General features: G+C 36.8%; 2 protein-coding genes and 5 long non-coding RNA genes across 35 annotated transcripts; 3 read left to right on the forward strand and 4 right to left on the reverse strand.

The window, feature by feature from the left end:
* The first annotated feature begins 14,891 nt into the window (after positions 1 to 14,891).
* sls (sallimus) lies at positions 14,892 to 174,902 on the forward strand. 4 transcript variants are annotated; one of them, XM_073982026.1, is made up of 38 exons: positions 14,892 to 15,179; positions 16,331 to 16,846; positions 25,990 to 27,556; positions 27,635 to 27,864; positions 27,936 to 29,300; positions 29,368 to 32,172; positions 32,248 to 38,091; positions 38,166 to 38,397; positions 43,776 to 43,947; positions 44,293 to 44,479; positions 49,438 to 49,786; positions 49,864 to 51,181; positions 59,065 to 59,194; positions 83,684 to 89,722; positions 89,962 to 91,200; positions 91,758 to 91,816; positions 99,296 to 99,596; positions 99,965 to 100,039; positions 106,660 to 106,764; positions 106,888 to 107,921; positions 114,444 to 114,504; positions 114,755 to 114,796; positions 119,237 to 125,383; positions 125,578 to 140,517; positions 140,835 to 141,068; positions 146,214 to 155,543; positions 156,515 to 162,343; positions 162,646 to 162,687; positions 164,321 to 164,572; positions 164,709 to 165,668; positions 165,793 to 167,460; positions 167,520 to 167,661; positions 167,728 to 168,746; positions 168,816 to 169,121; positions 170,960 to 171,064; positions 171,151 to 171,345; positions 171,417 to 171,719; positions 174,510 to 174,902. In XM_073982026.1, exons 2-38 carry the CDS (start codon positions 16,666 to 16,668, stop codon positions 174,749 to 174,751), a joined length of 65,049 nt encoding a protein of 21,682 aa, XP_073838127.1. In that variant the 5' UTR covers positions 14,892 to 15,179; positions 16,331 to 16,665; the 3' UTR covers positions 174,752 to 174,902. The 4 variants fall into 4 exon arrangements, with proteins under 4 accessions (XP_073838127.1, XP_073838124.1, XP_073838125.1 ...); XM_073982023.1 differs by lacking the exons at positions 106,660 to 106,764; positions 106,888 to 107,921; positions 114,444 to 114,504; positions 114,755 to 114,796; XM_073982024.1 differs by lacking the exons at positions 106,660 to 106,764; positions 106,888 to 107,921; positions 114,444 to 114,504; positions 114,755 to 114,796; positions 164,709 to 165,668.
* On the reverse strand, positions 59,769 to 66,685 carry LOC141401687 (uncharacterized). 11 transcript variants are annotated; one of them, XR_012412415.1, is made up of 4 exons: positions 66,515 to 66,685; positions 66,129 to 66,439; positions 65,570 to 65,717; positions 59,769 to 65,380 (listed from the first exon to the last, which is right to left on the reverse strand). It is a non-coding gene; the product is annotated as an uncharacterized lncRNA (long non-coding RNA). The 11 variants fall into 11 exon arrangements; XR_012412417.1 differs by having other exon boundaries at positions 59,769 to 65,365; positions 65,692 to 65,760; XR_012412414.1 differs by having other exon boundaries at positions 65,570 to 65,760.
* On the reverse strand, positions 114,978 to 119,096 carry LOC141401688 (uncharacterized). Its single transcript, XR_012412419.1, has 3 exons — positions 119,004 to 119,096; positions 118,816 to 118,928; positions 114,978 to 115,611 (listed from the first exon to the last, which is right to left on the reverse strand). It is a non-coding gene; the product is annotated as an uncharacterized lncRNA (long non-coding RNA).
* A 15,566-nt stretch (positions 174,903 to 190,468) lies between the features above and the next one.
* LOC141403365 (uncharacterized) lies at positions 190,469 to 191,047 on the forward strand. Its single transcript, XR_012412781.1, has 2 exons — positions 190,469 to 190,561; positions 190,619 to 191,047. It is a non-coding gene; the product is annotated as an uncharacterized lncRNA (long non-coding RNA).
* Positions 191,048 to 198,270: 7,223 nt separating this feature from the next.
* LOC141403323 (uncharacterized) lies at positions 198,271 to 198,849 on the reverse strand. Its single transcript, XR_012412772.1, has 2 exons — positions 198,757 to 198,849; positions 198,271 to 198,699 (listed from the first exon to the last, which is right to left on the reverse strand). It is a non-coding gene; the product is annotated as an uncharacterized lncRNA (long non-coding RNA).
* Positions 198,850 to 203,763: 4,914 nt separating this feature from the next.
* BtbVII (BTB-protein-VII) lies at positions 203,764 to 280,586 on the forward strand. 16 transcript variants are annotated; one of them, XM_073982058.1, is made up of 8 exons: positions 203,764 to 203,902; positions 204,585 to 204,893; positions 205,314 to 205,883; positions 217,805 to 218,495; positions 218,610 to 218,863; positions 218,940 to 219,048; positions 252,069 to 253,255; positions 279,525 to 280,586. In XM_073982058.1, exons 3-8 carry the CDS (start codon positions 205,713 to 205,715, stop codon positions 279,933 to 279,935), a joined length of 2,823 nt encoding a protein of 940 aa, XP_073838159.1. In that variant the 5' UTR covers positions 203,764 to 203,902; positions 204,585 to 204,893; positions 205,314 to 205,712; the 3' UTR covers positions 279,936 to 280,586. The 16 variants fall into 16 exon arrangements, 12 of the variants coding, with proteins under 12 accessions (XP_073838159.1, XP_073838169.1, XP_073838168.1 ...); XR_012412423.1 differs by lacking the exon at positions 204,585 to 204,893 and having other exon boundaries at positions 203,774 to 204,006; positions 279,525 to 280,357; positions 280,507 to 280,586; XR_012412421.1 differs by lacking the exon at positions 204,585 to 204,893 and having other exon boundaries at positions 203,787 to 204,074; positions 279,525 to 280,357; positions 280,507 to 280,586.
* Positions 203,786 to 208,683, reverse strand: LOC141401695 (uncharacterized). The gene is made up of 3 exons (XR_012412425.1): positions 207,267 to 208,683; positions 206,795 to 207,214; positions 203,786 to 206,671 (listed from the first exon to the last, which is right to left on the reverse strand). It is a non-coding gene; the product is annotated as an uncharacterized lncRNA (long non-coding RNA).
* Positions 280,587 to 288,358: the final 7,772 nt, after the last annotated feature.

Genomic DNA, 288,358 nt, shown 5'->3' on the forward strand with positions numbered 1-288,358 from the left:
CGCGAAGCACGCAATCCAGCTCAATATGCTCTTCGAACATTTGCTGCAATTGAACTACAATGTATGTCTTTTTTCGGTATTTCCGCTAGTTGTTTAAGCAACAGTCATCACCATTGATGCCCATTCCCCGAAGGCCGGTTCTAAGTATCGGATAAATTGGGAGCGGTATGTCCCGGAATGCCTGCTCCGGATTCGTTTGGTCCGTACCGGGATAGTCATCGTCTCATCCACCATAGGTCGGGTGCCGTGGATGGGTACTGTTCAGGCTTGACCTTTATGATGGAGTATTACGAAAGGGATTATATTGATTTGGGCCAACGTGATTCCTAGTGAGTCTTTGACATCATCGTCGGATTATGAAACTCCTTAGCAAACTCCCCAATAGCAGTACAAACAGCAGCCTTTAACACCACGTATTCAGTGATAGTAGCATTAGATATGACAAAAGCTTTTAATGCGTCAGCCATGCCAGGCTTTTCGAGGATATCGAGAATACTACCCTCCGACCTTGTCTGAAACTCTGGGCCACCAATTATTCGTGTGGTCGCCAGTCATACGTATAATTCAGAAACAAGAAATCCAAACCCCGTAGAGTGAAGCAGGGAGTTCCACAAGGAGGGGTGATATCTCCGGAATAGTTTAACATCTACCTCTTGGCGTCTGGTCCCAACATTGGTAACATTTCTGACAGGCTAAACGCCTATCTCTTTGTTCTTGTTGAGTTCTTCCACGCGAGGAATATGAAAATATTCACCACTAAATAAACAGTCACACTGTTCACCACATGGACGGCGCAGATGAAGCACTGAATGTGCATGTAGACGGTTTAATTTTTCTGACCACAAACTACCTCAAAGTCCTGGGGGTTACATTCGATAGCATGTATGAGTCGACCGAGCATGCTATAGTTATCTGCGATTAGTTGAAAAACAGGAAAAAGGTCTTCAAGCACTTTGGGTGCGGTAAGCTATTCGGCGCTAGCGTGGTTTGCCAACGTAAGTGATACGTAATGTAACTTCAAAATCTGCCAGAGTGCACCTAATGTCTTTTTGTGAACCATTTGCATGAGAAAGTCCAATATCCTGCCGGTGCATCGACACAACAGTATGTTGTCGATGCAATATTTGTTTGGATGTTATAGGCAATACCATCCAAATCACAACCAAAGGGATAGGCCTCGGCTGCCCAGGCGAGCCAGGAAGGATTTTGGTGATCTGGAGAGAGAGGTCCAGAGATACAAAAGAGAACCCCTAGATCAACAATCTTTACAGGCAGACGCTGAGGCTTTAGTGCCTACAGTGTGAAAGTCGTCCTCGAAGATCATTCACCATCGGTGGCAGCTGAAGAACAACAGCTGCGAAAGCAAACGAGAGTCCTGTTGGTTCAACTATGATCTGTTTGGTGTAGCCGTCTTAATTCTTATTGGGCTAAAATTGATGGCATGCAGGACATCTGCCCAGCATGCGGTACCGGCCCTCATATAACGCTGCACCCTTTTAACTGACCACCCAACCCAACCATTTCTGAACTTGGATTTGGAGGCACTGCCGAATCAATTGAAATGAACACATACACTTACACGTAGAAGCTGCTGCAACAACAACAATTGATCCACACAAGTTGAACTCATGTAACACATTCTGGAGTCCTTCCCCTCTTTCAATTTGAGTGCTGCCAATTAATTTTCTTTAGATTTATTCTTGAGGCCACTGTTGAATATTCAAAGCTCGCAAGTAGTTTACCGTCAAAGTGGATGCTCCACTTCCCCAGATAAAGCGCGCTTACTAAGTACTCCATCACCCGAGCAGCTTCCTTGTACATAGCAATGAGGATTCCTGACTTTCATCGGGTTAAGGTCTCAATGTCCCCAGTTGCTGCTTTGTGGTACGTGGTAATAAGAGAGGGTCTTGCAATACATGTTGCAGCTGTAAAAATTCGCTATAACATTTTCTTTAGTCCCATTTCGATAGGATCTGCGGTTTCTAAGCAAAATTGATGTTTTTAAAAATACACAACTTTTTTTTCTTTTGATTTTTCTCATCTATGAACATTGTAGTTTCCCAGGTGTAAGTACCTTTTAATTAAAAGATATTTAAGGCGCACCGTGTTATAAGAAGGTGATGCAGTCGGTGCATTCTTCAACTTCTGTATCTCAAAAATGGTAAAACCTAGAATAAAGTCGCAAAGGTCAATCTTGCAGAGAATTTTTACAGCTACAACATTTGTTCTAATGCCATTTCGATAGTACTTGCGGTTTCCAAACAGAATCATGAAAACCTAAAAAAAAATTAAAATGTGAACTTTGACCCCAATTCAGGCGTTTCTTTTTTTTTTGTTTTTTGGATTTTTCTCATCCTCAAAAACTTTTCAGGTGTAAGCTCCATTCATTTAAAGTTGGTTCAGGCACACCGTGATTTCCATTGAATAAACAGAAATTTTTAATTTTTCCCACAGTCCCTTACGTTGTTCTTGTATTCTAGAGTTAATCTACTAGTAATTAAGCAATGTCTTGTGGCATAAACAATTCAAAATATTTGTATAACAAAAAAAAACTATATCTATAAAGGAATCACCAAACCGAAATTAAATGAACCTTTGACCAAAAAGAGAAATAGATTTGTTGACAGTTGGGGGCAGAGTCGGATCAAAATTGTTTAACAACATTAAATTCATAGAATGCTCGAGGCAATGATTCATTTTTTTGTTAAAACAAAGGTAAATGCGCCATCTAAATCAGGAGCAAAATAAAATCTGATGCTGATTGAAAAGCTTGCCAATTATTTTTGTCTATTTATGCAAAAAAACAAATAACATATGTATATTTGTATTCTTGTACATATCAATGAATCAGACAACCGAATGCAAATTAATGACTGGCTAGCTATTGGTGACACGTTTACTGTGATCATCATAATGACTTATTAGTAAGAATCTTAAAATAGCAACAGGGACTTAAAACGTTAAGAAATGTTTAAATCTACCAAAAGCCAAGCGTAGGGCATTTCTTATTATAATAGTTGTTAATTCTTTGTCGATACAAAACAGATTCTTAATTATAAATTTTATGTTTCACTGCTCATCATTGCTTTTCCTCTATGGTGTTTTTTTTTTTTTTGTTTTTTCTTCTTCTTTGAACAACATCCCCCACACTTTATTAACATATCGCTGAAAATGGCCGAAAAACAAGAGCATATCTTCAGATTGTTCGTGTGTTATGTTGACCGCTCCCGCTTCGTTTTTCTCTTTGCATTCTTCATTTCGGAATTTAATTTTATAATGTTCTTTAATATCGAAAAAAAAATTAATTTCGAATACACAAAATGTACCAAATCACAAATGTGTGTACGGATGAAGAAAACAAGAAAAGGAAACAGTGGAAACTTCATATATAAGAATAGAGATGGAGAAGACCACATTTATTGTTAATTTCGGGCAATCTTATTCACGGGAGGGATCGATGTAGTCCCTTTTCTCAAAAGCAACAAACAGCAAATAAATGAAAATCTAAATATTATAATTTTTATATAAATATTACCAGCTATAAATAGAATGAAAGAAAGAAGTTCGAATAATGAACTAGATGAGCAAAAAAATTCGATATGGTTCATTGAACTAGTTAGTTCAGGAACGACACAACCAGCATGTTCATGAAATAGAATAGAATATAAATAGATTTCCATCCCAGCCGCAAAATGGTTCAGAAATCGATTTTCATGTTCGAAACCCCAATTACAGAATTTTGTCTACAAGCAGGTCAAATTCGAAAATGGACTATATCAGGTATTTTAAGGTTTTTAACTAAATTTTAGGAGCGAATTAGATGTCATGAACATATGGTAAAAACCAAAAATGTTTTACAATCGATGTTAACATATTCTATATAGTATAACTGAAATTCTTTAAAAATGAAGCGTTTTACGAGGGATCCCATAATGTCGACCAATAAAATTAATTTTCGTGGAAGCTGTGTTGGCATCAATGTAGAAAAATGGGTAAAAATGGGTTGAAGCCAATAAGTTATTTATGATCTCTTCCGATTTTTGGCTTAATCTTACATTTTATAGACCTATGCCTAAAAAAAGAATCACAGAATACTCAACTCAGCAACATGATACAAGTGTATGATTTTCCGATATATCCACTGCATCCAACTAAAATTAATGCTGACATTTTGAAGCCGGAATTTCGGGGTTTTTTGATTTTTTTAATATTCCGGATGCACAAAAAGATAATATTCCAAACTCATAATAGGATTATAGAACTCGTGATTTTACGTTGTTTAATGTATATCTCATGAGTGTGCTCCTTACAGTATCCTAGTAATTGGAGTCTAAAGGACAAAGTTTGATGCGTGAATTTTCTTAAAAACCTATTTTTTGCGTTTAAAATTTACAAGTGTCATTCAATTTCTCTTGAATCTGCGTTTTCCGCCATGTGGCCCGAATTTATACGCCTTTTTAGCGGGTTCATCATCGCTCATTCTTTTGATATGGCCTAGCCAACGAAATCGTTGCATCTCGATGCGTTTATCTAAACAGGTGTCGTTGTAAAGCAGATACAGCTCGTGGTTCATACGACGTCGATATTCACCGTCAACGCAGATTGGCCCGTAGATCTATCGAAGAATTTTTCTCTCAAACACGCCAAGCGCCGCCTTATCTGCTTGCGCAAGTAACCACGGGTAGTATCAGTGTTCTGTAAAGCGTTATTTTTGTTTGACGAGTTGTGGCTTTGTTTTTGAAGTGCTTACTTAAGCCAAATACAATTCTTCTTTTTATTTCACAACTGATGTCGTTTGTTGTGTTTACGGCGGTGCCGAGGTATACAAAGTCTTTTACTACCTCAAAATTATAGGAACCCACTTCAATAATTGGTGCGATCTCTATGGACGCATTGCGCGTCGACACCATCAATTTAGTCTTCTCGCCCACTTTAGCAGATTCTGCTTCGTCCTTCATAAAGGTGTCGGTTACTTTTTTACTGATCGTCCCATGATGTCTATATCATCAGCATAAGCAAGTAACATGTGGCTATTGGTGTAGATTGTGCCACTTCTTTTGACGTTTGCCTCTCGTATAACCTTTTCTAGCAGGATGTTGAAAAGATCACACGAAAGGCTGTCTCCTTGATTGAAACCTCTTTTGGTCCAAAACTCTTCGGAGAGGTTCTTTCCTATTTTAACTGAAGATCTTGTTTCAGTTAGAGTCATTTTACAAAGCCGAATTCAGACATGGGTTGGAATACATTTTAACGTAGCGGGCTGTCGAAGGCTGCTTTATAATCGACAAAAAGGTGGTAGGTGTCGATCTGCATCTCTTGGGTCTTCTCCAGGATTTGCCGCAGGGTAAATATCTGGTCAATGGTGGACTTGCCAATTATTTCGTTGACCATGGGCTTTAGTCGTTCGCACAATATCCCTGATAATATATTGTGGGACGGGACACAGGATGCTCAGATTCCAATCGTCGGGTACGCGTTCTTCCTGCTAGATGGAGCTAACTAGCTGATGCATACACCTTATCAGCGTGTCGCCTCCAGTTTTAAACAGCTCGGCTGCCTTATTATTCTTCAGCCGGGTTATTGCTGTCTTTACTTCATCTTGGTCGGGTGGTATACATTCAATACCATAGTCTTGGATTGGATCTGTGGTATCTTCGTCGACTTCGCTTCTATTGGATGCCAACAGTTTGGAAAAATGCTCTTTCCATATCCTTAGCACATTATCTGTATCAGTTACCAGATTATCTTTCTGGTCTCTACAGGAGGATGTGCCAATTCCAAATCCATCAGTTTGATGTTTCACTCTTTTGTAGAATTTTCGCACTTCATTCTGTCTCCTGTACATCTCGATTTGTTCACACTCCCGCTTTTCTATCTCTCTCTTTTTCCTGCGGAAAAGACGTTTCTCCTCTCTCTTTCTCTACCGATACCTCGTGCATACGCGTTGCTACTGACTGTAAAGTAGCCCTATATGTCGCATTTTTCTCTTCGGTAGCAGCACGACACTCCTGGTCATACCATGGATTCCTTGGTGGAGGTTTCTGTTAGCCAAGTACTGATTTTGCGGCTGTTTGAATGAGTGGGCAATGTTTTGCCATTGTCCTGATATGTTATCGGGACGAGGAGTGGTTTGATTAAGCAGTTGGGCCAGTTGAGTGGAATATGCTGTGGCTATCTGTTGTGATTGCAGCTTACCGATGTCCAACTTCCATGTTGTGTCTGTTCGCACTTTGTTTGCTACGTTTAATCTAGTACGTACCTTTGCTGCAACAAGGTAGTGGTCCGTGTCTATGTTTGCACCTCGGAAAGATCGTACATTCAACACGCTTGATGCATGTCTTCCATCTATCACAACGTGATCAATTTGATTTCCTGTTCATTGATCTGGAGACAGACAGGTGCCCTTATGAACATCGAGATGCTTAAATCTGGTACTGCTAACTACCATGCTTCTTGCAGCTGCAAAGTCTATCAGCCTTATACCATTGTCAGATGTTTCATTGTGGACAATGAATTAAAAACGCCTAGTATAATTTTAATGTCATGGGCAGGGCAACGGTCATAAGTTTCTTCTAAGCGCTCGTAAAATATATCTTTGGTCTGTTCGTCCTTGTCTTCAGTGGGAGCATGAGCGCAAATAAAGCTGATGTTGAAAAATGTTGCTTTTAATCGAATTGTAGCGAGTCTTTCATTCACTGGGGTGAAGCTGGAGAGCAACCAAACTCATGCTTTGTGTCATGGCAGCTATAATACAGTGCGTCGCCTTTTTTTTTTTTTTTTTTTATTTACGTTATAAAAAATATATACATTCAACTTATGCATAATGCCTCAGCGCCAATTGGCATGTAGAGGCTAGTTGGCAAAAAAAAAAAACATGTTTATTTGTATACATTAATATGTTTTATATTGTATTTAATGACATTTTCATCAGAAGCATTTATTCACACGAAATATTATGAAATAAAATTTTCAATATGTAATAATAAAAATTGCTTTAAGTTGTTTTTAAAAGAAGAAAGATTATGACACATTTTTAAATGCTGTGGTAAAAGATTAAACTCATGACTACCGGAATATTCTACTCGTTGCTTGGTAGTCTCGGTACGACATAAGGCGACACGAAGTTGTAAATTGTTCCGAGTATTAAATGTATTTTGATTCCGCGTAAATTCAATTGTATGATGCCCAATTTTATATAAGCATTTAAATACATACATCAAAAGCTGATATTTATAGAGACCATAAACAGGTAAGGCAGATTTAAAAGTTTCTTCAAAAAGACGTTGTGTTGAGTGAAGTATAGGCAAATCTGCTACAAGCTTCAGAGCTCTGTTTTGTAGACGCTGCAGAGACATAAGATTTGAGGTTTTTTTGTATGCATATACCACTGCTAAATAATTGAGATGACTCTGTACTAAAGTCTGGTAAATTAGATATTTGGTGTTGTAATCAAATTTATATTTAAATTTGTATAGTATGCCAAGAGCTGGTGAAATTTTTGTTTTCAACTGGTTTATATGTTTATCCCATGAAAGATTCGATTGCAAAACTAAGCCCAGATATTTTATATCATGTACCTCTTCTATAATGTTACCACAGATGTTAACGCTAAAGGTTGAGTCAAAATTACCTTGCGGTCGAAACCGCATTAATTTAGGTGTTGTTGTGACGCCTTTCCCGTTCCGTATTTCCTGTATGGCAGTAATGTCGGCCTTTTACTTTTCTAGTACATCTGCCAATGCGTAAACTGCGCCTTATCTATAAAGAGTGCGAACATTCCAGGTGCAGATTCGCAGATCATGGTCCTTAAAACGTTTGCGGGGGTCGTCAACTTTTGAGGGATTTGTTTTTCTTTTCTTTCGTTTTTTTTTTCATAGTAGGCTGTTTTTTCTAGGGGAGGGTTACTAACCCGATGCCCAAACCCAAGTTTTTAACGTTCTTATGGGTGAACGCGCGGCACATGTTAGCTCACTACCTTTAACGGGTGTTAAAGGCAGTTCCCCAGGTGACACCACGTCCACTTGAGATGAAAGAGGGACCAAGATAAATCCTGGGCTTTGCCATGTTAAAGCCTGTCAGGACCGTTCCTTGGTATCTTCCATCCCCTACGTCAACCATCCGACAATACATATTGAGTCAAATACTCGTAGTTCCTTCTAGGCATATAAATAGAATCACTTTCTGAGTCGATTTATCCATGTCCGTCCGTCCGTCCGTCCGTTCGCAACGTACAGGTCGCTATTATTGTACGATTCAGCTCAAAATCATTTTTTAGCCATTTTTGTGAAAATCGGATCAGATTTGGATGTAGCTCCCATATATATGTATTTTCGGTCACTTTCGCGTATTTGCTGCAACAAAACACGATTTTGATGAAATTTGGAATCCGTGACTGAATTCGGTCTAGAAATAAATGTGCCAAATCGGTTCAGATTTGGATATAGCTCCTAAATATATGTTCGGCCTTTTTCACGTATTTGCTGCACCAATCACGCTATTTACGTCAGATTTTGATCAAATTTGAATGTGTGACTGAGTTGGCCTTGAAATAAAGGTGCCAGATTAAATCAAAATCGGTTCAGATTTGGATATATTTGCTGCACCAATCACGCTATTTTTGTCCGATTTTGATGAAATTTGGAATGTGTGACTGAAATAATGGTCGTAGACCTATTTTGATCGCATTGCCATTGTTCCCTGCAGGGGAAGAAGCCTATTGATTTTGCTGTTGGTCGTATGATGTTCAGGGGCCGGGCAAACAACTTATGTGGGAAAAAGTCAAGGTTTTATTCTTATGCGAATATCTCCGCTTCTATTAAGAGTAGGTGGTCAAACAACGGAGATATCGCAGTAGTCGCTAATCCAAAACAAGTTTTCATTTTTGGTATTTCAATCGTAATGACGAATATCACAGCTTTGACTGGTGACCTTCCAAGAGCACAGGCTGACAATAATAGTTGAAAACCTCACCTTTACAATGATGCAAATTCGGTGTGCGTAGGTGGTCAAACAAAGGAGATATCGCAATAGCCGCTACTACATCCCATTTTTCATTTTATTGTAACCACAGATCGTCCCAGAGAGGAAGAAGGCTATTGATTTTGGTGATGGTAAAAATCATTGAATTCTATTGTTTTTAAAACTGTTTGGCACATTTTTCAATCAGTACACAGACATACACAGATTGTGTATATTGTTTTGAAGTTTTAGGAAAAATTTATACTGATAGAAAACTTTAGCTAACCTTTCTAATTAAACCATGTTAAAATTTTTTGCTAAGGAGCTGTATTCACACAGCCAAAAATAAAGGAAATCAAAAACCACTTTTTGCAAGAGTGTCGGATTTGACTCAGAATTCCCCATATACAGTTTCCGCCTTTTCTACACTTTAGAAATATTTGTGTTAAGATTTCTTGGATAGGAATTCCGGAATTCCTAAAACTACGATGGTATCCGATAAATTCATGCTGGAGCTAAAATTTATAATTTCGAAATGTATATGCCTTTCGAATCGTTTCTTCTTTCCTCTCTAAAAGAGTTAGTTGTCTTTCTATAGGCTCCACTGTTGCATTTTAATAATATTTCGATTTTTTTGTTTTCACGAAAAATATTTTCGTTTACTAAAATCTTTGCAATGCTGAAAAATACGTGTCAAAAATAAATCAACATTTATTTTTAGTTTTCCAACTCAGAGCTGTGCCGATATTCGAGCGAAGAAGAACTGAGGCACCCAACATACACACACAATTATACATAAAATTCATGAATCGTGAATCGTGTGGGTTTCTCAAAAGGAGAGCATTTTCACCATGTGAGAGCCGCAAAATGAGAGAATATAATAAGGAATATAGTTAAGGAGGCGACAATGTGCACAGTGTATACAATTTCCTCGATTTTAGGTGAATAACTTGAATAAGTGATATGAATATAATCATATAATTTACATCCATAATTCAGGGATTTATTACGAATGTAGTGTGGGTATTTTCTCAATCAAAACCCGAGGGATTAGAAAGTTCTCGAAGTCCGAAAAGTGAAGCTAAGTGATATGAAGCTAACCGTGTCTCTCAAAGCTACGCCCGTTCCGACTAGTTTAACGCTTTGTCTTGTGAACTGTATGATTTGGCGCCAGTATTACCTGAGAGTTCAAGAAAAACATAGAAACAACTTTCGCTTTATCATAAAAGAGTCTACTGTGCAGGATTTGATGAGCAGCCTTCAGCAATGGTAAATCTGTGATTAGGGCTTGTGCTTAAAAACCCCCTGGAAAAAATATGAATCAGTGATGTCAGCGTGCGATCAAAGTTATGCAAGAAATCTACAACTCCTGTCGCAAGAAGGACAACTTCTCACTGAGATTCATCCTCTCCAATGATTCAAAAATAAAATACTTTGATTACAAAAATACATAACATAACATAAATAGACGTGGCAAGTTTTTGCCTATTTCTACAGGTTTTAAAATATTCGACATGAGATTCCTTGGAATTCTTGCATTTTAGATATTAAGTGTCTTTGGCAATATTACTGACAACAATGCGGGGTATCCTTTTATGAAAAATTAACCCTCATGCGAGTCACTAAAGGGGCATTTTTGGTCCCTTTTTTCAAAAATGTTTAAAAACTCATTTAAAATGTTATCGTATTAGATCAAAATATTCTACAAAATTATTTGTCATAAAATTTTACTATAGGTCTCCGAATACACCAAAACTCTTAATCGTACCTAAACGCCAGGAATCTGCCAAAACTAAAATCACGATTTAGGGTTAATGTTGTACTTTATCTGAGTTTATTAAGTTTTGTCCCACAAAACTTCATTCCAGATAGAAGACGTCAAAGACAAAAATATTCTCCATCGAATTTCAATATAAGTCGCCAAATAAATGAAATATGTATGTACAATATATATTAAGAAAATATATGCATCAAGTTTGCCAATAAAACACCCAAATATTTTTGAATACATTTGTTTTGTTCTTTTTTCGAGTTGATGCATGAAAGTAACATGAAATTTTGTTTTAGACGAAATGTGTTAAGAGAAGAAATATTCTACACAAAATTTCGCTATAAGTTCCAGAACACACTAGATATCTAAGTAAAATACTTCGTTAAGAAAATTATGCTACAAAATTAGATATTATAGGTAGAAATTATTTGTTAAAGTTTTAGACTCCTAATTAAAATTAATAATAATTTAGATTTTAGTGTAATTATAAATAAAACACTGTAAATTAATTTTTTTAATTATTTTTTATTTTTAAATTTTTAGTAAATATTTTTTTTTACCACTGAGGACCCCAAATGCCAAATTACAGTCCATTTGAGCAGAAAATGTAGATTAAAATGCTTGAAATGGGTGGTACCGTTATATGGAGGCTATACTAAACCTTGACCTACGTCCACAATTTTTAACGGGGAAGTTCCTGGACCATTGAGAACTTCAAATGCTAAGCTACAGCAAATTCGGGCTAAAAATGAAGACAAAATCCTCAAAATACCAGAATTCGGATATTACCGTTATATGGGGGCTATTGGAAAAAATGGACCCATATTGGTTTTGGTTTCATATTCATGTATTGTCATCTAAATCTGAAAAATGTGCATAGTTTTAGTTCGATTGGTCAACTGCAACCGTGTTAAAAATCAGTTACCAGATTTGAAAAGGGGTTTAGGTTAGACAGCGCAAAAACACTGTAAAGCATAGTACACACGGACCAACAAAACTGACAGTCAACGTACTTTTACGGCAATTTTCTGGCAAATAAAAACTTTTTGTTAGCTGAAAATGATTGAAATACAACATTTAAGGTATAATTTAGTGATTAGGAAAGTAATTATTCAGCTAGACTTTGATATTAACGAAATAGACCTCGATGACTGTCAGTTTTGTTGGACCGTGTGTACTATGCTTAAGAATGGACCAATATTGATTTCGATTTCATATTCATGTATTGTCATCCAAATCTGAAAAGTTTGCAAAGTTTTAGTTCGATTGGTCAACTGCAACTGTGTGTAAAATGAGTTAGCAGATTTGAAAAGCAACATACCGGAAATCGGATGGTACCGTTATATGGAGGCTATAGGAAAAAATGGACCCATATTGATTTTGGTTTCATATTCACGTATTGTCATCTAAATCTGAAAAGTGTGCAAAGTTTTACTTCGATTGGTCAACTGCAACCGTTTTAAAAATCAGTTACCAAATTTGAAAAGGGGGTTAAGTTAGACACCGTAAAAACACTGTATGAATGAACCAATATTGGTTTTGACTTCATATTCATGTATTGTCATCCAAATCTGAAATGTGTGCAAATTTTTAGTTCGATTGGTCAACTGCAACTGTGTGAAAATTTAGTTACCAGATTTGAAAAGCAAATTAGATAAAACACTGTAAAACAGTGTAAAAATGGACCAATATTGGTTTTGATTTCATATTCGTGTATTGTCATCCTAATCTGAAAAGTGTGCAAAGTTTTAGTTCGAGTGGTCAACTGCAACCGTGTTCAAAATGAGTTACCAGATTTGAACTAAACACACACCAAAGCAAGTTAAATAAAACACTGTAAAAAAAAACAATTTTGTTGTACTGTGTAATATAGGTGACTGATTCACTTAGAGACCGTTGGTTCATTGTGTACATCCTGGGTAGGTTAAATGTGGTGTGGTAAGATGATGATGATGAGGTTGATGAAGTAAAGATGATGACAGAGTGTTATGAGTTATTGCTCAATAAGCTGACGATGAAAAAGGATATGAAGTGGAGATGATGATGAGGTTTGCGGTCATTGTTCGTTGAGTTGGAGATGAAGAAGAGTAGATTGCACGACTGTAGCAGTATCGTAGATCGATTAATTTGCTGGAAGTAGATAGAAGAGAAAAAAACGTTAGTGATAGTAGTGTTGTAGCCAAAGAGTAACTCCGTATTTGTCGATTTTAAGTGGCAAATAAGTAAGAACGGTGTTAAGTCGGACCGACATTTTTATTTCCTCCACCCAGTTCGTGGTGAAATAAATATGAAAATTTTTTCTTCCCACCGTGGTTGCAGTTCTATGGGGGCTATAGGAAGATCTATACCCACAAATTACTGGTGAAAGTTGTATACCCCCAACGAGAACTAAATACCTAATTTCAGCCACTTCGATGGGATATTGAGACTAAAAACTTGAAAATACTTAAAGTCGTGAGGTTTGTGGAACAATTACAAATTACAGGGATGGCCCCCGGTGAAAGTAGGATGCATATTTTCTTGAATTTCGAAGGGGCGGGGTACTTCCCTTTACCATATTTAAAAAACGCCATATCTTTATGAATAAAAATTAAATGCCGTCATAACCCAACTTAAGTTTTTATGGAAAGAAAATTTTTCCACGCCCAATTTATTTTCAATTTTCAAATTTGAAATTGTTAGCGAATGTACAGGGATGGTCCCCGAAAATCGGCTACATATTTAATTGAATTCCAGAAGGGGCGGTGTACCTCCTTTATGCGATATATTTAAAAAACGCTACATTTGCAAAAATTATGCATGTATCGGTTTAAAAATTTAGGAATTAATCTAAAATCTAGGTACTTCTTTGGGGCCTAACGACCCGACCACGCCTGTCTTTTTTTTAAATGTGTAATATCTCCAATGCTACTGAACCGATTTACATCGAATTTGCAGCAATGTTTGCCGTTGTTATCTATATTCTATGAATTTCGGAGAAGGCTGGGGTTGTGTGTACCCTAGGAACATATTTTGAGCCATAATTCCCGACCATGCCCACTTTTTTTAAATATGGTGACCACGCGCACTCTTTTCAATACATTATTTTTTCCAAGACTACTGAACATAATTCCATGCAATTTTCAGAAAATGTTCAGGAATGTCCCGTATTCCAAAATGCTATATGTTTATAGGCGAATTTCGGAGGCCTATTGTTTTTACAGTGTTTTATAATAGTGAGGTGAGGTTCAACGGTCTATCAACCATGAAAAACTAAAACATATGAATCTCAATAAGTGGGAGAATTCGACTTAACCATTTTTATAATTAGATTACTTTAGGATAAAGACAGGGTACATTGAGGATAATAAATCCTAAACAGCATCAATGGGCGAAAATATCCGAATCTTTATAAAACTACAACGCAAATAGGCTTAAAAAGTTTAAAGCACATTTTAATAGTCAATTCAATAAATTTAAATAATATGATCCCAAAAAATCGCTGAATTTCCTTACCATTTTTGAGTACTTCTAAATAGCTTACCTCAAGTAAAAATTTTGGTAATTTTCGAAAACAGTATTTTTTGTACAGAATCTCGGTGCGTTTGGTTTAACACTTCTCCGAAATGTTGGCTTACATTTGCTGGGTATTTCAGCCATGTTTAACTACGCTACAGGTGGAGCCGTACTATCTTCAAGAAAACTGAAGTAATTTCAGACTAATTCGAATATTTTGAATATTACCATTAAAAACAAATAACAATAGTGATCAATTGATCAATACATGTTGAATGAAAAAGTGGTGATGTATGTTCATATGAAATGTTTTTTAATAAAGTATTTCAAGCATCCTTTAGCTTTTAACAAAATCGACAGAAGTTAAAATCCATATGTATAATAATATATTTACCTATTTAAAAAAATTATAAAATTATAATTTTCTTTGAAAATTTTCCACCATTTCCCACTATGCCACTTTCTTTCTCCCCTCCCGCCAACAACTACAAAATATTTTTCGCCTAATAGCGATGAGCAACATTTTCCCTACACACACCAAACTACCATTTTCCCTCCTCAGCGATGAGATGAAATTTTCAAAAATATCCTAACGAGCGACTATACGAAGACATACGAACCTGCTGCTCTCAGTGGCATAGCGGACACGAAGTATCAAACGAATCTCTATGCTGAGCTATATGAAGATTGGTTAGACATTTTTGTGGCATTCTTCGCTCGCACCTCAAAAACGATCGACGTCTTGGTTTCAGTCTCGGGGATTATGACTTGAACCAATTCAAAGTAGAAAAAAGAACAAAATACATATATATAGAATTAAAAAGAATATATATAGCGATATATATTTAAAGCAAGAAAAAAGAAGTTTACATAGAGTTTTTTTTTTTAAATTACAAAACGAAGTTAAAATTTTTTTAGTGAAAACGATTTCAAGTATAAAAAGGATAACCAAAAAGTAAGGAAATTTCAACGGAAAAAATTCATAGAAAAATTGTTTCGTAACAACCGATGAGAACTGAACAGAACGTTTTTCATGTCGCTGAAAATCTAAAAAAAGATTTGTGATATATGTACGAATGGAAGAGAAAATTTGAAAAAATGAAATCTTAAAGAAATCCTGAAATAAAAATATCAAAAAGAAACGGTAACGGTTTTGCGGTTAACGGTAGATTTCGGAGTTGTACGTTAAACAAAAAAAAAAACTTAAGGATTTCTTTGAGAAATAAAAAACAAAACTTTAAAACACCCATGAAACACTTAAAACCGAGGCAATATTATCTGCGTTAAGTTAAAGCTAAACCAGGATTAGGCTAGACTTAACGACGATAATACAGACCCTGAATTGAAAGTGATAAATTTGTACAAATAAAACCCACAAATGTGTACATATTATGTTGTATATATGTAGCTGAAATGACAAAATCTGATGAAAATAAAATCATGATTCACAAGTGTTAATCATAAAACAAAATTTCAAAATTTTAATATAATATGACAAAAAGAAAATCTAAAATAATGCTACCGATGATGATGATCACAATCATCCAAATATAACGTGCACAATATCCAATGAAGAAAAAAATAAAAATTTTTTAAATAAATTAAAAATAGATTTTGAAAATCAAGAAGACACCATCCTAGCGAGTGTGTATGACTCTACCTCTACCTCCTCATGTGCCATAAAAATTTGTTCCTCCCCATTGAAAAGAGACAGCGAATGGCAAAAACTAAGACCCAAGCAAAGGAAGGGGACAACATTTTAAAGTATTTTGTTTAAAAATAGACAACGAATAGAGAAAGAAAATGTTTGAAGAAAGGAAATAAAGAAATGGAAATTATGTGAAAAATATAAAGTTATAAAAACTTAAAAAAAGAAAACACTTAAAAATTCTGGGGTGATGATCATCCACACTTTGTGACAATTAAAAAAGTAAAATTTAAACAGTGACATTTGTGGATAATTTTGTTAAATCTAGAAGTTTCTGTAAAAAGAGCATTCAATAAGAAATAAACAATAATATTTTGTTATTATTTTAATTGTTAATTCTAATAATAATAAAAATTGTTTGCCCTTTTTACATTAATTTTTTATTGTTAATTTTTTAGCACTTTTAAACGAAGCAAATTAAAGAAAAATTAAAAAAGGAAATAGTGTAGCAAACATACGGTCATTTATTTTGTGCAAATAAAATAATAAAAAAATTAAACAAACAACAACAAAGAAATTAAGAAAGACCGTAACAGAATTCAAAAATAAAGAAAAGCTACACTGCCGCAGCAGCCATCAAAAAATAACAACAAACATCAATACGAAAAACAAATACTACAAGTGCAGTACTACAACAACACGCCCAACACCACTAATAGCTGCGTGTTGCGAGAAAGTGATTTTTGTTTTGTTCACATTTTAAATGCGCTATAGTGTTATATAACGATCTAAAATGCAACGGCAAAATCCCTCGAATCAGCAACAGCTGCAACAAACGCAGCAGCAGCAGCAACAATTCATGCAGCAAACTCAACAAACCAGCATGCAAACTCATCAAGAAATGCATCAGCAACAAAGGATCAGCCGCACTGAACATCACGTTCAGAGGAGTCAAGTTACCACTCACCAAAGAGGTCAGTCTCACAACCAAAGAAATCCAATGAAAATACAAAATACAAGAAAAAAATAACAACAACAGCAATATACACCATTTTTCATCCATGCATACATACAGGCATATGTATATGTACATTTATATATGAACTAGCCACCCACTCGCCTACATACATTTGTAGATGTGCAATGGTTGGTATATTGAGAAGATGAATCCATTTCGCTATTTCCGCCTCCACCCAACTTTATATCTTTTTGGCTCTTTTTTCGATTTTTCAGAGCAAAGAAGAAAGTAAATAAAACACACAAATTGTGTTGGTATGATCGTATTAGTCACTATGCTCTCTTTTGCATTTATACTCTTGAAAGCACCAAGTATATAATAATATACATATAATTCTTTATGTATGTGTATGTTTCCTTTCCAAAATTTAAGTGCGCCGTCGCAATAAGTTCGGGCTTTGATGCTAGTGATGATGGTGATGATGAATACATAAAAATATGCTTTGCATCATTTTGAGTGCATCATCATAAAAGTGGCAATCACCAAGAACTCAGTCATATGTATGTTTATACTATATTCCCATATGTATATTTGTATGTATTAATACTCATAATGTGGGATTTCGCTTAAATCTTATTTTCTCATTTTGATCGTTCTAATTCTGAACGTGAAGGCATTTCTCTAAACATAATTTGATTCCAGAGAGAATAAAGAAATCGATAGGATTCTCTGTAAGATGCAATGTTGCCAGATGTTTCATCATTTAGACATTGTATTCTATAAAAATCTTGCAAATCATTATTTTGTTCCTTACATAGCAAATGTATGAGACATAAAATATGTTTATGTTTCCAACAGATTTTATAGATATTTACATACATATGTATGTTTATGCACACTAATAATATTGCTAATGATATACTTTAGGTAATTAAGGGAAAATATTGGTCATAGAAAACATAATTTAAGAGCAAATAGTCAATGAACTATGTAAAATATGAATTGTTGCTGCAACCACATCATTTTGTGTTAGACACCTTAATGTAGGTTCAGGCAACAATATATATTTCTATGTATAGTAACAAACTATGATTCTAGTGATCATATTATTGCTCTATTTGTCGGTATTAAATCTCGACACAAGCCATTTGAATTAAAAAAAAAACAAAACATTGGTGTTTGATTAGCTAACAAGTCCAATTAATAATATCTTTAAAGCACCAAATCCGAGCCCATGCAATCGCAAGTATGGTATGTTCAGCTTTCACAATGTACATGACTGTCTTAGCGTCAAATGTATGAACAATAATAACTTTCCGACTTGCTTGGTAATTGTAATAACCCCCAGTTTTTGTATCGTAATAATTTAGGCATTCATAGCTCAGCCCCCAGATGACATACACATCTAATTTTTCGTATACCCGTTCCATATATCATTAAGGATTCCTCATTTAAAAATCAGCGCTCTACACTTGCGCTAAAGCGAGTAAATCGATCTACAAAATTTGACAATTCGTGTGAGAAGAATAAAATTTTTATTTAAATTTCAAAGACATTTTTTTTTTCAAAAATGACGCCTTCTTTTAATAAATTGCACTTATTGCTAAAATTTAATTCAAAATGCGTATTAAGTGTTCCCCAAACCATTTTTAACTCTTTAAGATGTACACGCCGAAAAATAATATTATCAGCGGAAATATATTTTGTTACTGCAACCATGTATTTTGTGCGAGACACCATAATTTGAATTCATGCAATAATATGTATTTCTATATCGCTGTTGATTCATTCAAATGTTGGAATCCAAAATCCAATACTTGACGCCAACAAAAAGTCAAGTAAATCCAATCAAGAAACTGTTCTTGGAATACCTGTTCAGGATTTTGCTTGCAAACGCCATGTCCTATCGAAATGGAACTAAAAAAATGTTTTAGAGGATCCACTGCTACAACATTCTCCTTAGTCCCATTTCGATACGGCTTGCCGTTTCCAGGCAAAATCCTAAAAACCTAAACAAAACCTAACAAGTAAAAAGCCACTAAAAAAACTTTTGCCATCGTAATTGAGGCAGCGAATGCAAGTTGCTTGAACAAAAATCAAAGTGATTCGATATCAGGTCTTAAAGTGAACTTATCCGAAATTGCGTGTGGGAGGTACCGGATGGAGTCGACAAGTATAGTCCATATTTGAACCTGATCTATATCTGGTAGATATATTAGGATGTGTAAAGTATAGACCAATTCGGCCACTCTCTTCAAGAGTTACCGTACGAACAATTTTTCCGAAAATTTTTGAACCACCACCCCACACCGTGTCATAGGGTTTTTTTGCAACTTTCATGCTATTTGCTCAGGAAGTATGGACTTGCCCCTGATGAAATTTGTACCGTCGTATGGAGGGCAGTGAATACAAGTCGCTAAAACAAAAATCAAGGCGATTCGAGAGATGGCCCTAAACTGAACTTTTCCGAAATTTTGTGTGGGAGGTACCCGAAGGAGTATACCTATTGAGACCATATTGGAACCTCATATTCCTCTGGTAGAAAGTTTACGCTATACAAAGTATGGACCAAATCGGTCACTACCTTCAAGAGTTATCGTGCGCACAAACTTTCCGAACATTTTCGAACTTTTGTGGGGGAGGTACCGGAAGGAGTGGACCGATGTAGCTCATCTTCGAACTTAAACTAGTTTGGGCAAATTATTACGAAAGCCAAAATTTGAACCGAATCGGTTCATCCGTTCGAGAGTTATCGTGCGCTCCAGCCAGCAGGACAGACAGACAGACAGACGGACGGACATGTCTAGATCGACTCCAAATTGTCTGAAACACATTTCGTTCAAACATACTTGGGGTCTAAAACCATTATTTCGGTGAGGCACATTTTCATCGTATCAAAGTGTATATACCCTCCTTAGCCTTAAGGCTGAGGGTATAAAAATGTGAACTTTGACCGCCACTTTTTTAAAAAATTCCTCTAATGATTTTGTCTGGTTTTTGGATTTTTCTAATTTATGAACATTGCTGTTTCAGAATCCGCAAAAACTTTCCGAATGTAAGCACCTTTTATTTAAACTTAGTTAAGGCGCACCGTGTTTGTTTATGTTAAAATAACCGCTTAAAATATCGCGATTTGGCACAATTTGTTTTATACTTACGTAGGGTGGTCCGATATTGAAGATTATATACAAATTCAATAAAATAAACGGGTTTTAGGGGTAACGAATTCTGACTTCTATTTGTTGTTCTTTTTTTAATTTAAGGGGTTTTCGCCAGTCTTGCAGTCCAACAACCAATTTTTCAGTCTTTTTTTTGTATTAAACTAGCAATATTTTTATAAACTCCACCATAATATGGAGGATATAATTAAATTTATCAATCCGTTTGTAGCACATTGAAATATTTATCGGAGATCCTATAAAGTATATGTATTCTTGATCAGGGTCCGTCCGTCTCTTGAAATCAAGATACGGCTCGCAATTTTTAAGATAGATGGATTTTGTATAGAAGTTTCCATTACTCCTAGAATGTTTGGTCCACGCCTTCATATAGCCCCCATAGAACGGTACCTCGAATGTTCGGTATTTCGAATGTTTTTAGCTTCATTATCTCACCGAAATGCCTGAAATTTTGTACTTATTTTCGTTGGGGGTCTTCTTATAGCACCCATAGAACGGTGTCACCCGTTTTTCGGTGTTTTGATGGCTCAAATTTGGAACTTAGTCTTCTTTAGGGGTATAAAACTTCCCCCAGAATTTTGTCTGGATAGGTCGACGACTTAATATACCAACCATAGAACGGTACCTTCCGATTTTCGGTATTTTGATGCTGGTGGCCTCAATATTCCACCGAAATGGCTGAATTTTGGTACTTAGTCTTCTTTAGGGGTATAAAACTTTTTCCCAGAATTTTGTCTGTATGTATAGGTCGACGCCTTCATATAGCCCCCATAGAACGGTACCTCCGATTTTCGGTATTTTGAAGGTTTTTGCTTCATTATCTCACCGAAATGGCTGAAGTTTGGTACTTAGTCTTCATCGGGGGTATACAACTTTCCTCCAGAATTTTGTCTTTATAGGTCCACGCCTTCATATAGCCCCAATAAAACGGTACCTCCCGATTTTCGGAATTTTGAAGGTTTTAGCTTCATTATCTCACCGAAATGGCTGAAATTTGGTACGTAGTCTTCGTTGGGGGTATGCAACTTTCCCTTAGAATTTTATCTGTATAGGTCCACGCCTTCATATAGCCCCCATAGAACGGTACATCTCGGATTTGGGCAATTTGAAGGTTAGCCTCCCTATTTTCTGAATTTTGAAGGTTTTAGCTTCATTATCTCACCGTAATTGCTGTAAGTTAGTATTTAATCTTCTTCATAAACGAAAGGAAACAAATTGTTCAATTTTACTTCAATACAACTCGTGGAGGATGGTATAACAAGTTCGGCCCGGCCGGTAATAATCCGAATGTTTTGTGACAAAAACTCGAGAACTAATGAGAAATTTTAAAACTATACATTAAAAACGTGGGCTGTCAAAGTTATATACAATAGATGTTATCAAACTCAGCCTTTGTCTTCTAGCCATTCACATCCGATATGCCTGATGAGGTGTATTAAACCACCAGCGAAACGATCGTAACATATTGCTTGGGTATGTGGGACTTCGGTAGAATTCACTTTTTCAATACAAACTCCTTAGATCATGTTGGCTCGATTAATTCAATTAATTAAAAACTATCAAAACGAAGGAATATTTTAATTTTGTTTGTCGATTTGGACCGATTTGAACGGACCATTTTTGTTAAAAATCGAAATTTTTGAATCGTATTTTTCTAATTTCTCTTAAATGGTATACAGTTTTCTATGAGCAGCCCTGCTTTAAAGTAATCGACGTATATTTATGAAAATAACTTGATTTCGATGGTGCAATTGTAATGATTTTAGTTCAGTAGTCTTAAGTTAACCGGATCAATGAAGTGCTTATTCGCAAGGGTCGTGGTGTTGAGTATCAGCCTTTGCTTACTTGTTTTTTATCTTCCATCATAGCATGGAGTGTTTATTGTGTTTCGTTTTCTGTTTGTAAATCATCGAAACAATCATTCTTGATCGATTTTATTGTTCTATGAGCAGGTAAAGTGCAGCTATAGATGAATATGGATTATATTGGATTTTGAAGATTTAATCCACATCTGTGAGTGGATATTTTGATTTTCGACTTGCATACCCCTACGAATCTTATTTAGTAGATCTGTATATTTCAAGAACGAACTAGTTCAGTTGAACTATTTAGTGAAAATATATATGTACATAGTTTATTATTTTCCGCTGTTCGCCGACCGAATGAGCAACAAAGGAAGGAAGGAATGTCAATTTATTTTTCATTAGAGTCAAGCTTAATGACAGAAGATTTTTTGCAAGTGGAAAAGGAATGGCGAAAATTCGGACCCACACAACCTAATGGTGGTACCGCTGTTGGTAGCAGTACATCATACATATCGGCTGTGGAGTGGCTTCTCTGTCATCGATCTTTTCATTTATCAAATGCAATGTTGTTTTTTACAGTGAACAGCTTTTTATACCACCTTACACCACACTGTGATAAGGGGTATTATGTCTTTGTGCATTTGTATGTAACATGCATAAGGAAACGAAATAAACCCATAGCTCCTTTTGGGGACATACATATAATCACTTCCTGAGTCGATTTATGCACGTCCATCCGTCCGTCCGTCTGTCCATGTATTTTGTTCGCACCTTACAGATCGCATTTATTGTCCGATTCAGCTGAAAATTGCGGAATATATTTTTTTTAACCATAGGAAAAACGCTGTGACTTTTGGTGAAAATCGGTTAAGATTTGCTGCATCAAACACGCTATATAAGTCCGATTTCGACAAAATTTGAATGTGTGACTGAATTCGGTCTAAAAATAAATGTGCCAAATTATATCGAAATCGGTTAAGATTTGGATATAGCTCCCATATATATTTTCGGCCGATTTCAAGTATTTGCTGCACCAAACAGGCTATATTTACAATTTCGATAAAATTTGGAATATGTGAATTCGGTCTAGAAATAAATGTGCCAAATTCCTGAAAACGTCACCAATATCTACAACTTTGTAAAATACCTCAACATACATCATAAAATATAATTAAGTTTATCTATTAATTACATTTTATATTTTTTTCAACCTAAATTAGTTATATTGAAGCCGATAGCCTGTGTTGCTAGTGCTTTATTACTATAATTTTATTATAATTTGTTATTATAATAAATATTTTAAATAAATAAATAAATAAAATGTGCCAAATTATATCGAAATCGGTTAAGAATTTGATATAGCTCCCATTTATATTTTCGGCCGATTTCAAGTATTTGCTGCACCAAACACGCTATATATTTCCAATTTCGATAAAATTTCGAATGTGTGACTGAATTTGGTATAGAAATATATGTGTCAAATTATATTGAAATCGGTTCAGATTTGGATATAGCTCCCATTTATATTTTCGCCCGATTTTACGTATTTGCTGCACCAAACAAGCTATATATGTATGTCTCATATCTATGAAATTTGGAATGTGTCAGTGAATTCGGTCAAGAAATAAATGTGACAAATTATATCGAAATCGATTCAGATTTGGATATAGCTTTCATTTATATTTTCGGCCGATTTCAAGTATTTGCTGCACCAAACACGCTATATATATCCAATTTCGATGAAATTTGGAATGTGTCACTGAATTCGGTCAAGACATAAATGTGCCAAATTATATCGAAATCGATTCAGATTTGGATATATGTATCTCCCATATATATTTTCGGCCGATTTGAGGTATTTGATGAACCAAACACCCTATATCTGTCCAAATTTGATCAACTTTGGAATGTGTGACGGAATTTGATCTAGAAATAAATGTGTCATATTAAATCGAAATCGATTCAGATTTCGATATAGCTCCCATATATATTGTACATATTCACAGTGGTGTAGGGTATCATATAGTCGGCCCCGACTGACTTTAATCCTTTCCTTACTGGTTCTCATTCAAACTGTATGACTTGTGAGTGGGGCTGTGAACGTGAACGCTAACAGGTGGGTTCAGCACGACATTCACGAATACATGATGTGACCTATCGTCTGATTTGACTTGTAGTTGATACCTTTGTGAATGAAATGAGTTTTTTATTACGTTTTGGATAGGAATTTCTTTTTATCGATAGTATCTGCAGTTATTTCCTGAGTATTTCAGCCATGTAAAACTTCTCTACAAAAGTGGTATCTTAGACACGCCGTTCGGACTCGGCGATAAACTGTCCCATATCATTGATCTAATATGAAGCGGGGTGCACTCATTGATATGAGAGAAGACTCCCTTATGGGATGTTTGTGGAACAATTATATATTTTAACTGCAGTTATTTATTTATTGGTGGTCAGTCAACTTTATGAATTTCTTGTTCTGTAGTGCGAATCTCTAATTCATTGTTTGAGTTACCGACGAAAATCGGTAAAATTAAAATGCAAAATTATGAAACACATTTTCTTCTGTTGTTAGTTCTTTTCGGCGACTTTAAAGAACTGAACTAAAAGGATCGATCTACTAAATGCGCTGGAAAGTACAGCTGTAACATTGAAAATAAAGTTTGAAAAGTACTGGTACTCATCAATAATTCGAAAACGAAGGTAGCTTTAAACGGATATTCGTTGGCATGAAGTCATTTCAATTTGCGAATTTCTATTTCATTGAAATTAAAACAATTTGTTTAACAATCGATAAGTGTTATCATGTATCGAAAATTATATATTTGTAAGGTATTTTTTATTAATTCAAAGAATGAAAAACTAGCATCAAGTTTGAACTTGTAGTTGTATTAGAATATGCCATATTTTCTAGAAATTTCAACAAAAACTTAATAATTTAGAAAATTTATACATACATATATGCGTTTATAACAAACGTATACTTATATACAATTTTGAACATCTGTTGATGTTATCATAGATATTTATATCTTGAGACTTGGAAACATTAACATATTTTCTTTGAAAATTTATGTTGAAATAATAATGACCATTGCAAAGTTTTCCCCAAAAATATCAGATATAAACAAAATATTGTAGTGCCGTGTGCAACATACATTTATACTGAATGTCTGGTATGTATTGATTACGCTTTCGATAGAACTCATTTCCCCAAAATTATATTTGAAAATGTATTAGGTATCTTAATATTAAAAAAGAAATCAGCAAGTAAGTTGAAACGTTACGCGTAATTTCACACTACTTTCGATAGTCCCATCATAACAATTTTTGTTAAGACCCTAAATCGAAACAAAAAAAAATTACATCTGCATCAAATTTGCAATCTCGTATTGGCTTAAATAAACTTTTCCCATTTTATTTTTGTATACGCTTAAAAATCAAATTCCACGATGTTCACATCATCATCACAAACGTTGCTGAAGAATAAATAACAAGCAAATCTCATGAAACAAATATACGATTTGTAGGTACAAATAATATCCGAGATACAAAGCAGATAAGATAGTATATGTATTAATGACCATGGAATTTTATCTAAGGTGTTTATTCATCACTGCTTTGCAGTTATAGCGCTGCCGGCAAAGGAAAAAGAACATTTATCGCTCACAAGAAATTTGAATAAATAGTAATTACAAAAAAAAAGAAGAACAAACAATTGATCGTTTTCCCCATTTCCCACCAACACCACAACCTCAAAAGAGAGCAAGGGAGGCTTTTTGTTATAAAATTCAAACAGAATTGAGGAAATTGAATATCAATTGCATCCAATACATAGACACCCAGGCAAATTGATTTAGAAAAAACCAAGAATATCCGCAAATATATGCATGCTGTTTAAAATTTAAAATTTAAAAGCTCTCTCTCTCTCTCCCTCTACTCTTTGGAAGTAATTTACAAAGAGTAAATTATAATAAAAAAATCCCTGGATGGTTGGCGAGTAACTCTCACTAAACGAATAAAAAAATCCCAAACTCTCAAACATTTGCTGCTGTAATCATCTCAATCATCTTATCTCCTCTCCATTTTTATTTTCCCAAAATTCTTTATAAACTTTTGACCCAATTTAATATTAATATTTTACGTTCTTCTGTTTCTTTTTCTCCTTACAGTGGAACAACATGGCGGCGGCACCTATGTACCACCAGGTATTACACACGTCTATTCGCAAGGCGACATCTCACCACCGGTATTCGAAGAAATCTTCAAGAATGCTCGCTTCGCCCAGGGCGGCAATGCTCTGTTCGAAGGCAAGCTTCGTGGCAATCCCAAGCCATTCGTAACATGGACTCGAAAAGGCGCACCACTTCTCGAGTCACAAAAGTTCCGTATGAATTACAACGAGGCCACCGGTGAGGTATCACTGCTCATCAATCAAATTGGACCTGGTGACGAAGGTGAATACACCTGTACTGCTCGCAATCAATACGGTGAGGCTATCTGCAGTGTCTACATTCAACCCGAAGGCGCTCCACCAATACAACCCATTCAGAAATTCGAAAAGAATTTGTACACCAATGGTTATGCTTTTACCTCGGTCGAGGAAGAGTTCCGTGTTGATACCTTCGAGTATAGGCTATTGCGTGAGGTATCCTATAGGGAGGCCATTACACGTCGTGCTACCTATGAACAGGACTATCATCTAAGTCAAGAAATTGATCGCAGCATGGGTCCAGCTCATGCTCCCCAAATTGCCCAGAAACCACGCAACTCGAAATTGGTTGAGGGTTCGGATGCTGTATTCACTGCCAAGGTGGGTTCCAATCCTAAGCCCCGCCTTACCTGGTTCCACAATGGCCAACGTTTGGTACAATCGGCCAAATACGACATCTCCTATTCCAGCGGCACAGCCACCATACGCATTAAGAAGGCCACTCACAAGGATGCTGGTCATTACACTTTGTTGGCTGAAAATACTCAAGGCTGTGTTGTGTCTTCAGCTGTCTTGGCCGTTGAACCAGCCGCAGAGTCTGCCCATGAACCCAAGCCCGTGGATGCTACTGCAGAACAATTGGAATCTGGCAAGGCTTTGCCTCCCACCTTTGTCAAGGCCTTTATGGATCGTGAGATCACCGAGGGTCGCATGACCCGTTTCGATTGCCGTGTCACTGGCAATCCCTATCCTGAGGTCTACTGGTTCATCAATGGCCGCCAGGTCAACGATGATGCCACCCACAAAATTCTGGTCAACGAATCCGGTAGCCACTCGCTGATGATTACCAATGTCAGTCGCACCGATGCCGGTACTGTCCAATGCTTGGCTCGCAACAAGGCTGGTGAAATCGCCATCGAAGCCCAGTTAAATGTGCTCGAGATGGAGCAAGTTGTCGCACCACAATTTGTCCAACGCTTCAGCACTATGACTGTGCGCGAGGGTGAACCCATCACCATGAGCGCCAATGCCATTGGTACCCCAGTGCCACGCATCACCTGGCAAAAGGATGGAGCCCAAATTACCTCAAACGCTGATCGTTTCATTGGCATTGATGGCGGTGCCACATGTTTGGAGATACCACGCGTCAAAGCATCCGACGCTGGCTGGTATCAGTGTACTGCACAAAATGCTGCCGGCTCGACAGCAAATCGTGCCCGACTCTATGTAGAAGTTCCCAGAGAACAACCACCAACAGAACAAAGACGTCTGAATTTACCAAGACCAACGAAGATCATCGAACCAGAGTAAGTATTCGGAAACAAAAGGCAACCTAAATCTGCTAAGAAAATCAGGTACTAATTGATCTTTGTGTAATGTTCTAGGCCCCAACCTGGTCCAGAAGTTATTTATTTGCGTCATGTTGAACGCGCCAAGCCCCAGAGGCGTCCCGGTGAGGAAGAACGTGTCTATCCACCACCACAATTCATTGTGCCCCTGCAAAATGTGCAACAAGTCGAGGGTTCCAAAGTGCATATGGAAGCTCGCATTGAACCTGTGGGAGATCCCACCATGGTAGTTGAATGGTTCCTTAATGGCCGTCCCATGGCTGCAAGTAAGTTTTCACTTCACATCTATGTATGTGGAATGTTTATTAAGCATCTCGCCGCCTCTAATTTGTTTCAGGTTCCCGTGCCACATCTGTGTTCAAGTTTGGCTTCATTGCCCTGGACTTGTTGAGCGTCATGGGCCATGATTCCGGAGAGTATTTGTGCCGCGTCACCAATGCTTCAGGCATGGCCGAATCCCGAGCCATTCTCTCCGTAACTCAACGTCCTTCCATTGAACAAACTTCCCAACATCCCAGCAGTTTGGAATATATCAGCAATTTGGAAGACTACTCTCGCTATCAACGCCAAGAAAGCACCGAGGAGTTCATGAAGCAGGCTCCAGTCTTCATTAGGCCCTTGCATGATTTGGGTGACCTCGAAGAGGGCAAGAATGCTCACTTTGAGGCCCAAGTTAATCCAGTTAATGACCCCACCATGCGTGTAGAGTGGTACAAGGATGGTCGTCCCATTACCGCCAGTTCCCGTATTACCGCTATCTTCAACTTCGGCTATGTATCGTTGAATATTTTGCATTTGCGCGCCGAAGATACCGGCACTTATACCGTTCGTGCTGTCAACAGCATGGGAGAGGCCGTTAGCAATTCCAATATTCGCGTAAATGTTCGATCTCAAGTAACCGCTGATTTGGGTATACCCGAGCAACAGCGTTACATTGAAAAGGTGGAAGAGTTGGAGGACTACAGAATGGCCCAAAAACGTCGTCATGTCCAGGAAGTTGTTGAGCCCATTGCTCCTCCCCAATTCAAGACTCAAATCCAACATCAAGTCGATTTGCGTGAAGGTGGCCATGCCCACTTTGAAGCCCGTCTCGAACCCACTGGTGATTCTACCATGCGTATTGAGTGGTACAAGGATGGCCAACCATTGGAAGCCAGCTCTCGCAGCACCACCTTCTTCAACTTTGGCTATGTAGCCCTTACCATCAAACAATTGACCATTTATGATGCCGGTACCTACACTTGCCGTGCTTACAACGCCATGGGCGAGGATACCACCACTGCCCAATTGACTGTTATCTCCAAGCATGAAATTGTCTCCGATTCCCAACACCCCGGAGGCTTGCAAAAGATCCAACATTTGGAAGACTCTTCCCGCTATGGTCGTAGCGAAGAGGAGGAGGTAACCGTTAAGGAAGCCCCACGTTTCTTGGGTCCCATGAAGGGCACCAACAAGATCATCGAGGGTCAAAAGGCCCACTTTGAGGCCAGAGTTGAACCTCAAAGCGATTTGACCATGAGCATTGAATGGTATCACAATGGTCAACCCATCTCCGCCGCCACTCGCATTCAACCCTACTACGACTTTGGTTATGTCGCCTTGGACATTACCCAAGTTCGTGCTGAGGATGCTGGTGTTTATACTGTGGTGGCCCGCAATAAGCTAGGTGAAGCCCAACTGCAAGGAACAATGGTCGTAGAAAGTAAGTAGACTTATTTTGGAAATTCTGAATAAATTTTTATCATGCTGTCCTTCTTTTTTCCTTGTAGCTCGTTCCAGCATTGATACATCTAGCATGCACCGTGGCCTGTATGAGAAGACCCAACACCTGGAGCATAAACAATTCGTTGAGCCTCAATATGACATTGAGGAAATCTCCAAATCCAAGCCCATTTTCGTGCAGCCCTTGTCCGACCCTAAGCCATTGCATGAAGGCAAAAACATCCATTTGGAATGCCGTTTGGAACCCATGGGTGATCCCACCATGCGTGTTGAATGGTTCCACAATGGCCGCCCCATTACTGTTGGCTCTCGTTTCCGCACCTACTATGACTTCGGTTTTGTAGCCTTGGACATTATTCAAGCCACCTCCTCCGACTCTGGCGAATATACCTGTCGTGCCACCAACCACTTGGGTTCTGCCCATACCTCGGCCTGTGTACGTGTCATTGATCGTTCCGACATTGTCACCGAAACCCAAAACGAAATGTCTTTGGAGCATATCCAACAATTGGAAGACGCATCCCGTCGCCACTATACCGGCGAGGAAGATATCACCATTATGCAAGCTCCTCAGTTCACCAGACCTCTGCACAACATTGAAACCATGGAGGGCACCAATGTCCATTTGGAATGCCGCCTGCAACCAGTTGGCGATCCCAGCATGCGCATTGAATGGTTTGTTAATGGCCAACCCCTCAAGACCGGCCATCGCTTCCGTCCAGCCTATGAATTCGATTATGTAGCCCTCGATTTGTTGGGTTGCTATGCCGCCGATTCAGGTGTCTATACTTGCCAGGCCAGAAATCAATTGGGCGAAGCCGTTACCTCCTGCTCGGTACGCATTGTGGCCAAGAGCGATTTAATTATGGAAACTCAAAATGAGTCTGGTCTCCAAAAGATTGCCTATTTGGAAGACTCCTCCCGTTATCGCCGCAGTGAATATATCGACGAGGAAATCGTAACCATTCCTCCACGCTTCCTGACCCACCCCAAGAGTCTTACAAATACCCGCGAAGGTGGCCGTGCTCACTTTGAGTGTAAAATTGAACCCGTTACCGATCCCAATTTGAAGGTGGAATGGTTCAAGAACGGCCGTCCCATTACTGTGGGTCACCGTTTCCGCCCCATTCACGATTTCGGCTATGTTGCCTTGGATATTGTCGACCTTATTGCCGAAGATTCCGGTGTCTATACCTGCCGTGCCGTCAACGCCATTGGCTCCGATGAAACTCAAGTTGAGCTATTGTGTCGCAGCTCGGAACAAATTGTTACCGTAACCCAAAACGAAACCGGTCTTCAACAAATCCATCACTTGGAGGATCGTTCTCGTTACTCACGTCGCGAAGAAATCGACGAGACCACCAAACAGGCTCCAGTCTTCACCACCTCTCTGAAGAATGTGGAGATCAAGGAGAATCAACGTGCCCACTTTGAGTGTCGCTTGATCCCTGTTTCGGATCCCTCAATGCGTGTTGAATGGTATCACAACAACATGCCCTTGAAGTCGGGTTCCCGTTTCACCGAAACCAACAACTTCGGTTTTGTAGCCCTCGACATTATGTCCTGCTTGCCCGAAGATGCTGGCACATATACCTGCCGTGCGTTCAATGCCATTGGTGAGGCCATTACCTCAGCTGTGGCCATTGTCCACACCAAGAAGGCCATCTACTCGGAATCGCAGCATGAAAGTGCCCTGCCACGTTTGCAACACTTGGAGGAGTCGACAAAACGCCAACGCATGAGTGCCCAAGAGGAATTCATTACTCAAGCTCCTGTCTTCACCTTGCCCGTGCGTGATTCTCGTGTAGCTGAAGGACAGGCTGTGCACTTTGAGGCCCGCCTGATTCCAGTTGGTGATCCCAATTTGAAGGTGGAATGGTTGCGCAATGGTCAACCCATTGAAGCTTCGAACCGCATCACCACCATGCATGACTTCGGCTATGTTGCTCTCAACATGAAGTACGTCAATCCTGAAGATTCCGGTACCTACACCTGCAGGGCCATCAACGAACTTGGCCAAGCTGTAACTTCGGCTTCTTTGATTGTTCAGTCGAAGACATCCATTCAAATGGAAACTCAACATGAAGCAGCCATGCACAAGATCCACCAGTTGGAAGACCACACCCGCTATCAACGTCGCGAGGAGGAGGAATATGTTGTAACCCAAGCTCCCAGATTTGTAACCAAACTCATTGGTCCCACCAACTTGGTTGAAGGCCAAAGTGCCCACTACGAATGCCGCATTGAACCATATCCCGATCCAAACCTCAAGGTAGAATGGTTCCACAATGGCAAGCCCTTGAACACGGGTCATCGTTTCCGCACCACCTATGATTTCGGTTTTGCCGCTCTTGATATTTTGACCGTCTACGCCGAAGACAGCGGTGAATATACCTGCCGCGTCACCAACAACTTAGGCGAAGCCGTCAATTCTATTGTCCTTAACGTTCAATCTCGTTCTGGCATTAGCCACGAAACTCAACACGAAGAAGCCTTGGAAAAGATCCATCATTTGGAAGATGCTTCCCGCTATCAACGCCGCGTTGAAGAAGAAACTTACATGGCCGAAAGACCACAATTCGGTCGCCCATTGCGTAATGTCAACACCAATGAGGGTAAGGCAATCCATTTGGAAGCCACCCTAACTCCCGTCAACGATCCCACCATGAAGGTGGAATGGTACTGCAATGGTGTACCCATTCAGACGGGACATCGCTTCAAGACCACTTATGACTTTGGTTTCGTAGCCTTGGATATTTTGTATGCCCATGCCGAAGACACCGGTACCTATATGTGCAAGGCAAAGAATGCTGTAGGGGAAGCTGTAACGACTTGTGCTGTAAACGTAACAGGTAAGTTGGCGGAACTACAAGCTGAAAAGTGATAAAGGTCTCACAACTGATACATTGTTTTTTTTTTCTTTACAGCAAACAAGACATTGGACCTCGACACTCTCGATGCTGAGCGCTTGGAAAAAATTCGTCAACTCGAGACACATGCCGCTCCCAAGAAGGTTGAAGTTGAAGAAAAGGGCCAAAAACCCATTTTCTTGACTCCTCTCAGCAATTTGGAACACTTGAAGGAGGGTGAACACGCTCACTTGGAGTGTCGCGTCGAGCCAATCAATGACCCTAACTTGAAGATTGAATGGTTCTGCAATGGCAAGCAATTGCCTCTGGGCCATCGTTATAGAACAACTCACGACTTCGGTTATGTTGCCTTGGACATTCTCTATGTCTATGGTGAAGATACCGGCACCTACATGTGCAAGGCCACCAACTTCCTAGGCGAAGCAGTGAACACCTGCAATGTGCGCGTATTGAATCGTCGCAGCATGATCTTGGACACCCAACATCCTGATGCCTTGGAGAAGATTCAAAAATTGGAATCCAAGGTTCCCGTGCGCCGTACCGAAATTAGCGACGCACCCATTAGTCCACCTCATTTCAGTGTTGAGTTGCGTGGCAGCACCGAAATTTATGAAGGCGAAACTGCCCACTTTGAAGCTCAAGTACAACCAGTGCACGATCCCAACTTGCGCATTGAATTCTATCACAATGGCAAGCCCTTGCCATCGGCTTCTCGCTTCCACATCACCTTTGATTTTGGCTATGTGGCTTTGGACATTACCCACGCTGTGGCCGCCGATGCTGGAGAATACTCTGTACGTGCTGTCAATGCTCTTGGCCAGTGCGTATCCTCCACCAATTTGCGCGTTATTGCCCGCGGCACCATCATTTCCGACACCCAACATCCCGAAGGTTTGGAGAAGATCCGTAAATTGGAGTCTACCGCTCCCTTCCAACGTCCTGAATTGGAGACACCTGGCACCAAACAACGACCAGTCTTCACCCAGCCCCTGCAAAATATCGATCGCATCAATGAACATCAAACCGCCCACTTCGAATGCCGTCTCATCCCTGTCGGTGACCCCAACCTCAAGGTTGAGTGGTACCGCAATGAGAAGATCATTGAGGACAGCTCTCGCATTACCAAACAACACGATTTCGGCTATGTTTCCTTGGACATTTCTCACATTCGCAAAGAAGACGAAGGTGTTTACATGTGCCGCGCCGTCAATCCTCTGGGCGAGGCTGTCACCACCGCTTCTATGCGTGTTGTTACTGAGGCTAGTATCCAAATGGATACTCAACATCCAGACAGTATCAGCCGCATTCATCAATTGGAGCGTCCACAAGCACCTCGTCCTGTCGAACCTGAGCGTGCATTCGAAAAACCAATCTTCACCCAATTGCTCACCGGTCCTTCTGAAGTATGGGAGGGACAACATGCCCACTTTGAGGCTCGTGTGGTGCCAGTTGGTGATCCATCTTTGAAATTCCAATGGTTCATCAATGGCGTTGAACTGCAAATGGGTTCACGTTTGAGGACAACCAACGACTTTGGTTTTGTCACCCTTGACATTAATGGCATTGTTCCAGAGGATGCTGGTGTCTACATGTGCCGTGCCTACAATGCTGCCGGAGAGGCTGTATCTTCTACAGCCATGAAGGTTAAGACCAAGGCCAACATTGCCGGCGAACCCTTGATTCCCGAATCATGGGAGGCTATTCGCTTGAAGGAAGCTTCCATGAACCGTGTTCCTGAAATGTTTGTTGACACCACCCCACAACAAGCTCCAGTCTTCACAACCCACTTGCAAAGCTACGACAAATTGACTGAGGGTCAACATGTCCTGCTCGAGGCTCAGGTTGAACCTCGTGCCGATCCTAATTTGCGCATTGAATGGTTCAAGAATGGCATTTCCCTTACCACTGGTTCCCGCATACGCAGCACCTTCGACTTTGGCTTGGTCACCTTGTCCATTAATGGCTTGCGCGCCGACGATTCTGCCATCTACACCTGCAAGGCCACCAACCAAATCGGCGAAGCTGTTTCCACCTGCACCCTCAAGATTGAGGATCGTCATTGGTTGCAAGCCGATTCTTTGCATCCCGATTCTTTGCCACGTATTGGTGAATTAGAGGCTCCCAAACCTGGTCGCCCAGAAGCCCCTGAACCTGTTTACGAGACTCCCGTCTTCATTACCCACTTGAACAACATTGAATGTAAGGAGAGCGACAATGGTCGCTTTGAGTGCAACGTTGAACCCGCACGTGATCCTACCATGAAAATTGAATGGTTCTACAATGGCCAACCTTTGCAGGCCGCCGCCAAATTTAAGTCCATCTACGATTTCGGCTATTGTGCTTTGGACATGTCCAACTTGTATGCTGAGAACAGCGGCATCTACACTTGCAAGGCCACCAACAGCAAGGGATCAGCCACTACGTCGGGCACCTTGAAGTGCACCAGTGGCAAGATCATGTTCCTCGATACCCAACATCCTCAAGGTGAAGCTGGTATGGAGGCCATCAAGGAGACCGAAGAAGAATTGGCCAATCGCTACAACCGTGAGGTCGTTAAGCCAGAAACCCAATATCCTGCTCCAGTCTGGACCAGACCTTTGCAGGCTGAGTTCCATTTGTCTGAGGCCCAACCCTTGCACTTGGAGGGCAATGTTGAGCCCAAGGAAGATCCAAATCTCTTCATCGAATGGTACTTCAATGGCAAGCAATTGCAACATGGTTCTCGTTTCAAGATGACCAGTGAATTCGGCTTCGTCACCATGGACCTGATTGAGGTATATGCCCGTGACCAGGGTATTTACACTTGCAAGGCCTATAACAAGGCCGGTGAAGCCTTCACGTCCACAACCATCTTCTGCGACAGCAAGGATAGCATCATCGAAAAGACCCAACATCCTAAGGGTGCTGAAGGTTTGGAACAAATCCAAGACTTGGAAGAATCTCTGCGCAGGGATGGCAGCAAACCCGAAAAGGAAGAAGAAGGCATGGCTCCACGCTTCACTACCGAATTCACCAACATTGCCGATATCGGTGAGGGTGAGATTGCTCACTACGAAGCCAATCTTATACCCACCGGTGACCAAAGCATGGTCATTGAATGGTTCTTCAATGGCAAGGTTTTGGAGGCTAGTCATCGTGTACGCACCATTTATGCCTTTGGTATGGTTGCTTTGGAGATCTTGGGCACCAAGATTGAAGATAGTGGTACCTACACCTGCCGTGCCACCAACAAATATGGCTCTGCTGAAATCAGCTGCACCCTGGAGTGTGTTGAGAAACCACGTGGCCAGAAACCCGTTTTCACCACCCACATTAAGTCTGTGGAGGGTCTTAAGGACGGCCAATCAGCCCACTTCGAATGCACCCTCATTCCAGTCAACGATCCAGACCTCAAGGTGGAATGGTATCACAATGGTAAACTTATGCGTCACTCGAATCGCATCAAGACCGTTAGCGATTTCGGTTATGTTGTCTTAGATATCTCCTACTTGCAAGATCACGACAGCGGCGAATACGTCTGCCGTGCCTACAACAAATACGGTGAGGACTTTACTCGTGCCACTCTCAATTGCCGTGGTCGCGGTGGTGTCTTCTATGACAGCTTGCAGCCTGACTCCTTGCAAAGAATTAGAGAATTGGAGTGCCCACAAGGCCATGAAGTGCCCTCAACACCCATTGTCGCCGAGCCACCCAAGTTCATTACCCAAATTACCGATGTCACCAAATTGGTTGAGGGCCAAAGTGCTCACTTTGAGGCTCGCCTTACACCCATCACCGATCCTGATCTTAAGGTGGAATGGTACTTCAATGGCAAGAAATTGCCACATGGTCATCGTTTCCGCACCTTCCACGATTTCGGTATTGTTATTTTGGATATTTTGTACTGTTATGAAGAGAACTCCGGTGTTTACGAATGCCGCGCTGTTAACAAGTACGGTGAGGATGTAACCCGCGCCACACTCAAGTGTACCTCAAAGGCCAATTTGATTTTGGACTCCCAATTGCCACGTGGCATGGAAGGAGGTTTGGAAAAGATTGCCAATCTGGAGTACAGCATGGTACGCACTCGCGATGAAACTGTTGAAGAAAGCAAGGGCAAGGCTCCCATGTTCACTGTGCCTCTGGAGAACATCGACAACATGCGTGAGGGTGAAAATGCCCACTTTGAGGCCCGTGTCACACCAACAGATGATCCTAAACTCCGTGTTGAATGGTTCTGGAATGGTCGTCCACTTAAGGCTGGCTCTCGCTTCCGCACTTTCTGTGACTTTGGTTTCGTTATTTTGGAAATTTCCCCCGTCTACCCAGAGGATTCGGGCGAATACTCTTGCCGTGCCATCAATGAATACGGTGAGGCCGTTACCACAGCCATTATGAAGATTCAAGGCAAACGCAGCATCATCATGGAATCGCAATTGCCTAAGGGTATGGAGGGCACCATTGATCGCATTGCCGAACTTGAAGGTTTGGGTGCTCGCAGCACTGAATTTGTGCCCGATGATGATACTGGCAAACCACCAGAATTCATTACCACACCCTTCGACATGGTCATCAATGAAAATCAATTGGCCCACTTTGAATGCCGTCTGCAGCCCATCAACGATCCCAGCATGCGTGTTGATTGGTTCCACAATGGCAAGGCCTTGTGGTCTGGATCACGCATCAAGACCATCAACGACTTTGGTTTTGTTATTTTGGAAATTGCCGGTTGCTACCAACGCGACAGTGGTCTGTACACATGCAAGGCCACCAACAAGCACGGTGAGGCCACCGTATCCTGCAAATTGCAAGTTAAGGGACGCCAAGGTATTGTCATGGAACCCCAATTGCCATCCAACTTCCGTACCGGCACTGAAAGCTTGCAAAAACTCGAAGAAAACATGCACAAACGCGAAGAGATGGTCATCGATGAAGAACAACCCAATCCACCCAAATTCACCGAGGAAATCAAGGATAATTTGGATGTCCAAGAAGGCGGTCCCATTCACTTTGATTGCCGCGTCGAACCCGTTGGAGATCCCACAATGCGCATTGATTGGTTCTACAATGGACGTCCATTGGCCACTGGTTCCAGAGTCCATCAACTCAATGACTTTGGTTTCATTGCTTTGGACATTGATTATATTTATGCTCGTGATTCTGGTGAATACACCTGTCGTGCCACCAACAAATGGGGCACTGCTACAACCACTGCCAAGGTTACTTGCAAGGGCAAGAGCAACATTGTTTACGATACCCAGTTGCCGGATGGTATGACTGCTCAAAAACTAAAGGAATTGGAACAAGGTCGTATTCCAGATGCTCCCAAAGAGGAAGAAGTCGACTTCGGACCACCAATCTTTGTAACGGAAATTGCCTCCACGACCGTGGAAGAAGCTGAAGCTGTACGCTTTGAATGCCAAGTTGAGCCTAAGAATGATCCCAATTTGCGCGTTGAATGGTATCGCAATGGTAAATTACTGCCATCGGGCCATAGATATAGAAATATTTTCGATATGGGCTTTGTATCGTTGGACATTTTGTATGTGTATGCTGAGGATTCTGGTGAATATATATGCCGTGCCTATAACAAGCACGGTGAGGCCCGCACCAAGGCTACAGTCTCGTGCAAGAAATTGCCTTCAATTATGTTGCAAAATCAAGTGCCACGCGGTATGAAACGTTCAGAGACTTTGACACAGATGGAAGCTACCATTAAGAAATACACATCTGAGGTTCATTTGACTGAAGATGATCTCTTCGATCCTGATCGTAAGCAACCACCTCGTTTTGTAACACAAATTAAGGATCAAACAACGTTAACGGAAATGAGCAAGACTAAGTTTGAATGTCAATTGGCACCGGTTGGTGATCCGAATATGAAGGTGGAATGGTTCTTCAATGGCAAACCATTGTTGTACAGTAAGTATTGCATTGAAATGGGTTCGGTGAGATTGGAAATTTCTAACTTTTGTTTTATTTTTGTCCTTTTGCAGAGAATCGTTTCCAACCAATTTATGATTTCGGCTATGTTGCCATGAACTTCGGCTGGGTATATCCTGAAGATAGCGGTGAATATGTATGCAGGGCCACTAACTTGTATGGCAAAGATGAGACCAGAGCCGTTATTAAGGTATCTGGCAAACCTGGCATTGTATATGACTCCCAATTGCCAGCCCATATGCACAGTATTGATCGTATTCGTGAAATGGAAGCCTCTTGGCAAGTGTAAGTACAAAAAAAAAATTCTATAATTTCTATATGAATGGCAAAATATAAATGCTGAGTCAATGTTGAGAAATTTTGCTTAAGGAATCAGAAATGTTGTTTCAACATTATTAAATGTTGATTCAACATTATGAAATGTTGATTCAACACTTCTCAATCCAGAAACGTTGATTTAACATTGAGAAATGATTTTTCAACATTGTGAATGGTTGACTCAATAATTAGAAATGTTAATGCAACATTTGCAACAAATTATCATGTACGCCGACAGGCATAATATGCCTGTCCGTGTACTCGATAATGTGTAATAATTATTACAAATATTTCGAAATTTGACAGTTGTATAAAGGAAAAGTTGCTGAAAAAAGGGTTTCAGCAACATTTAGTAATACGAGGACAAACCTAATAAGTCACATAGATTTTACATTTCCCAATTATGAAACATTGTTTAAACATTGAAAAATGTTGATTCAATATTAATAACTGTGTATTAAGATATGCTGATTCAACATTGGAAATGTGATTCAACATTGACAAATGGTTTTTCAACATTGTCAAGTTTTTATTCAATAACCAACACTCAGGACACTTTATTCAATATTTGGAATTGATACATATTGATTCAACATTGATAAATGTAGATTCACATTGAAAAGATGATTTACTTTGCCAAATCTTAATTCAACTTTGTTAAAAGTATATTCAATATTAAGAAAAATTGATTGAGAATTGAGAAACATTGATTCAACATTGTGAAGTGTTGCTTGCGCCAACAATCAGAAATGTTGATTCAACATTAAGGACAAAATATCGAACAGCTCTATATTGAAAACATAGATTCAATTTTGATATGATGATTGGAAATGTGATTCAACTTTGGCAAATGGTTATTCAAAATTATAAATTTTTTTATTCAATAATCAGAAATGTTTATTCAACATTCTGGACACTTGATTCAATTATATGCCTTTCCGTGTACTCCATGATTTGTAATAATTATTACAAATGTTTCTAAAATTGACAGTTGTAAAATGGAAAAGTTGCTGAAAAAATGTTTCCTTTTTTCAATTGAGAAGAGTGTATAAAGAAATGTTGCTTCATGCTTGGAAATGTTGAATCAATTTTGATAAATGGTTTTTCAACATTCGAAATAGTCAGAAATGTTGATTCAACATTAAATAATTCATGGAAAAGTATCTCTCAACAATCAGACATATTTATTCAATAATACGGAATATTGAAAAACATTTTTCATTTTTTTTCAAAACGTGTATTCAATATTCATAACAGTTGATTCAACATTACGATATATTTTCTCAACATTGAGAAAAAATATGATTTTTCATTATGTAATGTTGAATCCATTACAAAACAAGTAAAAAAGTATCAGTCGGCTTTGCCGACAGAGATATACCCTCAGCCTGTGTATATTGAAACAATTTTTCCCAAAATACGTATGTATTTAGGGGGTTTTAAAAATTGAACAGACAAACATGTTGATTAGGATTAAAGATCAAAAGTTTTGCGGAAGAGATACTAAAAGGAATGGATCGACATTGACCGTTATGGAAGTGGATATCCAGCCGCAACATATGGTGCCATAGGGGGTTTTTACACTCTTCGGTCTGTTTGCTCAAGAAGTATGGACTTGCCCCTAAAAAAACTTTAACCATCGTAAATGAGGCAGCGAATGCAAGTTGCTTCAACAAAAATCAAAGTGATTCGATATTTTGTGTGGGAGGTACCGGATGGAGTGGACAAATATAGTCCATATTTGAACCTGATCTATATCGGGTAGATATATTAGGATGTGTAAAGTATAGACCAATTCGGCCACTACCTTCAAGAGATGCCGTACGAAAAATTTTTCCGAACATTTCTTAACTTTTTTGGGGGAGGTACCTTAAGGAGTGGACCGATATGGCTTATCTTCGAACTTAAACGATGTTTGGACAAAATATTACTAAGACCATATTTTGGACCGAATCAGCAGATCCGTTCGAGAGTTGTCTTGCGCTCCAACCACCTTACACGGTGTCATAGGGGTTTGTTGCAACTTTCATGCTATTTTCTCAGGAAGTATGGACTTGCCCCTGATGAAACCTGTACCGTCGTATGGAGGGCAGTGAATACAACTTTCTAAAACAAAATTCAAAGCGATTCGAGAGATGGCCCTAAACTGAGTTTTTCCGAAATTTTGTGTGGGAGGTGCCCGAATTAGTGGACCTATTGAGACCATATTGGAACCTCATATTACTCTGGTAGAAAGTTTACACTATACAAAGTATGGATCAAATCGGTCACTCCCTTCAAGAGTTATCGTGCGCAAAAACTTTCCGAACATTTTCGAACTTTTGTGGGGGAGGTACCGGAAGGAGTGGACCGATGTAGCTCATCTTCGAACTTAAACTAAGTTTGGGCAAAATATTACGAAAGCCACAATTTGAACCGAATCGGTTCATCCGTTCGACAGTTATCGTGCGCTCCAGCCAGCAGGACAGACGGACGGACATGGCTAGATCGACTCCAAATTGTCTGAAACACATTTCGTCCAAACATACTTGGGGTCTAAAACCATTATTTCGATGAGGCACATTTTCATCGTATCAAAGTGTATATACCCTCCTTAGCCTAAAGGCTGAGGGTATAATGAAATTGGGGTAGGTTCCGGAATTCATAACGTTATTCAATGTTGAAAGGATGTAACTTGTGTTGATTCAACATTCAAATATGTTGAATAAACATAATGAAATGTTGAATAAACATCGACAAATATTAGCTGTGTCTTTTTACGTGATAATTTGTAATAATTATTACTAATGTTGCAAATTTTGACAGTTTTATAAAGGAAAAGTTGCTGAAAAAATGTTTCAGCAACATTTAGTAAGTAAAAAGACACACCTATTGATTCAACTCTGAAAAGTGCTGATTCAACATTCAGAATTATTTATTCAACATTGAGAAATGTTGATTCAACATGTAGACATGTTGAATAAACATTAAGGAATACTGATTTACCATTATGTAATTTTGAATCCATTACAAAATGAAATTGGGATAGGTTCCGGAATTCATAACATTATTCAATGTTGAAAAGATATAACTTGTGTTGATTTAACATTCAAATATGTTGAATAAACATAATGAAATCTTTAATAAACATAGATAAATATTGATTCAACTCTGAAAAGTGCTGATTCAATATTCAGAATTATTTATTCAACATTGAGAAATGTTAATTCAAAATTAAGAAATGTTGTTGATTTAACATTCAAAAATGTTGAATAAACATTGTGAAATGTTGATTAAACATCTAAAAAGAATGATTCAACTCTGAGGAACGTTGATTATACATTTATTCAACATTGGAACATTTTGATTAAAAAACAAGTAAGAAAAGTCTATAGTCGGACGGAGCCGACCATGGGATACCCTATACCACTATCCCTGGACAATCGCTCTCCACGGAACTTCTTTTCAATGATTGTGAAAATTTAATTATCAAATATCAGATATGTAATGTATAATACTTATGACCAAAACCAAAAAGTTATCTAGCATGACAAAGACATTTTTATAGCAGGAAAAGAAAATTTAGTTCACACAAACTAAAATGTAATGAAACCCACTTATGTAGTACTACTACTTCCGTTGTTTAACCGCTACGTTATTGAAATTTTTACCAATTTCTCACAAAAGTTTCAATCCATTTAACCATTTATCTGATCTTCACGTTGGTTTGTACGCTTCTTCTTCATCATAAACTCAAACTTCGTTTAAAATTTTGCGGGTTATTATTTTGACCTTCAGAGCCGCTACAAAATTGGTTAAAATTTTGTTTTTGGTCCATTTCATCCCCTGAACATTTCACGATCATCACCAAAAACTAATCATTTCTATTTTGGCCCGAACCCAACATCCTTAAAAAATTCGTTACAATCGGTCCATAATTGCGGCCTTAAGCTTGTTTACAATTTTTAATGGACGGGCACACATCGCTAAATCGCTTTATCTCGTCGAGATATGAATTTTGGCATACCAAATAAGGGGTCTAGGACGAATATTTCGTGGTGTTACATAAACTTTTGGAGAGACAATAAGTAGCATGGGATAAAAATGTGGTTCTCTACACGGAACCCATTATATATTAGGCAGTAGGCCCGTTATCTAGCAAACACTTTATTGCAATTTACATCAGAGGAAAGGTCAGTAGTTTTTTTCCATATGTAGGCTACTTTGCGAAATATATGTATATGTCCTTAAGGAATTAAAATATCGACCAAAAATAGATGTTTCATATTTTTCATACAAAAGTAATGGTCCATTTCACCCGCTAAAGAATATCAGATCATCATTCAAAATTGTAGGCATCTTTTTCGACCTATACTCTTACCCGGTGCAAAATTTCGTGACTATTGATGTATAGTTGCGACTTCTAGCGAGTTTATTATTACACTACAAACAAATAACGGAATATATTAGGATGTAACTCTGTTATCTGATGATGCACACCAACATAATTGGCATCAATTTAAAGGTTAAGCGTTCCACTTTCAAGTATAACTCACTTGTCCGGAATGTCACTTCCAGGAATTAAGATATAAGCTGTATATTAAAAATTTTCACAATTTTCACACAAAAGTTTTGGTCCATTTAACCCTCTAAATATTATCCGATCGCCTTCTCAAATTGCAAGTTTCTCCTTTGTGATATACTCTTACCTCATTTAAAATTACGCGTTGATCGGACTATTATTGAGACCTACAGAGCCGCTAGAAAATTGGAAAAATATTATGTTTTTGGTCCATTTCACCCGCTAAATATTTCACGATCATCACCAATAAGAATAGGGATCTATTCTGATCTGAACCCGACCTCCATACAAAATTTCGTGACGATCGGTCCATAATTGCGGCCTGGAGCGTGTTTACAATTTATAATGGACAGACGGAAGGACGGACGGACGGACAGACACACATCTCAAAATCGCTTTATCTCGTCGAGATATGAAGATTGGTATACCACATTGGGGGTCTCCGACGAATATTTCGCGGTGTTACATGAATTTTTACCAAAACAAACTTATAATACCCTTTTCCACATTGTGGTATAGGGTATAATTAAGAATTTGATTCACAATGACATTGATTCAACTCTAAGGAATATTGATTCTACATTCGGAATTTGTTATTCACACTTGGAAAATGTTGATTCATCATTAGAAATGTTGCTTCAATAATTAAATTCAACATTAAGGCAATTGGTTTAAAAGTTTTCACATACATACATACACATACATATATTGTTTTCAATATATTGTTACATCAAATCAGAGCTTAATTAAATATTCAATTTTTTCTCTCGTTTTTCATTTGCAGTGTTCCCGAAGAAGTTGATCCTGATGCCAAGCCTAGATCGAAACCCATGTTTGTTAGCAAACTGGAACCACAAACTGTGGAAGAGGGCGAACCTGCTAGATTCTGTGTGCGTGTAACTGGCCATCCCAGACCCAGGGTTATATGGTTGATCAATGGTCATACAGTAGTATCTGTAAGTTTTTCAGCAACCAGGTGCAGGATTCTTGTTCAATGAAAATTTTTAATGAGAAATATTTTTTTTTATAAAAATTTTATGGCCTGTTTCACTAAGACGATTCGAATACAAATTCGATCGAACAACTACCAAACTTCTTTCTTTTGAAAAATATTTCATTGGTTTTTGTTTTCAATCAAACAAACATTTCCTACAACAACAGGAGTTTAGTAGTAAATTCGAACGAATTTGAATTCGAATCGTCTTAGAGAAACAAGCCATTAATTTCCAATTTTCATTGAACTCCACAAACCATAAATAACAGAAGATTGTACTAATTTATTTTGAAAATTTTTTTTCCAGGGTTCACGTTACAAGCTCACAAACGATGGAATGTTCCATTTGGATATTCCAAAAACACGTCAGTACGATACCGGTAAAGTGGAAGTTATTGCTCGTAATTCTGTTGGCGAATCTATTGCCACCACTGAATTGAATGTTGTGGCACGTTCTGATGATTTCCGTGGCGTACTTAAGAATTCACCACGTCGTAAGTATTACACCATGGCAAACATTAATTGTTTGATTTTATTATTTTCAACACAAAGTTCAGTTTGATTTTCAACACAAACAAAATTTAAACTGAAAAGAAAATAACACCACTAGAACAAGCTTTACTTTATATTTTTTGAAAACAATTACCCATTTTTACTGATTGATGATGAACAATAACACAAACCAACTGCCAAATAGAATTAAATTTAAATTTAGTAAACGAAACTTAACAATAAACACATGAGGACATTGTAAAATATACATACCAAAGCTACATACATTAAATATTCCAATGAATCACCACAGACTTAACTGTCCACAAACTCTAAACACAAAATGAAGAAAACAAAAAAGAAAGAACCACAAACATCACATACCTTAGCCCTTTCCTCACTTTCCTTCCCTACTTCCCGTCTTCCCTTGCCCAACCATTCTTTCTCTCTTTCTCCACTTGTAAATATTCCCTTCATCATATGCAAGCTGCAACATTGTATCAACAACGGTTTTCTAGTAGTGCCCAAATGCCATGCCATGGTTTGGGGAATCTCCAAGCGACGCTTTCTAACCTAACCTAACAAAAGTCTGGATGAGATGAAGTATAAAAAGGATACAAAGTAGATGGGTAGTATAATAAATAATAACCATAAGCGTGTGTGTTTCTTTGTAAATTTTTTTCCCATCCCCAAGAAAAAAAAAGGAAACAGTTAAAAAATAACTGTTATTTACTAAACAATTTTTGTGTATAATCATTCTATGGCATTGTGGTTATCCATTGCATTTTCACATTGTTTTATATGGCAATAATTCTCATTATGTTCAGTGTGTTTTTTAGTTTTGTAGTAATTGTTAAATTTTTGGTTTTTGTTTAACATTTTTTTTTTTGGATAAGCATGTTTTAATATTGTTAAAATAATTCTAAGCTTTATATTTATTTATATTCAGAACATATATTTTTCTTTATATGCATACATATGGGTATTACTTTCATTCCATATATTTAAAAATAACTAGGTAAAAGTCCACTTCAGATGAAATAAAGAGAACACACTTCTTCTTAAATAAAATTTCATGTAATTTTGATCGAAGGACATATATTATTTCTAAGTTAAAAGTAAATCATAAAAGATTTTATTAGAAACATAAGCCCACATAAAAATTAAAATCACATCGTTGCTAGCTTACGGTATCAGATCTATAACATTTCGACGTCAATATGACAACGTATCGGTATTGAACTGGCACTGTAACTGTGTCGAATTGACACTGTTCTTTCTCAGATACTAACTCTTGTGCTAGACACTGAAAATAACACATGAAAATATTTTAGCTTTTAGAAGGAGCTCCCTTTCTCCCTTCTTACCCATAAGCTCAAAAAATGTTCATGAAAAATTTCATAGTCTGGCACAAGACTAAAAATACTGTGGCCAAACACTACAAATTGTGCATGTTGACAGTAGTACGAAGTATTGACAACGGTTTCGATTACAAATGTTTATAAATTGACACCACTTCGGTGTTAAAATGATAACATACAAGTTTCAAGTGACACCATATCGCTGATTAACACTATAAATTAAGTTAGATCACCTCCATTGTACAAACTGATCCTGATATCGACAACGACTTTTGTCAAACCGATTACAGGACTTCGATGGCAGATTGACAATCTATGGTGTCAATTTGACACTGGAATGGTGTTGAAGTGAGGCCACAGTGGTATTCTTTGTTTGTTGTTACCGGTTATTGTCGATAGTGTAGTAACACCGTTTGTTGTCAAATTATACATGCCGTTATCCACTCGACAACGTATGTGTATTGACAACGTTCGATGGCAGATTGACAATCTATGGTGTCAATTTGACATGGGAATAGTGTTGAAGTGACGCCACAGTGGTATTCTTTGTTTGTTGTTACCGATAATTGTCGATAGTGTAGTAGTAACACCGCTTGTTGTCAAATTATACATGACGTTATCCAGATTGACAATCTATGGTGTCAATTTGTCATTGGAATGGTGTTGAAGTGACGCCACAGTGGTATTCTTTGTTTGTTGTTACCGATAATTGTCGATAATGTAGTAAAACCGTTTGTTGTCAAATTATACATGCCGTTATATACTCGACAACGTATGTGTATTGACAACGGTCGATGGCAGATTGACAATCTATGGTGTCGAATTGACATTGGAATGGTGTTGAAGTGACGCCACAGTGGTGTACTTTGTTTGTTGTTACCGATAATTGTCGATAGTGTAGTAACACCGTTTGTTGTCAAATTATGCATGTCGTTATCCACTCGACAAAGTATGTGTATTGACAACGGTCAATGGCAGATTGGCAATCTATGGTGTCAATTTGTTATTGGAATGGTGTTGAAGTGACGCCACAGTGGTGTTCTTTGTTTGTTGTTACCGATAATTGTCGATAGTGTAGTAACACCGTTTGTTGTCAAATTATACATGACGTTATCCACTCGACAAAGTATGTGTATTGACAACGATCGATGGCAGATTGACAACCTTTGGTGTCAATTTGTCATTGGAATGGTGTTGAAGTGACGCCACAGTGGTGTTCTTTTTGTTTGTTGTTACCGATAATTGTCGATAGTGTAGTAAAGCCGTTTGTTGTCAAATTATACATGCCGTTATCCACTCGACAACGTACGTGTATTGACAACGGTCGATGGTGTCAAATTGACATTGGAATGGTGTTAAAGTGACGCCACAGTGATGTTCTTTGTTTGTTGTTACCGACAATTGTCGATAATGTAGTAAAACCGTTTGTTGTCAAATTATACATGACGTTATCCACTCGACAAAGTATGTGTATTGACAACGATCGATGGCAGATTGACAACCTATGGTGTCAATTTGTCATTGGAATGGTGTTGAAGTGACGCCACAGTGGTGTTCTTTGTTTGTTGTTACCGATAATTGTCGATAGTCTTGTAACACCGTTTGTTTGTCAAATTATACATGACGTTATCCACTCGACAACGTATGTGTTATGACAACGGTCATTATCAATTGAGAATATACGGTTTCAGTTTAACCCGAAGTGATGCTGAACTGTTTGTTGTTGTACATAATTTATAACATATTCTTTGTCGATATTGATCAAATTGTTCACACAGTTGTCAAGTCGACGAGAGTGTTGACAACGAATTTGTTATCAAATCGACAACTAAAAATTGACAACGTACACAAAAATGTCACTTGCACTTGAGGACAGCCACGAGATATTGATTGTCAATTTGACAACATACGGCTTGTAAGTGAAGCCCTTTCGCTGCTTAACTTACACTATAGCCGTGCAGAATTGACAAAGTTCATTCTCGAATACTAAAAATTTATGATTTATCTATGTCAGGTTGATCACCTTCGTTGTACACACTAACCATTGTCGTTTGTGTAGCAACACTGTTTGTTGTCAAATTATACATGCCGTCGTCAATTCGACAATGAAATATTGACAACGGGCTTTGTCAAACGCAACATCTATATAAAGTTGATAATACACTGTGTCAGTTCAACACTGGCGTAAAGTTGAACTGACATCATGGCGGTGTTTTTTGTTATCCATAATCTAAAGATTATTCTTATCCGATAATGCTCAAATTATGCAGGCAGTTGTCAAATCGGCACAGAGACGTTGACAATTTGTTGTCAAATCTATCACAAACTTTATAGATTGATATAGCTTCAATTGATTGATATAACTTTGGTGTCGAATTAACAGTATGATTCAGAAGATGTGTCAAATTGAAATGACATTAGTCAGATACTAAACATTGAATAGATAACTTGGTCAAATACATATACATATGTGTACAAATTGACAACGTTTGTTGTTAGGTACTAATAATTGACAAAGTATCATTGGCAATTTGAAAACATTCGTTGTAGATTTTAGTAGAATTGTTACAAGAATTTGTAAATTCTACAAAGAAATGTTGACAATAATTTCGTTGTCAAATCGATCAGAGATGTTGACAACAAATTTGATGTCATATAGATAACAAAAATTGCAACTTGATGCAACTTCGGTGTTAAATTAACAATATACGTCCTCAGTATGATTCCGAAGTTGTCTCAAACTGAAATGTCCTTTGTCAGATACTAAAAGTTGAAAACATATCGTTGTCAAATTTTCAAATTGACAACGTTCGTTGTTAAATACTAATAATTGACAAAGTATTTTTGCTAATTTGAACGCGTTTGTTATAGATTTTAGTCGAATAGTTCGATACATTTGTCAACTCGACAATGAAATATTGACAACCAGTTCATTATGAAATTGATTAAAAACATTTTTAAAGTGACAACACTTCGACATCAAATAGACAACATTCATTGTTAGTATGATACCAGAACAGTGTAGAAATGAAACACTCTTTGTCAAATATAAAAAAATTATATCCGTTCGTTGGACAAAAGCCTAACATTTTGTAAATCTTCGCAACGCTCTTTGTCAGATACTAAATAAAGAAAACGGCTCGTGTAAAAATCAACAATGATTTTTTCAGATACTAAAAAATGACAATGTCTCGTTATCAAATATTGAAAAGACGGATATCGAGCTTTGGAATATTTTGTGTCTCAATATGGAATTAAGTCACAACCAATAAATAAAATTATCACGATTCTCTAGGGAAGCAATCTACATAAGAGCTCTCTATAAAATGTAAAAATATACTTAAAACTAATGTAACTAATCCATTGTTAATTCAAATCATTTTTAAATACTAACTCGCAATATTATTTTTATTAGATTTATATAAATGTTTAAAAATAAAACAAAATAACTAAAGTGTTCTTAAAAAAAGAAGGCACTCGGCTTCCAACAAATGCAAACCAAAAAAAATGGATTTCTGTTTATCCGTTCGATTGTGTTTAATCAAGAAAACTGGAACAAAAATTCTCATCTGCTTTCTGTCAATTTCTCACCTCCACAGCTTGGTACGATTATGAACTGACTAGCTATCAAAAGGAGCGTCAAGAAAACGAACTTGAAAAGGTATTCGATGAACGTAAACAATACTTGGCTGAACAAAGTGCCACAACTTTGAAGGGTGTTGAACATCTCAAGCCTAAGCAATACAAACCCGAAGCTCCTGAATGGCAACAGACTGTACGCAAGAAGAAGACCGATGATTATTACAATAAATTGCAAGAATTGGACACTGAATTACTCTTGAAGGAAGTTAATTTGCGCAAGGATAATCATCAATATGCCATACCTGGTGAAAAGATTGTTAGCAGTTCACAAGCCAAGGGCATGGCCCAGTCCTATGAAGAAAATTTGTAAGTAGTCACAAGCCATCTTTCCACCTTTCTTTCAATTACTAATTTCTCCTTCCCTCCTTTTTTCCACACTCCAGGCAAGAAGAGAAGACCACCACCACCACCGCCACCAAGCGTGTAGTTAAGGAACAACCCATTGAACCCTCTGAATCATCGGTCCATGGCCGTGAAGTTCACATGAACAAACAGCAACAAACCCAAAAGGAAGTTGTCGGCGATATGGAGATTACCCGCAAGATTACCGCTACCGAAACAACTGAGGTGGAACACAAGGGCACCATTCAAGAACGTGTGGTCAAGGGCCCCGTTAAGCCAGCCAAACCACCAGTATTCACCAAGAAGATCCAACCATGCCGTGTCTTCGAAAATGAACAGGCCAAATTCGAAGTTGAATTCGATGGTGAACCCATGCCAAAGATTAAATGGTTCCGCGAAAGCTTCCCCATTCAAAGCTCACCCGATTTGCAAATCCACACTTTTAGTGGCAAGTCAATTTTGATCATCCGCCAAGTGTTCGTTGAGGATTCCGCTGTGTTCTCTTGCATTGCTGAAAATCATGGAGGTACCGCCAAGTGCAGTGCCAATTTGGTTGTTGAAGAACGTCGCCGCGCCGGCAAGGGTGGCATGGCTCCACCCAGCTTTGTCAATACAATTCAAAGCACCACTGTAACAACCGGCCAATTGGCCCGTTTCGATGCCAAGGTTACCGGTACCCGTCCCATGGATGTCTACTGGATCAAGAATGGCATGAAACTTCAGCCCAGCATTAAGTTCAAGATGTTGGAAGAGGACAATATCCACACCTTGTTGATCATCGAACCAACTGTCGAAGATACTGGTCGTTATGAATGTGTTGCTGTGAATGCTGCTGGTGAGGCTCGCTGTGATGCTGATTGTGTTGTTCAATCCTCAGCCAAACCGGAAAAACCCACAACTCCCGGTGTTGAAAAGGCTCCACACATTGTTGAACAATTGAAGAGTCAATCGGTGGAAGAGGGTAGTAAGGTAATCTTCCGTTGCCGCATCGAGGGTAAACCAACACCAACTGCACGCTGGATGCGCGGTGATAACTATGTTAAGCCATCCCGCTACTTCCAAATGTCACGCCAGGGTGAATACTATCAACTGGTCATCTCTGAAGCCTTCCCCGAAGATGAGGGCACCTACAAGTGTATTGCCGAGAATAAATTGGGCAGCATTCAGACCAGTGCTCAATTGAAGGTGCGACCAATTGAGAATTTGGATGCTCCACCCACCATTACCGCTCTGAAGGATGTCAATGTAACGGAGGGTATGCCAGCCCAGTTTAAGACAACGGTAACGGGTAAAGTGAAACCAACAAGTGTTCAGTGGTTCCGTGAAGGTGCTTTGATTCCGGAAACACCCGATTTTCAAGTAAGTGCACATAAATATACAAATATTTTAGTTTCTACATTTGTTATATTGTTGATTTGATTCCCGATGATATAAAACAATGTATATACAAGTAGATATGTGTTTAGAAGAGTTTGTCAATGAGTGACTGAGGAAAGTCTAATTCTAGGACTGTGAAAATGTTTCATGAGGGTCACAATGGCTACGAAAACACGTTTCGTCCTAACATAGGTTTAAGCGTAGTAGCATACTTTTAGGAGCTTATTGTGTAAGTGTATAGTTTTGGCATAAACCAGGTATCAGCATATAGGCATACTCTAGGGCAGCGATAGGCACCATATATTTCTATTGCATACTGACGCTGCTCTAGGGCAGGCATGACCAAAGAGAGAACGGAGAAAATATGAATGTATTCAAAATATTGGCAACTTATAACAGTGTGTTAGTAAGATTGTATTCACGCAAGCTGTAAAACAATAACATATCAAAACATTTGTTGTCTTTTGTACGCTCTTTCTGTGCATTCGGGTCGTGTGCGTGTAAATTGCCGAAAATCATCGGCACCGCCGTGCCAAATGTGACCATGCTTGCTCTAGGGCAAATGTGTTCTTCTTTGACACAGCGGTGCCGAAGTTTTTCGGCAATTTACACACATACGACCCGAATGCATAGAAAGAGCGTACGAAAAAGAGATACTGTTTTGATTTGTTTTTGTTTTGTAGCGTGCATGCATAAAAACACACTAACACACTCATAAGTTGCCAATAGTTTGAATACATTCACATTTTGGGCTGTTCTCTTTTTGGTCACGTCTGCTCTAGGGAGCTGTTATCGTGTGAGTGCATGGTCAGTTAGTTGAAGTGTGCGTGTGAAGAGAGAAACTCACTCTGAGTTCATGTGTGCTCAGTTTGCCGATACAAGATATAAACGACCTAACCAATGGTGGGCAAATTGCGAGAGACTCGTGTATTTTTTACACTTTTGTGTATGAGGCCGAGCATTTCTGCCCAACAGTGGACCTAACTGATAGTTGTCTCAAAAAGTTATATTCAATATCAGATTTTTGTGCGCCAAAATATAAATATATTCTTAGGAGTTCGCAGTAATAGTTTTTTAAGTTAGATAAACTATGTGAAGTATGAAGTACTTGCTTGTAGTTGGTTTCGAGATCTAATGCTGAATTAAAATGCATGCTTTTAAGCACCAAAGAACTTCAGAATGTTCAAGCTATAGTTGGATAGTGAAGTATTAGGGTAGGTTGTTGACTTGGAGAAATTAGTCTCAAGCAGAAAATTATACCCATGGGATGTCGCGCTGATTAATGACCTGATGCTGAGCTAAAACGCATGCTTTAAAGCGTCGAAAAAACTTCAGAAGTGTCGGAAATTAATGTATACTTTTGGGAGTAGGTTGTTGAGATGGTTAAGGACTTAATACATGACCTTTAAGTTGATTAAATTGTATTCGGGGAGAAAGAAATTTTCACTAAGGGCAACCTCACCGGATTTTGCCAGATGTTGCAAAGGACGGACGGTATTCAAAAAAAATAAGAACTCTCACGTCCTGCTCCCTTTGTGCATAGATGTTTTAGATAACAATTTTCGGGTTGTGTCACATGATCGACAAGCCTTTAAAAAGAGGTTCCATATTAATGAACTAAAATAGAATCGGGCAGTGCTCCGAAATTAATTGTGAGGAATGTTTTTACCTAATCTCAAAGTGCATAAGGTTTAATAAGCCTGAATTGGTTGCCTGACGATCAAAACTGATAGACTTTTACATCAAGATAATGTAGATGCAGTAGGTCTTTAATATCAGGCCATTCATTCTGACCAAAAATATATTTGTGAGGCTCGAGTTTTCTACTATGTTTGTTTGTCGATTAAAGCTTAATGGTCTATGCTTCTTCGACAAGATTCAACGGTATAACATTAGTATCCAATCGCTCAATTAGTTCAAATATCTTTAATGAACTAGGTCGTTCATTCATGGTTGAAAGTTTAAGCGTTATCCTTAGTTAATTATCTGATATATTAGTTCCGTAGTTAGTTTAGTCGGCCTACTTATTCAATTGTTCGAAGTTTAATTAAATCTAATTTTCTCATATCTTATTCTAGTACAATAGTTCGCTTGTTTCTTAGTTCAAAACTTGTTACGATTACTTGGTTCTATAGTTCGTATTTTACCAGGTTTAATTACTCTCCATTATATTTGTTATAAGTACTGTTTTATTTAAAGTAAAATAATAAAAATAAATATAAAAAGTAAATATTCCTAATAACTAGATAGTAAAATATGACTTAACCTAACTCATACTAGTGTGTAAAAGAGCAAGAGAGAGATAGAGAGCGATTATATGTACGAACGCATCTGTCATATAATCTTATGGAGAGGTCGTAAACACACTTTGTTTTCTTGTGTGTGGCGAGCAAACTACAAATACTTATCAGTCTGCAGCATAGATTACATCAGCGTCAGGCGAGACAGCGCCCACGGGCGCTCATTGAACGTTGCTCTCTCCACACACACAATTCAACCAATTGAAAAAGCATGCACTCACACAATGACACCCCGTAAACTATGCAATAGAAAAGTATCGTGCCTGACCCTGAATTACATCCAGTAATCTATCTCAGACATACCATATGTAGCAATGAAAGGTCTTATTTCGCTTTATTATATTCTTGATGAGAAGACCCACCATACCCTTATCTCTTAAAATAGATCTCCCCTACACACGCAACCCTCACCAAGACACTCACTATCTTTTTTGGAAATTAACCTGTTTTTACGTGAATAATATGTTGCTTGTCGTTTAAGTTTAATAGTTCTTTGTTCTCAGCAAGATGCCACGGTATGACTTTAGTATTCCGCCGTTCATTTAGCTTAGATATCTTTTTAATGAACTAGTTTGTTCGCTCATAGTTGAATTAAGTTTTATTCTTAGAAATTATGAGACATATTAGTTATGTACTTCGTTTTTTTTTTTGCTATTTTTGTTCTACTGTTCATCGTATGCTTAAAACTTCTTTGTTCTCAGCAAGATGCCGCAGTATGACATTAGTATTCACCCGTTCATTTAGCTTGGATATCTTCTTAATGAACTAGTTTGTTCGCTCATAGTTGAATTAAGTTTTATCCTTAGAAATTATAAGACAAATTAATTGTGTACTTCGTTTTTTTTTTTTTTGCTATTTTTGTTGCAATGTTCATCGTATCCTTAAAACTACTTGATTATTTATCATTTTAGAAGAGTAGTTCATTTCTTCAATCTTATTTTCATTGTTTGTCATTTGACACGTACATATGTATGTGTTGTTAGCTCCGAATCTGTTAAGATTTCTGTTCTATGGCTCATCAGGTACTTTTTGTTTAATAGATATCCGTTTTCGACAATATGCCAAGGCATTACGTTTGTATCTAATATCTCACATAATTCAGATTGATTTAATGAAAAAGTTCGTTTTCTCAATTGTTCTCCGTTTTAGTGAAGCTAAGGTGTATCCTTAGCTCAGAATTTGTCACGATTTCTTAGAACTAATAAATCGCAGCGTGTTTAATAAATTTATCAAATTCAATTTCACTCCATTTTAGTATGTGTGGTCTTTAAATTCTATAGTTCTCCCGTCCCAGTGATGTCATCACATCTACTTCATATCTTTTCATTGAGCCAGTTTGTTCTCTCACTGTCATTCGTTTGTCTCTTCAGTAAAGTTCGGTCTCTCATTTACTTAAGTTATGTTAAAAGAACTAGTTAGTTCAATCTTTAGTCTTCTCAACTACATACCTATCACTAGTGTTCTTTAGTTCGTTTGGCCTTTTAGTTAAATTTTCGTCAATTCTATAAATTTAGTTTGCTCATTTAGTTTGTTAATTTTTAGTTCGTATTTATTCAAAGCTCTTTTTATTTCTATAATTCGTACAGTTCATTTTTAGTCATTTCAAAAAGCTCATTACAGCATCTAGTTAAGATCTTACTAAAATCATTATTAGCCTTACCATTGAACTAGTTTGTTCTCTTAGTCCCAATTTACATTAGGCGAGTTTACTTGCGGCAATTGTCAGTTTGCTGGAGAGAGAGGTGAGGCATATGGCAACCCTTTGCCTCTCAACACCCTCTCTCACCCACAAACTGACAATTGCCGCAAGTAAACTCGCCTAATGTAAATTGGGACTTAGTTCAGTAGTTATTCATTGCAATAGTCTCCTGTGATTTTATTTTAATAGTTCGTTCCTTTTTTCGATCCATATCAAGCCACCAACAGTAAAAAATTTGGTCATTCTGCTCCATATTTGTGTTCGGTCCTTGTAAACTAGTTCAATTGTTTTGACTGCGTTAGTTCAATTGCTCCATTCAGAGAATCAGGGAATCATGTTCATCCCATTTTCATTGCCAGCTTCCGTAGTGCATCTCAATCATTCATATATTTATATTTAAATCTTCTTTGTGAAATATGTCATTACTTTGACTGCACTAGTTCATTCAGTGAGCCCTTTATTTGAACGTGTATGTTAAGCTTTTTGCCTTTTTCTTTAGTGAATCTAAATCTAAGTCTTTGATGATGATTTTAGTCCAACTCCTTTAGTTCATTACTTAGTTTAGCAAGTCATGAACCCTTCGTCGTATGTTAAAAATAGTGCAGCTCTCATAGTTTAGTTCACTTGTTCAATAACCTTGACTGCACTAGTTCGTCTATTGCATTCAGTGAATATTTCAATTGAACTACTTCTTAACCCAGCAAAAAGTTTGCCTCCAAAGAGGCAGTTAAATCATATGTACAAGTGATCTGCAAGTCCATCAAATTATGCATTTTCAGTCATGATTTTTACAAGAGCGTGACTACTGAAAGAGGCACTCCATTGCACTGCATTTTAACTGACCCTTTGGCACTGCATTTTAACTGACCCTCTGGCACTGCATTTTAACTGACCCTTTGGGGTGGAATAGGATGGAGTCCAAAACACGTGTTTTTGTGCCAGCCATTACAAAATATCCCAGAACAAGTAAAATGCATTTATTATTTGTGTAAAATAAAAATATTAAGAACTTTATTACATTAACACAAATTATGAAAATTACCGGAAAAATTTTCACAAATTAAATATTTTTTAGTTTGTATTAACAAATTTTTGGAAATGTTAACACGCTTATCTCTTTTTGGAAAATGTATCCTGTAGAGATGTACAATCTGATTTATGTACTTGTAGGGACCACTAACAACTGCTAATAAAATGTAGCGAACGGAGTGCTTTCTTCACGACTCCGTTTGGACTGCATCCGGATGCCGTTAAATTGTGAGGAATTGGAGTGCCTTTTTCACGACTCCGTTGAACTGCATCCGGATGTTGTTAAAATGTGACAAGTGGATGTGGTTCTTTGGAATGCATCCAAATGCGGTTAAAATGTGAGGACTGTAGTGCCTTTTTCACGACTCCGTTTGAACTGCATCAAAACATGCCGTGAAAGAACTAGTCCACATTGCACTACTTCCATTTTATTTTGCTGGGAAACTACACATCAAGTCAGTCAGTTAAGATGTTAGTTCAACAGTTTATTTGATTGTTCAGTTCCAGAGAAAGCCATGAACCATTCGTCGTAGGTCACACTAGCGCTGTTTCAATATGGCGACTTCGAATTTATAAGCATGGGGAGTGAGGTAGTGAAACCGCTGTTCATGGTTTTCTGTGTTTGCTATGTTGCCTCTTCCTATTATTCGTTTCAAAAAACTCGCTAGTGTGACCAAGGACTATGTTAAACGTAGTAGATTATCCTGTTCTTGTATTCGAAAATTTAGTGCGGTCTTTTTGAACTAGTTATCTGTTTCAATTATTTTGAATACACAATTTCGATTGCCCCATTCAGTGAATCATTCAATTGAATTTGATCTTGAAATAACTAATTCTAGCATCTACTTCTAGAATGAATGATTTTATATTCTTTTTTGTATTTTCTATATTCAATAGTCACACACGCAAAATTTTCGGTAAAGAAAATTGAGTTTTTGGGTGAGAGCGGGGAGGAAAAAGTAGAGAGGGAAAGTTTTATACGCCTAAAGAAGACTAAATACCAAATTTCGGCCATCTCGGTGTGATAATGAGGCTAAAACGTTCAAAATATCGAAAATCGGGAGATATTGTATTATGGGGGCTATATCAACACGTGGACCTATATAAACATTTTATGGTAGAAATGTTTCTTAGCATCTGAAACACAAAATACAAAGTTACAACCGATTCTTTGGTCAAATGGGTCTAATACATTCAAAATATATTAAAATTACGCGTACTTTATAAGGGGCCTTATGTGGGGGCTATACCAAAACGTGGACCTATATAACCCAACTTTGGTAGGAATGTTTTCTGGCCTCTGAAGACACAAAATACCAAATTACAACCAATTCTGTGGTCAAATGGGCCTAAGAATTCCTTAAAACGACGACGCGTCACGCGTCATTTTGTATGGGGGCTATACGAAAGCATGGACCTACATAGCCCGCTTTCAATACCAAAAGTCCTACGTAAATATAACATATTTTCCCAAAATTTCGTCAACCTACGTCACTCCGTTCGGACGCTAGAGTGATTTCCACAGACGGACATACGGACGGACATGGCTATATCGATGTAGAATTGCACGCTGATCAAGAATATATATACTTTGTGGGGTCTACAATGATTATTTCGAGTAGTTACAAACGTAGTGACAAACTTAATATACCCCCATCCTATGGTGGAGGGTATAAAAATTGTAGATTATGTAGATCTTGTACTCGATATTTTATATCGCCCTTTGTCAACTATTCCAATAACTTTGACTGCAAAAATTCTATTGTTCCATTCAGCGAATCCTTCAATTAAACTAGTTCTTGAATTATGAAGAACAAATTCTAGCTTCCAACTATTGGAATGTATGGTTTTGTATCATTTTTTGTATTTTCCTTCACTGAATGTAAACTAATTCTCAAAGATTTTAGTTCAGCAGTTAATTTGATTCTTTAGTACCATAGCAAGCCAAGAATTGAACCATTAAACATAGTAAATCGTCTGGTTATTTAATTTGTGAACTAGTTCAACTAATTTCATTTCACTAGTTCAATTGCTTCATTCAGTGAATCCTTTAATAGATCTAGTTTCGGAATTGATCTAGTTTATGTAGTTCAATTTATAGATTTAAAGATTGGGGAAATCGTGCTAGTGGAGTCGAAGCTAATATTTAAATTGAATCAAAAAGAAGCTTCTTTACAAGATGGGGCTCGAAGTTCATTTCTTCTAATTTTACAGTTAAGAACTCAGTAATTCGGACCGATAACTTGTTATCATAATTATTAACTTATCACCGCTAATAGCTTCTACGAATAAATACCTGGGTACATAAGCTGCTTCGCCTGGTTGCCTTGCTTTCCTGCTTCTTTTCTGACATAATAAAAATAAAAAAATAAAGAAGGCCGAGCAAATTTCGAACTGAGTTGGCCTTTTCTTTTTTATTCTTTTATCAGAAGTAAGCAAGATAAGCAAGCAAGGCAGCTTATGTACCCAGGTCTTAACTCTTCTCTCCAAGCTCTCTGTTCTAAAAATGTATAGTTGCGCAGTGCGTATGATTAGTGTCGTTATTTATACGCTCCGGTGAAGTCTTGTAATACATTTAAACTTCTCTTTTCAGTTTAATGTGAAGTATTCGCTATAAAGATTTTCAGTATAGAGAAATTCAACTAATCTTCTTTTAATTTCCCACACAAGTAGTTACATTAGTCACTGGGGAATTAGGTTCTCTTAGAGTGTAATAAAAAGAATTTGTAGACTTTTCCTGGGTACGATTATTGTCATAATTTATATGTCACAAAGCAATATTAGTAACATTTTACTAATTTACATTCCTTCTCTCTTCCCTTTATCTTCTCTTTCAGATGATTTTCGATGGCAATACAGCCGTACTCTTGATTGGCACAACCTATGAAGAAGATTCCGGTGTATTTACTGTACGTGCAACCTCATCAACTGGACAAGCTGAATCATCGGCCAAATTAACTGTAAAAAGTAAGGATTAATTAAAATGATACAAAACAAACAAAAAACTGAAACCCTATTTTTAAAAACAAAATCCCAAACAAAACCCTTACACAAAAAAAAAATCCCCAACAAAAACCAAAAACAAGCAAAACCTAGAACAATTGATATCATTTTCCACGCCAACAAATTGTAATTGAAATGAAATCAAAAACGAAATGAAAAACAAAACAACGAGAAAAAGAGAAACGCAATGCAACAGTTTAAAGAAAGAAAAAAATATTTAAAAAAATAACTACTTTAACATTTCATGGCTAAACTAAACCATATTCGTTTTCCCCGACTTTAAACTGTTGTTCTACCACTAACTAGTCTTTAATTTTAAGTTTGGATTTTTGTATCCAAAGAAAATGTTTGCTTTTTATTAATACATATATTTTTTAATTTAATTAAATAAGTAACATGAAGAAAGCTATTTAAAAAAAATTATAAATTCTAATCCCTCGAAAACAAAAAAAAAAAAAACAACTAGAAAATAAAAAATCTCACAAAATGAGTCTATAAAAACTAAGAGTAACTGAAATTTCTGTAGCTACAGGCACTTTTAGGAATTTCTATTGGGGGACTTCAGATTTTCTTAAAAATCGCGACCTAGTAGATTTTATTTAACAGAACTTTTTACTGTTTCAAGTAATCAAAATCGATTTACTCTCTTCCGAAATTTGCTGGCAAAATTGACAAATATTCTCTGGATTAGGTGTGTTTGGATTCATCAGTCTTTCTTTTAATAGGAATCTCACATATTATCACTTTTTTATTTCCACAGTTGTGGCTTTGTAAGAAAAGTTGCTGACCACTACTAGTGGCCCAAAATATCATCAGCACTTCTGCCGTGGTTTACATTTCTTTTTAATCTTAAAAAATCTTCAAATTTCTTTAAATCACACTTTTTGAGGCTGTTTTAAGATTTGTGTGCTCCATTAGTGCGTATAACTATTATCGCGAACCATACGCCACCATAACCCATTAAGTAAATATATTGATATTGTGAATTATCTATGTTAGGAATGTCTGAATAGACTTAATACAAGGAATTCAGTGGTATTTTCCTATATAAAATGTATTTGCTTCATTATTTCCCTTTTAAAGATTGTTTAGTAGATCATTACTACGTACGACTATTGTCATAATGCATTCGCCACCCTGGCCAATGAATTAAGGAGAGAGAACTTACTTACAAAATTGTCAAATAATCTCTAGATATGTCATTCTATCCCCATGTATAATGTATTAGTTTCAAATTTCTCTTTAAAAATAGGTTTGTGGACCTTTAGGCCGTATAACTAACGCCAAAAATGCATACGCCACCCACGATAGAATGAAGTACAAATCTTTATATTGTTGATTAGAGAGTTTTAAGCAATTATATTTGAAATTGACTTAATTTCGACATTCAAAATGGACAATTCGAGGCATATTTGTAATTTAATCCTTTTCAAATTTGCCTATAAAGCAGTAGTTGCTTTATAATCCATGAGAGCTTATAACCCACTGAAGAGGACAACACCCTGACCAATGAATCGGTGAAGTAGAGTGCTAATATTTCAGACTGTTCAGTTGCAGTTGAGGAAACTATATTTCCATGCATTCTAATCTAATAGTTTTTAACTTTCCCTTTGCGGTCCATTAGAGCGTATAACTAATGCCGTTCAACATGCGCTACCATGTCCAGTGATCTTTCAATCAGCCGGGGTTATTTTGGCTTTTCTTATTTATCTATTGCATATTCTTTGGACTTAAATTTTTTTCTCACCTTTAAAAACCAATTTGGAAATTCTAGAATATTTCATTGGCACAATTTGGGCTTAGGGCCCTAACCTTGATATCTAAAAATGCCTATTAATTGTAGGTTTCTGTCCTAAGGCCTTTTATTTTCAATGGGCCCTTGGAAAGGCCAAATAATTATTCATGCAAATCAATGAATCACATTATAAACGTATGTCATTTTTAAATTAGTGTGCCAGCGTTTTTTTTATATCTTGCTTTTTTGAAAATTATTCGAAACAGATTTTTCATTTTGAGTCAACTCAATTTTTGGTGAGGGCCCGTGTGCAAAACGCACATTCACTCACTCCTACATAAATACTTAGTAATTAGCATAAAATATGGCGGTGTGCGTCTGTATATGTATTGGTTCGGGTAGTATGTCTAACTGCCAGTCGTCCATTCAGTGGGTCTCTATATGACACAAAGAACAGCAAAAAAATTTCCAAATCCATTTCAGGCAAAAAGCAAAGAAAAGATGCAAAAAATAATGAAAATTTCAAATTTAGACGCACAACGGTTGCCTGCCGCAGCCGGGGCCGGTTGGGCTGGCTGGTTGCCTATATACATACGTTCATACATACCTATTGTGTGTATTTATTACATACAACAACAATAAATGGAAATATACAAATTAAAAAAGAATACGTGCGCAAAAATTGTTTCAATTTTTTTTTGTTTGATGGTTGAGAATTCTACGAAAGATAAATAAGATTTAGCAAAAAAAAAAACACACGGAGAGATAATCATCAATCCATGCCAGCAAATTTCCATTGTTTTATTTGAATTAAAAACAAACCTAGAAAATTCTAGCAAAACAGGTTCATAAATAAAACACAATTTTAAGGTTTTTTGGGGGAAAAATAATTATTTTCTTTTATTAATTGTTTTTGTTTTCATTTTAATAATAAACATAAATTATAATGCATATTCTACACTTACATACAAACACACATAGATACACATGTACTTACATGCTCCCCAGCCACCCTAGCAAGAGATAAGAAAAATTAAAAAAAATTTACGAAATTTCTTTTTTGGCACATATTTTTATAGTCTTCTAATGATTCAAATTATGATTGTCATGTGGCAATCTTTGTTGCACATGTCTTCGCCTGCGATCTTCTGACCCCCCAGCCGCCACCAGCCAGCCATCACCATATCTATCATGACTTCTTAGACATCATGGTCTGGGCTTGTCTGGCTCTTTTTGTATTTCTAATGAGATTTCGGCGGGCGTGATTAATTAAATTAATTTCAAAGAAAACAAAATTAACATCGTCAACAGCAAAGCAACACCAACAACACTTTGTTTTGTAATTCGTCAGCTGTGTTGATTCATTTGTTTATTATGTTTAGAGATGGGTTGTACTACCGATTCACATCTGAAAAAGAAATAGAAAATTTGTATTAAAAATTAAAACCAAAAAAAAAATATTTTATAAATTTAAGCAAACATTTTTCTTTGGTTGCTGAAACTCAGCTTAAAATCAATCAACAACATTAGCAACAACAATAATAAGTTAAAACAATATATATATTTACTTTTACTTTCCTTATAACATTTGTTTAATAATTATTTAATATTAAAAAAAAAGTTTATTTAATTGTAATTTAACTCTTTAACCAAAGTAATTTAAAATGCAATAAATTTTAACACATGTCAAGTTGAAGAATGTTACCTTACAGGGGGAAGGAAGTTCATTTGCTAATGTTAGAGAAGGGAAATCGTAACAGTTGATGGTCAATTTTACACCACCCCTAGTGTAACAACGGCCGTTGCAAACAATAACGTATGTAGATAACAGTTACTATGTTGTGTTTACCGTATCCGTAAAGAGATTAACAGTGTGGGGGGATTATGTGAGAGTAATGTTAACGGTCATTTAAAAAGACTGTAGATAACATTGTTATGTTTACAATACTACCAAGGGTTATGTGAGAGGATGTTTAAAGTACAGTGTTGTTTATATTAAAACAATGGGAATAATAGCACATTTACATTAAAGCTTTTTTGTCTCTTCTCTGTGAGGATTTATTTAACTTAAATGCAATAAAATTGACTAAATCCAGTACAATGTTAGCAAGACTAGTAAGGCTAGGTTTACATTAGTGTGCACCCATATTTAAATTGATTTGACGTCAAATAAACCCCAATAATGAGGTTTATCATAACAACGTTTGCATTGACTTTCCCTATAGTGATAATAGCTCTACATCGTTTATATGAAATAAACCATCATAAGCTTGGTTTTCATTAAAAACTGTATCTGTTTACACTATTATTGGTAACTATTATTACCCAATGATACTGGATTTCTCTGTTTCCAAAACTATTTGACAATTCTTCCCTAAGAATATGCAAATTTTTTGGTGGATAAATGCAACAGATACAATCTGCTTATAGCCACACGAGTTTAACCCCCTTTTTATCAAAATTGTTTATGTTCTAAATAATAAAACCAATATTTAAATCTATAATTGTGCAGATTTTTGATTATGTGGGAATAATTTCAAGTGAAAAAAATTTTCTAAGAAGTTCTGTGTAGGAGAAAGCAATTATAATAAGTCGTAGACCTCCCTAGAATGGTTTCAGGAAACAAATGTCATGAAATAAGGGTTCTTAGATGGGGTTTACCACTGCAGTATTTTTATGATATTGCTCTAGTGTGGAACTCAATTTAAGAATGCACAATTTCATGACATTTGTTCCATAAAACCACTTAAGTAAGGACTTCAACTAACAAATTGCCAAGAATGTTTACATGGCCCCCTACTAGCATCATATTTGTTCTATCATGATCATGAATAAACGTACACTAGAGCTTATAATACCATTTAAGCAGAATATAAGACTTGAAAATGTACAAGTAGGGATCTACTCTCATATAAATTGTGCTGCTTCTTGGAGCACGAAATGCTTTTCGTTTAAAAATAACAAAACTTGAGAATTTTTACAAGTAAAAACCCTCTGAATACAAGTTTTTTATCTTCAGACACTGAACTTCAGGATATCTTATACAATAAATTGAGATTTTAAACTTGATGAACATGGACCTTCTGATTTTTTCTACAGGTTATAAAGCAACCTCTAGTGAAATAGAGTTGTAAATCAAATTTACACAATAGTCTGCCAAGAAACAATCGAACTAAATAAAAAATTCTTTCAAATTTAATGTCCAAAAGATATTCAATATTTGTTGACTGTATTAACACTTTTTAAATCCACGTTTTGATTTGATAAGATCACTAAGGCAATGCTTAGCACCTGCTAAGTAACATAGTAGGAGTTTTAAGTGTCTCTCAGAACATGGTATTAGATTAGGAATATGTAATACTGCAAGGATTTCACTATTAGTTCAAAAGAGTTAAAATCTAAAGATTAATGACCGGAATATTAGCTGAGTTTTACATAAAAAAGTAATGACAATTAATAGCCGGTATATTAGTTATAGTTTACATATAAAGAAGAAATAAAGCAGTTCTCAAAATTGAAAATATTTGGTGCATCGACCTATCCAGTTAAAAAACAAATGAAAATAACCCCCCTTTTAAAGAAGTAACAGGTTTTAGTTAATGAATTCATTGAATAATGAAAAAGTTACAACTATTTGGTAAGGTCTTCTAAACTTGATTTTGATTGCAATTAAAACTATTTGGAAATTCTTAAAAAAATTACTTTGGTTAACTTTGAGATTAATTCTCTATCTTAAATAATACCAACTTGAATTTATAGTCAATTAAAACGTCATTTACCCTCTATAAAGATTTAGTTAATGTAAAATGTATGAAAACAACTGTCAAACAAATCAGAATAACAAGTGCTAGTGTAAATGTATTATAAGTTAACCTTCAAGCGCCCAATAAACGTTTGTGCCGTTGTTACACTGTTGGGCATTGATCGACTGTTAATCTTAAGCTACGTTTACAATAAGACACAATGTAAAAAAATGTTCTATCTTAATTAATTTGGCGTTTGTTTTCATACATTCTACAACTATAAAATCAGAAATCATGACAATAGGCGTCAGTGTAAATGACGTTTTAACTTTAATATTTCTTTACTTAACATTTTAAAACAAAAATACTTATCATTTGTTAAAATTGTTGTTACTGCTAATGATGCTGATGGGATGTATGATAGTTTCTCCAGTAATATGTTGAATCCAGGGAACACTTAGTGAATCCTTTATTGCGCCTTTCTCTTTTTCTCACCACTCGGCCGCGCAGCTATGCAATTATGAAGTGAAAGTGTTGACCCCAGTTTTTATGTAGTTTAAAAATTTATTTATTATTTAAATTTTCTATTTTTAATTTATTTCTTTCAACACTTGTTTTCTTTATATGTTTAATCATATATTTTTTATATATAAATTTCTATATATATGTTTTCTTTGTATTTTTATTATGTTTTAGTTATGTTGCATGAGATTTTATAATTATGTTTTTTTCTTGTGCTTATTTTTCCATTTACTTTACTAATATACATATTTTTACACATTTATGTTGAATATTTTTCTTTTCGGCAAAAAATTAATAATTTTTTTCGTATTTATGTTGTGGATTTTTTTTCTTAAATACTTTTATAAGAAAACACCAAAAAAGCAAACAACTGTTAACTTTAAATGTTATTTGTTAAATTTATTTAAAAAATATGCTTAATTTCTTATTTATTTTGTTTTTTTACATATTTTCTCACGCACATTATGCCATTTTAAAATGCGCTTCACTAAAAAAAGCTTAATCATAAAATACTCATGCGACTCAGGCTTCTGTTTTAAGTTAAAAAAAAACTATTGTAACTCAATTTTAGCTCATTATTTGTAATTTCCTCACAAGCGCTTAAACACAAGATTTATTGAAACAAAAACAAAAAAAACAATTTTGTCGAAATTGCTCAATTTACTTTAATTTTAAAATTTAATTTATTTCTTCAGTGAAAAAAAACAATAAATCTTGTGTTTGCAAATCCTTTGTCGTCATATCACCAATTTTTATTTTAATTTATGATTAATAATTTTTTATGTTTTTTTATTGAAATTATTTTTATTGTATATTTGTTGTTTAATTAATAAAAAAAATACAAAAACAAATATTATAACACATTAAATTTGTAAACGTTTCATTTTTTGCTTTATACTTTCGTTTGCCGCCAATTTTCCTTTTGTTTATATTTTTGTTAATTTAGCAAAAAAAAACCGACAGGTAAGTTAATTTTTTCGAAAATTTCCGTAAATTTCAAACACAAGCACAACTGGCCACCGCACAACCTTACGCGTCTACCTCTGTTAAAAGACTGAGTTTTTCCTATGTTGTTTTCATTTCATCAAACTAACAGAGGCAGCGAAAGTTGCAGCAGCATCGGGCAGCAGCAGCAGCAACAAACAAGTCTCATCATTTTTTTATACATTTCAATTGTTCACCCCACACACCAGGTGACGTATTGCCCAACTACTAATCCAATACAACACAATGAGTGTGCACCTCACAAACAACAACAAATCACCAATTTATTTATAAACTTACCTCCCTAGTGTGGTGAAGCTGACTGATGCTGCTTGCTGTTGTTCATAGCAGTGCTGCTGCTGTTACTGACAGTGTTTCCAATAATTTCTCCGTTCTTTTTTTGGGACTTTTTTTTTCGACCAAACACAATATATAGAATACATTCAATTCGTGGGTAGGGTAATTTTTAGGTTTTGGTATACTGAAAAATAACTTCGTATATTATATAAGCAATTTTGAAATAATTTTTTTTTTTGTTTCTCACAATCGCTGACTGGCTGACTAATTCCTGATGATTAATTTGTATATATGAGCTATTAGCAAAAGGATGATTAGTTTCTATATATTCTTAGCCCCTCCCAGGTGTGCTAAGAATCTATAGAATGACCTATTTTCATTATACAAAGATTTATGGGGGGTCACCTTGAAGTCCCTTGAATAATGTACTTATATTATCCGTAATGACGTTCATAAAATATTATGCCATGACCCAAATCCATTTTACGCTGCCCATTGAACGATCGTCAAGGATAATCAGAAGGAGAATGTCATCATCTTGTTTTGCTCTGTGTAAAAATTTACATGTAATATGTTTTGATTTTAAGTCAAATGACTTCATGATTAATATTGGCTATTTTTTCAATAGCCACACCCTTAAGACCTCGGTATAAAAGCAACATGACATGACTTACTTAATTTCTGATAAAAGAATGAACGAAAAGGAAACCTAAATGGAATAGGGATGGGCAGTTCTTGTTCTCGGCTTGAATCGTTGTTATCATGTTCACACATGACAACAGACAGAAGCCTGCAACATTTCTAGATGCCCATAAGTTCTGGGTTCAGCAGCGTGTAAGCAGTTTGCATATGTCCTTCCACTCCCACCATATTGTTAACATAGTCTTTTATTTTCGAATTGACTTGCCGTAAGAAAATCTTAAAGTAAACCAAGGCCGAAGTTCTAAGTAGTATGTATTTCCACTCCCACCTTATTTTTGACATAGACTTTAATTTTCGAATCTGACTTACCGTAAAAAATCTTAAAGTAAACCAAGGCCATTTAACATTGCAACAGCTTGCTTTTCTGATCTCAACCATTACAGCATTGGTTATATCAAGTTCCCATATGTTCTCATTCTCTGCCGCACAATGGGGAGACTTCTTCTTCACTTCTTTAATTTAATTAAATGCACTGAATGGTCAATCTTCTACGATATTTTTGAGAGTATTTTCAGGTATAGACACAACTTTTATGCATTATTTTTTACAACACGGACAATTATCACAAGCCGATTGCTTTATTCTTGGCTAATATGTAATTGGTCTGTTCCTTTACTTTTAAAAATGGCAAAGGTAGTAAAAGTTATAAACTGTTCGCATATCAATTCTATGATTAAAGTGGTAAAACTGGAAGATTCTTGTTCGTAAAGGAACAGAGCTATAATGTTTAATGAATTTCAAATTTCTGGTTTGGTAATAAGCAGAAGAATTGCTAGGATTATTTGCCAGCTTCTACAATCGACGATCAAAATATAACTTGCTTTGGGTGTATAATTTGCAGCTATCCTGTAAAGTGAAGACGCAACATTTCAGATAACCTCTTCGGTATAGGTGCCCATAAGTTCTGGGCTCAGCAACGTATAAACATATTGTACTTCAAATCATCTAGGATAAGCACATAGAAAAAATCATCCAACTGCGTCTCCCTTGCGGAAAACAAAGCATACATCAACTTCCAAGTCTTGACGAAAGGATTTCCAAGACGAAAGGCTTTCAAAGCTTTTACGTTCACAGACTCCTTTCCTGGACATCTGAGAACATGCTGGTGAATAAAGGGGGCTTCTTTCCAGTCTCCGCAGGCATTTTCCTCTTCTGAAGTTGATACTCCGCTTAGAAAAACCATTTTTTCCAATATAAAAAGATGACTGAAAAACTTATTCCCTAGTCAGCTTTCTCCACTATTTTTTTATTTTGAATTGAACACTGGTTACAGTACGGATTTAACCGGATTTAACAAACTCACTGGGTTTTAAATGTCAATTCCATTACATATACGTCAAACAAATCCTCATAAAGAAGGTTAACCCTGCAAAAGGCTATAATATAAACATGGCCTAAGTTATCATTCCTGCTTTAGATATTCTCTTCCACAAAAAAAAAAACATTTGGAAAATTGTTATGTTTCTAAAATGTTTACCAAATATTTTCCACAACATCCAATTAATTTCTAAGGCGCATTTGAATTTAGCAGGTTTTTTAAAATTGTCATTTAAAGCTTGTTCCTTAACGTGCAAGATTCTTCAAGTTTCACCACTTTTTACTAGAAAAGTGTTCCTTTATTTGATGTAATCATACAATTGATATGAGAGCAGTTCACAACTTTTGCTACTTTTGCCACTTTTACCATTTCTAAAAGTAAGGGAACAGAGCAAATGTTGTTACCATTTCTAAAAGTAAAGGAAAAGGCCATAAGTTGTCAATTCTATTGAATATCTGTCAAATAAATAATGTATTTGCTGTTTTTAGGTGCAAGCATGGCACAATTCCCAGGTAGTGGCATCGTAAAATTTTGAATATGTTATGTCAAAACTTTCTTTATGTTGTTGGAGAAATTACAACAAAAATAATTTTTTTATAAAAGGATTTGACTTTTCATATTCGATCAGCTGGTGTGATACCACTACCTGGTAGTTCTACCATGGGTGCAAGTGTAAATAAGGATTTTGGTTTAAAGCTTTAAAAAACGCAACATGTAGCGAATAACGCACAGAATTGACATCACTGGTTATTGTTAGTGGGATGTTGTTTACTCACCACAGAAGAGGTGTGCCACTAATGATGTTGCCATTAGCCGTTAAATTAAAAAAAAAAAAATTGTTGGTTTTTCTCTCTTTCTATTAAAATAATTTTCCAAATTATTTCGTTTACCTGTTTAATATGTAGACAGATACAGATAAAAATAACACATTTATAGATATGTATGTAGCATATATACATATATGTACGTATATATACGCACAATTCATTTCTATAACTATAAAAGAAATGACAGAGGATTATCTACTTATGGCTGTATGGATGTTTGTTTGCCTGTGGCCATGTGCCACACTTATTACTTGTGCCAAAAAAATTAAAAGACAACCAAAAAAAAAACAAAAATAACAAAACTTGCTTCCATTTCTTTCGAATCACTCTTTCCTTTCAACCAGAAAGAAAACAAATCTATTTATTTGTATTAACATGACACATATTATATGTTCGATTTCACTTTCATTTCGTAAATCGCAAAACAACATTTCCTTAAATGTTTTGTTTGACTAATTCTTTTCCCGAAAAATTGAATTGATGACTGGCACAAAGAAATACAATGGGAATTGGCGAAGGAATGTTGGCTTTGTTTTCGAATGTTTTTTTTGTTTAAATTTGATTTGAATGACTAAATTAAATTTATTTTTCACACCTTGATTCATCATCATGATGATGATCATCATCCTGTTCGCTAGGTAGCCTGAAATGACAAATGTTGTTGTTATTGACAAGTGTTTTGTGATGTGACCAATAATAATAATCGCTGAGACATGACTGGCTGACTCATCATTGCCATCTACCTTTGTTTATATATATGGAATCTCTGCCTATATATTACGTTATATTTTAAATTTAAAAGAAATATTCATGATCACGACGATCATGATTATGATGAATATGATTAGCATCACCCTCACACGACAAGAGGCTTTCAGGCAAAAAAAAAAAAACACACACCGAGTTTTATGGCCACTTGTCCCACACAAAAATTTGTTATTTTTATGATTTCTATTAAATTGTGAAAGACAGCGCAATTTTTCATAATGCATAATGATAAATGTATTTTTATTAGATTGCAATAAAACTTGTTGTTATTGTTGCTATGGCATATAATAAATAATACAATTTATACATTCCAAGCATTTTTTCTATTTCAAGAAAATTTCAGTGTGCAAAAATCGTTGCTGTAGACTATACAATAATCATACATGTGTCCACGTTTTATAGTCCCATATAAGGGTGCAAGGTTTTAAGTATACTTAATGTATACATTCTTCTACAAATAAGGTCATTTTTTATATTATGGCCTTTTGCAGTATAATAGTACGGTTACACTAGAGTGTTTTTTGCCGGGTTAACGCACTTCGAGAGGATTTATTTGTTATTTGTTATTAATTGACATTTGAAATCCAAACCCAATTGGTTAATCCGCTTAAGTGTAACCGGGGTATAAGGCCATGTTTATAGTATAGTCTTTTGCAGGGTTAACCTTCTTTATGAGGATTTACTTGAAATATAAGCAATCGAATTGACATTTGAAACCAGTGGGTTTGGTAAATCCGGTTATATATAAACGTACTATAAGCTAAGGAATTGACATTTGGAACCCAGTGGGTTTGTTTAATCCGGTTATATATAAACGTACTATAATTTTAATTTTCTATAAATATTTATTTCCTCTTTTGTAAGGCCTGCCGATTGAAATGTGTACTCAATTATATCACTTTCCTTTACGACTTGCACGTAATTCGCCGGATTGTATTCCTGGGCCCACCAGCGTGTAAGCAGGTTAGACTCCGTTTGCATTAGAACTTTTTGCCGGGTTAACCTTCTTCATTTGAAACACAGTGGGTTTATTAAATCCTTTCATATGCAAACGCACTATTATAGCTCATATATACTAGGCATAAAACCTAAACTGGATTTAATAAATCCAGTACAAATGTCATTGCATTTAGATATACCTTTGGAGAATTTAAATGGCAGTCAGCTGATTTTTGTTCATAGCACAATTACCAAGGTAGATGCATCAGCCCAACTAATCGAATTTGAGACGTCAAAAGAAGTTGTTGTAAATTTAATTCGTCTCAAAAAAATACCGCAAATTACAAATTTATTGTTTAATATTGAAAATGTTAGCACATTATGCTACTAATGCTAATGGATGTTTTTTTACACGATATGTTATTTTACATATGTGTTGTCACTTTCCGTATACATATTAGGTGCGTTCGTTTACTCAATAATTTATACAAATTTGTACAAGTCCAGTAACTTCTTGCAAACGACTAATGTCTTTTGTATTGTACTGAAGTGTAAACAAACAGCATTCAGTAACAATTTGTACAAATTTTGAGTAAACGAACACACATATTGTATGTAAAAAGTGACAACTCATATGTAAAAAACATATAATGTAAAGTACCCAAAACTAATGAGCAAATAAAGAATTGTTTTATCGTTTAGATATCGTAAATATTAGTCTTGGCATTTTAAATTATTTTTGTTGTAGCAATTCACCGATCATTTACCTTGTTTCTTGTGCCAGCTTGCAACTTTTTGTATTTTCTAACAACATGTTGCAAAAAACAGAGTTGTATACGAGGATTTATGCCGGATTTAAAACAAATCCACTCAATACGAGGATTTATTTTTGTATGGTAAATCTGGTGGATTATGACCGGATTTAGCAATGAGCTAATGAGCTCATATCTAAATGGCCTTTAAGGGGTATTATACCCCGGTTACACTTAACCGGATTTACCCAGTGGGTTTGAGTTTCAAATGTCAATTTCATAGCGCAAACGTCAAATAAATCCTAATGATGTGGGTTAACGGGGCAAAAAACTCGAATGTAACCGTACTACAGTTGTGTGTGGTAAATCTGGTAGATTATGGCAGGATGCGCTTAATCCGGCTAATGAGATCATATCTAAATGCCCTTTAAGGTAAACAAGCGCTTGAATATCAATGTTTTAAATTGTTATCACTTTACCTGAACTAAAACAAAAATAAATTGTAAAATACAATGTATTCCAATAATTGCTAGAACATATGGCGTGCACAAGTGGCTACTGACAATCAATTCCAAATAAGAGAAGAAACATTTTGTTGCACTCAATCACGGACGCAGATGCCAAAAATAAAATGAACAAAAAACATTGTTTACTTAGTTTTAAATTTTCTTTGTGGCTGTAGTAGGGGGGATTTACACTACGTTTGCTTGTTTGTCTGAAATATTTTAAGTAATTACTATATATGTATGTAAATACCTCCCCGAGCAATGAATTTTCAATTGAAACATAATGCAACTGGATGTATGTTTTTTTTTTGTGCTGATACTACATCCCCAATCCATTTTAAAATTACAAAAACTAGACAGACAGAAAGTAGAAAAAAATAATGAATACTCATACCGGCAAACAATTATAGGGGGATATGCTTGACTACTGCACTTATTCAGAATACATAAACAGCTGGGGGTTTCATGCGGCGGCTAAAAACAATTCGAAAATATTGTTGTCGGATAATTTATCAACAATTTTATTTGTTTACAAGGGAAGCTGATTGTTGATGTATTGAAATGGTTTGTTATAAAAATGGGGCGAAAAAACAGAGATAAAAAACATTCATGTGTACACAAATAATCGGAATTATAAAAATAAACTGCTGGATTTTGTAGGACAGTTTAAAAGAATGCATTCTAAAGATCCAGAAAGTGAATAATTATAATATCTTTGCAATAATTATGGCCTGTTTCACTAAGACGATTCAGATTCAAATTTGTTCGAACAAAATTTGGTTAGTTCTTTTTTCATAGTAGAGTTTTATTTAAAATCGAAGTGTTGGTGTTTTTATTGTATTTGGACAAGAGATGCGCTTCAGTTTTCTTTTTATTTAATTTCCAAGCACATTTTCAATATGAAAAGTCTAATTGCTAGGTATCTATGTAGAATTGAAATCAACAATTAGAACAATTGTTTTTTTATTTCCTTTCCATTTCAGAAAATTTCTTCTAAAAATAAAATTTATTTGCCCCAGTGAACGAAAAGAGTTTTCTTTATTCCTCTAAAGCAAACAATGAAAAGAGAAAATAAAAACATTTCATGACGCCGATATACAGCCAGCTAGACGCCCAATTCACCTGAAATAGTCAAACTACAAAGACTGCGTGTTGAAATGTGTGAACATAGTATGCAATTGTATCAAAGAAAGCATTAAAAATTTATGGCGTTGTAAATTTTAAAGTGTTATTTAAGACTTCCATTAAAGTTTTTTCACAATGTTGGGAATTGAAACAATTAAGGGGTAAACATTGTTTCCTTTTGTCTGGAAATAAGTGAAAATTTGAGATTACATGGATCGAAAACACAGGTTCTTTATGTGAATGGTTTTTAATGGAATTGGAGCTGTAAATTACGAGTTTTATAACTAAAGCCCAATTTACATCTTAACATGTTTTATAAAACATGCGTCATGTCAAATAAATCGCCTACATGTCCAAAACACATTTTTTAAGTGCAAGTGTAAAGTGAGTTTAATATCGGCTTATGTAAATGCGATATAATTCTCGCAAGTTATTAGGTCTGTACGATAACTTCGCAAGTAAAAAGTACTTGCATGTTTTTGCAACTACTTGCAAGTACTCTTCATTTCTCTTTAAAGTGGGGTACACACGATCAGTTTTGACTGTCAGTTTTGCTCAAATAATCGGTTGCTTGCCATTGTGGCCGATTATTTTTGTCAGTCATAAGGCAACCACAAAATATTTTGTGGTTGCTGGACAGTTTGACATTTATCGATATTTCCGAAAAATCAACAGTCAAAACTGATCGTGTGTACCCCGCTTTACTGAACAACATTGTTATCGAACAACGTTTTGTAAAAGTTTGTACAAATTTGCACAAATTTTTTGTTCGTCTTAATATCGAATGCGCAAGGCCTAGGTACATAAACTGCATCGACTCCTTGCCTTGCTTGCTTCTGATAAAAGAATAAAAAAGAAAAGGACAACCCAGTTCGAAATTTGCTCGGCCTTCTTTATTCTTGTTTGTTCCTTATGTCAGAAATGAAGCGAGAAAGCAAGGCAACCAGGCGTGGCAGCCTATGTGCCCAGGCCTTTAGTTTTCAATATACATGGTGTGTTCCTTTACTTTTAAAAATGGTAACAGTGGCAAAAAATGGTAAAAGTGGTGAATTGTTCACATATAAACTGTATGCTTTTAAAAGTAAGGGAACACTTTGCGGGTAAAAAGTGGTAAAAACTGGTAACCTCAGGCACCTAAAGGAACACGACTACATATGATGTATTAAAAATTGTTTAATAAATTAATTTATTTTTTGGAATTTTGTAAGAACAAAATTCTATTAGAAATACTCCTCTATCTACTTATGTATCTCGTGCCAAAAGATACATATGTATCTATAAAATTCCCCCAAAAAATATTTATTTTATTTAATAATTTGGCAATGAAATCACTTTCAAGGTCAGTGGAAAAGTTTTCTACCCGCCCACCCACATACAACTGTTAAAAGGTTTAATAAATAAAATACATTTGATTAAAATATTTTGCTTTGTTTTTTTTTTTTCAACCACAGTACAAATATAAATAAATTTGATAATTGCAAAAAAAACGAGAATTTATTGTTTATTTAAAAATAAAATTAAACCAATATTATATCACACCATTAACTATTTTCTAAAAATAGTTTTATATTTTGATATGTATAATAAACATTAATAATTAAAATGGAAATATTAATAATAATAAAAACATCAATAAAAATAAACAAATAAACATTAATGTGTATATCTGTATATTTGTATACACATTCATGTTTTTGTATATAAATTAATAAAATATTGATTATTGTTATTTTTGGAAATTTCTTAATTATATAGACTCGTCATTCTATATTTCATATTGTGTCTTAGAAATATAAATTGAAAATGAAAGTGTGCGAGATATGCAAGAACAATAACTTTAGCGAAGCCCAAATGACATGAAAGCAAGAGCAAAATAGAGCAGAAATGGCCAGTTCAAAATTAAAGCCACAAATTTCGTGTTCTCTGATTATTTCAACATGGATCAAGCCTATTGCCCAGAACCAGTAATTCGGCATCCATCAAAGATATAATCAGATATTATAGGTCATTTAGATAAGAGCTCATTAGCCAGATTTAGCTCATTATTTGCTAAATGCGGCCATAATCTACCAGATTTACCATACAAAAATAATAGGCCATTTAGATATGACCTCATTAGCCGGATTTATTGCACTATCAGGATTTATTTGCTAAGAAATTCAAAAAGTTGCAAGCTGACACAAGAAACAAGGTAGATGCATCGGTTAATTGCTACAATAAACAGAATTTAAAATGTCATAATTTGTAAACAAGGCGGAAAAATTAAATCTGTTTTGATGTACAAAGTTGATTTTAATCAACCAAGACTAATATTTACGATGTCTAAGCGATAAGAAAATACAAAAGTTGCAAGCTGGCACAAGCGACAAGGTAGATGCATCGATGAATTGCTATTGAATTGCTACAACAAAAATAATAATTTACATGTCAAAATTGGTAAACAAGGAGAAAAAATTAAATTTGCTTTGATATACAAAGTTGATTTTAATCAACCAAGACTAACAGTACGTTTATATATAACCGGATTTAACAAACCTACTGGGTTTCAAATTTCAATCCCATTGCTTATATTTCAAATAAATCCTCATAAAGAAGGTTAACCCTGCAAAAAGCTATAATATAAACATGGCCTAATATTTACGATGTCTAAACGATAATTTTATTCCTTCTTTGCTCATTAGTTATCATTAGTAGCATAATGTGCTAACATATGGCCTGTTCCCGTACTTTATAAAGTGGTAAAAGTCGTAAAAGTTGTAAAAGTCGTAAACGATTTTCATATAAATTTTGTGTATGGGAACGCAAAATGTGTAAAAGTGGTAAAAATTGTAAAAACTTTTTAGTTCTGGAACAGAGCTATATTCAATATTGAAAAATAAAATTGTATTTTCCGTATGTTTTTTGAGACGTATTCAATTTACACCAACTTCTTTTGACGTTTCAAAGTCGATCAGATGGGCTGATGCATCTACCTTGGTAATTGTGCTGTGAACAAAAATCAGCTGACTGCCAATTATATGCTCCAAAGGTATACCTAAATGTAATGCTAGGTTTACATTTACGAAATCCACTCGATTTCAACTGTCAATTCCATTGGTTAAACGTCAAATGAAATCCAATGGATTTCAGATGAGTTTTCATTTGACGTATACGCAAAGGAATTGACAGTTGAAATCGAGTGGATTTCGTAAATGTAAACGTAGTATAATGAGATTTGTATTGGATTTACTAAATCCAGTTGAGGATTTATGGCTAGTCTAAATGAGCTATAAAATGCTGTTTGCATTAGAACTTTCTTTATGAGGATTTATTTGTTTATATTCAGTGGATTTCAATTGTTAATTTCAATGTGTATATATCAAATAAAATCACTAAATTTCCATTACAGGGCACCATTACCAAAACTTGAGTTTCGCTCAAATTTTATGTCATATATTTTACCGTTAATTTAATAAAATTAACAACTTAAATCTGTTTGATGGCCGAATAACAAATTTTGTGTGTAACTTAGGGCACCTTTGGACTACCTTGACACACACACACAATGTTTTTATCTATATGCCCTACATCTAATTTGTACAATCCATTAGTTTCGTCGAAAATAGCCATATAATTTCCCAGTGATCCAATTATGTATTTTGATCTTTATAATTTAAATTAAAATATGTATGTGTTATGGCTTTTTCTTTTAGCTGTCGCTAACATTTTCTATCATGTCATTAATACATTCTTTGACAAATCCCAATGTCATCATTATAAAAAAGCGCACAAACATGAAAAATACATATCATCTGTTCCACCTTTTGGTCAGCCAGTCGAGCCGCATTCAAACAGTCAGCTATCATAAACGACAAAAATGTCACTTTTGTATTTTTTATTATCATTTTATTTGTCATATTTCATTTTAATAAGAAATTAACAAAAAAACCAACAACAAATACACGCAATTTTCTTGCAACCGATTGTCATGCGTCGTCTGCTAAATTTAAATTATTATTTTTTGTTTTAATTCTTCAAAACGCAATGTTTTGATTGTTGAAAATTTTTTGTGGGAAAAGTGTGATTAGCGTGATTAAAAATAGTTGGGACAATGAATATTTTTAGGTCAAATCTAGATAGATTGTCTGTATTGTCTGTCTGTTAGGATGTGGAAATATGTACATATGTATGTATGATCTTATATAATAGGTGACCAAACCAAAAACAACAAAATATTAGGAATTTTTTGAAATTCAAGAAATATTAAATGAAACTGTTTTTGCACAACAGCAAAACACAAAAAAACTTGTGCATGTGAATACCCAGCAAACCAAATGTCGGATGTCCGACATATCGAAACAATTTCGGAAGCAAAATCGTTCAGATTTCGTATCGATTTCTATACGATTTTTCGTAGGGGAATTTGTTCAGATTTCGTTCCGATTTCGGAGAAAATGTCGGAAGTAAATTTCCCTTCGAATTTGCTAATGTTTTTCTTCCGATTTCGTTACGAATTCGGATCAATATGTCGGAAACAATTTTCCCTTCGCACAACAACCACCTTTTGTATATATCTAAAAAGTAACATTTTAGTTTGTTGTCGAAAAACAAAATGGCTGGTTATAAAATTCGCATATAAATTTTTTAAATATTTTAAATATAAATGCAACATATAATAATTCAAGCTAGTGCTAATAGACTCAACATATTCGTACACAAAGTTTACATTGTTCTACTATAACTACAAAATGATAACAACAGTGAAAATCACTAGATATCACTGAAATTATAATCTTCCAATAAAAAAAAAAATTATCAATAAAAAAGAGGCATCAAAGAAAAATTTTTTTCCTTCGATAATCATACGAAATTATTCCAAAATTGTTCAGAAACCTTTACGAAAGTTCGGAAGGTACCTCCGATTTTCATACGACATTATTCCGAAATCGTTCAGAAATCTGTACGAAAATTCGGAGGAAGAAATTCGAATTCTGAATTTCCCAAGGATTTTGTTCCGATTTCGTTGCGAATTCTGACCGAAATCGATCCGATTTCGCTCCGACAATTCGTTCCGAAATTATGTCAACCACTTCATACAACTTTCGTTAAGATATCGTTACGATTTCGGATCAGATATCGGACGTAACGTCCGAAATTTGTTCCGATTTCGTTACGATATCGGTACGATTGGTTTGCTGGGTATCTAAAAATACGTTTGTATTGGCAAAGGTAAGAAAAATGGGTGGGGGAAAGTAGACCAAAACACATATGTATCTATGTATATGATCACACACACACACTTTTTATGTATTCGAATTGTCCCATTTTGCGTGCGTCTGACTTTAGGTTTTTTTGGCATTATCTTCATTTTTTGAAAAATGTTTTTTATTTTTAAAACTAATTTCATCTGACAATTCACCATGTTTACGAGTGTTTTCAGTCAATTATGGGACAAAATATTTGTGCCAACAACTAAGGTGTATGTACGAGTTGTTGGACATTGAAGTGGGCCGTGGAATTAATATCATCACATATCAGAGATTTGAAAATATTTGTTTCATATATTTTTTGCATAGAATATAATCATGTGAAGGTTTCTATTATTCATTTATTGTTGAGAGGCAAAACATCTGAAATACCTTAGTTATGATCCACAATAATTTAATATATTCAATGTAATATTTATAATTTGTCTTGCATAAAATTGAGGTGTTATTCTGTCAAATATTGTAAAAATTATGAAGATGATGTTTAGGATGATAATGACGATTGTAAATATAGAAACACAAATTCTTTACAAGGTTACATCTGACACATGGCTGACAATCAAAGCCATCACTTAAACAAATGATGAACAAATCATGGCCAAGTTTTCTTTTTTTATTGTTAATTTGTATGGTTTTTAAAGGCTAATGCCGCCTAATCATTAGCCCTTGTGATGATTGGTCAATGTTAACAAAGAAACGTTTCTAGTATAATCAAATCGTGTGATATGTTTTTTGAATGTCAAAGTGTGACGAGTGACTAATCAAATACATACATACATACAAAAACATTTGCATTTACATCTATTTTTATTTGTCAAGTAAAGGTGATACATTTGATCACTTTGAAGTATATTCCATGGTCCAATAACGAATAGCTGATTATCCTTCAATATTACAATAACCTTAGAGTTCATTTACACTAGAGTATTTTGTGAAAACACGTCAGCAATTTGACAGATATTCATTGAAAATGACAACATAAACAAAAACAAAAATAGGTCTTCGCTAGATATCAATTTTTCAATGTAATCTCCTTAGGTCATAGAGCTCGATTAATTAAAATCTCACAAATAATGGCTTTTATTTCCAATCTGATTTTAAATATTTTTATTTTGATATTTGTCAACCTTGTCATAACTGTTTTGACACAATGGGAGGACCTCAGAAAAAAAATTGTAATCAGATGTTTGCTGTGTCCTACCATGTAATATGATTGTACGATGGGACGAATCATCATTTTATGTAAATAGACTATAGCTGTGTTCCTATACTTACCTGAGGTTACCATTTTTGCCATTTGTTACCATTTTTAACCTGCAAAGCGTTCCTTAACCCCGAAAAGTGGCAAAACTGGAAGTAATTTTTAAGAGAGTGAGAGTGGAGAGAGAGCGAAAATGGCTTTCTCTTCTACCACAGGCTACTAGCAACATTTCTGCAGGTAAAAAATGGCAGAACTGATTTTTCGACTTTTGTTTGACGATTATTTCACAATGAAAAAGAAAATGGACGAAAAACAGAAGAAAAAGTCGAACGCTGACAAAACTAAATTAAAAACTGTGAAATAAAAGACGAAAATCGATTTTTTTTCATGTTTCTTTTTGACATTGCTGCCAGATCTACCATTTTTCCGTTCCTTTACTTTTCTGGTAAAAATGTTCATGAGAGAGCAATTTTGAGCAATTTTAACACTTTTCTCTTTTACCACCCTTACCATTAAAAAAGTAAAGGAACAAAGCTTATTATACTTTTCTGTTTTTTTTACTCCTAAAAGTATGCTAATAAATTTAATTTTTACCGTTCAGAATATCCCAGCAGAAAGATTACAAGAGATAGCGGAAAGGATACAGTCCTTTTTGCTTCAACAGCTCGCCCTTTGTTTGAGTATTGGATTGAATATATACACATGAAGATGCAATAAAAATCCAAGCCACTCAAAAATATCTCAATAGAGTAAGAAATTAATTATATTCTCTCTGATCCTCTGATGTTTCTTTTGGGAGAGTATAAGATCTTCTGCCAGATGAGCAGAGGATCTTCCCTCAGAAGATCAGAGCATTTTCTCTCTTAGAATATATGACGATCCTCTCACAGAAGACTTTCAAACAAAAAATAGGAGGATCATCCCTCAGAAGTTCAGAAAAACTGCTCATAGAAGATCAGATATTCTCTCTATCAAAGAACATCAGAAGATCTTCCATTAGATCTTCTCTCAGAAGATGGGACATTCTCTCTTCGAAGATAAGAAAATCTTCTCACAGAAGGGATAATCCTTCTACCTTACACGATCTTCGCACATCAGATCAGAAGTTCTTCCCTTGGGAGATCGAATGATCTTCTCTTATAGAATGATCTTCTCTTCGTAGATCAGACGATGATCACACAGTAGAATATTTAAAACATAGGAGGATTTTCCCTCAGAAGTTCAGATAATCTTCTCATAGAAGATCAAAAGATCAGAGGATCTTCTCTAAGGAGATCAGGAGAGGACTGTCTCTTTCAAAGAAGATCAGAAGTTCTTCCCTTAGGTCTTCTCTCAGAAGGACAGAAAATCTACTTACAGAAGGTCAGAAAATGTTTTTTCAAAAAGGGAAGATCCTCCTCTCTCAGACGATCTTCTAACAGCAGATCAGAAGTTCTTTCCTTGGGAGATCGAATGATCTGCTCTTAGAAGATCAGACGATTATCTCACAGAGGACTATTTAAAAATATCGGGAGATCGTATCTCAGAAGTTCAAATAATCTTCTCTATCAAAGAACATCAGAAGATCTTCCCTTCGATCTTCTCTAAGAGGACGTGACATTTTCTCTCAGAAGATAAGAAAATCTTCGCACAGAAGGGATCATCCCCCTATCTCACACGATCTTCTCATATCAGATCCGAAGTTCTTCCCTTAGGAGATCGAATCATCTTCTCTCAGAAGATCAGACGATCATCACACAAAAACACATAAGAGAATCTTCCCTTAGAAGTTCAGATAATTTTCTCGTAGAAGATCAACAGATCAGAGGATCTTCTCTATGGAGATCAGGAGATCTTTTTTTAGAAGATCAGAGGATAGTCTCTTTCAAAGAAGATCAGAAGTTCTTCCCTTAGAACTTATCTAAGAAGGTCAGAAAATCTTCTTACAGAAGGTCAGAAAACATTTTTTCAAAAAGGGAAAATCCTCCTCTCTCAGACGATCTTCTCACAGCAGATCAGAAGTTCTTCCCTTAGGAGATCGAATGATCTCCTCTTAGAAGATCAGACGATTATCTCACAGAAGACTATTTAAAAATATCGGGAGATCGTGTCTCAGAAATTCAAATAATCTTCTCATAGAAGACCAGAGAATCTACTCTCAGGAGACAAGGGGATCTTCTTTAAGAATATCAAAACATCTTCTCACAGAAGATCTTCTCACACAGAATAAAGATATTTTTCTCAGAAGATCAGAGGATCGTCTCTCTCAAAGAAGATCGGTATTTCTTCCGTTAGATTTCCTCTTGGAAGATCGGAGATCTTCTCTCAGAAGGTCAGAAAATCTTCTTTCAAAATGAGAAGATCAGAAGTTCGTAGAAGATCAAATGATCTTCTCTTATTAGATCATATAATATTCTCTTAGGAGAATACTATTTAAAATAAATCGGAGGATTTCCCTCTGAAGATCTTTTTTTTCAAAAGATCCTATGACATTCTCTCTCTACGATATTCTCATAGTATTTTCTCGTAGAAGAACAGAAAATTTTCTCACAGAAAATGAAAGAAGTTTTTCTCACGCGATCAAAAGACCCACTAGAAGAAGAACAGGAGTTATGTCCTTAGATCTTTCTTCGGAAGGTCAGAGATCTCGCTCAGAAAATCAGTAAATCTTCTCACAGAAGATCAGAACATCTGCTTTCAAAAAGGGAAGATCCTCCTCTCTGAGACGGTCTTCTCACAGCAGATCAGAAGATCTTCCCTTTGAATATCAAACGATCTTCACTTAGAAGATTGATTGATCTTCTCTTAGAATATCAGGTGATCTTCTCTTGGAATATCAGTTGAACTTCTCTTAGAAGATCAGGTGAACTTCTCTCAGAAGATCAGGTGATCATCTCTCAGAAGATCAAATGACCTTCTCTCAGAAAATCATTCGATCTCCACAAAAATCTTCTCGCAGAAGATCATGCGATCTTCTAAAAGAATTTCAATGTGCACATTCCGAAATCTTTCTGGGATTGTTTGAGCTTTCCCACTTTTCAATTTCTTGATTTCTACAAATTCACTCATCCAATTAATGTCTATGATGATCACGGAATACTATTCAAATATTCGAGGTGTTTGTCGTCAGAGTACATGCTCAACTTATCCATATAAAGTGTGATTTCCAAGTGTTCCTTCAACTGAGCAGCTTCTTTGTATTGAATTTGAATTCGAATTGTTTTAGAGAAACAGTTTTTTTCAGCCGATTTTTTATTTTCGTTGTTGGGCGCCATCACTGTGGTTTTGGAAAACATGTCTAAATTTCGCGTAGACAGTGAGTGTTTTCACAGAGCAGGTGGGAAATTTGAACGTAGTAGGCTTCTACAGTCAAAATGTTATTACCACCACACTACCGAATCTATAGTCGCTGTTCAAATCATTCGGACGTCAAACACACTGGGAAGATGCATTCTGTCTACCCCATATGGTTTCTAACTGAAGTATTTTGTGGATTTCATATTAATTTCGTTTTACATATTATTTGATATAAAATTTCTCCATGAATATGTTTTCCGATTTGTATGGACCAACATTTCCGTAAGTACAGACATTTTTTCCATGCATGCCTAATTACTAGCAACGAATGGGGTCAACATTTTTATTAAGAACGATTTCTCCACGAATGAAAAAATTAAAGTTCGTTCGAATGATAAACTCTAATCTACCATACCATAAAATATACCCCCTTTGAAAACCTACACCACATAGATTGTATTCCCATATCAAATACTATATAACACACTTTTTTGTACTTCCTCTCCTTTCAGAACGTCGCATCTCGGCCTTTCAGTTAGCAAGAATTGATTCCGCCGACGATGATGCCTCCTCTTCAGGCAGGGAGGACAGTTCACCCGAATCACCCTATCAAACATCACAACAGCCACCACAATTTGGTCCATATCTCGGCGTAAACGGACACGGTCCAGTACAACATCAGGGACGTTCACGCACCAAGTCCAAGAAACCACGCAGTAAATCGCTGCAACCCCAATCGAATATTGTGCCCTGGCGTAAAGCTTCTCGGCCCAGTCGTGGTCGTTCTCTTGACAAATCACCCTTCTTACCGGGTTGCAAACCAGCCCCCGTAAAATCATGGACTGAGGAAACCATCAATCTCAAACCGGCACCAATTGAGAAAAAGGTCATACCCAAGATGGAGGCGGCCAAGGTTGCGTTGAAATCAATTAAGACCCAACGTGACCAAGGTCTTATGAGCCTTGGTGCCACCCTGGAGAAAATTATCGAAGGTAAGACTGAAAAAGAAGCCATTCCATGGATTACGATGCGCGATAAGTTGCGTCAAGTCGAAACGGTACAAAAAGAATTGGAGAAATTCGATTTGGATGAAGTGTATCTTCGTGATTTGGAGATGCCCTTGACAACGGATGTGGAACAGCCACAACAGGCTACACAGGAACAGGTTCAACGTGATCGTGAAATTCAACGTCTCAAGAGCATGGAAAGCTTTGAGATCAACGAAGTTACCGAACAAATAGAGAAACTCTTAGACAAACAAAAGCCCAAGAAGGGCGAAGACATTCCATGGCAGGAAATGCGCAAGTACCTCAAGAAGGTACAACGGGAACACAAACAAATTGAAAAATTCAAAATCGAAGAGGTTGAGTTACATCACCTTACCGCTGAGGAACTGCTGACACACACAGCTCAAAATGCCACACAAGAACAAAGTGCCACCTGGTTGGAAGAAACCTCCAAGGTAGCCATGCAAAAATATCTTCACCAGGAAGAAGTTCAGAAATTCGTTGAAGTCGAGGATATACAGAAGCAACAGTACATTACCACGGAGGACATTAACATTTTGAGCGTTGAGGAGCGTGAGAAATTGGAGAGACAGCGTTTGTTGCGCGAAGAACAAGCTTTGAATTGGCGCAACACCCAGACCCGGCCAAAGGTTGAATCAATGACTTCCGTTGAAGAAACCATCAAGAACCAGGTTGATGAACGGACCCGCATGAAGATACAACACCAGGTGTCCGAAGATTTGACTCAACACCAACAATTTGTCAGTGTTGAAGATACGAAATTGATGAGGATCGAAGAACACGAACATTTGCGCCAATCCCGCCTTACCAAGGAAGAGCAAGCCATGCATTGGCGTCAACCCAGACAACCACAACAATTCGTTGAAGTCGAGGATACTCAAATTCTCAATTTGCAAGAGCGTCAAGATACCGAGGAGCACTCGCTCATACAGCCGGAACCTGTAATGTGGGAACGTGGCAAGAAGAAGCCACAACCTCAAGCAGCACAACAGCCTCAGCCAATGACTGAAGATGTTCCCAGAGCCTATGAAGAGGTCCACGATGAGTTGGTAGAAGAAACACCACAACCAAAACCGGAAGAACTCACACCAGTAATGTGGGAACGTGGAAAGAAGAAATCTCTTGTACAACAACAACAAGTCATTGAAATTCAACAAACCCAACAACAGACCACTGAAGAGACAACCCAACTGGTGGAGGAAACGAAACAGGTCACCAAAAAACGGGTAATACCAGCACCACAAAAGGTAGAAAAAATGGAACAGGTTGTACTGAAGCCAACACCCAGACCAAAGCCAAAGCCTGCACAAAAAGAAGAATTGCAGCTTACACCGTTGAAACGCATACAAGAGCGTCCCCAACAAGTTGAAACCGAACAACCTTCTCAAGCCTATGAAGAAGCTTTCGATGAATTAACTGAAGAAGAAAAGCCTCAGCCTGTAGTGGAACAACCCCAACCTGTAATGTGGGAAAGAGGCAAGAAGAAACAAGCCCAAAAGGTAGAGGAACAGTTGGTTGAGGAACAACCTCAAAAGAGCTACGAAGAAGCTGTTGATGAACTGCCTGAGGAACCTCAAACAAAACAACCCGAAACACCACAGCCGGTAATGTGGGAACGTGGAAAGAAGAAACTCTCCAAGCCTGTCCCACAAGAACCAGTGAAAGAAATTCCCACACAGGCCTATGAAGAAGCTGTTGATGGTCTGATTGAGGAAGAGCAACCACAAGTTGTTGAGGAAGTTCAACAGCCAGTACTGTGGGAACGAGGTCTAAAGAAGAAGCAAGAAATTACCCAAGTTACAGAAATTGCCGAAGAAAAGGTACTGCAAGAGTCCACTGTTCAGGAAGTCAAGAAGAAGGTTGTCTCCAAGGTCGTAGCACAGGAACAAACCGTGGAAAAACTGGAACAAATACAACTTAAGCCAACTCCCAGACCTAAGCCCAAGGAACAACCCAAGAAAGAAGAAATTCAATTGAAGCCTGTTAAGCGTACCCAACCTATTAAATCGGAAGAGGTTGAAGAAGTACAGCCCACAAAGGCCTATGAGGAAGCTGTCGACGAATTGCCAGAAGAACCTCAACCACAGCCTGAAGAAGCACCACAGCCTGTTTTGTGGGAGCGTGGCAAGAAGGCGAAGAAGCAAGAAGTCAAAAAAGTAACGGAAGAAAAGGTTGTCGAGGTAGTTTCTCAACAAAAGGTTGAAGAAAAGGTAGAACAAGTGGATCAAGTGTACGAAGAAACCGTTGATGAACTACCCGAAGAGCCAAAGCAACCTGTGGAGGAAGCTCCACAACCAGTCATGTGGGATCGTGGCAAAAAGAAGAAACAAGAGACCGTCGCACCTGCCCAAATAACTGAAGTTACTGAAGAAGAAAAGGTTGTCGAAGAAACTAAGACAGAAGAAGTCAAGCGAAAGAAATCCATTCCCAGGGTAATTCAGAAGGAGGAAAAACTAGAACAAGTACATTTGAAACCAACTCCAAGACCTAAACCAAAGGAACTACCCAAAAAGGAGGAGATTGAACTTAAGCCAGTTAAGCGCACTAAACCCGTAAAGACTGAAGAAATTCAGGAGGAACCAACCAAGGCATACGAAGAAGCTATCGATGAATTGCCCGAAGAACCCAAGCAGCCAGAGGAACTGAAACCGGTAGCCTGGGAAAGAGGCAAAAAGAAGAAACCACAAAAACCCAAGACTACAGATGCAAAGGAAGAAGTCGAACAAACTGTCGAAGAAGTTAGCGATGTGCTTCCCGAGGAACCCAAGGTAGAAGAAGTACAACCACAGCCTGTTATGTGGGAAAGAGGCAAGAAGAAACCCAAGAAACCTGTGGAGGAACAACCTCAGCCACAGGAACCAGAAGTTCAAGAAGAAGAAGAAACAAAGGTTGTCGAAGAAGAGATTCAGGTAGAAGAAACAACCAAGACCAAAACTAAAAAGAAGAAGGTCAAGAAGCCAATCGAAGAACAACCACAGCCAGAAGAACCAGAGGAAGTTCAAGAAGAAGAAGAAACAAAGGTTGCCGAAGAAGAAGAAGAGGTCCAGGTTGAAGAAACAACCAAGACCAAAACTAAAAAGAAGAAGGTTAAGAAGCCAGTGGAAGAACAACCCGAAGAACAACCGGAGGAAGTTCAAGAAGAAGAAACAAAGGTTGCCGAAGAAGAAGAAGAGGTCCAGGTTGAAGAAACTACCAAGACCAAAACTAAAAAGAAGAAGGTCAAGAAGCCAATCGAAGAACAACCACAACCAGAAGAACATGAGGAAGTTCAAGAAGAAGAAGAAGAAACAAAGGTTGCCGAAGAAGAAGAGGTTCAGGTTGAAGAAACAACCAAGACTGTTAAAAAGAAGAAGATCAAGAAGCCTAAGGCCAAGAAGGAAGTCACCGAAGAAACAGAAGTTCCTGAAGACATTCCACAACCGGAGGAGGAGGAAGAAGAACAAATTGAAGAAGTAGTCGAAAAACCTCAAGAACCTAAAAGTGTCAAGAAAATACAACCTGAGGAACCTGAAAAACCAGAACAAGTCCAACTTAAACCAGTTGCCAGGAAACAATTGCCCAAGCCGCAAGAGGAAAAACTGGAAGAAGTTAAACTTAAACCAGCTAAAAAGAAGATTTCTCAAACTGAGGTTCCACAGCCAGAAGAGGTGGAAGTTTACGAACAACCCAAGGAGGAAGAAACAACAGTTGTTGAGGAACACGAAGAAGTGGCCAAGAAACGTGTCAAGAAGAAGAAGCCAAAGAAGAAGGTTACCAAGCCAGAACAAGAAGAAGAAACTGTTGAGGAAGAAGAACAGCCTCAGGAGGAGGAAGAAGAAGAGGAGGAAGAAGAAATTCCCCAAGAACAACCTACTGAGGAAGTTGTACAAGAAGAAGAAGAAGAAGTTAAACCTCAACCTCAAGTTGTGGCCAAACCCGTACCCCAACAAGTTGAAGAGAAATTGGAAGAGGTTAAACTCAAACCCGTCAGAAGACCCATCAAACAATTGCCACAAGAAGAAGCTATTGAGGAGGTACGCTTGAAACCTGCTAAACGCTTAACACCTAAGGTAGAAGAACCAAAACTGGAAGAAGTTGAATTGCAACATGTCGAAAGATTCGAAGAACAAGTTATGGTTGAAGAACAGAAAAAGGTTAAGAGGGTTAAGAAGCCCAAACATGAGGAACTTCCTGAAATTCCAGATGCTGAGCCTGTGGAATTAGAAAAGCCTGAGCACTTCGAATTGGAAAAAGAACCCAAGGTAGAGGAAGCTCAACCTCAGGTACCATGGAAACGTGGTGAAAAGAAGAAACCCGTTGAACAGCCCATTGAAGAAAAACAATGGCCAAAGGGTAAGCGTCGCCCACTTCCCGAGGAGAAGCCCGAGGAGGTTACATTGAAACCAATTCCCTCGAAACCAAAAGAAGAACCCAAGAAACCCGAAAAGGTTGTACCAGCTCCCGAATTTATTCCCGAAAAGAAGCAACCTTCGGAAGAGGAAGAATTAGAAGTTGAACCTGTTCCTGTTGAAGACGAGAAAGAAGTAGAGAAGCCAGTCAAGGAAAAGACCAAAAAGAAGAAGAAGCCTAAGCTACAAAAGGCAACTCCTTCTGTTGATGAAGTTTCGGAAGAAATTGCTGAACCCTTCGCTGAACCCATTGCTGAAGAAGATCAAGTAGAGGGGGTGCCCATCGATGAAATTAAGGAAGTTGCCATATCTGAGGAAACTCTACCCGAAGAGGAAGTTGTGCCCACCGAAGAGGTACCGGGAGAAAAGCCCTCAGTACATAAGGCCCATAAGAAACGCACAAAACGCCTAAAGGAGGTTTCCTTCGAGGAAAAACCCACCCTCTTGCAGGCCACTGTTATCGATACTGCCGAAGAGGAAGTTGTCCAAGAGGAAGAAACCTCCCACGAAGTCTCACAAAAGACTATTTTGCTTAACAAAAAGACTGAAGAACCCTTACCCAAATTCATTACCACCGAACAGTTGATCGAAGTCGATGTTGACGATGTCAAGCGCAATGTCGAAATGAAAATGACTTCGAATATCGTCAAGAAAGAAAAACGTCGTGTCGTCCTCGACGACAGCCAGCCTTTGCCTGAACTTGAACTCATTACCCAGAAACGAGTACAGGAAGGTCTAGACAAGGTTGCTGACGAAGAAGTTATCGAAGATCAGCAGCTGACACAAAATGACGAGGAAATAATAACCTCCGAGGTGATGGGAGAACGACGCATAGTCAAGAAGAAAAAGAAGACTGTCAAGCCGCCACGTATTACCGAGAAGCTTAGGCCACGCATGGTGGTGCCCGAAGAACCCACGATTTTGGAATGCAAAGTCGAGGGAATACCCTTCCCTGAAATCAAATGGTACTTTAACGATATCCTTTTGTTTGCCTGTGAGAAATACGAACTTAATGTGGTGGAGGATGTGGCCCAACTCAAAATTGCCAAGGTTACTCCCAGTGATGTGGGAATATACACTTGCGAAGCTAAGAATGAGGCTGGAGTGGCCATAACACGTACCAACGTTGCACTAGGTAAGTACCTGCTGGCTGATTGGTTGGTCATTGATATCTCGTGGTTAAGTAGAAACCCCATTAGTTTCTTTAGTTTTGAAAACACCCTGTAGGTTTTTTTTTTTGTTTTGGATTTCGCATTTCATTTCACTTTTTCATTTTGTACTCTTCTTATTCCATTTCATTTCTCTAATCAATTTCCATACACTTTGGTATTACCCACTACAACAACAACAACCACAACACCATCAACAATTTAGAAAAAGAACAAGGCATAGCTCCGCAATTCACAAAACCATTGAAAATTGAGTTCACCGAAGAATCTCCTGATCGCCTTAAGGTCAAGGTAACCTGCCAAGTCACTGGCAAGCCTCAGCCCGAAGTCAAATGGTATCATGGAGTTGAGGAAATCGTACCCAGTGAAACTGTCCAAATGTTCTACAATGAAAAGACTGGTGATGTAGCCTTGGAAGTTATCAATCCACCGGCCAATGAAGCAGTTGTCTACTCCGTACAAGCCCTTAATCCCTTCGGCCGTGCCGTTGGCAATGCCAATATCTTAAGTAAGGTGGATGAATTGGAGAAACCTAAGGAGTTGTTGAAGGCACCCAAGATTACACCAATCAATGCCCAGGTTGTACCCGTTGGCGGTACTTTGTTGTACGAGGCAAAATATGAAGGTATGCCCAGGCCACAAATCAAATGGTTCCGCAATGGCCGCCTAATAGAAGAGAATGAAGATGTTACCATTGAAACCACAGAGACGACAACCATTATTAAGATTGTCAACATGACCCGCAAACGGGCTGGCAAATATGAGGTATCCGCCACAAACGAGGTGGGTGAAGCCAAGACATCAGGATCTGTTGTAGTATCAGATCAAGCTCCAGACAAAACCATTAGACCACCTCGATTCATTCAACCTCTGGAACCCAAGTTCTTTGCTGAAAATGAGGTTGCCATAATGGAGGTGGTGGTAGATTCCGAACCCTTGTCCTCGTTCCAATGGTTTATCAATAATGAAGCCGTTGTCAGTTCGAATGAGGTGCGCATTGTCTCCAAGGAGAACAAATCGACACTCTTGATAGAGGAATTCAAGCCCAAATTCAAGGGACCCTATATATGTCGAGCCGAAAATGTTGGTGGCTCTGTCACATCTACGGCAAGTGTTAAAATGTTGGAGGAGGCACCTCAAGAGGTGGTCGAAGAATTCGAATCACCACGCTTTATTGAGGAACTTGTTGAACCAGTGGAGGTAATGGATGGCGAGCGCTTACTTCTCACCTGTAAAGTGGTGGGTAAACCCACTCCACGTGTTGCCTGGTATCACAACGGCGAAAAGGTGGTGGAGAACAAAGAGACACACATTGCACAGGATGCCGAGGGCAAATGCCAATTGGAAATTATCGAAGTATTCCCCGAAAATCAAGGTGTATACAAATGTGTAGCCACAAATAAAATTGGCGAGTCCGTAACCAAGACAACAGTTAGCATTCAAGGTACATTTTATACTCTGGCCACAAGCAAACAAACACAACTACACTGCAACATTTTTTTGTTTATTTTACAAAATTCTAAACACTTTCACCTACACTCAAAACAAAAGCATCGACTTATAGATCTAAACAAAAAAAAAAAAAAAAGAAACTGTTTTGAAAACTTAACACGCACTCACCAAAATCAAGTTCTAGGAATGTCAAAATAAAATGTCCAATGTCTTTGGTTATGTTTTTTTCTCATACTAATCTACCTTAAGAAATAAAGTTCCGTTAAAATTTTTACAGCTACATATTTTCTCAATTTGTAGTGTAGTTTTCAGTGCTGACTTGTCTTTTGTCTCCTCCTCCAATTGTCCACGTCCAAGGATTTTCCTCTAATCTATCTCTCTATCTACAGCATGTTTAATGTCTTTTCTTTATCATTCATCATATGTTTTATTTTATTTTTCTAAGTGTATTTTATGCATGTCGTCTTATGATTTGGCTTTGTATTAATGTTGATGTGTTTTCTTTTTCGTTTCTTTCTTTATCTTTTTGTTTCTTTTTTTTTCTAACAGCTTTCGAATATATCCCCGATTCTGAAATGACTGGTTCTGAAGATGATCTTCTCGATAGGGTGAGTATATATACATTATTAAGATATTTTTCGATTCAATGAAAAAGTAGTGGAAATTAAGTCTTAAGCCGAAAAAACATTCAACGTTTTGAGTACAAATTTGCGTGATTTCTGGTAAAAGAATAAAGAAATATTCAAACTTGCCTGCACTTTGTATTTTATTCTTGTACCAGAAATGACGGTAAACATTACTCAAAGGTTGGACGTGTTTTCGTCTTCAGACTTGTCGATATTTAAATCTAATTTACACTTGCAACTTTAGTGACGCCTTTCTTTAAATCCAGTTAGATGTAAATTCGGATTTTCGTTTAACCTAAAAACCGGTTTCGGTTTATAGTTCATTTACATCAAACAGGATATAGTAAAACGCGTCATTTAGGTTGTCAATTCTATTGAATGTCTATCAAATAAGTGGCGTATTTAGCTAAAAGATTTAAACTTAGTTTACACTTGCAGAATAAATACTGTTTTGGTCAAATATATAATTTATTTAGCAGGTATTCAATGGAATTGGCAACTTAAATGACGCGTTTTATTAAATCACGTTTGATGTAATTAATATTTAAAATTTTAATTCTACTCAACCTAAAATACAAGTTTGGGTACATAAAAATGTCCCCTTACACTCTGTCGTGAACTATCTATAGAATCGTTAAATATTATAAGTTGGGCGCCACAGTGTGCTTTGGTTGGTATGTCCGTGTAACAACATAAGCTCTGTGACCATTTTTACAATCCGAAATGTATCGGAATACCCCGATGAATAGATGTATTCTTCTATACTTCAATATATCATCATTTAGTTGGCTATAACATGTTGGGCGCCAACGATGTGGAATAGTTCGCAATCGACTGCTGAAGCCTAACAATTATTTTTTTCGGCTTACTGTTACCAGACTTGCTTGTTCGCAATTACAAAAGAACGGACTTGCATCAAAAATTCTGTTTTTTTTTTATTTCGAGATGTCTCTCAACAATTCATTTTTCTAGGCAATGCAATTGCTGAAATCTTCTCGTTTTGTTTGGTCTAAAGCAATCTTGTCGATCTTGCTGTGTAGAATTAATTGCTATCGGAATGCCATTCCAAGCATATCAGACCTATATTTTCGTTGTTTCGTGCTTCGCTTTTTGGAATACCGTACCTTGTCATCTCTTCATCCACTTGTTTGTGCCATCTATTCTTTGGCCTGCCGATTCTGCGTGCACCGCCATGTGGCTCGAATTTATACGCCTTTTTAGCGGGTTCATCATCGCTCATTCTTATTATATGGCCTAGCCAACGCAATCGCTGCATCTCGATACGTTTAACTATATTGATGTCGTTGTATAGCAGATACAGCTCGTGGTTCATACGACGAATTTAAACTTCTCACGGACCTTTAATTAGTTGATGCCCGAAGAAGGTTTAAAGTCAGAGGGTTATTTTTCCTTGTTTTATATACACCCAGTGCTTTATTTTATTTCTTTGGTTAAATATTACAGGTTGGGCGCCACCATGGTGCTATTCTTCTATTTCTGACTAGCAACATAGGGCGATTAGCGTCGAGCCGATGCCATTCCATGCATTGCTGAGCTATCTATTCTTTGTTTCTGGAACCCCTTCCAATACTCTCCCATTTAATCAGCATGAGACCACATTATACCTCGCTAGATTAGATTGTATTGTATTTTCTTTGATGGTTTTGTTTCCAGCCAGGAACTAAAAGCTAAAATATCATCCTTAGGCGAGTTGCCAGACTGCGGCTAAAGATGTTTGCCATGGTGTTTGTTTGACCTAACGTGGAGGGGTAGTAGCCTGAGCACAAACTTCCCCCAAAAGATTGATAGTCATTCAGATCCCCAGCACATTATCTTCAATATATATCACTTGTCCAAAATATGGTCTGTGGAGGATTCACAGTTACCTCACTAGCGCGCCATAATATCCATTCAATACCATCTTCTGCGATTGGTTGAACCAATCTATATAATGGTAGAGGTCAAGCGTCTACTATTATATATAAGACCAGTTCAGACATCATAGAAAACCTCTTTGAGCGTCTACTATTGCCAAGAAGAGCTGTGCTGTCGTCTAGTTTTGCATAAAAACTTCTTCAGGCTTTTACTTTTCCAAATAAAACCGTATTAAGCATCTACTATTCCATAGAAGACCTTTTCAGTCGCCCACTATTTCATTCAATAACATCACTTTTCTATAGAAGACCACTTCAGACGTCTACAATTCCATTAAAAATACATTTATAGGCATCAACTATTCTATAGGGAATAACTTGTCTGGTATTCCATAGAAAACCTCTTAAGAATTTCACTATTCCATAGAGGACATCTTTAGGTGTTTACTATCCCATAGAAAACATCTTTATACGCCTGCTACTTCACATGAGACATCTAAAGTTGTATGATATTCCATAGAGAACCTACTAAGACGTTTACTATCTCAGAGGAAATGACTTCACATGTTTGCTATTTCATAGAAGACCTCTTATGTTGTTTACTATTCCATAGAAAACCTCTTCAGGAGTCGACTGTTCTATAGACGACCTTCCCAAGCGTTTACTACCCAAAAGAGGACCTGCTCAGGCGTTTACCCATATAAAACCTGTTCAGATGCCTGCTATTTCATAGAAGTCCTCCTTAGGTGTCTGATATTCTATAGAAACTCTCGTCAAAGTTTGCTATTCAACAAAAAACCTCTTCAATAGTCAACCATTCCATAGAAGTCTTTCCTAGGTGCTTAATACCGTAGAAAATCTCCTCAAATGTTTACTATCTCATAAAATACCACTTCAGACATTTGCTATTTCACAGAAGACCTCTTTAGTTGTTTACTATTCCATAGAAAACCTCTTTAGGTGTCAACTGTTCTATAGACGACTTTTTCAAGCGATTACTATCCACAGGAAGACCTCTTCAAACGCATGCTATTTCACAGAGGACCTCCTGAGTTGTCTACTATCCCATAGAAAACTCTTTAGGAGTCAAATATTCTATATAGGACCTGCTCAGGCTTTTATCCATAGAAACCCTCTTCAGATGCCAGCTATTTCATAGAAAATCTCTTCAGAAGTTTGCTATTCCATCAAAAACCTCTTCAATAGTCAACTATTCCATAGAAGGCTTCTTTAGGTGTCTGATATTCCATAGAAAACCTCCTCAGGCATTTACTATCTCATAAAAGACCAGTTCTGGCGCTTGCTATTTCATAGAAGACCTCTTTAGGAATCAACTGTTCTAAAGACAAACTTGTCAAGCGTTTGCTACCTCAAAGAAGACCTCAATAGACGTTTGCTATTTCACAGAGAACCTCTTCAGTTGTTTGTTATTCCTTGAAAAGCCTCTTTAAGAGTCAAATGTTCTATAAAGGACCTGCTCAGGCGTTTATGCATAGAAAACCTCTTGAGATGCCTGCCATTTTAATAGAAGACCTCTTCAGCTGTCTGATATTCCATAGAAAATCTCTTCAGAAGTTTCCTATTCCATAAAAAAACCTCCTCAATAGTCAACTATTGCATAAAAGACTTCTTTAGGTGTCTGGTATTCCACAGAAAATCTCCTCAGGCGTTTACTATCTCATAAAAGACCACTTCAGACGTTTGCTATTTCATAGAAGACCTCTTTAGTTGTTTGCTATTCCATAGAAAACCTCTTTAGGTCTCAACTGTTCTATAGACCTCCCCAAGGGTTTATAAGCCAAAAGAAGAAAAGAAAATCTCTTCAGACGCCTCCTATTTCATAGTAGATCTCTTCAGCTGTCTGATATTCCATAGAAAATCTTTTCAGAAATTTCATAGAAGACCTTTCTATATGTTTGCTATTCCATCGAAAATCTCTTTAAGAGTCACCTGTTCTATATACGACCTTCTCAAGCGTTTACTACCCAAAAGAAGACCTCTTCAGACGCCTGCTACATCTTCAGTTGTCTACTATTCCATAGAAAACCTCTTTAGGAGTCAAATATTCTATAGAGGACCTGCTCAGGCGTTTACCCATAGAAAACCTCTTCAGATGCCTGTTATTTCATAGAAGACCTCTTTAGCTGTCTGATATTCCATAGAAAATCTCTTCAGAAGTTTGCTATTCAACAAAAAACCACTTCAATAGTCAACCATTCCATAGAAGTCTTTCTTAGGTGCTTAATACCGTAGAAAATCTCCTCAGGCCTTTACTATCTCTTAAAAGACCACTTCAGACGTTTGCTATTTCATAGAAGACCTCTTTAGTTGTTTGCTATTCCATAGAAACCCTCCTTAGGAGTCAACTTTTCTATAGACGACCTTTACTACCCAAAAGAAGACCTCTTCAGACGCATGCTATCTCACAGAGGACATCTTAAGTTGTCTACTATTCCATTGAAAACCTCTTTAGGAGTCAAATATTCTATAGAGAACCTGCTCAGGCGTTTATCCATAGAAAACCTCTTCAGATGCCTGCTATTTCATAGTAGATCTCTTCATCTGTCTGATATTCCATAGAAAATCTCTTCAGAAGTCTGCTATTCCACAGAAAACCTCTTCAATAGTCAACTATTCCATAGAAGACTTCTTTAGGTGTCTGATATTCCATAGAAAACCTCCTGAGGCGTTTACTATCTCATAAAAGAGCACTTCAGACGTTTGCTTTTTCAAAGAAGACCTCTTTAGTTGTTTGCTATTCCATCGAAAACCTCTTTTAGAGTCAACTGTTCTCTATACGACCTTCTCAAGGGTTTACTACCAAAAAGAATACCTCTTCAGACGCATGCTATTTCACAGAAGACCTCTTCAATTGTCTACTATTCCGTAGAAAACCTCTTTAGGAATCAAATATTCTATAGAGGACCTGCTCAGACGTTTACCCATAGAAAACCTATTCAGATGCCTGTTATTTCATAGAAGACCTTTTTAGCTGTCTGATATTCCATAGAAAATCTCTTCAGAAGTTTGCTATTCAACAAAAAACCCCTTCAATAGTCAACCATTCCATAGAAGACTTCTTTAGGTGTTTGATATTCCATAGAAAACCTCCTGAGGCGTTTACTATCTCATAAAAGACCACTTCAGACTTTTGCTATTTCATAGAAGACCTCTTTACTTGTTTGCTATTCCATCGAAAATCTCTTTAAGAGTCAACTGTTCTATATACGACCTTCTCAAGCGTTTACTACCCAAAAGAAGACCTCTTCAGACGCATGCTATTTCACAGAAGACCTCTTCAATTGTCTACTATTCCGTAGAAAACCTCTTTAGGAGTCAAATATTCTATAGAGGACCTGCTCAGACGTTTGCCCCTAGAAAACCTATTCAGATGCCTGTTATTTCATAGAAGACCTCTTTAGCTGTCTGATATTCCATAGAAAATATCTTCAGAAGTTTGCTATTCAACAAAAAAAACCTCTTCAATAGTCAATCATTCTATAGAAGTCTTTCTTAGGTGCTTAATACCATAGAAAATCTCCTCTGGTGTTTACTATCTCATAAAATACCACTTCAGACGTTTGCTATTTCATAGAAAACCTCTTTAGTTGTTTGCTATTCCTTAGAAAACCTCTTTAGGAGTTAACTGTTCTATAGACGACCTTCTCAAGCGCTTACTACCCAAAAGAAGAAAAGAAGATCTCTTCAGACGCATGCTATTTCACAGAGGACATCTTCAGTTGTCTACTAATCCATAGAAAACCTCTTTAGGAGTCAAATATTCTATATAGGATCTGCTCAGGCTTTTATCCATTGAATCCCTCTTCAGATGCCAGCTATCTGATATTCCATTGAAAACCTCTTCAGAAGTTTGCTATGCCATAGAAAACCTCTTCAATAGTCAACTATTCCATAGAAGAATTCTTTAGGTGTCTGATATCACATAGAAAACCTCCTCAGGCGTTTACTATCTCATAAAAGACCACTTCAGGCGTTTGCTATTTCATAGAAGAAGTCTTTAGTAGTATGCTATTCCATAGAAAATCTCTTTAGGATTAAACTGTTCTATAGACGACCTTCTCAAGCGTTTACTATGGAAAACCTCTTTAGGAGTCAAATATTCTATAGAGGTCCTGATCAGGCGTTTACTATCCCATAGAAAACCTCTTCAGATGCGCGCTATTTCATAGAAGACCTCTTCAGTTGTCTTCTATTCCATAGAAAATGTCTTCAGAAGTTTGATATTCCATATTAACATATTCAATAGTCAACTATTCCATAGAAGACTTCTTTAGGTGTGTGATATTCCATAGAAAACCTCCTCAGACGTTTGCTATTTCATAGAAGACCCCTTTAGTTGTTTGCCATTCCATAGAAAACCTGTTTAGGAGTCAACTGTTCTTTAGGCGACCTTCCCAAGCGTTTACTACCCAAAAGAAGACCTCTTCAGACACATGCTATTTCACAGAAGACCCCTTCAGTTTTAAACTATTCCATATATGATCCCTTCATTCGTCAACTATCCCATAGAATACCTCTTCAGCCGTCTGCCTTTTCATAGAAAACTTCTTTAGTTATTTGTTATTCTATAAAAACCCAATTCAATTGTTAGCTATTTCATAATAGGCCTCCTCAGGAGTCTTCTTTTCATAGAAAACATCTTCAGTTGTGTACTTTTCCATAGAAAACCTCTTCAGGATCCCATTATTCCATAGAAGACAAGCCCTGCCGTTTGCCATTACGCAGAAGACCTCTTTAGCCGTCTGCTATGTCACAGAAGACCTTTCAGGCGTCTACTATCCCATATAAGAACATCAGTTGTCTGCTGTTTCATACAACTATTTCACATAATACCTCTACAGTTATCTACTATTATATAAAAGAGCATTTTAGGCGTCTTGTTTTCCATAGAAAACATCTTCAGGTACCAACAATCCAAATAGAAGACTCTCTAGGCGCCTTATATTTCATAGAAGACCTATTCAGGCTCTTTTGCCAGGAACATTGTTCCTTCCATGTCCTTACCGGGCTCTATGTATGACTTACCAGGCTTCCTTCTTCATCTTTCCATGCAGATTGTCTGAAACAAATACATAGATTAGATCTTTACTCTTTCTCCCTGATTATCTTTTTCTTTCCGATATTAGTTCACGCTTTTATAAGACAGTCATATACCGCTCTCACGGTATTTGGTATTTTCTAGCAGTACAAATTATCCTTGCAGTGTTTGTATAGAACCTATATAACGGTATTTTTATAGGCTGTTGTCATTTTTTAAGAATGATTGGTTGTAAAAAAAGACATGAGAGCCACTCATGCTCATGACTGATGATGTCTCAGCATAAGTTCTTGCCGTTCAACATACATCGTTCACTATATTAAGCGAATGCATACAACATCCTGAAGATAAATATTTGAATTTTGTCTATTTTTTTTAATTTTAATTTTTAATTGAATAGTGATAATAATAAAATCATTCCCACAATCATCCCAGATGGGACAAGTGAGAATAGTGATATTGGGGTTAATAAAAGACATTTTTTTTTTTGTTATTTAAAATTTTTTCTCTTTCCTTTATTTGTTTCAGTCTATCGATGAAGATAAACCACCGAAAATTATTAAGAAACTACCCGAAAAAATCGAACCCAAAGAGGGTGAATTAGCCAAACTGGAAGTCAAAGTTGTTGGCAAGCCAAAGCCAAAAGTTAAATGGCTGCGGGACGACGAGGAGATATTCGCATCGGAAGAATATCAAATCGAAAATTTCGAAGATGGCACCTCAGTGCTGGTTATCAATAATATTTATCCCGATGATGTGGGCACAATTAGTTTTGAGGCTTACAATCCATTGGGTGTGGCTGTGACAACTGCATTAATTGCGGTCGAAGGTATAAATGTTATATATAATTATATATTTACGATATCTTTTTACATTTATATTTTTTTTATAATATTAATTATATATGTTTTTCGTAATTTAATTTTTAAAACAATATTTTTGGAAATAATGCAATTTTTTACAGCATTCCATCAGCAGGGAATATTTTACCTTTCAGTGTATCTTTTCCTCTCCCATGTATATAAAATCCCTCAATCCCCCACAAATAGAACAACAACAAAACCTAACACACATTTTACTGACACATATTATAGTCTTTTTGGAAATTTTATACTTTATTTTAATACTTCAATAATTTTTTGTAAATTCTAATCCATTGTTTCTGCTTTTTAAATTTTACCTCAATAACTTCAATAGGCATCGTTGGATCCAAGGACTATCGCAAACCAGAATGGGTGACTCATATGGAAGAAATGCAACGGGCTCTCAAAGGTATGTTGACAAATATCCATAAACAGCATTTAGTCTCAACGACTAAATGTCTAAAATATGTTAAATGTGTTTAAAACAAAACAAAACTATGTCCCACATCCTGTGTGATAAATGATTTGTTTAATCCCTTATTTGTGTATATGTGTTTTAATATGATTATTTCGTATCAACTTCTTCTTCAGTTTGTCTTATTCTCTTTGTGTATCTCTTATCTCTCTTTCTCTTCTCTTACACTCCCAATCTATATATAAATATTTTAAATATATTTCAATTGTTGTCTATGTAATTTTCAAACTCTTCTGTTTCAATGTCCTTTAAAAAACCCCTGGCAATGTGCAATTTAATTTTATGTAACCGAGAAAAAAAGCAATTGTCCCAATTGTACAGCTGTGTACTATATGGCCCGTCTTTTCTGTTCTTCTGTGCCCTGTATGCGTCTTCCTCTCGCAAAATAAAACAAAGGTCTAAAGCTCTGGGGCTTTTTCGATTGACTTTTTTTTTCAAAATTATGCGCACATAAATCCTTCCCCCTCTCTCAGTTTTTTTGGAAAACTAAAATTACCCTAGAAATTACTTGACAACACCTCAAATCCCCCGAATCCAGCAAAAAAAAGTATACGCCATTTATTTTTAGTATCCTATATTGTAATATTTCTATTTCTAAATATTTTATACATTTCTTTGAAAAAATCCGAAAATGTGAAAATTATCCCAATACAAAATTTAATTAGAAAATTCATTTTTCATTTCAATCCATTTTATTATTTTTCAAAATTTACTAACACTGCCCAAAAATTGTCATAATTTTTATCGAATTTTTGACAATGCTTTTCCTCCGCTGCTAAAAAAACAAACCTTTAAAGGAGTTTTAGAACCTTTATCCTTTGGCTTCATAATTGTTTAAGACTGTGTATATTTCATAATTATAACTATATATCTAATACAAACCTCCTTCATTTAACACTGTAAACAGACAAACATATGCTCTGTTCCAGTACTGCAAGAATCTACTAATTTTTACTATTTTTTTCGATAACATAAAGGAAAAAATGTTATCGGAGTAAAAAATAGTAGCTTCTTGCAGGTTCTGGAACAGAGCAATACTTTTTTCTTTACAACCAAAAAATGGAATTATTTAAAAACAAATATTATTTACTTTCTAATTAATTTCTCGTTGGAATCGACTTAATGACCAGGGATGCAAGTTCGATCCCAACGAAAAATTAATTAAAAATTAATATTAAAAATGATTTTCGCCCTAAAAGGCAAAATTTTCAAACATATTTGCTCTGTTCCAGAACCTGCAAGAAGCTACTATTTTTTACTACGATAACATTTTTTTTCTTTATGTTATCGAAAAAAAGTAAAAATTAGTAGATTCTTACAGAACTGGAACAGACCAATTATTTACATTTTTATTATTATTAATTACTATATTTTAAATTTTATAACAATTATTGCCACTAGTCGTTATGTAAAGTGGAGTACACACGATCAGTTTTGACTGTCAGTTTTGCTCAAATAATCGGTTGCTTGCCAGTGTGGCCGTTCACTTTTGTCAGTCATCAGGCAACCACAAAATATTTTGTGGTTGCTGGACGGTTGGACAGTTATCGATAATTCCGAAAAATCGACAGTCAAAACTGATCGTGTGTACCCCGCTTTAGGTAAACACATTGATACTGTCGATAATGATAATCGACTTTTGCTATCGATTTATCGGAAGAAATGTCTTGGCAATCCTAAAGAAATAAATTGATTAATTGATGGTTAAGAATAATAGTAATATACGTCTTAAGTTGTCTGCTATTCGGACGAGGTTCAGAATACAATGATTTCATAGATAACCTCCACAACCATCTGATATTCCATAGAAGACCTCTTCAGGCGTCTGCTATCGCATAGAAAACCTCTTCAGTAGACCTATTCTGTATCTTTTATCGATTGAAAAGTTGTTAAAATTTCTTTTGTTTTTGTAACAACTACAAAACAAACAAATGCTGTAAAATAAACAATGAGTAAAGTTGTTAAAAAGTTACAGAATAGGCCTACAGGAGTCAACTTTTAATTGTAAGCATTCCTCAGGTATTTACTGTTCCTTAGAAAATCCCTTCAGGCGTCTAATATTCCATGGAAACCTCCATAGAGGACCTCTCAGGCGTTTACTATCCCACAGAAGACATCTTCAGGCATCTGACAGGGAACAACTACTCCTTACTACCAACTACCCCTTAAGGCGGCTATTAGTCTATTGAAGAACTGTTCAGTTGTATGCTATTCCATAGAAAACTTGCTCAGGCGTTTACTATCCCATAGAAGACATCTTTAGAAGTATGCTGTTTCATAGAAGACATCTTCAGACGTCTGCTATTTCATAAAAGACATCTTCAGTTGCCTGCTATTCATTAGATGAACTTCTCAGGCGTTTACTATTCCATAGAAAACTTCTTGAGACGTTTGCTATTTCATAGAAGACATCTTCAGACGTCTGCTATTTCGTAAAAAACATTTCAGTTCATTAAAGGAACTCCTCAGGCGTAGACTGATATTCATTAGAAGACCTCCTGAGACGTTTACTATCCGATAGAAAACCTCTCAGGCGTTTACTATTCCTTAGAAAACTTCTTGAGACGTTTGCTATTTCATAGAAGACATCTTCAGACGTCTGCTATTTCGTAAAAAACATTTCAGTTCATTAAAGGAACTCCTCAGGCGTAGACTGATATTCATTAGAAGACCTCCTGAGACGTTTCCTATCCGATAAAAAACCTCTGGAGACGTTTGCTATTCCCTAGAATATCTCTTCAGACGTCTGCTATTTCATACTAGGCATCTTCAGTTGTCTGCTATTCATTACATGACCTCCTCAGGCGTTTACCATCACATAGAAAGCATCTGACAGTGCTCAACTACTCCATAGACCCATATAGACCCCTTAAGGCGGCCCCTTAGTCTGCACAATACCTGTTCAGTTGTCTGCTATTCCATAGAAAACCTCCTCAGACGTATACTATCCCGTAGAAGACCTCTTCAGGCGTCTATTATTCCTTACAAGACCCCTTCAGTTATCTACCATTTCATAGAAAACCTTCTCAGTTGTCTGACATTCCATGCAAAATCTCTTCAGGAGTCTGCTATTTCATAAGAAATAAATCTTCAGTTGCCTGCTAGTGCCTAAAAACCCTCCTTAGGAGTTTACTATCCCATGGAGGACATCTTCAGAACTATGCTATTTCATAGAAGACATCTTCAGAAGTCTGCTATTTCATAAAGGATATTTTCAGTTGTCTGCTATTCATTAGAAGAACTCCACAGGCGTTTACTATCCCATAGAAGACCTCTTCAGGTGTCTGATATTTCATAGACGATTTCTTCAATTGCCTGATATTCCATAGAAAACTTATTCAGGAGTCAATTATTCCATAGAAGACCTCTTCAGAGGTCTATTATTTCTTACATGACCCCTTCAGTTGTCTACTATTTCATAGAAAACCTTCTCAGTTGTCTGAAATTCCATGCAAAATCTCTTCAGGAGTCTGCTATTTCATAAGAAATAAATCTTCAGTTGCCTGCTAGTGCCTAAAAACCCTCCTTAGGAGTTTACTATCCCATAGTGGACATCTTCAAACGTCTGCTATTTCATAAAATACATTTCCAGTTGTCTGCTATTCATTAGAGAAACTGCTCAGGCTTTTACTATCCCATAGAAAACATCTTCAGAGGTATGCTATTTCATAAAGGACATCTTCAGACGTCTGCTATTTCACAAAAGACATATTTAGTTGTTTGCTATTCATTAGAGAAACTCCTCATGATTTTACGGTCCCATAGAAGACCTCTTGAGACGTTTGCTATTTCGTAAAAGACATCTTCAATTGTCTTCTATTCATTAGAAGAACTTCTCAGGCGTTTATTATCCCACAGAAGACCTCTTCAGAGGTCTGATATTTCATAGAAGACATCTTCATTTGCCATATATTCGATAGAAAACTTATTCAGAATTCAATTATTCCATATAAGACCTCTCCAGGCGTATTTTAGTCCTTACAGGGCCCCTTTGGTTGTTTACTATTCCATAGAGAACGTCTTCAGTTCTCTGATATCCCTAGGAAGATCTATCCAAGATTCTGCTATTTGATAGAAAAGAAATCTCTAGTTGCCTGATATTCCATAGAAATTCTTCTCACCTTAGAAGACACCTACTTTTCCATAGAAGAGGCCTTCAACTGTCTGCCATTTTATAGCAATTCTGTTCAGTTCCATAGAAGTCCTCCGTATCTGTCCCCTTTTCCCTTCAGCTGTTTCCTATACCGTAGAAAACCTCTTCAATAGTCAACTATTCCATAGAAGACCTCCTAAGGCGTCTACTAATCCATTGAAGACCTTTTCAGGCGCCTGCTATTCTATAGAACATTTCTTCATGAGTCAACAATTCCATAGAATCTTTTCTATTCCATATAAGACCTCTTGAGAGTTTGCTATTCCATAGAACTATTCCATAGAAGATCCCTTTAGTTGTCTGCTATTCCGTAGAAAACCTCTTCAATAGTTAACTATTCCAAAGAAGATCTCCTCAGGCGTCTATTATTCCTTTGAAAACCCCTTCAGGTGTCTACTTTTTCATAGAAGACCTCTGTAGTTATCAACTTATTCCATGAAAATCTATTCATGAGTCTGCTACTCCATAAAAGACTCTTCAGGAGTATGTTACTCCATTGAAAACCTCTTCAGTAGTCAACTGTTCCAAAAAAGACATCCTCAGGCGTCTACTAATCGATAGAAGGCCTTTTCAGGCGTCTGCTATTCATTAGAAAATCTCTTCAGGAATCTGCTATTCCATATAAAACCTCTTCAACAGTCGACTATTCCATAGAAGAGATGGCGTCAGGCGTCTACTATACCTGTGAATACTTTTCCAGGCGTTTACTGTTCCATAGAATACCTCTTCCTTTGCCTGCTGTTCCATGACAAATCTCTTCACGCGTATGCTATTCCATAGAAGACCTCTTTAGTTGCCTGCTATTCCATAGCAGACAACTGCTAATCCCTAGAAAGTCACTTCAAGGATCTGCTACTATTCCAGAGAAGACCTATTCAGTCATCTGTTATTCCACATATGTAAGACCTCTTTAGTAGCCATAGTTGCCTATTCCATTGAAGACCTTTTCAGGCGCCTGCTATTCTATAGATCATTTCTTCATGAGTCAATAATTCCATAGAATCTATTCTATTCCATAGAAGACCTCTTGAGAGTTTGCTATTCCATAGAAGATCCCTTTAGTTGTCTGCTATTCCGTAGAAAACCTCTTAACTATTTCAAAGAAGATCTCCTCAAGCGTCTACTATTCCTTTGAAAACCCCTTCAGGTGTCTACTTTTCCATAGAAGACCTCTGTAGATGTCAAGTCATTCCATGAAAATCTATTCATGAGTCTGCTATTCCATAAAAGACTCTTCAGAAGTATGTTACTCCATAGAAATCCTCTTTAGTAGTCAACTATTCCAAAAAAAGACCTCCCCAGGCGTCTACTAATCCATAAAAGACCTTTTCAGGCGTCTACTATTCATTAGAAAATCTCTTCAGGAATCTGCTATTCCATATAAAACCTCTTTAACAGTCGACTATTCCATAGAAGAGCTGTCGTCTGGCGTCTACTATACCTTTGAAGACTTTTTCAGGCGTTTACTGTTCCATAGAAGACCTCTTCATTTGTCCGCTATTCCATGGCAAAATCTCTTCACGCGACTGCTATTCCATAGAAGACCTCTTAAGCTGCCTGCTATTCCATAGCAGACAACTGCTAATCCCTAGAAAGTCACTTCAAGAGTCTGCTACTATTCAAGACAAGACCTATTCAGTCATCTGCTATTCCACATATGTAAGACCTCTTTAGTAGCCATAGTTGCCTATTCCATTGAAGACCTTTTCAGGCGCCTGCTATTCTATAGATCATTTCTTCATGAGTCAATAATTCCATAGAATCTATTCTATTCCATAGAAGACCTCTTGAGAGTTTGCTTTCCATAGAAGATCCCTTTAGTTGTCTGCTATTCCGTAGAAAACCTCTTAACTATTCCAAAGAAGATCTCCTCAAGCGTCTATTATTCCTTTGAAACCCCCTTCAGGTGTCTACTTTTCCATAGAAGACCTCTGTAGTTGTCAAGTCATTCCATGAAAATCTATTCATGAGTCTGCTATACCATAAAAGACTCTTTCGGACGGCTGCTATATAATACAAGGCATATTTAAGCGTTTTATATTAAGAGAATACCTCTTCAGCTCCTTAGAAACCCTGTTCTATTCCCAAGATATAAATATTGATTATTTAAATAATTCCACTTTTACAAAAGCAGTATTCCAAAACTTTTTTATACAAACATAAAAAATATTACTCACCTTCTCAGACACAACTCAGAATCCACTGATACAGACAGTCATGTAAGTACATCTTTATGTTAAAAAAAAAACTTAAAAAAATATATTCAGCACAGTCCTGTGAACACAATGCCCAAACTTTTGTAAAATACATGTGCTAGAATAAGTTTTGCACAAAAATAAAATTTTTTTAAATTTTATTTTTTTTTCTTTTATGCTTTTCTTTTGATAATTTGCTTTTGTAGCTGCTAAATGCACGCCATCGCTTGTCAATGAAATGCACGATTGCCGTGCGGCAACAGGTGAAAAGGCTAAGTTCAAAGTACAGTTTGCAGGAAATCCAAAACCAGGTATTTAAAATCGACAACAACGACCACGATTATACGGACCAGATTTAGACAAAAATTCGCACAATCGTTCGGTCATCACTCAAAAATAATATTATGTTCTTTTTTCAAAAAAAAAACTTTTAGATATCCAATGGTACTTTAATAATGTACAACTTAGGGAATCGGACAAATATCACATGATTGTAGAGGAAAGCGAAGCCTATTTGGAAATTTTAAATATTACCTATGAAGATATTGGCTTCTATACATGTAAGCTTATTAATGAAATCGGTATGACCATGACCAGGGCCAAATTTGATATATCCTCAACAACGACAACAACGGAGGAGACAAAAGTCACCAAGGGCAAGGGTAAAGGCAAAAAGAAGGTGGTCAAAAAGCTGGCACCAGTGGTAGTGGTGGCCCAACCATATTGTTCCACAAGTGAGGAGGAGGAAACGACCACCACCACAACAACAACGCATGTGGTAACCACAGTTGAGCAGGAACCTCAAACCGAAGTAGAAACGACTATGGAGGTGATTCGAGTACGACAACCTGTTTCCATTTTGGTTGAACAAAGTGGCAAATCCGAGGTAATGGAAGTCAAGGAACGATCGGTCGTTGAACAGGAATCTGTTACATCCACCACCATCACATCTACCTCCTCCACAACAACAACATCTGTAGAAATAAGTGAAACCATAAAATCCATACGTTCGAAAATCTCTTCGAAAACCATTACCATTGAAGATGTATTGGAAATTAAACAACATCATGAAGTGAATACTTTGCTCGAAACAATTAATGCCTCCTCATTTGGTAGCATTGGTGAATCAACGCTGCGGGATTTGGCCACAATTGGTCTACTTGTACGCCATGGCTGTACAATTATAGAAATTATCTATTTGTATGAACAGAATATCTTTATTGCCTTGCAAAAGCCCGAAGCCCAATCGGCGTTGGTACAGTTGGTCGAACGAGAAGGACACGAGGAATTAATATCGGAGATATTGAGCGAATCGTCGAGCGAAGAAGAAACAATATTGGCTGCCACAGTAGGTTTTAAGGCCTTCATACGAATGATCCAGAAATATGAAATTACCATTGAGACGGTGATAAGGAAATTTGTGCGGGAAGATTTCATAAGTCAAGACTGGAAGATAGCCACAAAAGAGGTTTGGTGTTTTGATGGTTATGGTTATGTTTGTTTTGTTTTTGATTATTTATAATGGTAATGGAAGTTGTTTGTTTAATTGTTTGTTTGTATCCTGTTTGTTTAGGGGATAGGTAATTTAATGGTTATGTAGGGGAAGAAAATAACTTTTAAAATTGTCAGATTTCTAATTCAATTTATCGAAGGTCACACTAGACTGTTTCATGAAACAATTTCATGAAAACAAGGGTTTCTAGGTCGAGTTTCATGAAGTTGCTGTAGTGGGGAACTCGATCTATAAATACTTAAAAGTTTCAATGAAACCACTCTAGTGTGACCTTCGACTTACGAAACAATGTACAAATACGTATTTACGAAAAGGGAAATAGCCACAGTCTTCTTGACTTTAGTAGCAGTTATAAACATTCCATTTGTATTGTATACTTTTAGGCGCTACACTTTTCTTTTCATGTCAGTTTCACAGAAATATATTTATTAACTCTTATGCTACACGTTGAATCTTTCACATGTAACTTTCACAGCGTCTGGGAGAGAACGGAGTTGAAGGATCTGCCTTTCTCCCTTCTTACCAATAAATTAAAGAAAGTTTTGTATGAAAGTTATAACGTGTAACATAAGAGTAAATATATCATTCCATAACATTTCGAAAAGGGAATTAACTTAGGTCTTTTCAGAAATTAAAACTTTTCGTTTTGCTTTACTATGAAGTCAAACATGATTTGCTAAAAATAAAAAAACAGGATACACTAGTTGTACTTTCGAGGTTTTATATAACATTATATGTAGTTTATTGTTAATGTACACAAAAAGAATGCCATAATAATGAAGAAAAGTCAAAATTAGACAAAACTATTTACATACATTATCGTTATATGGGAAGTGAGGCCATCTTAATTACTTAAATATTTCAAAGAAGATATCTTCGGGAGTCTGCTATTCCATAGAAAACTTCTTCAGGTGTCTACTACTTTTTGAAAGACTTATTATTTAATCGTCTACTATTTTAAGAAGACATCTTCATGTGCCTGCTATCTTCAGGCGCCACTTATTCCATAAAAAACCTCAGTAGGCGTCTGATATTCCATAAAAACCCTTCAGGCATTTACTCTTCCATAGAAGACCACTTCAGTTGACTACTATTCCATAGAAAACCTCCGCAGACGTCTACTATTCCTTTGAAGACCTTTTCGGGTGTCTGCTATTCCGTAAAAATTTCTTCATAACTCAATCATTCCATAGAACATCTCTTTAGTTGTCTGCTATTCTATTGAAGACCTCTTTCTTCATGACTCAATCATTCCGAAGAAGACCTCTTTAGTTGTCTGCTATTCCATAGAAGACCTCTTAAGGGGTTTGATATTCCATAGAAGTCCTATTTATTAGTCTACTATTCCATAGAATACCTCTACATCTATCTTATATTCCGTAGAAAATAACTTCAGAAGTCTGCTATTCCATAGAAAACCTCTTCAATAGTCAACTTTTCCACAGAAGACCTATTTATGTGTCTGTTGTTCCACAGAAACCTCTTTGAAATCTGCTATTCCATAGAAAACCTCTTTAGGCATTTACTACTCTTTTGAAGATTTTCAAGATGTCTACAATTCCGTAGAAAACCTCTTTAGGCGTCTACTATTCCTTAAAAGACATATTCAGACGTATACTATTCTATGAAGACATCATCAGTTGTCTGCTTTTCCTTAAAAAAACTTCTTTGTGTTTATTTCAGCTCGAGTCCATATTTTGTTGCAATTCAATTGTTTGAATAACAACAAAATATTTTAAACTTCTTCAGTCATCTAATATTCCATAGAAAACCTGCGCAAGCCACTACCATCCATTGAAGACCTTTTCAGTTGTCTACTATTCCATAGAAAACTTCTTCATGAATCAACAATTCCATGGAAGACCTTTTCAGTTGTTTGCTGTTCCCTCGAAGTCTGCTATTCAATGGAAGACCTCTTCAGCGGTTTGCTAATCCTCTTTAATAGCCTATTATCCCATAGAAGACCTATTTAGGTGTCTGATATTCCATAGAAAACCTCTTCAGGCGTCTACTACTCTTTAGAAGACTTCTGCAGGCTTTTACAATTCCATAGAAAACCTGTTTAGGCGTCTACTATTCTGTATAAGACCTCGTTAGACGTCTAATATTCTAAGAAGACATCTTTAGTTGTCTGCTATTTCATAGAAAACCTCTTCAGGCGCCACTTATTCCGTACAAATCCTCATTAGGCGTTTGCTACTTCATAAAAAAAAACTTCTTCAGGTGTTTACAACTCCATTGTCTACTATTCCATAGAAAACTGTTTCAGTCATCTAATAATCCATTCAGGTGTCTGCTATTCCATTGAAATTCCTTCATGAATCAACAATTCCATAAAATACCATTCCAGTTGTCTGCTATTCCATAGAAGACCTCTTTATCTGTCTGATATTCCATAGAAAATCTCTTAAGAAGTTTGCTATTCCATAGATAACCTCTTTAATAGTCAAAAATTCCCATAGATAACTTCGTTAGGTATCTGCTATTCCATAGAAAACCTCTTTGAAGTCCGCTATTCCATACAAAACCTCTTCAGGCGTCTACTAATTTTTAGAAGACTTCTGCAGGCTTTTACAATTCCATAGAAAACCTCTTTAGGTGTCTACTATTCTGTAAAAGACCTCGTTAGGCATCTACTATTGTAAGAAGACTTCTTCAGTTGTCTGCTATTCCATCGAAAACCTTTTCAGGAGCCACTTTTTCCATACAAAACCTCATTAGGCATCTGCTATTCCATAAAAAATCCTCTTCCTATTCCACAGAAGACCACTTCCGTTGACTACTATTCCATGGAAAACTTCCGTAGACGTCTACTATTCCATTGAAGACCTTTTCGGGTGTCTGCTATTCCATTGAAATCATTCCAAAGAAGACCTCTTTAGTTGTGTGCTATTCCGTAGAAAACCTCTTCAGGGGTTTGATATTCCATAGAAGTCATATTTATTATCTGCAGGCTTTAACAATTCCATAGAAAACCTCTTAAGGCGACTAATATTCTGTACAAGACCTCGTTAGACGTCTAATATTCTAAGAAGACATCTTTAGTTGTCTGCTATTTCATAGAAAAACTATTCAGGCGCTACTTATTTCGTACAAATCCTCATTAGCCGTTTGCTATTTCAAAAAAAAAAAACTTTTTCTGGTGTTTACTACTCCATAGAAGACCACTGCAGTTGTCTACTATTCCATAGACAACTTTTTCAGTCATCTAATATTCCATTCAGGTGTCTGCTATTCCATTGAAATTTCTTCATGAATCAACAATTCCATAAAAGACCTTTTCAGATGTCTGCTATTCCATAGAAGACATCTTCAGCTGTCTATAGAAAATCTCTTAAGAAGTTTGCTATTCCATAGAAAACCTCTTTAATAGTCAAAAATTCCCATAGATAACTTCGTTAGGTGTCTGCTATTCCATAGAAAACCTCTTTGAAGTCCGCTATTCCATACAAAACCTCTAATTTTTAGAAGACTTCTGCAGGCTTTTACAATTCCATAGAAAACCTCTTTAGGTGTCTACTATTTTGTAAAAGACCTCGTTAGGAATCTACTATTCTAAGAAGGCATCTTCAGTTGTCTGCTATTCCATCGAAAACCTTTTCAGGAGCCACTTTTTCCATACAAAACCTCATTAGGCATCTGCTATTCCATAAAAAATCCTCTTCCTATTCCATAGAAGACCACTTCCGTTGACTAGTATTCCATGGAAAACTTCCGTAGGCGTCTACCATTCCACTGAAGACGTTTTCAGTTATCTATTATTGCATAGAAAACTTCTTCATGAATCAACAATTCCATAGAAGACCTTTTCAGTTGTTTGCTATTCCCTCGAAGTCTGCTATTCCATGGAAGACCTCTTCAGCGGTTTGCTATTCCACAGATGATCCCTTTATAGGTCTACTAATCCATATAAGACCTCTCCAGCTGTCTGGTATTCTTCAGAAGTTTGCTATTCCATAGAAATCCTCTTTAATAGGCTATTATCCCATAGAAGACCTATTTAGGTGTCTGCTATTCCATAGAAAACCTCTTTAGGCGTCTACTACTCTTTAGAAGACTTCTGCAGGCTTTTACAATTCCATAGAAAACCTCTTTAGGCGTCTACTATTCTGTATAAGACCTCGTAAAGCGTCTAATATTCTAAGAAAACATCTTTAGTTGTCTGCTATTTCATAGAAAACCTCTTCAGGCGCCACTTATTCCGTACAAATCATCATTAGGCGTTTGCTTTTTCATAAAAAAAACACTTCATCAGATGTTTACAACTCCATAGAAGACTACTTCAGTTGTTTACAATTCCATAGAAAACCTTTTCAGTTATCTAATATTCCATTCAGGTGTCTGCTATTCCATTGAAATTTTTTCATGAATCAACAATTCCATAAAAGACCACTTCAGTTGTCTGCTATTCCCTGGAAAGCTGATATACCATAGAAAACCTATTCAGGGGTTTGATATTCCATAGAAGACATTTTCAGCTGTCTGATATTCACAAGTTTGCTATTCCATAGAAAACCTCTTTAATACTCAACTATTCCATAGAAGATTTCGTTAGGTGTCTGCTATTCCATAGAAATCCTGTTTGAAGTCTGCTATTCCATAGAAAACTTCTTCAGGCGTCTACTACTCTTTAGAAGACTTCTGCAAGCTTTTGCAACTCCATAGAAAACCTCTTTAGGTATCTACTATTCTGTAAAAGACCTCGTTAGGCATCTACAATTCTAAGAAGACATATTCAGTTGTCTGATATTCCATCGAAAACCTTTTCAGGCGGCACTTCTTCCATACAAAACCTCATTAGGCATCTGCTATTCCCTAAAAATCACCTTCAGGTGTTTACTATTCCATAGAAGATCACGTCACTCATCTAATATTGCATAGAAACCCCCTTAAGTCATCTAATATTTCATAGAAAAACTCCTCTGGTGTCTACGCGTCTATTATTACATAGAAAACTTCTTCAGGAGACAACTATTCCATAGAAGAACTCTTTAGGCATCTGTTATTCTATATAAAACCTTTTCAGACGTCCGCTACTCCATGGAGAACCTCTTCAAGTGTCAACTATTCCACAGAATACCTCTTCAGACGTTTACTATTCCATAGAGAAACTCTTTAAGCGTTTACATTGCCATAGAAACCCCGCCCCGCGTTCTATATGACAGGAGACATTTTCAAGCGTCTACTATTTCAAAGAAGATACCTGCGGATGTCGGTGTATTTCATATAAAACATCATTAGGTGCCTGCTATTCCAATGAAAACCTCCTCAGGCATCTATATATACTATTCCATATAAATCATCTTTAGGCGTCTGCTATTCCATAGAAGAGCCCTTCAGTTGTCTAATATTCTATAGAAGACATCTTCAGACTCAAAAACAAAAGTTTATTCTGTCTTCGACATGATGGTGATGGACGCCAAGTATGTTTGAACGAAATCCGTTTCAAATAATTTTCAGTCATTCATACATTGAGGTATTTCCCACACAAAATTTCAAAATTGATCACAAAATGCAATTTTGAATATTTTTGTGTCAGGCAGCCTTTATTATAACGGTACGACGGTTTTTCTGCGGCATGTCCATACTTCCCGAGATAATGGCCCAAAAGCCCTTAAAAACCGACGGCACCAACTGATTGAGAGAAACGCTAACTTACGAATTAAGTATCCTATTTGGCCGAAACTTTCTACATCGTAAAATTTATTCCAAGAGGGTCTTCAAGTACATCTCTTACAAAAGTTCAGCATCACTTAAGTCCAGTTTAGGGCATATTTGATGAATTTTTGGAAACTTTTACGGAAGCTACTCCTTATGACTTTGTTTACAGCTATATTATGTTTTTCGTGGGCAAGTCCATACTTCCTGAAATAATGGTACAAAAACCTCTGCGGGCACCAACTGAAATTACTAATTGACATGATAACATCCGAATAGCACTAGTAGGTACTAGCCTTCTAGTACCTCTTTTACAAATTTTCGTTCAAGATTACATGGATATAGTTCTTCAGATTACAAGGATATATTTTTGTGGGCATGTCCATGATTGCTAACATAATGACCGAAAAGCTCTAAAGAAAGTTTCGGCGATCAACTAAAACGGTTTGTTGTTGGCAAAGAAATTACTCCCAAAATTAACTCCAATTCCAAGATGAACTATGACGGTATTTTCCAACAGGTATCTCCTGCGCAAAAGTTCAACACTTTTGCGCTTTATATAACTTTAAAGCCGTGTAACGGATCGTGATGAAATTTTAATAGCGGGTAGTGTCACGATTCTCTGATAAAATAAAATGAGTTTTCTTCATTATAATGGCATTTTGTTTCTGTTTGATGATGTCAGGATACAACTCGTTGTGTTAATTGTTCTATTGTTCGTTTTTTTGTTGTTCTCCTTCAACGAATATATGCATTTATAATGACATTTCAATTATTTTCTTGCAAAACAAACAAAATTGTACCCAACAATTTGTATAGCGGACTGTTGAGACCACACATGTCTTTGAAAGTCGAGAAGCTGTGACTCATATTAAAATTGGTAAGCAGCATTGCTTCTTGTAGGCATAAACAATTACTAATTTGTGTTAAAGTAGTAATAATTAGTTAATTAATTTTTATTAAATTATTTATTATTTTATTTTATTTATTTTTATGCAAATGCCCAACAATTGCTTTAAACGCTTCAAACGCTTGGCTGGCTTTGAACATTTTTGTTTTGTTACCATAATATTGCAATCCCAACAACAACAATAAAAAACATCCAACATCGGCTTTAAAAAAATAAACAGAGGAAACAATCGTCGAGGAACGTACCATAATCGTCGATGAAGGTTTGGAAATAGAAGATTCAGAACCACTGTAGAAAAAATAAAATAATTAAAAACCCGCCAACCTTAAACTTAATTAAAATAATAATAATAATTAAAATAATTAAAAACCAAAAACCTCATCAACAACAACTACAACATGAAACAACAGCAACTATAAATCACATATTTTTAAATTTTTACAACAACAACAACAACCATCCAGCCATGACAACATGATATTTTTCCAAATTACAACAACAACTAAATGGCATTATACAAATGTATAACTTTCAAATAAAAAAACACTAATTTTGGTAAACAAAAAATTAATAATAATAATAATCCAAAAGAAAAAAATTCTTTAACAACTTTCTGTTTCACTTCTGGATTGTAGTGTCTTTTTTCCACTTTTACTCTAAACAAAAACTTTGTTTTAATAATTTCTTAAAACTATTTCCAGGCTCACTATTGTATCCTCCATCCAGCCAATTTTAAATACTAATTACTAATTTATTTTTCTTTAACTTTGTTAACAAATTTTAACTTTTAAAAAGCTAGCACAGTTTAACTGCTTTAAATTGACGCCATAAGAGCCAACATATTCTGTTATCATATAAGCTTAAGAAAAACCGCCAACAACTCAAGCCTGTCCTCAACAAGTGGTCTACAGCAATGCTTTAGTTTTAATTTCTTATGATCTGCCTTATTGCTACATATACAACTGTAATTATATGCTATGCCCAAGCCATGTTTATTTGCTCGCCGAACTACATACATATGTACATAGCTTGTTGCAAAATCTCGTCCTTAATAAAAGCTCAAAACACGATATGAACCTAAGGTAAGTTCCACTTTAGTTTTTTTTCATTTTTTTTTTTTTTTTTTTTTTTTTTTTTTTTTTTGATGAATGCAAGAATTTTGAATTAGTATTTTATTTAAATTATGTCGATCTCCAAACCGTTTATTTTGTTCGACGTAAACTATAAGAAAATACCTTTGAACTAAATCAATATAGAGCCATAATTGTGATGGAAATAGGTAGTAGTTATAATAGGCCATTTAGATATGATCTCATTAGCCGGATTTAGAGCAGGATTTATTTGCTAAGTCTGGCGATAATCTACTAAATTTCCCATACAAAAATAAATCCTCGTATTGAGTGAATTTGTTTTATATCCGGCATAAATCCTCGTATACAACTCTGTTTTTTGCTACATGTTGCTATAAAATACAAAAAGTTACAAGCTGGCACAAGAAACAAGGTCGATGCATCGGCGAATTGCTATAACAAAATTAATTTAAAATTACAAAATTTGTAAACAAGGCGAAAAGTGCAAGTATTAATCAATAAAATTCACTTGACACTTGCAGGCAGAGCTCCGATTCACTCGCGAGTAAAAATTTGGGGAGAGAGAGGTGGTAATTTTTTTTTTTTGGGTGCAATATTTTTTGTGGTTTTTGGGCAAGTTTATTTTGTGGTGAGATAAGTTTTTGTTTCGTGTTGGGGAGGGGGCAAGTTTCTCCCCTCAACTTGCTCGAAGTCGAGAAGAGTTTCACATGCGAGTGGAATTCGAGCGAGTATTCGGGCCTCTGCTTGCAGCTAATAGTGCGTTTGCATTTAGCCGTAGTTAATGAACCCACTGGATTTCAAATGTCAATTCCATAGTGCAAACGTCACATAAATTCTCAAAAGGAACGTTAACCCGATAAAATTATCTAATAGGGCATTTAGATATGAGTTCATTAGCCGGATTTAGCGGCATTATCAGGTTTTATTTGCTAAATCCGGCCATAGTCTACCAGATTTCCCATACAAAAATAAATCCTTGTATTGACTGGACTTGTTTTAAATCCGGCATAAATCCTCGTACACAACTCTGTTTTTTGCAACATGTTGCTAGCAAATACAAAAAGTTGCAAGCTGACACAAGAAACAAGGTAGATGCATCGGTGAAATGTCAACATTTGTAAACAAGGCGAAAAAATTAAATTTGCTTTGATATACAAAGTTGATTTTAATCAACCAAGACTAATATTTACGATGTCTAAACGATAAAAATAATTCATTACTTGTTCATTAGTTAGCATTCGTAGCATAATGTGCTAACATTTTCAATATTAAACAATAAATTTGTAATTTGCCGCATGTGTTTTGAGACGAATTCAATTTGCAACAATTTCTTTTGACGTTTCAAATTCGATCAGATGGGCTGATGCATCTACCTTGGTAATTGAGCTATGAACAAAAATCAGCTGACTGCCAATTAAATTCAAAGGTATATGTAAATGCAATGAGATTTGTACTGGATTTATTAAATCCAGTTGAGGATTTATGGCTAGTCTAAATGAGCTGTAATCAAAACAAACACATAATTCATTTGACAGATATTTTATGGAATTGACAACTTAAATGACACATGTTTCATAAAAACTGTTAAATGTAAATTACCTTTAATAAATAGTAGTATAGTAGGTTTAACTAATCTTCAAAGATAACGTCTACAAATCTTTGTTCCGCCAAAGGATTTGCAACAAATAAAACGAAGTTTTGTTTAGATTACGATTCCACAACACAGTATTTACTCTACTTCACTCATTTACTTGACTAAGTACAGAGCTTTACTTCTTGTCTAATTGACGGTTTTAGTTCGTGAGTAGATTTACAACGAACTGACTGCCTTACAGGTTTCCGGTTTTTTTTGCCCAATCCCTTGTTGTTAGCGATTTTTCTAGACGGAAGATCTGGTAACATTTCGAATGTAAACAATTCAACAGAGCGACAAACACACAACTCGCATTAAACGTACAAATATGAGAGAATTGAAAGAGCAACAATGACGTCACTGAACTATACAAACAAATTTAAAAGGGAGTACAACAAAAACAATAGCAAAAGACACTAAGCCAGAGTAAGCACCATACTTTTCTATGGCATACTTTACGGGGCGTCATTGTGTGAGGGTATGCTTTTTCAATGGATTGAATTGTGTGTGTGTGGAGAGGGCAACGTTTAATGAGCGCACGTGAGCGCTCTCTCGCCTGACGCTGCATTAAGCGATAATTGCTTTGATTGTAGTAAAACAGCGCCAGGCAAGAGAGCGCACACGTGCTCTCAGTGAACGGTTCTCTCTCAACACACAAAATTCAACTAATTAAATGACACTCACACAATGACACCCCCAAAAGTATGCAATAGAAATAGATGGTGCATATCGCTGTAGTAAAACGAATGTGAATTAACGATTGAAAGAAAGAATTCCATACAGTAGTTGTTGTTGTAAACCTAATAAAGTAATAGTACGTTTATATATACCTGGATTTAACAAACCCACTGGGTTTCAAATGTCTATTCCTTTGCGTATACGTCAAATAAATCCTCATAAAGAAGGTTAACCCTGCAAAAGGTTATAATATAAACATGGCCTTACTACTTGATACAACTTTACGTTACAATCCAAATTTTTAAATCAACGGAAATTAATTTAAAAATTTGAATTGTAACATAAAGTTGTATCAAGTAGTTACTTTATTAGGTTTACAACAACAACTACTGTATGGAATTCTTTCTTTCCATTCGCTTTACTACAATCATGCAATTATCGCTTAGTGTCAGTTTCCCTAGAGTATTTTGCTATTGTTTTTATTGTACTACCTTTTACTTTTGTTTTGATAGTTCAGTGACGTCGTTGTTGCTCTTTCAATTCTCTCGTATTTGTCATCCTTCCATAGCGGGCCAACCGCTCCAGATATACTATCTTCATCTTCGATCTATGTCGTTCGCTCCTAAGCATGTGATATTCGACGTCATTTATTTTCATGACACTTGCCAATTTTTGTACATGTATAGGAACAGCTGGATTTTTTGGTTACTGGATTGAAAACAAACCAGTCAATACGAGGGATTTAAAATAAAACCCAATTATCCGCCAAATCCGGATAATAAAGTCACATCCAAATGGCAAATGGGGTTCGGGGATGAAAATTTAAACCTGCTAAGTCAAAAACTCTTGCATTCACATTAATTATTTTTAAAAAATTACCAAAAAAAAATCTGAAAACATGAAAATGTTTGTCTGTTTCACATCCACTCTCTCCTCTGTCTTCTTCTCTTTGTCTATGTGAAATTGATTTTCTTGATTTGAAAAAATAACACCTAAAAAATACAAATTTCATCAAATTAAAAAAAAAAACATATAAAAAAAAAATAACATATTTCATTCAAACTCACCCAACTGACAACAAAACACGTTCAACATCACATTAACCCAGCCATTCAACAATATCCACCATTGTACAGTACTAAGCTGATGAAAAATCTGAAATTAAAAAAAAAGAAACAAATTTGTATGATTTCCAATATTTTTGTGTCGTACCGAATTTTGTTTTGTCTTTTGTTCTGTAAATGAAATTTGGGAACAAAAAAAATTTAGTTAAATTTCGCTTACAAATCACAATTCACAGAAACAACATTAGTGGAACAGCATGAAAAGCAACAACAACAACAAATTATACAACAAGTGGAAGTTCAAGAACAGATACAACAACAACATAAACAAGTCCAATACATACAGGAAACTATGATCACACAACAAGAAGAACAACAGCAACAACAAATCGATAGGAAAACGAAAAAAGTGAAAAAACTTAAAATTAAAAAACAGGAACAGGAGGATTCTAGTGTGGTGGTGGTGCCTATCGATGCTAGTCAGGACGAAATTATACAAGAATTGGAAACAGTTGAGGGTATTGATACACCGATAATTGAAAAACTTACACCATATGCAATGCCCCAAGAGACAATGGAGACGACGGCCTTAAGTGAGTTGCCTCTCATGGCAAGCGATGAGAAACCCAAGATCGCCCAGGCCACAAAGTCTTTGGTATCGCAGCAAACTGTTGTGGTTCAAGAGCAATACCAAGCAATGGAAATCGAGCAGGAAGTCAAGGCAATTAAACATCCCAAAGAAGTGGTTAGTGAAACTGTCGAGGGTGTGGAACTTAAGGCTCCCAGTGTTGTCGAGCAATTGGCAACAGAAGAACCAAGCGAATTGGCACCTCTCAAAGCCACAAAAACCAAAGCCAAACGAAGCAGGAACATAAGTGAGCGCAAATCACTGATAGTGGAAACGACCACGGTGGAGGAGGCAACAAAAGACAGTGTTCCCATCAAAGAGCAACATGCTGATCGGAAACTGATACCTTTGCCGGCTGCCCAGCAACAACAAGAAGTCATGGTAACGGAAAATATTGAGAAATTAGCTATGGAAAAATTGCCACAAGCAGAAGATAGCCGACCTACAATGGTTGTTAAATCTCAAACGGGTTTGGTTGTGCAGGAAGTTGTTAGCAGTGAAATGACTGAGAAAGACATAACTGCGGAAAAACCTCACGGCCTGGAAATTCCCCAAACAATGGTTTCTACAGAATCCAGTGTAGAAGTGGCCCAAGTACAAATACATGATACCATTAAGGAATTAAAGCCTAAATCAAAGCAAGCATCGGAAAAGTCACAAACGTCATTTGTAGAACACAAATCGTACATAGCTCAGCAACCATTCGCCGGAGAAGTTGAAGCAGAATTTGTGGATCAACAATCGAAACCCCATGAAGTGAAGGCCAAAGAAGTGGTTAAAAATATCTCGACCCCAGTGGAAATTACTGAAAATAAGGCCATGGAGGGCCTTCAAGATATGCCTGCTAAAAAAGCAGAACTTCCACAGAAAGCCACAGATAAATTGGTAGTTTTGGAAAGTTTCCAAGCAACTCAGGCGGATCTACAAAGTCCTTTGGAAGAACTCAAGGCAATATTCCCTGTCGATACAGGCAAAAAGGCTGAAGTTCAACTTCAACAACTATCACATCTCACGTGTAAAGAGGAATTCATTGAAGAATCCAAGCCTGAACAATTGGAAATACCCCAAACATTAACATCAATGGCGGAGCTGCAAGGTGAAGTACCTCACCTAGTAAGTCACGAGGTTACCACCACTCTGACTAATGAATCCAGTCAAGACATGTCAATAGCCTCGCTGGAAATAAAGACAGTTTCCAAACAAACCATAAGTGAAGCTCACACAACGCTTGTGGAAACTCAACATGACCAAGTGTTGGACACATTAAAGGAACAAGGCTTTGAAATGCCCACACCTCAAAAAGGCAAAGCCAATGTGGAAGGCACCACAATTGTGGCAGATGTCACACAAATCTTGGCTGAAGAAAAAGAAATTCCTATTGAAACTGCTGAAGCGAAAATGGTTAGCCCACTTGAGTCCAATGTCATGGAAAACGTCAATGCTTTAACAATATCGGCACAACAAATTGTCGAAAGAGAAGAAACCATGAAATCCTTTGAACAACCGGAACTACAGAAAGCTGGAGAACATTCCATTTGGCAAGAATTGAAGGCGCCCAATGTGGCCCTCATACAAACCGAAATGACAACTAAACCTTTGGACAAACAACAAGACGCTCCCTTACATGCCCATGCCCAAGTGGATTCCACAAATGCCAGTCTTACCTATGCCACAACTTTACTCGAATCCGGCACTCCAATGCCAGTTATATCTAAAGCTAAAGATTTCAAAATTCAACCCAGTATCGCTGATAGTTCCGTGAATTTAGAAATATATGAAATAAATGTTTCCGAAAGTTTGGCCCCTCAACCCTCGGCGGAAAAGCCCGCTGACCATCGAGCTTCTGTACAACAAGATGAACAAAAATTAAAATATCTTCAAACCACACAAGCGATTATTTTTGAGACATCTGAGGAGTCCCGTGTAAAAGTGGAATATGAAAAGCCGACCACAACCAAATATCTGCAAGCCCAACATGCGGTCCAACAAATAGCTCAAACCGTAATGGACTTGCCCGCACCAATGGCAGATATTAAAAAGCCAGAAATGCAACAAACACAAGCTAATGTGGAGGTAGTACATTCGTTGGAGACCCTTGAAGTGCCCGTACATGACAAAGAACATATTTTGGATATACCTGACCAACCCACAGTCAAAGAGGCAACGTTGGGCGCCACAAATCTGTTGCAAATAGCCCAGACACTTACTACCGAAACTGTAGAACATTCTCAAAAACTTGTGCCCCAAGATCTTAAAGAGCAACAGGCAATAACCAGCTTGGATCGAGAAATCATCCCTGCCCTTAGTTGCGAAATGCAAGGTTTAGAATCGGTAGCCAACTACGACAGTAGTACTCAGCTAAAATCCACCACCATTGGTGAGATTTCGCTACAGGAATATAATCCAGCATTAGATGTAGCTGAAGTAAATGTCAGCGAAAGAGAAACGATACAAGCAGATATTAAAATTCCGCAAGAAACCTCCGCCGAAACCAAACTTAGTTCTGAACTATTAAAATCCTTGCAAGTGAACAAGGAAGTACTATTTGAAGTTCCGGATAAATTCCAGGGCATACCGTCCTTGGAAACCAAAGGTCAACATATTGAAATTGAGAAGCTGCAGGAAATCTCCGTTAAATCTGTAGATTTATATGAACGTGAAGTTGGTTTAAGTTCCAAAGAAATACCCAAACCTCAGGAAGCCCAAGTTGTTCTAAAAACCCAACCCCAGCTGGCCATATCCCAGAAGGAGGAAGTATTGGAAACTTCGGAGGACCACAAGATCACAGAAATCAGCCACGATTATGCCCTGCTCATTACTCAAGATGTCCATCTGAAGTTGGCCCTTAAGGAAGGAGTGCTGCAACAAGATTCCACTTCAGCTTTGGAGGAATTCAAAACTGCAGCAGTACAAGCCAAATGTAGCAGTGAACTTTTGTCTGAGACCACGAACGAGCAACCACTGGTACTGGAAGGAACTATGACCAAAGAACAAGATCAGCGATTTAAGGAAGAACACTTAACGCCTGCACTACATGAAAGTCCCGCGTATGCTTTGGAAGAGAGCAGGGCTCTAATTATGGAACAAGAACAAAAACTGGACCTCACCACCATCACCGAAAAAATGGCCCAATCTTCAATAACTGAGGCCTTTAATCTGCCATTAGCATCAAAGACAAAGATCATGGAGGGTTTGGGAGACATCAAGGAAATGGAACAAGAAAAACATAAAGCCAAGTCCACAAGTGACGAACGTTCTCTACAACTGGGCACCGTAGATAAGACACAAATTCTTGAAAGCCTTGGAGAAGTACTTGGCGCCCAAATACCACAAACCACCGAAGCCAAAATTCAACATGTCTTGGATGAAGCTCTTCTAATTGAAGCCAACGAAACTGTGGAACTGGAAGGAGTCTTAGAAGCAGAGAAACCAGCAACTCAGACGACATCTAAAGTTTCAAATGTTCAGCAACTTAATTTGCCACTTGTGGAAGAGATCAAAACTCAAGAATCCGTTCAAGATTCGGCTACCCCAACACCACAAAGTTCAACCAGAGCTACAACGAATATTGAAGGTGCCCAAAAAGAATTATTGGTCACGGAAATCCAAGGTCTTGAGGAGTCTGGACATTTGGCAGAACCTAAGCAACCTGCTGCCCAGGCCAGCATCGCTGTAGATGAGCACTTCAAAACCACCCAAATTGAAACACTGCAAGACACGCTACACAAGGAGTTAGAAATTAAGGAATTTGCGCCAAGCGAAGAAAAACCAAAGACATTCATTGAAGGAATGCTCCGTGAAACCATTACCAGCAAGCCCATGGCCTTGGAGGAGACTACGCATTTGGAAATTTTCCAAGCCCCTACAAATTTGGCTAAATCAATTAGCGAAGATACCCTGAAGCAGCCCATATTGCAACAACTTATCACAACAATGGACAAAGAAAGTGAGCTGCAGCCCTTCAGAGGGGAAACGATTCAGGCCGCAGCCAAACTTCCAGCCATACAAGGCGAATTAGTTATAGAAGAAATAAAGACATTAGAACAATTGGAAAAGTTGAAAGAGATCCCTGTCCAGGACTACATGGCCCAAACATCGTTCACGGACACACCAACCAAAATACAAACTATCAGCTCTACAGTTATTCTGGAAAAAGAAACCCAAATATCTTTGGAAATGCCAAGGGGCGAACAGGTATTAGATGTCACAGGAGCACCACAACAACTAGAAAAGACAATCTCCGAAGTGATAACCTACGAAGGAACAGCTCCACTTAAAGATATTCCCAAAGTGGATGAAAAACATCCAATAATCTCTACCAACGAAACGACCCAACGTATTCCTCAAATATCCACCGAACAAGTTTTCACCAAAGAATCCCATATAGAACCTTTGAAAATGGACAGGGAAAAGGCCGTAAAAGTTCGCGACAACTTCGAAGCCTTGATTGCCGAAGAAAATGTCGGCATCAGCAGCATAACCGAATCCTATGAATTTAATAAGCAAACAGAGGTTTATCCAAAAATTATAGAAGATACCAGCAAATTCCAAGCCCAGACCGTTGAAGCAACAATTACCTATGAAGATACACCTAATCTGACAACAACACAACGCTACGAACAAGCCGTTACCATTGAAAGCGAAAACAAACATTTGCTTCAAACCTCCACCGTTCAAATTTACGAGAGTTTTGGTGAAGAGAGTGGCGATTTTAAGCCAAAAACTGCAGAGACCACAACATCCATTGCTTTGCCCGAACTAAAGGCCAGCGTCATTCAAGAAATTGTAACCGGTGCCGGTATTGATTCTCTATCACAACAAACTCCGCAACCTAGTCAAACATTACCCCTCGAAACTCTTCAGCATTCGGAAAATCTCACTACTCACACTGTTACCACTTTCGAAAGTACACAAAAATTGCCAGAAACCGTTGACACGACAACACACCAAGTCCACATTACCTTGGCAGAAACCACACACCACTTGGCAACTACAACAGACACCACGACTGATCAGGATGTAACACAGATGGCCGTGGAAATGCCAGAAGAACAGAAGCCACTTGCAAGAATCCAAACACAAAGTATGTATCTCAATGAAACAGAAACTATACCCACTGAAAATACACATGCACTCGAAACGCAACAAATGCCAATGATGCACGAAACTAAGGTTACTCCAACAACACCAAATCACACATACAGCACAAGTACAGTAAACACCTACGAACAAACAGAAACTCTGAAACCCCCTGAATTGCAAAACACCGAACCGCATATTGAAAGCCATGAGCTGCAAACTACAGCACTCAGTACCACACACCTTACCGGTGACACACTAACTCCTTTAGCCGAACATCTAAAATTGACAATGCACACCGCCCGCACCAACATTGAACCCACACAACCACTACACGAACTTTCCACACAGCAGCTACTGGAGAAAGAAACCCAGCTTAACGAAAGCACACTCCCTCACAGTAAAACTCCTACAGCTGACACTGAGCCAGAGCAGCGACTACAATCTGCTATCACAAATACTGTTCACACTTCTACTTCCACTGACAGAACCCCAGAACTTCCACTACAAAAGCCCATAGCAAATACTGTCGTTAATATTGTAAACTTTTCAGAATATCTCACAGCAGATACAATACCATCTCATCCAATCACAGAAATTACAGAGTCACACGACGATGTTGATTCGTCATCTACAAAACCACCACAAACACCTTACACGGTAACTCAACTTTCCGGTAAGTATCTAGTCGCTAGGCACATAGAGCGTAGTAGGAACATGGCGTAATACTTTTCAAAGCCCCCATCATTCGATACTCGAACATTGGAACAACAACAAAAACACATAATACACAATTAATATAATAAAAACAACAACAGAAACACAAACAACTTATAACCAAACTAACCCTCCTAACATTCTATTATACAGATACAACACAAACATCATCCCAACACACACCATCCGAACACACAGAAACACAAGAAAAACCACAAGAACAAATAACAGAACTACCCGAAGAAATTAGGGAAGTAGAGACAATATCGGAAGATGGCAAACCCAGAAAGAGGAAGATACGCACCCGAATCATCAAGAAGGTGAGAGGTGGCAAACAGGAGCTGACAAAGATTGAAACCGTCGAAGAAGACAACAAACCGACCGAGACAATAGTAACCGTACAAGAGACAAAATTAGATTCGACCGAAGATTTGGTAACTGAAATGCCTGAAGAAGTACGCGTCGTTGATACTGTCTCTGAAGAGGGTAAACCAACAAAGAAGAAAATCCGAACTCGCGTAATCAAGAAGGTTAAGGGTAATAAACAGGAAGTCACCAAGATCGAGACTGTTGAGGAAGATGACAAGCAGCCCGAAACAACAGTCACAGTTGAAGAGGTTCCAGTTGAAGAGAAACCTGAAGAAGTACGTGAAATGCCAGAAGAAGTACGCGTCGTTGAAACAGTATCTAAAGAAGGCAAACCTGTGAAGAAGAAGATCCGCACTCGTGTCATCAAGAAGACCAAGGGTGATAAACAAGAAGTCACCAAGATCGAGACGGTCGAGGAAGATGACAAACAACCCGAAACCACTGTCACAGTTGAAGAGGTTCCAGTTGAAGAGAAACCTGAAGAAGTACGTGAAATGCCAGAAGAAGTACGCGTCGTTGAAACAGTATCTAAAGAAGGCAAACCTGTGAAGAAGAAGATCCGCACTCGCGTCATCAAGAAGGTCAAGGGTGATAAACAAGAAGTCACCAAGATCGAGACGGTCGAGGAAGATGACAAACAACCCGAAACCACTGTCACAGTTGAAGAGGTTCCAGTTGAAGAGAAACCTGAAGAAGTACGTGAAATGCCAGAAGAAGTACGCGTCGTTGAAACAGTATCTAAAGAAGGAAAACCTGTGAAGAAGAAGATCCGCACTCGTGTTATCAAGAAGACCAAGGGTGATAAACAAGAAGTCACCAAGATCGAGACGATCGAGGAAGATGACAAACAACCCGAAACCACTGTCACAGTTGAAGAGGTTCCAGTTGAAGAGAAACCTGAAGAAGTACGTGAAATGCCAGAAGAAGTACGCGTCGTTGAAACAGTATCTAAAGAAGGCAAACCTGTGAAGAAGAAGATCCGCACTCGCGTCATCAAGAAGACAAAGGGTGATAAACAAGAAGTCACCAAGATCGAGACTGTCGAGGAAGATGACAAGCAACCCGAAACCACTGTCACAGTTGAAGAGGTTCCAGTTGAAGAGAAACCTGAAGAAGTGCGTGAAATGCCAGAAGAAGTACGTGTGGTTGAAACAGTATCTAAAGAAGGCAAACCTGTCAAGAAGAAGATCCGCACTCGTGTCATCAAGAAGACCAAAGGTGATAAACAAGAAGTCACCAAGATCGAGACTGTCGAGGAGGATGACAAACAACCCGAAACCACTGTCACAGTTGAAGAGGTTCCAGTGGAAGAGAAACCTGAAGAAGTACGTGAAATGCCAGAAGAAGTACGCGTCGTTGAAACAGTATCTAAAGAAGGCAAACCTGTGAAGAAGAAGATCCGCACTCGTGTCATCAAGAAGACCAAGGGTGATAAACAAGAAGTCACCAAGATCGAGACGGTCGAGGAAGATGACAAACAACCCGAAACCACTGTCACAGTTGAAGAGGTTCCAGTTGAAGAGAAACCTGAAGAAGTACGTGAAATGCCAGAAGAAGTACGTGTCGTTGAAACTGTATCTAAAGAAGGCAAACCTGTGAAGAAGAAGATCCGCACTCGTGTCATCAAGAAGACCAAGGGTGATAAACAAGAAGTCACCAAGATCGAGACTGTCGAGGAAGATGACAAACAACCCGAAACCACTGTCACAGTTGAAGAGGTTCCAGTGGAAGAGAAACCTGAAGAAGTATGTGAAATACCAGAAGAAGTACGCGTCGTTGAAACAATATCTAAAGAAGGCAAACCTGTGAAGAAGAAGATCCGCACTCGTGTGATCAAGAAGGTCAAGGGTGATAAACAAGAAGTCACCAAGATCGAGACCGTCGAAGAAGATAACAAACAACCAGAAACCACTGTCACAGTTGAAGAGGTTCCAATTGACGAGAAACCTGTAGAAGTACGCGAACTTCCAGAAGAAGTACGGGTCGTTGAGACTGTCTCTAAAGAGGGCAAACCTGTAAAGAAGAAGATCCGCACTCGCGTCATCAAGAAGACCAAGGGTGATAAACAAGAAGTCACCAAGATCGAGACTGTCGAGGAAGATGACAAGCAACCCGAAACCACTGTCACAGTTGAAGAGGTTCCAGTGGAAGAGAAACCTGAAGAAGTACGTGAAATGCCAGAAGAAGTACGCGTCGTTGAAACAGTATCTAAAGAAGGCAAACCTGTGAAGAAGAAGATCCGCACTCGTGTCATCAAGAAGACCAAGGGTGATAAACAAGAAGTCACCAAGATCGAGACGGTCGAGGAAGATGACAAACAACCCGAAACCACTGTCACAGTTGAAGAGGTTCCAGTTGAAGAGAAACCTGAAGAAGTGCGTGAAATGCCAGAAGAAGTACGCGTCGTTGAGACTGTCTCTGAAGAAGGCAAACCTATTAAGAAGAAGATCCGCACTCGTGTGATCAAGAAGGTCAAGGGTGATAAACAAGAAGTCACCAAGATCGAGACCGTCGAAGAAGATAACAAAAAACCCGAAACCACTGTCACAGTTGAAGAGGTTCCAATTGAAGAGAAACCTGAAGAAGTACGTGAAATGCCAGAAGAAGTACGTGTCGTTGAGACTGTCTCTGAAGAAGGCAAACCTGTGAAGAAGAAGATCCGCACTCGCGTCATCAAGAAGACAAAGGGTGATAAACAAGAAGTCACCAAGATCGAGACTGTCGAGGAAGATGACAAGCAACCCGAAACCACTGTCACAGTTGAAGAGGTTCCAGTTGAAGAGAAACCTGAAGAAGTGCGTGAAATGCCAGAAGAAGTACGTGTGGTTGAAACAGTATCTAAAGAAGGCAAACCTGTCAAGAAGAAGATCCGCACTCGTGTCATCAAGAAGACCAAAGGTGATAAACAAGAAGTCACCAAGATCGAGACTGTCGAGGAGGATGACAAACAACCCGAAACCACTGTCACAGTTGAAGAGGTTCCAGTGGAAGAGAAACCTGAAGAAGTACGTGAAATGCCAGAAGAAGTACGCGTCGTTGAAACAGTATCTAAAGAAGGCAAACCTGTGAAGAAGAAGATCCGCACTCGTGTCATCAAGAAGACCAAGGGTGATAAACAAGAAGTCACCAAGATCGAGACGGTCGAGGAAGATGACAAACAACCCGAAACCACTGTCACAGTTGAAGAGGTTCCAGTTGAAGAGAAACCTGAAGAAGTACGTGAAATGCCAGAAGAAGTACGTGTCGTTGAAACTGTATCTAAAGAAGGCAAACCTGTGAAGAAGAAGATCCGCACTCGTGTCATCAAGAAGACCAAGGGTGATAAACAAGAAGTCACCAAGATCGAGACTGTCGAGGAAGATGACAAACAACCCGAAACCACTGTCACAGTTGAAGAGGTTCCAGTGGAAGAGAAACCTGAAGAAGTATGTGAAATGCCAGAAGAAGTACGCGTCGTTGAAACAATATCTAAAGAAGGCAAACCTGTGAAGAAGAAGATCCGCACTCGTGTGATCAAGAAGGTCAAGGGTGATAAACAAGAAGTCACCAAGATCGAGACCGTCGAAGAAGATAACAAACAACCAGAAACCACTGTCACAGTTGAAGAAGTTCCAATTGACGAGAAACCTGTAGAAGTACGCGAACTTCCAGAAGAAGTACGGGTCGTTGAGACTGTCTCTAAAGAGGGCAAACCTGTAAAGAAGAAGATCCGCACTCGCGTCATCAAGAAGACAAAGGGTGATAAACAAGAAGTCACCAAGATCGAGACTGTCGAGGAAGATGACAAGCAACCCGAAACCACTGTCACAGTTGAAGAGGTTCCAGTGGAAGAGAAACCTGAAGAAGTACGTGAAATGCCAGAAGAAGTACGCGTCGTTGAAACAGTATCTAAAGAAGGCAAACCTGTGAAGAAGAAGATCCGCACTCGTGTCATCAAGAAGACCAAGGGTGATAAACAAGAAGTCACCAAGATCGAGACGGTCGAGGAAGATGACAAACAACCCGAAACCACTGTCACAGTTGAAGAGGTTCCAGTTGAAGAGAAACCTGAAGAAGTGCGTGAAATGCCAGAAGAAGTACGCGTCGTTGAGACTGTCTCTGAAGAAGGCAAACCTATTAAGAAGAAGATCCGCACTCGTGTGATCAAGAAGGTCAAGGGTGATAAACAAGAAGTCACCAAGATCGAGACCGTCGAAGAAGATAACAAAAAACCCGAAACCACTGTCACAGTTGAAGAGGTTCCAATTGAAGAGAAACCTGAAGAAGTACGTGAAATGCCAGAAGAAGTACGTGTCGTTGAGACTGTCTCTGAAGAAGGCAAACCTATCAAGAAGAAGATCCGCACTCGTGTAATCAAGAAGGTCAAGGGTGGTAAACAAGAAGTCACCAAGATCGAGACTGTCGAGGAAGATGACAAACAACCCGAAACCACTGTCACAGTTGAAGAGGTTCCAGTTGAAGAGAAACCTGAAGAAGTACGTGAAATGCCAGAAGAAGTACGTGTCGTTGAGACTGTCTCTGAAGAAGGCAAACCTATTAAGAAGAAGATCCGTACTCGTGTGATCAAGAAGGTCAAGGGTGATAAACAAGAAGTCACCAAGATCGAGACTGTCGAGGAAGATGACAAGCAACCCGAAACCACTGTCACAGTTGAAGAGGTTCCAGTTGAAGAGAAACCTGAAGAAGTGCGTGAAATGCCAGAAGAAGTACGCGTCGTTGAGACTGTCTCTGAAGAAGGCAAACCTATTAAGAAGAAGATCCGCACTCGTGTGATCAAGAAGGTCAAGGGTGATAAACAAGAAGTCACCAAGATCGAGACTGTCGAGGAAGATGACAAAAAACCCGAAACCACTGTCACAGTTGAAGAGGTTCTAGTTGAAGAGAAACCTGAAGAAGTACGTGAAATGCCAGAAGAAGTACGTGTCGTTGAGACTGTCTCTGAAGAAGGCAAACCTATTAAGAAGAAGATCCGTACTCGTGTGATCAAGAAGGTCAAGGGTGATAAACAAGAAGTCACCAAGATCGAGACTGTCGAGGAAGATGACAAACAACCCGAAACCACTGTCACAGTTGAAGAGGTTCCAGTTGAAGAGAAACCTGAAGAAGTACGTGAAATGCCAGAAGAAGTACGTGTCGTTGAGACTGTCTCTGAAGAAGGCAAACCTATCAAGAAGAAGATCCGCACTCGTGTAATCAAGAAGGTCAAGGGTGGTAAACAAGAAGTCACCAAGATCGAGACTGTCGAGGAAGATGACAAACAACCCGAAACCACTGTCACAGTTGAAGAGGTTCCAGTTGAAGAGAAACCTGAAGAAGTGCGTGAAATGCCAGAAGAAGTACGCGTCGTTGAGACTGTCTCTGAAGAAGGCAAACCTATTAAGAAGAAGATCCGCACTCGTGTGATCAAGAAGGTCAAGGGTGATAAACAAGAAGTCACCAAGATCGAGACCGTCGAAGAAGATAACAAACAACCCGAAACCACTGTCACAGTTGAAGAGGTTCCAGTTGAAGAGAAACCTGAAGAAGTACGTGAAATGCCAGAAGAAGTACGTGTCGTTGAGACTATCTCTGAAGAAGGCAAACCTATCAAGAAGAAGATCCGCACTCGTGTAATCAAGAAGGTCAAGGGTGGTAAACAAGAAGTCACCAAGATCGAGACTGTCGAGGAAGGTGACAAACAACCCGAAACCACTGTCACAGTTGAAGAGGTTTCAGTTGAAGAGAAACCTGAAGAAGTGCGTGAAATGCCAGAAGAAGTACGCGTCGTTGAGACTGTCTCTGAAGAAGGCAAACCTATCAAGAAGAAGATCCGCACTCGTGTGATCAAGAAGGTCAAGGGTGATAAACAAGAAGTCACCAAGATCGAGACTGTCGAGGAAGATGACAAACAACCCGAAACCACTGTCACAGTTGAAGAGGTTCCAGTTGAAGAGAAACCTGAAGAAGTGCGTGAAATGCCAGAAGAAGTACGTGTCGTTGAGACTGTCTCTGAAGAAGGCAAACCTATCAAGAAGAAGATCCGCACTCGTGTAATCAAGAAGGTCAAGGGTGGTAAACAAGAAGTCACCAAGATCGAGACTGTCGAGGAAGATGACAAACAACCCGAAACCACTGTCACAGTTGAAGAGGTTCCAGTTGAAGAGAAACCTGAAGAAGTACGTGAAATGCCAGAAGAAGTACGTGTCGTTGAGACTGTCTCTGAAGAAGGCAAACCTATTAAGAAGAAGATCCGTACTCGTGTGATCAAGAAGGTCAAGGGTGATAAACAAGAAGTCACCAAGATCGAGACTGTCGAGGAAGATGACAAACAACCCGAAACCACTGTCACAGTTGAAGAGGTTCCAGTTGAAGAGAAACCTGAAGAAGTGCGTGAAATGCCAGAAGAAGTACGCGTCGTTGAGACTGTCTCTGAAGAAGGCAAACCTATCAAGAAGAAGATTCGCACTCGTGTGATCAAGAAGGTCAAGGGTGATAAACAAGAAGTCACCAAGATCGAGACTGTCGAGGAAGATGACAAACAACCCGAAACCACTGTCACAGTAGAAGAGGTTCCAGTTGAAGAGAAACCTGAAGAAATGCGTGAAATGCCAGAAGAAGTACGTGTCGTTGAGACTGTCTCTGAAGAAGGCAAACCTATCAAGAAGAAGATCCGCACTCGTGTAATCAAGAAGGTCAAGGGTGGTAAACAAGAAGTCACCAAGATCGAGACTGTCGAGGAAGATGACAAACAACCCGAAACCACTGTCACAGTTGAAGAGGTTCCAGTTGAAGAGAAACCTGAAGAAGTACGTGAAATGCCAGAAGAAGTACGTGTCGTTGAGACTGTCTCTGAAGAAGGCAAACCTATTAAGAAGAAGATCCGCACTCGTGTGATCAAGAAGGTCAAGGGTGGTAAACAAGAAGTCACCAAGATCGAGACTGTCGAGGAAGATGACAAGCAACCGGAAACCACTGTCACAGTTGAAGAGGTTCCAGTTGAAGAGAAACCTGAAGAAGTGCGTGAAATGCCAGAAGAAGTACGCGTCGTTGAGACTGTCTCTGAAGAAGGCAAACCTATCAAGAAGAAGATCCGCACTCGTGTGATCAAGAAGGTTAAGGGTGATAAACAAGAAGTCACCAAGATCGAGACAGTCGAGGAAGATGACAAACAACCCGAAACCACTGTCACAGTTGAAGAGGTTCCAGTTGAAGAGAAACCTGAAGAAGTACGTGAAATGCCAGAAGAAGTACGTGTCGTTGAGACTGTCTCTGAAGAAGGCAAACCTATTAAGAAGAAGATCCGCACTCGTGTGATCAAGAAGGTCAAGGGTGATAAACAAGAAGTCACCAAGATCGAGACTGTCGAGGAAGATGACAAACAACCCGAAACCACTGTCACAGTTGAAGAGGTTCCAGTTGAAGAGAAACCTGAAGAAGTGCGTGAAATGCCAGAAGAAGTACGCGTCGTTGAGACTGTCTCTGAAGAAGGCAAACCTATCAAGAAGAAGATCCGCACTCGTGTGATCAAGAAGGTCAAGGGTGATAAACAAGAAGTCACCAAGATCGAAACTGTCGAGGAAGATGACAAACTACCTGAAACCACTGTCACAGTTGAAGAGGTTCCAGTTGAAGAGAAACCTGAAGAAGTGCGTGAAATGCCAGAAGAAGTACGCGTCGTTGAGACTGTCTCTGAAGAAGGCAAACCTATCATGAAGAAGATCCGCACTCGTGTAATCAAGAAGGTCAAGGGTGGTAAACAAGAAGTCACCAAGATCGAGACTGTCGAGGAAGATGACAAACAACCCGAAACCACTGTCACAGTTGAAGAGGTTCCAGTCGAAGAGAAACCTGAAGAAGTGCGTGAAATGCCAGAAGAAGTACGCGTCGTTGAGACTGTCTCTGAAGAAGGAAAACCTATTAAGAAGAAGATCCGCACTCGTGTGATCAAGAAGGTCAAGGGTGATAAACAAGAAGTCACCAAGATCGAGACTGTCGAAGAAGATGACAAACAACCCGAAACCACTGTCACAGTTGAAGAGGTTCCAGTTGAAGAGAAACCTGAAGAAGTACGTGAAATGCCAGAAGAAGTACGTGTCGTTGAGACTGTCTCCGAAGAAGGCAAACCTATCAAGAAGAAGATCCGCACTCGTGTAATCAAGAAGGTCAAGGGTGGTAAACAAGAAGTCACCAAGATCGAGACTGTCGAGGAAGATGACAAACAACCCGAAACCACTGTCACAGTTGAAGAGGTTCCAGTTGAAGAGAAACCTGAAGAAGTGCGTGAAATGCCAGAAGAAGTACGCGTCGTTGAGACTGTCTCTGAAGAAGGCAAACCTATTAAGAAGAAGATCCGCACTCGTGTGATCAAGAAGGTCAAGGGTGATAAACAAGAAGTCACCAAGATCGAGACCGTCGAAGAAGATAACAAACAACCCGAAACCACTGTCACAATTGAAGAGGTTCCAGTTGAAGAGAAACCTGAAGAAGTACGTGAAATGCCAGAAGAAGTACGTGTCGTTGAGACTGTCTCTGAAGAAGGCAAACCTATCAAGAAGAAGATCCGCACTCGTGTAATCAAGAAGGTCAAGGGTGGTAAACAAGAAGTCACCAAGATCGAGACTGTCGAGGAAGATGACAAACAACCCGAAACCACTGTCACAGTTGAAGAGGTTCCAGTTGAAGAGAAACCTGAAGAAGTGCGTGAAATGCCAGAAGAAGTACGCGTCGTTGAGACTGTCTCTGAAGAAGGCAAACCTATCAAGAAGAAGATCCGCACTCGTGTGATCAAGAAGGTCAAGGGTGATAAACAAGAAGTCACCAAGATCGAGACTGTCGAGGAAGATGACAAACAACCCGAAACCACTGTCACAGTTGAAGAGGTTCCAGTTGAAGAGAAACCTGAAGAAGTGCGTGAAATGCCAGAGGAAGTACGTGTCGTTGAGACTGTCTCTGAAGAAGGCAAACCTATCAAGAAGAAGATCCGCACTCGTGTAATCAAGAAGGTCAAGGGTGGTAAACAAGAAGTCACCAAGATCGAGACTGTCGAGGAAGATGACAAACAACCCGAAACCACTGTCACAGTTGAAGAGGTTCCAGTTGAAGAGAAACCTGAAGAAGTACGTGAAATGCCAGAAGAAGTACGTGTCGTTGAGACTGTCTCTGAAGAAGGCAAACCTATTAAGAAGAAGATCCGTACTCGTGTGATCAAGAAGGTCAAGGGTGATAAACAAGAAGTCACCAAGATCGAGACTGTCGAGGAAGATGACAAACAACCCGAAACCACTGTCACAGTTGAAGAGGTTCCAGTTGAAGAGAAACCTGAAGAAGTGCGTGAAATGCCAGAAGAAGTACGCGTCGTTGAGACTGTCTCTGAAGAAGGCAAACCTATCAAGAAGAAGATCCGCACTCGTGTGATCAAGAAGGTCAAGGGTGATAAACAAGAAGTCACCAAGATCGAGACTGTCGAGGAAGATGACAAACAACCCGAAACCACTGTCACAGTAGAAGAGGTTCCAGTTGAAGAGAAACCTGAAGAAGTGCGTGAAATGCCAGAAGAAGTACGTGTCGTTGAGACTGTCTCTGAAGAAGGCAAACCTATCAAGAAGAAGATCCGCACTCGTGTAATCAAGAAGGTCAAGGGTGGTAAACAAGAAGTCACCAAGATCGAGACTGTCGAGGAAGATGACAAACAACCCGAAACCACTGTCACAGTTGAAGAGGTTCCAGTTGAAGAGAAACCTGAAGAAGTACGTGAAATGCCAGAAGAAGTACGTGTCGTTGAGACTGTCTCTGAAGAAGGCAAACCTATTAAGAAGAAGATCCGTACTCGTGTGATCAAGAAGGTCAAGGGTGATAAACAAGAAGTCACCAAGATCGAGACTGTCGAGGAAGATGACAAACAACCCGAAACCACTGTCACAGTTGAAGAGGTTCCAGTTGAAGAGAAACCTGAAGAAGTGCGTGAAATGCCAGAAGAAGTACGCGTCGTTGAGACTGTCTCTGAAGAAGGCAAACCTATCAAGAAGAAGATCCGCACTCGTGTGATCAAGAAGGTTAAGGGTGATAAACAAGAAGTCACCAAGATCGAGACTGTCGAGGAAGATGACAAGCAACCGGAAACCACTGTCACAGTTGAAGAGGTTCCAGTTGAAGAGAAACCTGAAGAAGTGCGTGAAATGCCAGAAGAAGTACGCGTCGTTGAGACTGTCTCTGAAGAAGGCAAACCTATCAAGAAGAAGATCCGCACTCGTGTGATCAAGAAGGTCAAGGGTGATAAACAAGAAGTCACCAAGATCGAAACTGTCGAGGAAGATGACAAACTATTCGAAACCACTGTCACAGTTGAAGAGGTTCCAGTTGAAGAGAAACCTGAAGAAGTGCGTGAAATGCCAGAAGAAGTACGCGTCGTTGAGACTGTCTCTGAAGAAGGCAAACCTATTAAGAAGAAGATCCGCACTCGTGTGATCAAGAAGGTCAAGGGTGATAAACAAGAAGTCACCAAGATCGAGACTGTCGAGGAAGATGACAAACAACCCGAAACCACTGTCACAGTTGAAGAGGTTCCAGTTGAAGAGAAACCTGAAGAAGTACGTGAAATGCCAGAAGAAGTACGTGTCGTTGAGACTGTCTCTGAAGAAGGCAAACCTATTAAGAGGAAGATCCGCACTCGTGTGATCAAGAAGGTCAAGGGTGATAAACAAGAAGTCACCAAGATCGAGACTGTCGAGGAAGATGACAAGCAACCGGAAACCACTGTCACAGTTGAAGAGGTTCCAGTTGAAGAGAAACCTGAAGAAGTGCGTGAAATGCCAGAAGAAGTACGCGTCGTTGAGACTGTCTCTGAAGAAGGCAAACCTATCAAGAAGAAGATCCGCACTCGTGTGATCAAGAAGGTTAAGGGTGATAAACAAGAAGTCACCAAGATCGAGACAGTCGAGGAAGATGACAAACAACCCGAAACCACTGTCACAGTTGAAGAGGTTCCAGTTGAAGAGAAACCTGAAGAAGTACGTGAAATGCCAGAAGAAGTACGTGTCGTTGAGACTGTCTCTGAAGAAGGCAAACCTATTAAGAAGAAGATTCGCACTCGTGTGATCAAGAAGGTCAAGGGTGATAAACAAGAAGTCACCAAGATCGAGACTGTCGAGGAAGATGACAAGCAACCGGAAACCACTGTCACAGTTGAAGAGGTTCCAGTTGAAGAGAAACCTGAAGAAGTGCGTGAAATGCCAGAAGAAGTACGCGTCGTTGAGACTGTCTCTGAAGAAGGCAAACCTATCAAGAAGAAGATCCGCACTCGTGTGATCAAGAAGGTTAAGGGTGATAAACAAGAAGTCACCAAGATCGAGACTGTCGAGGAAGATGACAAGCAACCGGAAACCACTGTCACAGTTGAAGAGGTTCCAGTTGAAGAGAAACCTGAAGAAGTGCGTGAAATGCCAGAAGAAGTACGCGTCGTTGAGACTGTCTCTGAAGAAGGCAAACCTATCAAGAAGAAGATCCGCACTCGTGTGATCAAGAAGGTCAAGGGTGATAAACAAGAAGTCACCAAGATCGAAACTGTCGAGGAAGATGACAAACTACCCGAAACCACTGTCACAGTTGAAGAGGTTCCAGTTGAAGAGAAACCTGAAGAAGTGCGTGAAATGCCAGAAGAAGTACGCGTCGTTGAGACTGTCTCTGAAGAAGGCAAACCTATTAAGAAGAAGATCCGCACTCGTGTGATCAAGAAGGTCAAGGGTGATAAACAAGAAGTCACCAAGATCGAGACTGTCGAGGAAGATGACAAGCAACCGGAAACCACTGTCACAGTTGAAGAGGTTCCAGTTGAAGAGAAACCTGAAGAAGTGCGTGAAATGCCAGAAGAAGTACGCGTCGTTGAGACTGTCTCTGAAGAAGGCAAACCTATCAAGAAGAAGATCCGCACTCGTGTGATCAAGAAGGTCAAGGGTGATAAACAAGAAGTCACCAAGATCGAGACTGTCGAGGAAGATGACAAACAACCCGAAACCACGGTCACAGTTGAAGAGGTTCCAGTTGAAGAGAAACCTGAAGAAGTGCGTGAAATGCCAGAAGAAGTACGCGTCGTTGAGACTGTCTCTGAAGAAGGCAAACCTATCAAGAAGAAGATCCGCACTCGTGTGATCAAGAAGGTCAAGGGTGATAAACAAGAAGTCACCAAGATCGAAACTGTCGAGGAAGATGACAAACTACCCGAAACCACTGTCACAGTTGAAGAGGTTCCAGTTGAAGAGAAACCTGAAGAAGTGCGTGAAATGCCAGAAGAAGTACGCGTCGTTGAGACTGTCTCTGAAGAAGGCAAACCTATCAAGAAGAAGATCCGCACACGCGTGATCAAGAAAACAAAGGGTGATAAACAAGAAGTCACCAAGATCGAGACTGTCGAGGAAGATGACAAACAACCCGAAACCACTGTCACAGTTGAGGAAGTTCCAGTTGAAGAGAAACCTGAAGAAGTGCGTGAAATGCCAGAAGAAGTACACGTCGTTGAGACTGTCTCTGAAGAAGGCAAACCTATCAAGAAGAAGATCCGCACACGCGTGATCAAGAAAACAAAGGGTGATAAACAAGAAGTCACCAAGATCGAGACTGTCGAGGAAGATGACAAACAACCCGAAACCACAGTCACAGTTGAAGAGGTTCCAATTGAAGAGAAACCTGAAGAAGTGCGTGAAATGCCAGAAGAAGTACGCGTCGTTGAGACTGTCTCTGAAGAAGGCAAACCTATCAAGAAGAAGATCCGCACACGCGTGATCAAGAAAACAAAGGGTGATAAACAAGAAGTCACCAAGATCGAGACTGTCGAGGAAGATGACAAACAACCCGAAACCACTGTCACAGTTGAGGAAGTTCCAGTTGAAGAGAAACCTGAAGAAGTGCGTGAAATGCCAGAAGAAGTACGTGTCGTTGAGACTGTCTCTGAAGAAGGCAAACCTATCAAGAAGAAGATCCGCACTCGCGTGATCAAGAAGACCAAGGGTGATAAACAAGAAGTCACCAAGATCGAGACTGTCGAGGAAGATGACAAACAACCCGAAACCACAGTCACAGTTGAAGAGGTTCCAATTGAAGAGAAACCTGAAGAAGTGCGTGAAATGCCAGAAGAAGTACGCGTCGTTGAGACTGTCTCTGAAGAAGGCAAACCTATCAAGAAGAAGATCCGCACACGCGTGATCAAGAAAACAAAGGGTGATAAACAAGAAGTCACCAAGATCGAGACTGTCGAGGAAGATGACAAACAACCCGAAACCACTGTCACAGTTGAGGAAGTTCCAGTTGAAGAGAAACCTGAAGAAGTGCGTGAAATGCCAGAAGAAGTACGCGTCGTTGAGACTGTCTCTGAAGAAGGCAAACCTATCAAGAAGAAGATCCGCACTCGCGTGATTAAGAAGACCAAGGGTGATAAACAAGAAGTCACTAAGATCGAGACTGTCGAGGAAGATGACAAACAACCCGAAACCACAGTCTCAGTTGAAGAGATTCCTCTTGAAGAGAAACCCGAAGAAATCCAGGAACTTCCCGAACAGGTCCAAGTTGTTGAATCTGTATCTGAAGACGGAACGCCCAAGGTTAAGAAAATTCGAACAAAAACGACAAAGAAGGTCAAGGGAGATAAGGAAGAAATCACTACCGTGGAAACTGTCGAAGAAGAGGGCGAAAAGCCGCAAACTACCATAACTGTTGAAGAATTCACTGTTCCAGTGGGTGATGTTAAACAGATTAAGCGTAAACGAGTAGTTCGCGTTAAACAGCCCGAAGAGGACGAAATAATTGTCGAATTACCAGAGCAGAAGGCCGTTATCATGTCTCAAAAGGAAGACGGTACTCCAACTAAGACTGTTGTTAAAACAAAAGTAATCAAGAAAATGAAGGGAGATAAAATGGAAATTACGAAAATCAGAACTGTTGAAGAGTACGAGAAGGAGCCGGTTACAACAGTCACCGTTGAAGATTTTGTAGAACCATTCCCAGAGTTGGAGGAAGAAAAGGTTGTGCCCGTTTTGCAACTACCGGAGGAAACTATCACCGAAGATTATACTGACAAAGAAGGTACAACCAAAACACGCAAAATCAAGAAGAAAACAATTAAGAAGCCGCTTGGCGACAAAGACGAAGTTACCGAAATTCAAATCATCGAGGACGAAGGAGAAGAACCGAAATATGTTGTGACTGTAAAGGAAGTAGAGAAGACCGAGGTGCCTGACAAAAATGCGGTCGAGTCAATAGAATTGCCCAAATTAGAAACCGTTTTAGAAACTGAAACTTCTGACGGCAAGAAAACGAAGAAAACCATCAAGACCAGATCTTTCAAAAAACCATTGGACAGTGAGACGGACGAACTGACTACAATACAAATAGTTGAAGACGACAACGACGAGGCGCCTGTTGCCACCGTCAACATCAAGGAAATATCATCCGACGAATTACCCAACGAATCCATTCCGATTGAAGAGTTGCCTGAAGAAATAATTGAGTCACACATTATCGACGAGGATGACAAACCCAAAAAGAAAACTACCCGAAAGCGAACATTCAAGAAGGATATCTCGCCAGAACCCGAATACTATCAAATACAAACAGTTGAGGAGGAAGGCAAGGAGCCCTACTCCCTAATACAGGTTGTAAGCGAAGGTGACCTTCACGACATTATCGATATCAGTCTTTTGGATGATGAAAAGACCCCTAAGACCGAACCGAAAATGTCCAAAACGAAGAAGCCCAAGGGTAAGAGTAACACAATCTACACACTACACAATAATCAAGTTTATCACAATGCACTCACACTGACACAACACAAACATAAACACCTACAACACCCACATAACTCACCCGCTAGCTCACTTACACATATTTGCGTAACATTTAGTTTTTTGCAATGTTTATTTTCACGGTATAAATACGTGCTAATTGTTTATCTAATTGTCGTCGAATGTGATGAACACAAAATTTCTAACATTTTATGTCTATTTTCCATACAACTGGACAACAAAAACAACAACAACACATATACACATCTGTAACACAAATAATACAACAAACAGAAGTTAAGCCGGTACAACAACAACAGACAACGGATGAAAAACCCGTATTCATAACCACATTCAAATCAGTACAGAACGAAGACGGTGAAACTGTCATTGAAACAGAAAGTAAGAAGGTTACCCAAGAGGAGGGAGTACTCGTCGAAGAAGTGCTCAGTGATACAGAACCGATCAAAGAATATGACGGAACAGCGCCATCACAAATCGAAATTGTCGAAGTCAGCGATGCAACAGGTATATTTTTTCTATTTTATGTTAGATTTTTTTTCTCAATTTCTATGTACTTTACAAAAACTACAACAACTATAAAAAATCATCGAGGGTCGAAAAAAAAGTAATAATAAATTACATAGTAGATGTGGTGGTTTGTTTATATGAAGTTAGAGAGAATATTAAAATTACTTACATACTCATATGTATGTCCATATTATATTTTGTATGGAGATCTGATATTGATAAATAACGTAAACTCCCAAAACACATGTTTTAAGTGCAAGTTTAAAATGCGTTCTAGGAAACGAATAAAATATATGAACTTCACAATTTTATAGCCGGTTTATAGTAAATATTTTTGTCAGGTTAACATTCTTTATTAGGATTTATTTGACGTATACACAGTGATTCCACTTTGACATTTAAAATCCGGTGATTTCATTAAATCCGGTTATATATAAACGAACTTTTAAATTATGAAGTTATATAATATACAGTAAGGCTGACTTCCGTATCGTCAGTTGCTTTGTGTTGTTTAAACTTCGTCAACATATTTCAGTTGCACCCTCAAACATTGTTCCTCGAAAATGTTACTAAATGCATCAGAAATAAAAATGATACGTGTGTGCTTTTTACCTGCGTTAAAAAGCATATTTTTGACGTTTTGAAACACGTAGCTTTGCAGTTGTTAAGTACAACTTAATATTTCGCAACTGACAATCGGATTTCGGCCTAAGAGACGTCAGTTGGTATTCAGATGTCACCTTGGGTACAAACCATGACGGAATAACCAGGTGTTATAGTACGGTTACACTAGAGATTTTTGCCGGGTTAACCCATTTCGAGAGGGTTTATTTGACGTTTGCGCTATGGAATTGACATTTGAAATCCAAACCCACTGGGTTAATACGGTTAAGTGCAACCGGGGTATTACATCAAAACAACTAATCATCATTCTAGTTATCAAAATGCATTATTGTGAATAAAATCACATAGAATGCTTTGTTCCAGAAGCTACTATTTTTTACTACGATAGCATTTTTCCCTTTATGTTATTGGAAAAAATAGTTAAAATTAGTAGATTCTTGCAGTTCTGGAACAGACCAAGAAATTTTAAGCAAACAATTCACTGTAATGCATTATTGTGAACATATTTTGACGTTGGGTATGATTATGGAACACCTTTATATAACTAGGCGTTTACACAAGACAGACAGTCTGCAAATACAACCCTGATTTACTAACACATACATACATTTGTCGGCTGTCTCCAAGCTGTCCATCATTTTTTCACAGACAGTAGGGAAGACAAATTGTTGGCATTTTTGTAAAAATAAGTGAGATAATAATTGAAATGTGTTGAAAACAAAAGAACATGAACAAGAACAAAATATGTGAACGGAAAACAAAAAGAAATCGACGATTTTCATTCATTTTTTTACAACTGTTTTTTCAGTTGTCTGGAAGCCTACGTCACAGAGGCAAGTTTTTGGTTTTTGACAATCAATACATGTACTCAACTGTCCTGTCATGTGTAAACGCAGGGTTAGAGCATTTTCCCAGGTTAACATTTAATAGCCCGTTTCCACGGTACGTCGTTCGTTCTCTATTCGTTGTTCTACCCATAACTACGAATAAATTACTTATTTCCCCACACAAAATTCTATGAACGAACGACGATTTGTCTACGTTGTTCGATTAGAAATACTCTCTGAACGACGAATAAGTATGTCCCATCCCTAACAAATGAGAGAATTTATCGAAAAAAAATAATTATGACATGTCTAAATTCAAAATTGAAAAATTTGTTGAAAACACAAAAATTTTTAGAAAAAAGGAAAAAGATGAATGAAAATTAATGAACTAAACATTTTATACAGATTCAGAAGGAAGATGGTTGTGTTTCCTTCTTAATTCCACACACATTTTTTGTCCATTACTTCAAAATCGCGTAAAAATTCAGAAACAAAAAGGAAACAAATAATTGAAAGTCTGTATACACAAACATTGTTTTGACATGTCTCTCTCTCTCTCTTTTTAATTTTGAAAATAGAAACATATAAAAATATATTGAAAATACAAAATTATTCAAAATTTATGGAAAAAATGAATGAAATGTGTGTAGTTAAATATAGAAGATACATTTGAAGGAAAGTCTATTGCTTTTCTTATTCATTTAATGTATATTTTATGTGTTTTCGGTTCAAATTTTAGTGAAAACAAGGAAACAAAAATGAAGAAAATTTTATTTATGTTTCTGCTAATTACGAATGGTGTCGTTGAAACGGGTTAATTCGTGTACGTCGTTCGACAGGTGAACAACGTAATTGAAACTCTCGTGTGAACATGACATAAATCTGGTTATTTAAAAACGTACTATTAGCTCTGGAAACTGTCAAATTATATTAGCTCTGTTCCTTTGTGTGGTAGAATTTTCAAGTTTTGTCACTTTTTACTCGAAAAGTGTACACACAGAGCAAAAATATTGTAGGAGCAATCATATTCTAAAAACAAAATAGAGTATTTTAAAAATCTGAGAATATATATTGTTGGTACAACAATATATTTTGTGGCATTATGTTTCCTGACACAAAATATATGGTTGAAACAACAATATATTTCTTAAGAATTTTAAAATATACTATTTTGTTCTTAGAATATGTATATTCGTTACAGAACATACAAAAACACAAAACATTTTCTTCTGAGCAAACAGGGGTAAATGTCAAAAATGACTATGAAGACGCGACAAAATCGATTAGTTGTCAATGAGAGCCGTACCTAAAATTTTCTGAGCGACATTTTTGCAGAACATTTCGAAGCTTTAAAACGTCATCTCGTGGTACTTTTATAGCGGCTCTTAAAATAAAGGACGAAAAGGACATTAAAGGAAGCGAGTTAGAAGGTCCTCATTCGATTTGACTAAGGACATGTCATCTCAAAAATAAGCTAAAATAACAGTGAACAAAGATATGACGCTTATTCCCTATGCCTTACAGGGTCTCTAGCAAAAACTTCATCACGCCATAACGCAGAAGTTCGACTCACGGCGGATCTGTCATTCGGGGTTTTTAATATACTCACCAAGTCCTTTCCTCCCCAAGAGGAATTTTCCGTGCCCCAGACTTTCACCTCCATTTTGTTGCACAGTGATATTTAAATTTATTTCTTTTTATTTTGCTTTGAAAATCCGCGTTGTTTACTTTTTTCTCTCCTGCCTTAATTGTCAAAACAGAAGTTTTCCATTTTTTACACTAGCGCAGAAAGTAGTAAAAGAGAAAGCTATTTTGGCATGCTCTCTCTTAAATTTTTCTTAAAGTTTCACTACTTTTTGGGGTTAAGGAACGCTTTACGGATCAAAAATGGTAAAACTTTAATAAACTTTAACGTAAAGGAACAAAGCTAATATGCAAGATCGCAGTGTGAAGATCGATATTGGGTATATTATTGTGTAGTCCCTCTTGAGCGCCAACTTCGCGGTGGCAAAAATTGCAATCCTGCACTTTAATTTATAAGATATTTTTCTTGTTGTGCGGGAAGAAGAAATAAATAAACTGTTCTGAAGTAACGTCTCTATATGTGGTGTCATAATATACATATGATGCAGTTCGTTCGGACCCGAAGAATCTTTCATTGATATGAGATAGGTCTTCCCGTTTTATCTTCGGAGATATTCGTGGGAAATAGACTTTATTCGGAATGATATTTTGCTCTCAAAAAATATATATACCTCATGTACATAGAAAATAAGAATTAAAAATTTCTTTAGGAATTTCACACTAGTACTACAGGAGAATCAAAACAGCTGACACTTAATTCTACCTGTTAATTATTGTACCATGGGAACAAACCAATCAAGTTTAGACTAGAGCTTTTCACTGGACATATATATATATATATATATATGGAATGGAAATGACACTTTCAACCCACTGGATTTACAATGTAAACGTACTCATACTCAACGGACTCAATTTACTTTTAATGAAAAAGACCGCCAATTGTTAATGGGCATGTTCAAAAAAGATATAGGTTTTGAGTCATTATGATATATAGATCTCCATATAAAATATATGAATATATTCCGTTACTAATTCACTCTGATAAATATTTCATATATATTTACAAAGTGTGTGCATAGGAAACCACTACAATATGACATTTTCAAAAGTAATGTTATAACAAGTTTATTCCCCTCTTACTTCTTACCTTTCTTCAATCACATTTCGCAGAAATGATTATAAAACTCCAAAACATTCCACAAGAAAAAACTAAAAATCCAATTGAAACTATAAATTCCTTACAAACAAATGGAATACATTCCAAAACATTCCACTTTTTTTTGTATATTTTTGTGTCAGTTAATTGTTTAAAATTCTACTAATTTTATATATTCAAAGCAAGTAAATGTTTTCAGATATTTTCTATTCCATATTTTTTGTTATTTTCATTTAAATAATCCAGATTTTCTTATGTACAAACAAAAAATATCTTAAATTATTTACTTGCTGTTCCAACAATAAAAATAAACAAATTATTGTCTCTAACCCAATTTGATTTTTGTCGTCTTGATTTTGAGAAGCAAACATCTATGACATTTTGCATTCTCTATAGGGGAAATCAAGACTTTCTCCCCCCCTCAAATCGGAAAGAAAACAAATACTAATCTTGTGTGTGTATGTATGTTGTATTTGATTATTTGATGTACTAACTTAACCTCAAAAACAAAAATTTACTTCACTCTTAAGAGAATTACTTACGTACTACAATTCATTGTTGTTTTACACACAAAAATCGCATACACACAAAAATCGCATACACACAAAAACCACCACACGCGCCTTAAAATATGCAATAAAAACACATTCAACACACAATTTTTTTCATCACAACAATACCCCGTGGTAAAAATTCAGAAAAATGTCATCTGTTGTTTGTTAGTTTTCCACCTTGTTTTCTTTGGTGTATATCTAGACCAACCCCTACCCCTTTCGTTTGTTTGTTTGACACCAATCAAATTCCCTTATCCCAACAACAACATCGAAACCATTGAACATTATTTTGTCTTTGTCCATAATTTAGTTTTAATTTTTAATACAAAAAAACAACAACAAACATGCTTATGTACCAAACAAATACAATATAAACAATATTTTTTGTAATTAGACCAAGAAAACAAATACACTATTACCGAACCAGATGATGTTAGCGAAGACACAACACAGACAACACCACTCACCAAAAAGACACCCAAAACTAAGAAACCCACCAAAAAGTTTGGTGTCATCGAAGAACAACCGGAAATTGAATTGTTGCCCGAGGAAGTGGTGGAAATTGTAATGCCATCAACCGAAGAAGACAAAGACGAACAGAAGAAGCCAGAAAATGTCGAAGAGAAAACAACCACCGTTAAGAAACGCAAAATTAAAAAGAAACTCGGTGATGAGGAACAAATTATTGAGGTCATTACAACGCAAAAACCCGGACAGGAAGAAGAGGTTACAGTAGTTCTGACCGAAGACGACAAGACAACACCAGACGAAGACTATAAGGTTAGGGTAACAGACGAACAGCCAGTGACAAAGCCAAAGGAAAAGAAACCCAAGAAGAAGACACAGAAAAAGGTTAACAAGGACGATCTCTTTGAGTACATTGAGTTCCTAATACAACAGGAAATACCCAAGACAGTATTGACGGAATACAAACGTACAGAATTGGAGAAGCCCCAACAGGCTCGTCGTGATTCGTCAGTGGCTAAACCCATTAAATTGGTACCCATGAAAATCGAAAAGGTGGAGGTGAAGAAATCACGTCCCATTGAAATAACTTCGGTGGTTGAATTCCCACAAATGCTCAAACTCAAAACACCCAAACAGAAACCGGCCGAAGTTAAGCCCAAAAAAGAAAAGGTGCCCTTCAAAGGCAAGAAACTCAAAAGTTGGATTAACTTCATTCCCTATGCCCCGTACAATTTCAAATTCACAATCACCGACTTGGATACCAAACGTGGTCGTGGTGAGCTGTCACGTAACATTCAGGAGGCCTTAGAGCTCTTGAAGAAACGTCCAAAGGCATTCAAGCCCTTGGAATTCGAAGAGGAAGAACTTGAAAAGCCCACCCTCTTCGAAGAAGAAGACATCAGCCAACCCCAAGAGGAACAACCTCAAACGAAATATAAGCGGCCCAAGAAACCAAAGAAAGAAGGCGAACAACCTGAGGAACGCAAACTCAAACTTGGTAAGGGTAAAGTACCCACCGAACAAGATGTCATCGAAGAGGTGGTACTTAAACCCATTCCTGTTAAGACAGCTGAGGATGAAGATATCACCGAGACTCCCAAAGTGCCAGAAACAACTCGACCCAAGAAAAAGAAGTCGAAGAAACCCTCCGATCAGGACACCGGCCTTACCTTCAAACCTCAATCATCTGAAGAAAAACCAGAATCAGAAACAGAATCCATACCCGAAGTCGTGGAGGTAATTGAACACAAACCCGAAACCATTACCGAGGATGAAACTGATGGCGAGACAACCAAGAAACCCGTCATCAAAAAGAAACGTAAACTTGTGCAGAAAACCACTAATGCGGAGCATGTCATTGAAATCGTTGAAACTCCACTCAGCGATAAGCCCGACGAAAAGCTCTACGAAATCACCATTACCACAACGGAAGCAGATAAGGTGGACGAAACGGAAAGAACAATTGTCAAGAAAAAGAAAAAGGTCAAGGCAATGAAACCTCAAGAATTGGAGGAACTCATACAAGAGTTGCAAGAACAACCTGTCGAACAGACGAAACTCGATGAATCATGTTACGAAGTAACCCTCAAAGAATTACCCGCCGAAATTGTAAGCGAAGAAGATCATCAAAAGATAACCAAAAAACGTAAGATCCAACACAAAAAGGGAGATCGCGAAGAGCTTATTGAAATTATTGAAACGCAACCAGAAGAGAAGGGCGAAGAACCTATCTACGAAGTTGTCATCACTACAAGCGAAGCAACCGCCCCCGAGGACCAACCAGGCGATGAGAAACCTCTGACCAAAAAGAAAACTAAGAAAATGAAGAAACATGAATTGGACGAATATATTCAACAATTGATTGAAGCTGAAATTCCCAAAACAGAATTGGAAAGATTTGAACAACTGGAATTCACCAAGACCCCCAAGAAGGTGAAGAAAACTAAAAAACCAGTCAAGCCAGAAATGCCTGAAACAGGCGAATCTCACGAAGTGGGTATTTCTGAATTTGAACCGGTCGAAAAGAAACCTAAAGAGAAGAAACCCAAGCGTATTGTCAAACCTGCTGAGGTGATTGAGGCACCGCAAACCGAGGAAACCTATGACGAGCATTACATTAAGGTCACAGACACAAAAGCCGAAGTAACCGAACTTCCTGAACAAGAAACGGAACGTATTCCAATTGACTTCAAGGATGAACTGGAAGAGAAACCCAAACCAGAGGAAGTTGTTGTTGAAGAAATTTCCGAAGAAAAACAGACCATTGTCAAGACCTCTGAAGATGGTAAGGTCGAAGAAAAGACCAAAACCAAACGTAAGATCAAGAAAAAGGTTGGTGACAAGATCTATGAAATCACCGTCATTGATGAACAATCCGATGATAAACCCGAAGTGGAACTTACGGTCATAACCAAGGAATTTGCCCCAGAACAACCTGCAGATGTCCAAGAAGAAGAGGAAGCTCCTAAAAAACCAAAGAAAGTAAAGAAAACAATCAAGAAAGAAGAACTTGATGAATATTTGGTGCGAATTATCAATGAACAACCTGAACCAGTGGAAACACAAGAAGTCCAGGAGGAACAGAAACCCAAGCCCAAGAAGAAGAAACCTCAAGAAATTGATGAATCTGTTTTCGCCGTTAAGACCATTGTGGAAGACTTGCCGGAAGAAGAAGAAAGTAAACCCGATGAAAAACCAGAGGAACAAGTTGATAAGAAGGATAAGAAACCAAAGACTTCCAAACCCAAAAAGGTTAAAATCACTGAATCCGCCGAAAAACAACCTGAGGAGGTGACAGAGGAAGTTAACCTCTTGGAAAGTGAACAGCAACCCCAAGAGGAACAACCAAGTGAAGAATTCACCTTTGGTCTAAGTGAAGAAGAGAAACCAAAACAAAAGCCCAAAACTAAACGTCCTAAATCTAAGAAACCCGAAGAAGTTGTCCAAGAATACAGTGTGCGCATTGAGGAATTGCAACCGGAAACCGTCACTCAGACAATTGTTGATGAAACCGGCGAAGAGGTCAAACAAACCATTACCAAAAAGAAACTCAAGAAGAAGGAAGGAGCCAAGGAATATCTCATCGAAATTGTTGAATCCTATGTAGAAAATAAGCCCGAAGCTGATGTGGAAATTATTACCACCGAGTTAATAACGGAAGACAAACCTGAAGACTCTCCCACCGAACCGGTTAAGGTGAAGAAGTACAAGAAGAAACCTTCTACCCAGGACGATTATGATGCCTACATTCAAGAACTTATCGAAAGGGAAATACCAAAAACCGAGCTTGAAGAATACGAAGTCACAGAATTGGAAGGCAAGCGCAAGAAGAAACCAAAGACCGTTAAGAAGCATCACAAAAAGACTACGCAAATTATTGAAGGCGTTCCAGTGACGGTACATGAATTCGATATTGAAGAAAGTGTGCCACAAGAAGAGGAACAACCCGAACAAACAGTTGAAATAGTAGAGGAAGAGAAACCGACAACACAAGAGACCCCCGATGACTTCGAATTCGCCATGAAAGAAGAAGAACCCGAAAAGCCGGTGGCTCAAGATGATCTTGTGCAAGTTAAGGAAACCAAACCCAAACCCAAGAAGTCAAAACCTTCCAAGGTAAAAGTAACCGAAGAAGAAGCTCCACTTTTGGTTGAACAAATTGAACAGACCACAGAAATTGTGGAGCAACCCGATGAAGAAGGCGAAATTAAGAAGAAGACAGTTACCAAGCGTCGTGTTAAAACTAAGACTGGACCCGAAGAGAAGGTATTCGAAATTTCCGAAGTCATTGAAGATGATCAACCGAATGCTGAAATTACCATAACTGAAATCACCGAAACCGAGGAGGCTCCCGAAGAAACGGCAGAGGTGGTGAAGAAACCCATTAAGAAGGTAAAGAAAATGCCCAAGGAACAAATCCAAGAATTTGTTGTCAAGGTTATCGAAGAATATGTAACCCCCACTACCTATGACGTCGAAGAGGAACAGCCCGTAACAGTCGAAGAGGTTGAACAACGCACAGAAACTGTAGAAGAACACACAGAGACTGGTGAAGTCAAGAAGAAGGTGGTCACTAAACGCAAGATAAAGACCAAGACTGGTCCCGAAGAAAAGGTCTTTGAAATTTCTGAAGTTACCCACGAAGATCAACCTACCAGCGAGGTGACAATTGTCGAGTTGACCGAATCGGTGCCGGAAGACAAGCCCAAGCCAAAGGAAAAGAAGCATGTTAAGAAAACAAAACAAGTTCCAATCGAACAAATTGAACAGTTTGTTATCAATGTCCTGGAGGAATATGTGACACCAACTGTATTCGAGGAAGAGAAACCAGTTGAGGTTGAGGAAATTTCTCAAGTAACCGAAATCATCGAAGAACCCAAAGAGACCGGTGAAGTCAAGAAGAAAACAGTTACCAAGCGTAAGATCAAAACTAAATCCGGTCCCGAAGAAAAGATCTTTGAAATTTCCGAAGTAACTGAAGATGATAAGCCAAACGCCGAAGTTACTATTGTTGAAATAACAGAAACTGCAATTACGCCAGAAGAAAAGATTGAGGAAATTAAACCGGTTAAGAAGAGCAAGAAGGTGCCCAAGGCAGATATCAAGGAATTCATTATCAATGTCATTGAGGAATATGTTACGCCCACCATCTTCGAAGAGGAAACACCAGAGGTTAAGGTAGAGGAAATTTCGGAAGTAACTGAAGTCGTTGAACAACGCAAAGAAAACGGTGAGGTTAAGAAGAAAACCATTACCAAACGAAAGATCAAAACCAAATCTGGTCCCGAAGAAAAGGTCTTTGAAATTTCCGAAATCACCGAAGACGATAAGCCAAATGCTGAGGTTACTATTGTGGAAATTACCGAAACTGAGGATAAACCGACAGAGGAGAAGACCGAGGAAATTAAACCGGTCAAGAAGAGCAAGAAGGTTCCCAAAGAGCAAATCAAGGAATTCATTATCAATGTCATCGAGGAATATGTTACACCCACCATCTTCGAAGAACAGCCCACAGAGGAAGAAGAAGAAATGCCTAAACGTAAACCTAAAAAGCCCAAGACTACAAAGGTTGAAGAACAGCCACTTGAAGAAAAACCTGAACAACGCAAACCCAAAGAAAAGAAACCCAAGGCCAAGAAGGAAGAGCCGACAGAAATTAAAGAATATACGGTTCGTATTGAAGAATTGCAGCCGGAAATTGTCACCCAAGACATTGTCGATGAAAGTGGTGAAGAAGTCAAACAGGTTGTTACCAAGAGGAAGTTGAAAAAGAAGGAAGGCGATAAGGAATATCTCATTGAAATTGTCGAATCTTATGTTGAAAATAAGCCGGAAACTGAAGTAGAAATAATCACCACCGAGCTGGTGCCTGAAGAAATCGAAGAGAGTGAAGAGAAACCACAACCAGTTACGGTCAAGAAAATTAAAAAGAAACTTACACCTAAGGACGATCACGACGCCTATATTCAACAGCTGATTGAACAGGAAATTCCCAAGACTCAGCTGGAAGAATTTGAGGCCATGGAGTTCGAAAGCACACCCAAAAAGAAACCAAAGACTATCAAGAAACATCACAAGAAGACCACAGAAATTGTTGAAGGTGTTCCTGTAACAGTTCATGAATTTGACATCCAAGAAATCACTCCTAAAGAGGAAGCATATGAAGAGCAACCCATAGAAGTGATTGAAGATGAAGAGGTTGAAAAGCCTCAAGAACAAACTCCTGAAGATTACGAGGTTTCCTTTAAGGAAGAACAACAAGTGCCTGAGGATAAACCTGTGGCAGAAGATGTCATTGAAATCAAGGAAGACAAACCCACTAAACCCAAGAAGGTGAAGAAACAAAAGATTGAAGTGAAAGAGGAACAACCTGTGGTGGTTGAGGAATTGGAACAAGTCACCGAAACCGTTGAAGAAATCAATGACAAGGGCGAACTTAAACCAAAAACCATTACAAAACGTAAACTCAAGACAAAGTCTGGTCCCGAAGAAAAGATATTTGAAGTTTCCGAGGTCAAGGAAGAAGATCAGCCCACAAGTGAGGTGACAATTGTTGAAATAACCGAAACCGAAAAGCCTGCCGAAGAACAACCTGAACAGCCCAAGGAAAAGAAGGTGGTTAAAAAGGTTAAGAAGGTACCCAAGGAACAGTTGGAGGACTATATTGTCAATGTCATTGAGGAATATGTCCAACAAGAAGTGGCTGAAGAAGAAGCTGTGCCAGAAGCTCCAACGGAAATTGTAGAAGAGAAACCTGCTGAAAAGGTCAAGAAACCCAAAAAGCCCAAGATGGTCGTTAAGGAAGAACAACAACCAGAAGTTGTTGAAGACAAACAACCAGTGGAACAACAAGAGACCGAAACCTTTGAAGAGAAACAACCAGAAATTCAAGAATCATATGACATTTCAATTAAGGAGGGTCAAGTAGAACAGCCCATTGAGGAAAAGGCCACACCCAAGAAACCCAAAAAGCCCAAGAGCAAAACACCTGACCAACCCGAAGAACACAAATCATACACTGTCAAAATGTCTTCTTTCGAGGAAGTTCCCCAACAAGAAGAGCAAGTCGAAGAAGCTCCCATAGTAGAGGAAACTCCTGAACAACCAGCGACCGAGGAAATGCAAATTTCCATTGTTGAAGTTGAACGCAAGGAAGAGGAACATGAAGTTGTCAATGAAAAGGGTGAAGTTGAAAAAGAAAAAGTTACCAAACGTAAAATCAAGAAGCAAGTGGGTGACAAGCAGGAAATCATTGAAATTGTTGAAACGCAAAAGGGCGATGAACAGCCAGTGGCTGAGGTAACAGTTATAACCTCCGAAGCAGATGAAGTTAAAGACACTACCAAACCCATTGAAGAAAAGCCCACCAAACCCAAGAAAGCCAAAAAGGTTAAGAAAGACGACTTGGACGAATACATTAGGAAACTCATTGAGCAGGATATACCCAAGACTGAGCTTGAGAAATACGAGAAAATAGAAATCGATGCTCCGGTCAAATTAAAGAAGAAACCCAAACAATTGGTTCGCGAAAAACCCAAGTTTGCCAAACTCGAAGACAAGCCACAAGAGGAGGTAACAGAAACTCAAGAGGTTACCATTGAAGAAAGTCAGCCCGAAGAAAAGCCTGAAGAATATCCAGTACGTGTTGTTGAACTTGAAAGCCAAAAGGAAGAAGTTGAAATAATTGACGATGCTGGAGAAGTCAAGACTCAGAAGGTAACCAAACGCAAGATTAAGAAACAGGTTGGTCCCAAGGAGGAGATTATTGAAATTGTAGAGAAACAAGTGGGAGAAGAAGAACCTGTGGCCGAAATAACGGTAACAGCCGTTGAACCAGAATCGATTGAAGAACAACCCCAGGAGGATAAACCTAAGAAGCCCAAGAAAACGAAAAAGGTTCCCAAAGATGAGCTACAAGATTACATACAGAAGCTTATCGAGGAAGATATTCCCAAAACTGAATTGGAAACCTATGAAAAGATTGACATAGAGAAACCAATAAAGCTTAAGAAGAAACCCTCACACAAGGTTAAGAAGACCGAAGAAACACCAAAAGAAGATGAAAAGCCCACTGTAGAAGAAGTGAAGGAGAGCGAAGAACAACCACAACAAAAGGAAGCGCCTCAGGACATCTTTGAGGTGACCGTGGAAGTTAAGGAAGACGAAACAGAGGAAACAGAAAAACCACAAGAAATTACAGTCCAAGAGACTGAGGTTAAGAAAGAAAAGAAAAAGAAATTGAAGGTCAAACCAGTGGAGGAAGAAAAGCCTCAACAACCTGAAGAACAACCAGAGGAGGAACAGGAGATCGATGTGCAAGAGACCGTACCACAGCCTGAAGTTAAGGAATACGAAATTAAAGAAACTACCGAAGAAGAGAAAGCACCTAAAGCTGCACCCAAGAAACCTAAAGAAAAGAAACCCAAGGCCGAAGAAAAGCCGGTCGAGGAAAGCCCCGTATTTGAAGTGGCTGTTAAGGAAACATCACCCGTACCACAAGAACCTGAACCCTTCAAGATTGAAATCGTCGAAAGCCACACTGAAGAAATTGAAAAGGTTAATGACGAGGGCATTGTGGAGAAACAAACCGTAACTAAACGTAAAATCAAACGCCAACAAGGTCCCAAAGAGGACATCATTGAAATTGTAGAGGTGAAGAGAGAAGATCAGCCCGATGTTGAAGTTACCGTTGTTGAAACTCAACCACAAGAAGAAACCACCGAAGATAAACCCAAAGCACCGAAAAAGAAAACAAAGAAGGTCAAACAGGACGATCTCTACGACTATATACAAAAACTCATTGAACAGGATATACCCAAGACGGAATTGGAGAAATATGCTAAAATTGAATTTGAGCCTAGACCTAAAAATGCCACTGAAGACGAGTATCCAATCGACGTTAAGGAGGAGCAGCCCTCTGAGGAGGAAAAGCCCAAGAAGAAACCCAAGACCAAAAAACCCAAAGAATCCGCAGAACAACCAGACCAACCTATGGCCGAGATAAAGATTGTCGAAGAAGAGGTTGAAGAACAACAACCCTTGCCAATTGTTGAAATTGTTGAGACCGAACCTGTTGAGGTCCATGTCGAAGAGGTACCCGATGAACAGGGCAAACCCAAGCAAAAGACAACAAAGAAACGTACTCTCACCAAAAAGGTTGACGACGAAAAAGACTCCACCATTCACGTTGTTACCGTTCATGAAGAGGACAGTAATGAGGTAACCCTTATCATTGACGAGGTGCCCATTGACGAGCCTGTTGTTGAGCAGACTGAGCCATTGGCACCTTCCGAAGAACCCAAACAGACCAAGAAACCAAAGAAAATCGTTAAGAAGGTTAAGAAAGACGAAGTGGACGATTACATACAGAGACTTATTGACGAAGACATACCCAAGACAACCCTCGAACAGTATGAAAAGGTAGAAATGCCCGAAAAGACCAAAAAGACGGACGAGACACCAAAGGACGTTGAAGAAAAACCCAAAAAGCCCGAGAAAAAGAAACCGCGTAAGCCCTCTCTAGTTGAGGAAAAGAAACCCGACGAGAAACCGGAAGAAGACACATTACACGACATTACTGTCACAGAAACACAATACACAGAACCACAACCCACCACCGAAGAACAACCAAAACAGATCGAAGATCTGGAACAAACAGAAACACCCGAATCTCACAAGGTCACCACCACTGTCACAGAAGATATTGCACCCGATACTAAGACCACCAAACACAAAACCAAACCCAAAAAACAAACAAGTAAGTGTTGTGGAAGGATACCTTCAAATCCAACAGCTGCCAACTTGTGTTACATTCTTTCCTCTCCAAATCTTTCCCAACTACTCCTCAAAACAAATCAAAAAAAAAAATGAAAAAAATACAATCACATTCAACTCTTGGAATTTGTATCTTTCTCTGTCTCTCTATCTCTCCCCTTTTTTGTCGACATCTCTGAGTGTTGGAGTATGCGTTCCTGCCGCTGCTGCGAATCTTCTAGCATTTTTTATAATTTTTCTTTATCCCAGTATCTACGGTATTGCTTATTCCCCACTTAAGCTCATAAGTTTTGGGGCCCTACCTCAAGAAACACAGTAATGACACCACGCTTAACCCACTAAGAGCTCTGGCTTTGCTCATGCAATCGCTATGAAATTTCCGCTGCTATACTGCTTGACATTCACATTTAATTTTTTTTTAATTTTATTTAAACGACACAATGCAAAAAACACTTTTTCCGGATCCACGACTGACTTGTGTACCATAAAAGTTCTAAACGGCTTTGTGGCTCCGTACCACTAACACATTTTTTTAATTTTTATTTGAAAATAAAAAATACTAACCTCATTCAATTGGCAACGTAAATTTAGTTTGGAGAATACCTCCTTCCTGGATATCTAAAATGCCGCCTAGGACAACTTACCACAGCAATATCCCAAAGATTTAAAGCTTAGGACAGAACTGCTGCACTTTCGGCAAAAAGAAAAGCGAAATTGCCTTTTCCTCTATTTATTTTTATCACTCCTTTTACTCTACTTGATTCTCTCTCTGTCTTACTATAACTATGTATCTCCTCCCTCTCTCTCTCTCTCTCTCACTGTCCACATTTACTCTTCGGTGTAAATATGTTTTTTAAATCGTATCCATTATTTTCTTCAAACATGCCGTCCGTATGCCTTCACTGGCCTTTGCGAATATCGCCTGCTAATTTTTTTAATTGTTTGTTAACTTAGGTGAAGCACCAGAAGTCCACCAGGACTATGCCATCAACGTTATTGAGGAATTGCCCGAGGAGAAGGAAGAACCAGTCGAACATGTAATGCATCAAATCCGCACAATTGAGGAGTATCCTGAAGATAAGGAAGAATCACACCCCATCGAAGTCATTGAGGAGGAAGTCGAAGAGACCAAGGATGAGGAAACACCCGAAGACGGCTCGAAACCGAGAAAAACCAAAAAGAAGGTGATACGCAAGAAGACGGATGACCACGATGCCATTATTCAGAAACTCTTGGAACAAGAAATCGAAAAGACCGAACTGGAGAAATTCGAAAAGATCGAATTTGAGAAACCCAAAAAGATGAAGCCGGAAGCTGTTGGCTTAGAGCCCATTAAAATCGTTCGTCGCGATCAAAAGCCCAAGAAGGTGGTCGTAGTCGATGCTGCTGAGGTACCACAAATGATTAAGCTGAAACCATCCAAACGCAAGGAACGACCAGTCGAGGAACAAACCGTTCAACTGCCAGCATTCAAGTTAAAGAGCCGCATGGTTATGGTCCAATATCCTCCAGAACCTTTGAAACCAGTCATTTCTGAAATTGGTGCTGTCAAGGAGGTAGGTGAGCTTTCGCGCAACATTGAAGAAGCCGAAGAATTGCTCAAATTCAAGCCACGAAAGGTCAAAAAATTGAAGAAGATCAAGGATGACCTGGAAAAGGTTGAATTGGAGAAATACGAAAAGTATGTGAGCAGCGAAGAAGAGCCAGAGGCCAAGGAACCCTACAAGAAACCCGAGAAACCTGCCAAGACCGAAGAAAAACCAGAGGAAGTTAAACTAAAACTGGGCAAGGGTAAGAAGAAGCCATTGGAAGAGGAGCAACCCGAATCGGTTAGCCTCAAGAAAATACCACAAAAGCCCAAGCCCGAAGAAGAAGTCTTGGAGGAGAAGACCGTCAAGAAACACAAAGTTGTTGTCAAGGAGGAAGAACCGAAACCTGAAGAGCCTAAATATGAAATGAAGCCTCTCGAACCCCTTGAATTTGAGGACATTGAACAGCCTAGAGAAGAGCTGGAACCACTTGAATTCCCCGAAACTCCCAAGAAGGACAAGAAGGTGCCCAAGACCAAGCCAAAGTCGAAACCCAAACCAAAACCAGAACAAGAAATGATTGTTACCGAAATTGTACCGGGCAAACCAAAGGAACCCGAAGAACAGCCAGAAGAAACTGTTAAATTCCGTATACCAGAAAGCAAGCCCGAAGAGGAGCCCACAGCTGAGGTCAAACTCAAGCCATTCAAGAAGGAAGAAGAACCAGTGGTTCCCGCCGAATTGCCAGTAAAGGTTGTTCCCGAGGAAAAGCCTAAAGAAAAATCCCCATCACCTGTAGTCGAAGTTAAGGAGGAGAAGCCTAAGAAGCCCAAGGCCAAGAAAGAAAAACCAAAACAAGAAGAAGTCACCGAAGAGAAACCCGAACCTGAGTTCGAGGTAGCTGTCAAGGAGGAGGCTGTAGAGGAAGAAAAACCAGTCGAAGAGAAGGTCGATAAGGTTAAAATCAAGAAGAAGGTTCCCAAAGAGAAGCCTCAAGAAGAGGTTAAGGTCGTTGAGGAAGTCGTTGAACAGCCAAAGGAACCCGAAGAAATTCCTGTCGAATACAAGATTACCACAACTGTAATCGAGCCCGAAGATGTGCCCGAAGCATATAAGGTACGTGTTGTTGATACCGACGAAAAAGAAGTTACCGTCGAAGAATTGGTCGAAGAGAAGACAGTTATTCGTAGAAAGAAGGTCAAGCCAACCGTGCCCGAGGAATATGAATACACGGTTGAAGAACCTCAGCCTGAACCAGTCGAAGAAGAAGAACCCACAACGGAAGTAACCTTCGAAGTTAAGAAACCTGAGCCTCAGCCCATAACAGAGGAAGTTACTGTTGTCGAAACTATTGAACAGCCTAAAGAGGAAGAAGTTGTTGAAGAACAAGTGGTTAAGAAGAAGAAGCCAAAGAAGAAGGTTGTTCCTGAGGAAGAGGCTAAGGTAGAAATTAAACAAGTAGAACCCGAGGAGAAACCCGTGGAAGAGGTCACCATTGAGCAACCAGTGGAGGAAGAGACCATTGAAGAACCCAAACCAAAGGTCTACGACATAACTGTAAAGGAAACTGAGGCTGTGGAACAAGTTCCTGAAGTTATTGAGGAAGTGGTTGAAGAAAAGCCCAAGCCCAAACCTAAACCAAAGAAAGAAGCCGAAGTATTCCCCAGTTATGAAATCAAAACAATCGAAACAGAGGCTGAGAAACCGGTGACTTTCGAAGAGGAACAACCCGAAGAAGTGAAATTCTCAATTAAACCCAAGAAACCAGTTGAAGTGCACGAAGAGTTTGAAGCTTCTGTCTCCTTAACAGAACCCAAGCCCGCTGAAGAGGTCGAAGTTGAAACTAAACTCAAGACCAAGAAGCCCAAGAAACCCAAAAAGGTTGAAGAGGAATCTACTCAATTGGAAGTTAAGATCACCGAAACCGAAGAGAAACCAGTTGAACAGGTCATTGAGGAAGAACAACCAGCACCAGTGGAGGTAATTGAAGAAAAACCTGTTGAGGAGAAACCACAAGAGTACAAGATAAAGGTATCCGAAGAGCAAAAGGTTGTTGAAGAAGAAGAAGAACCGGTGCCAGAGGTTACAATTAAACCCAAGAAGGTTGTGGAGAAACCCGTTGAAGAACCCGAAGCAGAATTCGTTCTCACCGAAAGCAAACCTGTTGAGGAAGTTACCGAAGAAGCCCGTATTAAGACAAAGAAGATTAAGAAGAAGCCCAAGGAAGAGGCTGCGGCTGAGCTTAAGGTAACTGTGACCGAGGAAGTTCCCGTTGAACAACCAGTTGAAGTGGTCGAAGAAATTGCTGAAGTCACAACTATTGTTGAAGAGAAACCCGAGGAGAAACCCAAAGAATACTCATTCAAAATCAAGGAATCTCAAGCACCCAAAGAAGAAAAGGTGGAAGAAATTCCAGAAGCACCTAAACCTCGTAAGAAGTCTGTGCCCAAGGAAGAGGCCCCAACTGAAGAAGTCAAGGTAGTCACCACAGTTCCGACTGAGGAAGTTGTTCAAGAAGAAACTAAAACGGTTAAGAAGAAGGTGAAGAAACCCAAAGAAGAAGCGCCCAAAGAGCATGCCGTCAAGGTTATAGAGGAAGTTGTGGAGAAACCGACCGAAGTTGTAGAAGAAAAACCCGAGGAAGAAGCTCCGGAAGAAGTCAAACCAGAGGAACATTATCCCGAACACAAGGTTAAGATTGTCGAAGAAACTCCACAATTTGTAACCGAGGAAGAGGAACAAGAAGAGGTGAAAGTAATTCGTCGCAAGAAACCAAAGGTCACAGAAGAACCCGAGGAACAAGTTACCTTGGCCCCACAAAAACCTGTTGAAGATGTCGAAGAAACAAAGATTGTCAAGAAGAAACCCAAGAAGCCTGTCGTTGAGGAAGCTCAAGCAGAACTTAAGGTTACTGTGGTCGAAGAAATGCCAGAAGAGAAGCCTGAGGTTGTAGAAATTGTTGAGGAAGAAGAAGTTAAGGAAATACCCAAGGTCGAAGAAGTCATTGAAGAGCTCCCAGAACACAAGGTTAAAATTATTGAGGAATCTCCACAATTCGTTACCGAAGAAGAAGAACAGCAAGAGGTAAAGGTTATACGCAGAAAGAAACCTAAGGTCACTGAAGAACCCGAAGAACAAGTGGTCCTTGCTCCACAACCAAAGCCAGTCGAAGATGTGGAAGAAACTAAGATTATTAAAAAGAAACCCAAGAAGCCTGTCGTTGAGGAAGCTCAAGCTGAACTTAAGGTTACCGTGGTAGAGGAAGGGCCCGAAGAACAGCCAGAGATCGTTGAAATCGTGGAGGAAGAAGAAATCAAGGAATTGCCTAAGGTTGAAGAAGTCGTAGAAGATATTCCAACGACCTATGAATTCTCTGTAAAGGAAATGGAGCCAGAAAAGGTGGAGGAAACTCCCGAAGAAGTCTTCCAATTACCCAAGAAAAAACCAAGCATCAAAGAAGAACCCGAAGAACAGGTTACATTGGTAACTAAGAAACCCACCGAAGAAGTTTCCGAGGAGGTCAGCATTAAAAAGAAGACCAAAAAACCAAAGAAAACCGAGGAAGTTGCAGTCGAAAAGACTGTAAAGGTGGAAGAGGAAGTGCCACAAACCGAGGAGGTTCATGTAATTGAAGAAGTCGAAGAAATCGAAGAGAAACCTCAAGAAGAAATTCCTAAAGAAGTTACCGTTACCGAGGAAATCAAGGAAGTTAAGGAAGTTAAGCATAAAGAATACAAATTCGGTGTCATTGAAACTGAACCTGAAGAAGCACCCAAACCAGAAGAAGTGGTACAAGAAGAAGTTACTCTACCCAAAAAACCTAAGGCACCCAAGCCAGAAGTTACTGAGGAACCGGAGGCAGAGGTAACATTGAAACCTAAACCAAAGGAGGAACAAGTACCCGAAGAAACTGCCGTCGTTAAGAAGAAATCTAAGCCCAAACCTAAGGAAGAAGCTGCCGCTGAACTTAAGGTACAGGTAATTGAAGAGGTTGCTCCTGAACCAGAGGTAGTTGAAGAAATTGAAGAGGTTGCTGTGGTTAAGAAGAAGCCCAAGAAACCCGCCCAAGTGGAAGAGGTCGAAGAAGAAGCAGTTGTACTCAAGAAACCAAAGGACAAACAGGAAGAAGTAGAAGAAGAAGTTACCCAGGTTACCTTGAAACCCAAGAAGACTCCCAAGGTCGAAGAAGAAGACTTTGCAATTGAAGTTAAATTACCTCAGGAGAAGCCAGTTACCCATGAAGAAACCTCTGAGGAGACGGTGCAGCTTAAGAAGAAGAAGAAACCTGTGAAACCGGTTGAAGAAGCTTCTGATGAGTTAGTGATTACCCAGGAAGCTATTGTGGAAAGACCCGTAGAAATCGAAGAAGAAGAGATTATCGAAGAGGCTATTGTGAAACGTAGAAAGCCTTCCAAACCATACGAACCTAAATATGAGGAACATTCCGATGAGGAAGTTAGTTTGGCTCTAAAGAAACCGAAACAGGTCGTTGCTGGTGTCACAGAGGAAGCTACCGTTATCAAGAAGAGACCAAAGAAACCTTTGACTCATGATGAGGCAGCCGCCGAACTTCATATTGTACAACAACCCGAAGTGGAAGAGGTACAAGAAGAAGTAGAGGAGATAGATGAGGTTGTGATTAAACCAAAGTCTAAACCTAAGCCAAAGCCTCAACAAGTCACCGAAGAGGAAGAACAAGAATTCACCGTTAAAAAGGAGCCCAAGAAGAAGGAAGAAATTCCCGAGTACACTGGCGTCGAAACCGTTACTCTACGTCCCAAGAAGCCCAAGCAACCCGCCGAGGTCGACGAGGTTGAACAAGAATTCAATATTGCTTTGGATTCCTATGCCGAAGAGGAAATTTCCATGGGCAGTAAGATCAAACTTAAGAAACCGATTAAGAAGACCTACGGCGAAGAGGCCGGTGAGGTCAGCATTAAGATTATGAAGGATTATGATGACGGAGATGCAGTCATCATTGAAGAAGTCCATGACGACACCGACATTGAGGAAGATATCTTCGATGAAGAAGCCGATGCTTATCAAATTGAAGAATTGCCTCTCGATGAAGTCGATATCAAACTCAAGCCCAAGAAGAAGGTATCCACCAAACCCAGATATTCTATACAGAATGAAGAAGAAGAACAGGCGCTCATTGCTTTGGCTCGTCCCAGGAGTGATTCGATAACCTTTGAAGAAGACACCTTTACGTTGAAAAAGAAGAAGAAGATGGTTGCTCAGGTGTTTAATGAAGGTCAGTATGTCTTCTTTTTAGGGGATATCTTTTGAATATAAATTGAAAGCTTTCTTCCAAGTTTCAAGAAATCATTTAGCTTTTTCACCTTTGCTTATATGATAACAGAGTATTGATAACGAACAAACAAAAAAAGCCAGGTAAAACTGTGTAACAAACAACCTGTCCTGATGCCGCCCTCATTTTTGTAACATTAATTGCCAAGAGCCACATTTCATTAACCTCTTTTTGTTGGCCAATGAAGAATTTTTTGTGAGAATCGGAAATTAATTTTGCTTTTCTTTTTTTTCTAATCTCTTTAGAGGGTGCTTCCTTGAACATTACCCGTGTTATGGATGTCGATGGTAAGTTGAAAACAGGTTCCTTTGTTGTATCCACAACGTTTGGTTTGGTCTTAAGGGCTCGGTACATGAAAACATCAAGAACAAACTTGACATCACTTACATATTTTTCATATGGTTGTTTACGACGCGTGATGCGACTCGCAATGGAACGTATGTATGTGCCGAAGCCTTTAAGGGCTCGGTATATAAACGACTGGCTTTCTTACTAACGTTATTTCTGGTAAGAAATTAAAAGGAAAAGGATCAATCAAGTTCGAATTTGGCTCTTCCGTTCTTTATTCTGTTACCAGAAAGGACTTAATCTGGATGCCAGATTAATGACCTAGGTACATAAGAGGCTGGCATTCTTGCTCAACTTCGTTTCTGATAAAAGATTAAAAAGAAAGAAAAGACAACCTAGTTCGAAATTGGCTCGACCTGCTTTATTCTTTTATCAGATATGAAGCGGAGCAAGAAATCCATCCGCTTATGCATCTTGGCCTTTAGGCTGTCTTTCTTGCTTTATCTACATATTTCCGGTAAGAGTTCGCATTTTACATTCTTTAAGTCGAAAGCACTTCCAACAATTTAGTAAAGTTGGGGATCATTTCTGATAAAAGAATAAAAGAGCAAGGGCAAGATAGATCAACATTTTCTTTCGGCTTTAAGTTGAAAACATATTCAACGTTTCAGTAATGTTGGGCGCCATTTCCAATAAAAGAGCAAGGGTGACATAGATGGAATTTTTTATTCTTTTATCAGAAATGACTCCAACTTTACTGAAACGTTGTTTCCGGCTTTATTCTTTTAGCAGAAATGATAGAATGCTTGAATCCCTAGCTGCTTACGCAACGAGGCTTATGTACCGAGACCTCTTATGGCTGTCTTTCTTGCTAGCATATTTTCTGGTAAGAGGTTAAACATCAAAGGGCAACCTAGTTCGAATTTGGCTCGTCCGTTTTTTATTATTTTAGCAGAAATGACTGAATGCAAGAATCCCATGCTGCTTAGTCCGGGTCCATACTAGAGCGATTTCATTGAAAACATTTCATGAAATTATGCGTCCCTATATCAACTTTCATAGCTTCGATCCACATTAGATTGAATTTCATTAAAAATTTTCATCAAATTAACCTTTCTTAGATAGAATTCCTCACTGCAGCAATTCCATAATTTTACTCCACTATGGAACTCGATCTAGAAACGAATAATTTCATTGACTTTTTTCAATGAAATCACACTAGTGTGGACCGGGACATAGCCTCGGTCCACACTAGCGTGCTGTCATTAAAAAATTCCGTGAAACTATGCATTCTTAGTTTGATTTCCACACTAAAGTAATTTTATGAAATTGCTGTAGTAGGGAACTCGATCTAAGGACGCCTAATTTCAGGAAATTATTTCATTGAAATCGCTCTAGTGTGGACCGGGAAATAGTTGATGTAGAGGGGAACTCGATCTAAGAACGCCTTATTTCATGAAAAATGTGGACCGGGACTTAGGTACCGAGGCATTCAACAAACGAAACCGGATGTTGTGCGCAAGGCCTATAGACCTTCGTTGTGCGTGGATACTGAATAATGTCTAAAATACGACGGATGTATAATGGTATTTATTTTATAACGTATTTTTCTTCTTCCCTTCCGTACCTTAGAATCTGGCGAAGAGAATATCATGTTCTCCATCTGTACTTACATTGCCGATACCGATGAAGCCATCAATTTGGTTGAGGGTGAAAAGGTTCTTGTCATTGGACGTCACAGTTCTGAATGGTGGTTCGTTAAGAAGACTACCACCGAAGAAGAAGGCTGGGTACCGGCTCAATATCTTATGGAACCCGAACAATATGTTGAATATGTGCAAAAGAAATTGCACGAGAAGATTGATAAATTGCCAGTATTTGAGAGTAAGTATTGCTGTGATGGCACAAAGAAACCATTTTTGTACTCCTTTAAGTGATTGTCTGTGATGTTAATCATTCTCCCCTTGTTTGTTTGTCTCTCTCTCTCTTTGTTATGTATTTTGTTAAATGAACAAATTAGGACCTGGACCTGAAGAGAAACCCATTGCACCCAAATTCATTCAAAAATTACAACCCATACACACACCTGAGGGTTATACCATTCAATTGGAATGCAAGGTTGAGGGTGTTCCACGACCACAGATTACCTGGTTCCGCGAAACCGCTGTCATTAAACCATCCCAGGACTTCCAAATGTTCTATGACGATGATAATGTGGCAACTTTGATTATAAGCCAGGTATTCGCCGAAGATGCTGGCAAATATACCTGTGTTGCTAAGAATGTTGCTGGTTTTACCTCCACCACAACTGAGGTGACAGTAGAAACAATTGTCTCCGAGAATGCCTCCGAACGTAAGAGCATTTCGCGTGAGTCCTCTTTGGCTGATATCCTCGAAGGTATACCACCAACATTCTCACGCAAACCCAAAGCCCAATATGTGGATGAAGACTCTGATGTTGTTCTCGAATGTCGTCTGGTGGCCGTACCCGAACCGGATATTATCTGGACCTACAATGACGAAGAAATCGATTCCAAGGTCACGAAGAATGTAACCGTGGTAACGGAATCCGATATGCATATGTACTGCACAGTGGTACATATCAAGAAGGTTAAGAAGTCGCAAGAAGGTACCTATGAGGTAATTGCCACCAACCGTGAGGGAGAAGCTAGATTGCCGATTAAATTGAAGGTGCGAACCAAGGACAAGGAAGCACCCCACATTCTGGAACCTTTACGCAATATGGTTATACGTGAAGGCGACAGTGTTGTGTTGACCACACAAATTGTGGGCAATCCCGCTCCCAAGATTACCTGGTATCGTAATGGCAAACCATTGAAGAAGGGTGACATCAAATCAGAAAACGGTGTCCACTCATTGACGCTGATTTCACCCAAACGTGAAGAGGCTGGCGAATACACGGTCAAGGCTGAAAATCCTTTGGGAAGTGTAGAAACCACAGCCAATCTAACAATTGAAGGTATATATTTTTCACAGCTTGGTGTATTTCTGTTTGCTTCAGACTGTTGCCTCTTTCGCCCTCTCTTTCGTTGTTCGTTTCATTGTTTGTACCCGCTTACTAACCTAATTGTTTTTTCTTACAGAAGCCCCCAGCGATAACGGTGAAGCTCCATTCTTTGTTGAACGTTTCGAGGAACAGATTGTTAAACCCAAGAGCACCATACGCCTTGTGGCCAAGGTATCTGGCAATCCAGTACCCGAAGTCGCATGGCTCTTCAACAACAGCCCTCTGCAACCCGATGAACGTATTCAACAACGTTACGATGGCGAAAACATTGAGTTGACCATTAAGAATGCCAATCCCGAGGTGGATTCTGGTGACTATAAGTGCATTGCCAGCAATCCACTGGGTAAGACCTCACACGGTGCCCGTGTAATTGTGGAGGTCGACAAGGTTACCTTTACCAAGAAACTTAAATCCAAGATCACCATCGAAGAAATCCAATCACTCACTCTAGAATGTGAAACCTCCCATGTAGTTGCCACCAAATGGTTCTTCAATGGCAAGGAATTGAGCGGCATGGATCATCGCGTGGTTGTAGAGGAAGGCAAGGTCCACAAACTGGTTATCAAGAACACCAATCTCAAGGATAGCGGCAAATATGTTTGCAAGGTCAAGAAACTAGAAACCGAATCTACCGTTGAGGTTTTGAAACGCAAACCTGAATTCATTAAACCCTTGGAGGATTGTGAAATCACCGAAAAAGATACCGCTATTTTGGAAACCGAAATCTCAATTGACATTCCCGAGGTGCAATGGTTCAAGGATGGCGAAAAGATCACACCTGAAAAGAAACATATCGATTCCATTAAGGACGGCAAGGTACATCGCCTGATCATACGTGATGCAACCAAACACGATGCCGGCGAATACTCTTGCAAGTTTGAAGATCAAATTTGCAAGTGTGAGGTTAAGGTCATAGAGTTACCACCCGAAATTGTTAAGCCATTGGAAGACGTAACAGTGACCGAAGATGAAACAGCTACCTTTACCGTGGAATTAGATAAGGAAGATGCCTTGGTTAAATGGTTCAAGAATGGCAAAGAATTGCCACTTAATGAACGTGTTCAAAGCTCCACGGATGGCAAACGCCAAACAATCACCATTAAGAAGGCCAAGCCCAGCGATATGGGTGAATATTCGGTACAAGTCGGCGAACAGACATCAAAGGCTAAGCTAACAGTTGAAGAACCTTTGGTTGACTTTGTATTGCGTCTGCCTGATGTCACCTTGGCCACCAAGAACACTGATGCTGAATTCACAGTTGAATTGTCTAAACCCGATGTAGAGCTTACCTGGTTTAAGAAGGGCAAACCCATTAAGCCGAATAAGAAACATGAAGTCTTTGTGGAAGGTACTGTCAGACGTCTGGTTATACACAATGCTGATGATGAGGATGCCGGAGAGATTAGCTGCCAAGCTGCAAATGTAACATCCAGCACTAAATTGTGTGTTGAAGAAGTTAAGACTGCACCAATTATCACCTCGGACAAGGATCAGACAATTAAGGTTAAGGAGAATGAAGATGTTACCTTCACCGTTAAGTATACTGGTGTTCCACAACCAGATGCTGAATGGAGCACATCAAAGAAGGTCATTGTCAAATCCAAGAAACACATACCCACAATAGACGAGCAATCCGCCACATTAACCATTAAGAAGGTGGTGGAAGAAGATGAAGATAATTACACTGTCAAATTAACCAATCCTGTGGGCGAAGCTGAGGCCAGTCTTCACTTGGTTATTATGCGTAAGTTTCAAAAGACATTATTATTGAGAACAAAAGTTGATTGTTTTTTTTTTCAATAGGCAAACCTAAGGCTCCTGGTACTCCACAACCATTGGAAGTAATGCACGATTCCATTACCCTTTACTGGAAGGCACCTGAAGATGATGGTAATGCTGAAATTCAAGAATATATTTTGGAATACAAAGACGTTAAGACTGAAAAGTAAGTTAATTGGTTAAAACAAAAACCTCCCATAGAATTGTCTACTAAACTTGTAACTCTTTGCAGATGGACTGAGGTACGTAAGATTAAGGATACCACATTCACACTGAGCAAATTGATTGTGGACACTGAATATGTGTTCCGTACAATTGCTGTCAATGAAGTTGGTCCTTCGCCACCCTCACCATTGTCACCACCCATCCGATTGGTGGCTCAAGTTAAGAAAGAAAAGCCCACTGTCCAAGAACCTCTGCAAGACATCACCACCGAACTCAACAAAGAAATTACACTTTCTTGTGTCTTTGGTGGCATACCCGAACCTAAGGTCGTATGGAAGAAGAACGGCAAGGTGATTGAAGAGACCACCAGCACCATGGTATATGAAAATCGTGTTGCCAAATACACCATCAAAAAGACTACTCAAGAATCTGAAGCTGAATACACATGTGTAGCTACCAACGAGGTTGGCAGTGTAGAAACCTCGTGCCGCCTAGTTGTCAGAGAGAAGCCTTCCGTTGAAGTTGAAGAGAAATATTTGACACAAAAACTACGCACAGATACAAACTTAACCATTCCAGCCACAGTTCGTGGTTATCCTCAGCCTAAGATTACCTGGTACAAGGAGACCACAATCATTAAGAAAACCAAACGTCAGACTATTGAGACCACCGAAACGACAACAACACTCAGCATAGAAAAGATAACACGTGAAGACTCGGGACGCTACAAGATTGTGGCTGAAAATGAATCTGGTTCCAGCACTGCTGAATGTGTGGTGCATGTTATCGACAAGCCAAGTCGACCACAATCGCTGGCAATTAAAGAAACCAAAAAAGACTCGGTCAAATTGGAATGGACACCACCTGCAGATGATGGTGGTATGGAAATTACCAAATATATTTTGGAGAAATGCGAAGTACAAAAGAAGGCATGGATGAAGGTGTCCGAATTCGAAAAGGATATAACCTCCTATACAGTACAAAAACTTTCCACAGATATTGAATATCGGTTCAGAATTGTTGCCGTTAATCCCATTGGTGAATCTGAACCCACTGAAAGTGAAACTGTTACATTGACAAAGAAAGGTATGTGGAACATGAAAACAGATTCATTGGAATTTCGATAATTTATGTTATTATTTTTGTGAATTTCAGAAAAACCATCACCACCTAGAAAGCCCATCGATGTGTCCGGTATGAATGATACATCCTTTACACTGTCATGGGAAGTGCCAGAAAGTGATGGTGGTTCCAAGATCACTGAATACATTGTTGAAATCAAGGAATTCCAAGAGAAAGAATATAGACTATTTGGCAGTACAAGTGGCAATACACCAAACATTCGCATCACAAATGTTGTCAAGAACAAAGCCTATACATTCAGAATATATGCCAAGAATGAAGTAGGCATGAGTGACGCTCTTGAGACAGATGAAAAGATTGTTGTCACACGTAAAATCAGTATGTATTTTAAAAGGAAATTTCGAAGTTATTATGTTGTTTTTGCTTTTGTTGCCATAAAAAAACTGGTTGGGTACAAACTTTATTTATGAGCGGTTGAGATCGAAAACAGAAATTACTTTGAAGTCTGTTTTTGCTCTTGTTTATGATTTCGCCTCTTATAATAGCATTACCGTCGCCGTACACCGAATACGCTTTGAATCGATTCCCCTTTTTGATACAGGCTACAAAGTAGCCTTTCCTGTCAATCCTAGTGGTTCACATTTTTGTTCAAATCTAGTTGTATAATAAATTAGGCTATTCATACGGCACGAACGACCAATTGCACAAAAGAGAAGACACGGAGACCTGATCTTAGCGAGTGCTCGTAAGGCATTCTATCCGGCTCAAATATATAATATGTTTTGCTACCGATAAGTCTGACTATAAATTCAATCCTAATTTTATTGATATTAAATAAATCTTATGAGCTACATAAGTTACAATAGAATTCTTAAGGCCTAGACACAAAAGCGGCTGGCTTTCTGGCCGAAGTAATTTCTGGCGAAAGACTAAAGACCAAGTTCGACCTAATTCAAATGTGCTTCTGACATTTCTTTATCCCTTTCCCAGAAATGACTTCAGCCAGAAAGCCAGCCGCTTATGTGTCGAGGCCTTTAAGGTAGAAACACAATGAAATACGCCGCTTTATCACGCTCAGTTTCATGTAAAAGACTAAAGTCAAAGTACTACCTAATTCAAATTAATTATACATCATTTGTATTAGGTAGTACTTGGCCTTTAATCTTTGACATGAAATTGAGCGTGAAAAAAGCGGCATATTTCATTCTGTTCACACCTTTAGTCTGTCCTCTTCTATTATTATCGATATAGCTCTGTTCCTTTACGTGCAAGACTCTTCAAGTTTTACTACTTTTTACTCGAATAGTGTTCCATTACTTCTGACACCATACAATTCATATGGGAGCAGTTTGCAAATTTTACTACTTTTGCCGGTTTTACTATTTTCAAAAGTAAAGGAACAGACCATATACATACATACATACATATGTCCTCAGTACATTATCAATTGGACAATACCTTTATTATCAATGCACAATCAGCTACCTACTCGCAAATTGTTAAAATAGTTTCCAATATTAGATAAAATTCCCCGAGAGCGAAATCTTTACTAAATAATGTACAAATACTTTGTAGACTGGTAAACAAGTAAAGTTTAGCCGAGACAAATTTAAGTGCTTGTCATTTTATTCTTGTACCAGGAAGTAGCAAGAATACCGTGCTAATTATGTATTAGTATAGCTTTGTTCCTTTACGTGCAAGAATCTTCAAGTTTTACCACTTTTTACTCGAAAAGCGTTCCTTTACTTCAGACACAATACAATTCATATGGGAGCAGTTTACAACCATGGTAGCATACCGAGCTTTTTGTATGTATCTCCGCCCGAATAACTTCGGCGATCATTCTGGCTCTGCCATTACAAAAAAATTATAAATATTCTGAAATGAACTTTGTGCCCAACACAGACAGAATATATTCACTGCAATCATATTTTGAGAATATATAATTGTTTGAAGCCATATTATATATGGTTGCAGCAACACTATATATACACATCTATGTATTTTAAAAAGCTATATTCCTCCCAAAATATGGTCAAGCTATGCCTATAATTAATATCTTTCTTATAAATTACTTTAACGCTTTGCTGCTAACACAATTGCTTTCGCTTTCGCAGATGAAAACATTGGTATGTATGCTAATGTGACCAAAGTAAATCAAAATTTTTGCCATAGACAACCATAACTAATACTTATTTTGTCGTAATCCCTTACAGCTCCTCCTTCACCTCCTCGCAACCTCAGATGTCCAGATATAACAAACAGAAGTGTAACACTTGATTGGGAATCGCCTGCACACAATGGTGGTTCTGAAATTACAGGTATGTCATTTTATACTACAGACATTTTGCATACCTATCAACTAAAAATATTTAACAAATTTCGCTCCACTCCATTTCTCTTAAAGGTTATATTGTTGAAAAACGTTCCGCTACATCAACAACATGGGCCCAAGTCATTAGCTTGGATGCTAATTGCTTCCAATATACTGTTGAAAATTTGAAAGAAAAATCTGAATACTGGTTCAGAGTATCCGCAGAAAATGTTGCTGGTGTGGGTGCACCAGCGGTGACCGATAGTGTGGCATTGAAAACACATGCAAGTAAGTATTACGATTGTTGGAAGCCTATAAAATTCGAAATAATGAATATCTTTTTGTCATTCTTTTTATAGCCGTACCATCACCACCCACAGCACCACTTGAAGCTAGAGTCATTGGAGCCAATACACATGTCTTTGAATGGGGCATGCCCGAATCAGATGGAGGTGCGCCATTGTTGGGCTATCACATTGCCATTAGAGATATGAAGAAGAGTATGTGGATTGAAGTGGGTCGTGTACCGGCCGGTGTTTTGAGATTCCAAATTAAGGATATGCAAGAGAAGCACAACTACAAGATACGCATATTTGCCAAGAATGAAATTGGTCTTAGTGAACCCTTGGAATCTGAAGAGCCATATCATGTTGAAACATCGGGTATGTACTACATGCATTTTAGTATATACATATATGAATATTATTTAAGGACTTCCAAGACAGCGTACTTAGGATTTGACACATTCAAACGATAGAGGCTGGGGGTACACATAAAGCTAATGGCTTAAGTTATTTCTGGTAAAACAGCATGCGCATCAAGCCAAAAACACATACAAAGTTTCGGTAGATTTGGTCGTCATTTCTGGTAATAGAATAGAGAAAAATCGATTTATGTTAACCTTGCTTTTTTATTCTTTTATCATTGCACCCAACTTTACTGAAACGTTGAATGTGTTTTCGTCTTATGAGAGTCATTAACACTTTTAATGACCACGTTGTCATATGAATGCACCAGTCAAATGGTCTGGTCCGTAGAAATTACAGGTTTCCAAGTAAGGTAATTCGTCCAGTAAATGCCTGGGTACATAAAGGCCAACGTACATAAGCTGCCTCGCCTGGTTGCCTTGCTTGCTTCTGATAAAAGAATAAAAAAGAAAAGGGCAACCCAGTTCGAAATTTGCTCGGCCTCCTTTATTCTTTTATTTTTATAATGTCAAAAATGAAGCAGGAAAGCAAGGCAACCAGGCAAAGCAGCTTATGTACCCAGGCCTTTAGTCCCAATTTACATTAGGCGAGTTTACTTGCGGCAATTGTCAGTTTGTAGTTGAGAGAGGGGGCTGAGAGGCAAAGGGTTACCATATGCCTAACCTCTCTCTCCATCAAACTGACAATTGCCGCAAGTAAACTCGCCTAATGTAAATTGGGACTAAAGGCCTGCGTACATAAGCTGCCTTGCCTGCTTACCTTGCTTACTTCTGATAAAAGAATAAAAAAGAAAAGGGCAATCCAGTTCGAAATTTCCTCGGCCTTCTTTATTCTTTTATATTTATTATGTCAAAAATGAAGCAGGAAAGCAAGGCAATCAGGCAGAGCAGCTTATGTACGCAGGCCTTAAGCTGCTTCGCCTGATTGCCTTGCTTGGCTGCTTCATTTATGACATAAGCTTCGTTCCCGTACTTTTTAATAGTAAAACTCGTAAATGAGAGAACTGCAAAAAATTTATTTTCACATACAAGTTTTTTTAAATAGTTCGGGAACGGAAAATGGAAAATACGTCAAAAAAACTGGAACAAATGTCAAAGTCGGCGTATCAGCCAATCAGACGCCGGCAACCATATTACTATCGCCCAAATTTGTCGTGTAAAAAGTTTTTAAAGAGAGCGTCATTCAGCGCCATTTTTGTTTAAAGAGAAGTGAACATTTTACAACTTTTTTGTGTACAGGAACGCTTTTTCGAGTAAAATGTGTAGAAGTCGTAAAAATTGTAAAAACTTTTTAGTTCTGGAACACAGCTATAATAAAAATAAAAGAATAAAGACGGCGGAGCAAATTTCGAACTAGGTTGCCCTTTTTCTTTCTTATTCTTTTATCAGAAGCAAGGAAGGCAGGCAAGGCAGCTTATGTACCTAGGCCTAAAGGTAGAATTAAACGTGACATAACCATAACGCCATAAGGCCATATCGATCTGCTGATTGAACCAAACCTGTGGAAATCAATAGCTCTGTTCCAGAACTAAAAAGTTTTTACAATTTTTACCACTTTTACACATTTTGCGTTCCCGTACACAAAATTTATATGAAAATCGTTTACGACTTTTACAACTTTTACGACTTTTACCACTTTATAAAGTACAGGAACACGCCAAATGTATTCAATTAGTACTAACTTAACATAATGCCATAGCCATGACCATAAGAAACCAATTGGGTTTTGGTTTTCTATGGTTATGGCGTTATGGCTATGTCTAATTCTACCTTTAAGGGCGTTCTTATTCACCGGACAAAACATGGTGCTATTAATTTGCTTTGAAGTCGGGCGGTATGGTGATGAAGACGATTAAATGAAGATTGTTTGGTACTATACAAAACGTTGAGCTATCAAAGTCCATATTTATATTAGGCAATTTTCCTTGCGTCAGTTTTAAGGAGGGAGAGGTGAGGCATATGGTAACCCTTTGCCTCCCAACACCCTCTCTCACCGACAAACTGACAATTGCCGCAAGAAAAATTACCCAATGTAAATATGGACAAACTGCTGCTCTATTACCTCTGACCATTGCCTATAGACATATATAGAATACGGCATCCCGCTATGTACTTTGAAATCCCTAACCCTGCGTTTACACATGCCAGGACATTGGAATTCATATATTGATTGTCAAAAACTCAAAACTTGCCTGTGTGACGTAGGCGTCCAGACAACTGCAAAAACAGTAGTAAAATTATAAATGAAAATGATTGATTTCCTTTTACAAAAATGTCAAAAATTTGTTAACCCTACTGTCTGTGAAAAAATGATAGACAGCTGGAAGACAGCCGACAAATGTATGTATGTGTTAGTAAATCAGAGTTGTAGTTGAAGATAAATTGTCTAGTGTAAACGCCTAATTAGTAATAGTACGTTTATATATAACCGGATTTAACAAACCCACGGCGTTTCAAATGTCAATTCCATTGCTCATATTTCAAATAAATCCTCATACATAAGGTTTACCCTACAAAAGTCTATAATATAAACATGGCCTAAGGGACGGCTTTTAACTTCTAAAATCGATCTAGTGTGGGCTTATAAACCTAGCGAACAGGCAAATATAGAACTGATAAGTTAATTTGAGGTTTTCGGCTTATCCGGATAGAAATTATAGGGATTTTCTGTACTTACTCTTTTTTTGCAACTATTAACTTATTATATTTCTCTTTTATTTCATTTTTCTCCTTCCACACTTTATAGGTCATCCAGCGTTACCTGAAGAGGAACGTACCGAAATGAGTTCGTGCAATACATCATCATGGTTACGTATGCATCATATGGTTGCAGATATTCATTCGTATGCTCGCCAGAAATTGTTGCGACATGACGAATACTTCTTCCGTATATGGGCCGAATTGCCAGGCAGTAAGAGGCCACCATTGCAAAGAAGTAAATCTGTAAGCACAGAGCATAAAATGAAAATTAAAACTAAAAAACAATAAACAAATGTGAACTTAAAAACAAAAAACCCGGACTAGAACAAAAAAAAATTGAAAAAACAACCAACACACAAAATTGTAACAAAAAGAATAAACTGTAAATTATATTGTCACACAAATGAAACGAAACTACTAATACTAAAATGAAAACAAATTAAATGATTAAAAAACATAATACAACAATTAATTTAAATGTAGCTTTACAACTTTTTCTACTTTAAAATTACTTTACTTATTTATTATTATTTTGATTAGAGTTTAAGGTCAAGAACAAAAATAATCTTTGTAAAAATTGTGTAATGTTTTTTTTCACGATCAAACTTAACAACTTTACCTCTTGTCACCACAACAACACCAGCAACAAGACAAAATAATCCCCAATATGGTCTTAGCAACAAACTGTTGCGTTTATGGAAGTTAAGGAAAAAATAAATGCGAGCGAAGAAAATTTTTTCCAAAGCTTATCTGTAACGAAAACAGTTTCAAAATTATAGGTGGAAAAGTTGTTTGGAAAGCATTACACAATTTATATTAAAAAGCTTATAATTAAATAACGTTAATTCAATATTTAAAATTGTTAATTTTTAAAATCCTATAAAATTAAATTATTTTTTGTTTGTAATTTTTTTTTCTTTTTAATTTTAAACTGTGATACATTTTTAAAAGAAATCACAACTACCCTGACAGAATGAAACGAACCTAAAATGTAATTGTGAAACACAATTAAATGAAAATGTAAAGAAACAATATGCATTTTTCCAAAATCATCGTCATTTGACCATGCATTTATTACCGAACTGATGGCATAACTAAAGGTGCGAATTGTCTATGCAGATCACAAAGTAATAAATGCACGGACAGCCTGGATTCTTTTGGAATAAGCACTCATACTTAACGAATGCATATTTTTCTTATTAAGACATAATATTAAAACAATATATAAAAATACATACACACGCATACATATATCTATGTATAATAAATTAGATATATAATTATATTACAAGAATTTAATAAAAAAATTAAATTTTACAAAAATCATTTTGGCAAAATGTAATATGAATTGGGTTGAAAAATCTACATTTGTTGAGGCACATAATAGCTGTGTTCCTTTACTTACCTGAGGTTACCATTTTAACCATTTGTTACCATTTTTAACCTGCAAAGCGATCCTTAACCCCGAAAAGTGGCAAAACTGGAAGCAATTTTTAAGAGAGTGAGAGGGGAGAGAGAGCGAAAATGGCTTTCTCTTCTACCACAGGCTACCAGCAAAATTTCTGCAGGTAGAAAATGGCAGAACTGATTTTTCGACTTTTGTTTGACGATTATTTCACAAAATGGACGAAAAACCGAAGAAAATGTCGAACACTGACAACACTAAATTAAAAACTGTGAAATAAAAGACGAAAATTGGTTTTTTTATGTTTTTTTTCTGACATTGCTGCCGGATCTACCATTTTTCCGTTCCTTTACTTTTCTGGTAAAAATGTTCATGAGAGAGCAATTTGGAACAATTTTTACACTTTTCTCTTTTACCACTCTTACCATTAAAAAAGTAAAGGAACAAAGCTAATATTTAGGTTTCTATAAGTCTGTCTGGTTACTTTCCCAGCAAGAATTGTCCAGCAAGAACTTTCTCAGAGAGTAAGGGGCTTCTATTCTCTTTTGCTAGAAAATTGTAAAAAGTAAACCATTGATGGGCAGAAATGCTCTCCCTCACACACAAAAGTGTAAAAAATACATGAGTCTCTCGCAATTTGCCCATCAGTGAAGTAAACATACACCTTCCCACAGCCAAGATCATCCATATACGTTACCGTGACTACAACAACAACACACGTTCTCTTTTTTCTCATCTGCCGTCGTTTAGCAAAGGAAAGACACTCTCAGAGAAACAAATGAACAAATAATTTGAGCATCAATGCCTTCCCAGCAAGCAATCAGCTGAATTGCCAAAACAACAATTTGTCCGCCAACAAAGGAAGCAAACACGTTGTATTTTATTACAAATAAAAAAGAAAATGAAACAAAAAAGTATTTTTCCACTTTACAAATTTGTTCTCCATAAAACAATACAATTTGACTATGTTATTTCCACAATAAAATTGATTTTAATTTTCACAAACATAAACCAACGAAAACTTAACAACAGTTGATTGATTGTTTTCAGGAAGAAGAAGAATTAAAAGTTCTTGCTAGAAGAAATTTGTCCAGCAAGAATTTGCAAACTCTCAGTGAAAGAACTGTCAAAATGTCTCTCTCGAATCGCTCTCTTTTGCTGGTTTTTTGTGTTAACAGACGACTTCCAGCAACAATTGGTACAAATTGTTACAAATTTTAGGGTAACCAGACACACCTTCTGATACGTGATCAGTAGGCCGGGGCGATTTGTATTGAAGGAAAAAAACCTTAATGGGCCCTTCGCGTTTCTTATTCCTAGGATTGAACTGAGCAAAAAAGTCTACTAGAACATAGGTCTATCGTGAAAATCAAGCCTCCTGATTTTGACTTTAAGTTTTTTATCCACGTTTTTTGGACATTTTGGCATATAACAGCTAAGCCATTGAGATTTTCGATCGAACACAAGGATAAAAATTGTAGTCATGACAGTAGTTAAGAACTATCTAATACATCGCAAAAGCATTGCAACGCTCCTTCAGGCATTTTTGGCCTTGAGAAGGTGCAAACTTTTCGAAAAATGTCGATAAATGGAACTGTGCTACAAAAGTTGACCAAAAAATATTCAAGCGTTCTGATGCAAAATTATATTGTGTTGGGATCCATGGACAACGACAATACCTTTAGTTCGTTTGTATCACGTCGTTTTATTTTTTATAACGGTAAAAATAGTGAAAATCTTCTTTTTTCACAACGGATTTCTATTGATTCTTCTTCCTTTCAAAGGGGTGAATAATATCTTTCGAACAAGTTATTTTTTTTGAAATCGGTTAACAAATGGCTAGGTTATAGTGGTTTAAGTCTGAAAACCCCCACAAAAAAACTGTAACTGAATTTCTCGCAATTTTCACAATAAATATTGAACAAAACAAAAAAGCATTATATTTTTGAAAATTATGAGAAATTCAGTTATACATTGAGGGTTAGTAGGTATAAGCCTCACGAAATGAGATGTTTTTTTATACAAAACTGAAATCATCTCATTTCGTGATTTCAGCCAAATCAACATCGAAATCACAGTACACATGATATACAACCCTGTTTTTGCCAAAGTACCAAAGGTTGCAACACTTTTCACGTATCACAATAAACAAAATTTGTAAACTATGTGAAAAAATATTAAATTACTTTGTTACAATGCTATTTTTCATTAGCTTCGTTCCAGTACCTTTTTAATGGTAAAAGTGTCAAAAGAGAAAACCGTCGAAAATGAGCTCCGCATACACATTTTTCCAAAATGTACGGGAACGGAAAAATGACTGAAACGTCAAAAAAAACTGGAACAAAGTCGGCGTGTCAGCCAATCGGAAGCCGGCAAACATGTTGCACATTTTTGCTCGCTCAAATTTGTCGTGTAAAAAGTTTCTAAAGAGAGAGCCATTCAGCGCCATTTTAGTTCAAAGAGAAGTGAACATTTTGCGACTTTTTTGGTGTACGGGAACGCATTTTGGGCAAAAATGTGCAAAATGTGTAAAAACTTTTTAGTTCTAGAACGAAGCTATTGTGTTCCCGTACTTTTTTAATGGTTATGTTAGAAAAAAGAGCGAATTGCCAAAAATTGCTTCCCCATAAAAATTTCTTAAAAAATACGGGAACGGAAAAATGACGGAAATTGCAGAAACTCCTGCATAAATGTCAAAATCAATGGATCAGATATCATATTAGATGCCAATGAAAATACTTGCTGCTAGTTTCTACTAGACCAAACTTGTATGGCAGAAAACAGGAGAAGAAGGTGTTATTCGGCGCTATTTTTGTTTAAAGAGAAGTGCAAGTCTTGCTAGATTTCGGAGTACGGGAACGCATTTTTAGCACTAAACTGGAAAACTACTGCAAGTACTAATATTATGCAGGTTCTGAGCTCAACTTTTATCTATCAAAATTTATTATTATCATGTCTCAATGATAAAATCATTTTTTTATTTTTTCATTTGTTAGTACTATACACAATTAATACGATATATAGATAATTTTACGATAATTTTCCAAATAAAGTTGTAAAGTTTAATATTTTTATATTTTTGATGATTAATTCAATTTACAACAACTTGTGAAAATTCATGTTCGATCAGCTGCGCATATGCATCTACCTTGATCATTGTGATATGTTTGAAATCAACAAAAAATAAGTGTAAACACCGGGGTTTATTTCAGGATTTCGTGAAATCCAGTGGATTTTGGAGCGCTAGTGTAAACTTGGCACAAGTTTAGTAAAATTTATTTTTTTTCGTACCCATATGTATGAATTTCCAAAACTGCCTCCATATCTCAATCCTACACTCCAACAGTAATCTTAATTCCTAGTTTCAGGATTCCAGCACGTAAATCCAAATTTTACCAAATTTGGTACCATTTAGTACTTTTCGTACTTAAGTACGAATTTCTAAAATTATTATATTTATTCCAAATCGCAGGATTCCTGCTCTGTTCGTTGACTCAAATCCAAATTGTATTAAATTCAGTACCATTTATTACTTTTCGTACCCATAAGTAAAATTTTCCAAAACTACCTCAATCCTACACTCCAACATTAATTTTAACTCGAAATTTCAGGATTCCAGCTCTATTCGTTTACCCAAATCCAAATTGTACCAAATTTAGTAACATTTAGTACTTTTCGTACCTATATGTACGTGCCCCCATATCTGAATTCACATTTCCAAAACCGCCTCCTTGTATCAACTCTACTTCTCAATCTTGGTTTTCATTCCAAATGTCAAGCTTTTAGCCAGAGAGCGAAGTCGGCTCGCAGCCGCCGCCGTCGTTTTGGGCCAGATCTGAGCCGCCACCGATGTGAGCGGCTCTCAACGGCTGTTATTAAGAGCCGATACATCGGCTTAGTCGTTATTTTGGTATGTTGTTAGCATAAAAACAATAAAGTTCAAATGTTGATAAAAACATTTATCTTCAAACAACCACTAATTTTTTTAAACCCATTGAAGAATATATATATTAAAAAATAATAACATTTGTATTGATATTATTAAGATGATGATACACTGTTTTGTGTGTTTTATTGACGATATATGGCAACCCTCTAAATGTTACTAATTTTAAGTGAGATGGCAATCCCATCTTAAACCCGTTTTTTTACAATTGTGAGCTCAAGTGAAAAATGTTGCATTAGTGGCAAATATGTGCTTTGGGATTCCAGCCACATCATCATCATCCGAACAATCCTTTTCATTTGCCGGAAACTGTGTAAATGCAAAGAGGAGCCGGTTACACCCCGCAACTAATAAAAAGCAATTATTTATACATGTAACAGCCGATTATTTCAGTCGATTTTTCGTAGCCGCTGCGAATATATCGGCTAAGCCGACGTCGAAAATCTTCCTCGGCTTAAGTCGACTTTTAGCCGCCGCCGGATGTTTTGCATGGGAGCCGCCGCCAGCCGTGAATACACATCGGCTTCGTTCTCTGCTTTTAGCTCTATCAGATCAGTTGATATAATACCAAATGTAACCAAATTTAGTACAATATAGTACTTTTCGTACACATAAGTACGAATTGGCAAAACTAGATCCATATCTCAATTTTATACTTCAACAGTAATCTTAAATCCAAATGTCAGGTTTCCAGGTCTATCCGTTCACCCAAATCCAAATTGTACCAAATTTAGTACAATTTAGTACTTTTCGTACGAATTTCCAAAAACCCTTTGGTACATCTTTCTAACTCTCCATCAGTGACCCTCCCTCATTCCAAATTACAGAATTCTACATCTACTGATTCGTTAAATACAAATGGTACCATATTTAGTATCTTTTAGGACTTTTCGTACCCTTCTACTTCGAATTTTCAAAAACCCAGCCTTATCTGACACCTTCGGACCAAGAGTGACGCCGTTTGGTCTGGGCGTTGATTATCAGTCAGTCAGTGAATCACTGAGTCATCATTACTCAACTCTTTTATAAGTATAGATAAAGACGAGTTCAGTTCAGTAAAAGAGAGATACAATAAAGTTTAGTACTGTTGAACAGTTTATAGAAAACCACCGATATAACAATTTGTTACAATGAAATTTTATGTTTATTATTTATTGCATCAAAGCAAAATTCCACAATTTTATGGGTTTTTCTGGAGAAGTGACCTAACAAAAACTAAAAAATATCAAAAAACGGAAAAAATCGGGTTTTTAAACCTATTAATATCAATACGGAAGACTTTCAGTAATGTGTTTTATAGCCCATTTAGATATGACTTCATTAGCCGGATTTAGCACATTATCAGGTTTTATTTGCTAAATCCAGCCAAAATCTACCAGATTTCCCATACAAAAATAAATCCTCCTATTGAGTGGATTTGTTTTAAATCTGGCATAAATCCCCTATACAACTCTGTTTTTTGCAACATGTTTCTAGAAAATACAAAAAGTTGCAAGCTGGCACAAGAAACAAGGTAGATGCATCGGTGAATTGCTACACTAAAAATAATTTAAAATATTTACTATTTGTTGTAGTCAAGCTTAATCTGATGAATTCGTTTCAATGCGAATTCAACCGAAAACACCTAAAAACTCTCGTAGCCGCATATGTAAACCAACAGACACATAACAGTGGGAGTAGCTAATTTGGTTTACATATGCGGCTACGAGAGTTTTTAGGTGTTTTCGGTTGAATTCGCATTGAAACGAATTCATCACTTATTCTTGAGCTCGAGTCGTCATAAAATTTTGGAAGGGTTCTTTGTTTCAATACAAAGAACTAAGAGAACTGATGAGTCCAAGTGGCGTTGGACGAAACTAGTATTCTCTGCCATCCCCAAAAGTAATCAATTTTAACTACACCCACTTTAAACTTGTTGTTTTTTAAATTTGAAAACAACAAATATGAGATTAAGCTTCACTACAACAAATAGTAAGTAAAACACACAAAACTGCCAAAGTGAATCTAAAAATAATTTAAAATGTAAAAATTTGTAAACAAGGCGGAAAATTTAAATTTGTCTTGATGTACAAAGTTGATTTTAATCAACCAAGACTAATATTTATGATGTCTAAACGGTAAAATAATTCGTTTATTTATTTTAGATCGGCAAACGGCAATAAAATAATTATTTATTTGCTCTTTAGTTAGCATTAGTAGCATAGTGTGCTAACATTTTCAGTATTAAACAATAAATTTGTAATTTGACGTATGTTTTTTGAGACGAATTCAATTTACAAAAAATTCTTTTGACGTTTCAAATTCGATCAGACGGGCTGATGCATCTACCTTGGTAATTGTGCTATGAACAAAAATCAGCTGACTGCCATTTAAATCCTCCAAAATGTATATCTAAATGCAATGAGATTTTTACTGGATTTATTATATTAAATCCAGTCGAGGATTTATGGCTAGTCTAAATGAGCTATTAGGTGGCAAAACTACGGCCAATTTAGTGAAGGTACATACAGTCAACCAAAAAAGTCTACATACACCCTATAAATCTCGGGTTTTATGGGTAAGGGATCATTTTTATGAAAATCCAAGTACATAGTTTTATCTCATATCCCTAATATACAATATTACATACAACAAAAATATATTCCATAATACAAATAACGGTAAATTCTATAAACATTAAAAAATTAATAGAGAAAAAGTGTACACACACCCAATGAAATATTAAGATTACCATAAAATTTATGGAATAAGCAATACAAATTTTACATTTTATTGCTTTATCGAATGTCTCTGGTAGTCTATGATATATTTTAGACAAAATAGGAACATATTTGTGGATTAATTGCCGTTATTTAATGCCAGACTTCGCGTATAGCTCGTTAAGGCGGACCCTTGCAGATTTCTTTGAGTTTTTCAGACTGGTAGTTTATGAAACCCTAGGAAATACAGTGGGACTAATTATTTTGAGACCCTAAAGCGCTTTGAAGTTGTTCTTATGGATAATATATGCTCCTGAGCTTCGATAAATATGTGAATTCCTCAATTTTTAAAAATTTTAAAGATTTCACAACATTCCAAGGAGCAAATTACATGCAGAAGCCTTCGAATTACCTTGTAATAAGGTCTGGTACAATCCTCGAGCATGCCTTGAATCAGCAATGTAAAAGTATCCGACATTTGTTGCACTTCAAGTGACCCTAACGGTCATAATACGAGGGCATACTAGTTAACAGTGTAAATTTCATACAAATTGCATGCATTCTTTGGTGGTGCTTTTATTTTGATGCTTTGGAAACTTTAGGAGCGGGTTTGGAGAATAATGTTGTACATTTCTGATTGAGTTAAGGTCCAAAAATGTATTACAAAGTAATTCCAAGGTTCTTGCTTGTAATTTGACCCTTGGAATGCTGTGAAAACTATAAAATTTATAAAAAAAATCATGGATTCGCATATTTAGCGAAGCTCAGGAGCATAAATTATCCAAAAGAACAACTTCAAAGTGCTCTAGGATCTCAAAATAATTAGTCCCACTGTATTTCCTTGGGTTTCATAAACTATCAGACTGAAAAACTCAAAGAAATCTGCAAGGGTCCGCCTTAACGAGCTATACGCGAAGTCTGACCTTAAATAACGTCAATTAAAGCACAAATATGTTCCTATTTTGTCAAAAATATATCATAGACTACCAGAGACATTCGATAAAGCAATAAAATGTAAAATTTGTATTGCTTATTCCATAAATTTTATGGTAATCTTAATATTTCATTGGGTGTGTGTACACTTTTTCTCTATTAATTTTTTAATGTTTATAGAATTTACCGTTATTTGTATTATGGAATATATTTTTGTTGTATGTAATATTGTTCATTAGGGATATAAAATAGATCTAAGTACTTGGATTTTCATAAAAATGTTTCCTTACCCTTAAAACTCGAGATTTATAGGGTGTATGTAGACTTTTTTGGTTGACTGTATAAATGTAGTGAGTTTAAGAAAAATATTTTTTACATTTCGTGTTTTTTACCGCTACACAAAATGTTTAAGGTCACGGGCGTAGCCAGGAATAGCTAGGGAGGGGCAGCTGCCCCCTCTAGATGCTACAAAACAGTTCAGTTGTATGTAAAAAATTATAAAGAGCGACCAAAACGAATTCCTGGCTACACACAGAAAAAATGACCTCACTAACATATGTTCCAAACATATTTTGCAGCAAATATATATTTCTTTGCAAGCAGTCCCAAACATAACATATATTAGGGTCCTGCAAACAAATATATGCACAGTTTATACAGTTGGCCATTCAGCCCAAACTAGTTAGCCCTGACTATTTAGTTTGCTGTCAAATACATAAAATACAAAGGAAATCAAATCACAATAATGAACAATCTATTATGTTTGTTGTCAAATGTTGTTAACAGAACTCTGAATGGCCAACTGTATAAACTGTGAATATATGTTTGGCTGCAAACAAATACAAACCCAGTTGTTCGGGTAACTAGGGAATAACTAGCAATATTGCTGGCTACTGGTAAACACCCCTAGTTACCACCCAATCTACTCGCAATGTTAAGGCCTGCGTACATAAGCCGCTCGGCTTTCTTACTTAATTCATTTCTGGTAAAGCAATAAAGAAATGTCAGAACCACATTTCAATTAGGTCGAACTTGGTCTTTGGTCTTTTACCAGAAATGAATTAAGCAAGAAAGCCGAGCGGCTTATGTACGCAGGCCTTTATAGCCTGGTGAATTTAACATGGGGATGTCATAGGAAGGGGTCTATTGTCTCCTCACTGCATTACCAGTAACCACCCAATTCGATAGTCGTGTAAAAGCAATTGTCTCTTCATTGCATTACCAGTAACCAGTCAATTCGACAGTCTTCGGAAAGCCACTTGTCCCTTCATTGCATTACCAGTAACCAGTTAATTCGGTAGTCAGAAATGATAGACAAAATCACTAGTAAGCTGTAATCAGTATACCGGTTTAAACAATATAAGTATAACAGTTAATCTGTATATATTGTATATGCGCTAACCACGCTTTATTTAATTACATGATGTGTATATACATACATATATTACAAAGGACAATTTAATGTTCATCTTTAAGTTCCTTGATATTTAAGCTTGTGTGTGAATCCTTGATACTGGAGCTAATGTTTATTTGGTCCTCGGAATGTGCATCTCAAGTGTGCTTTAGATTCAGAATTCAGAAGTACCTAAAATAAAATGTATAAAAGTTTAATGAGATAATGAAAAATATATTGTCCCAGAAATGTTTCTATACTTACCAAAATTCTTCTGAAAATATTCATCATTTCATAATTTAGCCCAAAGACACGTTTCTTGCTTCTTTATATAACAATAAGTTTTTGCACATCAAACGCATAAATTTTTTTATATTCCGAATAAAAATAAATTCTAAAAAAATGACAAAACATTTATTCTATTTTGTTTTCAAAAAAGAGAAATTATATTGGAAAGAGATTTCGAGAGAGAAACATTGTATATTCCGCTATACATCAGTAGTCTATAAAATAGTCAATATATTACATGCCGCATTACCAGTAACTAGAGAATTGACATGATAGGCAGGAAAGCCCATTTCAACTGACAAAAGCAAGCTATAGGCTATTTTGTGTGGCATTTTTGGGTGTAAAGTAACTAGGATCAATGCGTAACTAGTTACATAACTATGTCGGAGTAGACTATTGCTATTTATTGAACAACTGGGAACCCAAAAGCCACAAAAAAACAAACACATGCACCAGTGGGCGCTTTCTGAGAGCAAGGGATCGTTAATGTCAATGTGAAACACATTGAAATGTATGCTCACTTGTTCTCTGCAAGCGCTCACTGGCTATTTCTAACATGTAAACACATTTATAAATGGGGGTGTTTTTATTGAAGGGCATAGAAAAAAAGCAATGTAAAAAAGGCATATACGTAGGTACATACAAAATTCCAAGGAAATACATAACACACTTTAATAAAAGAAAAACTGAATTAAATAAATTATAAAAAACGGCACTTTTAAAAAGAAAACAAGTAGGAAAGGCGTTATGTTCGGTCGGGCCGAACTTTTTATACCCTCCACCACAAATTTCCGCCATTTCGGTGGATTAATGCCGAAGATATTTGGCGTGGACCTATACCTACAAATTTCTGGGGGAAAGTTCTATACCCCCAACGAAGACTAAATACGAAATTTCAGACATCTCGGTGTGATAATGAGGCCAAACCCATACATTCAAAATATATTTAAATGACGCGTACTTTATATGGGGCGTTATATGGGGGCTATACCAAAACGTGGAGCTATATAAACCAACTTTGGTACAAAGTTACAACCGATTCGGTGGTAAAATGGGACAAATATCTTAAACATTCCTTAAAACGACGACGCGTCACGCGTCATTTTGTATGGGGGCTATACGAAAGCGTTAATTCAATACCAAAAGTCCTACGTACAAATAATAGATTTTCCCAAAATTTCATCCACCTACGTCAATCCGTTCGGACGCTGGAGTGATTTCCACAGACGGACGGACATGGCTATATCGATGTAGAATTGCACGCTGATCAAGAATATATATAGAATATATACGTAGTGACAAACTTAATATACCCCCATCCTATGGTGGAGGGTATAAAAATTATATAGAAACATCGCTGAACGATTCTTCTTAGTTGTGAAATAAAACACATTTTCTATAAAGTTAAAATCATCAGCGGGAAATTGGCATCTGGAATCAAATGATTATATAATGTAACTAGCAAAGTGCCCGCTACTTCGTATTCGGAAAGGATATATAAAAAATAAATAATATATAATATGGAAATGGCGAACACTGAAAATTTTGTTGCACTAATACCAATTTTAATCAATATTTATTTTTATGTTTGTACTATTTGTACCACTCTACTATGATTTTCAAAAATATATGCCGTATGTCACCCTTACATATTAACAGCGAGACCAACGTTGCACACCATTACTCACCCTAAATACAAAAAATACAGATTCCAGCACTGTCCCTACATCCAACAACAAATTGAGTACCATTAAGTACTTTTCGTATACTTATGGTACGTATTTCGGTGACATATCTCAACCCTACACTGACATTAATACAACATAATAACAGTAATCGTAATTCCAAATCTCAAGATTCCACCCGTATCCGTTCCAAATTGTACCAAACTTAGAGCTTTCGTACCCATAAGTACGAATTTTCCTTCCTCAATCCAACAGCCCTACAATAATCATATTTCAAATTAAAGGATTCCAACGCTATCCCTTCACCTAAATCCAAATTGTACCAAATTTAGTACCATGTAGTACTTTTCGTACCCATAAGTACGACTTTCCAAAACTACCTGAATCCTACACTTCTACAGTAATAATAATTCCAAATATCAGGATTCCAGCTTTATCCATATTTAGAACTTCTCTTACCAATAAGTACGATTTTAAAAACTTCTCAATCCTACACTCCAACAGTAATCTTAATTCCAAATTCCAACTCTATCCGTTTACTAAAATCCAGATTGTACCAAATTTAGTACTTTCCGTAACCATAAGTATGAATTTCAAAAACTCCTTCAGTCATACATTTCAACAGTAATCTTAATTACGAATTTCAGGAGTTCAGTTCTATCTGTTCACTCAAATCCAAATTGTTCCAAATTTTGTACTGTTCATACCCAGAAGTACGAACTTTCAAAACTACCTGGAACCTACATCCCAAGAGTAATCTTAGTTTCAAATATCAGGAGTCCAGCTCTATACATTCACTCAAATCCAAATTGTACCAAATTTAGTACTGTCCGTACTCATAAGTACGAATTTCCCACACTCCAACCAATTCAAAACTTCAGGCTCCCAGCTCTATTCGTTCACAAAATTCCACGTTGTACCAAATTTAGTACCAATTAGTGCTTTCTGCATCCATAAGTACGATTTTCCAAAACTACTTCAATCCTACACCCCTACAGTAATCTTAATTCAAAACTTCAGGATTCCAGCTCCATTCGTTCACCCAAATCCAAGTTGTACCAAATTTTGTACCATTTAGTGCTTTCCGTACGTATCAATCTTACCCTTCGTACGTATAAATACGAACTTCCAAAACCATTACCTTATATCAACGCCACTTCCCAACTTTGATTCCTATACCAAATTTGAAGATTGTAGCTATATCAGTTAAAAATAGACAATTAGTACCAAATTTAGTAACTTTTAGTACTTTTCGAACACTTGCAGGTCGAATTTCCAAAAACCTTTTGGTACATCTCTACAACTCTCCTTCAGAGACCCTCGTTCAACATTTGAGAATTCTAGTTCTTGGCGTTTGCCTAATACAATGGATATCATATTTCAAAAACCCCTTTACACAAAAACAAATTGTACCAAATTCAATACCATTTAGTACTTTTTCATAGTATGTATTTCCAAAATCATCTGTCTGCATATCTTACCCCACACACAAACAGTGACTCTAAGAACAATTTTTTGAATTCCAGCTCTGTTCCTACCAGCGTACGTAAAAATACTTTATGAAGCATTTCCAATGGTTTCGTTTCGTATTTTCCATGGGAACAATACAAAACGAAACATAACCCACGATGACTGACCGAACTCTCTGTTTTGTTTCATTTTGTTGTTTGTACGAACAAAACGAATAGCGAAAAGTTACCAAATTTAGAACGATTTAGCACTTTTCGTATATTTATGGTATGTACGTATTTCCTAAATCACCTCCATATATCAACGCTACACACAAACCCTCGCCCTGACTCCAATAACAAATTGAGTGTCATTTCGTAATTTTCGTATTCATATGGTATGTATTCCGACAACCACATATATAGACCCATAAGTACGAATTTCCAAAACTACCTCAATCCTACACTTCAACAATATCAATTCCAAATTTGAGGATTTCAGATACCAAATCCCCATTGTACCAAATTTAGTACTTTTCGTACCCATAAGTACGAGTTTCCAAAACTACCACAATCCTACACTCCAACCGCAATCTCAATTTTAAATTTCAGGATTCCAGTTCTATCCGTTCACCCAAATCCCCATTGTACCAAATTTAGTACCATTTTGAACTTTTCATTCCCATAAGTAAGAATTTCCAAAACTACCTTAGTCCTACACTCCAACAGTAATATCAATTCCAAATTTCAGGATTCCAGCTCTATCCGTTCACCCAAATCCAAATTGTACCAAATTTAGTACTTTTCGTACACTCATAGTTTCCAAAAACCATTTGGTACATCTTTTTTCCTTTTCATCAGTGACTCTCAGTCCAAATTTAGGGAATCAAGCTCTATCCTTTCACCCAAATCCAAATTGTACTAAATTTAGTACTGTTTGTAAACATAAGTACGAATTTCCAAAACTTTCTCAATCCTACAATTCAACAGTATACGCAATTTCGAATTCAGGATCCCGGCTCTATCAGTTCACCCAAATCCCCATCGTACAAAATTTTGCACCATTTAGTACTTTTCGTACCCATAAGTACGAATTTCCAAAACTACCCAATCCTACACTCCAACTGTAATCTCAATTCCAAATTTCAGGATTCCAGCTCTATCCGATCACCCAAATCCCTATTGTACCAAATTTATAACCATTTAGTACTTTTCGTACACATAAGTACGAATTTCCAAAACTACCTCCATATCTCAATCCTACGTTCCTACAGTGATCATAATTCCAAATCTTAGGTAGCCCAAATCGAAATTGTACCTAATTTAGTACCATTCGTACAAATGAGTACACATTTCCAAAACCATCTCCTTATATCAACCCAACTTCTCAACCTTGATTCTCATTCCAAATGTCAAGCTTCTAGTTCCATCCGTTCAGATAATACCAAATGGTACCAAATTTAGTACATTTTAGTACTTTTCGTACACTTGTAGTTCGAATGTTTGAAAACCGTTCGGAATGTTTATCCTATATTCCATCAGTGACTCTCATTCCGAATTTCAGAATTCTAACTCTACCGGTTCGCCAAATACAAATGGTAACATATTTAGTACCTTTTAGGACTATTCGTATTCTTCTAGTTCGAATTTCCAAAAACCCAGCCTTATCTGACACCTTCGGACCATGGTAGAACAAACCAGGTAAAGTAAATACTACAACAAATACAACTCAACAACAACGCCATAGAAATTTGTTTTTGTTTGTATACATTAGTGTCAACGTACATGTAAACAAAATAAGTCCCAATTTACATTAGGCGAGTTTACTTGCGGCAATTGTCAGTTTGTAGTTGAAAGAGGGTGCTGAGAGGCAAAGGGTTACCATATGCCTCACCTCTCTCTCCTACAAAATGACAATTGCCGCAAGTAAACTCGCCCAATGTAAATTGGGACTAAGGAAATGTCCAAGGCCTATAGAAGGTCGGCCACTCAGAGTTCTGTTAACAACTTTTGACAACAAACATAATAGATTTTATATTATTGTGATTTGAGTTTCTTTGTATTTCAAATCACAATAATGTTTTTGACAACAAACATATGCTCTGTTCCTTTACGTGCCTGAGGTTACCATTTCTTACCATTTTTAACCTGTAAAGTGTTCCCTTACTTTTAATCATGGTTCAATTATTAGAAGGTTGGGCAGGTTCACAAAATTTCAAAAAAACAACTCTGGAGCTGGTTTGCTTATAACTTCAAATATTATAATAACAAATGCAACAAGTTTTCTTCATTTGAAATCTTGTCAGTTTTTATTTGTTTTAATTTTTTCTAAAATAATATTTGTATTACTCCCATTAGACATTTGGGTAAAAGTGGTAATTTGCGCATTGCCCGTGCCTGCGTGCCACCAGAAATCTCTGCAGAGGATGTCGGTCTGGAGCTGGTCTCTTTGAAATCAAGAAAATTGGTAATGAGAACTTCCCAAACAAATGCAAGGATCCCAAGGCTACCAATTTCGTTCCTGATGGTGGTCCCAAATGGCTTTGTAAGAACTTTTGACTAGCACCTCCTGTCGCCGAAGCTTTGGACATAATTCCTCGTACTTTAGCGCAAAACTGCGGTGCCAATACCATTCGTACATTAACTGCCTTGAGAGCAAAACATGCACCCACTCGGGAGAGCATCATATGAATGACAAGGGCATTTGAGGCTGTTAAAATGCAAACCACTACTGATTTCCCTTTATTAAAATGCTTATATGAAATAAAACGCTATATTTAAGAAAGATCTTTATCATCTTTTATTATTCTAAGGATGTTTGGTATTTAAAATGGGCTATATATCAGCCCACGTTTTGATATAGCTCCAATAGAACAGTACCTCCCGATATGGTGGATGGTATAATACGTACGGCGCAGCCGAACTTAACCCTATTTCTACTTGACTCCTGCCAACGTACGAAAACGTTATTACAGTCATACACGAAATATGATGGACAGGGAAAGGGGTCACAACCACACCTAAAGGGGACGCACTGTATATAGCTGCCATGATATGAAGTATAAGTTACTGATTTCTAGTTATTCTGGCGCCACGTATGAAAGACTTGCTACAATTCGAATAAAAGCTAAACTGATCAATCTTGAAGCGAGGTGATTGTCTTCGCCGCGAAAAAATACATGGTAGTTAGCAACAGCAGAGTCAAGTATCTTGACTTTTATAAGGCTACCTGGCTGTCTCCACATCAAAAAAAAAGAAATCAAATATATGGAAGGCATTCATTCATTCGATGTACGATTATCACCTAGTTACAGCAAAGGTACGGAAGTTGGACATCGGCAAGCTGCGATTACAATACACACGGCATAGTCCACTCATCTGGTCCTATTGCTTAATGGCAGACAGCACCCATCCATAATAATAATCCATAATTCTTGCTGTTTTTATTTATGCATATTTATTTTGATTTTCTTTTATTTTGTATATACATAAACAATTTGATTTTCAATTAATTTATTTTGTCAACTTTGTCAAAACTGTTTTGACACAATAGGAGGACCTCAGGAAAAAATTGTAATCATATGTTTGCTGTGTCCTACCTTGTAATGATTGTACCATGACTTTTAATAGCATACTTTACATGAGAGCAGTTTACCACTTTTACCATTTTCTGCCACCTTTACCATTTTAAAAAGTAAAGGAACAGACCAATAACAATCAGTAGTCGAATTCTGTAACTCATTTTTTGAGTTACCGACAAAAATCGATAAAATTAAAACGCAAAATTATGAATGAAAAATATCAATAAAAGTTGACAGCATTGTTGCCATCGGTAGGAATTAGCGACAACTTTATTTTGGTTGTTAATGCACCGAAAAATTTCGTTAATTACCGAAATTGTAAGCATTTTAAATTTACCGATTTTTGTCGGTAGCTCAAAAAATGAGTTACAGAATACTGGTGGGCTAAACTGTGGAAATGTCTATAAATTATTGGAATTTAAAGAACAAATAATTTTTCACATTTGATTGAATATTTTGAAAAACATGAATGAAAACTCGATTTTCAATTTCAACGGACCGTATGTTTCGGGGCCATTAGTGTCAAATTCCATACGACATTTTATATATTTATTTCTATGTTCGATGTATATTAGGGATATATATTTTTTGAACAACAAATTTATTCATCAGAAACAAAAACTCTTTGCCATAAAGGCTTCTTCATATCATTGACATGTAACCTCCTCCAAGTCCGAACGACATGCCGCACACTAAAACATCGCTTATAGAGGCGGTACAATATTTGTTAATATGTGTGGTATTATTTGCATCCGCGGATGCAGTTGAATCACGACAAGTGTACAGTACATTTGCCGTTGGAGTATATCTTTTCCTATGAATTCACTTATGAATTTTACAAGAGAGCGCGCAGCTAGGATGCACTCCATTTTGCTTCCACAGCACACAGCTAGGATGCACTCCATTTTCGATCCAAATCACAGCTTTTGATGTAGTGTTTTGGATTGAATTTAAAGACACTCTTCGGATTGCATTTTTAATCAGTCTAAAGATGCAATTAAAATGCAAGTCATTGCGAAATTTTCAAAAATAAATAAAATGCATTTATTATTTGTGTAAAACAAGAACACAAAGAACCATGGTTTAATAAGAAAGGTTAGCCAAAGCTTCATGTCAATTTAATTTTTTTCATTCGAGTATGCCTAAAACTTCAAAACAATATAAACAAAATGTGTATGTGTGTGTGGTGTTTGAATAATATGCCAAACAATTTTAAAAACAATCGAATTCAATAATTTTTAAAATTGTTTTTAGACAATTTGTATGGAAGAAATTGGTGAGATTTGCATTGAAACAATCAGTTTATCATATTCACAACTCGATTATGTGGAGAAATCTTAACTCTTCATTCATTTTTCGCATTTTTTATAAAATGCTCAAAAAATGCATTGTAAACAAACCCACTTGTTGCTTTTATTTTGAAGTTTTAGGAATTCAAGAAAAACAAGGGTTCTATAGATTTTTTTCATTTAAATCTACCTCTTTACTTATACCATGCAAAGAACTTTATTATATAAACACAAACTAAAAAAAGTTTCCATTAAATTCAGTCACAATTGAGTGTACTTCCTCCGCTCTCCATTTAATCCAAGCGCAACTGATTTTGCTTCCTCATTCTAAAGGTTTTTTTTTATGTTGCCTTCCCTTCACTAGTTCAGTTTTCGACTCCAAGTCCACTCCATTAAAAATTTCCGTCTCGTAAATTACCACAAAAATTTTCGCAACTTTAGTTTGTATTTTTTTTTTTATTTTATAACAAATTCTTCGAAAGATTTTCCCACTCGTTTCTCTTTTGAAGAAATTATGTCGGCAGCGACGGGATCTCTAAAGCAACTGCTTATAAAATGTACCAATCGGAGTGCATTTTTCATAACTCTGTTGGACTACATCGAAAGATGTTGTGAAATCATAACTCCAATTGCACAACTTCCAATTTTTTGCTGGGAAACGTCAAAATTGTTCACAATAACGGATTACTGTGAATTGCTTGTTTACCTTCTGTATGTGATTTTATTCACAATAATGCATTTTGACAACTAATGTGATAATCAGCTGTTTTTCTCGTTCTACCTGTATTGTTGTGCCTTGGTATAAATGATATTTTTCAAAAATATCTCGTTTTAAATTGGGGTCAAACTGAGAATTTCGAAGAAAAATAATGCCTGTTTGATAACTTCGCAAGTAAAAAGTATGTCCATATCATGGTGGAATAAGAAGGTGTTACATCAAGTCATATCAGTACCACAAGTCAAAGTACCACAAGATGACGTTTTTCAGCTTCGAAATGTTCTGCAAAAATGTCGGCCAGAAAATTTTAGGTATGGCTCTCATTGGCAACTAATCGATTTTGCCGAGTTTTCGTGGTCGTTTTGTGCATTTACCCTGTTTTTGTTCAGAAAAAGCCCATATTTTGTTTTTTGCATATTCGTTACAGAACATACAAAAACACAGTTTTTTCGGAGCAAACAGGGGTAAATGCACAAAACGACCACGAAAACGCGACAAAATCGATTAGTTGCCAATGAGAGCCATACCTAAAATTTTCTGGCCGACATTTTTGGTATTTTTTTTGTGGTACTTTTACAGCGGCTCTTAAAATAAAGGACATTGAAGGAAGCGAGTTAGAAGTTCGAAGTGCTCTACGAAAATAATCCTCATTCGATTTGACTGAAGACATGTCTTCCTAAATATAAGCTTAAACAACAGCGAAAAATGATATAGCGCTGATTCCAGATGGCTTATGTGGTCTTCAGCAAAATATTCATCACGCCATATCGCGAAAGTTCCACTCACGGCGAATCTGTCCTTCGGGGTTCTGTATATACTCAGCAAGGGCTTTCATCTCCAATAGGAATTTTCCACCTCCCAGACTTTGAGATCCATTTTGTTGCAGAGTGTTATAAAGGAATGCCAGAGCCTCCTAAAGGAGAACGCAGGCGTATTTGCAAAGAGGCTCAAATTTGCTTACAATAATACATTACTGTGAATTGCTTGTTTACATTTTGTATGTGATTTTATTCACAATAATGCATTATAACAACTAGTATGAAGATCAGATGTTTTTACCGCTGTACCATGCCATGGTCACAATAACTAGGCGTTTACACTAGACAGTTTGTCTTTAAATACAACTCTGATTTACTAACACATACATACATACATTTGTCGTTTGGCTACCAGCTGTTCATCATTCTTTCACAGACAGCCGGGTTAACAAAGTTTTGACATTTTTTGTAAAAATGTGTGAGATAATAATTGAAATGTGTTGAAAACAAAAGAACATGAACAAAAACAAAATATGTGAACGGAAAACAAAAGGAATTCGATGATTTTCATTCATAATTTTACAACTGTTTTTGCAGTTGTCTGGACGCCTACGTCACAAAGGCAAGTTTTGGGATTTTGACAACTAATACATGATAGCTGTGTTCCTTTACTTACCTGAGGTTACCATTTTTACCATTTGTTGCAAACAAAAACAAATTCCTTTGTGGTTGTTGTTCGAGTTGTATTTGTGTAGTATTAACTTTACCTTGTATTTGTTCTACCATGCTGCAAAGCGTTCCTTAACCCCAAAAAGCATGGTAGAACAAATACAAGGTAAAGTTAATACTACAACAAATACAACTCGAACAACAACTACAAAGGAATTTGTTTTTGTTTGTAACGTTACTGCCAGTTGTATTTGTAAACAAAACAAGGAAATGTCTATAAATTATTGGAATTTAAACAACTAATAATTTTTCACATTTGATTGAATTTTTTGGAAAACATGAATGAAAATTCGTTACATTTTCAATTTTTATGGTTCCACATCATTCCACTAAATGCATAAATTCTCACAGAAAGTAGAATTCTTGCAGAAAAGTTTGGGGTCGCTGGAAATTCATAGAAAAATGAGAAGCTGTTTCAATGTTTTGTTTTAGAAATCAAAGAAGCACATGTTTATTAGGGCTTTATTTTTTTAAATTTTAACAAAATACCTCACATATTAACAAACGTTGTATCGCCTCTACAAGCGGTGATTTACTGCGCGGCTTATCGTTCGAACTTGGAGGAGGTTACATATCATTGATATGAAGAAGTCTTTCTGGGAAATGTTTTTTTCCGAATGATATATATTTTTCTCAAAAAATATATGTCCCTAATGTACATCGAAATAGAAATGAATGTATAAAATGTCATATGAAATTTGACACTAACACTACAACCCAGTTCAGTCAGCTGGGTATTGCTGCTACCTTTTCTTGTTTTACCATGCCCAAAAAGTGGCAAAACTGGAAGCAATTTTTAAGAGAGTGAGAGCGCTTATGCCTTTCTCTTCTACCACAGGCTACCAGACAAATTTCTACAGGTAAAAAATGACAGAAATGATTTTTCGACTTTTGTTTGACGATTATTTCACAATGAAGAAAATGGACGAAAAACAGAAGAAAAAGTCGAACGCTGACAAAACTAAATTAAAAACTGTGAAATAAAAGAGGACAGAAAACTAAATAGTCAGGGCTAACTAGTTTGGGCTGAGTGTCCGACTGTATAGACTGTGATCTCAACTAAATCTACTTCCTCCTAATCTGCATTTTAGCTTGCATTTCTTTATTTTATAAAAAAATTTTAGAAATTTAAACAGTCTTTTTTGTTTCTTTAGAAAAAATGGTAAGGCTGAATAGGGATCAATCAACTGTTTTTTTTTTTGTAGGGATCTCTAAGGCAACTGCTTATAAAATGCATCGAACGGAGTGCATTTATCACGGTTGCCAGTTTTTTGCGAAAGTAAAGCGGGGTACACACGATCAGTTTTGACTGTCAGTTTTGCTCAAATAATCGGTTGTGGCCGCTCCTTTTGTTAGTCATCAGGCAACCACAAAAGTGTTTTGTGATTGCTGGACAGTTATCGATATTTGCAAAAAATCGACAGTCACATCTGATCGTGTGTACACCGCTTTAGTGATAGCATGGTTGAATAATAAGGTGTAACGCCGAAAACAGCTGATATTCATACCATGCGTTATTGTGAATAAAATCGCATACAAAATGTAAACAAGCAATTCACAGTAATGCATTATTGTGAGCAAATTTGACTTTTGACATGATTTGATGTAACGCCTTCTTATTCCACCATGAGTGATAGCATGTGTTCGATTATAGACAAACACAAGCGATAAAAAGAGACAACTATGTCAGACTGGAAAGGTTTCTTGAAACCCATTTCGTTAAAGTTTCTTTTCAAGTTTCGTTAGTGTCCACACACGTTAACTTGTTTTTTCTTGTGTTTCTCATACCAATAAAAACAAAACAAACATAAACTAACATATGCTCTGTTCCAGAACCTGCAAGAAGCTACTATTTTTTACTACGATAACATTTTTTCCTTTATGTTATCGGAAAAAATAGTAAAAATTAGTAGATTCTTGCAGTACTGGAACAAACCAATAATTAACATTAATAGCATGGTACAAATACACAGGTAGCCGCATCGGCAATTGTTGGTAACATAAGATGTCAAAATTTGACATCAATTCAAAGCAATTGACACATTATGTTACCATCAGCTGGCTTGATAATGTTACCTGTATTATTGTACCATGATTAATAGTCATGGTACAATCATTACAAGGTAGGACACAGCAAACATATGATTACAATTTTTTCCTGAGGTCCTCCTATTGTGTCAAAACAGTTTTGACAAAGTTGACAAAATAAATTAATTGAAAATCAAATTGTTTATGTATATACAAAATAAAAGAAAATCAAAATAAATATGCATAAATAAAAACAGCAAGAATTATGGATTATTATTATGGATGGGTGCTGTCTGCCATTAAGCAATAGGACCAGATGAGTGGACTATGCCGTGTGTATTGTAATCGCAGCTTGCCGATGTCCAACTTCCGTACCTTTGCTGTAACTAGGTGATAATCGTACATCGAATGAATGAATGCCTTCCATATATTTGATTTCTTTTTTTTTGATGTGGAGACAGCCAGGTAGCCTTATAAAAGTCAAGATACTTGACTCTGCTGTTGCTAACTACCATGTATTTTTTCGCGGCGAAGACAATCACCTCGCTTCAAGATTGATCAGTTTAGCTTTTATTCGAATTGTAGCAAGTCTTTCATACGTGGCGCCAGAATAACTAGAAATCAGTAACTTATACTTCATATCATGGCAGCTATATACAGTGCGTCCCCTTTAGGTGTGGTTGTGACCCCTTTCCCTGTCCATCATATTTCGTGTATGACTGTAATAACGTTTTCGTACGTTGGCAGGAGTCAAGTAGAAATAGGGTTAAGTTCGGCTGCGCCGTACGTATTATACCATCCACCATATCGGGAGGTACTGTTCTATTGGAGCTATATCAAAACGTGGGCTGATATATAGCCCATTTTAAATACCAAACATCCTTAGAATAATAAAAGATGATAAAGATCTTTCTTAAATATAGCGTTTTATTTCATATAAGCATTTTAATAAAGGGAAATCAGTAGTGGTTTGCATTTTAACAGCCTCAAATGCCCTTGTCATTCATATGATGCTCTCCCGAGTGGGTGCATGTTTTGCTCTCAAGGCAGTTAATGTACGAATGGTATTGGCACCGCAGTTTTGCGCTAAAGTACGAGGAATTATGTCCAAAGCTTCGGCGACAGGAGGTGCTAGTCAAAAGTTCTTACAAAGCCATTTGGGACCACCATCAGGAACGAAATTGGTAGCCTTGGGATCCTTGCATTTGTTTGGGAAGTTCTCATTACCAATTTTCTTGATTTCAAAGAGACCAGCTCCAGACCGACATCCTCTGCAGAGATTTCTGGTGGCACGCAGGCACGGGCAATGCGCAAATTACCACTTTTACCCAAATGTCTAATGGGAGTAATACAAATATTATTTTAGAAAAAATTAAAACAAATAAAAACTGACAAGATTTCAAATGAAGAAAACTTGTTGCATTTGTTATTATAATATTTGAAGTTATAAGCAAACCAGCTCCAGAGTTGTTTTTTTGAAATTTTGTGAACCTGCCCAACCTTCTAATAATTGAACCATGATTAATAGTTAAATTAATATTAATAGTTAAGGCCAAAACAAAATCAATCGTCGCTTGCTTTGCTTGCTTCCCCAAATGTCAAATTATAATGGAATGCCAGAGCCTCTTTGAAAGTCCGCCTGCCTTCTCCTTTAGTCCCGGGCCATACTACAGTAATTTCACTGAAATTTTGATATGAAATTATGCGTCTCTAGATCGACGTCCATAGTAGAGTAAAATCATAAAATTGCTGTAGTGGGGAATTCGATTTAAGAACACCTAATTTCATGAAATTTTTTAATGAAATTCACGCTAGTGTGGACCGGGACTTAGGAGGCTCTGGCATTCCTTTAGTCCCAATTTACATTAGGCGAGTTTACTTGCGGCAATTGTCAGTTTGATGGAGAGAGAGGTGAGGTATATGGTAACCCTTTGCCTCTCAACACCCTCTCTCACCCACAAACTGACAATTGCCGCAAGTAAACTCGACTAATGTAAATTGGGACTTATAATTTGACATTTGGGAAGCAAGCGACGATTGATTCTGTTCTGGCCTTTAAATTTTTACTCTTTCATTAATCAAATTTGTTTTATTCAATCTTTTTATGCTTGTTTTGTTGTTAACATTACCTTGAGAAAATAAAAATGAAAGAAAATGGAAGAAAAAACTTGCAACGAATAACAAGAAAGGCAATACAACAAACACAGAAAACCATGTACATGGGTTTCACTACTTCATACCCCTCGCCTATAAAATTGACGACGCCATGTTGAAATCGTGCTAGTCTGACCGTCGACTAGAGACCAAGTGGGGATAAATCGCTACAAATTGGCATCCGTGGCATTTTTCATCCAATTAATTTAAATCTAATTGCACAACCATGGTACAATAATGTATAAGATAGGCCACAGCTAACAGCTGATTACAATTTTTTTTGTTATGGTCTATTCTGTCAAAAGCAGGCTTGACATTAGCTCTGTTCCTTTACGCGCAAGAATCTTCAAGTTTTACCACTTTTTACTGGAAAAGGGTTCCTTTACCTCAAACAACATACAATTCATATGGGAGCCGTTTACAACTTTTACTACTTTTGCCGGTTCTACAATTTTCAAAAGTAAGTCCCAATTTACATTAGGCGAGTTTACTTGCGGCAATTGTCAGTTTGATGGAGAGAGAGGTGAGGCATATGGTAACCCTTTGCCTCTCAGCCCCCTCTCTCACCTACAAACTGACAATTGCCGCAAGTAAACTCGCCTAATGTAAATTGGGACTTAAGGAACATACCAATTTTTTACTGTTGTTGACATTATGCATTATTAAAGTAGATGCATCGGTGAGTTGTTCAAAAAAAAAAACTGATGCAACGCTATATCTTAAAATTAAAAACAATTTCAAACGATTTTTTATTTGTGTGGCAAAATTATATTGTTAATTTTTTAATAGTAATACTTGCGAAAGAACGATTCGTGAAATATTGATATTAATTGAAATTTGTTCCAAAAGTACGGGGAGGTAAAAATTACAATTTTTGTAAAAATTCTAGCTGAAATGTATCTGCAAGCCGGATGCCAGCAATCACAATCTTAGATCAGCCAAACTTGTAATGTAGAAAATAAGAGAATGACAATTTTTCACTATCATAAGTTTGGATGCAGCTTTTGCTATTTTTGGAACTAGCAACAATATTCTGGAGCCTAGCTAATAGCCCGTTTCCACGGTACGTCGTTCGTTCTCTATTCGTCGTTCGACCCTCAAATACGAATAAATTACTTGATTCCCCATACAAAATTCTGAGAACGAACGAAGATTTTTCTATGTTGTTCAAGTAGAAATACTCTCCGAACAACGATAAAATATGTCCCATCCCTAACAAATGAGAGAATTTATCGAAAATAATAATTATGACATGTCTAAATTCAAAATTGAAAAATTTGTTGAAAACACAAAAACTTTTAGAACAAAGGAAAAATATGAATGAAAATTAATGAACTAAACGTTTTATATAGATGCAGAAGGAAGATGGTTGTGTTTCCTTCTTAATTCCACACACATTTCTTGTCCATTAGTTCAAAATCGCGTAAAAAATCAGAAACAAAAAGGAAACAAATAACTGAAAGTCTGTATACACAAACATTGTTTTGACATGTCTCTCTCTCTTTAATTATGAAAATAGAAAAATATAAAAATATATTGAAAATACAAAATTATTCAGAATTTATGGAAAAAATGAATGAAATGTGTGTAGATAAATATAAAAGATACTGTTACGGAATTAGATTTAGCTAATCTCCGTGTAGACGTTGTTTTATTCCCCGATACGATTTGTACCAAATAAAACAGGGTTCGTTTTAGATTACGTTTCTACAATGCTTTATTTACTTTATTACACTTATTCAGAACCGACTTTAATTACAAAGCACACAGCAAGTCTCTAGTTAGCACGCAGCTCTTATTTAACCGATCTGTTCAGTTCAACGCTTAAAACACAACTCACTCGTCATTGCCAGTTCCCCTGTATTTATATCCCAAAGTCTCCCTGTTCGAGAGTCCTCTAGAAAATGTCTGGCAACTCCTCGAATATGTACAACGAACACACAGACGCACATTCGCACTAAGCGAACAACCAGACTCACATACATGGGGGATGATCAATGACGTAATTACAACAACAAATAAATGCAAGAAAAGAAGTAACAAACTAAACGATAAATACATGATTATGGCAAAACAAACAAAAGAACATTAACAAAAGGTAATGTAACGACTAGAATGATGAAGAGAGTTCTACATGGTAGTTGTTGTTGCTTAAATAAAATAACTGCGTAATAAAACGTTACGTTACAATTCAAATTTTTAAATTAACGGAAATTAAACTAAATTAACTTAAACCTATCAGTTACATTCGTAACAATACATTTGAAGGAAAGTCTACTGTTTTTCCTATTCATTTAATGTATATTTTATGTGTTTTCGGTTCAAATTTTCGTGAAAACAAGGAAACAAATATTAAGGAAATTTTGTTTATGTTTCTGTTAATTACGAATGGTGTCGTGGAAACGGGTTAATTCGTGTACGTCGTTCGACAGGCGAACAACGTAACTGAAACGCTCGTGTGAACATGACATAAAATAATATTTATTTTTTACACTATTTGGTACTTTTAAAATATAAACAGTGAAGTTCTAAATTCCATATTTTTTGTAAAACGAACTAGATATGCAGATGCATCTACCTTTATTATTGTACCATGCCATTTGACCTTTTTTTCTGCGAATTTAAAGTGGTGTTGGCCAGAGTTTTACTACATCGCCACAAATTTTATGACGACTCGAGCTCAAGAATAAATGTGACTGTTGAATTCGTTTAAATGCGAATTCAACCGAAACACCTAAAAATTGGGGAAGGGTTCTTTGTTTCAATACAAAGAACTAAGAGAACTGATGAGTCCAAGTGGCGTTGGACGAAACTAGTCTTCTCTGCCATCCCCGAAAGTAATCAATTTTAACTACACCCACTTTAAACTTTTTGTTTTTAAATTTGAAAACAACAAATATGAGATTAAGCTTTACTAACATACAAATAGTAAGTTTCATACTAAAGTGTTTTTATGAAATTTCTGTATTAGGGAACACGACCTAAGAACGCCAAAATAATGTGAAAATTTCGTATGAAAGTTTCAGGGTGTGGCTTTAGAGTAAACGCAGGGTAAGCCATGGCTGCAGGGTTGTATTTTTCAGCGATTTTCATACCTGTAGTGCGATTCTCTAACTCATTTTTTGAGTTACCGACAATTGTCGGTAAAATCAAAATGCTTATAATTTCGGTTATTACCGATGTTTTTCGGTAAGTTATCGACAAATAAAAAACCTCGTAAAGTTCTACCGATAGCAAGAGTGTTGTCAACTTTTATTTGAACTTTTCATTCATAATTTTGGGTTTTAATTTAACTCAAAAATGTGTTACTCAAAAAATGTGTTACAGAATCGCACTACTGGCCTACCTCTACTTTACTGTACTATGTGCACAACTTCCAATTCTTTTACTGGGTACCCAGCAAAAAGTTTGCATCCGTGGATGCAGTTGAATCACTACAAGTGTACAGTACATTTGCCGTTGGAGTACATCTTTTCCTATGAATTCACTTATGAATTTTACAAGAGAGCGCGCAGCTAGTATGCACTCATGGTACAATTACAAAGGTAGATGCCTCAGCCCAGCTGATCGAATCTAAAACGTCAAAAAACTAGGAATTCGCCATGAAAAATCAAAACAAAAAACCATATGATTCGGTAAGTAAGAGATATAATGTGTTCACTTTATAGACAAACACAAGCGAGAAAAAGGGACAACAAGAGACCATTTGGCGATGCATCAACATTTGTAATTGTACCATGATTGTACGTTTTCTACCCATGTTTGCTATTTTTTTCTAATGCTTGGTTTACATTTACGAAATCCACTCGATTTCAACTGTCAATTCCATTGCTTAACCGTCAAATGAAATCCAATGGATTTTACATGAGATTTCATATGACGTATATGCAAAGAATTGACAGTTGAAATCGAGGTGATTTCGTAAATGTAAACATAGTTGCTCTGTTCCTTTACGTGCAAGAATATTCAAGTTTTACCATTTTTTACTCGAAAAGCGTTCCTTTACTTCTGACACCATGTAATTCATATGGGAACAGTTTACAACTTTTACTACTTTTGCCGGTTTTACCATTTTCAAAAGTAAAGGAACAGACCAAGTATTAACCGGATTTCATTTGACGTTTGAGCAATGGAATTGACAGTTGAAATCGAGTGGTTTTCGTAAATGTAAACATAGTATAAGTGCAAACGGCGTTCTGAAAAAAAAATCGACTTGTGGTTTTGTCGACTTGCCAACGGCGTCTTCATATTAATTGTGGGGCTCATCAAGTTTCTTCGTCTGCTTCTTTACACCTCATTCTTTCCCATATATACGGATAGTTGTCAATTGCAATTAATTTTACTTTAATTTCTATTATAAATTTTGCAAGTGAAAAAAGAAAACGGTATCGAGCACAGGACAATTCAGTGGATAAATATTCTGTAGCTTATGGATTACGAATAATCGAAACCGTGCAAGATGTGAACAACAAAACAATATTAGAAAAAAGTATAAAGAACGCGCCATTTTGGTTTTGTGTGTGCAACGCAAATACTAATTATTAAATTGTGAAAAATGTATAAATGTAGCATATGTTATTGAATTTATGTTTTTAATTCCTGAATTTATTATTTTTTTTTTTTTTGATATTGTGGAATCGTATCGTGGTTCCTTTGGTAAATTGCAACTCTGATGTTTGTCCATTGTTGTGTGGGACGTCATTTATCATTATTTTGTGCATAATTTTTGCAACACTGGATTATTGTGACTGGATGTTGTCCACATATTTTTATTAAGGAATACATTAAAAATATAAAAATCTGTGAATTTATGTGACAATGACGTCATAGAAGAATAAAAATAATTAATTGATTTTTTTATGTGCGAAAATTGGTTAAAGAAGTATGAAATAAACAAAGACGTCAAAGAACAAAGTACTTTGATTTGCAACTCTGTGTTAGTTTCAAAAACATTAAAATTACCCCTTTCACCCTGCTATTTGGATTGAGCTTGGTTTCGATTGTTGTGTTGTCCCTTCTCCATCTGTACATTTTTCGTTAATTCTGGCCTTTTTTTTGCCAAAACAGAGAATGATTCGGTAGTGTATTAGTGTGCGTGTGTAAAGAAGAAATTGTGATAATGAATTTAATTATCGCTAAGCAAAAACAACACGCTTCCAGTCGGGAACGTTGTCCAGCAAAATAATATACGAAAAAAGCAAAATACTTGATTGAGAGAATTTTTAAAAACAGCAAGCAAAACAATAACTAATCAAGTTTAAAGCAAACGGTCTGGTTCGGAAAAATCAAAGAAAGAAGATCTTTTGTGTGTGCGTTTAAGTTTGTGGATGGTGTGAACGGGTTGGCGGTGTCAAGAAGAGGAAAACTATGGACGGTGTGAGAATTATTTTATTCATATATTTGTTTCCACTGATTTTCTTGGTGAACAACGTCTCCGTCTCGTGTCGTGGTTGGTATCGAGGAGCAACAAAACACAAATAGAAAAGAATAAATAAACCGACGTCAGACAATACGTCAAAATACTCGCGCACATACACACACCCGCGCTTCTCTGTTTGCCTCCCGTTCCGAGCTCCTACACAACGGTCGTCGGTGAAGTCGACAACGACTGAGAAGAATTTGTTGTTTGTTGCTGTATGTGTGTATTTTGGCTGGTTGGTATTTTTCATTACGGATTTTTTCGTCTTGTGTTCCTCCTCCAACGAGACACGGCGGGCGAGAACTCTTTTTTGTCTTCTTCTTTTTGTGCTATCGAACCTTATCAATAATTTCTGATTTTCTTGATATATTGCAAAGGTATTTTTAATTAAATTTGAACAAAATAAGAAATTCTTATTAGCCTAAGCAGCTTTATAGCTGCTTTGGAAGCGCCAGAAACTTTTTCGTGTTGAATAAAAAAAGAAAAATCAAAGAAAGTGTGTGCGAGTGAGTGTCTCTGACCGAGGAAAATACATCGTTGCGTCATCATTCTCGGTGGAATTGGTGTTACTTCTCAAGACTATAGGAAACAAAAGGATAATCTTTACGATAGCACAGTATCCGGAGCAACATATCTGTAACCAAAGGGAATGTGGTCTTCTTCATCCATTGTCACATTGTCTCAAATCTTTGATATAACAACAGCAATATCAACTGCGTCATTTCATTATTGAAGATACTAAAGAAGAGGAGACAGAAACACGAAACATCATCATCATGTCCGTGCAACAATTTTGTTTACGTTGGAACAACCATCAACCGAACTTTATATCAGTCTGTTCATCACTACTACACAATGGCACTTTGGTTGATGTGACATTAGCTGCTGAGGGGCGACAATTGCAAGCGCATAAAATCGTGCTATCAGCATGTAGTTCTTACTTTCAGGTGAGTATGTTAATTTGTTATTAATTATCAATTAATCATAACTGATGAGTTTCGAATATATGTATTTTGCATGGGCAAGTGATTATAATGGTGGTACGTCTTTCTGCAGTCAGCAAATGCGGCCAGCTGCTGCATGTTTGTTCGGATGTGTCTATTATAACATTAATTGACAAATGTTGGTAAGACGATGATACCTACACCGCTGAAAAATCGTACGTTGCAGTTTCTTTGGAAAAAAAGGGAAAATATTGAGATCTGTCATATGTTCCATATGAGAATAGGAAGCCAAGGGAACAAATTTCCTAGCAGAAAAATACCCTTAAACAAAAGATTCCAATAAGTTTCCAGCCTTCTACCGCAATTAAAGAACTTCTATGTACAGATGCGAAACATGTCTACGAGTTATAATCTCTTTCGCCTAAAATGTACACTCCAGCTAGAACCTCTTATAGGGTTTAGGGTTTTTTCCAGTACTTTGAAGGCCCTTTTTTGGAATTTCGCAAGATAAATCTTTGCCGCAAGTTAAATCTTTTAATATTCTGGCCCTAAACCGAACCAAAGGAAGCAAAAATTCGGTTTAACGTTTTGTGTCCACTGGAGCAGATATGGGGTTGTGGAACCACGGACGCTTGGTGACCTCAGGAAAGATTGTGAAAAAATGAGAGGAGCTGGATAGGCATCGGTTTTTATATTCATCTCCCCACTCTGACCATAGAATATGAGTAATGTGGTTAATTACATCAGAGGTAGTCAATGGTGTATCAATCTGCGACCCGATCTCTTTAATTCTATCTATTAGGTAGTTACCTTTACTTACAATTGCTTTTAATCGCTTTGAGACCACTAAGACAATCACAAAGAATGGCTACTCTCCGAATTTGATTGTTAACGGCATATACAAGTGCCTTGACAATTGATATAAGTTCAACCGACATTGAGGACAACGTTATATCGTCGAAATAAGAAAACTATACCAGACCACTCATGAATAAAAGCCGAGCCAGAGAAGTTGGGGGAAACAGAACCATCCGTAAAGATCTGAAACCCCTTATTTTTGAGCTGGTTAAATTTCCCTCTATACAGATGTCCAATTATCAAGCTGTCCGCATCAGTATTTTTTGAGACTATTCCCTTAAAAAAGTTGTCATCAGCAGCAATGTTTGTCGTGTGTGTGTGAGATTTGTACAGACACGGGACTGGTGACAATTGTTAATTGAGGTTTTAATTTTTTAATAGAGCCTTTACCTACATTGGCAAGAGTAGATGATGCATATTCTATTTTAGACCTAAACATGCCCTCAAGAGTTGCTGGGATTTGCGTGGATCCACGCCTGTTTTACATCCGCCTAAGATGCTCAAACACTTATTTTTCCTTTATACTACTGCTAAGGTATGTTGAACATGATCCTTCGCCACTGACGGAGAACCTAGGACAAGATTTCTCCTGTGGAGAAAATCTGAAATCCATGAGACAACCGCGCCATTCACCCCCATGTTATCCAATTTAGATCTCAGTGTATCTGCCCTCACATTTTAAAGCATAAACTAGCCTCAAGACATTTAAGACGTACCAAGAGGAGCGATATAGATCTGTAATTTTCTATTTTAGTTGGGTCCTTCCCTGGCTTCAGGATTGAGGAGATTTTAACAAACCTCCAATTTTCTGGGATTTCACCACTCTTAAACACATCACACAATATATCAAAAAAGGCTTTTAACGCGGATGGGGACAATCTCTTTAGATATTCATAGGATATTTGATCTAACCCTGGGACAGAAGCAGAGGTTCTTGTCGAAAAATTTCAAAGGAAAGAAGCGATGAAGGCACGCCCCGGTTTGAAGGTCCTTAACTCGGACAGTTTACATATCCTGGGTAAAATGTATATATCAGAATAAATAGAGGTATCTCGGAAAAAATATAGAATTTTCCCAAAAGGTGCGATTAAAAACTACCATTGTTGTTGTAACACTTTTTATTGTTGTATGTTTGTGTGCTCTTTCTTCTGGCTCTAGGTCTATCTCCAGTTCAAGGAAAGTGGCCGCTTCAATGGGATGTAACCACAGATCCACTGTAGTTATATGAGTAGGTTTGGCAGGGCAGTTGAAAAGGTACTGTGTGTTGTGCGGGCCGATGCCGCATACTGAGCAGATGTTATGCACGGTGCGATCGATTCTTTCCCTAGAAGTATTTATGCGACTGCAATATCCCGAGCGTAGTTGAGCCAAAACTACACTGTTTTGCCGTGGCAGCTGACGTTACTCAGGGAATGTACTCCAAGGACTTTATGCACAATATATTTGCTTATGACCTTAGCAACTGCGTCCGAGTGAATGCTATTTAAACCTACTTGATATGCCTGTTGACCTAGGGGTTCTCTCCCGTATAGTTGGACCTCTTCCTCTATGTCGTCGGTTTAGACCTTTGTCCTTTTATTGGAGTAGTGAGTCACTGTTTTAAGCATAGTGTATTTCAACAAGGCCTTGCCTATATCCATAGTGTATTTCATTTAATGGCCTATTGGTTTTGTTATACATGTTAAACTGAAAAAAAATTAATATCCTCCTAGATGTTCCTGCGAGTTTCGGGCCTACCCACCAGATGGTCATTGAGATGGCTCTCACGGTAACATCCGAGCAAGTACTGCAACGAATGCATCTCTTTGTGTTGCAATACTGGAAGAATCTTTCTCCTCATGTAGATGTCGCAATGATGACATAAAGAGGCACCCTGTTGCTGTTCTCAGGGCGGCATTCTGACAAGTTTGAATCTTATTCCATAAATTCGTGGACCCAACCTGCGCCGCAATGCTCACCATAGAAATAGCCCCTTGTGTTTCTAGGGGCAATCTTTTCAGACAAACAGCAGAAGTGGAAACCGAAGACTTTCTCATATCCCACAGAATATAAAGTTATTTGCCAAAAGTATCCAGTGGCGCCATGAGTACAACAATATATATTTTTGTTCTAGAAGTCCATATTGTCCAAGATAATTACCTTCAAAGTTCCGTGGCCTTGAGTGGGTACCATTGTAAAGCTCTTGCAGTCCAACAACATGTACGCGATAAAATCTCCCTTTAAAAGCTGTGCGTTTTTCCTGGTGTGAATTTAAAATATTCAATATTCTATTAGAGTAGTAGTACGTTTATATATAACCGGATTTAAGAAGGTTAATCCTGCAAAAGGCTATAATATAAACATGGCCTAGGTTTGACAGGATATTTGATAAGGTATAATTTGTTGTTTACACCTGTACCACATACCTTGTTAAGTAAGAATTGGGTAGACTGCACTACTATTGGTATTTCTAGGCAGCTATAGTTCTGCTGCTGCATGATACAACATTCACACTGGAATCAGGGATGTCAACTTGGTGTTTTTCCCGTTACTTGTGGTGATTTTTGGCGTGCCAAAAACATTGTTTACGAGTTGCAGCGATTACTTTTAAAAAATAGCTACGCTAGCGATTTTAGCTGTTCAATGTGGCGGTTGTGATTTTTACGCAAATTTGTTTATTGTCATCACTTTTGAAGCAAACGAAAACGAGTGATGGCAGATCATCTATATATATATAAAATTCTCCTGTCACGGTGTTCGGCTTTGAACTCCTCCGAAACGGCTGGACCGAATTTGATGAAATTTTGTATGTGGAGTTTGTAGGTCTGAGAATAGGTTTTTAACTACTTTTTATAGTGGTCAATGGAGTGACCAGGGTACCTCCCACACAATTTTTTTTAACAAAACGTGAAATCGAAGGTATTTTTCAACCTATTGTTAAAAATTGTTTGCAATGCTATGGTAATTATTACCCTGACCCTGAATGATCATCGCGGAAGTGAAATATCGCGTTCCACAATTTTTTTTTCTCAAAAATTTATAATTGCAGATAATATCCGTAATGTTAGTACGCGTGTCTTTAAAAGCGCTATAAAAACTGGATTCAATAAGTTAGACATTGCGGTCAACTTCACAATTTTCACAGTAAAATTCCGATAATTTGAAATGGCACTTGACCAAAATTCCAAAACAATCGATTGGGAAATCAGCCAAAGTTCTTCAAAATATCGAAATAACAGCTTTCAATGCAAATTCTCATAGTATAACGGGAAGTAGTGGTCTCGGGTGACCTCCCCCACAGCTATTTTGACCAAAACGTGAAATTTCAGATATTATAATTATTGGTAAACATGACATTGGTAATTGTGGTCTACATCATTAGTTGGTGTGCTGGTAGTAGAAATCCGTTGTAGAAAAAAGTTGTAGTTGTAAATGTTTATACCGGGACCTCAAAAACGGGCGAGCAACGCGGGCCGGGTCAGCTAGTATACCTATAAAAGCATGGCAATCGGATATTTTCATGAAGAAATGTATAAAAACATGTATGTTCGATCTTTTAAATTTCTCTCTTTCCGAGTTACAATTGACAATCCCTGCCGTTTTTACACATTTTCGTACTGTTTTTTCGGCTTAGTCAGTTGTTGTATCAGCTTCTACAAGTACATGTAAATCTTTATTTTATTGATTCGGCTCTGCCTCCAGCTCCAAGCTCAGAAAGGACGCCACCTGAATTGGATTAGAGAAGTTAAGTCAGTCGGGTTGGCTGGGCAGTTAAACAGGTGCTGCGTAGTATGCGGACCGGTGTGACATGCTGGGCAGATATTCCGCGTGCCATCAATCCTGGTCCAGTAAGAATTGAGGCGGCTGCACCAACCAGATCTAAGTTGCGCCAACACGACTCTCGTTTGTCTTGGCAGCTGCTGTTCTACCGCTGCCACGGGTGGTGGATGATCTTCGAGGACTATATTCACACTGTAGGCTGCCAGAGCCTCTGCAACCGCATCAGTATGAATGTCTCTTAAACCTGCCTTTTATGCACGTTGATCTAGAGGTTCTCTTTTATATCTTTGGACCTCTCTCTCTAGATCTCTATAATCCTCCCTAACTCGCCTGGGGGTTCAGGCACATCCACCAGATGGTGATTTGGGTGGTCTTGCCTATTGCATCCAAGCAGATAACTGTAGTATGCTGGGACGACTTATACATGCTATCGAATGTGACTCCTAGGACTTTGGGGTACTTTGTGGTCGGAATAGTTGCACCGTCGACCTGCACATTCAGTGGGAGCTTCATTTGCGCCGTCCATGTGGTGAACAGTGTGGCTGTTGACTTAGTGGTGGATATTTTCATATTCCTCGCGCGGAAAACTCTACAAGATCAAAGAGATAGGCATTTAGCCTTTCACAAACGTTACCGATATTGGGACCTGACGCCATGAGTGTACAATCATCCGCGTACGTAATTAACTCAACTCCGTCGGGAGGGCGTGGAATTGAAGAGAGGTAGAGGTTAAACAGTTCCGGAGATATCACCCCTTCTTGGGGAACTCCCTGCTTCACTCTACGGGGTTTGGACTTCCTGTCTCTGAATTCCACGTATGACTGGCGACCACACAAATAGTTGATGACCCAGCGTTTCAGACAAGGCCGGAGGATAGTATTCTCGATATCCTCGAACAGCCTAGCATGGCTGACCGTATCAAACGCTTTGGTCAGATCCAATTCTACCATCACTGTTCTGTGACATGGTTTGTCCTGGTTGAGTCCTCGTCCAATATATGTGGAAATGACGTGCAGTGCTGTTGTGGTACTGTGCTGCTTCCGGAACCCGTGTTGATGATCTGCAACTCTGCCTCGAGTATCTTTGCTACTGGCGATAGAAGTGAAATCGGCCTGTACGACTCACCTTTACTGGCATCTTTGCCAGGTTTCAGCAGCGGGACCACCCTGCCCATCTTCCAGGCATCGGGAACTATTAGGGTGGCTAGCGATAAGTTGAGGACCTTACTTAAATACTCGACTCCTGGGTCATCCAGCTGTTTTAGCATCACCATAGAAATTCCGTCAGGTCCAAGCGCTTTGGATGACTTTGCGCCTCGGATAATATCTGCAACATCATCCATCGTAAATTGTGGCGGTTCTTCTTCGGCTGGTAGAGATCGCAAACGACGCAAAACACTTCTCTTCGCCCGGTCGCTATCGGGGTGCTCGATAAATTGTTGGCAGAAATAGCCAGCGCACCAATCCCGTCGCCTCTGCTGGGAAATTTGGTCTTATTTCAGGTATTCGGCCAGCAGGGATAAAGCGAGCGGCTGGAGCAGTGATGATGTCTCGGAACTTCCTCTCTGCTACCAGAACATCAGAGGGACTGGGCAGTTCTCTGAAGCGTTGATTAGTGAACTCTCTGAAACCGTGCCAATCCGCATTTCCATGATTAATGAAAGTGCGGCGTTCAGAGGTTATGAAGTCTGGTGGTCTGTTTATGGAGATGAGGATTGGGAGATGGTCCGACCCAAGGGAAATGACGGGTTGCCATGTCACATCATTCGTCAGACCAGGTGACACGATGGATATGTCAGGCGAACTGTGGCAGTCTCCTCTAATCCTGGTGGGTACGTCCTCGTTCGCAGTGCAGAATGTGGAGTTATCTATTTGCTCAGCCAGATCTGTCCCTCTCTGGTCATTCCCTAGAGCTGAATGCCATAACTCGTGATGTGCATTGAAATCCCCTAGGACCAGCCGGTTATCACCTCGCAACAGAGGCCTGATGTTAAGCAAATAACGCGGGGCACAGCTATTGACGGCGGGATATACACATTCAGCAGTTCTATCTCGGCGGATCCACACCTTACCGCTACCCCCATACACTCCAAGTATGGGTCAGTAGAGTCTAGCTCAGGCGAGATAGGTCTGTACTGGACAGACTGGTGCAGTAGGAATGCAAACCCTCCACCCCCACTTCTCGTACGATTCTGGCGAAGAACATTGTATCCATCACAACTCCGAAGACTGCAGTTGTTGCTCAGCTTCGTTTCCTGGATCGCCGCGACCATAATATTTCTCCGACTCATAAAGTCCACGATCTCATTGATCTTGGTTCGAAGACCATCGCAGTTAAACTGCAAGAATGTAACATCCTCAGGAACTGGGACAGCAATACGCGGTGTTAACGGCTGCTGCTGATACTGCTGTATGGGAGATTGCGGGGTGTTTCATAATCCGATGATGAAGACTCACTGGGGTTCATATTGGCGCAGCATGAGGCAACATAAACCCTGTCGTAATACTCCCTCAGGCAGGTGAGGCCTGAACAGTTTCAGAAATGCACCCATCCTTGGCACCCGTTGCATCTCATTGACACCGACCTATGGTGGATGAGACGTTGACAAACGGTGCAGAACCATGGCCCGGGAGGACCAAAAGAATCCGGAGCAGGCATTCCGGGACATGCCGCTCCCAAAATAAAAATAAAGACGAACACGAACAAGAAGTTGCTGAGGTGACGGCCCCTGGCCGAGAAGATGGTTCCTCAGGTCAATCCGGTACATAGAACCGGCCGTCGTGGGATTGGGTCTTAGTCAGTAGAGATTTGTGGTGGTTTTTAACACAACGATTTATACATCGGAAGAGTTGGCTTCCCTGACTGTAATTTTTTAAGGCATCAGTAATTTCTCTTGTAAATTTGTGAGAAGGCAATAACATTCGCGGATCACATTGAACCCAATAGCTTATAGAACTACTGCGTTAGTTTGTCCCAGATAGCTGTGGCATGTCGTATTTGACTCCGAAAATCTTGGGATATTTAGTGATCGCCATTGCTCTGCCTGCTTTGGTTATCTCTTTCTACGTAATGGTTTCGTATTCAAACAACATTTTATCATAATACGACGTGTCCAGCTCAACCATTTTAAATTTAGGTATATGTTTAATTATTGGCAGAGTTTAGCTTGCTTAACTCGCAGTTAATCGTCTACATAAACTTTGTCAAACCTTTTAAGCTTCCGGTGCGAAATTTTAGTAGCTGAAAACCTGATTTCTGATTTCAGGGTAGTGTGGAGGTACTGATTTCAGGGTAGTGTGGAGGTAGTGCTTGAGTTTTGGAGCTTCTAGGGAGGTAATTGTTTTGAAATATTTGCAGTGTTCTCCTGTTTTACTAAGATGGGAAATCCAAACAGGAGTGTCATAGTAAAAGACGAAGCCGCCGCAGCAACGAAGTCATTCGTTAGAACTTAAGAAATTATTTTAGATCAATCTTTGTTGATGTTTCAACCTTTCTCCTCTATTTGGAAGCTCTCTCTTGTAAAAAACAACGGAACAAAATTCTCCCACAATATGTCCTTTTTGTCCCGGTTACAACAACATAAAATTATTTGGAGGAAATCCGATCTTTTAAAGCCATTTCAGTTTTGCTAACTATTTTTTGAGATTTACCTGTTTTTTATCTCCGGTAAAATCTTCTACTTGAAATCCTCAAAGTACCTGGGAAGTAAACAATTGTCCATGGGGACTTTTTCTGATAACTGAGAAACATATATAAAAAATATTGAAACGTAAAAAATTAAAAAAAAAAAACTAAAATATCTTACCCCAATTTTTATAAGTCTTCTTTTGTTATAGTTTGGATTTACCGAACAGATTTATAGCGTTCCGGATAACTTAAAGTTAAAAGCGATGATTAAATTTCAAGGAGTAGCTTTTTGGCATTAACTTTTAATGTAAAAATTGTATATTTAATGCCTCCAAATTGGTTTATTTTGTGTTTTCAAATCCATCCGATAGTAAAAGAAAACATATAATAATGGCCCTTAGGGTATTGCCGTATCTCACTTCGTTCGGGGGCTACAGTGATAACCACACACAGTGGACGAACATTACCAAATCAACATAGAATTCTATGGTGACTAAGCAAATGTATAAATGTCGATGTCAAAACATTTTTTAGAAACATACCCTTAATTTGAGATTTTTTCTGAAAAAAGCTTATTTCAATGTAAGTATTTTTTGCACGCAAATCTGAATTTTAAATGGAAATCTTTTTTAATGTTGACAAATGTCGTTTTTACGAATATACCTACCTCGGTAACGATTAACTTAAAAAAATTGATTTTTGCTAGGGAAAGCACCCAAAACCATGGAAACATTGACTTAAATGTATTCCTCTAAAAACCACCAAATTCAAAAATTCGTGTATGTTCTGAAATACACTTCACCTCTAACTTCACGCCTGAAGTATTTTGTTGAGCCCACTTACTCCTATTTTTTGCCAATTTCTTGGGGCTGAGATTCATTACGGAATTTAAAAATAACAATACACCGTACTCCGTCCATAAAATACTCGAAAAATAAGCGTAAGTGGGATGAATAAAATGCTTAAAGCGTGAAGTGAGAGTTGAGAGGTGAAGTGTGTGACAGAACATACCCGATAGTTTGAACCTATAAGTAGGAAAAACTGGTGGTCAGTTGTGACCTGTTTATTATGGCTGAATTCCGTATCGTCAGTTGCTTGGCAAATGACTGCAAATGTGTGAAGTATTATGTTTCCTAATGCCGTCGTACTAACAACTTCGAAGCTACGTGTTTTAAAACGTCACAAATACGCGATGGGAAAAGCAAACATGTATCATTTTTATTTCTGATGTATTTAGTTGTATTTTCGAGGAACAATCATTTTGACGAGGTTTAAAAATCACAAAGCAACTGACGATGTCTCTTCAACCTTTTTTGTAAGGAGTTTATATATTTTCATGTTTCTAAAATGGGCCCCTTCCAAATGATTAATTTAGACCCATATGTTTGGACAAAATCCGTCTCCTACAATTTGGAATCGATTTAGCCACGTCCTTCCGCCGCCTATCTGGCTTGACGGAGCGATCGATAACTCATGATCGGATTAATAAACTATTTTGTCCAAACTTAAATCAAGTTCGAAGACAAGTCATGTCTAACCACTTCTTCCGCTGTCTAAACTAACAAAAAAATTTTCTTAATTCTCTTTCGAGTTGAACTTATTAGACCTATTATATACAGTAGAATCTCGATAATTCGTATTCCAAGGGACCAGCCATTTTATACGAATTATCGAGCTTTTCGATTTAGCGAGATTAAAATGCGAAGGAAATGGCTTCAAGTTTTCGATTTATTGAGGTTCGAATTATCGCGATTCTAATGTACATTGAAAAATTAGGAGTCTACCGAAGTCCCACGCATTCAACCATTACGCTACGTTGAAAGTTGTTTTTGTGGCAGATGAAGGCAAAGCTTGGGAACTTGGAACTAAACTTTTCCTATAGTCCTGCTTGGTAATCCCATTTTTCAATGTTCACAAAAATAATTTCTGCATGAGCCAGGCTGGGATTCGAACCTGGGTCTCCGACAACTGAGTGTCAAGGTTGCCGGCGTCTTAGCGTTCTGAGCCACCATCAACTTGTCAAAAAACTTTAGTAGACAATAATGATGATCAAAAATCGCCTGATATAGGAGAACAATTACTAATGACGTAGGAATAAAACTTACCATAGTATTTGTGAACATTGAAAAATGGGATTACCAAGCAGGACTATAGGAAAAGTTTGGAGTTTCAATTAACTGACATAATTTCGCATGTACGATATATATAGTGCGATATATATAGTAGTTCCCAAGCTTTGCCTTCGTCTGCCACAAAAACAACATTCAATACGCCTGAAGATCGGCTTAACCACTCGTGAAACGTAGCGTAATGGTTGAATGCGTGGGACTTCGGTAGACTCCTATTTTTTTCAATGTATATAATAGGTCTAATAAGCTCAACTCGAAAGATAATTAATTAAATATCACTATAAATGACCTACGCCTTAATAAGGCAAAAAAAAATCGTTTGTAAGTCCATACTTACTGAGGTGATGACCCTAAAAGTTATAAGAAACGCTATCTGAACCAACTCAAATAACTGATGAGCATGAAAACTTACAAGTTGGGTATCTGATTGGGCCAAAAACGTACATGAAGTTGCAAGTTCACAAAGTTCCTAATTTCCGCTTAGATGCAGTTTAAGGGCTTTGCAATCAGTTTGCAAATATTTACCTGTTTAAAGCGATATAATGATTTATCAAGAGAAAGTTTATGTTTCCTGATGGAAAAGCTCTATAAAAATCCCACAGTGACCTACTTAGTGTCTGAAGGGCGCGATAACTATCGAAAGGAGTGATTGGCATTGGCCTAACTTTGAACGTCGTAATATTTCGCTCATACTTTATTCAAGTTCAAACATAGTCTATTTATATGGATTATAGTACGTTTATATATAAGCGGATTTAACAAACCCAGTGGGTTTGAAATGTAAATTTCATTGCTTATATTTCAATAAATTATCTTAAAGGAGGTTAACCAAGAAAAAAACTATAATATAAACATGGCCTTAGTCTATATCGAGTAACTGGCACGGTTTAAAACTTATATGAAATCGTAGAAAATGAAGATTGTGTTAACAGTCAAGAATAAGTAAAACACTATTTCCCAAGAATATCCCTGAGGTGCCCTATATTCATTCATTCTTCTACCATGGATTATGGCGACTAGTAAGCCAAGCAAATACTTTACGACAGCAAGTTGTTCTTCGCCCTTGCAATTCCTCACTATGGGCTAGTGAGGTGACCTAGTTGACCGAAATAATAGGCATCTGTTGTTCTTGGCGTTCACTTTCGGCAACAGGGGGACACGTTTAATGGAGTCCATTTTCCGTTTTGTTTTAGGTCATATTTTGGTCTATATCAATGTTCCCTATTCGATATTCCTTGGAAAATATTGTCAGATGTTAAACATCGAAATTGATGATTTGGAAGCAAAAACTTTCCTGTTCCCAATTTCAGCATTAACATTTCGGCTTAAGTCTCGTTTAGGGGCCCTCGCATCGGGCTGAAATTTTCACCATAGGTAGTCCTTGGGACTTAAAGGTAATCTAAAGAATTAGTGAGATCTACAATTTGTGTTAACGCCTTGGTATTTTCAAGCCCGGCGTCATCCGAGTACCTTTTATTGACATATTTTGTATAAAAAATATTTTTTTTTCATTTGCAATGCGTCAGTATCAAAATTTTTTTTTCTTTTTAGACACTTTTCACTTCGAATCCATGTCAACATCCCATCGTAATTTTGAAGGATGTTCAATATGATGACTTGAAAACAATGGTCGATTTTATGTATTACGGCGAGGTGAATGTGTCACAAGAACAATTGCCGCATATATTAAAAACGGCGGAAATGCTCAAAATCAAAGGTTTAGCAGAAATGCCCACCGATCCTGCCAATTTGACAAAATCAGAAAGTAAATCATCGAATGATGCCACCGAATTAGTTGGAGGTGGTTGTGGCGGCGGCAATAATGTGGTTGGTGGTAGTGCCAGTAGTGGGGGCAATAGTAGTGGAGGTCTTGGCAGCACTAGTGGTACTGGTAGTGTAAGCGACTCCTTGTGGGGCAGTACAGAATTTCAACAGCAACAACACCAGCAGCAACAACAACAACACCAGCAGCAGCAACAACAACAGCAACAACAACATCAGCAGCAACAGCACCATCAACAGTTACAGGCACAACAACAACAACAGGCACAACAACAGCAGCAACATCACCATCAACAGCAATTACACGCGCAGCTACAAAATAGTCAAACACAAACCTCACAACAACAGCAGCAGCAACAACAACAACACCACCAACAATTAAGACGCACACCATCACCATTAGGCGCGGGCGCCTCACCGGCAACCAGGCGAAAACGTCTACGAAAGTCATCCAACAATGGTACGTATCATAACGAAACGATATGTGTACGCTGCTGCAGTCGCACTGTCAGTTTTAAATGTTTGTTTGTTTGTGTATGTGTGTATAATAAATAATAACAATTTCTACTTTTAGGTTCGGGTGAACGTACCAATTCCGAAGATCATAACACATCATTGGATGCTGCCACAGCGGGTGGTTTAACTCTATCACAAATGAGCCAAATGACATTCGGTAGCTCGGCAACGAATAGCGCTCTTGGTGGTTTGGCCGCACATTCGCTGCATACAGCCAAACTGCTGAAGGAAGCGTCAAATAACGATTTAGACCATAACCCACAAGATTCAGACAGTTTAGATGATACCCATGGCCATGTACATATGCAAATTGTATGTATCCATAAAATATGGAATTTACGTTTAACTTTAATAATTTACGCCATTTCTGTTGTTATTTGTATTTTAGAAGCCGGAAGTTGATATTAGTGGCGTTCAACAATCAATGCCATTGGACATATCTGGTGCCACAACTCCATCTGAACACGATGCCCCCAATTCACAGTCTGCACATTCAGGTAAGTGTGTGTGCACAATATTTGCTTTATCTGTCCCCAATCACATCACTTGTATGTTTTTTTACAACAATTACTCATTACAATTGTATGATATTTTTTATTGAAATGCACAGCATTTTGTGATGTATTTAAGTTATAAAACACTCTTAGTATACTAATTTATGGTACAAAAATATTTTAGATAGCAGAATTCTATACCTATGTATGTACACAGTCTTACATAAGTATACGTACGCCCCATAAATCTCGGGATTTAGGATAAACAATGATATTTATGAAATTCCAAGTACACAGTTATAGTTCTTCTCACTAATAAGCAATGTTTAATACAACAAAAGTATATTCCATAATATAAATAACGGTAAATTTTACAAAAACCAAAAAAATGATACTTACGAAAGTATACGTACGTCCCAAGGAAATATGAGTATTACCGTACAATTAGTAAAATTAGCAGCAAAATTTATGCATTTTATTGTTTTGGCGAATGTGTCTGGGTGTCTGAGATATATTTTAGAGAAAAAAATAATTATTTTTGGAAGTTAAATGCCGTTATTAATTGTCAGACTTCTTGTATACCTCGTTAAAGCGGACCTTGCTGATTTCTTTCCTTTTAAGGTATTTTACTTTATAAAAGCCACAATATTAGTGTCAGATTGCAGATCTTGAGATCCTAGAAAGGTTGTTGTAGCAGAATAGAAACCTACGTAGATGCTGGGTTGGTAGTTGCTGACCGAAACACTATGGTTTCGGCTCAATCCGGTACAAAAGAAACCGCTGCCGGGGGATTGTAAAGTTATAGTTGTGTTTCTTTGCTTACTCGAGGTTACTAGTTTCACCGTCTTTAAGACAGCCATTTCGTCAGATAAAATGATTAAACAGATTTTTCAGATGAAGCAAAAACAAAAGGAAAAATTTGACTTTTTATTTGTTGTTGACGTTGTAAAGAAATCTACCTAATATGTAATGATTTACATAACATAGCAATATGCTATTATTGTTATGCCACACCATTTTACATCGGGTCGGCTCACAGAGAGGAAATGTGTGTTAAAAGTTGATCAAAAGCCCTAGAAAGCTCATTTACAGTCGGATTGATGTAAAATTTTGCACAAAGCATATCTTCTGTACAAGGATTAATCCTATAGAGAATAATGAAAATCGGTCCAGATTTGGATGCAGCTTCCATATATATTCGCATCTGATATGAGATAAAAATTCACCAAAATCACTTAAATTTGACACATGCAACCTGAACAAGCCTAAAAAAATATTGAGCCAATTTTCAAACAAATTGTTACAGATGTATATATAGTCCCATATACATATATTTCATTTCAAATTTTATTTTTTGAAACTTACTTAAATTAAATTTTTCTCAATTCACATGAGAAAAGCCGCGAATGTTTCTGAATAATGCAAACATATTTGATAGGTGTTGGTTTAGTCAGATAAATAATAGCCCCGGTTATAAGGCGGAACAAAATTTAGTGTGAGTAAACCTTGCAATTCCATAAAAAAAATATTTCCTATTTTAGTTAAGAAAAATTAGATTTTTTCGGAATGGCGCAAATATGCGCAATTTTTTATGATTGAATCTGATATTTGAGACTCAAGCGCATAAAACATTAGAAGAAACTATGGTCGGGAAACGACGGGGAAATAGACTTTTTCACTATTGAAATTGTAGTAATCTTAAAAATTATCATAAAAAATTTTCATAAAGAGGATATGTATCGCCATTATTTAAGAGCAAAGATGTAAAATCAATCTCAAAATTTTAAATGCTAATCTTGTTCGGAGACTGTACAAAAACAATAAACCTTGAAAAATGTAAATTTTCGCGAAAATAATGTCATTTTAATGTTCACCTAATTTCTTAGTTTTCGAAAATTTACTTTTTGTTTTCAGTATGGCTGAGTTCAATCGACTGCTGCATTGGATTGGTTAATCTTACAAAGTCGAGGATGGTTATAGCAAATGTAGAAAAGAGTCCGGTTGTCGTTTATCAACATTTTTTTCATAAAAAACGATTTTCATATTTTGAGTTTTGAGCAACTTTAGGCATATGTTTCCCCTCTGTGCGGCTGGTCAGAATTCTTAAGAAAAACTACTCTTTCAAATTAAATAAATAGAGCAGTATATTGTACCCTTAGAAACAGAGCTAAGTCTGTTCTTAGAAATGAACGTAGGAAATTCTACACAAAACGTTTTAGTGGACTAGACGAAACACTGGTCTGGCGACAGCTTCGTGCTGGCGGTGTCGTTGGTAGTGACAGTAACCTCGAAACGGATTTTGATGTTAATGTTTTCAATGCATATTTTACCGAAAACCATCATGTTCGTAATGCGTATGTTGACTTGCCCGATAATAACAGACTTGATTATGCGTTTTCCTTTAATTGCGTTTTCGAGATTGATGTTTTCAGAGCATTTAAGCGAGTTAAATTACAATCAGTGGGTGTAGATGGTATTCCTGTTAAATTTTTAAAGCTTATTTACCCATACATATCTAACCAATTGACACATTTTTTTTAATACAATGTTCACCACTTCGGCCTTTCCACAAGCATGGAAGGTTGCAAAGGTTGTACCCATTCCCGAAGTTAAGGAGATCTATACTACGGATAACTTGAGGCCCATTAGTATTCTGCCGGCACTTTCTAAAGTTGCTGAGCACCTCATACGGGAGCAAATGCAGGCATTTATTGATGACCATAAATTTATCTATAGTTATCAATATGGCTTCAGGCGTGGACTTAGTACCACCTCTCTGTTAGTAGATTTAACGGATCTGATTAGGGAGACTGTTGATGGAGGTGAGAGTAGTGTTCTTGTTGCCCTGGCGTTTGATTTTGTAGACCATTCGAGGTTAATAGAGAAGCTGCGCTGTTCTCAGTACGTTCTCAGTACGTTTACCTTAACAGTGTTATTTCCAGCAGATGTCATATATACAGGGGGTACCTCAAGGTTCCATTTTAGACCCTCTTCTTTCCGTTTTATACGTCAATGACATTGGAAGTTCGTTATATAATAGCAGTAGTCGTCCATTTTTGTGTGCTGATGACATACATTGACTTTTTATAGGTACATCTAGCGCTAAGTTAGAGCGTGATATAAATACTACCTTATGCTCTATATCATGTTGGTTAGGTAACAATAACCTTGTTGTGAATGTTTCTAAAACCAAAGCAATGATTCCGGGTCCATTGTGTCGTCTGAATAGTAGTATTAATATACAACTTAATGGACTGTCGATTGAGTTCGTTGATCGTTTAAAATGTTTAGGAGTTATACTCGACACAAAACTTGATTATTCAGCGCATATAGATGCGTTATACCCAAGAGCAGTTAATATGCTTCGGAAATTGTATTCTACTGAATTCTATTTGCCCCTCTTTGTCAAGAAAAAGCTTTCTTATTCTATGTTAATATTGATCATTTCTTATGGTATAGAAGTGATATCGGGTACAACGCATGAACTTTTTGTAAAAGTAGAAAAACTGTTCAACATGATTGTAAGATATATATAAAACATGCGCCGATCTGAACATATTTCGGAACAGGCAATGATTTTCCTAGGAGTGCCGTTTAATGTTTATGTTCAGCAACGTGTTGTTTCATTTCTTTATAAATCGGTAATTTCTGAACTACCGGTTTCCTGCGAGATCGGCTTGTTTTCTTTAGATCTACTAGAAACTCACAATTAATTCTTTCACATCTTTATACGAAAGATCTTTAATTATTCGCTCTGCACGTTTGTGGAATCAACTTCCTGCAGAGCTACGGCAGTTTTCGTTTTCCAGAAGTGTATTTCGACGAAGGTTTGAAAGCTTTGCTGTTAACAATACGATGGGCTGATGTGATATTATAGTCACGTATATATCTTGTAATTTTTTGTAGATTCTACTGTATTGGAATTACTGATGCATTGATTCAATTTGTATATTACCAACAATAGGCATATGATAACTCTTTCTTCGTTTTGGTTGGGGAGCCTTATTTTTACCTTGTAGTTGTTTTGCGCACACACATGTGTACATTTAATTAAATACTTATTATTATAAGATTTGAATTGTAATATTTTAAGATACATTTCCTGACTCGAAGAACACATTTGTAGTTTTTTGCATGTTGTGACATTAATAGGTCAAATGGCTTCTTCGCAACATATAAACAAAAATAAATAAATAAAAATAAAATAAATGTAAACATGGGAAATAATTTAAAATATGGGAATTACTCTTTTGCTAATCGGCTGTTGAAATATATAATATGTAGCTGGTATTCAATGATCACTTAGGATCAACCATTATCCGGTGCATTGTGCGTATGCGATCTATACGTTGAAAGGGAGGTCGTATGAATTGCATTATAATTGGAAGACAGCAAAAATTCTGTTCTAATGTTTTATTTGTTTTGCAGAACTTTTGGTATTGAAAATGGGCTACATTGGCTCCACGTTTCGATATAGCACCCATATATATTAGTACCTCCCAAGTTAAGGTATTTTAGAACACCATCCCAGAAATTACACATAATTCTTCTATCTTTATTTGCGGATCCGATATTCGGATGTAAAGCGATCATACAATATTATTGTTTACATCTTTCAAAATGAATTTCAACCATAGATGTTATCTAGTTGTAGATAAGTTCTCGATTTTTAGCGGCATTTAGTAAGTTGGTTTCATCTCTGTATCCCGTCCAGTCTTGAATGTTTTTAACCCATTTATCTCTCTCCTGCCTCTGCTTCGGCTTCCTTCTATTTTGTTTTTCGGGATTTGACAATATGCAGGAGTTATTCTCATGGTTCATTCTTCTCAGAACTTCCTGGTTTGTTATGTGTGCAGTGTATAGTATTTTCAAAATTCGTCGATATAACCAAAGGTCTGAACGATAACTCAAAAGTTTGTACAAATTTCTACAAACTTTTACAAAATGCTGTTCGATAACAAACTTGTTCAGTAAAAGCGAAATGAGAAGTTTTTTTGAAATTTTGCCTGTAAGGGCGAAGATAATTTTTTTTTTAATGATATTTTATTATTTTTCTCGTTTAGATGAATCGATGATGATCGGAAATTATTTGCAAGTGTAAAAGGAAAGCCAAGGACTCGAACCCACATAGTCACCAAATTACGTTACCTGGTTTCATTGGTGGTAAAGCAAATCTTCGGACGTATCGACTATGTAATGGCTTCTCTGTCCTAGAACTTATCGTTTTTCAAATGCAAATGTGTTTTGTATATTTACGCGGATACTTGGCCACAGAAATGTATTATCGTTGGTTCGATAAAGTTTTTAAATCCTTCGGAATGCTGAAATATGAATGCTATACAGCGTTGCCGACAGTTTTCGATCGGAAATCGTCAAAAGCAATCGTCAATAAAATTTGCAAAATCGTCAACATAGTCCAAAACTAGGCTTGGTTTCGCTTATAGTTATGACAATGAGACTGACTACATAAGATATACAACCCACAGCATAAGCTAAATTAATCTCACTTATATGCCGCCATAATAAAGGTATCTCCAGATGAGAGTTTCCCTATGGCTATCGAGTTTGCAACAATGCAGCAAGATGAATACTCTGCCGGTTTTGTATGACTGCTTTGCTCAAATATCGCCTGATTGACTGTGGGACCATCAATGTCTTTTGGTCATGACTGACTAACTGACCTCTTAAAGAGCGCAGAAAGCTGGACTCCTACATTTTTACAATGAGATTGACGATTTTCATCCATTAACAATCCTAAACGAAAAATTTCAACTGATATAATTCGAATGTGAGGCAAAAAAGGTCAAACTACCTGTATTCCAGATATGTACCTAAATATAGCCAATCTGGCTGGAAATTGCTAAGAACATTAAAAAAAATGGAGTTTGCAACATCGTTTTCTTTAAATTCTTTCGTTTAATTTCAGTTAAAAACATAGTTATACTGTTTTATTTCATGCAATTTTGGCTAACGTGAAAATCGTCATTTCAGGGCATAAAACCGTCAAATAATCGTTTTCTTATTTTGTGCCAATAAATCGTTAAATTCGGCAACACAGGGGCTATATCAAAATGTAGACGTGTACCGACAATTCTCTTCAAGAACGTTTTTTTTCACCGATGAAGACCAAATATTAAAATTCAAAAATTTTGGTTAGGTACTGTCGCTAAAAACTCAAAAGTATCAAAAAGCGGTAGGTACGTTCTATAGGGGGCTATCATTATCAACTTACAAAAAGTATACGCTCGACGTATTTCGGTAGTTCTCCTAAGAATACATGTGATCTACTTTTTTCACCACACACGCCCTGGGTATACGTCCGTATATATGTATGGGCCTTAGAGTTTAATAACGAGGCAGATACCTTAAAAATCAAGTTGTCAAATTGTGTGCCTATAACGACAATTCTCTGCAGGTATGTAGTATATCTCCAATGAATACTATATACCATAGTTTCGGTAGTTCGAAATTTGGGTGGTATCATTCTATGGGGTCTATGTCAAAATGTAAATCCGTATTGACAAATTTCTGGGAGAAAGATTTGTTGCCCAAACAAGTACTAAATACTAAATTTCAGTCATTTCGGAGTGATAATGAAGCTTAGCTTTTCGAAACACCAAAACCGGGAGGTGCCGTTCTATGGGCCCCATATCAAAATGTACACTGATATACAGTTAGACAACAAATGTATTGCAAATACCAACATAGAAAAAATGTAATTTTTTTTATGGCAATATAAACTTTACGGTTTTCTGTGTAAATAAATCTCTTGCTGTTGGTCCTCGAAACAATATTCTGTCAAAATATACAAAGTTTTGTTGCGATTTATAACAAATTCGGACTAAATTAAGAATTTTCTACTACTTGCAAAAATTAACAAATCTATGGTTTCTTGGGGAATTACCAAAGTATTGTTCCTCAATAACATTTTTGTACCTATTACACTGTGCAACACTGAAAATGCAAACAACTTATAATTGACATTTTCTGAAAGAACATATTAAGACTACAAAAACCCTACTTGGGTTTTGCATTGTTAGATCGGGTTTGGATTTTACAGCCTCATCTAAACCGGGTTAAAGCAATCCTTTTTCCCATTGTTCGAGGCTGTATCTCAAAAACTAATAAGAATTTTGCTTTGTGGCCTTCTGCAATATTAACAGATGAACTAGGAAAACCTCCATCTAGCGGGTGAAAATCGATAAAATATATGAATGTCTACATAATTTCTGGAAATCTAGTCAGGAGTCGAACCAACTAACCTTTCGCAAAAATTTTACAAATAATGTGGTCAGTATTTTTTTCAGAACATTCTGAAACTCTAAACTACTTATTTCATGTTGTTTAGTCGGTATTTCATATTATACTTTCTACCAAGGTGAATTTAACAAGGTGATCCAAAAGGCGAATTCAGACCGTAGTCTTCATTTGCTGTCAACATTTGTTGCGCGAAATATACACAAAATGTAAAAGAAAACGGTAACAAAACAAACAATTCTTCCCGAAGCTTAAATAAATATTTGTAATTTATTTTTGACTAAAATTTTGTTTTGACAGCAAATGAAGACGTATTATTGTATCACCTTCTTTCTTGCACCATGCTTTCTCCAAAATATATTTCAAACAATGTTCACACTGTCTTTTTATTTTCATATTTGGAATTTCAATGCATTGTGGATATATTTATCAAATTGTATTTAAAAAATATGCTAGAAACGGCTTGATAGAGGAGGCATTTTACAAGAATTGAATGTTCTGAAGACTTGTGAATAACATATTTTTCCATAGATAAATCAACGAATAATGTAACAGTTTTGGAGATATGGTGCGAAATATACAAAATAATGGAGTTTTCAGATATATCATGAATTTTGAGGCAATAAATGCAGTTTCTCGAGTTGATTATTTCTCTAAATATTTTCGTCAAGCTCTTATCTACAAGTTTGCTTCAGAGGATTAAACAAGATTCGAATTGGTTTTAGAGATATTGCCTCGATTTGCTGTAAAAAAACAATATTTAGCCATGTTTAGACGATGCCATAAAATCTGAACCCCATCTAACAACACAAAACCCATATATGGTTTTTGTCGACGGGGTCTGTACTTTCATAAAATCCGCATTAGAAGTTGTTTGTTATTGAAATATTTGTTGCATACGAGTAGTTTGCGATCTGGCGGTTTAGTTGGTGACCATTCGGGAAATGTTGGTGGTCAGTTTGATGTTGATGAGATAAACGACTCATTTGTTCAGTCTGTATCTGTCCCAGTTGTTGATAGGGTAGATTTATCTGGGTACTTAGGTGAGCATCCTTTTTTTCCTTTGATTGTGTCTTTGAGGAAGACATTTTTAATGCTTTGAATTCCATTAAATCCCAGGCGTTGGGTACGGATGGTATTCCTATTCCTTTTATTAAAGTTATATATCCCTATATATTGAATTATTTAATTCATTTCTATAATATTTACGACTTCCGTTTTTCCGGCAGCATGGAAGGTTGCCAGAGTAGTTCCTATACCCAAAGCAAAGGTTTTATCCTCGGTGGACAATTTACGTCCAATATGTATTCTACCTTCACTTTCAAAAATTTGTGAACATCTTATGAAGAAGCAGATGTTAAACTTCATTGAAAATCTAAAACTACTAAATCCGTTTCAATATGAATTTAGACGTGGTCACAGTACCGTGTCTCACCTTTTGCATCTTACTGAGACAATTAGAGAGGCTGTAGATATGGGTAATAATGGCGAATTGGTTTCACTTGATTTGTCTAAAGCGTTTGACAGAGTAGACTATGCTACTCTCATTCAAAAACTATGTAGTGAATACTTAGCAGTGGAGTTCCGCAAGGATCCGTTCTTGGTCCTTTGCTTTTTATCTTGTACATCAATGATGTCAATGCCTCTATTGATATGAATGTATGTTCTCCATTTATATACGCTGATGATATCCACCTGTTTTTCCACTCTCCTAACGCCGCGTATTTACTACCTGTTATAAATTCAACTTTAAATTCAACTTTAATTGATTGGGTGGAGCAGAATAATTTCATTGTTAGCGTTAGCAAGACAAAATCACTGTTATTTGGTTCTATTCGGCAGAGTAGCCATCTATTTACAATTTATATGAATGACAATATTGTGGAAGTAGTGAATAAGTTAAATGCTTGGGTGTATACATTGATCACAAGCTTGAGTTTAGTGCTCATATTGATGCTTTGTTCCCCAAAGTCATCTTTATATTGCGTAAACTGCATTGTACGACATTTTATTTACCTTTTTGTGAGGAGGCAGCTCGCGCATACGGTGTTGATGTCTACTATTGCATATTGCATCGATATTATATCTGGCACTAGTCAACAGTGTTTAGATAAGATTTTACGAATTGTTAACATGGGGTTTAACTTTTTAATTTATTTGGTTTTTATTGGCTGGGAAGCCAAAACATTCCTGGGTTTTTGACTTTTCTTTATATGTACTTTGAATTTGCTATATAGATTTTTGTTAAATTATTTGAATTATACGGAATAGTGAATGATTTTATTATCTGGTCATGTGTATAAGCTTAATTATCCCAGCAAAATGCCATTCATTCATGGGTGCAAGTGATCTGGCATGTCATCTTTTTAGCATCTTCATCGATGAATTTTATGTGAGCGTGGACAAAAGATGCTATTAATTTTTGGATCCAAAGCATGTCATTTACACCAATGATTTGACATGTCATTTTCACCAATGCTTTGGCATGTCATTTCCACCAATGCTGGCATGTCATATTCACCAACCCTTTGCAATGACATCATTACGACGAGAGTTTTAACAACGTTGGTTGTGATTTCGAGTCTCCGACAACATCAAGCCTTTTGTAAATAATTAATCTTATATATTTAGAAAAATGTGTATAAATAAAACACAAATTTCATATATATTGGGTGTTCAAATGCTGATGAAAAGATCGGATCTTTCCCGACTTCCTTTGCATGGGTTCAAATTCTGATGAAAAGATCGGATCTTTCACGACTTCCTTTGCATTGTTTCAAATGCTAATGAAAAGATCGGATTTTTCACGACTTTGTTTGAACCAATGCAAAAGATGCCATGAAATCACGTCATCGCATGGAACCCCTTCCTTCAAATTTTGCTGGGATTGTATTAATGGTGATGCTACCTTGGGTCTATTTGACTTATTGGCATTACAATGTACGAATAATAAATAAATAAAATATATAAAATGCATATGCACATATTATTTTTTACATATGCAAAATGTAAGCATTTTGTATATGTCATATGTCTCGATTCGATTGCAATTCAATCAGAAGCCAAAAATATGCCCAGTCCCAAAATTTGACATGAATTGGACCAAAAATGTGGGTTGCATAAAATTCCGCTGTCTAATAATAACATAATTACAATTGGTTCAAATTTCAAAAATATGCAAAAATTCGATGTCTACTAATGTCGTAAAATTATTTACATATGTACATATGTTTATGTGAATATATGGTAATTATAGTATTGTTGATGTAGCAGTATGTCGTATAATTCTAATATGTATGTATGTATATCTGTCACTTATATTCCCGGTCAGTATTAAAGTGTACTCTATTCCGGGAAATCTATAGTTTTTAGGTATGAAATATATCTGGCGATATATGGGCAAAAGATATGGCTAGACACGTTTGCGAGTTATATTTAAAGTCATACTTTTGAACTTTAAAAACGGTCAGTACGCATCATTAATAATACATAGTAATCACCTTGTCATTTAACGTCACCAAATGCATCAAACTTCTTTATATTTTACTTATTTTACATACATATTTTTCGCACTCAGGGTAAGGTTAAACAAATCATTATTGTTATATTTTATATTCATAATGAGTTTTTAGAGTCTTATAAACATTTAAATAAATATTATTGCAATTTCATGAATATCATTTCTTTAAAATTAAAAAAAAATACTTTTTTGCATAACTCTGTAGCTATAAAATGTCTCGCCTGTTAAAATCAAGAACAATCACTGCGTTTCGCTACATTAACCCCTTTTCTCTTAAGTTGTATTTTTTGTATTATTTTGGAAGTATGTGTTTAAAAAATTAAAACGTGATATCAAATCGAAGCACCAATGTTTTAGTCTTGTAATTGATATAATTTATTGTAAACGTTTTTTTTTTGTGTATATTCTAACAAAATTAAATTGTTTAATTAAACATTAAGTGCAATAAAATTAAAATGATGACGTGAATTACAAATTGTTTCAACCTCCATAAAAACAGCTTTTGAAACCGTATATAAAATAAACTTGGGAACAGGAGAGAGCTAAAAATAGCACAGAGTCCTTTAAATAAATGATTTTGAATCTAACTAATTTCAGTTAAAAACTTGTTTTTTTTTTCCTTATTTTTGATGTATAATTTAAAACAGTCTTTTTTAGTAAATATTTAAAACCATTAAAATTCTTCAAACTCTCTCTTTCTCAAAAAATGAAGAAAATCAAAACAGTTTTTAAATTTTCTTATTAATTGTTAAATAAAAATTAAACAAACAATTATTATAGTTAATTGGAATGCTCTAAAGTAGTTTTTTGCAAGTAAACTTTTACTATTACTAAAAAATTCAAATGGCTCTCTTTCATTTTTGTTGATGATGGAAAAACAAACTTTCTCACCACCAACTCTCTTCTCTCTCCCCTTCCCAGGTTTACAATGGACGGTTGTTGAATCTAATTATTCACGCTTTTCGATGCCATCCTGTCCCACCAATTTAATTGGCAATAACAACAATCAAAATCCCAATGCCAACAATAACAACAGTTCGAGTAGCGAACAACACCAACAACGTCAGCAACAGCAGCAACAACAGCAAGACGCTGTAAACAGTCAACAACAGCAGCAACACTTACAACAATTGCAGCAGTTCCAACAGCAACATCAACAAAATTCTGCTTATTCGCCGCAAATAATTACCGTGAGTGGGGGTTATACAAACGCGGCGGCAGCTGCTGCTGTTGCGGCAGCCCAAAATATGTCTCCACCCTCACCCAATGACAGTAATATGGTTCAATCGGTATACAGCCATGGACCATCACCCTCCGCCTCACCGGCAGCCAATGCGTCAGCAACTAGCAGCGGCAATAATATGGCGGGAAACAATAATGCGAATAATGCTAATAATGCCAATATAAAACGAAAACGTTCAGTTAATCCACAAGGTGATGAAAACTTCATTAGGGCCCTTGAGGCTGTACGAGCGGGCGGTATTGGCTTTTGTAAAGCAGCGCGACTTTATGGTGTCAACAATCGTACTCTGTGGTTAGAGTATAAAAAACGAGGTTATCCCGTATCAAGGCCCAGCATAAAGTCTCGAGTTGTTAAACAAGAGCCAAATCTCTCACCTTCCCCCACTCCGCCAGAAAATGCCCAAGACGATACGAATGAAAACTATGATCATATGGCTGCAGCGGTAGCAGCAGCACAAACAGCTGCTCTCAACATGCAAATTCCACCGACATCGGACACGCCGACACCTTCACTTATGTGTACTCCGCATCATACAGGCGCCACAGGAGGTCCAACAACTCACCCCACAATGGGTGTGATGAGTTTCCTAGATACCCGCCACATGGATTTTCCAGCCAGTTTACACTCCATGTCCCGCCAACGTTACATTGATGCAACTGGAGCCGGCGGTGGTGCCGGATCTGGTACTATCAATGTTAATCCAGCAGCTGCAATGAATCTACAGAGTATTAATTTTAACTCAATATAGAATTCAATGTCAACGTCTTCGGCACAATCTGCGACAATGGTGGCCACAGCTGAAGCGGGATTACCCATAATACCAATGCATTTGCATCATCATACGGCCAGTGTAACAACAGCCGTTCCACCGCTCTCGCATGTAACAAATGCTACATCATCTATATCAGTGTCCACGGCGGTATCATCAGCCCCCTGCCTAACAAATACAGTAGCAGCAGCAGCTATACTACAAGCCAATGCAGCAACATGTGATAATCAAATGCCAACACCACCATCTCACAATTTAATACCACATACACATCCGCACTCACATCATCCTCAACCGCCTCCTGCGCCGACGCCCCCAACCACAATATATGTACAAAATTATGCGACAGCCACACCGATAATAGTGCATCCTACTGAAAATGCCACAACAACATATATGGCAAAACTAACACCTTTACCACCGTCGTAGATTGTCTAAGCGAATACAAAGTTTTTCGTTGTTTGGAACGTTTATTTTTTGTATTTTAAAGAAATATTTTATTTCGGTACTGTGTGTTAGAATAGTATTCAAGGAAGAATCTATGCGATAATTATTTTTGTTTAATGTGGAAACTCTTTGGAATTTTGAAAATATATATTTCAGTACTGCTGTAGGCAGTAAAATATATTCTGCATATCTTTGATACTTGAGAAAATTCTCTTTGTTCCTTCGTGAAAGTGGCCATATTTTTATAAACAATTTCCCTGGGCATGCATTTCGAAAAACTTAAATTTTTTTGTAAAATTGTTATCATATTTGCATACATATTTTTTATGAGTTAAAATTTGGAAACTATATACATACATATGTACATTAGGGCTATAACCAAAAAAATACCACCACATAGCCGTGTAGAGCATGGAAAACTATTATGAAATACGGTGTCAATTTTTCTCTATCGCGAAAAAAGTTTCCGCACCAAATGCATGGAAGTTCAGAAATGCATTTTTTAATTTTATCTGTTATAACAACATATTTGCTTATCATTACAATTTTTATTTTTTTGTAATCTAATTTAAAATCATTATCAAAGCGTTCTGGACCAATTTGTTCTCAAATCGCGCCATTTCGGACCATATTAGAATTTTTTGACACTATTGCAATTTTTGGTTTTTCTTTATAAACTCGCGAATTTTATGTTTATATTTTTTGTACCTATCGGACAAAAGAATATGGGGTCATTTGCAACGAATTCGCGAAAGTTACAGGCTGTTTTTGTTGACCTTGCCTGTGAGAATTGTATTTGTTTTCTTCAAAAATACAACACCAGTATCATGTGGGGAATTTTGTCGTAATAATGAAAACGCGTTTCTAAGATCGATTCGATGGAAAAAGTTTCAGCACCGACCGCAATTACTAAAACCCTTTTGATATTTTTTCTACTTATAATTTTAAATTTGCTTTGTTTGAATAAATATTTATAGACAAAAATACATTTCTCACAGGCAAAGTCATTAAAAACGGTCTGTAACTTACGCGAGTTTGTTGAAAATGACACCATATTCTCTTTTCCGATAGGTACAATAAATATAAACATAAAATTCATGAGTTTATAAAGAAAAACCAAAAATTGCAATAGTGTCAAAAAATCTTAATATGGTCCGAAATGGCGCGATTTGAGAACAAATTGGTCCAGAACGCTTTGATAATGATTTTAAATTAGGTTACAAAAAAATAAAAATTTTAATGAAAAGCAAACATGTTGTTATAACAGATAAAATTAAAAAATGCATTACTGAACTTCAATGCATTTGGTGCGGAAACTTTTTTCGCGATAGAGAAAAAATTACACCTTATTTCATAATAGTTTTTTATGCTCTACACGGGTATGTGGTGGTATTTTCGATATCTGCAAAAAAGTGCAAAAAGTTATATCCCTAATGTACATATGTATGTAAGTATATTTGTTGACATCAATTGAAATGTTACGCAGACATAAATAAATTTGATAAACTGCAAATTTATAAAAAAATAAATAAATAATTGTACATTCAAATTAATACTTTTGTATCTGTCCCATCTGTCTGTTTCTTGGGATTATTAACTCAGTAATCGTTTTGTTGCACGAATAATAATCACTGAAAATTCATATTTATAATATGAAAAGAACATTTATTCTGTTTAAAACTGCTTAAAGACAGACATTTCGAACTGGGAGAATGTTCTATGAACTGGACTTATTTCGTACCAAGGTGAATTGGTAAGTCTGTTTTCAACAACTAATACAATCTACCTGAGGTAACAAATAACAAATGTTCCTCCATAATTCTTTTTAATAAAACGGGAGAGTACTCAATATTCGTGAGATATTCAGTATTAAACATTTTCTTGTGTCACATCCATGTATTCTTCTATATTACAATATCGCATAATTTTGGGATTTTTTATATCTTGGCACATGAGCTGATTTATACCCAACATACATATATACGTATGTTAGGTTCAAATCCGGCTTTCTATCTGGCTGCATCACAAGCGGAGATTGTAATTTTTTTTTTTTTGTGAGATACCATCTCAAACACACCAAACAGTCTATGTCTTTAGACTGACAGTCTAGGACACCGACAGAGAAGGAGCTCGATTGTTTCAGTCACATCCACATCCTCAGAGATTCTGATTTACGTAGTGAGAGAAGGGACGAAGTTCTACGCCGTGAGGTTGCCAGTCAGATTGACTTCGATACATTACAACCAGGTGCGTTTTGCAAAATTCTTACCGCTTCCTCTACGTAGAGCTTACTGAGTTTATTGAGGCGAAGTGGGAACTTGACACAGTCCTCTAACCGAACCCTGTAAATCCATACTTCTCGCCATAAAGGCCTTGAAAGTTCCTCCTACAGCCGCCAAAAATTGTCTTTTTCTTAGTTCATAGGGTAAAAATTAGAGTGTGGTATGTATAAGCATATCCGGTCTTCGATCTCTCAGTTTAATATTCTGCTGGCAATTCCCCTTATCATGGTCTTTGATGACTGGATTTGAGGCATTTGTATATATATAATTCTTTTTTAGGGAGTCTTCGCATGCAGAGTTAAGGACGTCGGAAACTCATACAAACCCTACAGCCGTCAAACAAATTTGAGTTTTTGTATACTCCCATACGGCTATAGACCAAATATATGACTGAACGAACTTTATTTTACACGAATTGGAGCCGATTTAGAGAGGTCTATCTGAATGGCTCTCAGCCTAACTCTCGAAGAGAGTAAACTTTGTAAGTCGTAAATATCTTTCAAATATGTAAGATAGATAAAATAAATATATACGTACACTACAATTGGTACCTCCTCGACAACTTTTTTTGCCCTAGTCCAGCCTAATACTCGTTCAGAGATCCTTTTGAAATTGAACATGCAGTCTCTGTGATTCCTATTAAAAATGTTACAAATATTGTGATTCCTATCGAAAATAATTGAGAATTTAAAAAATGGGACATTTATATAAAGCTTATATGTATTTGGAATGCAATATTCCAATTTAAATTAATAAATAAAATTTCTTGTATTTGTATAGTAGACCATATTTATATTAATGTATATTTACATTAATGTAAATATGGACTTATCAAAGAAAAAAGATTTTCCACATTAAACAAAACATAATAACATACTCTATAGTAATATATTTCCTCTATAAATTACAGGGACATTTTAAATATAAAATATATATAAAAAAACAATCAGAAAAAGGAGACCTACGTAATTATGCATTTGGCACGAACATGTAAAATTCTTTTCATTCTCTCGAAATCTGTTTTATAGTTACAAAAAAGTGAAAAAGCAAAAGAAGAATAAACATATTTTAACAAATAATTTCATATACCTACCCATTAACCTCTTGTACAGTTTCTTGCATTTTCTTTTAAATTTTAAATTAAAAAAAGTAATTGTCGGTGAACGTGTTCTCTTCCACGTCAAATTAATGCTTTTGTAGTTTGTGAACTTTTAAAGTAAACAAGATTCCCATTTATTTAAATGGAATATTTATTTCTTAACATTTATTCATTCACTCAGTACATTTTAATTGTGTATACTAATCTAGTTTGATAGAAAAAAATACGTTTTTTATGTATGGCCATTTAAGAAGTTTTGTAACTCTAATCTTAATAATGAAACAGAACGTTTTTTATTTAATACACAAAAACAAACTCGTCATCATTAAAATACATTTCTTTCATTATTTTAGCACACTGATTTTAATAGTTTTAAACTAAATTTCTTTAGATAAGATTAAATTAAGAATTGTCTTACTTAAGTGAAAAAGTAAAAAAATAAAAAAGCGTATGTTTTAAATCATGTTTATTTTCATTTTATGTTTACAACCAAGTTCCGATTTGCATGGCATCTTATTTCATTTTGTATTTTTAATTCGCCCCAATGAAGTATTAAATAAAAATTGCATATTTCCGGAACGGCTGATTTGATGCAAATTTTACACACTGTAATACCGTTAAAAATTTGATTATATTATGGACAAATGTACATTAGGCTATAGCAAAAAAAAAAAAAAAACAACTAGAAAAACTTTAAAGTACCGGAAAAACTTGGATGTAGGAAAACTTTGGACCGCGTAGCCGGTTTTTGGACATACTTCAGAGGTTAAGCCCCGCCCGAAGGTCTGCAGTCTAGAAAAACTCTAAAGTATAGGAAAAACATTAAAAAAAAAAAACATTGGAATAAATGCTCAAAGTGCAATTTCTTCGGTTCCATATAAGGTACCGCTGCGAATGGGATAGCGTTGGAAAGGTTATAGTGTAGGCTACAAACTGCGTTTGGATGTACTCCATAATAGATTATTTTTATTTTTTAATATTTTTATAAAAAAACGTGGTTAAAAGCGTTTTTTTATATATCTTTACTAGCAAAGTGCCCGCTACTTCGTATGCGGAAAGGATATAAAACATAAATAAACTATCATATAATGGAGAACACTGAAAATTTTGTTGCACTATTACCAGTTTTAATCTATATTTATTTTTATTTTAGTACTGTTCGTACACCTTTATTTCGATTTTCAAAAATATCAGCCGTAGCGAGACCAACGTTACACACCAATACTCACCCTAAATCTAAAAAATACAGATTCCAGCACTGTCCCTACACCCAACAACAAATGGAATACCATTAAGTACTTTAGTAACATTTAGAACATTTCGTTCCCATAAGTACGAATTTCCAAAACTACCTCAATCCTACACTCCAACAGAAATCTCAGGATTCCAGGTCTATCCGTTTACCTAAATCTCTATTGTAGCATTTCATACTTTTTGTACTCTAAGTACGAATTTCCAAAATTACTTTAGTCCTAGTAATATCAATTCCAAATTTAAGGATTTCCATTTACCCAAATCCAATTTAGTACTTTTCGTACACTCATAGTTTATAAGAACCCTTTCCTCACCCTCAGTCTAAGATTGAGGAATCAAGTTTTATCCGTTCACTCAAACCCAAATTGTACTAAATAAATAGTACTGTCCGTACACATAAGTAGGAATTTCGAAACCTACCTTAATCCACCACTCCAACAGTAATCTTAATTCCAAATTTCAGGATTCCAGCTCAATCCGTTCTTCCAAATCAAAATTGTACCAAATTTAGTACCATTTTGTACTCTTTGTTCCCATAAGCACGAATTTCAAAAACTACCATTCAATCATTCCTATTCTCCAACAGTAATTGTAATATCAAATTTCAGGATTCCAGCTCTATATGTTAACCCAAATCTCAACTGTACCAAATTTAGTACCGTTTAGTACTTTTCGTACCATAAGTACGAATTTCCAAAACTACCTCAATCCTACACTCCAACAGTAATCTTTATTCCAAATTTCAGGATTCCAGCACCATTCATTTTCCGAAATCACAATTGTACCAAATTTAGTACCGTTTAGTACTTTTCGTACACATAAACACGAATTTCCAAAACCACCTCAATTCTACTCTCCAACAGTAATCTTAAATCCAAACTTCAGAATTCCAACTGTTCATGTTCGTCCAAATTCAAATTGTACCAAATTTAGTACTTTTACCACCCATAAGTACGAATTTCCAAACTTATCTCAATCTTACACTCCAACAGTAATCTTAATTCCAAAATTGAAGATTCCAGCTCTTTTCGTTCACCCAAATCCCAATTGTCCCAAATTTAGTACCATTTAGTACTTTTCATACACATAAGTACGAATTTCCGAAACTTCCCCAATCCTATACTCCAACTGTAATCTGAATTCCAAATTTCAGGTTTCCAGCTCGATCCGTTCACCCAAATCCCTATTGTACCAAATTTAGTACCACTCAGTACTTTTTGTACCCACAAGTACGAATTTAGTACTTTTCGTTGCCATAAGTACGAATTTCCAAAAGTATCCCAATCCCACACTCCAATAGTAATCTTAATTCCAAATTTCACTATTCAAGCTCTATCCGATCACTTAAATTCATATTGTACCAAATTTGGTACCATTTAGTACTTTTCGTACCCAAAAGTACGAATTTCCAAAATACTTCTATCCTACACTCCGACAGTAATCCTAATTCTAAATTTCAGGATTCCAGCTCCATCCGTTTCCCCAAATCCGATCCATTTGGTACTATTTAGTACCTTTCGTATCCATATGTACGAATTTCGAAAACTACCTCTATATCTCAAACCTACACTCCAACAGTAATAGTAATTCCAAATTTCAGAATTCCAACTTTATCGGTTCGCCCAAATTCAAATTGTACCAAATTTAGTACTATTCGTACACATGAGTACACATTTTCAAAACCACTTTCTTATATCAACTCATCTTCTAAAACTTGATTTTCATTCCAAATTTCAAGATTTTAGCTCTATCCGTTCACGTAATACCAAATGGTACTAAATTTAGTAACATTTAGTACTTTTCGTACACTTATAGTTCGAATTTCCAAAAACCCTTTGGTACACCTTTCTAACTCTCAGTGAACCTCATTCCAAATTTCAGAATTCTAGCTCTTCGCGTTTGCCTAATACTAAGGGTACCATATTCTAGTTCTAGTACCGTTCTAGTTCGAATTTCCAAAAATCCAGCCTTATCTGACACCTTGGGACCAAGAGTGACACTCTCTGAAAATTTCAGGATTCTAGCTCCAGCCGTTTAGCCAGGGCGTTGATTATGAATCAGTCAGCCAGTGAGTCATCATTACTGAACTCTTTTATAAGTATAGATATATATGTGGAACCGGTTATAGGAAGGAACCCATATAACATTCCATAGGTATTGTCATAAGCTTTCATATGATACCCATATCAAGTGAACCGGATCATAATAACCGGCTCTATGGTGTTTTTTATTCAAATAAACGAATAACCGGGTACGTCCCAGCCGAAAATATATATTGACAAGATCTATCGACCGAATAAAATTTATAAATTTTTTTCTAAATATACAAATATAAATATATGTATAAGATTAATTGTCAGAGACTCTTGATGTTGTCGGAGACTCGAAATCACAACCAACGTTGTTAAAACTCTCGTCGTAATGATGTCATTGCAAATGTATAGTGAAAATGACATGCCAAAGCATTGGTGAAAATGACATGTCAAAGCATTGGTGAAAATGACATGTCAAAGCATTGGTGTAAATGACATGTTTTGGATCCAAAAATTAATAGCATCTTTTGGGGTCCACGCTCATATAAAATTCATCGATGAAGATGCTAAAAAGATGGCATGGCCAGATCACTTGCACCCATGATTGAATGGCATCTTTGGCATCGAACATTTTGCTGGGGATGTTTATAATAGGGGAGATAAAACATCTGTTCTGTTCGACAACACAAACTTTTATGAAACTTTATAACGATACATCGACTGATTCAATGATAAATATCGATCTGATTATCTAAAGTTGTCTCCATAACAGCCCTGCTCAGAACTGTGAAATGTTTCACCATAAATTCTCTTTCGGTTTTTAATGAAACAGAAATAAGTGCATATTTTTCGTTTAAATTGTTAATTGTTTAATGAGGGAAATCGTTGTTTTAGTGGATACTGAAGTGCAAAAGTGAATGAATCGTCGAAAGAAACTTCCAGAAATAGTTCTTTCCTAATTTCTCTTAAATGGTGTTTTTTCTCTTTCGTGTGAAAAAACGCTGTTTTGAGCTGCCATGCTCCATAATTTGACACGTAAGGTAAACAAGTGATTATCTGACTCATTTTGCCGTAACGACAAAATTCAGTGAAAAAAACTCAAAATTATTGCTCCGTTCCAGATCCTGCAAGAAGCTACTATTTTTTACTACGATAACATTTTTTCCTTTATGTTATCGGAAAAAATAGTAAAAATTAGTAGATTCTTGCAGTTCTGGAACAGACCATATGAATGAAATGTTTATATAAGTCCCAATTTACATTAGGCGAGTTTACTTGCGGCAATTGTCAGTTTGTAGGTGAGAGAGGGTGCTGAGAGGCAAAGGGTTACCATATGCCTCACCTCTCTCTCCTACAAAATGACAATTGCCGCAAGTAAACTCGCCCAATGTAAATTGGGACTAAAAGTTGACAGCAATGACTTTGGGCCTAATTATGTGATTCGATATCGAGTTGTTTCGACCGAGTACTCAAAGTTGGGACTACAACATTCGTTATTGAGTAATTGAACATAAATTTGCGAGTAATTTCTCGTAGCCAAATTGCCTATCGTAAACAAACAAAATTAAAGATTTCTTATTGTATTTTTCTTTAAAATGTAAAAATTGTTGTTTGTTGTCGGTTTCTGGAAGAAAAAGGAAATTAGTAAATAATTGTCACCATTTTTTTTACACAAAATAACAAGAGAATTTGGGAAATTGTGATAAAATTCCCAGTTGTTCGGGTAACTAGGGAATAACTAGCAATTTTGCTGGCTACTGGTAAACACCACTAGTTACCACCCAATCTACTCGCAATGTTATAGACTGGTGAATTTAACATGGGGATGTCATAGGAAGGGGTCTATTGTCCCCTCACTGCATTACCAGTAACCACCCAATTCGATAGTCATGTGAAGGACAATTGTCCCCTCACTGCATTACCAGTAACCAGTCAATTCGGTAGTCAGAAATTATAGCCAAAAATACTAGTAACTTGAAGTCAGTCATGGAGTGAATATATTTTATAAAGGACAATATAATCTTGTATACATACAGATCTTGATCCTTGATACTGGAACTAGTGTATGACTACTTGATACAGCGATTTATGTTTATTTGGTCCTTGGAATGATTTTCTTGTGGGTTCTTCAGATCATTCAAAAGTTCCTGGAATAAAATGTATAGAAGTTTAATGAAATAACGCGATAATGAATTGTGTCAAGATATGTAGCAATACTTACCACATATATATTATAAATATTTTTCTTAAATTATTCATCGTTTCTATGATTTAGCTCGTAACACGTTCTTTTTTGCATCTTCACTTTTTCACCACAAACGCATCAATAAGTTTTTTTTTAATTATGAACAAACAAAATGACAGAATATTTTTTTCTACTTTGTTAAAAAATGAAATAATGTTGAAAAGAGATTACAAGAGAGAAACATTGTCGATTACACTATTCATCGGTAGTCTATAAAATAGTCAATATATTACACGCCGCATTACTTGTAACTAGTGAATTGACATGATAGGTAGGAAAGCCTATTTCCAGTGACAAAAGCAGGCTATAGGCTATTTTGTGTGCCATTTTTGGGTGTAAAGTAACTAGGACCAATGAGTAACTAGTTACATGCCTATGTCAAAGTAGACAATTGCTATTTATTGAACAACTGGGTTAGAATTAAAATAAATACATATGTATGTATGTAAATACAGTTAGTCAACTTAATTATTGCAAAACCAAAATTATTACAAAATTTAAAATAAAACATCATTTTACTGGTATAAATAAATATAATTTTTAACATTTTTGTTAACAGTATAATTCTTACAGATGTTTATTAATATAAAAAAATAAAAAGTCGCTAAATTTCACTAAACATTTTCTTAAAATTAACAAAAATGAGAACAACTCATTATTTGCACTGTCAACGAAATAATTGCAAAATTCACAACTTTTCAGTCTTTCACGGTATTTTTCGAAAAGTTGGTTCTAATATTTCGTATGCCCACCTTGGACATCAGTAACAGCTCGTAAACGTCCCTGAATTTAATAAATAAGTTTCGGAATGTCGTATTCCAATGGTATTTTTGCCATTCTTCTTTATTGCATTTTATTTAGTCCCCCAGGTTGGAGGGCGGCCTATCCCCAACTTGTTCTTTCTGGTGTACCCATGAATTGTCGATGGGGTTAATATCTAGACATTGGAACGGGGTGTAAATGACTTTGGTACTGTTGTATAACAACCAAGTCTTACATAAATTAGATTTATGCTTAGGGGCGTTGTCTTGGTAGTACTTCTATTGCAATTTGTTTGAATTTTCAGGGCCAAAAGGCCTAAATTTCTTGACGCTTTTGGTTAAATCCTGTTTTGAAACATCTAAATGAACTTCCTCTGTCATTATTTCCTCAAAAATCTGCTTGGTATACAACCCCATAGCATAAATGACAGTTTTCCGAAATTTACAATATGTATTAAACAGGCATGTCACAGATTCCGATCGGAATGGTTTCAATTCCGTAATTTCATTTCGATCGTTTTTGTTTAAGCTTCTTCTGATTCCGATCGATTTTGTGAAACCGGAAAACTTCATTATTTTGTTTAATAAGATATTAAATATAAATTTGTTAATAAAACAACATTTTTATTATTTCTAAGTGTTTTCAGAGTGTTTTTAATGGCAAATTTAAAAAAAAAAAAAATAAAAATACAATTCCGTTTGCAAAATCAAAAGTGGTTTCATTCCGAAAAAGTCTTCGTTTTTCGTTTTCTGAAGAAGCTAAATACGGAATTAATTCCACTTTCGGTCGGAATTCGTTTCTGTGACATACCTGAAATTCTGGTTTTCCATGGATGTAAGGGGCTTTCGCAACACTTTTTGAGACCCAACGTGATAGTACAGCATAATTTTAGTCTCACCAGAAAATATATCGTCATGCCGATACTAAAGATGGCGTGAAAAGTTGTCTGTAACAAGTCTGAATAGTTTCTATATATTGTGCTGTGGGAGGGCAATGGTTTTTACCTAGTCACTCGAGATGAGTGCTTATTATTATGTAGCACTTTTCTGACTCTTCCATGTAACACACTTACTCCAAAATCCTTTTTAATTAAATAATGCAATTTTCTGGTGCTGCTTTGGGCTCTTTCATCCATTTCTTTAATCATTCTCCTGTCAATTGGTGTGGTTACTATTTTGGGCCAGCCATGTAACGACTTCAGTTTGAGCCTGGCTTCTTTCTCGGTGCGGTAAATTATGTTGTATACACTTCTAGCTTACGAGAGGTGACTTTAATGATTTCTCTTTTGGATTTACCATTATTACTATTGGAATAGACCAAATGTAGCATATTTTCCGAAACCGTTTACCTGACTTTCGCTTTTTCTGATTATGATCAAAAATTATAGATCTACATGTCCACATACAATATAAATCATAAAAATGCTTAACTGGAAAAAAATCGGGGGGAAATCCCACGATTTTATTGCAAATTCATTCATTTTGCAATTATTTAGTTGACACCACAAAAACCAGGTACCTATCCTTTTTGACCGTTGTTTTTGTTATTTCCGTCCGATTTCTGAATTTGTTGGCTTGATGTTGTCATTAACAAGTAAATAAACAGATATTTACAAAAAACCCAACATTATTGAACGAATTTCTTGTAGTAATTCCTAACTAAACATCAAAATTTGTGAAAATTCATCGTTTGCAATAATATAGTTGACTAACTGTATATGTTCATATGTATGCTTGCCTTCTTTACCCAAAAAGAATGTTTGCAGTAACAAATAAGTTGAAAAAAATAAACATTTCTGCAATATTTAATATTTTAATAAAATACATTTTAAACGTTTCATCCGCCGTTGTTTACCAAAGGAAATACTCTCTCAGAGAGGCTAATGCAAAAAATCCACCAATTCTCTCATTTATTTTGAGAGAATTATTAAGGTAGACGTATTAGCAACCTGTTACAAAAATGTCTAAAAGGTTTGCAAACATTAATAATTTTCTTATTTCCTTGGCACAACTTCATTTCGAAATTATTATTCAATGTATTGTTCAAAAAATTCCACAAATATTTTTATTTTTTCATTTATAATTTTGTTTTTAAGTTTTTGTTTTCAAATAAACACATTTGTGACATCTACCTTCATAATATTCCCTGAAGAACAAAAAGGTTTTCATAGTTCGATTACCGGTTACTCTCAAAACATTCGATCAACAATTTCGATCGAATCTTGTCATGCCGCTTTTTTATCGTGTCGAAATCTTTTTCACGATCAAATAATCGATCGAATCGAATCACGTAATTAGGCCCCTTTAGCGACTACTTTCGATCGCCAATTTACCTAATAATTTTGTTAGTTACCGGTAATAAAAAACATTTAAAGTTTACCGATTTTTGAAGGTAAAGAAAAAAGAGTTCGACAATTGCATTACTGGTCGATGTTAGATTTGTCAGTTCAAAAAGCCAAGTCCAACCCTTACTTACCTCCCGGAAGAAGACTTACATATCACTCTGTGGTTTAACATACTCGGGCCAATCATGAATAAAAAATACGTAGAAGCATAGGTTTGATGCTGGGTTGGTCGAAACACTATGGTTTCGGGTCAATCCGGTAATACTAGTAATTTTCAACGATTGAAAAATATTGATTTTAAAAGAATTTTACTTATTCCTAGAGAAATATTCGTGATTGTGTTGACTTTCTTTCTAAAAAGCGTAATTTATGTACGTATCTGTATTAAACGTATAAACTTGAAATTGAAATAAATGGTCTGTTCCAGAACTGCAAGAATCTGCTAATTTTTACTATTTTTCCGATAACATAAAGGAAAAAATTTTATCGTAGTAAAAATTAGTAGCTTCTTGCAGGTTCTGGAACAGAGCAAAAGTAAAACAATTAAAAACGTAGGTTCGGCCGGCCAATCTTTTTTACCCTCCACCATAAGTTATATTGAAACAAATCGGGAGTTGGCGTTCTATGGAGGCCATATAAAAACGTGGACCTATATAGTTGTACCTCCAATGGAAACTAAATACAAAATTGTAGCCATTTCCTTTAATATGGGTAAATACTTCAAAATACCGAAAATCGCAAAGTACCGTCCTTCTCTGCGACAATGTTTTAAACCCCCAACAAGGACTATATAAAGGGTGATCCATTTAGAGGTTCCTACTTTCTTTAAAGAAAAAAAAAAAAAAACACAGAAAAGTCAAATTGAAAGACAAATGTTTACTATCATTTGAAAGAACATTCGATGACATTTATTTTTGCAGATTATGTCTAACAAATATTGGCCGAGGCTACGTCTCAGACGGTCCATCCGTTGAGTCCAGTTTGCAATGGGTCGTTCAAGTTTTTCGACTGGTAACTGGCGAATGGCACGTCTGATGTTTTTCCCCAAGACCGGAATCGAAGCGGCTTTATCCGCATACCATTTTGACTTTACGTATTCTCACAGGAAAAAGTCCAACGGTGCGATACGAGACGATCATGGTGGCCAATCGACTGGTCAAAAACGTGCTCACCGAAGTGTTCTTTCAATAAATCCATTAATTGATACAATGTGTGGGAAGTGGCGCCGTTTTGTTGAAACCAAATGTCGCCGAGATTACGAGCTTCAATTTCAGACATCAAATAGTCTGTTATCACGGCGCAATAACCGTCGCCATTGACGATGAAGTCCTAACCGACATCATTTTGAAGAAATAGGGACCGACGATTCCACCGACCGACAAACTGTTATTTTTTTCTCGATGAAGTGGCAGCTCTTGAATCTCTTTAAGTTGCTCTTCTACCCAATGGCAATTTTGCTTCTTTACATACCTATAAGGCCAGAAATGTGCCTCATCACTGAACAAAATTAGGCTCGGAACACACTCCCCACATAACCCGAATTTTCGTAATTAAGTTAAACGTTTTTAAAGGTTTGTAGAGGCGTAACCGTTTCCATGATAAAATGTCAAACAGTACTAAACAAAAATAACATGAACTCGTGACACGAATCTCGCGTGATCTGTCAAGAAAAAGGCTGTTGAAAAAATTACCCCTTATTGTATCACCCGATACAAAACTTTAGCCATTGCGGTAGGATAATGCCGCTAAATCCAAAAAATGGGGCTATATCAAAACATCAACCTGCACTGACAACCTTCTGGGGGAAAGTTTTGTAACCCCAACCACACCATTTCGGTAAGATAATGAGACAAAGACCTTTAAAATACCGAAAATTGGTGGGTACCGGGGTGTACATCGAAACGTGGAGATTGATATAATCCATTTTCAATACCAAACATCCTAGGAGTAATAGAGACTTCTATACTAAATTATAAAGCTTTATCTGAAATATTGCGAGCTGTATCTCTATTTCAACAGACGGATGGAAAGACGGACATAGTTTTATCGACTTAAAATTGTATGCTTTTGTGCGATTCTCTAACTCATTTTTTTGGGTTAACGACAAAAAATGAAATCGCAAAATTATGAATGAAAATGTCAAATAAATGTTGACAACACTCTTGCTATCGGTAGAACTACTTTTTATTCGTCGCTAACTTACCAAAAATATCGTTAATTACCGAAATTATAAGCATTTTAAGTTTACCGACATTTGTCGGTAACTCAAAAAATGAGTTAGAGAATCGCACTACTGATCAAGAATATATGTATGTATATACTTTATAGAGCCTCCGACGATTATTTCGATGTGTTAAAAATGGGCGGAAGGAAAATAGTGCATTATTATTACCATTTATGTGTCAATTCCGTATTGCGACGCGAGTCAATCGTCTCTGCGACAAAATTTAAAAATCGTACTACGTAAAGCGATAGCAAATAAGCGTCGATAACAAGTTATCGGTGATGTAGCGGGGCGTTTTTTGTTTTGATTTAAATAATGCTCTGTTCCAGAACCTGCAAGAAGCTACTATTTTTTACTACGATAACATTTTTTCCTTTATGTTATCGGAAAAAATAGTAAAAATTAGTAGATTCTTGCAGTTCTGGAACAGATTATAAATTAGAAAAAATATCAGTAGTGGAATTCTGTAACTTATTTTTTGAGTTACCGACAAAAATCGGTAATATTAAAACGCAAAGTTATGAATGAAAAGTTCAAATAAAAGATGACATCACTGTTGCTATCAGTAGAACTTTACGACTACTTTTTATTGGTCGCTAACTTACCGAATAACATCGTCAATTACCGAAATTATAAGCATTTAAATTTTACCGACATTTGTCGATAATTCAAAAACTGAGTTAGAGAATCGCAGTACAGAGCAAGTTGTACACAAAAGTTATAGATTTCTAAAATGAAAAGCTCAGTGGAACTATTTTTTGATGATAGTGAGCAAAATATAGTTAAAGTAGCATCTATCAGATGCCACTCAAGAGATAAATCGAATCCTTTAGAATTGCTATCAGTATTGTGAGTACGTTTGGTTTTCAAAATTCATCAAAATAAGTGTTAATTTTTAGGTTTAAGGCCTATTTTCGGCTTCGAAAAGACGCTGTTTGTATATTAAAGGTATTAAAAATTACTTCAAAAACCCCCACAGATCAACAGCAATACAGCCGCCCCTTAAAGGAAGCTTTCAAAAATCCCATGGCAATGAATTTAACCTCGGAATAGCTCAGTTCACATTGTCAAAGGTATTAAGTGAAGTTCTGGAGTTAATAGAGGAAAACTGTAAAATTTGGATTGTAATGTTCTTATCCAAATTAACAGAAGAGGAAAAGCATCAAAATAAAAACTGTTTTTATTCAAAAACAAACGTTACACATATAATGGGACCAAAGGAAGATGTTCGCCATTTATATCTGAATAGAAAAGGATATTTTAGTTTAAAAGTTTTGTTGGAAAGTAATATTTTACCATTTCTGAAAAAAATCCTAAAGTCTTAATTGTTAATATGTGAGGTTAAGAATGTGGATCTTTTGGTCTTCCGGTTTATTTCGAATCCTGCGAGTGGAGCATACGTTGTCAATTTCTACTTCATTCTGAGGTTTTTCTTTTTCTATCTCAGCAGATTGTCAAATTTCACTGTTATTATCATCCCATGTCTCTTCAATTCCGTAGATCGCACGTGAAGGATTTGAAACCATATTAATTTGCAGTAAGTCTGCTACCGCTAGTTCTATCGACGACAAAGATATTTCATGTGATGGTCCACATCCTGTAGCTGTAATGTTCTTATTTTAAGACATAGGTTAGGTTAGGGGAAGTGCATCCACTAACTTGTGACTGCGTCACTCGGAGACCTTCCGGTCCATTGTGATCATCCAGTAGAAAAAAGCTGCAGGAAAAGAGGAGATGGAAAAAGAGAGGATAGGGGGAAAAATAAAAAGAGGAAGTTGTTAGCAAAGTGAAGAACGAATAAATTACAAGAAAGTTTAGGAGTGGAGTAATAGCTTTAGAGTAGGAGAAAAGATTTATTTTTAATGGTAGGCAGAATAGTTGAATTAATTTACGCGTTTAGGTTGCGCTGTCCCAGCCACTTCAGATTTTTGATGATGTTGTAGATCACAGCAGGTTCCACAGTTGAGTAGAAAGTTAGACACGGTGGAAAGTGAACACCTACTAACCTATGCCGTCTACGAGCCACATCGCTGGACAACGACACAGGATGTGCTCGATTGTCTCTAACTCCTCCTCGTCCTCACAGAGTCTGCAGTAGTCAGTAACATCCTCATCCCATTTGATGGTATGGGCCCTGATGTAGCAGTGTCCAGTAATGACTCTCGTCGTTACCTTAACTTCAGCTTTTCTCAGGTTCAGCAGAGAGTTCGTTCTTTTGGCTGACAGAGACGGCCATATGGATCTTGCCACAATGCACCTAGGTTCATTATGCCACAATTCACTGGCTCTTTCGTCAGAGAACGTTTCAATATTTTGAAAGAAATGACAAATGGGTGGTTTGATAGAGTCAGCGATAGCTAGGTCTGTGGACTGCGATCCTCGCCTAGCTAATTCGTCTGCTCTTTCATTACCCAGATAGTCGCGGTGTCCTGGTACCCAGCATAGCCGGAAGCCGTTATTTAGTGTTCCCAAGGCTGATCTACAGTTAAGGACGACATCGGATTTGATTTTGCAGGATTTGATGGCCGGTTCAAAGATTTCTGCATCCAAACTTTTTATCAATTCCGCTGCCTTCCAAATCGCGAAGATTTCAGCCTGGAAGACACTACAGTTGCTGTCTAGCCTGTAGGTGTACTCAAGAGATAGCCTTTCACAGTAGACGCCAGCCCCGGTACCTTCCTCCATCTTGGAACCGTCTGTATAGAAAGCCAGACCGTGCAGAGGGGGGGGGGGGGGGGGGGGGTTACTGCGGTTCCAGCCATCTCTACTAGGTATAACGACGTCTATATCGTCAAATCTCAGGACTGGTGATATATAGTCGCTCAGTTTTCCGCCTTGGTTCACATTTATGCCTGATTCGTTCAGGATACAACCATGCCCATAGGTACAACCGCGCCAGATATCCTGTTCATGCAGCCGTAGGGCACTGCGGGTTGCCTGACACTTAATGCTGAGACTCAGTGGTTTTAAGCTAGCATTGCGTTCAGAGCAGCCTGTGGTGTGCTCCTGGTGGCTCCAGTTATGAGAATCGGGTTTAAGCCCCAACTTTTCCCAATGGAATTCTTACATGAATAAAGTGCAATCAATCCTTTCTTCGCCCTTTCCTCAGCATTCCTGTTCCATCGCAATTGACAGTCCAGGATAGTGCCGAGGTACTTTGCCTCGGGCGAGTGCTGAAGCTGCACTCCATCCAGTGTTGGTGGTACAAATACGCCGAGCTTACGCTTTCTCGTGAACATTACCAGTTACCCTTAGCCCAGCGCGACAGCGTCGATAATGCTCCTTGCATAAGCTCCGAAATGGTTGACGGAAACTTACCGGAAATCAGTAGTACAACGTCGTCCGCATAGGCGACAACTTTTATACCTTGATTGTCCAGAACCGTCAATGTATTGTTTATAACAAGTATTTTAAGACATAAGACAACTATTTAATTGCTCCACAACATCCTTCCACACCTCATCAAAAGTGGCTTTAGTTTCGCCAAAAAGTCTGACTCCATGAGCTACGTTTTTTCAAGCAGCATTTCAAATTGCTGTTTTGTATTAATTTTTACCAATATTATATTAAATAAATTCACTTAAAATAAATGAAAACGTTTCAATTTTTCGTTTTTATTCGTTTGTAAAAATGCATAATGAACTTTATGGCGACAGAATTTGACGTCGTCGGGCGTCTTTTGCGTCGCAATACGGAATCGACCCATTAAACTTCATATTGACTGGTCTTTCGTATGAGGGGTTTCAGCCATAATCGATCATGAAAAGAAGGAAAAAAAATGTGAATGCATTACTAAAATAAAAATACAGGTTTTAGAAAAATAAATTGAATTGGGTAGCATTCATGAAAATGTCGAAAAAACGTCACCAACGTGAGCCATATGCCTGAACGGAAGTTAGTTGAGCCGTTACCTAAGACTGGGCCTAAAACGATAAAGGATGAGGAGAGTATGTGGATCAATCAATTCATCATTATTCGCCGAGATTATCAAAGGAAATGTAAACTCCAGAAGATCAAAGTACTCGTTAGCCTTCCCAGCTCAAAATTGATACTTCATGTTTTCACATTAGGTGGAGAAATTTCGTGAAATTTTTAATATCAGTTCAACGTTAATACTCGGTAGACAGCTCTTATATTTATGTCTTCATACCGGATTGTTAAATTATTTATTTTAATTATTTCTTTAAACATACGAGTCAGGAAGCAACCCGTTACATTCCAGCATTGTTTTCAACATTAATTGTTCAAAATCATGGTTTATCTTCAAAAATTATTCCTGAGTTATTCGAATTCATTCTAGAGATAATCCAGGCAATATTTTAATAACATTTTGATATTAAGTGTATAAAACATCGACAGTTACTTTTTCTTTTTTTCGTATAAAATGTGGATATAAATTATTCGTCAAAAATTGAACAAAAACTACTGTGTTATAAATTCTACTCAAGTCATATTCAATACAAGACAGGAAACAAAAAACACAAGATTTAAATACATATATTTAGTATTTCAAGTAGAAATGTATAGAATTAATATGAAGGTGACAAAAAATAACTTTTATAAATGTTTTACTCTGTAATTAAATAAGATTTTACACTTTTTACATTTCAAATATATATAACATCTTAACGGTATAGGAATCATATCGCCATTAAAGATAATTTTCCTCTTTTTATACACATAAATACATATGTCTATAGATGAACTCGTACATAGCATAATAGGAGTATATATTCATATGATATACATATATTAGACATACATACACATACATATAAAATATATATACAAATATGTTAAAAGTAGCTGTTGTGATGTAAATTTCTTATCTAACATTTAATACAATATATAAATGTAAATAACGGTTTTTGTACGTTTTGATTATGAGTTTTATTGTTTTGGGTAGGACATTGTTTCTTTCAATGGCGTCTTTTAGGTTCATGTTCCAAAAACTCTTTCCCTCAAATCCCCTCCGTATGAATGAAACACGAACATATTCGAAGCCACTTACAATACAACAAACAATAAAAAATATACCACAAAAATCAAATAGAGCCATAGCAATACCATTAATATTTGTTATAAAATTTTGACCAAATTTTATAATAAAAAAGTTAGCGAACGTTAAAGTAGCGACATAAACAAAACAGAAAACAAACAAAAAAACTAAAATATACTACCGAACATGTTTCCTAATTTAAAATACAACTAAAATTACAGTATTATACTGTTAAAAATACAACTATTTAGATTTAACATTACAATATATAAAATATATACTTGAAACAATAATAAGAAAACAAAAATAAAACACGGAGACATAATATATACAATTTAATAAGATGGTTTAGTATAAACCTAGTTTATAAATTTTCAATGTGGAATAACATAAACAAAACTAAATATATTTAACAAACAAAATATTAACTTGTTTCTCTCTCGCTGTACTCACTTAGGTGGCCCCCAGGGCAGGATGTTTGTTCCAAAAGCCAAACTCAATAATAGAACTAAAATGCCCACATTTTTCTGATTATATTATTTCAGATCTTTCTACAACAGCTGGAGTTGGCAATATAATGACAGATGATGCAGTCCATGGAGTTGGAAAAAGTATGACTCAATCTCACCAACAACAGCAACAACAACAACAGTCACAATCTCAAATGGGCACCAAACGCAATCGTGTACTTACCAGACAACCACGTGTTAAACGTGACAGTGACAGCTTATCCAGTAGTCAAATATCACCAGAACCTTCAACGAGTAGTTTAGATTTTGAACCTTTCAATAATTCATCGCAAACATTGTACACATCGGCAACTCACCATCCAATGCCAACGAATGCTCATCAGCAGCACCAACATGCTCACCATCACTCACATGCTCACAACTTTCTATCTGTTCCGCCACGAATTGAACGTCATTCGTCAGAGCCAGCACCAAGTTTGTCGCCCACATCATCACATCATTTAACCGTACCACAATCAACACCTTTCTTAATAAAACAACATTCGGATCCTCTATTGCCCAGTCAACATTCTGGACATTATAGCGGCGGCAGTGGAGCCGCTTCATCATCCAGTGGCGGTAATCTAACCAATCCATTGGCACCTTTACATCGTCAATATTCACATCCGCTATCGGGAAGCGCTACGGGAGCATATCTGGCTTCAAGTGCCCCCCTGCAACATTCTCAACACATATCATTGCCAGAATCTATTTATGAAACCGCTTCACCGCCACCGGCCGGCTCATCGCAATATATTGTCCCTCAGACAGCACAGACACCTACATCATCCAATAGTAACAGCAGCACTCCAGCTAGTAGTGCTAGTCCTACAAAGTCGATAAGTTTGCCGCAATTCCATTCGGCATATTTAAGTAGTGAACGAACTGTGACATCTGCCGCAAGCTCACCGCCCATACCCAGAGTTCCTTCGACACAACTATCCGAACGCAGTGTATCAGAAGATAGTCAAGCAACGGTCGTATCGTGCAACATACACACTACAACAGCGACCAACATGTCAACATCATTACCGTCAACCGCTGTACTTGCTAGTAAATTCCGTAGCTCGAAATCGGTTTCGGCGGTTATGCAATCAGAACGCAGTAGTTCAATACAAACTGGCAGCAGTAGTTCATCGGGTGGTGGAGGAAATTCGTTGGAACACCTGCCTACCTTACGTGTAAGAAACGAGGAGCTACAACGATCGGTATCCTCTCCACAGGTAAGCTATAAGACATAAATGAGCGGCCCAAAAAATGACAGAGATTTGCTTTTTTTTTTTTTTTTTTTTGAACCCCTACCTTCTATTTTTTTCCATGTAATCCAAAAACCTTATGTGTTTATTATATTTTACGGCGATCGGTTAGCGTTAACCAGTGTCACCAGAGGGATCTTTTTGTCCATAGTAATTTGTATGGGGCCAAAGTTGCATTTTCACGAAAATTCTCTAAAATCCCCATTTACGAGGGCTGAACGATAACTATCTGGCCTAACAATATAAACGCGAATATTTAGCATCAAAAAATGATTTTATTGTTTTCTTACGCAGTCTCCAGCATGATTTATACACTTTTTCGTGCGCTCAAACCTATTGGCGAAGCACTTTTTCCACTCCGATTGAGAAACCTCCAAAACATAGTTTTTGAACACTTTTACGGCATCTTCAGGCAACAAAAATCGTTGACCACGCATTTTTCTCTTGATGTGCTGGAATCAAATGAAGTCATTGGATCCCCAGTCAGGGCTGTACGACGGATGACCCATCAATTCCACGTTTTGGCGCTGGTTTGAATCGATGTGTGAGAGCCAGCGTTGCCGACAGTTTTTGGTCGGAAATCGTTAAAAAAATCGTCAACGAAATTTGGAAAATCGTCAAAAAATCGTCATCATGATCCAAAACTAGGTTTGGTTACCGTTTAATGCGATTTTTTAGCCGATAGGTTTGTCAATGAAACTGACAACATAAAATGTACAACCCACAGCAATAAATATAACCCAATCTCACATAAAGGGTTGTCCCTAGTTGGGCAGACCAAAAAAACTCATTTTCTTGAATTGTTTTTAAAGAAATTACCAATTTTTTTTAAGTTCTTTCATCAAGAAAAATAGAGCATATCTTATACCCCGTTTATATATAACCGGATTTAACAAACCGACTGGGTTTTAAATGTCAATTCCATTGCTTATATTTCAAACAAATCCTCTCAAAGAAGGTTAACCCTGCAAAAAGCTCTAATATAAACAGCATATTATACTACTTTTGGTATTTTTGTTGTTGAAAAATATTGCAAAGTCTTGTGGTAAATGGCAATCTGCGAAACCATTTTTTGTAAAAGCGTTTTGCGATGCCAACGATGACTCGAAAACGGATGGGTCGATTACACTGTGCAACATTTTTAAGGTGATCTTGTGCAAACAATTCGAACTCAGTATTTTTTGAAAGTACAGACCCAAACGACAAGAAACCCTAGTCTGGTTTTGTTGTGTCAGATCCAGCTCGGATTTTATGGCCCCATCTATACATGGTTAAATATTGAGTTTTTAAAGAAATTCGGGGCTATATCTCTGAAACCAATGCGAATCTTCTTCTGACCTCTGAAGCAAATTTGTAGATAAGGACAAGGATAACATATTTGGAGAATTAATGAACTCAAAAAACTACATTTATTGCCTCAAATTTCAAAATATATGCAAAAATTACACAATTTTTATACATTTCACACCGTATCTCCAAAACCGTTAATTTTTTCTGAATATTTTCTTTTGGAAAAATATTCCCAGGAATGTAATACACAACTCTTCAGAACATGTCATTGTTGTACAATGCCTCTATGCCGTTGATTTCAGTACATTTTTCAACGACGATTTAATAAAAACGTCAATAATGTAGTGAAATCCGAAATGCGAGAAAGAACTGTTGGTGTGAACTGTGTTTGAAATACGTATTGTAAAAGATATGATGCAAAATTCCGCTGAAACAACATCAAGTAAGCATTTTAGAGTTTCAGAATGTTCTAAAGAATTGTTGAGAACTTTATTTGGAAGATTTTTGCAAAGGTTACCTGGTTCAACTCCCAATATTTTAGCCGATAGTGTCCATAAATTCAGCAATTATGTAAAATGTTCTATACTTTATAGATTTTGATGCCCTAGATGGAGTTTTTCTTATTTGGTTAAAAGATAAGTTCTACTAGTTTAGGGCTACAATATTGCTAAAGACAGCGAGGCCAAATTCCTATTCGTTTCTGAGATAAAGGCCTGATAAAGGCAAAAAGGTGTAGATTTAGCCCGGTTTAGATGAGGGCATAAAATCCGAACTGGATCTGACAGGACAAAAACCAACTAGGGTTTTTATATTCTAAATATGTACTTTCAAAAAATGCGTACTAGAAGTTGTTTGCATTTGCAGTGTTGCATAGTGTTATCGTACATGTTGAAAGCATTTTAAGGACCTATTAATCTTGTCTTAAGGCGAAACAGAATTTTAAACAAACTTTTTTATAAATAAAAAATAATTTAAAAAAATTAAGTTTCAGTGTTTTATTTAGAAATGCACTTAAAACTAAAAAATAATTTGTCGCTTAGCCTCAATATATATATTCTTTCTCATGATAGAATCTCTCAAATAAAACGCTTGCATTTAAATTATGAATGGTGGCAAAATTAAACGGCAAGCGTTTTATTTGAGAGATTCTATCATGAGAAAGAATATATGGTAATATTCAAAAATGTTTTACAATCGTTGAAGTTGAGGTTCACCATTTAATAAGTCGCGAACTGTTAATATATTTTATAAAATATGAATATATTTACATGAACTGAAGTGTTTTAGCCACGATCTTATAATATGGACCATAACAAATAATTTTCGTGGAAGCTGCGTTGGTGGTAATATAAAAAAATGGGTAAAAATGTGTAGAAGTTAGCAAGCTTTTTTGTGTTTTTTCTTGATTTCTGGTCAAACTAGGGAAAATTCAGACCTGAGCTCAAAGAAAGGATTGAAGAATACCCCTTGGGCAACATGATGCTAATGTGTGACTTCTCGATATATACAGTGCATCCCTCTTAAATCGATGCTGACATTTTGAAGTTTTGAAATCGGGGTTTTTTGAATTTTTCTTATAATTGGTGGGCGCAACCAGATAATGACCTAATCTATTTATTGGATTGTAGAACTCGTGATTCCACGTCGTTTGATGTATATCTCATGAGTGTGCTCACCACAGCTCCCTAGTAATAGGAGTCCAAAGTCGAATTTTTGGTGCGTAATTTTTCTTTAAAAACCTATTTTTTGGCTTCAAAATTTACAACTATGACTCAGGTACCCTTGAACCCCGCGTGATTTTAGTTTTTTTCCGCGCCGGATTCAATGAGCCCTACCGCGATCGAATCCATCCACTAAAACCGCTGATATAGATACCCTGAAAATAGGAAAATAAGCAAAATTTTATTTTGACTTATCCGCATACTTAACCGCGATTGCCCTTAATTTTTTTACATAAATGGAATCCTTTATGCACGATTATAATATTTGTCAAAAACGTGTGTCATGAATTTCAGAGATTCGGGAGTAGTATTCGTATTTAACCAAAAATAGAATCAGGTAGCACATCCGCGGTTCTTGACGAATCTGTATAAAATTTGTCTTATTGACGTATTTTTAACAGGGGGTCACTGAAATCGGATGCGCCTTTTAATCATATGAACATCGCGTTATTTTTACCCACATGAAGCATTTTGGTGTAGTAAGATGCAACTGATGGCACACTTTTGCGGTTAAATGAAACATGGAAAAATGCAAACATATTGACAGAGATGCACTCGCTCTATGCGAAAAGCACATGCGCCTCAACTGATTTTAACTATTTCGCGCGTTATACGGTTTTTAACTTTTATGTTTTTTCTTTGATTGTTATATCAATATCACTCTTTATTTCCTAATTCTATTGCTTATCACACTATGCAAATATACTTTCACGATGATAAACTATTTTCCTTGAAGAGGTTTTAGCAAAATAATTCAGGTTTTGTTAGGAAATTTAGCGAAATAGTAGAATAACTCCAAAAATTTTTCTCAAATTTTTCGTATTAAACCAAAAAATATATTCTTGAAATAATGTTCCAACAATAAACTTTTGTCTTTTGTTGTAGCTGCAATATGCAATTTAAAATCCTAATCGATAACATTTTGGTCTCACATTTTTCTGGACATTGTCAAGATTCTGTACGTATTTTTAATTTATTTTTTAGAGATTTTTATGGACTCTGAGTAAGAATAAATAAAATTTACTCCAAGATTCCTTCATTATTTTTTGATTTTCCGCGAAAATGAAAATAAATTTAGCTAATATTTAGGCGTCTACGGATAGATATTAAATGTTGTTACCGATTTATATATACACTAGCAAAGTGCCCGCTACTTCGTATGCGTTAAATACATAAAACAAAAGAACAATATATAATATAGAATGGTGGAAACATTTTGTGTACTAATACGTACGACTTTAGTTCGATTTTTGTCACGCCTACACATCAAGAGCAATCCACATTTTTTGAGATATTTTAATTGAGGTTCTCAGCGCAAATACGGCCTAACCCAACAACCGCCATCCTCATTTCTAGCTCTACCTGTTCCCCCAATTATAGAACTATTTAGTACTTTACATGTAAATATATACATAGAAACCTCCTCCTATTATTTCAAATCCTGTGCCATTTACAACTTTTTACGTATATTTATGGCACATATTTCTTAAATCGGACGTTATAAGCAAATGATAACAATAATCTTAATTTCAAATCTCACGAATCCAGATCTATCCGTTCATCCAATACAAAATTGTACCATACATGGAACCATTTCGTACCCCTAAGTGTACCTAATTCCACATTTTAGGATTCGAGCGCTATAATTTCACCTAAATCCTAATTGTACAAAATGTTGTACTTTTTGTAAGCATAAGTACGCATTTCTAAAACTAAGTACGCATTTCCAAAACTAACCCCAACAGTAATATTAACTCCAAAATTCAAGATTCCAGCTCTAACCGTTAGCTCAAATCCAAGTTGTAGCATATCTCAATCCTACACTCCAACAGTAATATTAATTCCAAATTTCTTGATTCCAGCTCTACCCGTTCGCTCAAATCCAAGTTGTACCAAATTTAGTACCGTTTAGTACTTTTCGTACATATAAGTACGAATTTCCAAAACTTCATCAATCCTACACTCCAACAATAATCTTAATTCCAAATTTCTTGATTCCAACTCTATCCGTTCGCTCAAATCCAAATTGTACCAAATTTAGTACTATTTAGTACTTTTCCTACACATAACTAAAAATTTCCAAAATTTTATCAATCCTACAATTCAACAGGTATTTTAAATTCAAAATTGGGGATGGCAGCTACATCAGATCACCAAAATCCAAATTGTACCAAATTTAGTACCATTTAGTACTTTTCGTACCCATAAGTACAAATGTTCAAAACTACCTCAGTGCTATGTTCAAACGATAACTCAAATCCAAATTTGGTTCCATTTGGTACTATTCGTATCCATAGTACGAATTTCTAAACCTACCTCTATCAACACTTCAACATCAATTTTAATTCCAAATTTCACGATTCCAAATGTATCCTATCACTGAAATCCAAATTGTACCAAATTTAGTACTATTTAGTACTTTTCCTACCCATAACTACAAGTTTCGAAAACTTTATCAATCCTACACTCAAACAGTACTCCTTATTCCAAATCTCGGGTTTCCAGCTATATCCGTTCACCTAAATGCAAACTGTACCAAATTTGGTACCATTTAGTACTTTCGTACCCATGAGTACGAATTTCTACAACTACCTCAATCCTACACGCCAACAGTAATCTTAATTCCAAATTTCAGGATTACAGCTGCATCCGATCACAGTAATCCAAATTGTACCAAATTTGATACCATTTAGTACTTTTCGTATCCAAAGTACGTACTTCCAAACCTTCCTCTTTCAACACTCCATCAGTAATCGTAATTCCGAATTTCAGGATTCCAAATGTTTCCGATCACATAAATTAAAATTTGGTACCATTTAGTACTTTTCGTACCCATAAAACTAAAAATTTCAAAAACTTCATCAATCCTACACACCAACAGTAATCCTTATTCCGAATCTCTGGATTCCAGTTCACCGTTCACCCAAATCCAAATTGTACCAGATTTGGTACTATTTAGTACTTTTCGTACACATAAGTACAAATTTTCAAAACTACCTCAGTGCTATGTTCAAACAATAAGTTTAATTCTGAATTTCAGAATTCCAGATACATCCGATAACTCAAATCCAAATTTGGTACCATTTAGTACTATTCGTATCCAAAGTACGAATTTTCAAACCTACCTCTATCAACACTCCAACAACAATTTTAATTCCGAATTTCACGATTCCAAATGTATCCCATTATTGAAATCTAAATTGTACCAAATTTAGTACTATTTAGTACCTTTCCTACCCATAACTAAAAATTTCCAAAACTTTATCTATCCACACTCCAATAGTACTCCTTATTTCAAATCTCGGAATTTCAGCTATATCCGTTCACCCAAATCCAAATTGTACCACATTTGGTACTATTTAGTACTATTCGTACCCAAGAGTACCAATATCTACAACTACCTCAATCCTACACGCGAACAATAATCTTAATTCCAAATTTCAGAATTGCAGCTGCATCCGATCACCGTATTCCAAATTGTATCAAATTTAGTACCATTTAGTACTTTTTGTTCCCATAGGTCCGAATTTCCAAACCTACTTCTATCCAACACTCCAAAAGTAATCTTACTTTCGAATTTCAGGATTCCAAATGTATCTGATCACCCAAATCCAAACTGTACAAAATTTGGTACCATTTAGTATTTTTCGTTGCCATAAGTACGAATTTCCAAAAGTATTCCAATCGCACACTCCAATAGTAATCTTAATTCCAAATTTCACTATTCCAGCTCTATCCGATCACTTAAATTCATATTGTACCAAATTTGGTACCATTTAGTACTTTTCGTACCCAAAAGTACGAATTTCCAAAATACTTCTATCCTACACCCCGACAGTAATCCTAATTATAAATTTCAGGATTACAGCTCCATCCGTTCCCCCAAATCCAAATTGCACCTTATTTGGTACTATTTAGTACCTTTCGTACCCATATGTACGAACTTCGAAAACTACCTCCATATCTCTAACCTACACTACCAACAGTAATAGTAATTCACAAATTTCAGAATTCCAACTTAATCGGTTCGCCCTAATTCAAATTGTACCAAATTTAGTACCATTTAGTACTATTCGTACACATGAGTGCACATTTTCAAAACCACCTCCTTGTATCAACTCATCTTCCCAACCTTGATTTGCATTCCAAATTTCAAGATTTTAGCTCTATCCGTTCACGTAATACCAAATAGTACTAAATTTAGTAACTTTTAGTACTTTTCGTACACTTATAGTTCGAATTTCCAAAAACCATTTGGTACACCTTTCTAACTCTCCATCAGTGAACCTCATTCCAAATTTCAGAATTCTAGCTCTTCGCGTTTGCCTAATACAAAGGGTACCATATTTAGTACCTTTTAGTACAGTTCTAGTTCGAATTTCCAAAAATCCAGCCTTATCTGACACCTTCGGACCAAGAGTGACCCTCACCCAAAATTTCAAGATTCTAGCTTTAGCCGTTTAGTCTGGGCGTTGATTATCAGTCAGTCAGTCAGTCAGTGAGTCAGTGAATCAGTGAGTCAGTGAGTCATCATTACTGAACTCTTTTATAAGTATAGATTTTGGTATTGCAACACAAAGGGAATTTTTAAATATTTTTTCTTTATAAGGGAATAAAACCCCCATAACTTTTGGGCGCAGCATCCAATTTTGTGAACGCGAACATATTTGAAACCACGATTTTTTTCTTAACCCATGTAACAAAAATCGTGAATGTGCTTGTCAAAATTTTTTTAATATTTTTCTCGATGGAATTGTAAAGGAAATTTGAATTTTACCATATATATTATAAGCGACAAATTATTTTTTAGTTTTAAGTGCATTTCTAAATAAAACACTGAAACTTAATTTTTTTAAATTATTTTTTATTTTTAACTTTTTAGTAAATACATTTTTTGACCACTGAGATCCCCAAATGCCGAATTACAGTCCATTTGAGCAGAAAATGTAGATAAAATGCTTGAAATTGCGTGGTACAGTTATATGGATGCTATATTAAACCTTGACCTGCGTCCACAATTTTTAGTGATGAAGTTCCTGGACTATTGAGAACTCCAAATGCCAAGTTACAGCAAATTCGGGCTAAAAATGAAGACAAAATCCTCAAAATACCAGAAGTCGGGTGTTACCGTTATATGGAGGCTATAGGAAAAAATGGACCCATATTGGTTTTGGTTTCATATTCATGTATTGTCATCTAAATCTGAAAAATGTGCAAAGTGTTAGTTCGATTGGTCAACTGCAACCGTGCTAAAAATCAGTCACCAGATTTTAAAAGGGGGTCAAGTTAGACACCGTAAAAACACTGTAAGAATGGACCAATATTAGTTTTGATTTCATATTCATGTATTGTCATCCAAATCTGAAAATTGTGCAAAGTTTAAGTAAGATTGGTCACCTGCAACTGCGTGAAAAACGAGTTACCAGATTTGAAAAGCAAAATACCGGAAATCGGGTGGTACCGTTATATGAGGGCTATACGAAACTATGGACCCATATTTGTTTTGATTTCATATTCATGTATTGTCATCTAAATCTGAAAAGTGTGCAAAGTTTTAGTTCGATTGGTCAACTGCAACCGTGTTAAAAATCAGTTACCAAATTTGAAAAGGGGGTCAAGTTAGACACCGTAAAAACACTGTAAGAATGGACCAATATTAGTTTTGATTTCATATTCATGTATTGTCATCCAAATCTAAAAAGTGTGCAAATTTTAAGTTCGATTGGTAAACTGCAACTATGTTAAAAATGAGTTACCAGATTTGAAAAGCAAATTAGATAAAACACTGTAAAAAAGTGTAAAAATGGACCAATATTGGTTTTGATTTCATATTCGGGTATTGTCATCCAAATCTGAGAAGTGTGCAAAGTATTAGTTCGATTGGTCAACTGCAACCGTGTTAAAAATGAGTTACCAGATTTGAACTAAACACACACCAAGGCAAGTTAAAAAAAAAAACACTTTAAAAAAAAACAAGTAAGAACAGACTATAGTCGGACGGGGCCGACCATGTGATACCCTATACCACTATCCCTGTGCACTAGCTTTCCGGGCTAGCTGTTATAAGATGTGCATTAGAAATTTTACCAATTTTCACACAAAAGTTTTGATCAATTTAACCCGCTAAATATTATCCGATCATACCGTTGACTTGCACGCTACTTCTTCATCTCAAACCAAAACTACGTTTAAAATTTCGCGCCGATCGGACTATTATTGCGACCTACAGAACGGCTACAAAATCGAGCAAAAATTTTGTTTTTGGTCCATTTCATCCCTTTAACATTTCACGATCATCGCCAAAAACTAATCAGTTCTATTCTGGTCCAAACCCGACCTCCATACTAAATTTCGTGACAATCGGTCCATAATTGCGGCCTCTAGCTTGATTACAATTTTTAATGGACGGACAGACGGACGGACGGACGGACGGACACACATCGCTAAATCGCTTTATCTCGTCGAGATATGAAGTTTGGTATACCACATGAGGGGTCTACGACGAATATTTCGCGGCGTTACATGAATTTTTGGGAAAACAAACTTATTATACCCTTTTCCACATTGTGGTATAGGGTATAATTAACTGCCAAAGTCAAAATTTCGATTTTAACGAAAAAAATTGTCTGTTTTTTTTTTTGTCAGGCAACATTTTTTTTAAAAAACTGTCTCGCTTAATTGCAAGCCTTTTATTTATTAAATAAGCTCACCATGTGAAGATTGGTCAATTCGGTTTCGAGCTATCGTTGGCACCGACTTCAAAAATGCCATTTCGAGAAAAACGCGTTTAAAGTATCTATGCTACATACAAATCTCAAGAAATTTTTCCCATCTTGAATTTTTTTGCGGCATACTCCACACTACCTGTACTTCAAAATAAGCTAATATTTTTTTTTTTTTTTTTTTAAAGTGACAAGTAGATGTAGTCCCTTAGGTACCGCTATAAAACAGCATTCAGAAGATGATAGTTTTTCCTGTGGTTTTCTAGTTTGCATTAATGCAGCAAGGTAAAGCTGGGTACACATTGCCAGTTTTGAATGACAGATTAGCTCAAACATCGCTTGCTTGACAGTGTGACCGCCCATGTTTGTCGGTACACGTACATTTGGTTGATGGGCAGTCGAAAATCGACAAAAAATTTCATTAAAGAGGACATGGGTCGGAAGTATTATATCTCGAAAAATTTTCACGGAAGATTTTCATTCATTAACAATCCTACATGAAAATTTTCAGCTGATGTAAATCCAAGATGAAAATACATCTATTCCAGATATGTGCCTAAATAAAGCCAATCCGTCTCGAAATTGTTTAAAAACATTAAAAAAGCTCATGAAATCGAGTTTGGAATATTGTTTTCCTTAAAGACTTTCGTGAAATTCTGGTCAAAATATAGTTATCGTGTTTTATTTCATGCAATTCGGGATTACGTGAAAAATCGTCATTTTGGACCATAAAATCGTCAAATCGTCATTTTTCAATTTTAGGCCAAAAAAATCGTCAAAATGACGATAAATCGTCAAATTCGGCAACACTGGTGAGAGCCCGCATTGTCATGATGCAGAATGATTTGTCTTCTCTTGTTCGTTTTTCGAATTTCTCAGGAGACTTCAGGCAAAGAAATTATAATATACCACTCAGAATTAACCGACCTATATTTCTTAAGCCGTATAGCAGAGAAGTGCACAAGTAGCTGATTTTGACACTCATAAGCCACATGCTGAAAAACAAGCGTATGTGCGGCTTGCTACTCTAAAAAATAAATGCAAGTGTTGCTTGCCATTCTCAAAATATGTACGAGTGTGGCTAGCCACTCAAAAAATAAGTCATTTAAAAATAGGTATTTTTTGACACTTGCGTATGCTTTGCCAAGTAGTTTTAAATACGCAATAACAATTTCTGTCTTACTTTTTTGCTCCTTGCACATCAAGTATTGTTTTCAACCCTTGTAATTCAACCGATTGTCTCGTGCTCTCCGAGAGAATGAGAGCTAAGATCACTGATTTTCAAACGTTAAAAGAACATGCAAAAACACACATAACATTCCAAGCAAATGAAGAAAAGCATACACAAACGAAACAACAACAAATAAAATTACAATTGTTTATTTTTTGTGTGTGTGCTTCCACTTGATAAGTCACTTGGCAAACTACCTACGATTGCGAGTTTTGTAACAGTGCAAAATATGATGAATACTTGTTTTACTTATTACGCACAAGCAACGGTCTTGATGCGTCGCAAGTATTTTTGGTGGTGGTGGAAAAATTACCGAGTGCGAGAAAACACATGCGTTAAAATAGCAAAAGGCCCAAAAAACTTGTGCGTGCTCAATTGGCTTACGGGGGCAAGTAACTCATTGATGATCTCTGCCGTATAGTCGCCACACGGTCAGTTTTTCTGAAGAAACAAGCAACCTTTTGTTTCGAAGTGCTTGTTATATGAACAACTTTCGTTTGTTTTGCCTCGCTTTCGAAGACCCAAACGGCCGATTCCTGCTTTGTTTCAGGCTCCTAAGCATAATTCATAGATTTGTCATCTGTGACGATCTTATAAACTTCGATTGAAGCACTGCGATCAATTTTATGCACAATTTCTTTGAACCAATCAACAGCAACCGTTTTTTGAGCGATTATCAAATTCTGCTGTATCTAACGAGAAAAATCCATTCTTGCGGCCAGGTGTTTATGCAATATCAAATGTTAGTTGGTGGAAGAAATGCCCAAGGATGCCTCTATCTCACGGTATATAACATGGCGATCCCGCATCATCCATTCATGCACGGCATACATTTTTCTGGCACAACGACCGATTTTGGGCGACCCTAACGACCTTCGTTTTTTGGCGAGTGGCGACCACGTTTGAATTCATTAAACAAGTTTTTCATAGCCCTATAGGATGGCCCTTTATCGACATACAAAGATTTAATTTGGTCGATACACTCTAGCGGTGATTATCCACGTCGAAAGTTGTGAAAAATTCTTGGACGAAAATGTTCATAAGTAAATTCCATTTTTTTTTTCAAAGTGATTTTTTTCAAGTCACTGTAAACAATGCATAACATGGTCGTACGACAAAGTGTCCGGAGTAAGTCTAGGCTAAAAACTGTCAAACTATCCAAAAAAAATTTCAAATGGCGCCTGGTAATACGCGATGTTGCCTAGGCCAGGTAGTTTTCGTGCAGCCCTCGTATGGTGCAATCGATGAAAATATTTTACCAGTCCTTTGTTGTGGCTGTAAAACTAATTCTACAAAAAAGTGAAAATAGGATCAGATTTCGATATAGCTATATTGGGCCCAAAATATCTAAAATCGAAATATCGAAGCTATATCAAAATGAGATCCTATTTTCACATTTTTGTAGGATTCGTTTTTTTAGCCACAACAATGAATTTTAGAGAATTTTCGTGAAAATGCACGTTTGGCCCCATACACATTACTATGGAAACAAAGATCCCTCTGCACACTGGTCCCAACCTGCGCCAAAAATCGAAAAATCGATATCAGCGACTCTCTGCGACAATTCAGCAAATTGTCTCTCAACATATTATATTTCAATATTCCAGCACTGTTTTTGTTATTTATAACGGTATTTAAAAAAAACAAAACGGAAGAAGTTGACATTTACGTATTAGCTCTTAAAAACTTTAACAAAGCAAGTTATATAAAACACTGTAAAAACATCAGTAAGGTTGTGACTTCTTACAAGGCATGTAATTCAAAATTGAAAGGATAAAATAATTTTTTCGAAATGGAGTTTTAGTACAAGATTTTCTAATTACTTTTACATAAAAGTTTGTACACATTATTCGCATAAAATGTGCTGGAAATCACATTTTTTATAATACTTTTTTGTGGTTTTGTTTTTCCAAGTCCTAAAAATTGAAGTTGAGTTTTACTAACTTCGCCATCCTTTGCCACTATCCAAATTTTTTGAAGAATGTTCGAAATAGTGTCAAGTTTACAAAAAATTTGGTTCCAGCTGCATATTTTGTGCATTTCCGTGAGTGACATTAAAAATACTGACGATGCCTCTGGTTGTTTCAGTGAATATGCCGTATTACTGTATTCTTAGTTTCTTCTTTGTTTTGTGTTTTAATTGTTTGTTTTATTTTTTTTTTTCTTAAAGATTTATACATTTTTCCTTTAGGAGCTACTTATGAGAGTATTTTTTACATTTGTATATTTTTTTTTTGATATATGGTAATATTCAAAAATGTTTTACAATCGTTGAAGTTGAGTTTCACCATTTAATAAGTCGCGAACTGTTAATATATTTTATAAAATATGAATATATTTATATGAACTGAAGTGTTTTAGCCACGATCTTATAATATGGACCATAACAAATAATTTTCGTGGAAGCTGCGTTGGTGGTAATATAAAAAAATGGGTAAAAATGTGTTGAAGTTAGCAAGCTTTTTTGTGTTTTTTCTTGATTTCTGGTCAAACGAGGGAAAATTCAGACCTGAGCTCAAAGAAAGGATTGAAGAATACCCCTTGGGCAACATGATGCTAATGAGTGACTTCTCGATATATACAGTGCATCCCTCTTAAATCGATGCTGACATTTTGAAGTTTTGAAATCGGGGTTTTTTGAATTTTTCTTATAATTGGAGGGCGCAACCAGATAATGACCTAATCTATTTATTGGATTGTAGAACTCGTGATTCCACGTCGTTTGATGTATATCCAGTGTTGCCGAATTTGCTGATTTATCGTCATTTTGACGATTTTTTGGCCCAAAATTGAAAAATGACGATTTGACGATTTTATGGTCCAAAATGACGATTTTTTACCTAAGCCAGAAATGCATGAAATAAAAGACGATAACTACATTTGACCAAAGTTTCACGAAAGATTTTAAGGAAAGCAATGTTCCAACTCGATTTTTGAGCTTTTTAATGTTTTATAGCAATTTCCAGACGGCTATATTTTTAGTCACATATCTGGCATATCTAGGCACAGGAATTTTATAGTTTTTGCCCCACATTCAAATTACATGAGCTGAAAATTTTCGTTTAGTTTTGGTAATGAATAAAAATCTTCCTTAAAAAGTTTTCGAGATAAAATATTACTTATATATATTTTGTTATAAAAAATATGAGCCCAGCTTCTTTATTAACTTCCTACAAATGCCCTCTTTAAGTTGTCAGCCAGTTTTTAATGAAAATTTTTATCGATTTTCGACTGACCAACAACCAAAATGTACGTGTACGGACAAATATGGACAGGTACACTGTCAAGCAAGCGATATTTGAGCTAAGCTACCATTTAAAATGACAATGTGTACCCAGCTTTACCATACTGCATTGCTTCAAGCTCGATAACCATAGGAAAACTATCATCTTCTGAAAGCTGTATTTATAGCAGTATTTAAGTGATGTTGGGTTAGATTTATTGCTGTGGATTGTATATCTTATGTTGTCAGTCTCATTCACAAAAATAGCAGCGAAAAATCGCATTAAACGGTAACCAAACCGAGTTTTGGACCATGTTGACGATTTTTTGACGATTTTTCAAATATTGTTGACGATTTGACGATTTTTTTGACGATTTCTGATCAAAAACTGTCGGCAACGCTGTGTATATCTCATGAGTGTGCTCCCCACAGCTCCCTAGTAATAGCAGTCCAAAGTCGAATTTTTGGTGCGTAATTTTTCTTTAAAAACCTATTTTTTGGCTACAAAATTTACAACTATGACTCAGGTACCCTTGAACCCCGCGTGATTTTAGTTTTTATGCGCGCCGGATTCACTGAGCCCTACCGCGATCGAATCCATCCACTAAAACCGCTGATATAGATACCCTGAAAATAGGAAAATAAGCAAAATTTTATTTTGACTAATCCGCATACTTAACCGCGATTGCCCTTAAATTTTTTTACATAAATGGAATCCTTTATACACGATTATAATATTTGTCAAAAAGGTGTGTCATGAAATTCAGAGATTCGGGAGTAGTATTCGTATTTAACCAAAAATAGAATCAGGTAGCACATCCGCGGTTCTTGACGAATCTGTATAAAATTTGTCTTATTGACGTATTTTTAACAGGGGGTCACTGAAATCGGATGCGCCTTTTAATCATATGAACATCGCGTTATTTTTACCCACATGAAGCATTTTGGTGTAGTAAGATGCAACTGATGGCACACTTTTGCGGTTAAATGAAACATGGAAAATGCAAACATATTGACAGAGATGCACTCGCTCTATGCGAAAAGCACATGCGCCTCAACTGATTTTAACTATTTCGCGCGTTATACGGTTTTTAACTTTTATGTTTTTTCTTTGATTGTTATATCAATATCACTCTTTATTTCCTAATTCTATTGCTTATCACACTATGCAAATATACTTTCACGATGATAAACTATTTTCCTTGAAGAGGTTTTAGCAAAATAATTCAGGTTTTGTTAGGAAATTTAGCGAAATAGTAGAATAACTCCAAAAAATTGTGTCAAATTTTTCGTATTAAACCAAAAAATATATTCTTGAAATAATGTTCCAACAATAAACTTTTGTCTTTTGTTGTAGCTGCAATATGCAATTTAAAATCCTAATCAATAAAATTTTGGTCTCACATTTTTCTGGACATTGTCAAGATTCTGTACGTATTTTTAGTTTATTTTTTAGAGATTTTTATGGACTCTGGGTAAGAATAAATAAAATTTACTCCAAGATTCCTTCATTATTTTTTGATTTTCCGCGAAAATGAAAATAAATTTAGCTAATATTTAGGCGTCTACGGATAGATATTAAATGTTGTTACCGATTTATATATACATTTTGGTATTGCAACACAAAGGGAATTTTTAAATATTTTTTCTTTATAAGGGAATAAAACCCCCCATAACTTTTGGGCGCAGCATCCAATTTTGTGAACGCGAACATATTAGAAACCACGATTTTTTTCTTAACCCATGTAACAAAAATCGTGAATGTGCTTGTCAAAATTTTTTTCTCGATGGAATTGTAAAGGAAATTTGAATTTTACCATATGTATGATGCTACATAAAAAATGAAAAACAAGTAAAAATTAAAAGTTCGGTCGCACCGAACTTTATTATATCCCCTAGGAAATATTCTGACCTCAAATGGAATAATTTGTTTCCTTTTCTGTCCACGATACCAGTCGGAGACGTTTTTTAACCACTAAGAACTTCAAATAGCAAATTACAACCAATTCGAACCGAAAATGTAGATAAAAACCTCAAAATAACTGAAATAGGGAGGGCTATACCGAAACCTGGAGCAAAGACTACAATTTTTGGCGCAGAAGGTTTTTGATCATTGAGAACTCCAAATGGCAAATTACAACCACTTTGGGCCGAAATACCTGAAATCGGGAGGTATCGTAATATGAGAGCTATACCGAAACCTGGACCCAAGACCACAACTTTTGGCGCAGAAGGTTTTTGACCATTGGGAACCCCAAATATCAAAGTACAGCCAATTGGGGCCGAAAATGTAGATAAAAGCTTCAAAATACCTGAAATCGGGTGGTACCGCTACATTGGGGCTATAGGAAAAACTGGACCCATATTGATGATTTTTTTGGCTAAAGTATTTTTTACTTATTTTTAGCATATACTGAAAAAATCAGATTGATCCGACTATTATAAATATTTTTGTCGCATCTTCCCATACAAGTGGGACCACTGTGCTCTGTTGGCAAGGGTTAACGCTAAATATATTTAGCATTGTTTAGCTGGATCAAATGGAAAAAAATTCTAGGGTATAGGCGATTCAAAAAAACTTTGTCGTTTTTTGGGCCGCCATAATAAGCATTTCTACCTTATGATTTTGGACCTGACCAGATTGTTTCGTAATAACGGTGCGGTCTATTCAGCATGTAAGAATATCTATCTCATGGAGATACTGGGGAGGGTCATGAGATCAGGATCCCTTTGTACACTCGGTTTCTCGGTTTCCTGTCGTAGCAGGATTTAACATTAGAATTACAAATGAAATAATTCGAATTACAAAAAGGATAATTCGAATATCCAATGGAATAATACGAATTACAAATAGAAAAAATCGAATTACAAACGTAATTACAATTGAAATGTTTCGAATTGCAAATGGTATTCACGAATTACAAATAAAATGTTACGAATTACAAATGGAATTCTCGAATTACAACTGAAATGATTCGAATTACATCTAAAAAATGTGTAGTCTGCAACACATTGGGGGCTATTTTGAACGAAAATTCCTCTTGAGTTTTGACTTTCCGCCGTTTCAACTTAAGGGAGAAAGTGAAAAACTCACGGGGAATTTTTGTTCAGAATAGCCCAAATTATGTTGACTTGTCCTCGTTGAAAGTAGTAACGCTTAGATGTTGTTTAAGTATGTTCTCGGGACATTTTGAAATATATACGATATTGTCCTTGTGTTCCCCACTACTACAGTATGTTTGCTTCATTGCGAAAATTCAAAATGGCTCAGATAAGGCCCAAAAACTATCTAAAATCAGTGTGATCACTAGACATCGGACTTTTGCATGTTTTTTATCTCTTATCCGTTTGGATTCAAATTTTGGATCTAGGTGTTTTAGGGGTAAATTTTTAGATATTTGGGGTCATATCAAAAACATGCAAAATATGTATATGCAAACAAGCATATGCGCACCAGTAGAGCCCAACTTGTATTATCGTAAAGATCAAAGCGATTTAATAAATAGCAGCACTTAAACAGAATTTTTCCGAGATTTTGTGAGGAAGGTACGCCAATCAGTTGACGTATATAGTTTCGAACCTGATCTATGTCTCGTAGAAATATTACGATGATAACTCTCGAAGGAAGTAACCAATGTGGTCCATACTTTAGGCCAAATCGGTTACTGCCTTCGAGAGTTATCGAGACAAGTTTTAAACTTTTGTGGGGGAGGTACCGATATGGCTTATCTTCAAACTTAAATTAAGTTCGGACAAAATATTACCATGGCCAAATTTTTGACGGAATCAGCAGATCCGTTGGAGAGTTATCGTGCGCTCCAACCACTACATATGGGGTATTTTACACCTGTCTGGCTATTTTCTCAGGAAGTATGGACATGCACCTGCATGCGGGCAGAGAATACATGTTTTTGTTTTTATTTCATTTTTCGTAATACAGAAGCCTTCGTGGCCAGATAATGTATTACATAGTAAATATACCTGATAACGTAACTAAAGTAATCTCACGATTAGTGGTATCGGCTCCCCAGCCATATTTCCTTTACAGACTATATTTTGTATTATAGCATAAATGGCCCATTAGCAAGAGATGCATTAAAATTACATACATATAATAATAGAAAAATCCTAGTTTGAGGAAAAGTAGCGACTCAATTTCAAACGAAAAGCATTATTAGTATGCGAAAAAACACGTAATATAAGAGGAAGATAGTTCCAAGACCTTGCAATGCGTACAACAGAAGAATTTTTATAATAACAGTTATGAATCAGAGGAATATTAATTTGTATGTTCCTAATTGAGTGAGAAAACGTAAATAAATTACACAACGAATGAGGCGAACCAGATTTAATAGTTTTGTAAAAAAAAACAAAATATTCCTCAAGTCTACATATGTATCTACTAAACGAAGAGCCTAGAAATCTTAATACAAACCAAGATATATGCTCCCGAATTCGAACATTGTAGACAAATCTTACTATTGTGTTCAGAATGTGCTGTAATTTAGTAAGATTCTGCTCAGTTGTACCAGATATGATCTCAACTGCGTATAATATATGTGGCATTAAAAGTGCATGGGCAAACATATCGTGTAAAGTACCCATAAGTATTACTGAATTCGAGATAATAAAGCCAATCCCTCGAAAAACGTCACTAGGTACGCCTTAGGGCGAAAATTGAAAAAATAAATTCTTTGTAAATAAATGTATCTAGTACTTTTAAAAGCAGTACTATAAATTTATGTTGAGTTTTACGAATGTTGGGAGTATTTGAGAGACTCCGTATTTTTTAAAAAATACACCTTTATATGGGGCTATACCTAAACGTGGACCTATATTGAAATTTTTTTGCGAGGATGTATTTTGTTCACTGAAAACTCACAATGCGGAAATTCAACCAAATCAATTGGAAAATGTGTCTAAATTCATCAAAATACGAAAAATCGGGCCGTACCTTTATAAGGGGGCTATACCTGAATGTGGACCTACATCCACTCAATTTTTTTCTATCATCTCGCCTCGTTGTAAATCTATGTTTAAAATTTCGAGGCGGTAGCTCGATTACTATTTTTGGCACTCCTTTCCATACTAGTGGGACCACAGTGGATCGGACCGCCTCTTAATTGTTTGTGATGTCAAAATGTGTTGTGCTAGTTTTAAAAAGATTTTTTGTTTAATAGATGAAATTCTTTAAAGTATATTTGGACGATCTATGTCGCGTAGAAATATTACGATGTACAAAGTATGGACCAGAGTGAACGAAAAAATGATTAAAGAATAGTATTGAGTCTTCTTTGGGCCTACAAAACTTTCCCCCGGAAATGTGTCAGTGCTGGTTCATGTTTTGGATTACCCCTCATAGAACGGTACAGCCCAATTTTTCAGGGTTTTAGCTACATTATCATATAGAAAAAGAAGTAATTTAATACATATTTAGTCCTCTTTGGGCCTACTAAACTTCTATCCAGAAATTTGTCAGTACTGGTCCATGTTTTATGTAGCCAACTAGAACGGTACCTCCCGATTTTAGGGGTTTTCAGGATTATAGCCGTACAATCCTACAGAAATGGCTGAAATTTAATATTTCGTCTTCCATCGGGCTATAATAACTCTTCCCCCTAATTTGTCCATACATTTCCACGTTTTGATATAGCCACTGACATTTATGACAATTTCGAACAGTCAACTTTGCATATATATAAAGTCCTACTTGTGCACCTTAATCATCTTCTTTATATTTTGTGAAACGGTTTTATGTATTGGCAATAACACTGTGTAACAGTGAAAATGCAAACAACTTCTAGTGGGCATTTTCTGAAAGTACATATTAAGACTACAAAACCCCTAGTAGGGTTTCGTGTTTTTAGATCGGCTTTGGATTTGATGGCCACATCTATACCGGGCTAAAACGACCTTTTTTCAATTGGTCCGTGCTTTATCTCAGAAACTAATAAGAATTTTTCTTTACGGTCTTCAGCAATATTGTAGTCCTAAAATAATAGAACGTATATTTCAGACAGACGAACTACGAAAAACCGGATATAGCGCATCAAAAATGATCAAATATAGAAAAAATTACATAATTTCCTGAATTATGGTCACTAGCTGCCAAACTATTGAGGGTTGTACCAAGTAGCCTTTCGCAAACATTTTCTAAATAATGTCCTCAGCAGTTCTTCAGAACATTCTGAAACTGTAAAACATTTATTTCATGTTGATTAGGCGGAATTTCATATCATACTTTCTACAAAAGATATTTCAAACAACGTTCACACAGTCTGTTTATTCTCTTATTTGAAATTTCAATGTCTTGTTGATATATTTATCAAATTGGCGTTGAACAATATGATAGAAACAACGCCATAGAGGAATTTTACAACAATAATATGTTCCGAAGAGTTGTGTATTACATTCCAGCGAATATTTTCCCAAAGATAGCATTAAGAAAATTTTTACAGTTTTGGAGATACGCTGCGAAATATATACAAATCGTGGACATTTTAGATATATTATAAAATTTGGGGCAATAAATGAGGTTATTCGTGTTCAGTATGTTTCAAAATACATTCTTCTTGTTCGTTTCTACAAGTTTGCTGCGCATGTCATGGAAAGATTTATATTGGTTTCAAAGATATAGCCCCGATTTTCTTTAAAAAGTCAATATTTAGCCATATAACAATCTGGTTTAGATTGTTTATGGAAACACACAAGTGAGAATTGATGTAGACTGCCGGACAGACAAGTTGTCTCATTGTGATCTTATCTGATAGTTACCATAACTTGTTAGAATGGAGACCACTCCTTGTGATCTTATCTGATGGTTATGTAACGCGTTAGAATGTAGATCACAAACTGAGCGATTTTATTGAATTTTGTTATAGCCTAAGTACTAATCGTGAGAAGAAATAGTAGGGCGTTAATAGTTTACAGTTGCATAAAATAGTATATCGAAAGTAGTAAATAATGAGTTGTATTACAAGAGTAGTAGAATAAATTATTTACATAGTTGCATTCTGTCAGTTAACTTTAAAATACAATGAACCAATCACAATGGGAAATTGGAATATTTACAAACTCACAATGACAAAGGTGCAAAACTATGAAAATTGTTACTATTGAAATGTAGAGGGTATTAAAGTGTATTTATTTAAATATGGATTGCTTCAGTCTCCCCCTCTGATGCTGAAAGCGTCCCGATGAAGCATCAGAAATTACGGATTGTTGAACTTCTATTGTAACCTGCATCAGGATTGTTGCTTCTGCTTAGGATGGACTGCATCTTGAACATTCGTTGTTGAAACTGCTATTGTGCCAATAAGATGTAGTAACTGCATGAAGATGGCGTTGAAGACTTTCTGCGGAACCTCCCCCTGGAGTAAAGGTGACTAACTAACGGTAGAGGTGGATGTATTTTGTCTCCCCCTGGAGTAAAACTGCATCGTACACGTACATTGTTGTCATCAACCTTCTTCTTCTCAACATGGTTCGCGGTTCATTTTGCATGAGTAAAGATGAATAACTGACAGCAGAGGTGGATGTATGTTTACCTCACCCTGGAGTAAAACTCACACATCGTACACGTACATAGTTGATTCATCAAGCTTCTTTTCCAACAGGCATTTTCTTCTTGTGGGTCATCTTTGGATACGAATGCGGCAACTGATCGTTCCAAGAGTTACGCTGTGCTATTGAATTTGTTGTTGTTGTCCTCGGCTATTACTCACAGATTATGGTTGGTGTGGTCGCGATACATGGCCACGAGTTGGGCGCCATTATAACAATCTGGTTTCGACACAAGCGACGATTGATGTTGACTGCCGGAGGAGCACTTTGTCTCATTGTGATCTTATCTGGTAGTTACCATAACGTGTTAGAATGGAGACCACTCCTTGTGATCTTATCTGATGGTTATGTAACGCGTTAGAATGTAGATCACAAACTGAGCGATTTTATTGAATTTTGTTCTAGCCTAAGTACTAATCGTGAGAAGAAATAGTAGGGCGTTAATAGTTTACAGTTGCATAAAATAGTATATCGAAAGTAGTAAATAATGAGTTGTATTACAAGAGTAGTAGAATAAATTATTTACATAGTTGCATTCTGTCAGTTAACTTTAAAATACAATGAATCAATCACAATGGGAAATTGGAATATTTACAAGCTCACAATGACAAAGGTGCAAAACTATGAAAATTGTTACTATTGAAATGTAGAGGGTATTAAAGTGTATTTATTGAAATATGGATTGCTTCAGCCATGTTTAGATAGGGCCATAAACTTCGAACCCGATCTAAAGGGTTGTTTACACCATCTATCAATGTCGTATGAGATGTCAAATTTTCTACCTGCGAATGTTGTACACATAGTGTGACCACTATGAACATTTTCATCTATCAAAATGATTTGGCAACTCATATGTACATTTTTCATTTAGGGAGCGCTCTATTTGATACGGCATTCTCGTATGTAAACATAAATTTATCAGCTGTTTTCTGGCATTCTCAAAAAAAAAAATTGAAAAACAAAATCTTTTAAAAAAGAAAATGGAAAGTTATGTATATTTAAATATTTAGAAAAGTAAATAAAGGGTGTTATTTACAGATCGATTGGTCGAAAGAAGCAGTCTTGGAAATTATTGCTTTGTGGCAAAAACATGAATGCCTCTATAACCCTAAAAACCTATTCTACCACAACAAACATGGTAGATATTCATTTTCCTTCAACCAAAATTAAAATTTGCCCAAATTTGCAACTCAACAATAAATGTAAACAATGACAAAAACAGCTGCTTTTATATTTATAGGTTATGTCATACGAAAATAACACTTGTAGGTATGAACGCACAAATTGAAAGTTGTATGGATGACGTTAATTTTGACAAACATAGAGAATGTCGAATGGTTGAAAGAAATGACATCTCATATGACATTGATATATGGTGTAAACAGCCCTTAACAAAACAAAATCCAAAGAGGGTTTCTGTCTATTGCGTCTGTACTTTCATAAAAACGGCATCTGAAATTGTTTGCACAAAATTACCTTGAAAATGTTGCACAGTGTAATTCACCATGATTACTTTTTAAATTTCATGTTTTTTTTTTTTTAAGTTTTCAAGGGAAGATTTTTTTTATTTGCTGACAGAGAAGACTTAATATACAAACTTAAACTTGTTTGAAATGTAACCTTTTTAATCCATAATTTTTTTACTATTCGAAAAATCGAACACTAAATACGACGAAATGGGTGAAACAGAGACATCACGCATTCTTAGGGTATTCCGATTCAAATCGTCTTTTGAATAACGACATTACGTTATAAACAATGTCGTCTTAAGCGATTTCGTGTGTACGTTAAATTACATATTATTAACATATTCTAGTTATGCTATATGCATCTGCTAAGAAATTACTATGCTCGAACCACAAGAGGATGTGCATCCAATTTCATGTGAACGAAAACTCTCGAAGGGAGCAATCGATTTGGTCCAAAATGTGCACATCGTATTACAATATTTCAGCAAGTCGGATATAGTCCATATAAATCCAGTCCTTCGGGTACCTCCTATTCAATTTTTTTTAATTAACGTTTTCTCTCTAAATTGGGCGCAATTTAGCATTAAGTGTTCGTAGTGATCAAAAGACTTCTCCACTAATAGTTGCGGACATAGATCCACGTTTTGGTATAGCCCCAAAACAACGATACCGCCAAAGTTCAAGCAATTGGTTTATGCAGTGGTCAAAAAAATTCACCTAAAATTGTGGGCACAGTACTTTCATAACAAAAACAAAATGCATAAATAAAGGTTTTAAAATTTTGTATGTAAAAAATATACACATCACCAAAAAAAAAAGAAAAAAAAACTTGCCCCCCCCTAGATTTGATCCTGGCTACGCCCTTGGCCAGGCCAACAAGTTCAGGACTAAGATACCACAGATGGTTCATCATTTTGTTATTTTCTTTTTCTCACATTTGTTTCTCAATGTTGTAATAGATTTTCAATGAGGTCTAGGTCTTGTTTTGAATCTGAATCTAAAGGACCATCTGTCCCGAAAAGAATGAAGCTTGGCTTCAAGAAAATCCTAACCATGACATTGTCATTGCTGCTGGAATCATGTAAGGTGTCCGATAGGAACAGTACTCGTATCATTTCGGCTACAGTGGAAGCTCTCGGAGAGGATCCCAACAAATATAAGATCTCTAGAAGATTTATCCGTGAACAGCGAAGAATAAACCGAAAAATACACGAAACAACTTCGAGAAAGGCTGAATCCAAACAAATGTATGTTTGGGACCGGTTGCAAACAAATACGAATATATGTTTGCAACATTTTGTAACATTCCTTAATTTTATTTGTTTGGGATTTTTGTCGAAGAGGGTAACAACAGGGCTCTCGGGGCTGCGAAATGCTGTTTTATAATAAAGAGCTGTGTGTATGGTGTAGTAGAAGACGCAGAAGCGAAGACGGGAGGGTAAAAAAGTTTGGTGGTGTGTGCCAAACGCGTGTATTTCTTGCGTTGTTGCTGTTGCAATTTTTTTTCAACATGCAGTAATTTTTTTCTGCTTCTTTTACTTAACCAACCTAGCATGCGAAGAGGAAAAGAAAAAAATGAATTATTATTGTTTATTATATAATAAACAAGATAGTGTTTATATAGATATAATATAGGATACTTTGGGTAAACATCATTTATAGGTTGAAAAGGAATAGAGACAATAGATTGAGTTTTATACAAAATATAGTGAAACGATATTCAGAAATAGTTTTTAGATCCAAAACAAGACCATTGAAGATTTATTGACCCCATTGCAGATTTATTGAAATACGAAAGGCATTCAAAAACAAACATTAAGTCCGAATTTCCAGGAGGCGCAAAGGATGGGAAACAACTTGAAAGTTGTGAACGACATAGCAGAGCAAGGAGTCGAGTTCATCACCAAATAGTCATCTGTGCCCAGATGGCTCCAATACCAGATTATATCAGTCCCTTGAATACATTTAAATAAGAACAAAATGTAAAATACATTTCCAAAAATTGATAATATAGGATGAAAAATTGGGTTTTTCACGATAGACTCCAATTTTGCCCCAAGGCGTTTTTCGGGACACTGGCTTTGTTATATATTGAATTCAGTAAAACGTATTTTGTTTTGGATCGTGAAATGAACATAGTGGCTTTTAATTTAATGCAAATAGTTTTAACCAGGTAAACCATTCCAGAGATATGGGTCGCCGAAGTCCGAAAACCTTATGTGAGGCACGTCGATCTATACCGACAAATTTCTGACGGAAAGTTCTTACACTCAAAAAAGACTAAATACCAAATATTGACTCTCTATCTCTAAAAGTGCGAGCGGTATCTTGATTTCAACAGACAGACGGACAGGCGGACATGGTTAAATCGACATAGAATTTTATGCTGCTCGTCTCCGACGAGTATTTGGATGTGTTACAAACGGAATGACAAATTTAATTTTGCCCTCCATATGGTGGAGGGTATAAAAATGGTATTGCAATATACATATACATTTGTATACCCTACACCACACTGTTGTAAGGGGTCTCAATAACACAAAAATCTGCTGAAGAAATCGGCGCTAAACCGCAAACAATCTTAATTTAGAACACTTTGAAGATTTTTCCATCTTTAGTTGACAATTTTACGACTTTTATGACGATTTTGCGGCCAAAACTATTGGCATATTTTGTGCATATGCAAATATGCAACAAAAATATTGAATTCATTTTTCTTTGAAACGGATTTTGGTCCAATCAGAATTTTCGTATCTTTATTATTAACAAATATGCCAAATCCGATGTTTAGTGATCACCATCATAGGTGGCGTGTTTATTTCTGAGGAGAGCAGCTATGTTTGCTTTCATCATCATTGAATGTCTATGAGGAGAAGCATATTCATATTTAAGACTTGCAATTTCCTAAAATTTTACCAAAAAATTTGCAGGAAGCGAGTACTTATTCCTTAAAATATACACATATTTTATTACATCTTTATATTTCGTGTAATTAATTTTTATTATTCCCTTTCCAGACCTCAAGGGAGATGATAACCCTAGAAAATCCACGTTCTAGTCACTGTCCGGTCATACGTCCCGGACCTGCATTGGGTTGCAATTTCTGTTGGAATACCATTGATGGTCATGGTAGAATTTTGCGACGCAAAACCAAATATCATTGTCCAGAATGTCAAACGAATTTATGCATTGTGCCATGTTTTCAAGAATATCACGAACGTCTTAATAACGAACAGGAAAGTGCAGCAGCAAATACAACAAATACTAATAGTAGCACGGCCAAAAATTCAACAAGTTCCAGCTCATCTGGTGGTAGCAGTAATCCAACAACTGAAGGTCCGGCAAGTGGTAGAAATAGTTCACATAGTAGTAATGTGTCAACGGGCACAACTGGAAGCAGACATTATACAAAAACGGAAACGTTTTAGTTGATTTTTGAATAATATTTGTAATTGTTAAATAATTATATACAAAAAAAAAAACTATTTGTAACGCCAATATGTCAAATGGATTGTGTATAATATTATTATACAATCAATATAATCCCCACGACAGCACAGAAAAACCCAAACAAAGGATGAGCACGAATTCATTGGAAGCAAGTATTTGTTTTTTAAATAAAATAAAATTTTACTTAACAAATAAAATGCGTAAAGATCGGCCAACTAGTAATGGCAATTTTAAATGACTGCCTTCTATCTAATCTTTGCAGTTTAATATCTTTGTAAAATGTTTGCAACATCAGATGCGTCATGGCTTATTCGAATTGCAACAAATACCATGCTGTAAATTATGAAAGTAGCTCTCAATTTTATTTGCTGTTTAAAACTTAATATATATTTTACTAATGGCCTGTTCCCTTACTTTATAAAGTGGTAAAAGTCGTAAAAATTGTAAAAGTCGTAAACGATTTTCATATAAATTTTGTGTACGGGAACGCAAAATGTGTAAAAGTGGTATAAATTGTAAAAACTTTTTAGTTCTGGAACAGAGCTAAAGTTGTGTTGAATCTACTAACAAAATCTAACAATTTTGATACACAACTTAATAAAAATTTTTGTACAGGAAATGAAAAAACATTTACCCCATGTTTATATTATGGCCTTTTGCAGAGTTAACCTTCTTTGTGAGGATTTATTTGAAATATAAGCAATGGAACTGACATTTGAAAACCCAGTGGCTTTGTTAAATCCGGTTATATATAAATGTACTATTACGCACGAAACTCCCAGAAGGTACAAGAGGTGACTTATTTCATATCGAAAACCCAGACCTATTTGAGGTCATTAATATAAGATCTTGAACAGAGTACAACATAGCTAATAGAGAAGTTTCATAAAGTTTGTACATGGGTATACAAAATACTACAAACGAGGCAATAAATTGAAAGCATTTTTCCAATGTAATTTTATGTACATACCAAACTTACCTACAAACATTTGTCAACGTAGCCAACGCGATGATGTGGTAAGCATGAACCTGTGTTTCAACTCCTGAATAAAATATTTATTTTAGTATTTTGACTATTAACAAGTAAAATAGTATCAGTCGGCTTTGTCGAGAGAGATATACGATCTGTCCGTGTGAACGGACAAAATTTGAAAATGTAAAAAAATACGATTTCGGGAGGGACCTCCCCCTGTCTACGTCGGTACCATATTCGAAGTCTTTCTAGCATTCGCAGAAATATTACGATATGCAATGTTTCAACTAACGCACTATCCAGGTCGAGAGTTGTCTTGCGAACCAGCCACTACATCCCCGTAACGATTTTTCACAACTTTCGGGCTGTAATAGTTGTAATAGGCGCCCCCGATTAAAGCCTGTTGCAAAAAAATCAAAAAGATTCGAAAGGAAGAATTATGCTGCACATTTCCGAAAGTATTTGTGGAAGGTACAATCAATATAGTTTATATTGGAATCTGGTTTATGTCTAGTTGAAATATTAATGCTCACCATTTTAGCGAAATTTTTTGAAATTTTGAAGGGATGTAGCCGAGGGAGAGGACTGATATGGTCCATCTTCGAACTTGATCTATGTTTGGACAAAATATTGCGGATGCCAAATTTTGGACTGAATCAGTTGATCGGTTCAAAAATGGTCGTGCGCTCCAGCCATTCAGATGACGTACGTGGCTAAATTGACTCCAAATTTGTGATTTCGGGCAAACTTACATGAGGTCTGAAACCATTATTTCGATAAGGCACATTTTGGTCAGCCTAATGGCTAAGGGTATAAAAACTCAAAGGTGGGGTTTATAACCGGAGGAAATTGGAAAATTTGAAACGTAACAGACTTTGGAAAAACTTAGCTATCACAAGGCAGTGCTCCGAATTGATATTCACACATCGGATAGACCACACAAATTTGCGTCAATCACAAACGAAAACGTAGGATAATTAGTCCCCCGAAAAATTGTTGGCTGCTGCTAAGAGATACCGCCACGACATAGACGTTGATAAAGCTTATAGCGTCAGATCAGGTTAATTAATTTTTAGGTTACTATTCGGCAACGCACATATTAAGCGTAGGCTTAACACAGCGCCATTTTGCAAACTTATTTTTTAAAGCCCGTAGGCGTAGTCTCTACATGGAAATTTATGTCTTCACGATAAGCCGTCCGCAGAGGAACTCCAATCACAGCATTGTTTCTAATTCATTCATTGATATGATGGTAACAGCCAATATAACTTGTGTGTGTCTAGATGTTTGAATAAGTACAATTTTAATGTCATGTGCAGGGCAGCAGATATGGCCTCTCCGAAAGTGTGACGTATATGAGATATATTTCCGACGTATAATACATAGGCTTCCAATTGTAGAATGATTGCGATATCATATCAATGAAATATCAGCTCCTCAGTGAAGCAAAACGAAACAAATCCGGTCTCAAAGAATACACAACAAACCTCTTGGTGGCGTTCCTTGAATGCTTCTTGCCAAAAATAGTACACATAGGTCACCCATAATGTAAGAAGTACTCGTAAGGTGTTTGCATGAATTACAACAACTAACCATTTTACAATAACAACAATGTTTTATGAAAACTGAAAAATTTAATACTCTTTGGGTTTGAATTAGCTCTATACATAATAGCTTTGTTCCAGAACTAAAAAGTTTTTAAATTTGTTACCACTTTTAGGCCATGTTTATATTATAGCCTTTTGCAGGGTTAACCTTCTTAATGAGGATTTATTTGACGTATACACAAGGGAGTTGACATTTGAAAGCCAGTTATAAATCCGGTTATATATAAACGTACTAATACAGAGCTTTCCCCAAATCCCCGTTCCAGTACACAAAAAAAGGTGTAAAATGTTCACTTCTCTTTAAACAAGAAATGGCGCTGAATGACGCTCTCTTTAAAAACTATTTACACGACAAATTTGGGCGTTTAAAAAATAGTACATGGTTGCCGACTTCTGATTTGACTTTTGATTTTGCAAACGGAATTGTATTTTATTTTCTTTTTTAAATTTGCCAATTTAAAACACTCTAAAAACACTTAGGGCCATTATTACATGTGTTCTTTTACTATCTGATGGATTTGAAAACGCAAAATAATCCAATTTTAAGGCATTAAAAATATAATTTTTATATTGAAAGTTAATTCCAAGAAGCTCCTCATCACTTAACTTTAAGTTTACCGGAACGCTATAAAGGTACCGTTCTATGGGGGCTACATTAAGGCATGTACCGACAAATTTCTGGAGGAAAGTTTTATACCCCCAACGAAGACTAAATACGACATTTCAGCCATTTCGGTGGATTATTTTGGCCACAACCTTCAAAATACCGAAAATCCGGAGGTACCGTTCTATGGGGGCTATATGAAGGCGTGGACCTATATCGACAAATTTCTGGGGGAAAGTTTTAAACCTCCAACGAAGACACAGAACCAAATTTCAGCCATTTCGGAGTGATAATTAAAAATACCGAAATTCGGATGGTAGCGTTCTATGGGGGCTATATCAAAACGTGAACCGATATAGCCCATTTGCAATACCAAACATTCTAAGAGTAATAGAAACTTCTGTACTAAATTACAAAGCTCTATCTTAGAAATTGCAAGCTGTATCTTGATTTCAACAGACGGACGGTCGGACATGGTTATATCCACTTACAATTTTACCCTGATCAAGAATATAAATACTTTATATAGGGTCTCTGATGAATATTTCGATGTGTTACAAACGGAATGACAAATTTTATTCTACCCTCCATATTATAGTGGAGGGTATAAAAATAGCGTTATAACGTGTTGTGGAGTTCCAGTCAGATATATGTCCTCTTAGTGTATTTTGTAATGCCAATTCGATATACTTAAATCTGACTTAAGATTTTAGACATGATGCCCACCAGTGCTCTCGGGAATAATTTTCCAATGTAGGTCATTGGTTTAAGATTATTCAGTATTAATATCAGCTGCCATATAGTGCCAGACTTTAAATGGTGGGTCGCAGACTATAGCTGGCCCAAAATATAACTCTGTTATCTGACTACGTCAAGGTAAAAAATTCTTCTTCCAAATATGACTTACGTGGGCGATACGTGCCTTCCAGGAAGAACGCTATAAGATCAATATTAAAAATTTTATAAAATTTCAGAAAAAAAGTTGGTGTATTTAACCCGCTAAATTGGTTGGTTTTTATGGTGTTGTGGAGATTGTTTTGTTTCCCCATGCATATTTTTGCATCATAAGATACTCGGTACTTTTGTTCATTACATTTTTTATTAACAGCAAGAATAAAGCAATTCATACCGTATACTGCCTACAGAAGGGAAGGAACAATCTTCACAGCAGCACATAGCTGTAACCAGCGCATTAGCTTGATATTTACACGGGAAATATTTTTGGCCACTTTCTCCATACAAGTAGATCCACTGTGGAACGTTTATTGATATGAAATTCATCTATCCTTATTACAACTTTTTTTGGAATGAAATTTATCAAAATTGTGATGAAAAAACTTTTGAATATATGAGGAAAAGTCAAAATTTTTTAGTTTCCATGAAGCCAAGGTTTGCACTATTACAATACGCGAACTATTGTAGTTTACCAGTAACTATGACTATTGCTGGATTATTTTAGATGTTTTTGTACAAAACTCAAAAATTTAGCAAACAAATTTAATTTACGTGGTAGTTACGACCGCGTAAAGGAAAAGACATAGGTAAAAACACGTTGAAGCTAAACAGGTTTTTTACATTGCTATTCGATTTCTGATTAAACCATTCAAATGACGGACATCTGTCCAAAGTAAAAGTAGGAGAATACAAAATGAAGATTACACTTCTAATGTATCACTTTCCAAAATTTCCACTGCATTCACCTTTTATGGATGCTGACATTTTGAAGCCGGATTTCAGGTGTTTTTTGTATTTTTTATGTAACTGGGACGCGCATTCGGATATTTCGAAGAACCAATTATAGGATTAAAGAACTCGCGATTTCGCATAATCTGATATGTATATTGAGTATGTAGCCCACACAGCAGCAGAGTAATCTACTGCCAAAAGCCAAAATTTAGTGTGATATTTTTTCTAAAAAACCTATTTTTTGGGTACAGTATTTACAATATCGTTTTGAGTGTGCTGGTACCCCGCGATATTTTAGTTTTTCGACGATCCGGATCATATGAATCACAGATCATAAAAATCCATCTACTAGAACGGCGGAAATGGCTACTGCAAAAATTGAAAAATTTGCGAAAAATGTTTTTCAAAATATCGCTGACTAATTCGCGTTTTATGTGGATCGTTTCCATTTCAATGAAGAAAGTGAATCATCACTCGCGTTTGTGCGAAAACAGCGGTTTGAAAAATTTAGTGGCATGGGAGCTGTATCCGATTTATCCAAAAAATACTGTGTGATGCTACATCCACGGTTCTTGATGGATTTTATTGAAATGTGTTTAGATCGATGTATTTTTTCACGGTTGATAGTGAAAACGGATGCGCATAAAAAGTGTATGCACTTTGTGCAAAATATAAGTGTTATACAGTTTGTTGCACACTAAACTGCAGACGATGCTACATCTTAGCGGCCAAAGTAAATCCTGGCAAATGTGTACAAATTAAAAGAGAAGAATTCGCTGTATTGGTAAATCGCATGCGCATCAAGTGATTTTGAGGATTTCGCGATTTACACGCATTTCAAAATGAACATTACCCGATACAATTTTATTTCAAGATTATACCCCCATTTGAAGGAACCCAACATTTATTTGAAAGATATCCATATCTTCTGCTAGATGTTAGCGTGTTTTCGAGAAGTGATTAGAATAAAAAATGTGATTTATTGCGTGAAATTTAACTAAAATAGAAGAAAAACTCCGATCTATTTTTCTTACATTTTGTTCAACTAACTCACAAAATAAATTTTAATAAATATTTTCTCTTACAAAAATTTTATAAATTTCCTCAATATATTTTTTGTTTTTTGCTATAATATGCAAACCGCTAAACGGATTTGTATAGTTTTGGTTTCATTTGAATCTTCGCGATGTTTAGATTACGTACATATTTTTTATATATTTTTCAGATGCATAAACAGCTTGAATTTTATTAGAACAAGTTGTAAACTACCAATTGTTTTGAATGTTTTCCTAATTTCCGCGAAAATTTACAACTTTTTCACTAAAGTTATGGAACCTCAGTAAACATATAGTATGTAGGGAGCCCCTAATTAAGAGACTTTCTCAATATAATGATTAGAGTCTTTTAAAGATTTTTTTCTTTTTATCAGAATTGAAACCGCCATAACTTTTGCGCGCAACAACCAAAATTAGTATCTCGAACAGATTTAAGAATGGGATGTTTTTCCCAATCTATGTACCAAAAATCTTTCATGTAGCTTAAAAAAAAATTTTTAATTTTTTTTTTATGGAAAACTAAAAAATTTTGTCTTTTCTTCATATACAGAAGCTGACTCTGTAAAGAAAACTTGTTCTCCCTATTTTAGTTTCTTGGTTGTTTGGCAAAATTGATACCGATATTTCCTTGGTATGTAATGCAAATAGAGATTTCATTTCTTTGGTGACTTATAGTGAAATTTAGTGGAGAACATTTTTGTCTTTGACGCCGTTCTTCTAAAATGATACTTTGTATCACAATTTTGCCAAAACCCACATGAAGTACGACCTTAACCCTAAAATGTGTTTATAATTTTGCATATTTCTGGAGTTTAGGTAAGATATAGAGTTTTGGTGTATTCCAGGACCTATAGTAAAAATTTATGGCGAACAAATTTGTAGAATATATTAATCTGATACGATCACATTTTATAGGAAAAGGGACCAAAAGACCCTCTAATGGCCGTCTGATGTTTAAAAAATATGAAAAATTAAACCAGCGACCCGAAAAACATCAGAACATTTTTAGAGTTTTGGCCAGGTTTTTCGTAAAATTGGCCACTGTGCATGGGTACAATAATCTAGAATGTAGGACAGGTTCGAAAAAATTGTGAACAACAAGGACTGAGCGTATTTGCAAGGCCTACAGAAGGTCAGCCATTTAGAGTACTGTTAACAACATTTGACAACAAACATAATAGATTTTAAATTATTGTGATTTTAGTTTCTTTGTATTTTAAATCACAATAATGTTTTTGACATCAAACATAATAATCAGCTGGGCTTATTCGCCGACCTTATGTAGACCTTGGGTACTTGCATATTCTGTCAGAATTTCTATAAATGAATATGCAACTGGTTGAACTGTTGATTTGATTTCTTTAGATCATTATATTTTGTTGTTGTTGTAATTCTTAACGAATTTGGTCATTATCTATAAAAAGATTACAGATTTACACTTCTAATAAAACCAAATCTATTATTTTAATACGTATTATATTTTAAAATTTGTACCCAAAAATTGCTTCTAATGTCATTCGTTTTCATTCTTTAAACCATTCAATGTAAACATGAAATGAGATTGAATCTAAAATGAGTTTTATTGATCGTTATATAAAAACTAAAAAAAATATGAGAAAAACGGTTTCATAACATTTAAATTGATATACATATATTTGTTTGAACATTTCGTTAAAGAGTTTTACTTTGCCCATTGGGTTGTACTGTGTAATTGGCAAATTTGTTAGTTGAAAAAGGTTCAAGTGGAAACCTTTTTCTATTGAAAAAAAACCCTAAATACTAAAAACACATGTATGTAATAATTAATATATAATTTAATATAAACAGAAATACTTTAATTTCACCAAAAAATTTGTTAAATCTTTAGATAAATCTATTAACCAAACAATTTGTATTTGGTAATGCGAAGCCCTTTGTGTGGAGGCTTCCCAAAGAAATTACTTTTGTATGGCTTTTAGGATTTCATAGAGAATGACGTCCTATTCAAATATGTATGTATTTTGAAAAGCCAATAAGTTGTTGTAATGTATTCCATTTTAAATGGAAACAGTAAAAAATGAAATATGTTTTTATAAACTTGTTAGTTTTAAAAATTAATATCTAAATACATATGTATCAAAACTTAATATTGTTGTCACGAGATTTTAAGTATATAACACAAAATTAATTAATAATGTATGTAAATGTGTGTGTGTGTCGAAAAAAAAAACAAAAATTGAAAAAAATGAATAAATCAAAAGTTCAACCTGAACATGTATCTTTTACACATGTATGCTGTGTTTTTTATTTCTTTTGTATACTGAAGGTGAGTATGTATGTATGTGTATGTGGCCACAACAATGAACAGGTGAAGTTTTTTCATCGCTTGGACCATAAATGCATGCGGCCTTTAGAGCATTTTCGTTAAAATTGGCAAACCAATCGCCAAAAAAGTTCGTATAGAATGTTACTGAATCAAATGAAAAAATGGGGGGTA

The sequence above is a fragment of the Musca autumnalis genome, unplaced genomic scaffold, assembly GCF_047663935.1.
Source record: "Musca autumnalis isolate F117 unplaced genomic scaffold, ASM4766393v1 scaffold_4, whole genome shotgun sequence".
In the NCBI taxonomy this organism is placed as follows: domain Eukaryota; kingdom Metazoa; phylum Arthropoda; class Insecta; order Diptera; family Muscidae; genus Musca; species Musca autumnalis.

Excerpts from the sequence above, each read along its gene's own strand:
- sls (XM_073982026.1), top strand. The coding sequence starts at position 16,666 with ATGCAACGGCAAAATCCCTCGAATCAGCAACAGCTGCAACAAACGCAG. Across the intron at positions 91,201-91,757 it reads GACAACAGTTAGCATTCAAG|CTTTCGAATATATCCCCGAT; the intron begins GTACATTTTATA and ends TTTTTCTAACAG. Across the intron at positions 171,065-171,150 it reads TGGTGGTTCTGAAATTACAG|GTTATATTGTTGAAAAACGT; the intron begins GTATGTCATTTT and ends TTTCTCTTAAAG.
- BtbVII (XM_073982058.1), top strand. The coding sequence starts at position 205,713 with ATGTCCGTGCAACAATTTTGTTTACGTTGGAACAACCATCAACCGAAC. Across the intron at positions 205,884-217,804 it reads CATGTAGTTCTTACTTTCAG|ACACTTTTCACTTCGAATCC; the intron begins GTGAGTATGTTA and ends TTTTCTTTTTAG. Across the intron at positions 218,496-218,609 it reads ACGAAAGTCATCCAACAATG|GTTCGGGTGAACGTACCAAT; the intron begins GTACGTATCATA and ends TTCTACTTTTAG.